Source organism: Rhinichthys klamathensis, unplaced genomic scaffold, assembly GCF_029890125.1.
Source record: "Rhinichthys klamathensis goyatoka isolate OS25496 unplaced genomic scaffold, OSU_Roscu_1.1 h1tg000325l_1, whole genome shotgun sequence".
Taxonomy (NCBI): domain Eukaryota; kingdom Metazoa; phylum Chordata; class Actinopteri; order Cypriniformes; family Leuciscidae; genus Rhinichthys; species Rhinichthys klamathensis.
In genome coordinates, this window is record NW_026606840.1 from 3,035,861 (window position 1) to 3,324,218 (window position 288,358).

Genomic DNA, 288,358 nt, shown 5'->3' on the forward strand with positions numbered 1-288,358 from the left:
AGCCCGGGTGAACGGGCGGGGTGGGAGCCGCAGGAGGGCGCCTTCGGCGGTGGGCAGACTGAGGGATCTGCTCGGACGGCGGGGCCGTCGGGGCAGAATAAGCCTCAGTCTGCTCGTGGGCGGTCGAGAACTGTTGGGCAAAGCCCTCAACCGCACCGCCGAAGAGGCCGACCTGGGATATGGGGGTGTCAAGCAGATGGGTCCGCCCAACATCCTGCACATTGGACAGGTTCAGCCACAGAATGGTGGACATCTCCTGACCCAGGGAGCGTACGGCCACTTTCGTCGCTCGGAGAGCAAGGTCAGTGGCGGCGCGCAGCTCATTGAAGAGCCCTGGGTCAGTCCCACCCTCGTGCATGTCCGTGAGCATCTGGGTCTGGTAGACCAGCAGAATGGCCATGGCATGCAGTGAGGCGGCTGCCTGTCCTGTAGCGCTATAGGAATTCGCCACAAGTGTAGACGAAAAACTACAGGCTTCGGACGGGTGCTTAGGATCGCGCCGAGAGGAAGCACTCTGAGGACACAGTAGCATCGCAACAGAGCGTTCAACCGGGGGGACCACAGTGTACTCATGGGCAGCGGCCCCGTCGAGGGAAGGAAGGGCGGAGGAGATCAACGAGGAATCGCTGGAAGACATGGGGGTCTTCGAGGATTTCGAGATCTCCTGATGCACATCCGGGAAGAAAGGCATTGGAGTGGACGCCGACAGGAGTCAGCAGCCACACCCAAAACCAATCGCCCAGCAGCGAGCGCTCAGGACAGGGTGAAAGGTTCCACTCTAGTCTGATGCCCGCAGCGGCCCGGGAAAGCATGGCCGTCATCTCAGGATCTGACTCGACAAATGCCATATGCACACCCGAAAGTGGCAGCACTGTCGAATCTTCACTTCCTGAAGATTCTAGCCCGCCCTGTGATGCTGCAATGGACAACAGATCCGATTCTGGAGCGTCAAGGGAAACCCGCGGGGCATCCGAAAATAGACCCGGGGAATCCACTGAACACTCGCGGGTTGCGTCACTGAAGAGGGGGGCGTGGTCCACGGACAAACAGTCTGCGGTTTGTTCCACACTCTCACCCTCAGGTCACCCTGGCCACCAGCCGAAGTAGCACCTCACGTGGAGAGTGTTAGATCGGGGTGTGGATGAGGGGACTCTCTCTCTAACGAGATCATTGAGTCTCGACCGTAATGACGCAATGATCACGTTCCCGCGGGGAGAACGTGAGTCATCCACAAATGCTGCTCTAGCGTGATCAAGCCCAAGCACGCAGAGCAGAAAATGTGCCCATCAAAATCGGAAATGAGTCGACCGCAACCAGAAATGCACGGGCGAGCCGTCTTTAAAAAGAAGTGCCGCGTGCGAGCTCTTTTGTGAGAGGAGAAAAAACTCTGCGATGTTGAAGCGAGCAGGGAGAAACACACTCATTGGAAGATCACTGCACAGATCAGCAGGCAATGTGAACTCGCTGTAGATCGCCGTCACACCAACACCGGAGAGAGTGGCTCATCTCGTAGAGTGAAGTCAGAAATGGCTGTGGAGTGAAGAGATGCTCTTGGCTCCGAAGCGAAAACATGTCTGCATTCTGCCGGGCTTCCTCCTTTTATACCCACGAGGTGGGTCGGAGTTGCGCCATGCAAATTCCGCAGACCCATGGCATTTCTTTGCCATTGGCTCGTTTTGTATTACTCGAAGTTGATAGGCTTCTAAGCGAAACCCCATTTGTCTTCATCCGACGGAACTCGGAGTGACGACGGAACTCGGAGTGACAACGAAAGGGAACATCCTGATCTCCTACCCAATTAAGTAAGGTTCCAGCTGGTGGTTCTCTCAAAATAACCCCCAACAGGATGATGAGGACCCCGACGTGAAGCGGATTACACGGCTACTTGCCACATAAGTAAATAATTACACACAAAATATTGATCTGAGTTGAAATATTTTATTAGGTCTTTAAACGCAAAGCTTCCGTGGAAAGAACCATTTCAGCGCGAAAAGTTCAAACTAAACGGACATTTAAGAGATACGGTATACAGTCATTCATATTACTTATTACACAGCATTTCGCCACATAAATAATTATGGGATAAGATATATTGATTTTTAAATTAAACTGTGTGAGAAATTAGTGAGATGACGACTAAAGCCATAGAACAAAATTGGATAACCAAAGAAGAATTCATCTATCTTAATAGACAACATCCAGTCACTCCAGTTTTCTATATGCTTCCTAAAATACACAAAAGCCTTATTAAACCCAAGGGCAGACCTATAGTTGCTAGTAATGAGTCACTATTAGAGCCATTATCAAATTTTGTAGATTATTTCATCAAACCTTTTGTGAAACATCTGCCAGCTTATGTACAAGATTCTACGGATGTTATTAATAAAATCTCTGAACTCCAGGATCTCCCTCCTGATACTATTTTAGCGACGTTTGATGTAGAAAGTCTATATACCAATATTTCTCACGAACAAGGTATTATAGCACTAGAATACTACCTACAGAATCGTCCTGAGGGTGTGAATCCACCCAGCACGTTTATCTGTGATCTAGCATTAACAATCCTCAGATTAAACTTCTTTGTTTTCCATCAGGGAGAATATTATCTCCAAGTTAAAAGCACAAGTATGGGGAGTACCTTTGCCCCCAGCTATGCTAATTTATATGTTGGATTCATTGAACAACAGTTTATTATTAATGAGGATAGAAATCCCTTCCTGAGTAATATCATTAGATATTTTAGATATTTGGATGATGTCTTGTGTGTTTTTAAAGGGTCACAGGATGAGTTGAATGAATTCACGACTCACCTCAATAGGATGAGTCCTGATTTGAAATTCAGTGTAGAATCCGACTCAAAACGCGTGCATTTCTTAGACATGTGGATCAAACTAGATAAGGGTAGATTAACCACAACCCTCTATCGTAAAGAGACTGATCGCAATTCGTTCCTTTTGGCAAGCAGCTCGCATCCCAGTGCCCTAAAAAACGGCCTGCCGAAGAGTCAATTTTACAGACTTAGACGTATTTGCCATTCAATTGAAGAGTTTAAAGAAAATGCTATAGATATGAAACAAAGATTTTTAACCAGGGGTTATCCCACTAAAAGTATTGAAGAGGCCTATAATACTGCCCTCTCTACACCACGATCACACCTTTTGAAAAAGAGTTGTAAAAAGGACAAAAAATTCTCTATCTCCTGCATAACTTCGTTTACTCCAAGATCCTTTATTATTAAAAACACCATAATGAAATATTGGCACCTTATATCTGATGATTCTTCTCTTCAGGATAAATTTAAGGATCCACCTTTGTTTGTTTCCAGACGGGGCCCTAACCTTCGCAATAGGTTAGTCAAAGCATGTATAAGATCAGCCCCAACCCAAACACTCTTAGCACCCCTTAGGAATGGGAACTATCCCTGTGGGAATTGTGCCCAATGTAATAACACACACAAGACCTATAACTTTAAACATCCTAGATCTGGTAAGAGCTACAATGTGAAGGGCATTATTACATGTAAAACTAAGAATGTTGTCTACATTTTAAGATGCCCTTGTGATATGGTGTATGTGGGAAAGACCACACGTAGTTTAAAACAGAGGATCAGTGAGCATAAAAGCTCGATTCGACGTGCTGACCCTAACTACCCTGTGGCCTGTCACTTTACAGAGGTTGCTCATTCAGTTTCTTCTCTTCGTTTTCAGGGAATTGAGCAGATTAAATTACCTAGAGGCAGAGCCGGACAGTAACGGAGTACATTTACTTGAGTACAGTACTTAAGTACAATTTTGAGGGATCTGTACTTTACTCGAGTATCATTTTTGGGGAGTACTCATGACTTTACTCAAGTACATTTGAGAGGCAAATATTGTACTCTTTACTCCAATACATTTCTATCCATAACCGTGAGTACCCGAGTAAAAAAAAAAAAAAAAAAGTAAAAAAAAGAAAAAGAAAAATCTCGGAAACCCTCAATTTGTTGTTGCCCTCTCAAACGTGATTGGATTGTGCAGGCGCCACTGATTGGGACAGCCTATCAGCAATCACTTTCAGCTTTCCGCCAAAGTCAACTCCATGGTCAGATTTTATATTACACATTTATGTAAGCCAAGCATTTGGTTTGAAGTTCTTGAGTATGTGGTGTGTTTAACACAGTCAGGTTCAAATGTGGCAGTGGCGTAGCCACGAGGGATTTCTGATTTCTTAAAAAAAAAACTTTAGGAGGCAAAATATATTTTTACTGATTATGTGAAATTACACTGCGCAAACCAAAGTAGGCTACTACCCAGCGAATGAAGAAGGGTTGGCGCTCAGTCTCCACAGTACATAAAATATTAATTTTGTTTTATTGTATTTTTCGGGTTTGCATTTATGAGGAAAAAACAATGTTATGGACGTGTTCTCCGTTACGGACGTGAGCGCTCTGAAAGCGGCATAAAAAATGCTTTAAAACTTTCACAGAGACATCAAACAGAAAACACAAAACCTTTCTTTAACCTGAATTTCGTTTTGCATTAATTGTATCTTAATTTTAATCAATGTTTCATCAACCAATTGCCTGGGTTTAATAAATAAGAAGTAAATAGCAGACAATAGATAAGAAATGGAGGCGCCGGCACGTGAACTGGATCTCATCTCATAAATGAACCGAAACTCAGTGTATAAGGTAGCCTACTTGCCTCTCACAGACATGTCTACTTTTAAACAGAAAAATTCAAAACGAAAGAAAAGAAAATAGACTACAGACTGCTTATGTAATCCGTATGAAATGTGCATTTCTCTCTGGCGCGTTCACTACTGAATATCGCGAGTCAGCATCGTCAACTTCATCTAGCCGACACTGACAAAGAAAACACTTGTTTATTAACAAGTGTTTATTAATAAACAATTAAAATATCTCCTTGCTATATTTTACATATTCATAATCATTCCTTTTGCCGATTCTTTGTGACAGCTTTTAGGTTTTTTATTGGCAGCGCCACCCTTACATGTGGTGTGTGTGTGTGTGTGTGTGTGTGTGTGTGTGTTGTCCCCGCATTTAAAGATGGGAACCCCCCAAAAAATTAATTAAATTAAATAAAGCAACATGGTAAAAAGATGAAAATGACTTGATTTTACTTTCAATTCCTTTTACATTCTCCAAGGTATTAACATTAACATTTTTCATAACTCCATGTAGGACGTTTCTGTGCCTAAATGTAAGCACTGTGGCAGTAGATTACTAATGCAATATTTAGAAAATTTACTCTTGTACTCTTGATACTCAAGTACTTTTAAAAACAAGTACTTTAGTACTTTTACTTAAGTAGACATCTGACTGTAGTACTTTTACTTGTACTTGAGTAAAATTTAGCAAGGGGTATCTGTACTTTTACTCAAGTAACAAAGCTCTGTACTCTGTCCGCCTCTGCCTAGAGGTGGCAATATTGATAAAGTGCTATGCCAAAGGGAACTTTACTGGATTCATACTCTGGACGCCTTGCATCCTAAAGGTTTAAATGTGGACTTTGACATGAGTGTCATGCTATAGTCACAGTTGTACGGTCTTTATAAGTTTTCTATAAGTCTTGAATACTGCAGTTTATGAAGTTGTTACTGATGTTTTTGCAGTCTCCATATACTTTAATAGTAAGCATGAATGAATGTGTGTGTATATATATATGCGCCTCTATATATATTTTTTGTATATGTATACTTATGTCGGTTTCTTATAGTGTGGTTTTTCATTTTTCTTTGTCTTTTTTCCATTTTGTTTTTTCACTATGTGGAGTTAGTGTTGATCACCTAAAAACTACAACTCCCACTATTGGACTACAACTGGTCATACCTGGCCTCTGCAGGTGTGGGTTATTATTGTTGATTGTCCTGATGTGTTTTGAACACAGTTAAATGGAATGTGACATTTTGTTTTTGTATGCCCTGAGGATGGTCTTGTGACCGAAAGCTTGGCGATTAAAATTGCTTTAAAGGATTCAAGTGTGCAGACAGTTTATTTATTTTCTGAGTTGTTTAGTTGTGTCTGTCTGGCACCTTGTTTATCGTGAGTGCGGTGAAACGCCTTTAAAATTAAACTGTTTTAAAAATCATTCCTGTTTGTATCTCATAATTCAACAGTGTACAAAACAATAGTCACAAAATGGCAGCAGCTGCGTTTGTATGAAACAAGAGAGAGCGAGTCCACGATACTGGATGGCATAATTAAATAACTGTACACAAAATATTGATATGACTGAGTTTTAATATTTTATTAGCTCACCAAACGCAAAACTTCCACGAAGAAAAAACTTTCCTAGCAGGCGTATAGCACTGCTGAATTCAGTGACCCGGATGAGCCTGCGTTATCTGTTTTGAGCGGTTGTTATCTGGGAATAACTTATTGCTGGGTGGCATGATTGACCAATCAGAATCAAGTATTCCACAGAGCCGTGTAATAAGTAAATATATCTTGTTTTTAAGGTTATTTTTACTTACAATAATTGTTTGAAGTATACGCAAGAGCTCGCTGAAATGCACGTTAAAATGTCAGGCAAATATACATTCAAAGTTTACATTCAAACGTATACATGCATGTCCTTCTCCTAATTTCCCTCGAGCAGGCAACCACACTTTAATGAAGTTGACTTAATCTAAACAACATAAACTAGGTGCGCATGCAGGGGTGTTGTGTCTTTCCCTCCAAGCATTTTGTCATTCACCCTCATTTAGGCCTCCGAACGATCGCATGCACGCAACTTTGACAACCGTTGGAAAAACTATGTAATATTATACAAACCAAAGACGTTCTATAATGAACGCCTGAACCTCAAGCCACGTGTTTTCCAGCTATTTCTTATACCCACTTATTCTTAAGCATCATGACTATTCATGACCACTGGGAATTTGTGGAAAGTAATGAACATCATAAAACTTTGATATCTGCGAGTTGACATGACTGGGAGCAGATTGTAAATACGTCTAAAGAAGCCAATAAACAGTGTGTCATTGTTGCTCATCGGCTCAGGGTCACTAAAGATTGTTTGCGTAATGTTACGCTCGCGGTGTACAAGCCTTCTCGCCGTAACCTTTTTTTTAACAGGCTTATATAACCTCCTCATCTGAAATCATGGATTGAACATTAATTGCAACAGATGCTTTACATTAGCTATTTCCGCCCAGCTGGCTGGCTTTCCTTTAAACATACTTAGAGCTGATTCAAACATTTTCTCTCTTTTCTCCGTTTCTTTCTTTCTTTCTTTTTCTCCCCCTCCTTTCTCTCGTTCTCTCTATGGACTTTGTGAGCAGAATTCAGTTTGAAATGTGGTGAGGCCTGGCAGCTGATTGCTGTGCTGAGGTGTGTGCCCATCCACTCTGTCAGCCTGCATGATAATCACACAATCACACACACACTCTGGCCTGAGTCCTCCATTAGCATTTCTGTCACTCCTCTAGTCGTCACCTAGCCTCACGTAACCTCCCACACTTGAAGGCTAACTGCTGAGGTAGTTTGTAACCTATCTTTGTGAAAATACATTTGATCTTGCATTTCCTCAGGGAATGTTTTGGTCATCTAAGGAAAGATCCCAGTTGTTGAGATGTGGCCACGGTTTAGCCTGATGCTCTTGGCATGATTCCCAGCCAGGACTACACTAGTGGCTTTTTATGGGACAGTTTATTCAGCTGCAGACAGAGTTGGAAGACAGTTAAAGAGAGAATAACAACTTTCTCACTCAGTAATTAAATCAATATTGGTGTGCAAAGGCTGAGCTGAAAGTGTCCAATTAAAAGGGAAGACAATTGCAAAGCACCCAGCTAATATCTCTAGCTTAAAATTAATTATAGATTATTTTACTTTATGGATAACATTAAATTCACATTTATTCATTTAGCAGATGCTTTTATCCAAAGTGACTTACAAATGAGAACAATAGAAGCTGTTAAACTAACAATAGGACAACAATATGCAAGTGGTATGACCCTTCCCAGTTTAATCTAACGCAGTATGTGTATGTATGTGAGTAAGCAATCGAAGGGACACTTAGAATGATCGAAGGGGACTTAGAATGATCGAAGGGACACTTAGAATGATCGAAGGGACACTTAGAACAATTCACCTCGCATAACTTTCACCGCTGTTGCATATCTCACTCAAAATTATGATATGCACATTCTCTTACAGTGAGGTCAATTCTTTACTACAAAAACTCAAACAAACTTTACCAATAACGAATACGACGTAGCAGTCCTCGCAGCGGCAGACGAGAAAATTGGCGGCCACACACTGAGCATGTTCTTCTCCACTTGTCTTGCACATGCGCAAATCAATGGCGCGCTCTGAAGCCAAATTAATTTGAGTTAATCAAATTAAAATAAATCTCATAGATGACACTATTTATACATTTTACGTTAGACTTATGCAGTGTTGTGCTAGTTACTAAGAAATAGTAACTAGTTACAGTTACTAGTTACTTCATTCAAAAAGTAACTCAATTACTTTGTTGATTACTTACACCAAAAAGTAATGCGTTACTGTTAAAGTTATTCAAAAAGTAACTCAATTACTTTGTTGATTACTTACACCAAAAAGTAATGCGTTACTGTTAAAAGTAACTTTTTAGTTACTTTAAAAAAACATTATTTAATGTTCCCATTAATGCCCTTTTATGCGTTATGGTCTATACAAACACAAAACTGACTTAAACAGAAAGTAATTTTTAAACACTATTTTATTTGAGTCAGACCAGCACAAACTGAATATATCACAAGGATTTCTGAGGTGACTCACTATGCTGACTCGCGATCTTCGCAGTAGACGCGCCAGAGAGAAATGCACATTTCATACGGATTACATAAGCAGAGAGCAGTCTGTAGTCTGTTTTCTTTCGTTTTGAATTGTTCTGTTTAAAAGTAGACATGTCTGTGAGGCAAGTAGGTTACCTTATACGCCGAATTTCGGTTTATTTATGAGACGAGCTCCAGTTCACGCGCCGGCGCCTCCATTTCGTGATTATCTATCGTCTGCTATATTTACTTCTTATTTATTAAATCCAGGCAAATGGTTGATGAAACATTGATTAAAATTAAGATACAATTAATACAAAACGAAATTCACTTTAAAGAAAGGTTTTGTGCTTTCTGTTTGATGTCTCTGCAAGTATTAAAGCATCTTTTAGTGCCGCTTTCAGAGCACGTCGCGTCCATAACGGAAAACTCTCACGTCCGTAACATTGTTTTTTCCTCATAAATGCGAACACTAAAAATAAAATAAAATGAATATTTTGTTCTGTGGAGACTGAGACCCAACCCTTCTTCATTCGGTGGGTAGTAGTTTGCGCAGTGTAATTCACATAATTACTAAACAATATTTATTTTAGGCCAATAAAATTCAGCCCGTATAAATGTGCATTTTCTAAGCTTAGAAAATGGACAAAATTCATTTGATTCTAATCATAATGTAACATTATTGTGAAATTGATTTATTTATAGGCTATTTGCCATTAGTATAGTAAAGCCTATGTTTTTATCCAACTAGGCTATGTGTGGGCCTTATGTCAAATACGGGACAAATCGCGTCCCTTATTGATTTGATACGGACGCGTCATTTTACTTGTAAATATGGGACAATTCCGTATTTTAAGGGACAGGGCAACCCTACCACCAACAATGCGTCGCTGCTGTAAACAGGTTAGGCGGAAGGCTACACTTCAGCCAAAATTAATTAATTTAAAAAAGTAACGGACAAACGCACCATATGGTAACGGTAACGGAGTTAATTTATTTAAAAAGTAATGCGTCACAGTATGAGTTACTGTCAAAAGTAACTGCGTTACAGTAACGCGTTCGCGTTACTGCCCAACACTGGACTTATGAAATATATATACGTATTATTCCTAATTAGATATATTTAAATAAAGTGAACACAATTTAAACGTGTCATACCTAAGAAGGGCTTGAATCATGTGAGGAAAAAAACTAATAACTAATTAATGCTGTGTGTGTGTGTGTGTGTGTGTGTGTGTGTGTGTGTGTGTGTGTGTGTGTGTGTGTGTGTGTGTGTGTGTGTGTGTGTGTGTGTGTGTGTGTGTGTGTGTGTGTGTGTGTGTGTGTGTGTGTGTGTGTGTGTGTGAAAGACATGCTGGGCAATTTAAATGATCAGCTCACATCAAAACCATTGTTATTATGTACACGTCACGTTCATGTTATTTTATTTTAAAAGTATACTTTTATACATCATGAGCATAAACTACAAAGCAATTACAGTCCATTAACAATCAGTATAATTAGATTTTTAAATTGTTCTTATCAAAGTGATGAGATGGACTCTTCATGAATTGATTAACTTTCATACTGTCCACATAAGATGAATCCCCATTTCTTGACCTTCATTTATATTTACTATATCGAATCTTCCTCAGACAGAGCAATTAGCACTTCCTTCCTTTAGCTTGTGGCGTCTAGTGGTAAATCTTCATAAAAAGGTGACATGAACCAGTCGATTCTTCTTAATTTTGCTTTGGGGCGACACACACAGCTTCAGCCTATGGTTTACATACACACAGAAAAGTGTCCTGTCACATGTAATAAATGGTGATGCTCACCACAGCAAGAGAGTAGTAGAGTCAAGGTTCTCTCTTATTCTCTCTCTTTCTTCTGGCTCTCTTCTGCATTACCTCCTCTCATTCCCCCGTTCTCTGATGTGGCATTTGTCCGGCCATGGCCTGTGGCAGCGACAGTACCTGCAGAGTGTCTGTGTTCCATCCTGTCAGAACACATTGGCTCTCACTAACTCTAGCATCGGCACACCTCGTACAACACTCAGGGCAAGTCTGAGGGAACAAAGGAAGACTGTAATCTCTTGTTATAAAACACCTATTATGCTTATGCAATCAATTTGAAAATTAATACCTGCTAATGGATTTCATCACAAGTCATACAAACGTGTAAAAAGAGGATTTGGAAAAAGTGCTTTATGCTCACTTAGGCTGCATTTATGTGAGAAAAAAAAGAAAGAAAATAAAAACAGTAATATTGTTATTTGATTTGGGGCCCAATAAACATTTCTTAATATTCTTAATATTATCAATGTCTGTCAATTATCAATGTCAATTTTAGAAGAACAGGACTGATTTCAAAAAATAATAATTGTAACAATGTAAAAAGTATTAACTGTCACTTTTGCTCGGTTTAACAGGCTACTTGCTGAATACATGTATTCATTTATTTACTGCTCATTAATTGTGATGCATCTTTTTTGTAAGACTGTAAAGTGACAAATCAATGTGCCTTAAAAGTTGAAAAGCAAGTTTAAAGTAATTAGCAATTATTTTGCATTTCTTTTTATATTATTATAATTTTGCAGATATTTGGTGTTTTGAAAAATCACAACTATGTGTATTACATGTTTATTTACTATTTATTCATTTATTAATATAGTTGCGTAGTTTGTTAAAACAATTAAAATAGTTTTCTGCTGGTCTGATAATTTGTGCAATGCGTGATTTTAAAATATCGTCGCTGTCGGGCGGAAACCTCGTATGTCCAAATTTGGTCAATTTAATATTTTTTCACAAATCGATGCTATTGGTCAGTCTCCACGTGGGTCTGTTATTTTTACAAATTATTAACCAATCGAAAGTGTTGAAAATAGCTTGTGAGCAAACCTCTTAACTCCATTGGACACTTCAACTGTCTGAGAAACCTCGTAACTCCACCCCTTCTTCACTTGGCGCCGCCGCGCTGGAGCTTCGCGGCATTTTTTCTCCTCAAGATTGGAAGTCGCAATCCTCGTTGAGCAACACGTCCTCTGAGGTAAATGTCCTTATTCATGATTTAGTTATATAAATTATATAATAATAACAGTTTATATATTATATATAACAGTTTTATCTCGATCGAAGTAATGGTAGTGCTAGTTTAGTGTAATGTATCATTTCTGAGGATGCTAGATTTTTCTTTCTGCTATGTCTTGCATTGGACGGTAAGTTAGCTAAGTTAACTTATCATGTTGATTGAAATCTTCCATGGTTTTGTTTCTGACGAGGACATTTTATTTAAACCGCAAAAATTGCCTGTCGTTGACTTAGTTAGCCGCTATGTAACGTTATTGGTTTTGTCATCATGTTAGGTGAGATAGGTAGCTAACGTGATTTTCGTGGGGCTTAAATAAAAACCTCTCGACCCCCGCTAACGCTAGTTCTGGCACTCATCTGAGGAACAACATAATAATTTAATGTACTATGTCAGTATTGTAGCTTACAATGTCAAGGCATTCCGTCATGTTCAACAAGTAGCTACCTTTTACGTCATGTTCATCACTTTAAGCAAGCTAGCTGGCTTCTTGCCTTGTTATCATACGTAAACATGTCGTATAACTTAGTGAAACGATCATTTGACCTTTATTTATTTTATTTTTTGCAGCAACCATGTCTGTGTCCTTAAAGGAACTCTGTCAGATGGTCAATGTGCCATATGATCAGGCAAGGGCCCTATTAGACAGTGAGAGCTCTGATGGAGAGAGTGTAACGTTAGAGAGAGAGGAAGCAACAGTGGTGGAGGATACAGTGGTGGAGGATACAGTGGTGCATGCTGGTAGAGTGAATTTCTGAGAGATAATCATGATTTCACATGCCAAAATGAATGAGTTTTAATGCAGATGTATTTCACAACAATAGAAATAATAAAAAAATCACACTATTTGTATGATGTGTTTGAAAAGATTTCTCTGGTGGTCTGGAGGAAGAGGAGGCCTCACTGCTGGCTCCAGAGCAGGTGCAGTTTGACACGGGTAAGTTTGATGCTTTTCTACATTTTCTCATTAAATTGGATAAGGTCCTTCAACTATAGCCCTCACTGTTGACAGTTTATAAAGATGTAACTCATTCATGCACGTTTGGTTTGTGTGTGTATTTTGAAGTTTTCCATGGTGGAGGCGATGAGGACTCGGATGCAGAGCATTCATGCTCAGATGCTGAGGAAGACGCACCTCCAAGGAAAAGACTGAGAGCTGAGAACACCTGGAAGAAAGTCATCAACAAGAAAAGAAGAATGGTTGGAAAGTCATACATTGGAAAACAGAAGCAGAAGGAAACAATGAGGGAGCCACGGGCTATGGGGCCTAGATGTTCATCAGCAGCATGTGCCAGGTCAGGTAAACATCACTGCAGTGCAATCGGCGAGCCTGAGAGGAATACGATTTTCAATGACTTTTGGCAACATGTGACCTGGGAGGAGAAGAGAGTGTATGTGCGTGGTCTAATTGATGTGGTCCCCGTGCAAAGGAGAAGGGGGGCTGAAAATTCCCGAAGATCAAATTCGCTGTTGTTTTTTTTACGGGTCAGCGGGCAGAGAAGACGCGTCTGCAAAAGTATGTTTTTGTCTACCCTAGGAATAGGCGAGTGGTCTGCTCTTAACTGGGCAAAGGAGGGACAGCAAGCATGCAAGCAGAGACAGAGGGACAAACACACAGCAATGCACGTCGTTCAGTGGCAGGCCATGAATTCATTTGCAGTTTTTTGCACGACCTCCCAAAGGTGCCCTCACACTATTGCAGATCCACAACATCCAAACAGTATCTGGAACCTGTGTTTCAATCGATGGCTGATCTGTATGCAGTGTATTGTCGTGCTGCTGCAGAGAAGAATGTAACACCTTTGTCAAGGCAAGTGTTCACAAATGAGTTCAAGCGTCTCAACCTAGGCCTTTACCACCCAAAAAAGGACCAGTGCAACATCTGTTGTGCTTTCAAGACCGGCAACTTACCTGATGACGAGTGGCAGCACCATCTCCTTCAAAAAGAAGAGGCCCGCGCCGAAAAGTTGTCCGACAAAAGCAAGGCCAGCAACAACACTATGGTCTTATGTATGGACTTACAAGCCCTCCTTTTGTGCCCAAAGCTAAAAGCCTCTGCCTTGTATTACAAAACAAAGCTTGCTGTTCACAATTTTACCATGTACAACATGCTGACACACAGTGCCACATGTTATGTCTGGCATGAAGGCGAGGGATCCCTGTCTGCCAGTGAGTTTGTTTCATGCATTGTCGACTACCTCTCTGCACACACTGAGCCTGACACATTTATTCTGTGGAGTGACGGCTGCGGGTATCAGAACCGGAATGCAGTTCTAAGCAATGCACTTCTTCTGTTCTCCATGAAGAATAACAAAGTCGTCATTCAGAAGTACCTTGAGAAAGGGCATACTCAGATGGAATGCGACTCCGTTCACAGCGTCATCGAGAGGCGTCTGAGGGACCAGGATGTTTATCTCCCAGCAGAGTATGTTAACCTGATGAAGAGGGCCCGTGTAAAGCCTCATCCATATGAAGTCAAGTACATCGACCACACCTTCTTCCAGGACTTCACCAAGCTGAGGCTCTGCAAGTCTCTGCGCCCTGGAGGAAGACCTGGTGACCCAACTGTCCATGATATCAGAGCCATCAGGTAATTACCAATGCAAATCTTATGTCTTACCAATATACTCATGACATTATGATGTTGCATATTGTTTTATGAAATCTTACAGTGATTATGTTGTTGTGTTATATTTTGTGCTATTAGGTACAACAACAATGGAACGATGGACTTCAAAATCAACCACTCTGATGACTGGCATTCACATCCAAGTCACCAACTCCGAAACTCCACCTCAGACAGCCACACAGTCACCCCACTCTATTCAGACCGCCTGAAGATCAAAGAGCTGAAATTCAAACACCTCCAAGACCTGAAGGAAGTCATCCCAAAGGACTTTCACAGCTTTTACGACAATTTACTTCACTAGCTTAATATAGGATGCAGTATTAAAGGAGAACTCCTGCACAAAATGAACCTGGGGTGTAATAACACATTGGTACCGAGTCGACCGTTCTCTGGGATTTGTTTTCATGATAATCGAATGTAAAGAGTTCTATCTCTAAAAACGGTTTAGATTATAATGCTAGTATATGTTGGCATATAATAAGTAAAAAGAAATTGCTAGTTAATACCACTAACAATGCTCAAAATAGCCCCACACTAACACGGTAGCATAATGAGGGTCCAAACCGAAGCACTGAGAACTTTGTAAGTGTACAGACAGTATAAAGTATACAGACTTTATAAAGACAGTACCATCGCGGAGCCATCTTTGGGAAACAGCCTCGACCAGTCGAACCACTAACGCCATGCTAAGTGAGCTGAACTTTGAGATTCCAAGTCACAGTTCAGCTTGTAGCACGGCGTTCGTGGTTCGACTGGTCGAGACTGTTTTCCAAAGATGACTCCGGGATGGTACTGTCTTTATAAAGTATATTATTATTAAACTGTCTGTACACTTAAAAAGTTCTCAGTGCTTCGGTTTGTATGTAGGGACCCTCATTAAGCTACCGTGTTAGTGTGGGGCTATTTTGAGCATTGTTAGTGGTATTAACTAGCGATTTCTTTTTACTTATTAAATTATTTTACTCTTTACACTCGATTATCATGAAAACAAATCCCAGAGAACAGTCGACTCGGTACCAATGTGTTATTGGTGTGTTAATGAACCCCAGGTTCATTTTGCGCCGGAGTTCTCCTTTAAAGGAGAACTCCGGCGCAAAATGAACCTTTGGTCTAATTACACATTGTTACCTAGTCAACCGTTATCTGAGATTTGTTTTCATGATTATCGAATGTAAATAGTTTTATCTCTAAAAACAGTTTAGCCTATAAAGCTAGTATAACGCCAGTATATTGGGCATAGATCAATGACAAATAAAAATCGCTTGTTAATACCACTAACAAGGCTGAAAATAGACCCACACTAACACGGTAGCATAATGAGGGTCCCTACCTTCAAACCGAAGCATTGAGAACTTTGTCAGTGTCCAGACAGTTTAATAAGAAGATATTTTAAACATACAGTCAACTTCGCGTATACAGGCAGAATCCATCTTTGAAATACAGCCTTTACCAGTCGATCTACGAACGCCGATCCAAGCCTGCTGTTCGCGCTCACCTTATCACAACTTATAGCTCGTTCACATCTCACCAGCGCACTTGGATCGGCGTTCGTAGATCGACTGGTAAAGGCTGTATTTCAAAGATGGATTCTGCCTGTATACGCGAAGTTGACTGTATGTTTAAAATATCTTCTTATTAAACTGTCTGGACACTGACAAAGTTCTCAATGCTTCGGTTTGAAGGTAGGGACCCTCATTATGCTACCGTGTTAGTGTGGGGCTATTTTCAGCCTTGTTAGTGGTATTAACAAGCGATTTTTATTTGTCATTACACTATGCCCAATATACTAGCGTTATACTAGCTTTATAGGCTAAACTGTTTTTAGAGATAAAACTATTTACATTCGATAATCATGAAAACAAATCTCAGATAACGGTTGACTAGGTAACAATGTGTAATTAGACCAAAGGTTCATTTTGCGCCGGAGTTCTCCTTTAATACTGGTATGGCAGTAAAATATGATGGCAATGTAACAACACACACAGAGCCTCACAGATACATGCACACAGACAAGGGCTAACCATACTCACAAACACAAATACACAAGCCTTAACTGTGATTTTATTATATTATAAATATTATTTTATATTAATATTATATTTTTTTTATTGTTAAACTATGATATTAGTTATTGATGTATTTTAAATGTCTACTTATTACTAGGCTTATTATAAATGTGCATTGAAGTTTTAAAATGTATATAATATAATACTTGAATTGAATGTTTTGGATACCACCATTAAATTATTGTTTTTATTATTATTTTACTGACTCAAAGTTCCCTCTCTTGGCACTGTGCATGTAAAATACCCCAATTAGTGTTTTTATGGGAGAAAAAAACGGCTGTCTACTGGCGTCGAGTAAGCCTATCTTTGGATAACTCTGTCTGTTTTTTAGGTAATAACGAGTGAAAATAGTTAGGTTAGATACATTTGAGTAGGCCTGTTTTGTTAAAGATCGAAAGCTGTAATCGAAAGCAGAAGGAAGCCCGTGAGCCACAAAGGTAAGTTTGCGTGCAGATTAGGCTAATTTCCGCCTATTAGACAGCCTAGTCAGCTCGTTTTTTTTGTTGTTGTATTGCATCACTTATAGCTCATAAACTTTTAAAATAGAGTTTAGGAAGATATATGTAACCACAACCATAAGCTTTGATTAGCTCTTAAAGCCTTGTCTCGTCAAAAGGCTCAACGCGACCGCGGACTTTAATGAACAATGCTGGCAGCAGCGAAGTCTGCGTCCGTTCCATTCTTATCAATGACAGCGTAAACTCGTATCTCCCTGCTCCCAAGTCATAAACCTCGTATCTCCGATTAAACATGATTTTGGGGAAATGTTGTGTTAATGTTGGTACACAACAGTATATAATTGCAATATAATGTATAATACCAACTTTAACGATACAATGTTTAATAACTAAAAAAATATGCAGTTTTTTTTATTTCCTGAAAAATAATGGTTTTGGAGATACGAGGATTCCGCCCGACAGCGACGATATGCAAAACCCCTGCCAAACAATAAGGTAACGAGCAATTATAATTTTGCACTTGACTATCATATACTGATGAAAGGGTATGAGACTGATAAAGTGCTTCAGGGATAATCGTTTTCAGCTATTAGAAGACATTGCAGTATACATACATTCTAAATTTATGAGAAGCACTTTGATTTCTCGTCTTTTATTAATATTAATAATATGAATAAATGTTTGAAGATTGAAGAATTGAAAATGCTTTTAGAATCCCTAAGAGATTTCATTTTTCTCAAATGGAGGAGGCTCATTTTTACATTCTGTGAAGTGTATTCAGCCTGCAGCTTTGAGATTATAGGATTTATCAAGCCAATCATATAATCTGAATGTCAGCTTTTTAAGTGACAAGCAAAAATAAATATGATGAAGTAATTCTTAATTGGAACTGTTGGGCTCTAATGCATAATCAGTATGATTGCATCCCCCATCTCAACTAGTTATTTCCCTCTTCTCGTTGTTTTCTTCAATGACTAACTCTCTGTCTCACTCCCTCTCTCTATTTATCTGTGGCCGTGGTCATTAGCATTAACGTTTCCACTTTCTCCTCAATTAACCATGCTGCAACTCAAGCAGAACATTGTATCAATGCATACAGGCCTGCCTAGCAACAGGAAGGGTATTAAAATGAACTATCTCCTTTCCATAAACCAGTGTTAATCCATGCAGGGTCAAAAAGAAGGGATGTGCTTTGAAATGTACAAAAATAAAAGTGGAGACAGGGAAAAGATGTGCAAAGCTTGGCGGTGGTTCAACATTAAGCCTCAATAAGACAGGAAACTGGCCTCAATTACAGGGAAGTCTTGGGCTCGGAAGTGGGCTGCAGTGTGCCATGAGAGGTCTCTCCCCTCAGAAAGGCAATTATTGTTTAAAATGAAAAAATGGATTAATATTCTATTATGTTTTATGCATGATAAACCTAAGGCAGAAATGTAAAATACAAAGCCACAATTTTTATATTGCTTGCCTCACAGCAATTGTGTTTATCATAGTTACATATTTATAAATGCACACACAATGTTTTATGAGAGATTTTAAATGTGGACATGAGATTATGAATAATGTATTTGAGAATGAATCAACAGACATTTTGTTTCCTGATTTATAAGTAGGGCCTTCATCAAGAACATAGCACAAGGACCTTTGATGATGGGGTCCTTTAAGTTCCTGCCTCTACCCACTGGGCCCAGATAAAGGGGGTGGCAGCCATAAAAATCTCATCCCAGGACCCCCATTTAGCAACAACCTTGTTTATAAGTATAGTACATGAGGGTTCTGTAACACATTCGTGAATGGAAATGGCTTCATTAAAGTTAAAGCTTGAGAGTCATGGCCTCCAGGTGCCCATTGTTCAAGCTTCACCCCAGGGTTGTGGTGCAAGGCAGACATTCTTATCCTTTGCTTTCCCTGATGGGACGAATGGCTCAGCTCCATCTGTGCCAGCCACATGGCAGGCAGCAAACTACTGATATCTCAGCTCTTCAGAGAACCCCAGAGGCACATGGCCACACTGCTGGACTACAACAAGAGAACTATCTTCCTACCGAGCATATCCTACAAAGCCATGGGTATCGATATTATATGTTGACTGCTGCTGCACAGACATCAGCACTCCTATACATGACATGTTGTCTAATTAAGAACCAAGGCCTCTCATACATGATTTATTTTATATCAGGTCCTTGAACTCCCATGTACATTTCATAAGGGAGCTTGGAAAACATGTTGGTCTGCTTTATAGACTCTAAACAAGCCTATGCAGAGGACTGCAACATTTCATAAGATATTCCATTATAACATTACTTGGATTGGTGAACTGGATCCCAGGTTAGTTCTACAAAACCAACAGAGACTCAATTGCAATTGGAAGTGTTCATTAATTCCAATACACATTATTATCTGTCCTGCTGTTCCTCACATGTGATCTATTGGAACACTGCACACATCTTCTCTTCTTGCTCAGTATGTGTCTTCTGGCTGTTTAATGAATACAGAAATGAAAGCACTAATGAAGAAAAATGCCCGGAAGAGCTGCAAGATTTATGTTGTAGCCTACATACACCTCACACCATTATACCTAGACAAATTACAATGGTCTGATTACTCTACCAGTTCCAACGCTTAATTATGTCTGATTATTCATTGAAATGTGAAGAAATTCTAAATTAAGTGATGATTAGTCAGTAACACTGGGGTATTTTAAAACCAATGAACTATACCGATTAACCATTTTTGCCTACACATTCAAAATGCCAATTTTTACATCCCTTATAAGCACACAAGTAAATTATGTCCTATTATCTTTATAATATTTATGTCCGATACATAAGGCATGTCCAAGACAATGTCTCCATTGATCAGACAAATACTCGTGGATTAAGTGCCAGCAGCAAAGTGTTTGCTTGTACACTTAAGAGATGTTAGAAACATGGTTGTAAGTCCCTCCACTAGGCAGCAGAGGGTGCTCTCAGTTGAATTCAAATGTCTCTTTGCCATCCCACAGAGGTATACTGCATTTGTTTGTAAGTTTTAGCTGCCCTAAATAAAGTACAATAAATGAAAAAGTTAGAATTGTTTACAGCAGATTTACAGTAGATGAAGACTCAGTAGTCAAATAAAAGCTGATTTATAATACATACTGGGCAGCCTCATGGGGGCCACCATGTTAAAGGTCACCTAGGCTATTATGCCCCTTTTCACAAGATATAAAATAAGACTCTGATGTCCGGCAGAGTGTGTATGTGAAGTTTTAGCTCAAAATACCCAACAGATCCTTTTTTACAGCATGTTTAAATTGTCACTTTTTGAGGCTGAGAAAAACACACCGTTTTAGTATAATATGTCAGTGTACATAGTCATGGAACAGAAGAATGTGAACACAGGTAACGTCTCAACAGTTTATTGAATAACACCCAGGTAGATAGCAAGCGGGTCTCTGGATAGCGGATCGTTAATAGTGATACTGGCAAGATAGTAATGAGTCTTATCTGTTGCAGGTTGAGGTGAGAGGTGACCAGAGGACTGAAGGCTGGCGATACAGTCCGAACCAAAGGTGGGTTTCCAAAGGTGGTGATACCAGACAACTGTGATGTGGAGTTGACTGCTTAAATGGAGTAGAGCTGATGAGGGTGAATGATGACAGGTGTGGATGATTGTGAAGTGTGTTCAGGGCTGCTGCGTTCAGCCTACGTTCAAGGCTACGTGTTTAATAATGCAAAATACACTCAATGTTAAAGTCACTGCCCTTGCCGTCCAGAATAAAAGAGAACATCCCAATCTAGTGAAGGGATTTGTGGAATTTGTGGAAAATTCGTAATTATTGTGATCCAACATTTGCCTCGCATTTCAGGATGAAAAGACAAATATTTCAGGTGAAGGATAATCCACTTCTTACCTCCGAGACTGTGTTATGATCTATGACCTTATTATTTTTATTGTGAGTATTAGGCTTATCATTATTGCTGATCACTGTTGATATGCTATGTTTTTACTATAAAACTCTTGCGAAAAACATGTCTTCTAATATCTTCAATTGTAGATTATATACCGAGCTTTGTTTCAAAGCAGCTTTACAGAGATAACAGGGAAATAATGCAACAAAGTTTGTTTCCAGAAGAAAATAGCATCACAGTCCAGCTTAAGTAAGTTCAGTGATGTTTCATTTTTGTTGTAAAAAAGTTATTAATTTAGTTCATTTATAAATATAGCCACTCTGGAGAAAACCGTGATGTCATCATCCAGCTCAGTTCTCATAGAATGATGTCAATGCAGGCAGATCAATAATATTGTTAAATATTAAAATTAAATGTCCCCAACTAAGCAAGCCAATGGCGACAAAGGCGAAAAAAGGCGACAGTGGCAAGGAACCAAAACTCCATCAGTGACAGAATGGAGAAAAAAACCTTTGGAGAAACCAGGCTCAATCGTATTGTATCAGACATATCATTGGATGGATGGATGGATCTTGTATGGGAATATACTTCAGAGATATTTCCCTCATAAAAAATTCTAGGGCTGTCAATAATTGTGGCCAACGTGTTTTGGAGAAAAATATTTATTTCATAATGTGATTTCCCCTGCACTTTCAATTCTTTTAATTCGATGAAAGGTTAGCAAATTTTTTTTTAATAAAAGAGCAAAAGGATTAACAATGCAGATTTATTTTTTTACAGCCATTTTTTATCATATTTACCAGGGGTGCCATTAATTTTGACCACAACTGTATATATATATATATATATATATATATATATATATATATATATATATATATATATATATATATCAACAGTATATTATTTGGAAATATATAGGTGAAATTCACCTATTCATCATATTTCATGCTTTTAAAAAAAATGCTTTCTTAAATGATCATGCACATGATTTTTATTATTGTAGGAAATAGTTCCCCCAAAACTAAAAATTCTGTCAGTATTTAGCCAACCCACCATTATGTTTTTCCAAACCCATATGATTTTCTTTCTTTTGTGATATAAAAAGAAGTAATATACTGTCACTGTGTCTGTGCTCTTTTACAATATAACGCAAGTGCAAAAGGGAGTTTTCAGAGGAAAGGGCATTGTGAACGTGAGAGACAGTGCTGAGATTAATTCAAGGACTGTTTAAAATGTGTTCTAATAAAAGTATAAAATGTCCCTGCATTATTCATCACACAGCAGTGAAAAAAAAAAAGGAAAGAGATGAGAGGATGAGTATCTGACACTGTTAACATCACAGAGCAGCTGTTTTTTTGGTTCTGACATATATATAAGCCATGTCCAAGAGAATCTCTCCATTGATCTGACAAATACTCATGGATTAAGTGCCAGCAGCAAAGTGTTTCTAAAGATGTTAGAAACATGGTTGTAAGTCCCTCCACTAGGCAGCAGAGGGTGCTCTCAGTTGAATTCAAATATTGCATTTGTTTTTAAGTTTTTGCCCTATATAAAGAACAATAAATGAAAAAGTTAAAAAAGTTTACAGCAGATTTACAGTAGATGAAGACTCAGTAGTCTAATAAAAGCTGCTTTATAATACATACTGGGCAGCCTAGGTCACCTATTATGCCCCTTTTCACAAGATGTAAAATAAGACTCTGATGTCCGCAGAGTGTGTATGTGAAGTTTTAGCTCAAAATACCCAACAGATCCTTGTTTTACAGCATGTTTAAATTGTCACTTTTTGGGGCTGAGAAAAACATGCCGTTTTAGGCCTTGTCCACACGGACACGGGTATTTTTACAACCGGAGTTTTTCCTACAGCGTTTTAAAAAAAAAATCCCGTCCACACATGCTCAGTCTCCGTCTACATGAAAACGCAAAAACACGCTATCAAGCGCGGTCAAGAGCATGCCACGCCAGCAGGCGGCGATATAAACCTTAACCGTAAAGCCACGTTGGCCAATCAGAAGCGCAAATCTGACGTCAAACACAGCGGATAACGGCTCACACTCTGACGTCGCAAGGCAAAAACCCCGGTTTCACTGTCTACACGACAACACTGTAACCGGCGTTTCTGAAAATCCTCACCCTGGCAGAGGTTTTCAAAAATGTTCGGTTTCAGTGCGTTTTCGTGTGGACGAACGGCCGAACCGCGTAAAAAAAGTCACGGTTATAAAAATACCCGTGTCCGTGTGGACAGGGCCTAAGTGTGTATCCTTTTAAATGCAAATGAGCTGCTGCTCCCGGCACAGAGGGTGTAAGAGCTGAATAAACACAGTAATAAGAAGCGCTTTAAAGTATTATCCATAAACTCTCTCTCTCTCCCTTTCATTTTCATCAACATACACAGTGAATGAAACAGAAACACTAGTTACAACTAACAGTAAACAAATATACAGCTTGTCAAGGGGTGCTACATAAACTGGTAATCTTTATATCCATAAAACAACTCAAGACGAACTGTAATAAAGTTTGCGCTCTCCCTTTCATTACAGTTCATTACTGGCGTGACCTCGTTAGGTCTATCGCTCCGGAGACTGTAAGCTGGATCACGAACAGTTGGTACAGATCCATCCTCGAGTAGCCTAACAATAACGAGAGTAAATGAAGACTGCTATGTTCATTCTTACATCTCAAAACACCTCAATCGCTTAGGAGACATTATTGTCGCTACAGCTGCTCCGGCGTCGAAACAATGGCGTACTATGTGTACAGCTCACTCAGTGGGGGTCTACACTAAAACTGCAGTGTCCATCAACAGTCTTGTGCAAAAGTACCTCACATTGCCCAGAATCTGAGAATGGCTTGTTCTGAGACCATGTTTATGATTTATGGGGATTTAAAAAAAAGCACTGGGTGGATTTTTATCATTATAGGGTGCGGGTGGTTGTGTAGGCTACACACACTGCCAACACACATTTATGTTCAAACACCATGTAAAAGTGAATTTTGCATAGGTGCCCTTTAAGATCACATGATCAGATGAATACTTAATAAATCTCATAATCCCCCTATCTGACACTTTCTGGTGACTGAATAAATTAATCATGGCTTACCAAGAATAGAACATGTACATTGGCTCTGGTAACCAAAATTGATTGCTTTCGTTTTATGCGGCATCCACACCTTAGGTGTCGGAATAAGTAGGCTACAAGTCTATTGCCATATTAACCACGCACACAAAAACCGCACATTCAAACAATTTTCTTTATCGGAAATTCTTATTAAAATGTAGTACTTAGTCAGCGATTTCATATGCAATTATTACGTTTATTGAGATTCGTTTAAGGAAAGGATGACCTGTACTGCAGTAAAAGTGATTTTTATGCTCTTGCTCTAACTTGTTGTCATAACTGCCATAAAATGACTGCTATAGAAGTGAAGGCTATTGTTACAAAGTGGGAATTCGTGTACCAAAGGCATTTCAAGAAAGTGCCACGATCACTCATGTTTATGGCCCTTTACACAATGCAACATAGGAATATGCTGTTGTTTTTCTCCATGTCAGATATTACATGCTGGATCCAAGTGAAATGACACTGCTCAAGAACATGTGTGGCCTCTGTTAGAGAACCACTGCTTTTAGTTTCAGTGCATGGGAAGTCAAGCAAAGGTGGTTTGACAAGCAAATGCACATTGTTGACTTCTTAAATTCCTTAAGTGCTCAGAGTGGGAGTATAACCTGTAAGTGCTGCTACTACTATTAATCCAGCATAGTTGTTACTGGGTCAATTTGGCCCAAAATGACAAATCACAGTTCAAGAGTCACAATTTTCTGTTCATGGAGTTATGGTGACAGTGAAAGCATTTTATCATGACAAATCACGTCTGCGGAGGGCGTCATGAAGTTTCAGCCTAAAAGGTTGATGTTAAGTTGCAGAAAATCTTTTAAAGTTTAAAGTGGGTCAAAACGACCCACAACAACACGGTTAACCACTCTGATAAAATAGGTGAGGCAATTATGACTTTATTAAGCTGACGAAACAGTATTTTCAACTGTACACCATCATGAATTATGAGTCTCTTTAGACATTTATGATGGCTAACATTCCTCAGTGGGCTCAGTGGTCCTGATATCCATGTTTGTATATGCTAATAAATCTGCCATGTGTCCAAGCTAATCACACAGAAATGTAGATAGAGTGAGAGCACATTTGTGAATCTGCTGCAGTAGGCAATGTTCCATACCTTTTTCCTTATTAGATTGGTGCAAAATTAGATTTCACGCCTGTTAAATTGGGCACAGTGGAGCTTGCCTATGCTATGTAAGACCCAGCTTAGACACAAAAGCCTTCATTACTTTTACTTTCTATTCCAGTTGAAAGTCAATTGGTATGCATTACAGATTGTAGCAATGGGAGGGGGCAGGGCAATTTCTGAGACATTCAATTTGTGTTTTCTGGCTTATGCGTAATGCTGTATGGCCAAGTAAAATTGTGTGTAGATGTCATTGACAGAATACACATTTAAAATGTTAAAAAGAACATCACCGACACATTATTGTAAATCTATAGCCTATATTTGATCTGAGACTTGAAAAGCAAGTATGCAAAACTTTGGTCATTCAATGCAAAAACCCTAACCTTGCTTGTTTGAGGCAATGTGGATGACAATTTTCTATTTCATTTATACTACTTTGGCTAATTTGTAATTTAAACAACACAATGTATGTCACATCTTAATTTATTTAACGTTATTTTTAGAGACTAAAGGAACAGATTTTGTAATTCGATTTTTGTATGTGGATTTTCTGTGTACATCTGTCATGAACAGAGAAATAAAATGTCATCTACTGCAGACCAGGTCACAAGAAATTGGTTTTGTTTTAGAACTTTACTGCCAGCTACTGGCAATCAATTGCACTGCAGTCTTTCTACAAAGAGACGTGAACAACAGTTCAGTGTTGATAGATTATAAAGTAAGAATGCCATATCTCTTTTCCCTCGTTATTAATTTGAAATATCAATAGTAAGAAGAACGTTCAGACAAATGTCCCATATAATAGCTGAAACATAATATCTGTTGCACAGATATTACATTTGCAGTAAAACCTATATTGAACCTGTAGAATTTTCTTCTGCATTCATGTGCACACATATAGATTTGGATGGCATGAAGTTTCAATTCCACCTTAACATGCAAGTCCTATCCTTGCACCCACGAGTTAATATTCATAATTGTAGTTAATGAATGATAATTTATAAAAATAGGTGTGATCCGGACATATATAGGCTAAATAAGTGTAAGAATTAATAATAGCATAATTAAACAAAACATGTTTTGAATATTTGGCATAAGGAATTTTCTTTAGATACATACCTGCCAGAGAAGGTGCTCCCTCAGCTGATTCTTGGTTCCTGTCATCCTACCTAATTTTTGTTGCGACATATTAGCCTTTTTCCTGTTGACTGGAGATGTTGAGGCACTATTTACTGCATGCTTTGAAACAATCACTGAATATTGCATTTAAAGAATTGCATATACTTTACAAATTAACCTTAAATTAATTACTAGCATCTTAGTCATAGGTCCGGTTTCACAGACAGGGCTTAGACTAAGCCAGGGTTAGCCCTTAGTTCATTTAGGGCATTTAAGTAGCTTTTATAAACGTGTCTTAGAAAAAAACAAAACAATACTGGTGTGCATCTTGAGACAGTATTTTAAGATCTGTACAAGCTGCTTTCAGTAAAAACAGCTCAAACATGTATTTTAATCTTGGACTAGGCTTAAAGTTATAGTTCACCCAAAAATTAAAATTAGCATGATTTACTCACCCTGAAGTCATGGTGTATATGAATTTCTTCTTTCAGACGAATACAATTGGAGTTATATTAAAAATCCTAAATATCCTGGCTCTTCCAAGCTTTATAATGGGAGTGAATGGGTGTATGTCTTTGGAAGTCCATCAAAACGCATTCCATTCATGATTAAAGTGCTCCACACGTCTCAGGGGGTTAATAAAGGCCTTCTGAAGTGATGTGATGCGTTCCTGTAAGACAAATATCCATATTTAAAACTTTATTGACTAAAATAACTAGCTTCCGGCAGACGGCCTATGCAACTCGACTTATGCCAAAAGAGTAACACTTGACGATGTATGATGTAGGAGTAGCGTGAGCTTTGACGCCTCTCGAGGTTCAAACAAACAGGGGTGCGTTTCCCAAAGCCAAACATGGTCACAAGTTCCGTTTTTACCAATAGAGTTCAATAGAAATTGCGATCTGGCCAATGATGCTTTTGAGAAACGCAACCCAGGGCTGGGCAACCGCGTTCGTCGTTGTGCGTCAAGTTCAAGGGTTACTCTTTTGGCGTAAATGCATGCGTATGGCCGTCTGCTAGAAGCTAGTTATTTTAGTCGATAAAGTTTTAAATATGGATATTTTTCTTACACGAATGCATCACTTCACTTCAGAAGGCCTTTATTAACCCCCGGAGATGCAGGGAGCACTTTAATCATGAATGGATGCGCTTTGATGGACTTCCAAAGACATATACCCATTCACTCCCATTATAAAGCTTGGAAGAGCCAGGACATTTTTTAATATAACTCTGATTAAATTCGTCTGAAAGAAGAATGTCTTATACACCTATAGGATGGCTATAATGGGCTAATTTTCATTTTTGGGTGAACTATCCCTTGTCTGTGAAACCGGGGGATAATGTACTAAATTGACTAACAATTTAGGTTGGGTTAAAATTAACTTGCCTGTTGTCAAGCTTGTTCTCAGACTTTGTTCCCTGGAAGCATGCTATAGGTCAGCATTTCCTTGTGTTGTTATAAAGGAAATGCATTTATAACTATGGGTTGTATTGAACTATAGATGCAAGATTAACGGTCTTTAAAATGTCACTCACATGACCTCCAAATAAAGCAAATCTCAAACACACACGATAAACATGAACAATTAAAACAAGTACACAAGTGTCTTTATTTACGCAAGCAAGTTTGTTTCTAGAGTTCGAAAAGAAAAAAGCCACTGTCAAGCTGTTGGCACATTTATGTACAAAACCAGTTAATTTTACTGCCTGCTACAAAGCATTCTCAGTGAAAGTACAAAAAACTAGTACAGTATGTGGATAAAGCTGAAAGCAATGTCAGGGTAATACTGGATACGCAACATCATAACAAGTATAGGTTTAAGACATGGTTTGGAAAATCATCACAAACTTGAAAGGACAAAACTCAAACACTATAACCTAATAAGATATTTAGCTTAATATTGTTAGCGTAGCAACTGTAATACTGCACATTTAGAAAAAATATAGTTGACCCCAGCAAGACAGTCAGTCATAAGTGTAAAAATCAAAATAAAGGATTTTTTTTTTCTTTTTGAGTTAGTTAAAACTATTACCATTAGATGCATAACCATGCCACAAATAACAACTAGATTTACGTTTTTTTTTTAACCTACTACAAGTTTCTTTTGTGGTTTTAAAAAAAAGCTGCATGACTAGTAAGAGTACAAGGACTCTGCGCTGATTCCAAATGCACTTACACCAAAAAACTCACAATGGTCCATAAGTGCACAAAAACTAGCTTTTTTTTGTTTTGTTTTTTTGAGACACTGACAAAAGTACTTTACTGCAAAAGTAGGGTAACTGAAGTTGGCAAGACCGAGCCAAAACACTGAGTTTGGCGTTATACATGCCTGTACACCCATATCTTTCTTGTTTATTCAAAACATTTTTGAATGTTACCTTGTTTATTCAGCCTTCCACAGTGTTTGGCAGAGTCGTTGCAATCAACTTCTCCATTTAGATTTATACTTCTCTGATATGAACGACAATCTCAAGAATATCACCTACTGTAACACTGACGGGCGAGATGTGTTTTAGAAATTGACATGAAATGTGTTTACACTTAAAGAGATATATACAGTTCAGAGGAATGACCAAAAAACTGTTTTTGTTTGATTACTTGCATTTAAAAGTTAAAGCTAAAACTAAGCAATAAAACACCTGAAAATGTTATTCGCATGTGAGAGTATGGCTTGCAATGAATGAGAGAAAACAAATATCCATAGAGTCTCCCAAGGCAAATCCTACATGACCGCTTTAGCTGATTTGAGACGTTCTTTCACGGTCCTTCTTTCCCAATCAGCAGCCATCTTTGTCAAAGCTTAACAAGCGTTTACTAAGCACCAGTGTCACACCTTCCATTAATACTGCGCACAGCTATCATATACAGGTAGGCCAAGCTACAATATAGCAGTAAAAGTCACTTTAAGGTACTTTTTGAAATCCCTGGCACTCCAAAACTGAATTTGTTGCAAAAAAAATCTGTACATTTTTTGTGCTGTTGCTGCTGTAAGTGTGGCAGCTTGAGCGATTTAACCTGTAAATCATATGTTACAAGTTTGGTCACATTTTGGTTTTTAAAAAGTCGGTGAATCTAAATCATGACTAGCCATTTATAGGGTAAGCTTGAGGACCGTAAATCACCGGTGTGTAATACAAAAATGTGAAAAGTGTGCTTGTAATCCCTTTGGCTAAACCCAAAACCCCTAACAAGACCCAATGAGACATAAAAGTATGTGGTACAAAAGAGAAGTCACTCAGCTTGGTGTGTTTATCAGGATGTGCTCTCAAACACGTCAACAGAAAAGGGAGGTAGAGGAGAAATGAAAGGACAAAGAAACTAAATCTAAATCCTGGGTAGTCAGAGACGTTGCCATTGAGACGATAAGCACGCCCATAGACCAACATTCTGGGTCACACCCGTACATAGCAAGTGTTACAGTTATTTGCCTCCCCAATCCCATCCCACTCCTCTCCCCTGGAAACCATGGAAATTAGACTTAGTTAAGTTTAGTTTATATATGTGTCTTCAGGGAAGGGAACGGCATGCTTGTGTATGTGTGTGTGTGTGTGTGTGTGTATACATATTTATATGTGTGCGCATGACCGCGTGCTTTATGTGTATGCATTCAGACGCTCTTTAGAGCGAGTAGAGTGGATATCATGAAGCTCCTGCTCCTCCTTGGACTTGATATCCTCGTATTTCTGCATCCGGCAGGCGTCCTTCACGTAAGCCCAGTTAGCCGACAGCACCATCAGGTAGTGCACCTACAGCAACACAGTGGTTAGAGGGGAGGGTTAGTGTTAGTGCTGATGACCATTCTGTACACCCCAAAAAAAAAGGTCAAAGAATTACTCTGGAGAAGACAGGGACAGCGTTTAGTGCCCCAGTTTAGACTGGAGATCAACCAGATCAGTTATTTCCCATGTCAGGCAAAGCGGCAACCAGTTCCAGCTGAATACAAGCGAAGTTAGTTTGTTTGCTTACACATGTTATCACTTCTAACTGTTGGGTTAACTTGGGGCTACGCAGCTGGTTATGGTGGGGAGGTGGGAGGAGGACATGAACTGAAACGATTTTGCAAAATGGAAGGGCCTGGGTGTCATTTTAGTCAAGCCAATTATGGGACGTCATTATGAAAGTCGCTGCTGTGGGCGATGGTGGTGGGGCCCTTGGTGGACAGAGAGTGTGTCGGGAGGTGGGAAGGGACACCCCAGACCAGAGCTGGCTTCAGAAACGCGTGCAGTACCTCCCCGTGTTCTTAGACGTCAGAATGACATTGTTACGGATGAGGACAGACACTGCCACCACCTGTGACAGTAGTCGGATCATTAAAAAAGAGAAAGGAAGAAGGTTACTCCTTTTCACCCTCATGTCATTCCAAACCTGTATGATATTATTTCTTCTGTGGAAAAGAGGAGATGTTTAATTTACACTGAAAGTGCAGAGGAAGTGAATGGTGAGCAAGAGCTGTCAAGTTCCAAAAGCATCATAAAAAAATCCATCTTCTGAAGCCATATGACATTAGCCCCTTTCACACAGAGATTCCGGAAAATGCACTGATAATGTGTCCCGGGATTGTTTGATTTTGGTTCATTCACACTGCCAGTGATTTTCTGGAATCTGTGCATCCATTGACACACATCCCATAAAGACATATGACACACCCCTTACGGCATTGGTCCTGCTTTTGGTTCACACAGGGCGCTTTCCGGAACTGATCCCAGTAATGTTACTACTAGGCATGTGTTCACACAGAAGGCACTCTAGCAATTCCATGGCAATTTTCTGGGATCAACGCTCTGTGTGAAAGGGGCTATTATTGAGTGATAATCTTGCCTGCGGCACTCAAATCTTATTCACATTCTTGTATATTCAAATATGCACATCAATGATGGCAAACATCATTGGTTCTTGTGCGTCTTTAACCAATTTTGAATATGTGCATTTGTAAAGTGAGTTAAATGAGTTAAACCTCATGAGATTTGAGCGCTACGTCAGAGGGAAAAGACTTTTGATGCCTTTTAGGGTGCATTTTTGTCAATTTGCAAGCCTTTAGTCACCATTTACCGAAAAGAGCTGCCAAACATCTCAGATGTAAAAAAAAAATGGGAACAGAGTGAATAAATGATGCCAGAATTTTAAACTGAACTATCCCTTTAAATGTGGATGGTTCCGAACATTGTGGTATAATTAATGCATTCCAGAACAAAAATGGCTCCTGTAGTTGCGTTGCAATGCCACAAAAGGAAAAATGAGACACTCCGATTATAATTTTGCCGAAGTTCCTCTATACACCAATGGGTGGCATCATTGCTGCACAAATCAGCAAGCTGTGAGTATGCAGCAATATTCTCTGAAAGGTATGATGTAATTATATAATCAAAAGAGCACAAATTATGATCCAATTCTGTAGACTCTTTGTTTCTAAGTACTTAATGTCCAAGCTGTTTTCTCATTTGCAAACCATGTGGAATGCAATTAACTCATATAAATGAGGCCAGACTGTTGCCTTTCCAGAAAACAAATGCATTGTGCTTTTCAGATAAGCTTAAGCAGAATACAAAAGCACAGTACTTGGCAAAAAACTAAGGTAGACAGTGTATTGACAGTCTGCCTCAAATTAATTTGATGCTGTTCTATTTACCTTCTACGTAAGCCCTTATATTATTAAATAATGAAAATGGCTTTCTAAGGTTCAAACCAATAGGCAGAAAATGGTGTCTCACAATCACTTATCGCTGTTCCAAACAAGCTTCTCTCCTTCCTTCCCTCTCCTCTTCTGTTTCCATGGCAACAGCACTTCCTGCATTTTCAATGATGAGCGTTTCTTTCCCTCTCTTTCTGTCTCGTTCTCTCTTTGCTCACTCACTATTTTACAAGAGGCCTTGAATGTCTATTGCATTTTAGACAAACCCACACATTCTTTCATGATTCTAAACAAGTGCCTGGTTTCTTAGATTTTATATTACCCGTCTCGCAGGTGTCACTGGAGTCAACGAATTAATGAAACCCATGAATCAATCTATATTGAATTTTATTGCCCCTGAAAGGAAATGTAGATTCAATGGGAATTTATACAATGCAGAAACGGAGTAACAAAGAAAGATATAAAGCTAGCGAGAAAGAAAGCAGTGGAAAAGCTTACCATGGCGATAACGGCTGCTCCAGCCCCCGCAAGTGCGCAGACGAACAAGTGGAACGTCAGATCCAGCTGAAGAAAGAGACAAAAAAAGACTCTGAAGAGGAGAAAACGTGGATGGTTTTCTGAACAATTACCATGAACACTGTAAAAATTATTTTTCAAAGTTGTAAATGAAACAAAGTTTATTGGAATGCATTAGAGAAACTAATGCACAGGAAAATACTATTTTAGTCTTTCTGTCAAAATGTAATGTTTAATTCAACGTGTTACTTGCCGTTTCTTTAACTTAACTGTAAAAAAAATGTCTACACCAGCAAAGTGCAGATAAATCTAGATCTCTAAAACAATTTAAAATGATAACCTCAATCTATTGTGACATCTTCACTCTGCACATTCGTTTTATTTTCAACTTCATTTTTCCAGAGCAGCACATGTCAACACTGACCTTTAAACAGATCGGATAAATGCCCGTAATCTCTAATAATATTGTGAAAACATGACATCCACTCCCATATAACTTGTGGCACAGTCCATAAAAGGAGCTGAGCAATCTTGCTAATAAAATTTTATTTTATTTAACAATTATATATTTATATGGAGGAATCCCTGCTGCACTGTGTGTCTTCAGACTTAAAAGCACGGAAAGGTTTACAATTTATTCATATTCTCTTTATCTCACTCCCCACCCTTCTTTTATGCCATAGGTCGCTGACTGTAATGGCGGATTGAATTTAGATGAAGATGAAGGCCATCAGTCAGGATAAAGAACTGCCGACTGACCTCATTAGATTCACACATCTTGATGAAGTTCTCAGAAGCAGTGCACAGTTTTTTCTCCTCACCAGTGGACACAATTCCTGCAATTCAAATTAAGTGAGTTGTGTTAACATCAGACTATAAGGGAGTTGATATGTGCTTATTAAAAAAGAAAAAAAAAAAGAAACATGCATAAATGACGATTAGATTTGGCTAAATTGTGCTAAGTCATGGTTAGTTCATTTTCAACTTTTCCATAATGGGTTTCATCATGTCATGAACGTGTAGGTGAATGTGATTTCACCAAATACAACATGTTACTGGATCAACATATTTGTTGATCCTGGAACAACATAATTGTTAATGTTTATTGGCTTATGTTAAGTTTAGGCTTACAAAGCAGGGTCAGGTGCTTCTACATTGGTGTAATTCAAGTATCATTTTCCTCTGATTTTAGGTATAAGTTATGGATAGGGTTAGGTTTAGGGGTAAGGATAGGGTCAGGACTAAATTTTCGGACTGGAATGTTGTTGCAGGAACATGTCTTGGCAAAATCATGATGACCGATGGGATACACCACAGCTATAGTGGTGATTTAACTAGAAAATAACTGTTGTTGATGTTGCAATCCTGTTAATGAATGGCTGTATTACAATACAATTAAATGTCATAATGGTGCTCCCAGCAATATTGGTACACAATGGATTTCTGTAATGTGTAAAAAGAGTGTTTAATGATATCATGATACTGTGTATATATGCATTCTGTTGTTTAGCTGTAGTTATTTTCCAATATGCTCTGCCCTTGGAAGTCAGTATAATGCATGTAGCCTGCCACATTCAGTAGCTTTCTGCACTAAAACATAAATAAACTGCAACACAAAAACATAAACCTGATTGAGAAAGGTTGTTTGAAGTCATCTCAGACAGTTACAGCCCTACAGCAGCTAGACTTGGCATTCACTGCTAAGTTTTTCACATAGTGATCCAGAAGCACTTGAATGTGACTAGAAAACATCAGCAATCCATAGATCCATATTTTATATTGCTGGCTAAGTATTTAGTTGTCACCACCATATTACAGGAAATTACAGGAAACATGTCTCTTCTGATAGTGTTGAAATGAGCTACGCACCAAACTGACGCAGGTCGAAGCAAAGATTAGTATTGTACACCAGAGTGTTGTTCTGACAGGTGTTCCAGATGTTGAAATACATGAAGACTGGCAGAGAGGTGAAGGCTGTAACTCCCAGCCAAGCCAACATGAAGATGTAAGTAAGCATGATGAACTGAAGAAGAAAGAAAGAGATATATGTGCTCCTTGATTACACCATCTTCACACCATATTTGTAACTCATAAAATTAGGGATGCATAATATAGCGGTGACCTTATGAGCCACCTGAAAGTTTTCTGTTATTCGAATCAGATTTATATCAGATTTCATTTTTTCTAATTCAGTACAAACCCTTATTTTCTACTATACAATAATATGCTTTGATGCCTCATTTAATTTGAATCATGTGAATTCTTTTAGTGTGAACATTTTTTTTTTTACATAAGCAAAACTTATAATTTAGAAAATCACAGTTTCGAGATCAATGTTTTTTTCCATCATATTATTTAACATGAACTCCTGCTCATCATACATTACAGTAGTTGTTTGGGTGGTTGATCTTACCCAAGCACTGACACAGCGCCCACAGGTGGTGATCTTAAAGTCCCCATAAAGGTCCCGGATGGCCCCAGTGGTGAAAAATCCCTCCACCATCAGTAGAATACCATAGACGAAAAAAGCTGCTGCCACTCCATAGATCACATACTTAAAGATGTCAATCCTGAGGAATCAAAACGATAAATAATTAGTGATATTTTAATGAAAAGAGTGTCCGTGCTTATCTTGCATACAACGGTAATTCAATGACAATAGAGGGCATAATGGTGGCAGAGTACGTCTGTATTTTGTGAAGTCCTAATCCACAGATTGGTTTGTGTGTACATTAAATTAAATTTGATTTGCTTATTCCAAAGCCTTACTCAGAAAAAATAAAATAAAATGGCTGAAGAAATGCCGCTCCACACCAGTATTCCTTCCTCCACCCACTCCTTTCTCTTGTTCTTTTCTTGCATCCTGCTCTCCTTCCCACCAGTGGAGTTCCGGTGAGCAGGTGTGCTCGGTTGATCTGGTGAGATTTCAGAACGCCTAATTCTCTGAGTGGGACTGATGCCAAAACCTAACATGGTAGCTCAGATAAATCAGGCTTGGCAAAAGTTTGTGCATGTGTCACTGTTCTTTAGAAATATGAATGTGGGAAAATAAGCTATTTTCTTTACTTGCTCTAGATTTAATTATTCTGTATTGTATGCAACAAGTCTCTTTTTTGAATGGTAGAGTTAACCAATAAACCACAAATCGACAATGAATGAAGTCAGTACAATCTGATTTCACCAAGTACAACATGTTCCTGGATCAACATCTTTGTTGATCCTGGAACAACATTCCAATCAACCAAACAGATTTGAGGGACAAGTTTAGAGTTTATGTCAAGTTTAGGCTTACAACCATGGTTAGGTGCTTCTACATCAGTGTTTTTCACATATAATTTGCCTCTGATTTTAGGGATAATTTATGGGTAGGGTTATGTTAAGGGGTAGGGATATGGTTAGGACTAAATTTTCAGACCAGAATGTTGTTCCAGGACCAACTAAATATGTTGTATATATGTTGTAGAATATGTACGCGTCAAACTCTGCAAAATCAGAACGTGCATGAAGTAATATGTCATATGAAGTAAAATGTTAATTCATATGAGCTTGGGTTATTTGCAATAGACAAGCAACGATGTCAGTTACCACTACATTATTGAGAAGCACTGGTGAAAGAAACTGAATTGAATTCATGTGCATTTGAAGTAGGGTGCAACTAAAAAATGTCACAGAAATTGGGCTCAACAGGCAGCAAATGTTCTTTTTTATTACAACTTTGGTACTGTGGCACTCACATGGTGAAGACGTCCAGGGCATCAACAGGCGACCGGACAACATCAAAGTAGGTCTGCAGGATGGTGACGGTCCCAGAGAGAGCCTCATGACCACAGCCACAGAAGAGCGCCACCCCAGCATACAGCAGGATGGTCGCGATCAGAGAGGCGTAGGGTATCCCACTCAGGCATTTGAGGCAGCATTCAGAACACCCTGGGAACAAGAGGGAATGTCAGCCCATAACTGCTATAAGAGCAGTGTATGACAACCAATAGCGATGCGTTAACGCCCATATAGGGCAATGGTGTTGATAAATATGTAGAAGTCAAAGAGAAATTAGAATCAAGTACAGGGAATGTGTCAAAAATGTATTCAAATAGGTGAGTGAAAGTATTTAAATGTACACTGTAAAAAATCATATGACCAATAAGCTATGACAACATATGTTTTTACATTGCTTTAACTCATCAAAATATGTTAATTCATTTTTTAAGTCAGTTTAATGTAATTTAAGTTGAAATGACTTAAAACTTAAAAATCTAGGTTGATTGTACTTAAATATTTAAGGCAGCAACTTTTTTACAGTTTTTTTAATTGAATAAATCAAGATACTGTTGTTTTTAAAGAAATTAATACATTAATACAAGGATGCTTTAAATTGATCAAAAGTGACAAAGACTTTTAAATTGTTACAAAAAAGAAAATAATTTAAAATAAATGCTGTTCTTTTGAACTTTCTATTCATAAACCCCCCCCCCCAAAAAAAATAGTATCACTGTGTTTCTACAAAAATATTACATTATTATATTTTAATTCAGCTTTTCCATCACAGATAAACAACACTTTTTAAATATCATAACATAATAGAAAACAATTTTTTTAAATTGTAATAACATTTCACAATATTATTGTTTTTGCTGTATTTTTAAATGCAAACTTGGTGAGCATAAGAGACTTATTTCAAAAATTGTTTTTAAAAATGTTAACGCCCCTAATCATTATATAACTAAAATAACTAAAAGTCATTCAGGTTTATAAACGGCAACTACTACATCAATTCAAAGCAGGACGGTTTATGTACAACAAATGAACACGATAAATTAGAGTCCCATTGGTCCATTACCCATCTCAGAGTGGTAACAGTTTCACCAGATGAAAGTGCAAAGCAAATTATATTTGCACGGTCAAAGAGAACATCCATTCCCACACATGTCACAGGGCAGGAAGTCTACTGTCACTCTCTAAACAATCAAAACTGCCACAGCTGAAAGATTCATGGACACAATTCAACAGCACACAACCACTATTGATTACAATATTGCAAGTCGAGAATGGCACCAGTGGCGGCTATTCCACGGCGCGACACAGCAATGAATTAAGGGGTCATCTTAAACAAAACCCACCAGTACAGGGAAACATAGTAGATCAGGTCTTCAGAGGACATTCACTATCATGTACAGTATACCTTAGAAGAAAAATAAGAGTCCTTATTGTTGAACTCAGTAAGTCAAGCAGGCTAAATGTTTCACAGCACAACCTCTTAAGCCCTGAAGCTGAATGCTCACGGTTTTTGAGCATACATCCCATCTTCTCACTGAGCGCCTTGTAGCCAAGTTGCTATTGATGCAATAGCATTGTGTCTGCATTCTCCTCACTCCTTGTAGCTTTGCCCCAGAACCTGCCGTTTACAGGAGTGTGGAGAATGTGTTTTGTTTTTTGGGGTTTTTTTTTTGCTGCAGTGACCCAGCTGTTACAGGGGAAACAGACTCACACCTCTATTACACCTTGAGAAGAGCCTACAGCTCTGAACACAGTATAAATGCTCTGGAGAGCAGGCAAGCGTTACTGCATTAAAACATTTTTTATGTAATCCTGTATACTGACCTGAGTTTTAGAGTAATGCACAGATTAAGAAAAGATAACAATGTTTATGTATTAATCACACCATGCATTAGTAGAGCATATGGAATTTCAATCAGTGCTCAAACTTTTCGTACGTGTTGATTCTTGTATAGTATGACTTTTGTTTTCTGTTTAAACATGAATTCAATCAGATCAACATAATTAAAATAAATAAGATTTTAACTTCTATGTAAAGCGCTTTTAATGCAGAGAAAAGTGCTATATAAAATGTAATGAATTATTATTATTATTATTAATGTTATTAATTATTAAATGTTTTAAGAACACTAAAGGCTGCAGTCTGTGAATAGATCAGTAAGATGGTTTTTTTATGAAATAGATTAATTATTTTATTCAGTAAGGATACTTTAAACTGATCAAATGAGACAGTAAAGATATTTACAAAAAAAATTACAAAAACTATTTTAAATAAATGCTGTTCTTTTGAAATTTCTATTCATCAAATAATCCTGAAAAAAAGTATCACAGTTTACACAAAAATATTTAACAGCACAACTGTTTTCAACATTGATAAAAATAATAAAAAAAAATCTGAAGTAATAAATTGTCACGGTAGATGTATTCGCTGGTTCCTTCTAGTCTTGTGTTTATGTTGTTGTATGAGTGCACGTGTGCAAGGGGCGTGTCTGTATGTCATTACCTGATCCACTCCAGCTGTTCATCATTACAATCACCAGCTGCAGTTCATCTCACCACGCTTCTTAAACTCACCGCTGTTCTCTCACCTTTGTCAGATCGTTGTTTGATGTTCCCCTGTCTTCTGGTTCGTGGTCCTGCCTGGTGTTTCCTGTTTGTCGTCTTCCGTGTGGATTTGGATCGTCTCACCGTTTGTCTGCACGTCACCGGTATTGACCATCGAAGTCCCTGCGTCACCTATCTCCACCTGGCTCACTGCACCCTGGACTTGTGTGTTTTGTGCCTCAAATAAATATTGTATTATACTCGCGATTGCTTCCTGTGTTTCTGCCTAACATGACAGAACGATCTGACCATGGTATGGAAGCAGCGAGCGCCTCGTCATCCTCACTCGAAGAGTTCATCCATCACAGCATCCGTAGAATGGACTCGCAAGAGAAGGAGATTGGAGATACGGGCCGTGCAGTTCAAGCCCTGGTGACGCAGGTGTCCGAGCTCACCCAGCAGATCCAGCGCCTACGACCTCCCACTGCGCCACCCACACCGGCCGTTCCTCCCGCACCATCAGGAAGCCCCTCCCAGTCAGAACCCCGGCTACCCACCCCAGAGGCATACTCAGGTGAACCGTCATTTTGTAGAGCTTTTTTGACTCGATGTTCTATGCACTTTTCCCTGCAACCTCACACTTTTCAGACCGAGCAAGCCAAAGTGGCGTTTGTGCTGACGCTATTGACTGGGAGAGCGGCACTCTGGGGAACGGCGGTGTGGGAAAACCAAAATCCATGCTGTGCCTCGTTCCAGACCCTCGCCGCCGAGATGAGACTGGTTTTTGACCGTGCGGTCACTGGAAGAGAGGCGGCCAGAACATTGGTCGAGCTACGGCAGGGAAGAAGATCAGTGTCCGAGTTTTCCATCGAGTTCCGGACCTTGGCGGCGGAGTGTGGATGGAACGAGGAGGCGCAGTGGGACATGTTCCTGCATGGGCTGGCTGACCACGTCCAGAAGGAGATCTACGCCCTGGATCTTCCCACTACCCTCAACGGACTCATTGATCTGGCCCTGCGGGTGGACGCTCGGCTGTCCAGAGTCGAGCGTCGAGCCACGCCCACCCGCACACTTGAGGCAGCCGACGGGCTACGATCCAGTGGCAGGGACGTGGTCAGCCCCGTCTACGATCACGAGCCCATGCAGGTGGGTCGAGCTCGGCTTTCCCGGGAGGAGAGGGAGAGGCGGAGGTCCCAGGGCCTTTGCCTGTACTGCGGAGGAGCCGGACACTACGCCTACAACTGTCCGGTAAAAGGCCCAGCCCGATAGTAAACAGGAGGCTACTATCGGGTGGGATCTCCGCCAGGAAGACCTCATCCACGACAAGATCTACCTCCACCCTCCTCTCGGTAAGACTAAGATGGTCAGTCCACCAGCACGATTGTCAAGCACTGTTGGATTCGGGGGCCGAAGGTAATTTCATGGACCATAATTTTGCACGCAGATTTCAGATTCCCATAAAACCCCTCCCACAGCAGATTGCAGTTCATGCACTCAACGGACAAGAACTTCCCACCATCTCATTATCCACTGACGAAATCACTCTCATCACCTCTGGCAATCACTCGGAAACTATTTCATTATTTTTATTCTGGATTCACCCCTGGCACCCGTTGTTCTAGGACACCCATGGCTCATTCAACACAACCCCCGAGTGGACTGGATACATAGATCTGTGCTGGAGTGGAGTCAGGAATGTCATAGGTCTTGTCTCGTGTCTGCTTGTTCGTCTGTACCTGTTTCTGTGTTTCAGGAGGAAGCAGGGGATTTGTCTAACGTGCCCGCGGAGTATCTGGACCTGAAGGAAGTGTTCAGTAAGTCTCGTGCTGCTTCTCTCCCTCCGCATCGTCCCTACGACTGTGCAATAGATTTACTCCCAGGTAAGTCTCCGCCTAAGGGCAAGTTATATTCGCTTTCGATTCCTGAAAGAGAGGCTATGGAGAAATATATTTCTGATTCTCTAGCAACCAAGTTCATTCGCCCTTCCTCTTCTCCAGCGGGGGCGGGGTTCTTTTTTGTGGGGAAAAAGGATGGTTCTCTGCGACCTTGCATTGATTACCGAGGGCTGAATAACATCACGGTAAAGAATACTTATCCTTTGCCGTTGATGTCTTCAGCCTTCGAGAGGTTGCAGGGAGCATCCATCTTCACCAAATTGGACTTACGTAACGCTTATCATTTGGTCCGCATCAGGGAGGGTGATGAGTGGAAAACTGCGTTTAACACCCCTAGGGGGCACTTTGAATATTTGGTCATGCCGTTTGGGCTGTCCAACTCCCCAGCAGTTTTCCAGGCACTGGTCAATGACGTGTTGCGAGATATGATCGATCAATTCATATATGTCTACCTGGATGACATATTGATTTTTTCTGCATCTCTCCAGGAGCATGTGCAGCACGTCCGACGAGTGCTTCAGAGGTTGCTAGAGAATGGGCTTTTTGTCAAGGCGGAGAAATGCGATTTTCATGCACAGTCTGTTCCTTTTTTAGGATACATCGTGTCGTCTGAGGGGATGCGGATGGACCCTGAGAAGATTAAGGCTGTGGTGGATTGGCCAAGTCCAGATTCCCGCAAGGCCCTGCAGAGGTTTCTGGGGTTCGCCAATTTCTACCGGCGATTCATTCGCAACTTCAGTCAGCTGGTCGCGCCTCTGACTGCCTTGACCTCCCCCAGAACTGCGTTCAGGTGGTCCGACACAGCCGAGACTGTGTTCAAGAAACTCAAAGGCCGCTTTGTTTCAGCCCCCATTCTAATTACCCCTGATTCATCACGTCAGTTCGTGGTGGAGGTCGACGCATCAGAGGTGGGAGTAGGGGCGGTGTTATCTCAGCGTTCACCTGTAGACGACAAGATGCATCCTTGCGCGTTTTTGTCCCATCGTTTATCTCCAGCCGAACGTAATTACGACATTGGTAATAGAGAGTTGTTGGCAGTCAAGTTGGCGTTGGAGGAGTGGCGTCACTGGTTAGAAGGGTCGGGGGTACCTTTTATCGTCTGGACTGATCATAAGAACCTCGAATATATCAGAACTGCTAAAAGATTGAACTCCAGGCAGGCTCGGTGGGCACTTTTTTTCGGTCGTTTTGATTTTTCTCTCCAATATCGTCCGGGTTCTAAGAACATCAAACCCGACTCACTTTCTCGTATATTTGATTTTTCCGGTCGCCCGTCCACTCCCGAGTGTATTTTACCCGAAACCGTATTTGTTTTAACACTCACATGGGAGGTCGAAGCGAAGGTCAAAGAGGCCTTGGAAGGGGTAACGCCTCCGCCCGGGTGTCCACCGAACCGATTATTTGTGCCGGAGGGCTTACGGTCTGACGTTATCCAGTGGGGTCACAGCTCCAACGTAGCTTGTCATCCAGGAATTAATCGCACTGGATTTCTAGTCAAGCAACGATTCTGGTGGCCACTTATGGCTCGTGACATTCGCGATTTTGTTTTGGCTTGCTCTGTTTGTGCCACGGGTAAGTCTTCCAATCGACCTCCAGATGGGCTACTTCAACCGCTGCCGGTGCCTTCGAGACCCTGGTCCCATATCGCTCTAGATTTTATTACCGCCCTCCCACCCTCCCAGGGTAACACAGTAGTTTTAACTGTGGTGGACCGATTCTCGAAGGCAGCACATTTCATTCCCTTACCCAAATTACCTTCAGCTAAGGAGACAGCGGCTACGGTCGTAGATCATGTCTTTCGGTTACATGGCCTCCCGATAGACGTGGTCTCCGATCGGGGACCCCAGTTTGTGTCCAAATTTTGGCAAGAATTTTGTAGATTACTGGGGGCGACGGTTAGTCTGTCATCTGGGTTTCATCCCCAGAGCAATGGTCAAACAGAGAGAGCCAACCAAGATTTGGAGAGAATGTTGCGATGTTTGGTTTCCAGAAATCCTTCGTCTTGGAGTCAACAACTGTCTATGGTGGAGTACGCACACAACACGTTGCCAGTGTCAGCGACGGGCCTATCTCCGTTTGAGTGTAGTGTAGGTTACCAGCCACCAATTTTTCCCAGTCTGGAATCCGAGGTTGCGGTTCCCTCCGTTCACGCCTTTGTCCAGAGGTGTCACCGCACCTGGACTAGAGCCCGGGAGACTCTACTCCAGGTGGGGGCGCGCACCAAGGCCAAGGCCGATCGCCACCGGTCAAAGCCTCCCGTATACGTCGTCGGTCAAAAAGTGTGGCTTTCAACTAAGAACATTCCTCTTCGCACCGTTTCTAATAAACTTGCTCCCAAATTTATTGGCCCGTTTCCTGTCACCAAGATTATTAGTCCGGTGGCAGTCCGCCTCAAACTACCTCCTGCGTACAGGAGGGTTCATTCCGTGTTCCATGTATCTAAAATCAAGCCCGTTTTTCATTCTCACATTAATCCGCCTGTCCCGGTTCCTCCCCCACCGCGGCTCGTAGATGGGGAGACCACATATTCGGTCAACCGTATTCTGGACTCTAGGCGGAGGGGACGCGGATTTCAGTACTTGGTGGACTGGGAAGGTTACGGTCCGGAGGAGAGAAGTTGGGTTCCTGCTAGGGACATCCTGGATCACTCCCTTATCGATGATTACAATCGGCAGGTAAGGGAGTCTGAGAACGCCAGGAGGCGTTCTTAGGAGGAGGGGTACTGTCACGGTAGATGTATTCGCTGGTTCCTTCTAGTCTTGTGTTTATGTTGTTGTATGAGTGCACGTGTGCAAGGGGCGTGTCTGTATGTCATTACCTGATCCACTCCAGCTGTTCATCATTACAATCACCAGCTGCAGTTCATCTCACCACGCTTCTTAAACTCACCGCTGTTCTCTCACCTTTGTCAGATCGTTGTTTGATGTTCCCCTGTCTTCTGGTTCGTGTTCCTGCCTGGTGTTTCCTGTTCGTCGTCTTCCGTGTGGATTTGGATCGTCTCACCGTTTGTCTGCACGTCACCGGTATTGACCATCGAAGTCCCTGCGTCACCTATCTCCACCTGGCTCACTGCACCCTGGACTTGTGTGTTTTGTGCTTCAAATAAATATTGTATTATACTCGCGATTGCTTCCTGTGTTTCTGCCTAACATTACATAAATCATATCCGAATGATTGCTGAAGGATCATGTAACACTAAAGACTCATAAAGACACTAAAGACTCCCGTCATCACAGGAATAACTTACATTTTAAAATATACTAAAATGGAAAAAAGTTATTTTAAACTGTAATAATATTTCATAACATTACTGTTTTCACTGTATATCCTTGGCAAGCATAAGAGACTTCTTTCAAAATTATTACCAACCCCAAAAGGTACTATGTACCTGTAGTTAAATACATTTTGAGCAGGAAAACATTTGATGTGTCCCTATATTGCAAGCTTGAATTATTTGGACACCTTTGTGGTCTAAACTATGAAACACCATATATTAGCGATTATATATTAATTAAAGTTATATAATATATATATTATATATATACTTTTCTGGATATCCAATCGTCTTGGGAAGTACAACTATACGAACTATAAGTACGAACTATATTTATAATATCCCAACAGTAATCTACACAAGCATCAGCATCCTTGATGAAGTGCCACATATTTTTTTCAGTGTAGAGTCAGCAGAGAAGTCTATGCCATTAAGAGTTAATGTCTTCACGTTTTCGCTACTACTTGGATCCCTAATTCCAGGTGTCTGTAAATTTGAATGCCCTTCATTAGGCAGATTGACTGTGATATCTGGGAGTGAAGTAGAGTGACACGTTACTTATTTATCATGCCAATAAACAGCACCAAACTGACACCCCTGTGGTGTCCTTAAGATGCAGTCAGTCTTGAGAGAGCTGAAACAGATTAATGAGGGAGCCAAAGTCTGTTCTTTGATCTCAGCGGGATGGGACATGAGATCAATACTAAACCTGTAGCCAATAGCCTAAACCTGCCTCATCAAGTGCACCCCTCTCATGCCATATATATGTATTATATAAGAATATTGCTTTTTAGAAATGATAGTTCAAAAAAGTCTAAATCCATCTCCCTTTCCTTGAATCTGCCTCTTTTATAAAAACCCTCACAGTGGATGTTTGATTCTTTTACTGTTCTTTCACATTCAAAAACAGTGGAGAGTGTTTCCATCGTAATAGATGCTCTCATGAGGGAAGTTTGTACAGCTATTGCCTGCAATTAAAAGTGCACTCAGTTATAAGAATGAAACAATATGATTGTGTCTCACCAACGTGAACCAAGGTTTGCTGTCATAATAGATTGTAAAATGGTTTGCAACCATAATAAACTGATAGGAACCGTAGGCCTGTAGTTATTTTAAGCTTAATTTATATTACTCTGTTGCTGTAATATAAATTACTTTTCTGACTAGTGAAAACATAAAAGTAATAAAACTATGATACTGATAAATTGGTTAAAAAAGACAATATGGGTTGATTTTAACTAAATTGTATTTGAGCGAGTCACTCTTTGTAACACTGCTGACAGAAAAAAACTCATTACAACTACATCACAAATAATAAATGAAGCTCTAAAACAGATGTGGTATAATTGGCAGGCACTTTCACAGAAACACTAATGGAAGAAGACAAGCACCCTATATTGACTACATTAAGGCTGAGAGAGGTGGTGAGCATCTCTCACACAGATGAATTGCTTCCTGCTAGGTAGTGTATCAGGAAATACAACCATCTGTTTCTTTGTCCACTGGTCCAGAAGATCAGAATCAGAGATCATTACAATGGTAATCTACTTTCTTTCCTCATACAGACTTTCTTATGTTCAGACCAACTGCACATGGATTTCAACCAGCTGACAGAGTTAAAAAAAATTTAGTGTATCATCATCATATTACATCACGTAGTTATTAAATATTTAATAAAATAAAATAGTTTGCATACATGAGATTTCAGTTGGTTTCAAATATTATCTCAAACTGATTTAATATTTAAAATGGAGTAATATATTTAGACTAAAAATGTAATGTAATATCCAAACATTTAATTTGATATACAAACAAATTAAATTCCTTTTAAATGGAATGAAACAGAGGAGCAGCCTGAACCTCAAAAGCACACTATAAGGCCATCAAAGCTGATAAGGAAAAATGATGTCAACTCGAAAGGAAGTGTGGTGTCTATTTTTTGGGTTACAAGTTGTTTCATCCTTCAGCACTTCGGGAGTAATGTAGGTTTACAACTGGAACACCTGTCTCATTTCCTCTCTGTCCAATGTCTTTAATCCACTGCAGAGCAATAAATGCGCCACATCTATCAGGATAACAGCAGGGTGGACGTGAAAGATTATTTAAAGTCGCTTCTTTCTACATCTTAGGCTACATGGTCACACTGGACTTAGAAAAGCATCCTATACCTTCAGCCAACCTTCCAATTGGAGAGGAGGCATTTTGGAACGCTTGCTCCTTATTTCCAATGTGGGAGTAGGAATTAAACACCACCAAACACGAAAAAGAATATCTGCCCTGTTGTTATTCATTGGAAAACAATACTATGCCCTACAAAAATAACTATGCTAAACCCTTTCCTTATCCTACAAATTACATTATTTTTTACATGCAAATGTAATGTAATGGAAGAGCATCTCAAACATCAAAAGCACATAAGAAAGGCCATCAAAGACGACGAGGAAAAATGTAACCATAAAACATTACATTTTCATTCCAGATGATTTGTTGGTTCATACTGAAGGGATCATCAGGGACAATAATTGTGGCATATTTTAGAACTACACTAGCATATAGAAAACTTTAAACTTATAGACTAATAGACAATGACTAAAAAGCCACAAAATTCAACTATTTCATGTGGTCTTAAGTAAAAACAAAGGGTTTTTTTGTCATTAAATACCTCAAAATCACCTGAATCATGCTGTTTAAACTAGTATTCCTTAGTATTACAAAATGTGTTTTTTGTATTTTGAGGCATTTTATGTATTTTGAAGAGTTTGCATACTATTTCTAAAATAATTATCTTGGAATACCACAATATAGTATAACAAATTGTCTTGAGCCGCTCCAACCTGCAATGAATGGGCAGATCGATTGAAAACCGTAACATTTCTCCTGCCACTGATGCACAGCACAGATCAGATCATAATCCACCTCTCCCCTTCTTTAACCCACAAAATATTAGGTTTAAATAAACAGTTGCTTCTAATGTTGTATATGTTGTGTATTACAACACCCTCTCCATCACTCAAATATTAAACAAAACAGCTCCGCAGATGCAGGACTCTGAAAGGCTCTGTTAGCCGCAGCCAGCTGCCAGCCTGACCAGAATGTGAAGTAGCTCCCCAGCATGCAGCTAATGGCATGTTGAACGACCACAGACCAACCAGAGAGAGAGAGAGATATAGAGGGAGGAGCTGATGCATCACATCTGTATAAATGGGAACTCCAGGATCATCATGCAGATCTATTTCGTTAATATGAGCCACTCAACAAAGAACATGGATTTTATCTCCCATAATCATGATTTATTTTTTACTTTAAGCTGTGTGTATGTGTTTGACAGACTGCATTGTGTTCAATATCATTTTTCAAAGAATTTGCTCTTTTGGAAAGGCATAACCAGACTTGATGAATAGACAACAATAACCTTTTAATTAGCCACACAGAACTGAAACACCAGCTTGGTAAGAGATTACAACTCCACATACAACAATAATGTAGTACTCTTCATGTTGGGTATATGGTTTTGGAAAAACTTCAATGCCATTTTAAAAAAAAAGTACTTTTTAAATAAGCAGTGAAGATTTTTATGTTAAAAAATCATAAAAGATGTCAAATCAAAGTATCTCAGAGGTGTGTATCTCAAATTTACAAAGGATTCTCAATAGCAAACTGTGTGTGTGTTACTTTAAGAGAACAACCATACATCCATATTGCATTTTATTTTCTTTCTTTCTTTCTTTTTTATTCAAATTAATTTTATAATTATTCATTAGCCATTTATGTAGTGTGAAGCAGAACTTTTCCATTGCTTTTGCTTTGGTATAATAACACTTCTTGAATTTGTTAGATTATTCCACAAACCAGCTGGGCACATTATAACTTTGTCTCTTCTTGGCATTTCTCAGTCAATCTCTTATAGGCTGATAGAAGACTTACAGTTTTGGATACCAGACAAGGCTTGCTGTTGACAGGTTTTAGGTACAACATTTATCAAAAACTGATGTATTTATTCTGACATGATCCGGAATTCAGGGTAGGATCAAATATTTCTGACATGGAGATCCATCCATCTAACTAAGGTTTTCTTAATTCAGAATTCAATTTAATTCAGCAAATAAAAACATGCTTATCATAAAAGAGGTCTGTTCAAGTCATTGTATGTATGAACTGTATAAATAAATGGGTAGAACAACAAAAATTAGACTGTCCCTTTATTGACCCATCAGCAATTAAAATGCATTTGCTTTTTCTGCAATCCTTGCTTGGTGTGAGGGGTGTTCCTATAAGACTCACATTTCACTCCACTGCTGTGTGTGCATGTCCGATAGATAGTGAGCTCTTTGCCAACCACAAATATCTGAAATCTGAAACCCCACTCAAAAGACATCAAGGACTACACAGTGTTTATCCCCTGTTAAGTCTCTCCATTGCTCCATTACTATTAAATCAAGCACACAGGGCGACCCAGGGGGAGGCATTTATGATGTCATGGACAAGGGGCATGACTTATTTGACTTAAAAGAGTATCTACTAGTAAACAAACACTATTAATTCTATGTGAATGGATAACAATGCAATCAGGTACCATATAATGTTGAATGCGTTTGATTAATATGCACAGTATGGGTGAAAAACTATTGGTGTGCAAAAAGCTTAAGATTTGGACTGTATCAGCTGACAGTTAAATCCATCGAGGCTTCAAGGGAATGCTTACAAGACTTTGGGATATTCCTTTAGCAGTTATACCCAGGCTGCGCTGCTCTCTACATAAAGGAACCAGATGCCACTTGCTTTCATTTTTCCATCTAGTCACTCTTATTTTAGCATTATTAACACTGCTGCCTTATCATGACAATGTAGCAAGCAAGCTTTAGTTTTACACGAAGAGTGCCACAGGTGACCAAATAAATTTATTCACTACAATAATTGTCCACAGTGATAGAAATATATGCTCTAATGAAAATATGCATCTCATGAAAAAAAAAAAAATTTGCAATTCAAAGGCTTTCAAACAGTAGAGCATTGGTGCTTGCAACAGCAAGGTCATGGGTTCGATTCCCAGGGAAAGCAAGAACTGATAAGAATGTAAAAGTGTACCTTGAAATGCAATGTAAGTTGCTTTGGATAAAAGCGTCTGCCAAATGCATAAATGTAAATGACTTAAAAAATGACTGAAAAATAACAGGGCATGTTACATTGAACATCTTTCCAATTACCCAGAGCTCTCGTGGGTCATGAATCAGAATACAGACTCTTCATGTTTATGTAATGTTTGTAAATTGGATTCATATGAATTCATTTCCCATTTACAAAAAAAAAAAAAAAAAAAAAAAAAAGGCTGCACATGTGTGATATGGTTTGTGCTTAAAGCCCACAGGCTTACTTTTAATAAATGATTTATGGAAAAACTCTGTCAATGAATATTAAGATATAAAATGCAAATGTAAATAATGTAGCTGTGTAACCAGGCCCATACTGAACTAGAGAATAAACAAACAGAAGAGAATTGTCTATATTTTGTTCTAATATATATTGGTGCTATACAATTCGATGTAGATGTAATGCTAAACCTATGAGAGTTTAATTCTAGATAGTGGTAATCTTTAGTAAACACACGGCATTATATATGGGTGTTTGGGCACAAATTCATAGCTACCATTGTTTTAAATGTTGTACCAATTGTACCAATATTTTCAATAGTCCTTACATTCATATTTTCAGAATTACAAATCGTACAGCTTGGTTGGGAATGACAAGAAAAATAATCTGTTCACAAGATATTCACCTTTTTGTTCTTTTCATCACATCATCATACATTTTATTTCAAGTATGACATCACAACTCAAAGCATTTTTTGAAAATAGTTAAAGAATATAAAAATAAATAATAAAAATATTTTTGTTCATTGCACTCTGTTTATATTAATTTACATTACATTGCATTAAATTAACATTTAAATGATAACTGCCTTGCATTATAATTGTAATAATTCATATTTCAGACTGTCTATTTACACTAAGTATACATAATTTTTTTTTTTTTTAATGTTCTAATGTGACCTTCATATAAAAAAGAAATCTGTTATTGATAAAATATGAAAGCTTCACTAGAGAGGATGAAGGCACTACTGTGACGCCCGTGGGCAGACCAAGAGCATGCTCCATAATTCTCCTGGGATTGACAGGCATTGCATCTGAAAGTGGCAGGCCTTCATTAAAACCTGCGAATTAGCAAGCAGTCTTTGTGTTGATTGCTTTGCACACTTCTTATTCTCACACCAAGGTCGTTAATTGGACGGCTCCATAAGGGAAGGTTGAATAGAGCCACCCTCTGAGATTAAACGAATTAGTGAAATATATTTAACAAGCTGCTGTTGCATCAGTGACTTAACTGCATTTGTATAAGAGCAGCTCTTGCAAAATTTATGAACGGTCTGTGCCTCGATGGACTTACTATAATTGCATTTATTACAGACATTATGACAGATACCGCATTTTATGACCTGTAAATGAGTTTCAAAGGAGTACTTGACAAACTGTAGAAAACATTATACAGAGACTGAGTGCTCAAATATATAAAGCCATAAACCAGGACCAAACCTCAAACTAAGACAAGACTCAACCAATTTCCAAATTGAGTGCTAAGTAAATTGGTGGCTACATGCTACATGCTTTGGGGGTCAATGAGCTCCATAATGTATGAATGTTTGCTTTATTACCCCCCTCTTTCCTCTCTGCCCTTCTTTCCTCTCATTCACTCCAGATAATCAGTCGTTGAGCAGCGCAATACTGCCAGCTGTCAGACGTCACAGGCATCAGTGCGACTCAGACAGCATCGGGTCATAAGGGGCTGCACTAAACTCGGCTTCAAGAGACACAGTTCTGCATGATTCAGTGTGTCATTGACAAAATTCTTTTCTTTTACTCCTCATACTTAAATCATCCCAAAAATATAAATTCCCAGCTGAAATACAAATAAAAATAATAAACTTAAAACCCATGCAGAGTTGATCACTGCAATTAGGGGTGGGCGATATATACCGGTAGACAAGATTAACCAGTATACATTTTTCAACCGGTAGAGATTTTGGACTATCGTCTCTATCGCATTTACGCTCACAGTTACGCAGTTGATATGCTAAGTGGTCACGAAAGCTTATCTTTTGCATGCGTTTTCCAGTATTGTGGTTTAAAAACAAGTTATTTTAAGCTGTTGAAATGCAGTAAGCAGCGAAAGACAACTCATTTAACTATATGCGCCTGCTGTCAGAGATACTTTTTCTCAGCGCTGTCTGAGAGATGCAAGCACATGAAAGCGCGTGAGAACTGAACTGAGAGCTTTTTGCCAACTAATTGGGCTTGAACGGTTAAATACACATACTTATGTGTCAAAATGACCATGTATTTGCAAGTAAACACAGTAATTTATGCTTTAAGTAAACGTAAACCGTAGAGAAAGAAAATATACAAGTATATTGGATCCGTGCAGTTGGTCTTAATGTGACAGCATCCAAATGTAGACGGGACGGCCTCCATTCAACCCGAAAAAAAGTAATATAACCATTCCAATAACTCCGAAGCTGTTCAGTTAAGCTAAAAAAACTGCATAGTTCCCCTTTAAGAAGAATACATGTTTATTTAATTTACACAGTAAAGACTATGCAGTGTTTTTTTATACATTTGATTACTTTATACAATGTAGTATTTCTTATATTCTTAAGTTTACAGGTTTATTTAATTTGTGTCTTTGTTTTATTATAGTTTGTTTTCCTATGTGCTTAATTCGTTTCTTTGTTCTTTTTTTATCACAGTTTACTTGTCTTCAGTAAGCTTGAGAGTTTTTTTGTTTTGTTTTTTTACTTAGGCTAGTATTATTTTTTGTGTGATATTGAAAATGGTGACAAGAATTATGATATTTCAATGGTATAAAATTTGTATCGTGATATATATCGTTATCGTTAAATAAAATTACTCATATCATGATAAAAGATTTTGGTCATATCGCCTACCCCAAACTGTAATTCATTAATAATTAACATAATTCCTCTTTTTTTGCACAGGATACATAGGTACAGTATGAAGTATTTTATATGGAAATAAATGCAGTCTTCATGGTGTTTATAAGATACTTCTTTCTCCAGTGCTCCAACACTAAACACTTATTACATAATTCGCCTGTCTCTATGTTAGATTATAGAACTACTGTATTACTGTCTGCAATGCCTTATTTTGGATGAAAATGTGTTCTTGTTATAATTTCCTTTTTTATTTGCCAATTTTTGGACAGATGAAGTATTCTATTAGCAGACTCATCTATTCTGCCCATTAATTGTGTGCTATAAACCAAACAATCTGCTCATGCTTGCAAATTCCCAAAGACTAAACTTAGAATATTGCCGAAAGGTGAGCCCGGTTGTTTAGAACTGTCAGCAGTCCCTTGGATACACTTTAATCACTGGCCTGTTCCTGTCATACAGTGACCATATGTGGATTGTTTAGTGTTCAGCATTTTATTTTCCCACCAATGGGCTGAGACAAGCATACGTTACAGTGGCAATACAAATGGGTGAGTGAGCCCGTGCACATGCAGAAGGCTTAATCCATTATTCAGAAGCAGTGCAGCGCGAAGCAGAGAGGGGCCTGCCATCACTATCAATAATTTAACTCTCCCACTACAAGCCCCCTCCATTTCTCTCTGTATTTCCCTTTTTTTCTCTTTTGTCTGTTTCTTGTCTTCTGTAAATGAAGAGTGTCTATTGATGCACACCATGCAAGAGCTGTCTATTAGGACTCCTGACATCCAAAAAAAGAAAAGGGTGCATCAGAAAGAAGGGTGACAGACAGACAGTGATGAATAGAGAATCAAGAAGATCATGTAAACATTGGAGCATCTTGGACAGTGTGTCCATTTCAGCTGGCATAGGACATTGATGCATTCTAAGGACACTGATTTACTCTTTCAGTGTTTAAAGTGGATTTCTACTGAATAAAAATAAACATTTCGTTTTTTGTGATGCATTTGTTAGAGTATTGGGAATGGAAACCAACTAATAGCAGTGATGCTATTGACCTTTTAAACTACATTTTCTAATAGCGTGACAGTATCTCAAAATAATCTATTAGCAAACCACTTTTCCCCAACAAGTATCATCTTATGTAGTGTTGAGAAGTCAGATTAATTTAGTGAATCTGTTCAGAGAGTTCATGTAATTCAGGCAGCTAAAACACATATATTTAATGCTCCCTTGTTGTAGTGAGATATAAGTTAAAGTTTTTTTGGGGGGGGGTTTAGACTAGGTGTTTAATCTTTTAAAGTTTAATTTTTTTATCTTAATCGAAAACCTTACTGTTTTTGTGCCAGATAAATACTGATGTGTTTACAGAAATTAATTATATATACTAAATATAAATTAAAATGTGATTAATATAATTTAAAATATACATACACTACCATTAAAAAGTTTGGCATCAGTATCTTTTTTAAAAAGAAATTAATATTTTTATTCAGCAAGTGTATTAAATTGATCAAATGCAATCAATGTATTTATCAATGTATTTATTTATTCATCACCTGCCACATTAAGGCACATTTTGACAGGATGTAAGGTGGCTCTTAGCCAAGGTCGGTTTACTAGGCGCCATGACCAAGTATTGCGATGTTTGGCTTTAGCATTGAAAGGCAAGCGTAGTATGACCAATAAGTTGCCGCCTGTTCTAGCAAAACATTACACGCAGAAGACAATATTCCTCCGGTTAGGCGAGCAACCACCAAGAAAAGGTGCTAACACCAATTCTCGCCCAGGACAACTGGAAGCTGCTAGGGACTGGAAGATGCTGGCTGATCTTGATCAACGGCTTATTTTTCCACCTGAGATTGTCACCACTAACCTACGACCAGATATTTTTTTTGTGGTCTGGATCAGCACGCATTGTTCAACTGATAGAGTTAACAGTGCCATGGGAGGATGCGGTAGATGAGGCATATGAGAGGAAGAAACTGCGGTATGCTCATCTGGCCGCTGAAGCAGAACAGCGAGGATGGAGAGTCCAGGTTTATCCAGTGGAAGTGGGTTATCCAGGTTTTGTGGCACACTCTACAACCCGGTTCCTCAGAGACGTCGGATTCAGTGGCCAAGAGTTGCGTCGCACAGTAAAGAACTTATCTGAAGCAGCAGAAAGGTGCAGCAACTGGCTGTGGTTGAGACGGAAAGATTCTAGCTGGCTGTGTACAGGCCGCCACGCTACGGTTTCGTAGAATTCTTGAAAACTTGAAGAGTCTGTTGGTTTATTTGTATAGGTTGTATAGTATTTACAGTCATTACGTTCCTGTGTATATTGCGTGAATGACGGGTGGTTGGGCAGATATTGTGTTTTGCGGTAGGTGGTATGCCATACGGAACCGTTGCCACTGAAACTGCATATTAACGCACCAGTGGGGCTCGACAGCCTTAGTCAAACGGGTTGGCGCGTATGGTTGGGTTGCGGAGAGATTGTGAGATTGTGGTTAGGTCTCAGCAGCAGGAGGGATGTAGAGGTCAGTAAGCTGGGCTGAGTTGAGTGGGGGACGGAGGGGGGTGACTCTGGGACGCCAGAGTCACTGTCGAGCCCTCTTGAGGTGTCGTGGGCTAGTCGGCGAAACACTGAGGACGGAAGGTGCCCACTTGAAGACCCTAGAGATGTCCCCTACTTGGCTCAATCCAGACGGTTGTCGTGCTGGTCCACTAGGGAGACCACACTGTAGTTGCAGCCGTCGTGTGTGCTGACGCGCCAAGTACACTGCAGTCGTTAACGCCGGACAGAAGGGGAGTCACACCACCATATGGAAAGAAGCATAAATGGGTGAAGCATAGTTTACTGTAAAGCTACGTCTTAGTGCTTATATTGGCGAAAGCCGAGTACAAATCAGCATGAAGTTTTAACATCTACTCTTGTGTAATGGAAATCATAATGTTGCAAAAGACTTCTATTTAAAATAAATGTTGTTATTTTGAACTTTCTATTCATCAAATAACCCTGAAAAAAATTTATCATTCCACAAAAAAATATTAAGCAGCTGTTTTGAAAATTGATAATACAAGAAATGTCACTTAAGCACAACATTATTTTTAAAGAATCATGTGACACTGAAGACTGGGATAAAGACTGCTAAAGATTCAACTTTGCCATTACCAAAATAAATTACTTTTTTTTTTTAAATATATTAAAATAGAAAAGTTAATTTTAAATTGTTATAATATTAGTAATGTAGGTAAACACAGACTAAAAAAAACCAACAGGGTAACACTATTTCAATAGTCCAGTTTAGACACTCTACTAAGTAACTTTGCAACAACATGTCAACTAACTCTCATTAGAGTATTAGTAGACTGTCTTTAGACTGTAGAAGTGATGGTCCCCCAACAGACATTAAACTGACTATAAGTAGTTGACATGTAGTTGCAAAGTTACTTGCAGTCAGTATAATGTCTGTTGGGGGACCATCACAATAAAGAGTTAGCAGATATTAAGCAGACGTCTACTTATACTCTAACAACAGTTAACATGTAGTTGTAAATTATTAAGAGTTAGTTGACATGTAGTTGAACAGTTACTTAGGCTGCATTTACACTGCAGGTCTTGATGCCCAAATCCGATTTTGACTATATCCGATTTTTTTGACGACCCGCTTACATCATCTTTTAAAAGTGACCCGTATCCGATTTTTGCATTTACACTATACACTGCTGAAACTACCAAATGTAGACGTTCTGACCCGGAAAAGGAAGTAAAACAGCACGAAATACATGGATGCAGATGCAAATAAACTTATCCAGTGTTTTGCTTTCCACAATATTTTTAAAAGTCATTAAGCTTTTTATCTTACGGTGGCACTGTAGCCACGAGCGCTTAAAACCGTGCTTCCCCATATCTCGTGAAATGTCTTCAAACGCGGATTTATTTCTGTAACAAACCTGGATTTTTGCCTGCACTGTCTCTTCGCCCCAAACACTCAAAAGACATGAAACCTCCGCATTGCTCCACTGTGTGTATCCTTCGTCCTCCATCGCGCCTATAATAAGTCATGTGATCTCAGTTGGTGGTGTCCACCTGAGTTGACGTCACTTTTTTAATGACGTACGACTCGCATTTACCGGGGAATATCCGATTTGTCTGCTTACATGGCACACGCAAATGCACGTATCCGATTCATATCCTATTTGTTACCACATATGAGTGAGGCCTGAATCCGATCTGAGAAAATCGGAATCCATGCGTTTTTTTCCTGCTTACACGTTCATGGGTCATATCCGATCTGTGCCACATGAGAGGAAAGAATCGGATTTGGGTCACTTGAACCATGCAGTGTAAATGGGGCCTTATAGTTAGTCGAATGTCTAAAGTGGACTATCGAAATAAAGTGTTACCCAAAACAGGCCTGGACTTAAGTGACTGACCAATTTCCAAAAAGGGCTTAATGAGAAATGTCCCACTTGCACTGTACAACAAGAAAGGGACTCCCTATCGACTCAACCCCCTGATCCATATCCCTCTCATTTAGTGATCGACCGATATATCGGCCAGCCGATATATCGGGCCGATATTTGCGGTTTTTACGTGTATCGGAATCGGCCGATAGGCGGCTGCTGCGTTCGCCGATAGTTTTTTCCCGGCATTATTTATAGACAGGCGTCCACAGGCAGCTCTGTGCTGCTGGAGACACTGCAGTTCATGTGCAGACCCTGCACTGTCCCTCCCCCACTAGCAGAGTGCAACCTGCGCTTCAAGATAACGGTAACTTTTAAACTTTCAAAGCATCTTTTAACTGTTTGACTGCTGAAATATTGTCAAACACTTTGAAAATGGAAACACGTTGCTCTATAACTGTTATGTGGTTGCAACTATATAGCTAAGCAAGTTTGTGGGTCCAAATGGAAAACGCGAATGACTCGTCTATAAAACTGCTTGCTTGCCATTGTATTTAGGGAGCTGCAAATAGCTGTAGGCTATCCGTTCAGTATGCATTAGGGCTGTCAATGAATATTCTAAATACGAATATATATTCGAATAGTTTTAAAAAAATGAATTTTGAAGGTGAAAATTAATATTCGAATGTGGAAAAACACGCCCGCGGTAGCAGACTAACGTTACCACAGCACAGCTCGCTCGGAGCGCTCAGTGTCGGTTCTATGTACTGTGAAACTTCAATTAATGTATTTGTTTCAATCACTGAATGAAGCCTGCTATATACCTTAAATTGCTTGCACAAAACTCTTGATCAGCACTCAACATTTGTTTGTTGTTGTTCATTTAAACCGGTTTGCGCGGAGAGCGTGAGGGTGAGTGCGAGAGAGAGAGAGACAGAGTGCGCCTGCGAGTCCGGGCGAGCCAGAGTGAGCTCTGCGGTCTTGGCCATTAGTTGATTTACTTTTTTTTTTTTTTTGTAGTAATACGTTTTCAAATATGTTTAAACTCAAATAAGCTACTTAATACTAGTAGGTATGTCTCTTTGTATTAATTTGTCCTGTTATTGACGTAATGCGCGTCATTGACCAAATGCACGACGATGTGTTCAAATATGTTTTTTAGAGGGAATATACAAACGCCATTTGAGCAATTTTGACAGCCCTAGTATGCGTACGGTAGCTGTTACGAACACTGGTCATAGGATTAAGTAATACCAACGTTGTTCCGTGCTTTTTGTGGGAGATTTATTCAGCGACCACCTGGCTGAGGTTTGGACGCGTGTGGTGTGTGTCTCCCTCGCCATCGCAGTGATATTAGAGACTAGACATGCTCATTTTATTTTATGTAGAAAAATTTAAACCATGGCAGTAAATAGTTCGTTACTTTTAAAATGAAGTACAGTGTGCACTGTGCACTTTATTATGCTGGTTGCTACTGTGTGCAATAGTGTAATTATTTTATTTATGCTTAAATATTTATTTTCAGCAGTGAACTTTTTTTTGTTCTACCTCATGTTTTTAATATTTGTTAAATATTGTTTATCTACTTGTTCTTGTTCTACCTCACATGTTTTTACTATTTGTTAAATATTGATTTTTTTACGTTAAATAAATGTTACTTTAATTAAATTGAGACCTGTAACATTTGTTAACATCATGTCATTTTTATGATGTAAATTGAGGGAACAAAATGTATCGGCTCCAAATATCGGCTCAAGAAAATCGGCAGCCCGTATCGGTCATCGGCTAAGGCTGATGGGAAAAAAATCGGTATCGGTATCGGCACTAAAAAATCCATATCGGTCGATCCCTACTCTCATTCATTTGCTCCATCTGCCAGACTCTTGTCAAACAGTAGTGAGAGGATTACGCCCTCCAGCCCACTGCCCAATGAGGTCAAAGGGTCAAAATTGTCTAATGGTTAGCTCTAGGAGGGACAGAAAAGAGCAGGAGTGAGCGTAAAGTGCTGAGCGGGTGGTTAATTAAAATACAAAGCAGCTTCTCCCATTAACCCCATTAGGACTCCAATCCAACTCATGTGAAAGCTTGAGGCACTTATGGAGGGAGTTAAATAACAAAGCATAGAAAACGTCTCAGTCTCCATAGGAATATAAATTAAATAAAACTACTATATTCTAGCATCATACAGAAATGGAATATATGGGCAGATTAGTGTGTGATTACAAGATATTATCTTGTTTACTGACTTGAGTTTTATTTTTACCTACCACATTTAATTACAATTTTAAATCAAATGGCCAAAAGTGCTTATTAAATATTCAATTTAAAAACCATGGGCTTTAATAGGCAGTTAGTTCATCCAATCCTACTACAGATTTCACTGCACTTGATGTTGGAACATGACTGCAGGGATTTACTCTCAATCCAACACAAGTCAATGGGTGATGGCCTGGCTTGCTGTCAGTAAGTCATTTCTTGATGGGACTTGCTTTGTTCACAGGTATGAGGAAAAAAGTAGTAAGTGCAACCGAAATAGCTCAACATGTTTATTAAAAGTGGGCATCCATATAATTTGGGCCATGTAGTGCATGTTAGCATTTAGCATCCCGCAGATTTCTGAACTGACTCGTGTGCGGGTTTAATCGACCAGTGACGTTACCATGCCAACCCAAGCAAATTCTGCTTCAGTGCAATGACCCACTTACTGTACGTCAACAAAATCACTGGGACAATGGAGAATCTGACACATCACACACAAAGAGAAAGAGAGAGAGAGCTCAAGGGTTACTAGTAGATAATACAAGGAAGGAAACTCAGGAATTGAAGCTCCGGCTCTGGGTTTTAGGGTTAGACTAATAGTAATGTAGTCCATAATGATCAAGTTCTACAAAAGCAGTGTCAGATCAGCACGCAAAAAATATAAAAAAATAACATGTGCCTGGACTTGTTAAACTCTTTTAAAAAAACCATTATCATACATAATGTGTTACTGGAGAATGGGATGAAAAGAAAAAGAAAGGTATCTGTAAATTGGTGAAAAAAAAGAAGAAAAATACTAGTGTTATGAATGGAGGGGCAAACGTATCCAAATGTTTTTTGCTGTTGTTTTTTGACCTGCTCAGAAGCTCTGTAATGCGGTTAATACGGTTTTAAGGGCGACTGGAGATTCACACAGTAATACACAGACACTTACACTGTAATACGGCCTGGCGGGAGCATTTAACCAGTAGACCCCCACCCTTTAAACAAGCTATATAATTCAATTTCTGCCACTGTGTGCACATATTCAGTTCAGCGTGACCTCTTAAATAAATATAATCTCAGGCTACTTCTACGGTATGTTAACAATAAGCCCATTGGCATCAATTACCATAGCTTGGTTTGTTTGGCATCAGCTGAATACAGTCTCAACCATTCACAGTGGATCTGAGGCCATGGTTTCTTTGATTTGGCAGAGCACCCTCATCCAGTCATGCATTTTCAGTGGTGAACAGTTATCCAAGACCTGGCAACCATTTTTTGAGAGTGTCTACATTTGTTTGAGTGGGCAGGGATCAAAATTATCTTTGGTCTTGCTGCAAAAGGGCTTCAGGATGTTGAACATCCACAAGTGAATTCTAACATCATCCAGCTTTCTGGCTGGCTGAAATGAATGTGTTACCTTCTAAGAACATCACAGATACTGACACCCTATGGGCATTTGGTGAAAGACAAGAATGAGATTCTATCTAAAAGCTAAACAGTTTTATTTTGCTCACTTTTTCTCAATGTGCTTATTCATAATCATCTTCATAAATTCCAGAACTTCAACATCAAGCAGAAAATTATGATTAAATTGTGTGTGTGTGCGGCCCCATCATCCCAGAGGGTCTGAGGCAATCGGATCAACCCTCAGCTGAGCCGCTCAGGCCAGACAGAAAGGAGGGGGTTTATGGTGGGTGTATGGTGGGGGAGGGGTGCCCAAGAGGAGAACGTGGCACACACTCCCTCTCGCATTACCATACAATAGGCCTGGGACACCCATCTCATCATAACACCGACCTTATACAACATGGCTTTGTGTTAGTGATGAGCGCAGCCTGATAAGATCACGTGTATGCATTGTGTTCACACTGGCTTATCACTAACTAATTAGAGAGAGTCAAAACAACATCTCAGATCAGATTCTGAGGTAAACAATCATCCCATCTCTTGGCTCTTTGATTAATTGTGTTTGCTCTAAACAAATAAGTTTAATTATAAGAAAGAGCAACCTACAAAATGGCTGCATTCTAACACTCTTGAAATCGGATTGTTTGTGTATGTGTGAGTGCACCTGGAAGACTATTAAATAGCTTGTCTGGTATGAACAATGAGGATTAATGAATTGTCTATCTGGGCCAAAAAAGAGATCAGCATGGCCCATCTACTGATTCTGGAGAAATCTGTCATGCAGCCATAGTTGGAAGTGGAGCTAAAAAAAAAAAGAAAAAGAAAAAAAGTGCTGAATGGACTGACACTTTTTGTAAACTGTCTATTATTTAATAGGGAATCATTCATTCTTATCCACAGTAATAGGTAAACTGCACTTGGGACCAACTCTTTTGATGTATTGCTAATGGGTTTTTTTTCACTCATGAATGCAGGTCAATGTAAAATCAGACATTCATTTTGGTAGGGGTGTAAATTAACTTGTGTTTTTGATGCACTTTTTAAAAATCTATAACTTTAAAAAAGTTTAAACATTTAAAACGTACTTTAAATTACATTAAATGTTAGTAAATCAATGGTATAGGTCAAATATTTTAAAATGCTTAAATTAATGCTGTTAAACTAGTGTTACATACAACAGATAAAACAGTATATTACAGGTGTCATTGTTTAGTTAATTCATTACATTTATATAGTGCTTTTCTCAGCACTCAAAGTGCTTAATATAGTTAAGCTAGTTGGGAATCTGGCATGCAGAATGCTCTTGGTTCAATAAGCAGTCTGAAGTATTTTGCCTTTCTTTTTCCTCCATATGCATTAGGAGACATATTTTAAAGGAAGGGTAGACAATTTCAGAGAGGCCAGCAATAGCAAGCTAGCCTGTAAAGCATAAGATCCCTTCAAGGCACATTCGGACCAAATGCAATGATTGGATGACATTTTTTTTGGTCCTGTGACTTCCACATAAGATATATATTTTAATGTTTTAAGAAGACCACTTCTATTTATTGATTGCTATCAGAATGTGAAGAGAGTTTCAACCAGGATAACAAAAAGTGTTTATAAAACAAATTGCCATACCCTCCCTTTAAGAATTATGATGCATTTCAAATCTAAATAGTCTACTCATTTTCATTGTCAATTCAGAACAGTACATTGTGAGGATTATCATGCAGTTAATTTAATAAATGTATATTTATATTAAATGTTACTTTTAAGTACATAAAATTATCTGTTCACCATGAAAGAGGATTCAAGCATGTACTGTGGATAGCTTCACTCTCCACTGTATTGCATGTAACATTGGCCGTCAATGAAATCATAGTAATCACTGTTCCCTCAAGCAATAAACAACACAGTCCCTGGTTCTACCACTTTCTATAAATGTCCTATTTTCTGCCCTTGACCCTGCAGATCCTTCAATTGCCCATCCTACACTATTTTTCCCTGATCTGTCTGAAGATAGTGAGACATTGAGACAGGAATTATCATTCCAATACACTGTATGATGGGTTACCCAAAACTACCAAATTCTGAAAATATATTTGCCATCCAGTCTGCTGTGTGTGTTCCCCCCCCCCACCCCACCCCACCCCACTTGTTTGTATTCATTTCTTTAATGCTGTTGAGGATCTTCTGAGGGCTGAGCCTGCTGTGTGACTGCTCAGTGATTCTAATTGGGTGTCAGCATTGGTGTAAGAGCCGGTGATTACAGCTGAGCTGACAGTATTTCTGCCAAGCCCTTTGAAGCTCTATACAGCAACCATGATCTGGGATGCACAGACCTATACAAATTCAGGCTGGATCTCTACAGGAAGAGATCTGTGGCTTTGCGATGCCATGATGATCAGAATACTGTCTAGACCAGGGATGGCAAACTGGGTCCTGGAGGGCCACAGCTCAGAGTTTTGCTCCAACCCTGATAAACTCTCCTGCCTGTTGCTTTCTAGTAATCCTGAATACATTGATTAGCTGGTTCAGGTGTGTTTGAAGCAACCATCAAAACAATGTTAATGTGTCAATGGTCACGACATTTAATCAACACACTTTTGCTCCCGCAATTAATGTTGATTTAATTATTTTTTTATTTCATCCATAAATCAATGGTAATGGCATTGAGTCAATGTTATAATATGATGTTGGTTCAACACCATGCTTGCACTCTCAAAAAATGAAACAACAATTACAACCGACTTAAAGCCATACAGCCTGAAATCAACTGCAAATAAAAGATGTCAATAAATCTCTCAAGATCTCAGCAGAAGGTTTTATATATATATATATATATATATATATATATATATATATATATATATATATATATATATATATATATATATGCAATTAACAGAGGGTTGGTAGTTGATGTTTTATTGAAAAGGTTTGGTCACCATTATGGTGATTTAGTTGGACAGTTTGACTCTTAGCTTTTATGTGAGTTTCTGGTCTTTGTAACAGTGTTTACAAAAATATATAATTTGTTGCAAAGAAAGCCAGAAACAAAGATAATTAGGTGAAATAGTTTTCAGCATAATTAAAAGTAGAATAGTTAACACATTTTACAACTGAACAAAAGTATTTATTTGCTATCTATAGATTATATTCACCGTCAAAACAAAACTTTCTTGCAACAGATCAGATGTTCTGAATTTAGATTTTTAAATACATCGCAGGATTTTTTTTTTTTAGACCGACATCAATAATCAGCATATGAATCTCAACAATGGTGACATGCTTCATGCCACAATGCATGCTAGTTTTACACTATGGTGGCTCCCAACATGCATTGCAGCATGAAGCATGTCACCCTTGTTGAGATTCATATGCTGATTCTTGATGTCAATGTGTATCTAAAAATATTTTTCTTTAATGTATTTTACAAATCTAAATTCAGAATGTCTGATCTGTGGTAAAAAAGTACTGTTTGTGAATATAATTTGTTAATAACAAATTGCCACTTTTGATCAATGGTACGATTAGTGAATTATGATGCTGAAAGCTATTTTAACTGATTATCTTTGTTTCTGGCCTTCTTTGCAACAAATTGTGTCTTAGTAAACACTGTTACCACGAACTCACCTAAAAGCAACCACCGATCACCATAATGGTGACCAAACATTTTCAATAAAACATTGACATTTAAACCTCTGTTAATTCTCAAAAATAACTTATGCTGAGATTTTGAGAGATGTATTGTCTTCTTTTATTTCCAGTTGATTTCAGGCTGTTATAGTTGTTGTGTTTTATTTTCTGAGAGTGGAAACATGATGTCGAAGCAACATCACATTGTAACATTGACTTTAAAAAAATATATACAACATTAATTGTGGGAGCAAAAGTGATGTTGAGTCAATGCAGTTAAAATTGACACATTAACATTGATTTAACATTGTTCCGATGGTTGCTATCTATCTGGGACCCTAATCAAACACACCTGAACCAGCTAATCAATGTCTTCAGGATTACTAGAAAGCAACAGGCAGGAGAGTTTATCAGGGTTGGAGCCAAACTCTGCAGAGCTATCGCCCTCCAGGACCGAGTTTGCCCATCCAGACTGTATCTACTTCAATAAGAGTGAAAGTTATAAACTGTTTATATGATAATGAGCGAGTCTGCCTGTCATGTTTCATTCCAGAAGGACCTGAAATAGTTTTTTGGCTAAATAGATGCAACATATGGGGGTTTTTATTCACTTTGGACGGTGTAAAGCACAAGATATCCAAATGTCTGCGTATATGCAATCATGTGCTGACTTGTATTTATATTGTTGTTTGGCAGTTACAGTCTCACAAAATTGACAGGTAGATTGCCAATACTCAGCATAGATCATTAAAAAATGTTTTATAGTATAAAGTTGACCAAATACAATAAAATGAGAGAGAGAGGACCTGCAAAATCACTTGTGATATATGATTAAATATAAAATGCATATAAACAAAAAGCAAAAAATGGAAATCAATGGAACTCTAGAGAGAGAAGGAGAGAAATTGAGCTGTGCAAGGACGAAGTAGTACACTGTTTTAGCATATGCCTGTTTTACACTGATGTTGAGGATAGTATTAAACAACTTTTCTCTTTCTTGTCAAAGGTGATATATTGTCAGTGAGTGGTACTACACAACGTGGCAATGTTAGATCATGTTTGCAGAAACTCTACAAGTGACAGTAGACATTAAGGATTAATCAGTAAACCTGAACTTTAATGGTCGAAGGCCATCAACAAAAATAACTCTATGCTGTATGAGGCCACAATTCTGATTTAGAACCTATATGACAGAGAGTGACAATAGCATAATACAATATATAAAAAAAAATTTAAATGTAAAAAAATAACAAACAAATTATGTACATGTATTTATTAATGGTCAAAACTCCCTGCATCAGGGAATGAATCAGTGAAACATTTAAGAAATATGTTTTTTAAGACAATATTATCTGCTAGAAACTAGATGCTTTTTTACTAACCTCTTCTTTTTTATGACCTCACATTGCTGTCTTTCTTACACACTGAGCTACAATAAAAGTATGTAGACACATAATAGCTGTAATTATATATATATATATGTATATATATATATATATATATATATATATATATATATATATATATATATATATATAAAATGATTGACAGCTTTATGAAGTACCTGAAATGACAATGCCATTAGCATGACTTCATGCAAAAAAGAGGTTTGACAGTATAAAAATAGAGTAGAGACAGATGGCAGAAAATTGCCCAGCAGGCTGAGACCACATTTTCTCTGAATCTTCTCTGAACAATCCAAGAACCCTTTTACATCACTTGCATTATTCATGAGCAAGGTTTTCCTTGTTAAAAAAAAAAGTGTGCTGGTGTTATTTGATGGCACTGACTTAAAAACCCACAGGTCAAGTACTTCTCCTCTAGAGCAGTCACAACATTAGCCTCTGATGGAGAAAGAGCGTTTATAGCCTATAAATCCAATAAAAGTGTCCTTGCTGACATTTAAACATTTAAAGTCCCCCAGTAGTCAATAAATGTATCCCTTAAAACGCATATTTGATCACCAAAAATACACATTTAAGCATTTAGGGGTGTGGTCCTGGTCAAGACAATCTTCTGAACCCCAAACTGAATGTCAGAATGGGAAAGAAAGGTGATTTAAGCAATTTTGAGCGTGGCATGGTTGTTGGTGCCAGACGGACCGGTCTGAGTATTTCACAATCTGCTCAGTTACTGGGATTTTCACGCACAACCATTTCTAGGGTTTACAAAGAATGGTGTGAAAAGGGAAAAACATCCAGTATGCGGCAGTCCTGTGGGCGAAAATGCCTTGTTGATGCTAGAGGTCAGAGGAGAATGGGCCGACTGATTCAAGCTGATAGAAGAGCAACTTTGACTGAAATAACCACTCGTTACAACCGAGGTATGCAGCAAAGCATTTGTGAAGCCACAACACGCACAACCTTGAGGCGAATGGGCTACAACACCAGAAGACCCCACCGGGTACCACTCATCTCCACTACAAATAGGAAAAAGAGGCTACAATTTGCAAGAGCTCACCAAACTTGGACAGTTGAAGACTGGAAAAATGTTGCCTGGTCTGATGAGTCTCGATTTCTGTTGAGACATTCAGATGGTAGAGTCAGAATTTGGCGTAAACAGAATGAGAACATGGATCCATCATGCCTTGTTACCACTGTGCAGGCTGGTGGTGGTGGTGTAATGTTGTGGGGGATGTTTTCTTGGCACACTTTAGGCCCCTTAGTGCCAATTGGGCATCGTTTAAATGCCACGGCCTACCTGAGCATTGTTTCTGACCATGTCCATCCCTTTATGGCCACCATGTACCCATCCTCTGATGGCTACTTCCAGCAGGATAATGCACCATGTCACAAAGCTCGAATCATTTCAAATTGGTTTCTTGAACATGACAATGAGTTCACTGTACTAAAATGGCCCCCACAGTCACCAGATCTCAACCCAATAGAGCATCTTTGGGATGTGGTGGAACGGGAGCTTCGTGCCCTGGATGTGCATCCCACAAATCTCCATCAACTGCAAGATGCTATCCTATCAATATGGGCCAACATTTCTAAAGAATGCTTTCAGCACCTTGTTGAATCAACGCCACGTAGAATTAAGGCAGTTCTGAAGGCAAAAGGGGGTCAAACACAGTATTAGTATGGTGTTCCTAATAATCCTTTAGGTGAGTGTATATATATATATATATATATATATATATATATATATATTCTTGCTTAACTTTTTTTCACTTATATTTTTTTAAAAGGAAAAAAAATAATTTATGTACATTATTTCTATATTATTCATTATTTCATTTTATGCAACTTTAAATGTGTAAATAAAAGAGAATTCATGGCTCTGGACATTGTTTATTTTTGTAATGGTCTCTGAGTGTTTGCAAGGTTGATACATTTAAACTATATACTTTTGTGTAGTTTAATGTAAAACAATGTGTAGTGTTGCTGTCCTGTGAGGGAAAAAGTAGGCTACTTCACATTTGTACGTGAATACTTAACGAATTATGTAGTTCCTTACATTCCACCACTGGTTATTTTGAAAATTAAAGTGACAAAATGTAGGTCTATTTTCACAATATTAACAAATTGTTGCTAACTACAGCTGTGTCCCATATCAAAGTGCGCATCTGAAGCGCTCGGACCGGTCTAGCCTACGGAGGATTGTTCTTGCCGCCTAGCAACTGTGACTGACAGCTGCCGATGACGGGCGGGAGTAACTTTTGCACTAGACTTTTTATATTCAACTGGGTTTTAAATTCAAATGGGGTTGAAAACCTGTGTAAATATTTTCACCATGGTCCATTTCTGTACATAATAAAAATAATACATGACAAGCCTACAAAATCGCATCAATAGCCTACGCAATACGATATAAGTAATGTTCATAAGTGATATAAGTGATTGAATATATACAGTATATATATATATTAGTGCTGTCAAACGATTACAATATTTAATCGCGATTAATCACATTAATGTCATAGTTAACTCGTGATTAATCGCACATTTTTATCTATTCTAAATGTCTCTTGATTTCTTTTTGTCCCATTTTTTTCTCATTTTAATGCTTTTATCAACATGGAAAAGTGGATCGGCTTGCTTTGTGCAAATGTTTTTTTTATTGAAAACAACATTGACAATACTGTGTTCAATTTCACACTAAAACATTATCACTTGGAGCAAATAATCTCTCACACAATGTAACACTGTCCATCAATAAAAGGGTGAAAGAAATACTGACGAGGTCCTGATATTGACGAGGGGCGGGGCGGAGAATTAGCATCAGCTGTGTGTGTGCTTGGCCATCATCAAGTGGTTTTCAGACTGGACGTGCTGCGATGATGATAGCTCAGTTCACAACGACAAAACACACAGATCACTTTGGTCTTGTCAATGGAACCATTTGGCAACTAGGGATGCCACAATACAGTTAGCCCACGGTTCAATACATACCTCGGTTTTTTAACCACTGTTTTCGGTTCGGTTCGGTTCTGATGGCTTGACACATGTTTTTTTTTTTAATTATTCTTAGCCGGAACAGTAAGAGGTTAAGGAGAAAAAAATAAAAACGATTTATTGCAATACTCCATTATTTTACTTAAAAGCTAAGAAAAGTCCACTAGTTCCTAGTGTATAGTACCGTAAAACTTCAAATAATAGCCGAGTCCCAAATAGACGCCTGTCTCTTTTACACGCCTGGTGTGGCTGCAGTTTTGGGTAAATAAAAGCCGGTCTCAAATAGAGGCCGGGTCTGTTTTTTAGTTTCGGGTTGTTAATCTTCTAAAACCGTCAGATCGTCCGCTTTTTGGCGGTAGCCAAAGCAATTTTTTGTCCCGCCAAATTTTGATTGGTGAGTGATGTAGAATACAATGACTGCTGCGCTTGACAGGGCGCATAATGAGCAGAGAGAGAGAGAGCGCCCCGGCCGCGCGCGCACACTCTCACGTCTTCAAACAACACGAGCGCTGTCTTGCTCTCTCTCCCTCGCGCATATTAGTAAAAGAATGGAAGACCGCAGTTTAACGTGGACCATTTGGAGATTTTTAGAGATTATAGACTCAATGAACAACATCTCAACACTAAATTATAAAGGCCAGTGCCACCGGTCTCATATAGACCCTTGTCTCAAATACGAGCCGGTGCAGTTCGACGATTTGGGAAGATAAAAGCCAGGGCTATTATTTGAAGTTTTACGGTATAATATAGAATTAACACTGCATTTCACAGCTGCTGGTAGTCCATGTACAAACTGGGGAACAAATAAATTCCTAAATTTTGAAAATAAACATACATGTGAAAATAAACATACAATTCTAATGTGGCTACATTATGTAATAGTTCATTTTCATTTGGGAGGATTGCTCCAATTGATGTTCAGAGTGCAATCGATGAATTAAAAGTGACTAGTGGTGAAGGATTAGATGGAATTGAAAATAGGTATCTTAAACTAACTTCACATATTATTATGTATCAACTAGCTGATTTATTTAATCTTTCATTGTCCACATGTGAATTGCCGATGATCTGGAAATGTGCACGCATTACTCCACTTTATAAGGGAGGTGATGTACTTGATATCAATAATTATAGACCAATATCTATTATATGTTCTATATCCAAAGTTTTTGAAAAATTAATTTATAAGCAACTTTCAAATTACTTATGTATTAATAATATTTTATCACCATCTCAATCTGGTTTTAGGACTAACCATTCCACAACCACTGCACTACTTAAGTTTACAAATGATGTGTTTTCAGCTTCAGATAACGGCAAGCTCACAGGTGCTATTTTTCTTGATTTGACTAAAGCTTTTGATTTGGTTGATCATTATTTGCTTTTAGATAAACTTCATGCTATTGGTTTTTCAAAAAATTCTATTTTGTGGTTTAATTCATATCTACATAACAGGAAACAATGTGTTGTCTTAAATGGAAACAAATCAGATTTTTTGATTCAACAACGTGGTGTGCCTCAAGGTTCAGTTTTAGGACCACTTCTCTTTTCTATTTATGTAAATAATCTACCATTACTTCTTAAAAATTGTCAGGTTCAACTTATGCGGACGATACTGTCATATATACTTCTAATTTTGACCCTATACAAATTCAATTATCTCTTCAATCGGATTTTAATAGTTTACAAGAGTGGCTATTGGCTAACAAATTAGTGCTTAATAAAACCAAGTCATATACTATGATCTTTGGTTCTAGACATAAACTTAATTCCAAAACCTGTTCTTGTGCTATATTATGTAAAGACGGTACTCTTCTGCATGGAGTTGATACTATTAAATACCTTGGTGTATGGCTCGACTCTAAACTTTCCTTTAAACTTCACATTAATCATGTCTTACGAAAAGTCAACGTTGGAATGAGTATCTTGCATCGATCTCGAAATTGCTTTACTTATAGTGTTCGTAAGAAACTAGTTGCTCAATTAATATTTCCATTGTTTGATTACTGTGATGTGGTTTATCAGACAGCATTAAAATCTGATCTTGTCTTACTTAATTCGGCATATAATAGAATTTGTAGATTTGTTTTAGGATGTTCTTTTTCCACTCACCACTGTACAATGTATGATGCACTTCAGTGGCCACCTTTGAATGTGAGAAGGCAGACGCACTGGCTCCAATTTATATTTAAATGTATTTATTTTGATTATCCTAGTTATCTACAACAATATTTTGTACTCTTTTCCTCAAACTATCATGTTAGGCATTCTGTCCAGACTTACTTTTTTGTTCCTCGTGTTAAAAAAATAATTGGTAAGAGAGCATTTATGTTTAAAGCCCTATTAGATTGGAATAATTTACCCATACATATTAGATCCATTACTTCATTTCGGTTGTTTAAACAATCTTTATTATTTTATTTGAAAGTAGATTGCACATGCTATCATTGAAACTGGTGTTGTAGTTTTGTGTATTGTTGTGTATGTATGTGTGTATGTGTATTTGTATATATATGTGTATGTGTATATGTATACATGTATGTGTATGTATGTATATATATATGTGTGTATTTTATATTGGTGGTGTCTTGTTGTTTGATGTATTAATTGTAATTTTGTTTTTTCTGTAATTGTGTTTCACTGTAAGGACCCCCTCGAAAACGAGATGATACATCTCAAGGGGTTAATCCTAATAAATTCTAATAATAATGTGAAGTTGGTAAACATAAATTGACCATTTCAAATAAACACTAGCACTTCAGTAAACATAAATAAACCATCTTAATTAAACTTAACAGTAATCCAGTACACTGTCCTTCATTAAGAATGTAAAGTGCAATTTCACTTAGGTCAGCTATCTATTCCTGTATTTTGAGGTTTCCGTTTGAGTAGGCTACACATGTAAAACAATGCTTGCACACAGTCATTTTTTTGTTTACCGTTTTTTTCTTCCTCGGTATTATACTCAACGGCAAAACCGAAATGTCCCCACGCCATGGATTTGAAAGACGCTGGCGCACTGTAGCCTCACTTCACCGGCACTTATAATGTTAAAGTGTGGAATGATGGTTAAGCCGCGCGCCCCCTAACTTACTCGCGGCCGTCGCGGGGAGGAGTTTCCTCATCTCAGCTCGTAGACTTACAGGCACATACAAACAGTAAATTCGGAGAGAAATAAAACGCACATAAATCATTTAAACGTAAAACTGAAAAACCGCAATTCACAAGCGCGTATTGAACCGTGGATTTCGTAACGAACGGTTCAATATTATATTGAGAATTGTGGCATCCCTAATATATATATATATATATATATATATATATGCCTATGTATGTTTTCTTTTCTTTTCATATTTCATTACATTATTTACGTAAGTTAACACCCAATACTTGAACAGGATGGCAGCTGTACTCTCGCACCGCTAATAGGGAACACCTGGTTGCGCAATTAGGAAATCCCATGAAGGCTACATGGTGCGTCCTTCGAAGGACGAAAAGGGTGCATCCTTCGCAGTCCGCGGCCTTCAAAGGATGCAGCCTTCACATTGGGATAGCTATTGAGTATTTCCTGATCTGGGGTATTAAAAGGTGGAGGGAAAAAGGCCTGCAACACAATTGGGGCTGCAACATTAGTAGGGACCTTAGGGATGTAACCCGGTCTAGGGTGTAGAAATGCTTTCACCATACCAGGTGCAAATTCCAGACATGAAGGAGCAACCGAAAGGGCTTGCAAATCTCCAAATCGCTTGATAGAAGAAATAGCAAGTAGAAACAAAGTTTTTAGTGTAAGCAACTTTTCTGAAACCACTTCAATAGGCTCGAAGGAAGCCAAGGCCAGACCCTCAAGTACAATGGCCAAATACCAAGCCGGGGCTCTAGAGTGCAGTGCAGGCCTCAGCCTCAATGTGCCGCGGAGAAAACGATAAATAAGAGGATCTCTCCCAAGAGAAGTAGCCCCCAGAGGGGTGCGATAAGCATATAAAGCCGCTACATACACCTTTAAGGTGGAAGGAGATAATCTTGAAGGAAATCAAGAACTGAACCAACCGGGCAGTTAACAGGATTCAAATTACATTCTCCACACCAGGTAGAGAAAAATTTCCATCTCAATGCATAAAGTTTTCTCGTGGAGGTAGCTCTGGATTGAAGGATGAGAGACCGGATTCTATGAGCTGGGCCCCCTCAGAGGCCAGGCCCACAGTTTCCACAACTCTGGGTGAGGGTGAAATATCGTGCCCCCTGCTTGGAACAGCAGGTACCTCCAGACAGGAATCTCTATCGGAGAGACGTCCTTAAAGGACACTAGGCTTGAGAACCACACTCGGGCCGGACAGTGTGGGGCTACTAATAATAGATGAGCCCCTTCCTGGCGAACCCTCTCCAGAACTCCCGGGAGCATTGATACTGGGGGAAAAGTGTACAGGTGTAGCGACTCCTGCACAATCGCATCCAGTCCGAGAGGAGCTGGATATGTGAGGGAGAACCAAAGCAGACAATGGGTTGTATCGGATGATGCGAAAAGATTGACTTGAGCTTGACCATAGTTCTCCCATAGGAGCTCCACCACCTCGGGGTGAAGTCTCCACTCCCCAGGCCTCAGCCCCTGCCTTGACAGGATATCTGCTCCCACATTCAGATGCCCTGGAATATATACTCCCCTGACAGTAACTTCCCCTGGGCCCATAGGAGGATCTGATGAGCCAGTTTGCATAATAATCGAGACCTCAGACCCCCCTGATGGTTGATGTAGGAGACCACCGATGTGTTGTCCGTGCGGACAAGCAAATGGTGGCCTCTCAGGTCTGGCAGGAAGTATTTGAGTGCATGATATACCACCATCATTTCTAGCCGATTTATGTGCCAAGAAAACTGATGGTCCTGCCAGAGACCTGTCGCTGAGCGGCCACCCATGCCCCCAATCCTGTGAGGGAAGCATCCGTTGATAGCGTTACGCATCGACAAGAAGCCCCCAACACTGTGCCCTGGGCGAGGAACCAAGGCATCGCCGCGTGACCTTGATCTTGCGGAACGGATTTCCCCTCAGAGAAAACCCCTTGGTCCTGAGCCACCACTGCAGGGGACTCATGTACAGAAGGCCAAAAGTAATTACGTTGGACGCAGCTGCCATGAGACCCAACAGTCTCTGAAACTGTTTCACAGTGAATGACTGGCCTAATTTTACCCCTTTTACGGCTGTGAGAATCACAGAAATACGTGCTGGAGACAATCGTGCTTGTAACGTTGTCGAATCCCACACCACCCCTAGAAAAGTGGTCCTCTGAGCTGGGAGGAGAACACTCTTCTTGGCGTTTAGCCGCAACCCCAACATCTTTATGCGAGACAGAACGACATCTCGATGCCGAACTGCCATCTGCTCAGATTGAGCTAGGATCAACCAGTCGTCGATATAATTTAATACGCAAATGCCTTGGAGTTTTAGAGGAGCCAGAACTGCATCCACACATTTTGTAAAGGTGTGGGGTGATAAACCTAGGCCGAACGGAAGAACCCGATATTGGTATGCTTCGCCCTCGAAAGCAAACCTGAGGAACTTCCTGTGATGAGGATGGATAGATACATGGAAGTAGGGATCGACCGATATGGATTTTTTAGTGCCGATACCGATTTTTCCCCATCAGCCTTAGCCGATGACCGATACGGGCTGCCGATTTTCTTGAGCCGATATTTGGAGCCGATACATTTTGCTCCCTCAATTTACATCATAAAAATGACATGATGTTAACAAATCTTACAGGTCTCAATTTAATAAAAGTAACATTCATTTAACGTAAAAAAATCTATATTTAACAAATAGTAAAAACATGTGAGGTAGAACAAGAACAAGTAGATAAACAATATTTAACAAATAGTAAAAACATGAGGTAGAACAAAAAAAAGTTCACTGCTGAAAATAAATATTTAAGCATAAATAAAATAATTACACTATTGCACACAGTAGCAACCAGCATAATAAAGTGCACAGAGCACACTGTACTTCATTTTAAAAGTAACGAACTATTTACTGCCATGGTTTAAATTTTTCTACATAAAATAAAATGAGCATGTCTAGTCTCTAATATCACTGCGATGGCGAGGGAGACACACACCACAAGCGTCCAAACCTCAGCCAGGTGGTCGCAAAAAGCACGGAACAACGTTGGTATTACTTAATCCTATGACCAGTGTTCGTAACAGCTACCGTACGCATACTAGGGCTGTCAAAATTGCTCAAATGGCGTTTGTATATTCCCTCTAAAAAACATATTTGAGCATATCGTCGTGCATTTGGTCAATGACGCGCATTACGTCAATAACAGGACAAATTAATACAAAGAGACATAACTACTAGTATTAAGTAGCTTATTTGAGTTTAAACATATTTGACAACGCATTACTACAAAAAAAAACGAGTAAATCAACTAATGGCCAAGACCGCAGAGCTCGCTCTGGCTCGCCCGGACTCTCTCTCTCTCTCGCACTCACCCTCACGCTCTCCGCGCATACCGGTTTAAATGAACAACAACAAACAAATGTTGAGTGCTGATCAAGAGTTTTGTCCAAGCAATTTAAGGTATATAGCAGGCTTCATTCAGTGATTGAAACAAATACATTAATTGAAGTTTCACAGTACATAGAACCGACACTGAGCGCTCCGAGCGAGCTGTGCTGTGGTAACGTTAGTCTGCTACCGCGGGCGTGTTTTTCCACATTCGAATATTAATTTTCACCTTCAAAATTCAGTTTTTTTTAAACTATTCGAATATATATTCGTATTTAGAATATTCATTGACAGCCCTAATGCATACTGAACGGATAGCCTACAGCTATTTGCAGCTCCCTTAATACAATGGCAAGCAAGCAGTTTTATAGACGAGTCATTCGCGTTTTCCATTTGGACCCACAAACTTGCTTAGCTATATAGTTGCAACCACATAACAGTTATAAAGCAACGTGTTTCCATTTTCAAAGTGTTTGACAATATTTCAGCAGTCAAACAGTTAAAAGATGCTTTGAAAGTTTAAAAGTTACCGTTATCTTGAAGCGCAGGTTGCACTCTGCTAGTGGGGGAGGGACAGTGCAGGGTCTGCACGTGAACTGCAGCGTCTCCAGCAGCACAGAGCTGCCTGTGGACGCCTGTCTATAAATAATGCCGGGAAAAAACTATCGGCGAACGCAGCAGCCGCGTATCGGCCGATTCCGATACACGTAAAAACCGCAAATATCGGCCCGATATATCGGCCGGCCGATATATCGGTCGATCACTACATGGAAGTAAGCGTCCTTCAAGTCTATTGACACAATCTGTTTGAGTGTAAGCATTTTGAACTTGAGCTTTTGAACTCTGCTGTTTAAAAGACGCAGATCTAGAATAGGACGCAACCCACCACCCTTTTTTGGAACGATGAAGTAACGGCTGTAAAACCCTGACTCTCTACTGGGAGGAGGAACCCTTTCTATAGCCCCTTTTCGCAGAAGCGTCAGTACTTCCTGCTCCATAACCAGAGCCTGCTCTGGCTCCACCACTGTGGGAAGGACCCCTTGAAATCTGGGTGGTCGAGAACTGAACTGAATTGTGTAACCCTTTTCTATTATATGCAGGACCCACTGAGAAATATTTGGCAGTAGTTTCCACGCTGCTAGAAATTCTACTAAGGGTACCAGTCTCTCGAGACTGGCCTCTGGATTTTGTTGAACAGTCACTTTGGTGCCCTGAAGCGGCGAACCGGCAGGGAACAACCGATGTGGCAACGCTACGACTCTCCTCAGAGAATCACTCCCCAGAGGGCGCCGAGGAGAAACGATATCTCGAAATTGTCCATCCCTGGAGGGGACCACCCTCAGAAGTCTGACACCATTGGCGTCAGGACTTCTTAGTCCAAGCCTTCTTGGAGATGACAGTCCTCAGATCTTGCCTACCCCTAGTTGACCTGGACAGCGACCACCACCCAGGTTCCCCCGTTTGTGGAGGAGCCCTGCACTCTGTGCTGTGAGGAGCTTGTAGCCGGACGAGACTGCTCAGATTTAATATTTATTATCAGCCCAGCAGTCTCGGGGACATCGAAATGTCGAGGAAGAAACCTCTGGAATGCTGCTGTTTGCTTTTTTGTTTCTTGAAACCTATCAACGACACAATTTATAATGTCGCCGAACAGACTTGAAGGTGAAAGCGGGGCGTCCAGAAGAACAGACCTATCTTTATCTTTTATATCAGAAAGATTTAACCAGAGATGACGCTCCGTGGCCACCAGGGCTGCCATAGACTGGCCCACTGATTTGGCCGTCTCCTTGGTGGCCCGGAGAAACAGGTCTGTTGCGCAATGCAATTCTCGAATTGCGTCTGCGCTGACTTCCTTACGTTCATCGATGTCCTTCAGCAGATCAGCCTGGTATGCCTGCAATATAGACACAGTGTGCAGGCATGATGCAGCCTGACCTGCTGCTGAATAAGCTTTACCCACCAGCGTGGAAGTAGATTTAAAGGCTTGGTGGGTAGCGTCAGGGCTTTTAATGATGACGCTGACTCAGGGGAGAGATAGCTCGCAAGCGTCTCTTCCACCCGAGGCACCGCCAGATAACCACAATCAGAAACACCCATAACATTACTATAGACCTTATTCGCAAACACCGGAAGTAGCTAACCGCGGCCATATTGTTGACATGAGATCTGTCCTGCTGCCCCTAACCGCGCGCAGATTTGAGTTGAGGGGAGCAGTAGCCTGGCTTCATCTCGTCGGTATCAAGAGAAGATAATGCTATTATTTGATGTGGGTCCACACCAATCAAGCTTAAGTAAAGATCCGTCCTTATTGCCACTTTGCCAGCCGTAACTTATCCGGATGTTTATAACGATCTCGTTCATACAGTATCCGTATACAAACTACAATGCACCTCAACAAGGCAACATAATGAACGACACTTGTCTCATTCGTGGAGGTGGAAAAACAAGTTCTTTGTGACATGCAAGATTTGTTGTATTAAAATGTAAATGCAAAAGAAAAGGCATGAGAGTCGGTTGTTTTTGTCAATTTTAAGTTTTCATTTAAAATGTTTGCGATTTTAATATAAGTACATGGTTACATATTTGACCACTTGCTTGAGCAACTTAATATATAGAAGTAATGCATGGAATAATTGGCTTACGTTGTTAAAATAGTGAGTATGTGTTAAAATAAAAATAGTGAGTACCGGGGTGTTTGTGGTACAGCCGCGGATCAGTTACGCACTGCAAATGCAGCATATAAAGCACTGTAGCGCGTCCTGCTTCTGTAGCAGCTAACGTTACCGTATACGCACCGCACACGCATTGCACACGGATTATGTGTGAAACCTGTGGTAAAAGGATGGGAACAGACTTTTCTGTGGTGAGTTGGCTGAAAGTTTAGCCTATTTATCCTAGCTAGCCTCTCCTGCGCTGGCTCAACTCTGTCTCCTTCCCTTCACGTTTTCTGACAGTCGGTAACTTATCGCAATCACAAAAACTAACTCTGGGGTTCTTATTGCTGTTGTTAGAACAGCCGTGTATTACACAACACACCATCACGCTGTTTAAAAAAAAAATACAGTGATAATACACCGACGCTGCCTCGCTTGTCAATTGACAGACTGACAGTTGCCGTGGTTTCTATGTCAACAATATGGCCGCCGCAAACATTGATGACGCAGATCGAATAACATCTATAGTTGAACACGTACCAAACCGTCCTCCTCGAAAAACGCCTGGCCGGAGCAGAGTGTCCTCACGGACATTCTCTCGCGATGCTCACAGTCAGCTCCCTCGAGAACTGACTCGGCATGCTCCACTCCCAAACAAGCAACACAAAGCTGATGTGTGTCCCCACCAGTGATGAAACGAGGGCAGGGAACAGCACAACGCTTAAATTCTTGCTTGCTCGCCATGATATAATATATATATATATATATATATATATATATATATTGTGAACTTGACAGACAACAATAAATAGACAAGGACTGAAACAGAGAGCGCTTGCTGAAGGCACAGAAGCTGACGCGATCTGTTTTCAGGGGCGCTTCCTGGTCTATGACATCACCCGCCCATGACGTCTCGCTCTTCCATTGGACTGATTATACACGTGCTTCACGACACAATCACACAGGGGTGTTCCCACAGCGTAACTACACAGCGGGAGTTCCCTTGATAGGGGACATCACATAGACATATAAACTACATTAAAAACTTGATTTTCACCACAGAGGGACTTTAAACGGAAAGCATCTCATAAATGACCACAAACCTGAAAAATAAAGGCAAGGACATTTTTTCAATTTATTTTCCAAGCATTTTATGATTAAAAAATATATAATTTAAAACATATTTTAAAATGATTGAACTGAGAATGTATTAATTTCCATGTCTTGTCCAGGGTTGGAAATCTATTTGGAATTCCCCATGACTGTAGGATCCCTGACAGATTAATTCATGAATTTCACCTTTCTAACTAAACCTGTAAAATCAATAAAGCCGAACAAAAGCTTTGATTCAGATACTTGGCCTCTATTATGTTGTAAGCAGTGGCTGCCATGCTCGTTGAAAACAGCTTTAGGACACTCTGATCAAGCTTATTGGCTTGATTACACTAGTGTTCATCAAAATCATTTAAATGTATTTCACACATACTGAAATGGATGTAGTGTCAGTTTAATAGCTTTAAGGCACTAATAGATGCACACTGCTAGGTTGTTTCAAGAAGAGAATAGTATGTCACAAGGCACTATTAACTCATTCTTGTTACAGTTTTTTGAGTGCCCTGAAAAATAAATGTAGTATGCAATAATAATCTAAAAGGCTAAAAAGCAAACAGGTTTGACTGAAGCATCCAACAGGCGCACAATATAATGAAACATGAAATGTTTCAACTGAAACAGCCCAGGACATCAATCAAAGAGTTTCTATCCCAGAGGACATCATTTATCAAGAGGCAGGAAGAAGTGACATATTTCGAATGAGCACACAGAGCTATCATATTTTTGAAGTGGCAAAGAAAAAGCAACAAAAGATCAATAACAGAGAATCTCATTCTGAATCCATACTTCAAGATACTTCATATCTTGAATGAAGTATCTAAACTTCAAAGTCCTTTTTTTTTCTGTCAATAATTATCTTTCTGAAAGTGAAAACAAATCTTCAGTTCTATGACATCATGTCTTTAAAAAAAAACAAGCAAACACATTTTTGAAAAGTCAGTATCTGCATAATGTTTTTCGTTTTTCGAGTACTTCCTCAGAATCTGTTGGAACATTAACATACACTCCGGTTTAAATACACCCTAGATTATTTAAAGCAATGAACCTTGGGCCATCTATGATCATCAACATCAGGACAACACAAAATTATTTTTCTTAGGAGAACATAAAAAGAAATTCAAGACTGAAATTCTCTCAAAACTGCACTCAAATGCCATATTTATATCATAACAGAGAGCTATTGGAGATCCTGTTCTGACTGACACTGTGACCTATTCACTAAGACCTTATGAAACATGATTTATCCAATCTGCTGCTTCACAACAATGCCTAAATAATGTTAGTAAGCATATGAATCCGCAAATCAAAGCGCAGAGAATTGATTTTCCCTTCTACATTAGAGTCTATGCAGTTAATGAGAGTGTTTGAATGATGGCTGCGGAGAAAGAATGAGTATTTAATTTTGCTATGCACTGTAGCATGTCCCAAGAGCAAGATCAGCACAGTTTCCATCTAAAAACTGCCTGCAGGTCAAGCAGAGGCTTAATCTATGCACTCATAGGAGTGTAATTACTTTTTTTGATTTATGACTTCAAGAAGTTTTGTATCCAATACCAATGATGCAATGGTTCTAATGATATGCTACAGTGGTACAATTCTACATTTCAATGAAAATCATATTATGGCCATGGTTTCAGTCTCAACAAACCATGCACACACATAGGCTACAGTACAGACACAAAAACTCATAATTATATCCATTGGAAGTGCATGGCTTGGTGTGGTGACGGTAGCTTATCTTGCTGATCCACTTATGGACACTAAAGATGAAAATTAATCCAGAGCACTCTCCCATCTGCTGAAGATGAATGATTTATCTATCTTAACCCCCAAAACCAGCCAGTTTTTGTCTAATGAAATCTTTATATCCACAGCCAGGTCTACTCCTCTTAATTCCTTTGCCAGTTCCTTCTCTCTTGCCACCCCATAACTACTTCAACACACTAATTATTAAATGATATCTTTATTCCCAGTGAGAACAAGACATTAAGAAGGAAGAGACCATCAGCAATGAGGACTGGAAATTCATTCACAGAGAGAGAGAGAGAGAGAGAGAGAGAGAGAGAGAGAGAGAGAGAGAGAGAGAGAGAGAGAGAGAGAGAGAGAGAGAGAGAGAGAGAGAGAGAGAGAGAGAGAGAGAGAGAGAGAGAGAGAGAGAGAGAGCTGGACTGGGTCTGAGAGAATCCCCCACTGTCCGTCCCCATGGGCAGTCTTTAAACACTGTTATTGCGAAGTGGTTCCTCACATGAGTGAAGTGGAAATAATTGATTTTCACAGGAAATGCTGAAGGACTGCACATCTGTTGAGCAGCTTCTGTAGGCTGTATGTGTAAAGCATTTCATTGTGGGTGTTCACATTGACAGCCAAGACCAGCATCGGCAGAAACCAACGCACATTCTATTTAAAGTCTATGTGAATTGAATTTAAACTCTCTCATATCAAGCCTTACCGAACCTAGATTGTTCAGACACATGGCATTTTGATCAACAGCTGGTCAGTTTGTTTTCTGAGGCGAGTTACAAGGCAGAGGTATGCAGTATGGGTTAAAAAGAGATAATTCTGCATGCTCAGTGACGCCCTGATTTCTTTTCTCTCTTGCCCCAGCCTCTTTCTCTCTCTCTCTCTCAATCAGAAGTGGGTCAGTTATGGCAGTGCCGTTACTTAAAGAGAACTGCGGTTGCTCATATAGAACCATTTAGATGACACATATCCACTCATGCCATAGCAACCGGCCTTATTCTTTTAACTCCCCACAGCCCCACCTTATATTTGCCACCCATTTTTTTTCCAGCACGTCCAACTACAGCAATAATATAAAAATGAAACAAGAGAGTGGGCGTGTGAGTGGGAGAGACATTGTGGGGGGCATATTTAAGACTAAACAAAGCATCTGCATCAGAAAAATCTGAAACCTCCTCTCACCTGTACATAAACTTAGTGCATTTTTAATAAATCCAAAACATTCCTGCATTTAGCATGTTCTCATAACTCATACTTAATACATGCAGCAAGGCGCCCTCTTCCACATGCCTCCCAAGCCAAACACATCACAAAAGCTGCAGCTTTAAATCATATGAAAGTGGCGTGTATGTTTACGCAAAGTCATGATGTCATGTTGGTTTAAGAGACAAAGGCGGCGAACAGCCACACTAATCTAATCTGACCCGAGTGTATAATGGCTGAATTGTGGTAATAACCAGAGCAGCCCAATGGTAGAAAGAAAGATAGAAAGAGCGGGAGAAAGAAAAGAGAGCGGTGACAAATCCTCATTATTCATTAAGACAAGCACAAAACGCATGAGACAAACGAGCGCACTGACAATGGTAATTTCCATAGACCGAGCAGTGCATTTGAAACCCCACCAGCCGCAATTAACAGAACCACTGATCTTTATCAAAATCACTGCAAATTGAGCTGCAGCCTTTAAAAATACAAGTAATGAAACGTCAAAAAATTAATCATTGGCAGTAACCATCAATAGTCTTAACACGTATGCTGCATTAACACTAAGACAAGCGCGCGTGATGTAAAATGGGGAGATGGAAGGGAAAGCAATATAACAATACCTTTCTGTGTCTGTCCCTCTTCCATGTTCTCTTCCATGGTGGTTCAAAGCGCGATTATAGAAGTGGATGAAATGTAGCAAATGCCTGTAGCGGTGAAGTGGATGAGCGACTGTGCGCGCGGTGGCGAGATTGAGCGCGTGTGTGTGTGTGCGTGCGTGCGTGCAGTGGCTTTGTAAGGGACTCCTCTTCTTCACCGCAGATATCACTCAACACGATCTTCAGCTGTCTCTCTCAAACGCTGTCCATTTCCAAAGAAAACATGCGGGTTATCAAATCGGGATATCATTTCCAAATTTTCCTTTCGCTGGCTTCAGACTAGAGACACGTGATTATCTTTAGGATTGTTGATTCTGATAATGAGAGATTTGAGACACTTTAAACATTGGTAATGCAGGTATTTTGAACAACTGAGCTATATTATATAGCGCTGATGAAAAATGCACCGCATTGAAAACAAATCCCCGCACTAACAGATGGATGGGTGTATCCTAGAAACCAGCAGGGCCCCCCTCCCTTCATCATGAACACTCCAACATACACGCACGCACGCGCGCGCACACACACACACACACACACACACACACACACACACACACACACACACACACACACACACACACACACACACACACACACACACACACACACACACACACACACACACACACACACACACACACACACACACACACACACACATACCGTGTTCTCTCTGTCTTCATGTGGACAGAAGTGTGTGTTTATTTGACTGCATGGCTTATAGATACATTTCATCTATCCTGAAATGAAATTAGTATATTTTTAACTTGATGGGTTCAAACTATAGGAAAGATTTCCGCTTTCCAACGGAGGCAATTGTTTTGTCTGTGTACCCCACAACATAAATAAAGCTCATGCCTTTATTGATACTAAATCAGAAATGTGTTATTTTTTTACTTAATATCATCACTGATAATGCCCATTGTTACAATTATGTTGTGTTACAGCATGACAACTTTATCTCACATTTATTTTTTTTAAATAGTAGCCTGCCATTAATAGCAGCAGCATTAATCAGATATTAGGTTCTTGACATTTTTTTAATCTCATTAAAAAATGCATTAACAAAAACAAAAACACTGCATTATCACTCACTCACTCACTTACTACCCCTAAAACCACCTTTCTTCAGACCATACCTCGTAAGTCAATGTGTGTGTGTGTGTGTGTGTGTGTGTGTGTGTGTGTGTGTGTGTGTGTGTGTGTGTGTGTGTGTGTGTGTGTGGATTTGTAGAGATAACATGAACCTAACTGGCAAAGATTATTGTACAATTTGATTGTCACAGTAGCAAATACATGTTATGTTAATCACAATGATGAAAATGTAATTAAAATATTACAAATGACACAATACAGTAGACAAGTCATGATGTATCATGGCACAGCAGTGGGTTTTTGATGTCACCTCCAGGCTCCAGCTGTTCTGATCCGTGTCAATGACACTCACACTAGCAGTTTGAAACCAACAACCGAACAACTGTTGTCACAATGCTGCCAACAGCTCTTAGAACGTCTCGGTTACGTATGTAACCTTAGTCCCCCGAAGAGGGAACGAGATGCTGCGTTGAAACGCTGTGGGGACTGCCTGTGTGATTGCGTTGTGATTAGAGCCGAGGTCAAGGTCATAGAATCTCACGAATGTGTGCGGTGAGGACCAGCCTGTCACATCACAAACATCTTGGAGAGAAACTCCTGACAATAATGCTTTGGAGCAGCCATACTGCTAGTAGAGTGGGCCCGTACAGTCAAAAGTGAAGGCAGACCGGCCGACACATAAGCAAGTGAGATGGCCTCGACCACCCACTTGCTTATCCTCTGCTTAGATGCTGGGCATCCCTTTCTGGGTGACCCAAAGCAAATGAACAACTGTTCAGATTTCCTCCACAGGACAGCTCTGTGGACATCTAAGGCCTAAGCATCTAAGGCCCTAACTGGGCAGAGCAGATTTAGGAAACTGGTTACAAGAGGGTGTCTCCTCAAAGACATAACACGTAAACGGACGTGGTAAGAAGCTAAGGCCGCCACATACACCTTTAGTGTGGAGGGGGATAACCTTACGGAGAAGCGCTCCTGCAGGAACTCCAGCACTGCACCCACTGGGCAGTTAACTGGGTCCAGCTGGTGCTCTCCGCACCAGGAAGTGCATAATCTCCACTTCAAAGGCGTAGAGTTTCCTCATGGAGGGAGCTCTGGAGTGGAGGATGGTCTCAACAATCTCGGTTGAAAGACCTGAACTCATGAGCTGTGCCCCCTCAGAGGCCAAGCCCACAGTTTCCACAATTCTGGGCGGGGGGTGAAGGATCAACCCGTGTTGTCAGTATGAACAAAAACATGATGGCCTCTCAGGTCTGGGAAGAAGTTTTTCAGAGCTTGAAACATATATACTACAGGTGAAAACTCCTGCCTAGCAACTTCTAAAGACAGACAAAAAACAGACACAGATTCAACCACACAGAGCGCTTGCTAAAGACACAGAAGCTGACATTGTTTGGTTCAGGTGTGCTTTCTAGTTTCCTGGTCGATGACTTCAACCGCCTATGATGTTTCGTCACGCCATTGGACTGATTCCATAAGTGCCTCACGATGCAATCACGCAGGGGCGTTCATACAGTGTTTCGACGCAGCGCAAGTTCCTACAGCAACAAGAAAGAGCTCTAAGGTGGAAATAAAGCAACTGGGCCAACCCATAACCCTCTATGGTATGCATTATGTTTTAACCAATCAATATTATTTTCAAATAGCTTACAAATGGGGCGGGGCGGGGCATGGGGTTACTTTGGGAAACGTTGCTATGTGCAAAATGGTGTAAAAAGTAGTTTTTCTTTTCTATTAAAATTAACTTTTTTCTTTGAAATTTATAGATGTAGGCCTATATACTTGGAACTCATGCAAACCAAAAATAAGTAGATCCGTATCATTTAATCTATCATTCCCAATCATTTGGCTAACTCATCACATGGAAGAGGTAACATATTATTGCTAAAAATATTGCTGTTTTAATTCAGTAAAAAAAAAAAAACATTTTATTTATACATAAATACATACAACTATACTACAATAGTTCAAATGAATAAATAACTGCAATCGTATTGTTGATGCTAGCATCTATAAAAAAAAAAAATCCTAATGGGGAAATACATTACTGCAATTCCACTGTTTATCCATAGTGGTACAGCGTTGCCATATGGAAACCTTAATATTTTCTCAATTTACAGTAAAACTATGTTAGACAAAGTTGATTTGTGAATAAAAATATAACATTTACTTATCAAAGATGCTGCAAAAAAATCCCCCTTGAGAAGAGATGTTTTGAAACGAGGTTAATATAGAGCAATTTCTGGAGCACTTCAACAGGTGTCATCCGTGTGAGGGTGGTACAGAGAGTTTTGGAGGGATCAATCATTTGACTTAAAACAGCACACCTACCTTAAGGCCTGCCCTTTTAATTTCCATTGAGCAATAGGACTATATACACTCACCGGCCACTTTATTAGGTACACCTGTCCAACTGCTCGTTAACACTTAATTTCTAAGCAGCCAATCACATGGCGGCAACTCAGTGCATTTAGGCATGTAGACATGGTCAAGACAATCTCCTGCAGTTCAAACCGAGCATCAGTATGGGGAAGAAAGGTGATTTGAGTGACTTTGAACGTGGCATGATTGTTGGTGCCAGAAGGGCTGGTCTGAGTATTTCAGAAACTGCTAATCTACTGGGATTTTCACGCACAACCATCTCTAGGGTTTACAGAGAATGGTCCGAAAAAGAAAAAACATCCAGTGAGCGGCAGTTCTGTGGGCGGAAATGCCTTGTTGATGCCAGAGGTCAGAGGAGAATGGCCAGACTGGTTCGAGCTGATAGAAGGGCAACAGTGACTGAAATAACCACTCGTTACAACCGAGGTATGCAGCAAAGCATTTGTGAAGCCACAACACGCACAACCTTGAGGCGGATGGGCTACAACAGCAGAAGACTCCACCGGGTACCACTCATCTCCACTACAAATAGGAAAAAGAGGCTACAATTTGCAAGAGCTCACCAAAATTGAACAGTTGAAGACTGGAAAAATGTTGCCTGGTCTGATGAGTCTCGATTTCTGTTGAGACATTCAGATGTTAGAGTCAGAATTTGGCGTAAACAGAATGAGAACATGGAACCATCATGCCTTGTTACCACTGTGCAGGCTGGTGGTGGTGGTGTAATGGTGTGGGGGATGTTTTCCTGGCACACTTTAGGCCCCTTAGTGCCAATTGGGCATCGTTTAAATGCCACGGCCTACCTGAGCATTGTTTCTGACCATGTCCATCCCTTTATGGCCACCATGTACCCATCCTCTGATGGCTACTTCCACCATGTCACAAAGCTCTAATCATTTCAAATTGGTTTCTTGAACATGACAATGAGTTCACTGTACTAAAATGGCCTCCACAGTCACCAGATCTCAACCCAATAGAGCATCTTTGGGATGTGGTGGAACGGGAGATTCGCATCATGGATGTGCAGCCGACAAATCTGCGGCAACTGTGTGATGCCATCATGTCAATATGGACCAAACTCCCTGAGGAATGCTTCCAGCACCTTGTTGAGTCTATGCCACGAAGAATTGAGGCAGTTCTGAAGGCAAAAGGGGGTCCAACCCGTTACTAGCATGGCCGGTGAGTGGCCGGTGAGTGTATATATATATAATATATATATATATATATATATATATATATATATATATATATATATATATATATATATCAAGGAAATGAATGTTTACAGCGTATCACTTTATGGTATGGCGTACAATGCCATTCAAAGTGATATGGAAATAATTGAGAATATTCTCAGGCAATGACACTCAGTTAAAGACTATAATGTTGCCTTCACCCTTTCCACTTTAATTCCCATTAACAATTTATTTAAGTGGCACGGAATTTCCAACACATTTGATATGACTAAGCACTTGTACACTTATACTCACACTAAGCACTTATACTTACACATAACATTACTTCCCTCATAGTTCACTTAATCAATGTTGTACAGTAATTCCACTTTACCACACAACCAGCCATTTGCTTACTGATTGGCTGAAATTTTCACAAGGTATGAGTCACACATTGCAATATCAAAGCGTGACATTATATTCCTGTGAAAATGTGCCTCGCTAATGCTTCAGATGTGGTAATTGTTTGTGAATTGAACTGTTTTGAATGCTATTTGCAATTAGTTTATAAGAACTTCAATTTACTGATGTATGCAAAGCATCTGAAAAAAACACGATTTATTTAAAATGTATTTTTAAATACATATATGCATTGTGATTGTAATATTTCTCTTTTAAAAACTAAAACAGTTCAAAGTAAACACATGATGTTACAGGAGAGTCAAAAAAGGGTGCTAGGCAAGTCATTAACATGGACTGTGGTACATGCTGCCAGCTGGCTTTAGTTCTAACTAGATTAGCTGAAATGCCTTGTTATCATAAAATTATTTCTCCAAACTGCAGTTAGTGCTGAGAATCAAATAAATGTGCTGTGTGTACTTTTCTGAAGTTAATTGGGCTTTCCTTCCTTGTCAAAGCTCAATAAAGTGATTCATTATCTTCAGTTAACTTACAACACTGGCCTGCAAATAAAACAATTGTTTAAATCTCTGTTAAATCAAAATTAGGCCTAAGTAATCTATAACAATTAAGCTTATTTGACAAAAGGGCATTCAACTGATGGCATGTATGTTCTTGTTGAGGTGTAGTAATCACTGATAATGCATCACCACATCTGCAATTGCTACATTGATTACATCTGACTGTAGAGAATGCCTTTCTTCAGGAAGATCGCTGCTTATGATATACTGCTGTCACCAGCCGTCGGTCTAAATGTCACAGCATGCAATGAGATTGATGTAGAGAGACCATCTTACAGTTATGCCATTCTCTGAGCTCCAATGCATTACATGTGCATTATCACAACTCCTGTAACATCAAAACCTTGTGTCTTCCAAATGCATCCAGACACATTTACATAATTTTCCATATTTTGGTAAACTAATTTAGTTGATTTTTATTTGCAAATAAATATGTCCCCTATGTGAAAGTGTGTTTTTATAATAGGCACATTTATTACAAATAAAATGCCTTAAACTTCGAAACTGACTCATTTAGTGATTTTCGGGATTAATTTTGCAAAAATTGCAGCGGCAAGTTCTTCTCCGGGTATATTTCAACTAGCTTTGAACATCTGAATTTGGTCTCCTGCTGCTGAACAGCATTTTCACAGTAATAGGTTCACTGTAGCTATTGTTTGATGTAGTTTAAAAGCTCTCCCATCCCTGCAAAGGACCTCAACATCTTTGACAGTAATTGGGTTCTTGGTCTCCTCGATGACCAAGACCTTGCTGTTTTGGATTAATTCAAAAGTAAGCTGTGGGAACAGTCTTGGGGTTTTCAAATCTTCCAATGTTTGGCATTTGAAGCCACTTTTTACTCTTGGAAATTTTCATTTCATGCCTTTTATATGGACAGGTGTATGCCTTTAAATTTTTTTTTTTCCAACCAGATAAATGTCATAGGTGGCAAACAGTCAAAGATATACATTGCAGCTCAAATGATGCAAAATTAACCAAATCAAACCAAAACAAAACATCTTATAAATGCAAATATTGCTATCTATTTATATTCAATACCATGTTATTGTTCATATATACACACTTGAACATAACATATTAGTTAATTATAGTATATGTTGAATAATTCAATCAAATAAACCGCAAAAAGTGTGAAAGACGAGTATCAAAAGGACAAGTGGCTTCTTGAGTGTTTTTAATGGTATGCATATTCAAATTACAAATACTGTTCACTGTGTACATCAACAGTGATTTTCACACCACTTCTACAACATAGCATCTGTATCTGCTACACCGTCACAACAGAGTTGGTTGAAATGTAATGCAAATAGATTTCCCACAACATCTTTATATGAAAAAGAAGCAGTCAAGCAATATGAGGTGACAATAACTGTAAGTGTTTTGTATCTTTTTCTCATTTGATTTAAAGTGCAGTTGTAGTTACTAGGAAACAGTGTGTGTTTACTGTGCTCATGAGCTGAAATCTCGTTGGTGAAGTCTTGTTTGTTCGCGTTTAGTCACCTCCTCTGCCCCCTGGTTATCTGATGTTCTCCGCGAACATCGTTCTAAACTCAGTGGTGCAGAGAGGAAGTCGCGCAAATCGAAAGATCCTACTGACCTTGGTCTTTATCAATCCCTCCTCTCTTCCTTCTCTGCTAATATCTCTACTGCTAAAATGACTTACTATCACAACAAAATTAACAATTCTTCAGACTCTCGCATGCTTTTCAAAACCTCCTCCTTCATCAACCCTAACAGCTGATGATTTTGCCACATTCTTCATAAATAAAACAATCACCATCAGCGGCCAATTAATCAAACCACAAACTGACACAGACATCTTACCAGCTAACAAACACATTCTACCCTCATTCTCTCTGCTTTCAGAGGCAGAAGTCTCCAAACTCCTCCTTTCCAATTCCCACTAATCTACTTCAAGACATTTCTTCCTCATAAAAAAGATTGGAAAAAACGTCGCGAAAAAACTTGAACAAATTGTTTTCAACCAGATCTCTTCCTTTCTTACATAGAATAACCTCCTGGACAACAACCAGTCTGATTTCAAGAGCGGACACTCAACTGAGACTGCCCTGCTCTCGGTAATTGAAGCTCTGAGACTGGAAAGAGCAGCATCCACATCCTCAGTTCTCATCCTGCTGGATCTGTCTGCTGCCTTTGACACAGTTAACCACCAGATGCTCCTGTCAATTTTAAAGACAAAGGGCATTTCGGGAACCTCACTACAATGGTTCAAGTCTTACCTCTCAGGTAGGTCCTTCAGGGTGTCGTGGAGGGGTGAGGTGTCCAAGACCCAACATCTAGCTACTGGGGTGCCTCAGGGCTCAGTGCTTGGACCACTTCTCTTCTCCATCTACATGATATCACTAGGATCTGTGATTCAGAAACATGGCTTTTCCCATCAATGCTACGGTGATGACACACAACTCTACCTCTCATTCCAGCCTGATGATTAACGGTAGCTGCTCCTGCTCGCATCTCAGCCTGCCTGACCGACATTCCTGGCTGGATGAAGGGTCACCACCTTCAAGTAAACCTTGCGAAGACAGAGTTGCTTGTGGTCCCGGCCAACCCAACACTACACCACAACTTCTCCATTCAGCTATGTTCGTCATCCATAACTCCATCAATGTCAGCCAGGAACCTTGGAGTTGTGATTGATGATCAACTGATGTTACGACCCGTGTGATAAGGATGGGCTTGACGTGAACTTTTGTTGTTGGTAAAAAGGAAACCAGCCCCAGCCGACAGATCACCAAAGACACAATTCTAAATTCCACAAAAGTATAATTTACTTAAGGTGAAAAAAGTAATTGAATTAAGGAGCAATGGCTTTAGGGTTTCATTTTCGTTTCGTTTATTTCACACGTCATCATTATATCATTTACACACAATTTCAGAAGAATCAATGGTCATATATAGGTCATGTGAAAGGGAACCCCAAAGAAGCTACTAAAAGCTTTTAGGAGGGGGCCCGATAACATAAACATACAACATATATTATACAAACCAAAAACTCAGTATACCATAGACACAAAATAAACAAAAAAACAAAGAAAATAAACACTACAACAAACAGACGATCCCAGCACAAGTATAAGAATTACGAAATGTTTAACAATCATATGTTATAAGCAATTTTTCCTTGAGATTTTTCTTGAAAATGGAGAAAGAATGCAACAATTTAAAATTTTCCTCAAGCTCGTTCCAAATCTGCGGTCCCCTACAAACCACACTCAGGCTCGTACATTTTAGTCGACGTTTTTTGCCAGTAATTAAATGTTTTTCCCTTGTGTCATTAAGCATGCTGGGGACAACTGATTGGAACAAGCTCACACAATCAGTAATTTAACCTATGAATGACCTGAAATATCGTAGAGGCATTATGAAAGACATTATATTCAATAAGCCTTAATAAACCAAGGCGACGAAACAGAGGACGAGTGGGGGTATTGTGCTCAGACCACGTATACCTGTATAACTTTTTTCTGTAGAGTCTGTATTTTTTTTCTTCAGGTAGCTTGAAAAAGTATTACACCGTGACATTACAATAGTTTAAGTGGGGCTCAAACAAGGTTTTATATAAGGTGAGAAATGCTGACAGTGGGAAAAGATGTCTTACTTTAAAAAATAGTCCAACGTATTTGGATAATGTTTTTATTAATTGATTAATATGGCATTTGAATTTTAAACTTTCATCGATAAAGACGCTGAGACATTTAGTGGTGTTTACTCTTTCAATAATTTGTTCATTTATTTTTAGACAAACATGCAAGCACTTGTTCTATCCAGACTGGACAATTGTAATGCTCTCCTAGCAGGTCTTCCAGCTTTGCAACTGATCCAAAATGCTGCAGCTAGAGTGGTCTTTAACGAGCCGAAGAGAGCACACGTCACTCCTCTCTTCACAAAATTCAACTGGTTGCCAGTTGCCGCTCGCATCAAATTCAAGTCACTGACTTTTCGTGAGCTTAGAATTATAAGGTTCTATCTCCACTTTTGGTCGAAATTGAGTTTTTGACATAATCTTATCCATTAGGTGTTTATTAATGCCTTTGTGGTGTTATTTTTGTAAAAAAAATATTTTGTTAGTAGTTATTAATAAAATAAAAAGGTTCCATCTCACAAAACAGCAGGGATGTAAAAACTTTGATGCTCAATATCTCAGAACTACCCTAAACGGAGATAGAACCTTATAATTCTAAGCTCACGTTTTGCCTACAGAACAACCACTGGCTCTGCTCCCTCCTACCTAAACTCATTACTTCAGACTTACGTGCCATCCAGAAACTTGCGCTCTGCAAGTGAACGCCGTCTTGTGGTGCCATCTCAAAGAAGCACAAAATCTCTTTCTCTGACCTTTTTCTGGTCTATTCCATGCTGGTAGAATGACTTGCCCAACAGAGCTACCGAGTCGGTGGCCATTTTTAAAAAACGGCTGAAGACGCATATTTTTCGGCAACACTTGATCCATTAATACTAACACTTTATCTTCTATTATATCTATCTAAAAAAACAAACAAAAAAAACACAGTACACATACTGGGTTAGATTAAACTGTGAAGGGTCATAGCACTTGCATATTGTTGCCTTATTGCTAGTTTATCAGGAGGCTTTTATATAGGCACTGGAAGGTGGCAGTACTAGTGGCATTTTCAATGGTGATCCCATTCAGTCACATCGACTACGTCGAACGTGAACGACTGAAAGGGAAAGTCTCGGTTACGTATATGTAACCCTCGTTCCCTTCGCCACTATTGCTGGACCACCGCTGACTCCGAGTTACGCTCGGCTCCTCAGCGAAAAAGAAGTAGTGCGTGCATCCACTTTCGTATTTATACCCGCGCCGCGGCATTGGCTTGTTCAATAGTACTCGAAGATGACTGGCTCGCTGGCGTGATCCCATTCAGTCGACGTCGACTACGTCTCCATTCCCTCCTTCAGGGAACGAGGGTTACGTAACCGAGACGTTCTCCACTCTTTATAAAAAATGTTCAGGCCCAATTCTGTCACTTCCACACTCGCTTGAGGTGTTCTGATTGGATGCTGGTGCTGCATAGGGTTTTGCACAGGATTATTGATTAAGAGCTGTGCCAAAGGAGAGAAAAAAGAGAGATTTTGTCTACATATTTTATAGGCCCAATGTTAACTTCAAATAATACTAATAGTTAGGGCTGTGACGGTGGCAGTTTTTTTTTACCACCGTGGTGGTAATGGACCAACTACCGGCGGTGGCGCTGTGGTTGTTTTGAAATAAAGAAAATGTAGTGTTTATTTGAGCAAGAAGTGTTTATTTGAGCAATTCCATCAAAGAAACAACACACTAAAGCCTGTAAAGCATTTAAATAAATGTCAGCAAATATTGGTAACTTAAATAATATAATAAAGTTAAATCTATTTAAAAAACAACTTTTGTTTAATATTTCCACACAAAGACGCGTAGCCTATTCTGCGCTTTGAGAGAGATGTGGGACACGAGCAGGAAAGAGTCCATCGATCTCTTTTCTGATATCTTCATCTTTTCTACTTGTTGTAAAAGGTATGAAGAGCGAATTTTATCTTCCTCAAGTCAAGGAATTTAGGCTGTTTGATTTTGCGCTGCCAGAGAAAGCGAAACTAAAATCACCCGTGCGTGTGAAACGCGCTTTACAAATAAACTTGACGCGCATTACCATGTCTAATAACAAGCACAACCTGTGTTAAAAATAATTTGACGTGCAGGTAAAAAGGTAGGCTATCTTTCCTATAGCGTTTTTCTACTTTACCACAGTAAATAATACGAAAATAATAGCCTAATTAAAAGCGAACCAAGGAAGAAACGTTTATAGGCAATCCCCTTCGAAAATGGGTGAGACGTGAGTGAAGATTTGGGTAAAGAAACAAGAGATTCCATGCAGGGATGAGTCATATTTTTTTAATATTCGATTAGTTGATTTAATTATAGAATATCGAATAGGTTGTGCGATTATTTTCTAAAATAAAATCTACATGTTATGGTGCTGATGCGGTGGTGACGCGTTCATGTAACCAGAGGGTGACGCTGCCAATAACGCACATAACAGCTGTCACAAAGAACCGGCAAAAGTAATGATAATGAATGTGTCAAATTTAGCAAGGAGACATTTTAATTGTTTATTAATAAACAAGGAAAAACTCAGGGCTTATATACAAACAGAGCAATCAATGTAAAGAGAAGAGCTGTGGGGAACTAATTAACAAGCTAGTGGTGGGAAAATGAGAACAAACAGGAACTAGAATTAAACCAAAACAGTTTGTTTCTCTATCTTGGCATGTGAGTGAAAAGCTGTGCTTTCTGCTTCCACCTTTGCTGGGCTGCAGCCTGGTAATGATCCAAATGAATCGAACCAAAGCTCAAAGAAAGACTTCTCTGCACTTTCTACAGGTATTCTTTCACTTTTATAATGCAATTGTATTACCTGCTCACTTATACAGTAGCAAATATAATCACTGCTTTCAACCAACTATGTGAAATTGGGTGCCTACTATTGAGTAAATGTCAAATTTGTAATATAACATTGATAATAAAATTATTATTTTTCTATTTGGGGGTGAATATTATATTTATATATGTTTTATTTACAATTAACTTTTGTCTTCCTTTCATTTTAGACCCCTAATTCATCTCTACTATTATAGAGATCATGAATGTATGACTCAAACCACAGAATCCAATTCATTAGTCTCACTACACACTGGACAAGATAGACTGCAATCACTCTCATTTGGCAACACAAATCAAATTTGACCATAACTCAATCAATTAGTATGCATAATAATCTTTAAAATCTGCTGTGATTGATTTTGGTTTGAGTGAAAGCGAGAGAGAGAGAGAGAGAGAGAGAGAGAGAGAGAGAGAGAGAGAGAGAGAGAGAGAGAGAGAGAGAGAGAGAGAGAGAGAGAGAGAGAGAGAGAGAGCACAAGAGGAGAGGAGGATCATGTAAGACACTAATCAGTTTTAATATGTCAAAGTTTCCCAAATGCATTCTTGTGTTGATTAGTTTCAGAAAGACCAAGAATGTAGGCTGCAATGAGGGAAAAATAATTGAAAACATTTAGATGAAATATATGGATGTGATCTTGCCTTCTTAGTTAAAAAGTATATACACATTTCATATTTCTAAACACAGTAGGCTAATTAAGTTCTCATTAATTTTCCTTTAAGATGGTGCCCAAAAATCATCATCATCTCTCTCTCTCTCCCTCTCTCGTTTTTCAACATTCCTTACACTTGTTTCTAAAGCTGAGGATTCCCTTGATCCTTAAAATAGCATGCAGAAAACAGGATTGAAAACCCATTTAAACCCCCTTCATCCTTCAATCTCTCTATTAAATACCTTCACCACATCTCCAATTTCAGAGGTACAGATGCCAACTGGCTTTACACAAATGGCAGTTCATTGAATTGTATGACGGGAGGAGCCATAAAAACTGCGTGCGTGTCACGATGTTGATCCTGTTCCCAACACAATCGCCTAGAGGAGAGGACTAAATGGATTTTTAATGCTGCAATAAATGTGTCGATCATTCATGCTGACTGACATTTATTGATTTCCCCTGGATGAGCTCATAGATAGACCGGTAATTATTTAATCTTATGCCGCTGCTCTTTAGCGCACATACAGCAAAACTGTTAATCCAGTATTAAACTAGTTATAATGCAAGTGATTCGCTGACTGAAACATAACTGATCATGTCACAGATTTGGTGTTTGAATATGTGCTAAAGGCTTTATGTGACTAAAGATGGTTAATTCTCTTTGAATGCCTTAGAATTGAGGACAATGGTATCACTGATGTGCCCTTGGTGACATAGTGTATATGGACTGAAAGAAGCCCATTCTATTGATGACCTATTTCAACAAACTACACACAAATCGCTTAAGCCGCACACTTGCTTTAGACGAGCTCTGCCGAGGACTGTATTTGCCACATGGCATTCCCACGATGTTGCATTCTAGCTATGGGTAGGTACTATTCCACCACAGGCACAAACACACACATAGTACATTATGGATTGATAGTATTGGTTCCAAGTTGACACCAAATTCTAATAACTGTACACTGATGATATTATTAAGTGGGTCAAAACATTATATTGTCTTACTTTTAATGAGTGCCTAAAGGGCTGTTTTCTTCCCCAAATAGATTTTTCAGAATTACTGAACTTCCAACCCGATCTCATGAGAAAACTTAAGTATTTTACAAGGTGGCAATGACGTATGAATTTGTAGGATGTGATTTGTATGATTAAAGGAGAACTGCGGTCAATTTTAACATTGAGCTATTTTTTTTTGTACATTTGGAGTGCTGTCAGTACAGACAAAAACGACAAAAATCGGTGTTGCCTACACCGTGTTATCCTCTTTTTAAAATTCGCACCCTGTTGACTTCAATGGGGCAAGTTCTAAACCTGCTTTTAGCCTCTTAACATCCTTGATTTGTCATTACAAGTGCACAGCCATGCGAGTGGTGTTATTAAGAGTGACCACGGTTAATCTGACTGCAGTAGATGTGAAAGATATTAATAAAAATTATGTTAATTCAGCCAGCTCACATACCTGTATTTACTTCCTGTTTTCGTTCGAAGTCCACAGTAGTCGATTGTCGAGTTCGCGCGCACGATCATTGGTAACTAATATAACTAATGATCGCGCGCGCGAACTCGACAATCGACTACTGTAGACTTCGAACAAAAACAGGAAGTAAATACAGGTATGTGAGCTGGCTGAATTAACATATTTTTTATTAATATCTTTCAAGTAAGCCTGAAGGTCCACCCCTAAACCTGTCAGTATGGTGTAAGTACTTACACAAAACCGTATGAATGAAATTGTACGAATACATACAAATAAGCCACCAATTCAGAATAATGTAAGTTACAAATTGCCATGAGGTTGTGTTGGAACTTCAGAGCTTTTAAATGTAATTTTATGTAATCAACCAAACCTATAAAGGGGCTCTTACTGTTATGTTGCTGATTATGCATCATCAGCTGTTATGATGTCCGTAGTAATAATTCCACTACTAACAGCTCAGACTACAGTAATCAAAATTATTCAACCCCCATTGCAAATCACCTGATTGGTTAATTTTACAGACTTTCAACTGTTTGCAATGAACAAATCAAACAAATGTAATTGAAATAGCTCAACACAACAAATGTTTCAAGTTTTTTTCCCCAAATTCAACTGAAAATGCAACTTTTAATGACTTCTGCAGTCTCAAAATTATTCAACCCCTTCATGGCAAGCATCTTTAGCACTTAGTAGAACACACTTTTGCTGTCATGACCTGCTGCAAACGAGATGTATAACCAGACACCAGCTCATGGCAGTGTTTCTACGTAATCTCAGCCCATTCCTCATAAGCAATGGCCTCCAGTTCAGTAATATTCTTGGGTTTGGATGCTGCATCCGCCTTCTTCAAATCCCACAAGAGACTTTATATGGGGTTCAAGTCAGGTGACTGTGATGGCCACTTTAGAATCTTCCAGGACTTCTTCTGCAACCAAGCCTTAGCCACTTTTCTTGTGCTTTTGGGTCAGGTGTACGTCTTGGGAGTTCTGGCATGGAAACCGCATGCATTTACTGTGCCTTACTGTGCAAGCTGAAACCTCAGTGCCTGTTGCTACCAAGTCCTGCTGCAGGTCATTTGCAGTCACTCGAGGATTTTTCTGAACCTGCCTTCTCAGAAATCTGGTTGCAGCAGTTGATAGCTTCCAGTTTCTGCCCCGTCCAGGTAGTGTAAACACTGTTCCTTTAACTTTGAACTTGCGAACTATGCTTCCAACAGTGTCTCTAGGAAAATGTATTGCCTTCTAGGGGTGTGACGAGACGCTTATCTCACGAGACGAGACTAGACACGAGATTGAGTTCACGAGAACGAGACGAGACGAGATTTTTAAACAATTTTTCAGAAATCCTCAATGACTAAATTCATGACTGGAAAAATAGTATGCAGGTGCATTTTGCAAATTTTTAACTAATAATCTTCTAATGCATGTCATTTCAGGTCTACTTTATGAGTATGAATTATCAAATGCATTGAAAGAAAACAATATACAAGCACTGTAAAAGGTTTTTATTGACTGGCTTTTCTCCGGTTTGATTTCACATGAGTCTCTTCAGACCTTACTGTACATTTAAGAGCTTTCAGAACTTCTGATTGAGGCTGTGTGGGACCTAACTGAACTAATTGAAGTCTGAAGTGCAAACAATAAGTGCAAGTGCAACCATAATCAAAGTTAGCACACAGACTCTTTATAATTGTTTTGAAATTGCTGTTTTATTTTGCACCAGCAGTTATAGGGTTAATATGGCGAGTTCGGAAAAGGTAGAGAGAAACGAGGCTGGTGTGTTTGTCTCTATGTTGTTCTTGTGTTCCGATTTAAGTTCAGAAACAGAGCCTCCCATGTCTGTTGTCCTTAAGACATTACAGTGCTCTCTAAATATTCGAAGTGCAAACAGAGACCATAGCCGCAAATAAACAGTCCAAAGATGGGTATTGGGAGACGGACGATGAAGCCTAATTTGTGCGCAATGCACATCAGGGAGCTTGTGTTTTACTTTCAAATTGGTGATCGCGCGTGTATGGGGAGCAGCGGTGCTGAGCGTGCATTTTACAAGATAAGACATTTATCAGACGTTTAGTCTATGTTGTGCAACGAATCCTCCGCCATCGTCACGCGAACAGTGAACTGTGATTCGTGCTGCACTGATTGCAACAGCAACTCGTGCTGGATGAGCAGAGCAGACTTTTACATTCGTTTATAATGGTTATTATTTATTATAAAAACAGCAAAACGATAGTTTAGGCGAATGTGAGTGTACAGTAGCGGTGGAATATTGTATTGTAATCTCACCCTCACGCTCAGTCATAGCGAGATCGCGAGACAGCTTTTCACTCAACGGGAAATCTCGTCATAATTTAGTCACACCCCTATTGCCTTCGCTATCTTTTTGTATCCTGTTCCTTGTTTGTGAAGGGCGATATCTTCTCTTAACTTTTTGGACCATTCTATTGACTTTTTCTAATGAATTTCTAACATGCAGTCAAACGTGACACTCAAAAAAACCTTTCCAGATCAGATATTTCATGTGTTCTACAGTAGTGTTCAAACACACCAGGTGCAATTAAAGCAGCAGTCCGTAGCTTTTTTGGGGTTAAAAATTATCCAAAATACATATTTGAGAAAAAAACATAACCAGCCAGTAGGGCTGCAACGATTAGTCGACATTGTCGACAACTAGGGGTGTAACAATACATCGATATGGATCGATACATCGATCAAAAGTCTAACGATACGATGCATCGATGCCACACATAAAATATCGATTATACGGTACCTTTATTTTGACACTCTCCACATCCTCACGTAATTTTTCTCAGCTGAAATAGACGCCTGACAAGATTGACTGAACCCTTTGTCACAAAAGCCGGTATTTTCCACTGTCAAGGCATCGCGAGTTCATCTTTTACAGCAGAAACGACAAGCACCCTTGTTTGTGAAACAGTGCGCAGTATTCAGGTCAGGTGACAAGCCTGCTAGTCACTTTGAAAAGACGCGCTAGCTGAGAGGAGTTTCGTCAAAGCTGATTAAAAGTGATCGAGGATGGATTTCAACGAACTTGATGAACCTGTGATATCTTCTTCGGGGCATAAAAGGATATAAGATCTGAAACTTTTTCACGGAATCTTGCTAAAACAGCAGGTTAGTGGTGAGGGAAAAGCTCTCTGTATCGCGTGTACGTTATTCACAACAACAAAGTTTGACAGGCGTCTAGATGTCAGCTGAGGAGATTAACATTACAAAGATTAAGTGTTTTATTAAGTATCGTAGCAATTACTAGGCTTTGTTTAACTCTGAAACATGAAATGTGGAGTTATCTGCTTTTGCCACACACAAAAAATATATAGCTATAGCCTATATATAAAAAAAAATACTTTCAATGCACTTTAATTTAATAATTTACCTGTATTTTTTTTTGTTATTATTACTTAATCAAAACAACCTCTTCTGTTAGTTCATTTGCAAAAACAGATAACTCTGTTTTTACTTGTAACTTGTAACAAACAACTTGTAAATGTCCCAATTGGGAGAGGGTGTGCAATTTTCAAAGAGTTTAATTAAACTTTCATATATTTTTAGATGCATTTGTGAGTTAATAAACGTAACTGGTTGTGTAAACTTGGCACATAATATCTAAATATCGATAAATCGATTGATAACCCTGAATCGAATCGAATCGTAATCGTATCGCGGAATTTTTTGAGGTATCGTCAATAATCGTATCGCTGGCTGAGAGAATCGATATCGTATCGTATCGTGATGAACTGTCCGATTTACACCCCTATCGACAACGTCGACAATAAAAATTTGTCGACAAATATCTTTGTTGTCGAGTAGTCGTCTGATCTCACGTGACCTAATGTAAGGGCCTGCAATATCGCGATTTGACCGCTACGGCGCTGTAGCGCTAGTGTAGTGCAGCCCTTGCAAATGCTATTGCGGTAGAAGAATAAACAGCGCGGATTATGACAGGGCAAACGAATCCGAACTAGCAAGGTTTGGGAAAGTTTCACAAAACTTAAAATCAAGAATGCTGTCGTGTGCAATACATGCAAGGCGGAACTTGCTTTTCACGGGAGCACAACATGCATGTGTGCAAGAGGAAACATCCCGGCACAAGAGGAGCCGGTGAGAGGAGAGTGTTCTCCAGCTGGAGCTTACTAACCAGCGGTAAATCTCTTTATTAGAGAATGCAATACTACTAATAATAGTAATAATATTATCAATAGTAATATAATTACAGTAATGTGATGACTTATTTATTCTATTGCACAGAATAAAGCTTGATCAAGCTTACGAGTCAGGGCTGTTTTTATTATTGTAACATTAGGTATTATTATAGTCTTATCACTTGCCTGTATTTTGTTCATTAATCATGAATACTTACAAAACGAGATGTTATATCCTTCCTATGATATAGGAAGAATATCATGGCAGTTACTTTTTTATACTGTAAATTAAAAGGTGAATGAGAACGTCTCTGTCAGCTCAATTGTCATGTAAAAAAAGATTGTAATTTTATACTTATAATAATTGTTTGGAGATTAATATTTTACTATTCTTTGTGTCCTGAAGTAAATGTCCCTTTTTCTGTTTCAGTTCTAAGAAAAGCAGTGGGCCTATTAAACAATGCTTAGAGGGCATTTGTGTGTGATTTGAGTTGGACCTAAATCTGAAAACTTAGAGAATGACCTGTTTAGTTGGCTCAAAGTTCATTAAAACAACTATTTCAAAAGCTGAAGTGATTTCCTTCTTTTATATTATAGTTAGAATATGTATAACTCAATGTTTTAACTAATTGGAAAAGCTAAATAATCGTTCCAAACTTACTGATTAGTCTGCGAAATAATCGACGATTAGTCGATTAATCATTCTAATAATCGTTAGATTAATCGATTATCAAAATAATCGTTTGTTGCAGCCCTACCAGCCAGTGTTCAAAACTATCTGCTTGCCTTAGCTCGATTCAAAGTGGTAAGCTTGTATTAATGTTTTTAATTTCCAGTGGTACTGGTGGATTTCCGCGGGAGATTCAATCAGGTTTTTGCGTCATTACGTCACATCTGTACATATAAAGGAGTCTCGGCTAGTAGGCTATATTGCGTGTGAGGATGCTGGAGGTGGAGATTTATAGCCTTTTCTCACAGCACTTGATATAATTAAACTTATCAATTTGATGGCGGATCCAGAAAGGTTCAAAAGACAATCACCAGTGACAACTAGAGATTCACCTGAGATTCACCCGCTAAATGCAAAAGACTTCGTTCGGACTTCGGAGTGGCTACAGAAAAAAAGAGATTGCAACCGGTCGGACCCATGTGAAAACAAGGATACATATCGGAAGGACATTACATGTAGTACGCAATGCTTGCTTACGTTGTTAACATTAACAATTTGAGAACAAAGTATAATTTGCACAGTTTTGCATGATATGATAACTTATAAGCGATTGTTAGATTTAATCAGCGCGATTTACTGCAATGTCAGAACCAGAACTAAAGTGGATGTTTCTTACTAGTTCAGATGACATTTTCCGGTGAAAATTCTTATGTTGGTCATACTTCAAAAAATAATAATCTGTGATTCTGAATGCCAGTATCCACATCGGCGCGGTGACTGACAGCCTGCACACTCTCCTCAAACATTGTGTTCATCCGCGCTGTGCTGTGTCGAGGGTGTTGAAGTAAAGTTGATAATTCCGCGAATGACTGCAGTTGCAGATTAGTTTGATTAGTTTCATCAGGTGTACTTGAGACAACACCTCTTTTGTAGATTTGCGCTGTTGTGAGGGATTCTATTCAGGGGGTTGAATAATATTAAGACTGCATAAGTCATTAAAAGTTGCATTTTCAGTTGAATTTGGGGAAACCACTTGAAACATTTGTTGTGTTGAGCTAATTCAATTACTTGTTTGATTTGTTCATTGCAAACAGCTGAAACCTGAGTTGCAATGGGGGATGAATAATTTCGATTACAACTGTATACGTCTGTCTTGATAACAAATCACCAAATGAGGTTTAAATTAATCACCAAATTAATGAGAGTCCAGTGTGAGACTTTCCCTACATGTGAAATATAATTTCTATGTGGGAAATACACAGCATATACACTGAACAAAATTATAAACGCAACACTTTTGTTTTTGCCCCCATTTTTCATGAGCCGAACTCAAAGATCTAAGACTTTTTTTATGTACACAAAAGGCCGATTTCTCTCAAATATTGTTCACAAATCTGTCTAAATCTGTTAGTGAACACTTATCCTTTGCTGAGATAATCCATCCATCTCACAGGTGTGGCATATCAAGATGCTGATTAGTCAGCATGATTATTGCACAGGTGTGCCTTAGGCTGGCCACAATAAAAGGCCACTCTAAAATGTGCAGTTTTACTGTATTTGTGGAACACAAACCAAAATGAAGGTTTTTAGTCAGGGCATGGAACATCCCAAAATCAACACTGCAAAGGCAAGTGAAAGGGCTGGTGAGTGGCTACCGCCATGCCTCAGGCAAGAGCCCTCTGCTCTCAGCTCAGGCTGAGAGTGAATTGGCTAGCCTTGTTAAAATGTTAGCTGAAAGGGGGTTCCCCCTGGAATGCAGCGGTATACGGCGTATTGCGTTCCAGTACACCAAAATTAATGGCATCCCTGTTTTTTCTGCGGAAAAGCCAAAAGCCGGTCACTACTGGTTTGAGGGGTTCATGAAAAGGAATCCAAACCTGAGCCTCCGCAAGCCAGAATCACTCTCAGCTGCAAGGGCCCCTGGGATGAATTTCACAGTAGTTGAACAATGGTTTCAGACCTACATGTCACTCCTCCACCGCCTACAGATCCAGGAGATGCCATCTCACCTGTGGAACTGCGATGAATCCGAACTGCAGGACCATTTCATCTCAAAAAAGGATGTTGGGGTGACTGGCAAGTCCTGCTTCCAGGAAACATCAGGGGAAAAAGGAGAAACGACAACAGTCCTGGGTGGGTTCAATGCGGTTGGGACTTACACCCCCACAATGATAATTTTTAAGGGAAAGAGGCTCAGGGCAGAGTGGCTGGAGGAACGACCAGAAAAAGCAATTATCCGCGTGTAGGCTTGGGTATCGAGTATCGAGTATCGATTGGAACCGGGACTAGCTTTTCGATTTTCCCGGAATCGTTCAAAAGTTTAAATTTCGATTCCTAGTTTTGATTCACAGTCCGCCGACCGGACACGCCCGCGGTAGCAGAAGCGCGGCTGTCTGTGGCAAAACGCATTTTCCAGCTGCACTGTGAGTGTCTGGCTCACTAATTGGCTGTGCTGCAGCAACTGCACATCCAATGGCGCGGGCGCCTCCAACGTGTGCGCCAATGAGCTAGCATTACATCATACACGTCAGAGCCCGCCAAGGGGGCGTGGCCCGACGCCCCCGAAAAAATAGCCATTATAGCAGCAGTTTACCACAGCTCGCTCGGAGCGTTCAATGTCGGTTCTATATACTGTAAAACTTCAATTAATGTTAATAATATTTGTTTCAATCACAGAATGAAGCCTGCTATATTTAGGACAAGAGTCGCGACCTTAAATTGCTTGCACAAAACTCTTGATCCAGCACTCAACATTTGTTTATTGTTGTTCATTTAAACCGTTACAGTATGCGCAGAGAGCGTGAGGGCGAGAGAGAGAGAGAGAGAGAGAGAGAGAGAGAGAGAGAGAGAGAGAGAGAGAGAGAGAGAGAGAGAGAGAGAGAGAGAGAGAGAGAGAGAGACTGCGGTTGAGCGAGAGTGAGGTCTGCGGTCTTGGCCATTAGTTGATTTACTTGTTTTTGTGTAAGTTAATACGTTGTCAAATATGTTTAAACTTAAACTACCTATACAAGTAGTTATGTCTCTTTGTATTAATTTGTCCTGTTATTGACGTGATGCGCATCATTGACAAAATGCGCAACCAGATGTTCGAATAGTTCAAATATATGTGGTTTCTTTAGAGGGAATATTCAAACGTTATTTTTGAGCAATTTTAACAGCCCTAGGTTAGCCCTTCAGTGGGAGCACGGTAACATGTTCAAGTATCTGCAGCATCATACACTCATGTGTAAATGTGTTTTCATGAGGTTTTCAAAAATAAAGCTCTCTTGAGGAAAGTGTACCCCTGTGAAAATATATTCATAATTTATAATATTTATATTCAAGTTCATAGATTTGATATTTATATTGTAGTTGAAAACAGCCCTGTGAGAAATTCATAGTAAAGTTCATTAAAAGTAAAAAGTTCATAGAATTAAAATTGATGGAGAAGGTCAGACTATTTCCTTCAGAAAGACCGTTGGTTAGCTAGCTCATTTAAAATATCCTTTACTTTTTTGACCCCACCTCTTAAAAGAATCGGAATCGAGAATCGTTAGGAACCGGAATCAAAACAAGGAATAGGCAATCGGAATCGGAATCGTTCAAATTTAAACGATACCCAACCCTATCCGCGTGTCAGATAATGGCTGGATAAACTCCCAGCCAAAATAATATCTATGTAGTGAGCTATCCTCCCCACACCACCCACGCCCTCCAGCCAGCAGACCGATCACTGTTTCGAAGCCTGAAACACCACTGGCAGGAACTGGGACGCAAGTGGACAAGGAAGACAGGCAGGAAGAAGCTTCCAAAACAGCTCTTTTTTTCAGTGTTCAGCCCCGCGTGGAAGAAGGCCGCCACTGTTGAGAATGCCCAAGCAGGTTTGACTCGTTTATTAATAATTAGTTGTCTTGAATTATTTGTATAAAAAGATTGAATTTCAAGCAGTAAGTGGATCATTGTTTTTACTGTCTTATTTACATTGCATCATTACATTATACATATTACTCTTCTACAGGCTTCCGAGCCTCAGTGATGTTTCCTGTCTCTGTGGAAGTCATTCCAACTGACCTTTTCTTGCCTTGCCAAGCCAAACCACTGAAAGGGTGATTGAGGAAACATCAGAAACCCTTCTGTTGTCAGAGGAGGACATTTATTTTGGTGTGGAAGAAGTGGTGGTAACCAGCCAGCCTGATGAGGACGTACATACCTCCACCCTCACAACTGGGCCAGCCGTGCATACCTCCACTCTCACAACTGGGCCAGCCCCCCATGCCTCCACCCTCACAACTGGGCCAGCCCCCCATGTCTCCACCCTCACAAGTAGGCCAGCCCCCCATGCCTCCACCCTCACAACTAGGCCTGCCCCCCATGCCTCCACCCTCACAACTAGGCCAGCGCCCCATGCCTCTACCCTCACAACTGGGCCAGCCCCCCATGTCTCCACCCTCACAACTGGGCCAGCCTCCCATGCCTCCACCCTCACAACTGGGCCAGCCCCCCATGTCTCCACCAATCTGAAAGGGTGATTGAGGAAACATCAGAAACCCTTCTGTTGTTAGAGGAGGACATTTATTTTGGTGTGGAAGAAGTGGTGGTAACCAGCCAGCCTGATGAGGACACGCATACCTCCACCCTCACAACTGGGCCAGCCCCCCATGTCTCCACCCTCACAGGTAGGCCAGCCCCCCATGCCTCCACCCTCACAACTGGGCCAGCCCCCCATGCCTCCACCCTCACAACTGGGCCAGCCCTCCATGCCTCCACCCTCACAACTGGGCCAGCCCCCATGCCTCCACTCTCACAACTAGGCCAGTCCCCCATGTCTCCACCCTCACAACTAGGCCAGCCCCCCATGCCTCCACCCTCACAACTAGGCCAGTCCCCCATGCCTCCACCCTCACAACTGGGCCAGCCCCCCCATGTCTCCTCCCTCACAACTAGGCCAGCCCCCTATGCCTCCACCCTCACAACTGGGCCAGCCCCCCATGTCTCCACCCTCACAACTGGGCCACCCTCTCTAACCAGCACTTCAACAGCTTTTTATCGATCATAAAATACTCTTGGATCGATTACAAAACTACACTGGTGTTCAGGGACAGGCATTAAGCTGGTTCAGATCGTACTTATCGGACCGTTACCATTTTGTTTGTTTAAATGGGGAAAAATCGAAGATAACGTCAGTAGATTATGGAGTGCCACAAGGATCGGTGTTAGGCCCTCTGCTATTCTCAATATATATGCTGCCACTTGGTAATATTATAAGAAAACATGGAATTAATTTCCACTGTTATGCTGATGACACTCAATTATATATTTCATCACGGCCAGATGAAAACACTAACTCAACAAAATTGACAGAGTGTCTTAAAGATATAAAATGCTGGATGACGGGTAATTTCCTGCTACTAAATCCAGATAAAACGGAGGTATTACTTGTTGGTCCAAAAAACTACCCACAAAACCACTTACAATACAACCTTAATATAGAAGGATGTCCTGTTACTTTATCCTCTACGGTAAAAGACCTGGGAGTTATACTAGACCGCAACCTGTCTTTCGAAAATCATATTTCATATGTTACAAGAACAGCCTTTTTCCACCTTAGAAACATTGCGAAATTACGTAACATGCTATCTGTTTCTGATGCAGAAAAGTTAGTCCATGCATTCATGACCTCGAGACTAGATTACTGTAATGCCTTATTAGCTGGCTGTCCTGCATCCTCAATAAACAAGCTACAGTTAGTGCAAAATGCAGCCGCTAGAGTTCTTACTAGGTCAAGAAAATATGATCATATAACACCAATTTTATCATTTCTACACTGGCTACCTATCAAGTTCCGTATCAATTATAAAGTACTATTACTGACCTATAAAGCCCTAAATGGTTTAGCTCCTGTGTATTTAATGGACCTTTTATCGCCCTGCAATCCATCGCGTTCTTTAAGATCACTAAATTCGAGGCTTCTGGTCATTCCTAGGATATCTAAGTCGACTAAAGGAGGGAGGGCGTTCTCACATTTAGCTCCTAAACTCTGGAATAGCCTTCCTGATATTGTTCGAGGCTCTGACTCGCTGTCCCAGTTTAAAACTAGATTAAAGACGCATCTCTTTAGCCAAGCATTTACATAATGCTTACCTTTTATACCACTGCTGAATCAGATCAAATGCATTTAATACTATAAAACTTGAAGAGACTGTAGGTTATTTGTATAGGTTGCATAGTATTTACAGTCATTACGTTCCTGTATATATTGCGTGAATGACGGGTGGTTGGGCAGATATTGTGTTGCGGTAGGTAGTATGCCATACGGAACCGTTGTCCACTGAAACTGCCTATTCACGCACCAGTGGGGCTCGACAGCCTTAGTCAACGGGTTGGCGCGTATGGTTGGGTTGCGGAGAGATTGTGAGATTGTGGTTAGGTCTCAGCAGCAGGAGGGACGTAGAGGTCAGTAAGCTGGGCTGAGTTGAGTGGGGGACGGAGGGGGGTGATTTTGGGACGCAAGAGTCACTGTCTTCATGTTTTATCATTTACGACTGTGTTATGGAAATCATCACTATGAACAGCAGCTACGCTAATTATTTTCCCTTTTTGCTTTTCTGCTGTTATCTCGGGACGCGAGTCCCGAGAAAATGGCGTTCGTCAGCCCCAGTTTGTATCCAGCCTCTCACGGAGACTTCAGATGCTCCAATCACAAAGCCTGTGAAGTGACGACTCAGCACGGGCGATATGGACTCTCTATGGTGGACGGCACTGATCCTCAACAACTCGTCTTAATACCGGCGTGATTACTTGGACTTCCAAAAGATGGAAATGGACAAATACTCTAAATGTTCCGATTCCAATCTGACTTGTAATGCTGCCCGAATCATGCACTGTTCCTTCGTTGGTCAGAGGAGAACTGGCCCCCCGACTGAGTCTGGTTTCTCCCAAGGTTTTTTTCTCCATTCTGTCACCTGATGGAGTTTTGGTTCCTTGCCACTGTTGCCTTGGCTTTTGGCTTGCTTAGTTGGGGACATTTAATATTCAATAATATTATTGATCTGCCTTACTTAGGTGGACGTTGACGCAATTTTCTTTTAGAAACAAACTTTGTTATATTGTTATATTGTTTTCATGTTATCACTGTGAAGCGCTTTGATACAATCTGTATTGTAAAAAGCGCTATATAAATAAAGGTGAATTGAATTGAATTGTAGGGCTGTCAACTTTAGTCGTTTAGTCGACTAATCGGTCGATGCCATCTTGGTCGACTGACATTCTTATTGGTCGACCAGTTGTTGTTTTTTTTTTTGTTTTTTTTACCAATAGAAAGATATTTGATATTTATTCCTTTATAAGCAGTTATATATTACTGTATTCTAAATATAATTAGCCTATGGTTTATCCCCAACTTTAAATGCTTTAATTTAGGCTATTTTGTAACAGCGCCACAGTTTAGCGCACACACATAGAACACTCGGTTCCCCCCTGTGGCTGGCTGCGCTGCTGCTTCGTGCTCAGTAAGGAATATAGGTAGTTTAGCTGTATTCATTCAGTTATAATGCTACTTGTTTCGGTTTTTATGTTTTTATACACTATATGTTTTTATCTCGATGCGGCGTGGACGCACTTGGAAAAAAAAGAGCGCGTTGCTTCCATCATGAGCGCGCACACCGCGCGCCTACATTTGAAATCGAACTTGAGCGCGCAAAAGACGTGAGCAGTCCCTTTAACGGCTTTATCATGCTGACTCAATAGATTGTGTTTTCTTGATATGTTTTTGTTTTTATTTGTACACTTGATGCATTTGAAAATAGCCTAAATAATGTAACAAAACGAAAATAAACCTATATGCGGTCCTACAATACAGCCTATTATTATTATAATAGGATTGTTTTTTAGGCTCTTTGGGTTTTTTTGTCTGTTTGTTTTAAAACTCCTAGATCGGCTGGACAAAAGTTAACCCATAGCTTTGAAAGACAAGTAAAGAAGAATATAGGCTACAGCCTGTAAACGAGAGCTTTTGTTAGGATTTTTCATTGTGGCAGATAGCAGTTATATTTTGTGTAGCGTGTGGTGTGGTCAGGTGCGCGATTGTGACTGTTAGCCTACTATAGACCTAGGACAGAGCTTCTAACTTTGCAGTTAAAAAAAAAATCACTTAATTTTAAAAGAATTGTATTATTATTATAGTTTTATGTATTTTTGATGTTTTTTCGTTGTTGTTTTATAAATGCTATGACAATTGTTCAAAAATGTTCAATCAAAACATCGTGTCTTTTTTTTTTTTTTTTTTTTTTTTTAGTCGACTAATCGTTGCGCAGGACAGGACTTTGGTCGACTAAGGATTTCTTTGGTTGACTACAGCCCTATTGAATTGAACAGCTGAGTGGGCTTCCACTGTAAGGTTCTCAGACCTTATTGAAGTACCTACAAGAGAGAGGGGAAAAAAGAGGATGATGGCGAGGCCACTCAGCTACCACCTAACAAGCCAGGAACACTTCAACTTTGTCTAGGCCAAAGCAGACAAAAAGAAACCAAAAACAACCAAAATGCGTAAGCCTGCTGGTGTCCGCCCCCAAAAAGCTGCCGTTCCTCCCCTGCAAACAGTTCAGGGAAGTGACCCCTGTACTGGTTGCAAGGGGGTCTATGGGGATGCAAGCGACCCAAAGGCCAATGAGGAATGGGTGGCTTGCTGCCACTGCCAACGGTGGTATCATGAGTCCTGCGGAGAGCTTAACAAACTTATGGATGATGATGACTTCATCTGTCTTGGATGTGTTCACTGAAGTTGTTAAAAGGTGGTAAAAGGATGTAGGCTTAATGAAAGTTCCATTCATTGAATGTAGAGTGAAGTTTACAATGTTACAATTTTTGCATTAGTTCCAGAAATGCCTTTTTAAAAAATCCTTCCAAGTATTAATTAATTGAAGGTCTCCGTTGCTGTATTTTGCGTTTCATAATGCGCCACACATTTTCAATGCATGTATTCTGGTTTTATTTACATTTTACACAACGTCCCAACTTCATTGGAATTGGGGTTGTATTTCTCATGTTCATTTTAACCATAAAATAGTGTCCCACTTTCCATAACAAAGTGTCCCACTCAACCTGATTGCTTCTAGTTTGGTGAAAGGTGTTTTAGATGGTGTTTAAAGATTAACAGTTTGTTAATAAATACATACAATTCTATGTGTTTTGCTTAAATAGATTGTAATGAATGTCACTATGGTGAAATTTTCCCAATTTAATACATTCTAACTGATCTAGGTTGTTTAAAATGCAATTTATCAAAAAGTGTCCCACTTTACCTGACTTCACCCTAAAGCAATAACATGAGATTGAAAAATTATTCAGCAACACTTTATTTAAAGTTTAATTGCATCTATGAGTTGTATTTAATATCAGGCGTTCCTGTAAAAGTTGATGAGTGTGTTTTGTTTACTATATTTAGCTATCAAAATAGTTTACCAAATAAATAATTAACCAAATAAAAGAAAAAGAAAAATCAAACAAGGTGAAGTACTTTTCATTTCTAAGATAGAATAGAGAATAACTACATATAAATAACTATATTGTGAAATATATTGTTACCGTGAAATAAAATTAGTTATACCGTGTAACAGAATTTTGGTCATACCGCCCACCCCTAAAGTATAGTGAACTATTATAGACTAAGTATAAAGATACATAAAATTAAAAATGATTAACATTGTACACTGAGGAAAATTGTATATTAAGTCGGCATTAAATGCAAGTTGCGATAGTCTTTTCTTCACTATTGTACTACACTTCACTAAAAAAATGTAGGGCGGGATTTAATTTTGTCCATGGGAATTGACTAAATTGTAGGAAGTTGGGCGTTGCTAACTAAATGGCTGTCAGTTGTGGAGGATATTTAGTCCCAACCTCCGCTGAGACATATGTCATAAAGAAAACAGATGTTGTTTGGAGGGTAAGGGGAGATTAACTATTTGATTAAAGATTACGAGGCCATATGAATAAAAAAAACATTATGATCAATTTTGATATCATGGTGACTTTAAAGGGTTAGTTCATCCCCCCAAAAAAAATCTGTTAGTAATTACTCACCCTCATGTTGTTCCAACCCCGTAAGACTTTCGTTCATCTTCGGAACACAAATTAAGATATTTTTGATTAAATCTGAAAGCTGGATCACTCCTCCATAGGCTTCTTAAGGGATCGAAACTGGCCGGCCCAGAAAAGTTAAAGGACAAGTTCGGTATTTTACACTCGTTTAGATCGTTTCTGATTAAATAGAATGGTTGAGATTGAAATTTGAACACATGCTGCTGGCCCGAGAATTTTCGGTTTCTGTGGTTGCACCCCCCCACCTCCACAATGGTTGCATAGGTGCACTGGAACAATCCTTCCTAAAACGCATTAAACTTTAGTTTACAAAGACGTGAAACTCACCGAGTGGCCTGGGGTGTTCTCTGATATGCTCACACAAAAATCGCTGCAAAAGAATTCCACCCCTTCACAGAGGCCTTGATGGGAACATATGTGTGCTGTCTATGGTCTGTCCATGTCACCAATCACATTAGTGAAGCCTAAGGGACATACTGTAAGTCAAAATCGGCATGGTCATGATAGCATGATCTTCATTACAAATTATAATAGCCTATACCTGTGTTGGCAAAAAAAAAAAAAACACCCCGCTTTACAATCTTGGGTCTTAAGTGGCTTGCAAATGCCACAAAAAAACCCCTAAAAACTACTTGAGCGCCAGGTAAACTTTGCGAATGACACGATCAGACATCAGACAGCACTTTTCATCAAGTTCTCCGCATCTCCAATAGTGTAAAGGAAAGAGCCGCTCGCAAAGAATTTTAGGGCAATGCAAACATTTTGTGCTGTTGTTAAAGACCGACTCCGACGAGTCGAACATTAATGTGAGTTTCCAACAATGTTGTAGAAAAGGCCACCCCTTGGAATTGGACTCTCCCGATCTCCCCCGCCTCTGTTCGTGAGTTGGACTGTGCGAGAAAGTTTCGGGAGAGTTAAGAAGTCAGATCGTCTGAATAGAGGATGTGTAGACGTGTTTATAGTGAATAACAGTTAAGTTCGATCGAAGTGCTGTCGTTCAAGGATTTAAAGATTATGTGTGTGCGTGCAGCTAATAGTAGCAAACTACAGCCAGCCCTCCACCTCTACGATGAAGACGCGGTTGAGAGAAGTAGATGTACCCAGGCGGAGTTAGGAGGTTCAGGTTGAAAAGGTCATTAGGAACCTGCCAGGTTTCAGTCAACAGTAGCATGCACGCACTATTGGATTCAGGGCTGATAAACATTTTGATGCTCCTTGATTTAAGCGCTGCTTTTGATACAGTTTGCCATGAAATATTGATCTCTAGGCTTTCTGATATTGGCATCACTGGCTCTGCTCTTTCCTGGCTCATTTCATACATCAGTGACAGAAAGTATTATATCACTATACAAGGGTTTAGATCTGCCACTGCCCCACTTACACAGGGTGTTCCTCAAGGTTCGGTTCTTGGCCCACTATAGTTCATTATATACATCTATCCACTCGGAGACATCATACGCAGGCATGGACTTAAATTCCACTGCTATGCTGATGATATTCAAATATATCTCACCACCAGCTCTGATAGGCCATCTCTGCCTGACTCACTCACTGCATGTATCAGGGACATCAAGCATTGGATGTCACTGAATTTTCTCAAACTAAATGATAAGAAAACCGAGATATTAGTGATTGGCTCTGTTGCCTCAGTCAAAAGGATGGACCAGTCCTTTGATATTGATGGAACTCACATTAAGCCATCGTCATCGATTCGTAACCTTGGTGTCTTATTTGATCAAACTCTATTCTTTGGCTCTCATATTTCTTCTCTTGTGAAAAACTCTTTTTTCCATCTTCGCAGTATTGCTCGCTTACGATCTTCTCTCACTTTAGCTGATGCTGAAACCTTAATTCATGCATTAATCACATCACGCCTCGACTATTGCAATGCCTTATTTCTTGGTCTTCCCAAAAAACGTATTGCAAGATTACAGTACGTTCAAAACTCTGCAGTGAGAGTCCTCACCTCTACTAGGCGTTCTGCACACATCACTCGCTACCTGTGGCATCACGTATCCACTTTAAGGTACTGCTTCTAACGTTCAAAGCATTAAATGGTCTTGCTCCACAATATTTGTCTGACCTACTCCACCCTTACCGTCCTACACGGTCTCTCAGGTCAGCTGAACTTGGTTTACTGTCCGTCCCTCATTTCCGGTTGTCTACTGTAGGAGGAAGGTCTTTCAGTACTAATGCTCCTCAATTATGGAATTCACTACCTCTTACACTACGCAATACCTCTTCTGTGGCTACTTTCAAGACCCAGTTAAAAACATATCTTTTTAACATGCATTTTGGATAATGTGATTATATGTATCCTATGTGACTGTAATATATGGGTGTCTAAATGTATTGTATGTACAATGTAAAGCGACCTTGAGCTTCTGGAAAGGCGCTATATAAATAAAACTTCTTCTTCTTCTTCTTCTTAATAGTAAGTACATTTGCATATTTATTGCATAATATGTTCGTGAGGGAGATTGAAGAGCACTGTCGCAGCATTTTATCTGAGTGTTCAAATTGTTGGTTATGTTTGCACTTTGTATTGTCACTTAAATAGCAAGTTATCCTCCTGTATTGTTATCAGTATAGTGTTGATATATTCATACTGTATGTTGTGTGGACTTCGATTGGGTCTCGGGGAACATGTACGGGCATGTCTATCGGGCGCGTTAGACGTCTTCGCTGTTAGCACTACGTGAATTAGACATATAGTGTGGAAATAATCATTGATACAGAATTATAAATATATGTATATTATCATATTGCTTTATTTCTTTAAGGCCCTTTAACCTTGTTGATTATATTTATACCAGTATTGTAATACTGTTGTAGATCTGTGATTTGTAATTAAGTTTATTCATATTCTGTATATTGTTTGTTGCAGAACCACATACATGGTCGCATACACGGTCACATGCCTGACCTTTGCACAATAAAGCATCTACAAGAACCCCCTGGTGTGAGACATACTGTTCTAACCGGACAACCTGTAGCCGTTCAATTAATCCGAACCAGAAAGTATAAAAGAGTGATTAGCCGTTTTTACATGGTCCTTCGAGCCGGATGAGTGGACTGCTACAGCTATGTCTCATCCAGGAAGAGAACCCCCTGTCGCACGACCAAGGAGACGAGTTTACCCTCCGGCTTACTTAGAGGATTATGAGCTCAGTGGACCTGGGTCTCGTCGACAGCAACCACTGTCGTCTAACTACCAAGCTGCACAGGAGGATGAACCGCTAAGTCTTACAGGTCATTCCAGATCCACTTCACCAGTCAGTCAAGCATCAGATTGTTCAGAATGGAGATTGACTGACCGCTGGGACAGCACTGCTGTAAAGCTGAGAGAAGAGAATGCTACATTGCAACGGCAAGTGCAACAGTTACCAGAGTTTACAGCCATGTTTGAAGAGATTAAGAGGGAGAACGCAGCTTTGCAACGACAGGCCAGCCAGCTTCCTGAGATCATCACAGCATTACAAGAGATGCGTCAACAGAATGCTGTACTCTGTCATGAGCTTCAAAGTCTGATATCTAAGCGTAGAGCTCCACCAGGATTCCTTTGCACATATCAGAGAGGTGAGAAAAGAGCCTAAGCAGTTTCGCAGACCAACTACAGTTCTCCTTGGGACTGAAAAGTCACTGTCCACACTGATGTCGTCAGCCACGTCTAAGCCAGATCCAGCCCGAGCAGAGAAGGGAAAGGCCTTTTGTCCATACTGTGACAATAACAAGCATTATTTGAATAGCTGTGATAACTTCAAGCTTCTCAACAAAGACAGGAAGATAGACTGGATAAAGACTAAAAACCGATGCTGGCGTTGTGGTCGTGGACATCAAGCAGCCAACTGCACACTAAAGACTCTCTGTCCAACTTGCAACAGGAAGCACCTTCTGGTACTGCATGAAGTCAATGATCAAGTCAAGCCATATCAGCAGAACGCAGTTCCGTCTAGTGCAGTTTTGTATGTTGACCGCTCAACGTCCGGTAGCAAAGTGCTTCTTAAGGTGGCAAAGGTACTAATTCAGAATGGTAATAGGGCGATTGAAGCTTATGCTGTGTTGGACGATGGATCAGAGCGGACCATCATTTTGAATGATGCAGTAGAGAAATTGGGACTTGTGGGAAAATCTGAGGACCTTATGCTTTGCACCGTGAGACAGGATACCTAGGTGTCACAGTTCTGTCACCCTTGTCTGGGTTTTCTCTTGGTTTAGTGACAGAGCTGTGACACTCCCTGTTTGTCATGTGTTTGTGTTAGTCTGGTCTGTTGTGAGCACATGGCTGTCACGTTATTTCCTTGTGCCATGTGCTCTCCTGTCAATTGTCAAACCCCGCCCATCTTGTTATCTTGTTATTGTTTAATGTCCCTCACCTGCCTGCCTCGTTACCTTCCTTTGTTTGTTCCCTATTTAGTCTCCCTGTGTTTGCAGTCCTGTGCTGGTTCGTTGTCCAAGTTTTCCATGTTCCTGGTTCTGCCTGTTATCGTTATTATTTTCCCCCACGAGGGAGTTTTGTTTGTAGTGTATGTTTGTTTGTTTACTTAATAAATATTACCCATTGTTTCTGCACTTGAGTCCTCGCACCTTTAATCTACCCATTCCGTGACACCCAGGTAATTCACGGAGCAGCAGTGACTTTTACGGTGTCTCCAACTGTTAACCCCAGCAAAGTCTACAAGATCGGTAACGCCTTCACAGCCAATGTACTTAGCCTGGCAGAACATACTCACCCAGTCAGTGTGCTGCAAAAAAAGTTCAAGCATCTTGCCGGGTTACCACTACAATATCTGAACAAGGTGCAACCCGTGCTTCTCATTGGCTCTTATTGCCCACACCTTAACACACCTATACAACCAGTCAGACTGGGGCCCCCTGGTGGTCCGGCAGCAGTGAGAACCCGTCTTTATGCAAACGTGGAGAGACTGTGGCAAATGGATGTTCTACCTTACCAGAGTGAAAAGGCGATCACCAGGTCACGCCAAGACAAGGAGTGCATTCAGCTTCTGCAAGAAACTACTGTGAGAGTGGATATTGCTGGTGTTCAACGATATGCTACTCCTCTGCTACGTGTCAAGAACATGCCTCGTCTCTGTGCACCTAAGGAAGCGGTTTTACCCCAGTTAAGAGCAATTGAGAAACGACTTGAAAGGGACCCTGATCTGGCTGCAGTATACCAAGAGGAACTAACCAAGCTAGTACACGCTGGGTATGTTGTAAAACTCAATCAGGAACAGGCGAACAGAACAAAGGAAGCCTGGTACATCCCGCACCACATGGTGCAACTTAATGAGAAGAATAGAGTGGTCTTCAACTGTTCATTCTCATACCAAGGGCACAACCTGAACGAACTCCTACTACCTGGTCCTACACTTGGTCCGTCACTTCTGGCAGTCCTTCTGCGTTTCCGGGAGCACTCTATTGCCATCAGTAGTGACATCCGTGGTATGTTCCATCAGGTACGACTTTTGCCAAAGGATTAACCACTGCTGAGATACATCTGGAGAGATATGCAAAGAGACCGAACCCCTGATGTCTATGAATGGCAGGTACTGCCTTTTGGGACTACTTGCAGCCCGTGTTGTGCATCTTTTTCTCTCCAGAAGCATGTAATAGATCACAGCCAGCCTGGAGAGGACACACGGATTTTGGTGGAGAAGTCATTTTATGTGGACAATTGTCTTCAGAGTTTTGCTTCCCGTGACATGGCCAAGAATTTGGTTGACAAACTTTGCAGCCTTCTAGCATCTGGTGGCTTTGAGCTACGACAGTGGGCTAGCAATGACCCTTCAGTCATCCGCCATCTGCCAGAGGATATTCAATCTCAGAGCAGCATCATCTGGCTCCGTGAAGGTCACCAAGAGGCTCAGAAATCAACACTTGGCCTGCATTGGAATTGTCAATCTTACACTCTTTCGTATAAACAACGCAAACCTGACTGTCAAGTGCCCACCATGCGAAGCATATATAAAATTCGTACTCGTCAGTATGATCCACTTGGCTACATTGTACCATTCACCACTCGAGCTAAGGTGTTAGTGCAGAGGTTGTGGGACAAAGGGAGGGAGTGGGATGACCCACGGCTACCAGAAGACCTAATAGACTCTTGGAAACACTGGGAGAGCGAGTTGGAAGGCCTGCAGCATATCGCTCTACCCAGATGTTATTGTAGTAGGGAAATGAAAGCGTAAGCGTAAGTTCTACCAGAAAGACTCCATTGCACGTCACTAATTTATAATTCCACGCTACCAATCACAGCTCGACATTGAATATAAAAGAATGATCCTACCGTTCCATGTTGTTGCCCGCAGGTGTCGTAGCAAAGTTTTTGATGCCAATTACGTTTCCATTCAGTTCGCAGAAACAGGCGCTGGCGTTCACTTACTCGCGTTTCGATACCAAACATAACAACACAAGTCACATCGTTGATTTTGATCTCAGCAACTTTCGCGATGCGCGAGTGCGACACACTTGTGTAAGAAACAAACGTGTGGCAGCTTTAAATCTCATGAGAGTCAATCTCCACTCAGTGTTTTTCAAAAAGTTCCCCTTTTACTACGATTAAACTTCATTCAGGTAAGTATATTAACTTGCTACTCTTCTGTTCCCTTCAAGACGTGAAGTTCAAATGTGGTGATGTGGTAGCTTTAAAATAACTGACGATACTGCAGTCTGCAACGCAACATACTGCAACGCTTTAAACAGTAAACAGTGGGCCGAATAGCTCATTGAAATGGTAAGTGTATGCAAAGATTCACGTAACGTTAACTACATCGTCACGCACTCACGGCCAGTTGCAAAATACTATCAACTGGGTTGCTGAATAGAATTTAATCAAGCTTAAGAGTAACTTTGTTATTAAATCGCATATGTATATGCCATATATTACAGCTCGCGCTCCTTTATCTGCTCACTCACCATTGTGAGAGACGAGACGAATTGCCTTCCATCTTAAAGGAGCAGTACCTATTAAGGCTATTCAACTTGTTTTACGCCCTTCTCTGAATTTGTTATTGTTCCGGTAATGCATTTATGGAGATGTTTTTTCAATCACTTCCCGAGCGCCGGAAAGATCTCGACTTATACCTTGATGATTGCAGACTTCAACTAATAAAAGGGGGCACACTATTTAATCTCAGCTCGTTTTCTGTATAAACTATCTCTTATTCGATCATAAATCAACAGCAATTAATAGTTCAAATATATATATATAAAAAAAATTTATATTACAAAAATAATAATACATATAGCCATGTTTTAACAGCGTGCATGGCTCATGCATACAAGAAAAAGCGTTTCTAACCGTGTTTTACAGGTTATGTGATCAGGGGAATTCGCATCTGTTTCAAAACATTTTAATTTGGCTCGTGGCTTGTCTATTTCCGATTTACGTCTTTCTCCCACCTTTTAAATGTATTTAAGTTTTCGAAAACAGATTCTTCTGGAGTCTCTGGCGTTGTTATATCTAAAGTCTATAATTCCTATTGCCCCTATACCTCTTTGGTCATATCTCAAAGCATGACCACACTTCAATACTCCCTTTTTTTCATATACCTATTTTGTAAGGCAGAGATGACACATTGGCATAACTGCTATCAGGAAAGCTACGATACGCGCAAAATATTTGCTTTAGCGAACAGTCATGAAAGCTCGGTCAATTGTAATGTCTCGGTAGGCTATCGAGGCATCGGCCTATCGTGGCATCGGCCTATCGAGGCATCGCTATCGAACAAGCTTTCAGGATTGGAACCCTAAAGACATAAATGCATATCGTAGCTTCTTGGTTGTAATCATCTTAATGTCATATCTATGCCTATCATGGCTCCTCGGTAAAGTCTCCCTGGCTTCAGCCTTTATCATTATAAATATAAAGTCAATCATGGACCTATTTTTCAATTACTGGTATTGCGTCATGGCTAAACGTAGCCTATTACAGTAATGTTATCGAAGCTTTCGACTTATCTCGATCTGATGCATGAAGTCAGCCTATCGAGGCATCAGCCTATCGAGGCATCACTATTGAACAATCTTTCATGATTGTACTCTAAGCCAACTTTTTTCATGGCCGATCGCAGCCTTCGTTCATAAACTCAAATCGTAGCTTTGCCGATTGTAATCATCTCAATGTCTTATCTCTGCCTCTCGTGCCTCCTCGGAAAGTCGACCTGGCAACTGCCCTTATCATTTATAAATATATGGTTAATCACGGACCTATTTTACAATCACTGTGATCGTTTCATGGCTATACGTAGCCTATTACATTTATGCTATCGAGCTTTCAACTAATCTCGGTTCCGATACATGAACTCAGCCTACCGAGACATTACAATTGACCGAGCTTTCATGACTGTACGCTAAAGCAAATATTTTGCGCGTATCGTAGCTTCCCTGATAGCAGTTATGCCAATGTGTCATCTCTGCCTTTCGTGGCTCCTCGGGTAGTCGCCTGGCGACAGCCTCATTATTTATAAATGTAAGGTCAATTACGGACCTATTTTTAAAGAAAGACGAGGGCTGGTGCATATGCTATTTAACTTTGCTTTTATTTATTTTCTCCCTATATTCATACCCAGGATGTATGCATCTTAAAATCTCAGCCTATCGAGGCTTCATTTAAAATCTCCATCTCAAGTTTTGGGGCGAGACGTGGCTTCTGTTCATATTCAGAAGATGAGAAGTTCAGCTCACATATAGTGTCATTCCCAATTTCGATCTTTTAAAGCTTCTAATCAATTATCTTTATCTCAGTATATCTCGTAGGTTTAATATTTCACATACGGTTCTGACGCATGAACTAAGCCTATCGAGGCATCAGCATGAACTAAGCCTATCGAGGCACCAGCCTATCAAGGCACCAGCCTATCGAGGCATTAGCCTATCTAGGCATCAGCCTATTGAGGTATCAGCCTATCGAGGCATCAGCCTGTCGAGGCATTAGCCAATCGTGGCTCATTTCATAAACGCATATTACATTTAATCTCGGTTCTGACGTATGGACTAAGCCTACCGAGGCATCAGCCTATCGAGGCATTAGCCTACCGTGGCCTTAGACAATCGTGTCTTATTTCATAAACGCATATTACATTTAAATCTCGGTTCTGTCGCATGAACTAAGCCTATCGAGGCATCAGCCTATCGAGGCTTAATGAACAGTTTTAATGATTACTTTAAAGCCTACTATCATGGGCAGTCGAGGCTTTCGTATGTATGTATCTTAATAACTCAGCCTATCAAGGCTTCGTTAAAATTCCCATTTCAAGTTTTGCGGCCAGACGCGGCTTCGTTCACGTTTAAAAATAAGCTCTGCCCATATAGAGTGACATTCCTACTCTCGATCTTGCTGAAGTCTCTTATAAGTTATCTTATCTCAGAACATATCGTAGTTTTAATCTTTTACGCTCAGTACCTGACTTTAAGATAAGCAATTAAAAGTCGTCTTATTGTCTTCCCTATTTATTAATCCTACTGTATGCCTTTCAGAATCCTCATAGGTATGTATGGAATTCATCACATTTTCCTTACTTTTTTGGGGTTGGCTCCGCCCCTGCCTCTAACATCAGGCAGGACCTACAAGCTAACCTTCAGACCCTGATGGAGGATGAGGCCTACGCCAAAGAACTCAGAGACGGAGCTTGTCGAGCATCTACCTTTATTTTTGTCTGTAAACTCCTTTCACAAAATAAATTCTATTTATTTGAGAATTCTTCTGAGTCTTTATGGTAGAACTAGACTGTTCCAATAATAATAGGCAGCTTCATGTCTTTTGTGATGCCTCAGAAAGCCTACGGATCTGTGGCTTACTTAAGAACAGAGAACCCTCAAGGTATAGTGGAGGTGGCCTTTGTAACAGCTAGGTCTCGTGTTGCCCCCAAGAAACAACAGAGCATTCCTCGTCTGGGGCTGTGTGCCGCCCTCACAGGGGCACAGCTCGCTAAAGGCCTGAAGACCGAGTTAACATTACCACTCAATAATGTCATTCTATGGTCCGACTCAACTACGGTACTGACTTGGCTTTTATCAGATTCCTGTCGCCAGGTTTTTGTGGGGACCAGAGTGGCAGAGATACAGGACTTAACTGATTCTGACACCTGGCGTTATGTACCATCAGGTGACAACCCTGCAGATGCCATAACGAGAGGGAAGTCTCCCTCTGATCTCAACAGAGACAGCATGTGGAACCAAGGTCCAGCATTCCTCAGACAACCAGCAGGAAACTGGCCAGAGATGCTGCCATTAGCTCACCTAAACCAAGACAGTGAGCTAAAAAAGTCAACCTTCTGTGGACTGTTAACCTCTGCTCTGCCACTGCCAGATCCTCAGCAATTTCACACATTCAAAGACTACTTAAAGGCTCTTATGCAATCATCCAACGAGAGCCTTCCCCCTGTTGCGACTGCAGAGGAATATAAAGAAGCTGAACTCAAGGCCCTCCGTCAGATCCAAGTAGATTCCTTTCCTTAAGAGGTGTCTCATCTGCAATCTGGTAAACCTCTACTAAGTAACAGTAGACTGCCGTGCCTAGCTCCTGATCTGGATCCTGATACCCATCTCGTACGTGTTGGCGGTCGTCTCCGACAGATCAGTGAATTAGAAGAAGAGACTGTTCATCCTATTGTTCTTGACCCACATCACCCATTAACCAAGCTGGTCATTAAAGATTACGATGATCGTTTGCATCACCCTGGACCAGAGAGGGTATTTGCGGAGCTCAGAAGGAAATACTGGGTATTAAAAGGACGAGCTGCAGTCAGACATCATCAGCGCCAATGCACTGAATGTCAAAAATGCAGGGCTAAACCGCAACCCCCAAGAATGGCTGATCTCCCACCAGTAAGGTTTAGAATTCACCAGCCAGTTTTTATTCAACTGGCATAGATTGCTTCGGCCCTTATCTCATAAAGGTGGGACTCAGAAATGAGAAACGTTGGGGGATCATTTTCAAGTGTATGACCGTCCGTGCAGTGCATATTGATCTTCTCGCAAGTCTGGACAGTGATTCATTCCTTATGGCCCTTCGTCGCTTCATTGCTCGGCAGGGCAAACCCTTCGAAATCCTTTCAGATCAAGGAACGAATTTCAAAGGTCGAGAAAAGGAAATTTGTGATGCCTTCACAGCTCTTCAGCCTGAGCTCCAGGCTCAACTGGCAAGCCAGCAAATTAGGTTCACATTCAATCCACCCAGTGCACCACACTTTGGCGGATGCTGGGAGCGGGAGATTCGATCTTTGAAAACAGCCCTGCAGGTGATCCTCGGAGCACAGACTGTAACTGAAGAAGTGTTGCGGACTGTTCTCATTGAGATAGAGGGTCTACTGAACGCTAAACCAATTGGCTATACATCTTCAGATATTGCTGACCCAGATCCTGTTACACCCAACATCTTGTTGATGGGGCGGCGGGACGCCTCACTTCCACAGGTGACATACCAAGATTCCGAACTCCTTAGCAGAAGGAGATGGAGACATAGTCAGCTGCTAGCTGATCACTTCTGGAGGCAATTCATTTGCAATTACCTACCTAGTCTTCAAACCAGACAGAAATGGATGTCAGAGAAGGACAATCTACGGGTAGGCGAAACCGTCATGATTGTGGATCAGCAGCTACCTCGCGCACTGTGGCCTGTGGGAAGGATAACACAGGTCTATTCAGGGAATGACAAACGAGACAGATCAGCTGAAATCAAAGTAAAGGACAAAGCTTACACAAGACCAGTGACCAAGATCATCAGTCTACCCCCTCTGCCTGAGTAACCTACCGATAACTCACCACTTAGTACGCCCTTTTAGTTGTTCATACTGACATACTGTTCTAACCGGACAACATGTACCCGTTCAATTAATCCGAACCAGAAAGTATAAAAGAGTGATTAGCAGTTTTTACAAATGTAATAATGTATAAACGACACACTCACGATCATTTCACGAGAAAAAATATATATCTCAGAAAGTATCCTACACTATTGCGCTGCGCTAAAATACTTCCCGTATCAGCTCCGCTTATAAAGCCGCAATCTAATCCTGTTAACATGAAATAAGCCTGCTCGCGAGCAGGTTCAAGCTTGCGCACCTGTTGCTATGACAGCAAGTCCAGGATGAGCGTCGAAGAACCAAACAATCCAAGATCATGTCAAATCGCCAACAATCAAATCCAGCTAAGTGAGTTAGCGACGTACGAAGAACGGGCCCCTGGTCACAGATGAGCCAGTGAGATGCACAACAACAATTTGTCCTCTTTTGAACTCTGATATTTCTCCCATTATGTTGTGTGGATTGCAATATTTTATGTCCAGTTGTGCTACTGCTCCACTATATTGGCCAGTGTTTCACTTTCATTGTTCAACCCCTGTAAATGTAAATGTTTTAAACACTATATAAATTAGCCTTAGGGTATCACTTGCTTATGACTTGCTCCAGTTTTAGCCTGTAACCATGGCAACAGACTGCTTCACCGGTCTGCACTTTTGAGAGAGAGAGAGAGAGAGAGAGAGAGAGAGAGAGAGAGAGAGAGAGAGAGAGAGAGAGAGAGAGAGAGTTCATGCAAACAATGCAAACAATGAAGCATCTGATTCCACCCCACATTTTTTAGCTGCCTGCAAGTGTACATAAAAATCAATGTAGAATACGATAAACAGCCCAGGTGATGACATGATCTAGCCCTAGTGTCTCACACACTCTCAAATTTATATTTATATTTTATTAAACTGCCAAGTACCACAACATCACAAATTAATTATATAAAGAATAGGTGGGCTTTGGGTGGTATCATGCACAGATTGTATGGCAAGACTGTGCCAACCAGTATTCTGCTATGCTGTTTATACCAAGACAGATATATGTGTGCTATTATCCAGGACAACTTTACACTATTAACACCTGAGAACACTGAAAAAACAGTAAGGCAAAATTCAGATCACATTTCCCAAACAAGTCAAGAAGAAATTGTTATTAATTAATTGTTTTAGGTTCAACATGAAGCAACATTGTGTTGTTTATGGTGCCATGCAACAATGCAAATAATAAAGAATCTGCATTAATATAAAACATTTGTTCTCATCCAGGGGCCCTAAAAACTTCCAAGGGGGCCACAAGATCACTTAAAATTATTTAAAATAAGGCAAAACAAATATACATGTTTCTCTAGTTATGCCAAGCTCTAAAATATTGATGTTGAAAATAAAAAGAGAAAATAAAATAAGATCAATACCTTTCATTTCATTCAATGAAAAATAAATAAATAAATAAGAATAAGTATTGACTTAAGCAGAAGTAAACATTAATTTTACCCTAAAAATAACTTTATCATGATGTATATACCATGACCTTGTTGTAAACTTACTCATACCATTATATAAGATTTTGTTCAAACCATACAGTCCTAGGTAAGCTGTAAAGAGGAAAAATAGGAATGGGTCAACAAAAAGATGCTAGCCCCCTCCAACTCTCTCTCTCTTATCACGTTTGACCAGAACAGACAGTTACCTAGAGATGATAGTAAATTATCCCATTTGTTTCTGATGTTTACCATGTTGTTATCTACAGCTGACACTGCATCGATCTGAACAACAGGAGATATGTTGCTAAAAGGCATGTCATGTATAAATCACGCATGCACTGTCATAATGACATCATAAAAATAATGCTTCACTGACAGTGCAATGAGTACATGAAAATACACTTGCACTCATATTTCACATCAATTGTTATGAATGGTTACAAGAAAACGCTGATATAGCTGAATGTTTAAAAATCACCTTCTTTCACAGGTCAAAATGATTCTTACAGAACAGAGCACAAATGTTCTTTACAGCATCTGATTACTAATGTATCATCTATTCTAAGCAACTGGGTCTCAACTTTTTTGACTCCAAGGCCCCTTTTCGTCAACAACTATTTTTGAAGGCCCCATGACTTTTTACATGATCTACAGATTAAGGATCGATGAGATTTTTTTTTTTTTTTTTATGTTTTATCACAATTTATACCCAATACTTTTTTTAGAGCTTGGCATAACTAGAAAAAAAGTCAATTCATTATACACACAATATTATATGACTTTATTATTTTCCAGATCTAGAAATCACACTTTTAAAATTAGGCCTCATCATACATCCAGGTACATCCATACTATTTAGGAGGTGAATTAAAATACAAAATATTTTAGTTGTTTTGCCCCTCTGGCTGATAACCACTGCTCTAAGTCAATGTTTCTCAAACTAAAAATCCCCAATCTCTACCACAATATTTGGTCCACCAACATACAGTAAGCAACATATTGAACTAGGAGATATTAGTGTGATATCATCCCATTAGTGCACAGAGTGAATGTGAACAATCACATATAATGCAAGCTGAAAAGTAGTAAAATGACATTTAAAATAAATAAAGACACATAATATTTTGTCTGGCAGAAAGAAAGGCCATAGACTGCAATTCATGGTAACTCGCTGACAAGGCTTGTCAAATAGACAAGGAGTTTGACAAAATGCTATAAACCTAGCTATTGTTCTGAATTCCACCTACACACCTCGAGACAGGCAAGTCAATTAGAGCTAAGAAAGCTCTAAAAAAAGTGTGTGTGTGTGTGTGTGTGTGTGTGTGTGTGTGTGTGTGTGTGTGTGTGTGTGTGTGTGTGTGTGTGTGTCCAAAATAAAACACAGTAAGTCTGACATTCTAATTCACTAAGTCAGCAAGAATCTTTACCAAAAATTTGAGAAAAACACACTAAAGGCACCATTAAAGTAGTTAATTTGATATATGACTGCATTTATTCTAAGTCTACTGAAGCGATATGATAGTTTTATGTGCTGAATAGAATGAAGTTTTTAAAAGTTATTATAAAAGTGATTAAAAGTTAATATACTAAAGTTATTATTCTCTGTAAATATTGTTGTTTGTCATAGATCCATCAAGCTTGATGTCAATGTAGTCATATAGATTGCATTTATCTTTTTTGTTATTTTTTATCTTTTGAAGACTTTTACATTCTCCTTTTGCATTCCATGGAAAAAATAAAGCACATAGGCTGACAAACAAGAGAGCCAGTAAATAATGATAGAATTCATTTTTTTTAGTGAACAACCCCTTTAAAGCATTCAATATAGAATATTATGATAGAGTACAACATGGCTAAAGGCACACAGAAAAAATGTCTCTGCAAAAGATGCAGAGATGCAAAAGCCTCTAAGTGCCATCTGAAATTTTATTCTAGAATGATCATTTTTATCTAGCTTGTATGTTTATGTTCACTTATTTCACTTTATTGGCAATGACAATTACCTATTAATTGTCATAAAAGTGAAATTACTGAACTTAAATATACAAGCTTGTTAAAAATGATCATTCTAAAAGAAAATTTCAGATGACACTTAGAGGCTTTTGCATCTGAAGTCTTCATATATAGTATATATATGTTTGTATTGAACATTGATGGAGCAATATTTTGTGAGATAATAAATCATAAAAGTGGTTTGTTTTGTTTAAATATCTTATAAATATATGAGGTGGCAAGGTGGGCCTTTTACCCCACAAAAGCACAAAAGACACAAAGTATTGATTCAAATACTTTAGCTAAAATATGTTTTAAATCATGTCTAAGGTAATACTTGTTCAAAACAATCACTTTAGCAAAGTTTGTACTATTTTCTGTTTATTTCGATAAATAAAAGAATTAATTTTGTTCAATAATGATCCTGTCATTAAACTTAATATAAACATATATTTGAAAAAAAAAATACAGAAACGAAATTATTTAAAAAACTAAAGATTCTGAAAACATTGAAGGAGATCCCGTAATAATTTAATGCATTAAAATGATTAATTGATATGACTAATATCACATTTTTACCACGTCATGTCAACAACTGAAAAATTCAGCCAGCTGTTTATTATCATGTTAACTATTGTGCCTTTCACCCCAACAGCAGGGGCGCCTTTTACCCCAAATACCATAATTTTACATATTCTTCCATTATTGAAAAAATTTTGCTTTAATTACCTAGAACAAAACTGAAAATCATTAACAAGACCTTTGTCTCAATGTATATTCAATAATTTGAGTGATTCTCATTTGCAACATAAATCTTCAACATTTTAAAAAACATCAAATATTTGATCAAATTAGCACAAAATCAACATTGCACTGCTGCCCAGGTGTGTCAAGGATCAGCCAAAATTTCACCTGCATCTTTAAAAGCGGATGTTTTGGAAAGTGATGTGGCTAAAATAAAATCAAATATGCCTTTTAACCCAGTGCGCCTTTAGCCCTGTTGTACCCTAGTAGGTGGAGATAAAAAATTAAATGTAGAATATATACTGTATGCAGATAGAATGAAATTAAAAAGCACATATGACCCAAAACATAACAAACTAACTGTTCATCTGTGGACCGGTTTAAACACTGATCCGATGTGAAGCTTTTATTTCGACATCTGCCATTGTGTTTGTTACTTAACTGACCCTGAGCGTTGCTACAGTAGCTATTGAAATGAAAGGTCAGGTCGGTTGCGTCACATTGCTTGGATTCCACAGAGGATTTAATAGAGCCCTGGTCACAATACAGTGGACTTGGCTACACCCAAAGCCTTTAAGATTAGAAATACCAAAACTAGAAGATACATGGAACAACAGGATACAATAAAAGAAAACAATACAACCGACTACACTGTGCATTTTGGCATGGAGTTTCCTTTAAAACAATCTTCATCTCATTGAAATTTGATTTATTTTGGCCATAAACTAAAACCAGTAAGTAGACTAACAGTAATACTGAGCAAAAGACTTACGCGATCCCAGATGTCTGTATTTCCCATTAGCATATGATACTGCTCCAGGGTCTAGTTTCCACTAAAGGCTTGCATCACTAGACTGACAGACTGTGGGAATTCACCGCAGGCCATGATATGTCTACTATTGTTTTACTGGTTTAGAGTTGCATAAGTGTCGAAAGTTCTTAAAATGACTTAAGTTCCCTACAGTTTCCCTCAGGGTTTAATCAATAAATGTATGTATTTTTGTCGTATGTTCTCCTCAGAGGTGATGCTTTTTAAGAGCATGGTTTTAGAAGATCTATGGCAATTAGGACACTATAAAAAGCCACATTCATGTGCAAGTCTGAGCTTATAGTCACTTGGCTATTTAATAACATTTTATCAAACACATTCCCCAATTTTGGTATAATCTGGTCTGGGATCATGGTTTAAATGCTGCTCAGGGACACCGAAATTCCAGTTTCCTCTTAAATTACCTGTGGGTGGATTTCAAGAGGAAGGTTCTTACTGCAATACAGAAATCACTCACAGCCTCAAGATCCACTGCTGTGATTGCATGAGCCAGCAGATTTGTTTTCAACCAGAATAAATCAAAACCTCAGTCTCAGAAGGGGGAATGAAAACAGGGAAATGTGAGGGTGGTTCAAACCTAACTGAACTCCCATCTCTTCTGAAGACTGTTTATTATTCCTTTGGAAAATGTTAAATGGCATGTCTTGGAAGAGGACAAAGAAAGGAAAATATGTAGAATACAAGCCAGTTTTCACAGATTTGGCCAGCTTTGAGGATATATTGTCTGTTTTTGAAATTTTCACTTTGTCATTCCATACAGGAAATAGTGGAAGAAAGGGCAATTATATCCACACAGTCACTTCTTCCATTAGGGAACAATGGATTTGCCATGTCTTAAGGCCCTTTCACAACAACAAAAAAGATAAAAAATGATTACTACTATATATTAGCGTAACTATATTAGAACGGTAGCCTGGTTAAAACCACACCATTCTCAGTTGTAACTGAGTTATGGTCTGGCAAACGTCAAAAAAAAAAAATTTGCTCGGTTTTTAACAAAAAAGAAACATTCAAATCGCTTAAAACAGACGCGATAGCTGATTCGAACGAGTGATGTTCGAACGAGTGATGTTCGACGACGGCGGCTGTAATGTAGGCTACAAAATCTGCTTCAAAATCCCAGCGCTGTCGTCATCGTGTAAAGCCCGCCCCAACGTTTCTGATTGGTGCCTCGATTTCGACGGATTGGAAACGGGCTTGAATGAGCTCTTTGCCAGACTAACTTTCAGAGCAAATCTAAATTTGCCGGAAGTTGTCTGGGTTTTCACAGGCTATTAGAACGGTGATGTTATGTTTAATGCACACTTTACATTCTCACAGCACATTTTTAAGGAAGATTAATTTTGCTCTCACTGTTTTAACATTTAACTGAAAAAGTGCTCTGTAAGTGATTCTATTGACACTATTCCTCTATGTCATTGTAGTTATAATTGATTTTTTTTTTACTTTTTTTGTTATCATTCTTGGTGTGAACGGACCTTTAAAGGGTTAGTTAACTCCAACATTTCAATTCTGTCATTAATTACTCACCCTCATGTCACTCCAAACTCGTAAGGCTTTTATTCATCTTCGGAACACAAAACACAAAATTCTGTCCCTCCACACAGTTTTACTATCATTAAGAGATAGTAAAACTTATATGAATTGAACGGTTTAGTCCAACATTTTCTGAAGAGACACAATCACCTTTATACAGTATGAACAGATAAGCTTTTATTCACCTATAAACATTCAACAACTCAACACAGCAATTGTGGTAAACGGAAGCTCAAGCATGTTTGCGTGACGTGCAAGAACCAATGACGTTCATTCTCGTGTGTAACGCAGCACGTTTGAACATCACAAGAACCAATGAGGTTCATTCTCGTATTAAGCATGCACGTATGAGCTTCCGCAAGAACCAATAAGATTTGTTCTCGTGTTAAGCAGCACGTTTGAGCTTCCGCAAGAACCAATGAGGTTCATTCTCGTGTTAAGCAGCACGTTTGAGCTTCCGCAAGAACCAATGAGGTTCATTATTGTGTTACGCAGCACGTTTGAGCTTCTGCAAGAACCAATGAGGTTCATTCTCGTGTTAAGCAGCACGTTTGAGCTTCCGCAAGAACCAATGAGGTTCATTCTCGTGTTAAGCAGCACGTTTCAGCTTCCGCAAGAACCAATGAGGTTCATTCTCATGTTAAGCAGCACGTTTCAGCTTCCGCAAGAACCAATGAGGTTCATTCTCATGTTAAGCAGCACGTTTGAGCTTCTGCAAGAACCAATGAGGTTCATTCTCGTGTTAAGCAGCACGTTTCAGCTTCTGCAAGAACCAATGAGGTTCATTCTCGTGTTAAGCAGCACGTTTCAGCTTCTGCAAGAACCAATGAGGTTCATTCTCGTGTTAAGCAGCACGTTTCAGCTTCCGCAAGAACCAATGAGGTTCATTCTCATGTTAAGCAGCACGTTTCAGCTTCCGCAAGAACCAATGAGGTTCATTCTCGTGTTACGCATCACGTTTGAGCTTCTGCAAGAACCAATGAGGTTCATTCTCGTGTTAAGCAGCACGTTTCAGCTTCTGCAAGAACCAATGAGGTTCATTCTCGTGTTAAGCAGCACGTTTCAGCTTCCGCAAGAACCAATGAGGTTCATTCTCATGTTAAGCAGCACGTTTCAGCTTCCGCAAGAACCAATGAGGTTCATTCTCGTGTTAAGCAGCACGTTTCAGCTTCTGCAAGAACCAATGAGGTTCATTCTCGTGTTAAGCAGCACGTTTCAGCTTCCGCAAGAACCAATGAGGTTCATTCTCGTGTTAAGCAGCACGTTTCAGCTTCCGCAAGAACCAATGAGGTTCATTCTCATGTTAAGCAGCACGTTTCAGCTTCCGCAAGAACCAATGAGGTTCATTCTCGTGTTAAGCAGCACGTTTCAGCTTCTGCAAGAACCAATGAGGTTCATTCTCGTGTTAAGCAGCACGTTTCAGCTTCCGCAAGAACCAATGAGGTTCATTCTCGTGTTAAGCTGCACGTTTCAGCTTCCGCAAGAACCAATGAGGTTCATTCTCATGCGTCAAGCAGGTTCGGTTGAGCTTCTGTTTATGTTCGCTGATCAAGGTTTATATGCGAGCAAAAGCCTAAATTAAATCTGTTCATCATATAAAGCGATCAAGTCTCTTTGAAAAATTTGGACTAAACTGCTCAATTCATAAAAAAAAAATTGTGATGAGTTTTATGATCTCTTTATGAACTTTTTGAAGCGTCAAAGTGTCAGTTGCGTATCTGTCTATGGAAGTACAGAAAACTCTCAGATTTCATCAAAAAGATCTTCATTTGTGTTCCGAAGATGAACGAAAGTCTTACGGGTTTGGGACGATGTGAGGGTTAGAAATTAATGACAGAATGTTCATTTTCTGGGTAAACTATCCCTTTAAGTTCACCAGCTGAGTGAATATATTATGCCGGCAAATTAAAATATGCACATAAATCAGCAATTTCTGTTAGTTTTCTGCAAAACTTTGCTCCTATTAATTGGGTCAATGCACATATATGAGTGTCTAAAATAAATACATAAATAAAAATCTAGTTTAAAACGTTCTTTCATATTTAAACATACTCATGTATTCATGTTGATTTGGTTTTGAAAAAACTTTAATACCATTTTCAAGAAAAAAATAAATGTAACAATGTGGTATTACCAAGTAAAAATAAATAATATATTTTCATTACACCTTAAATATATCTTAATAATTATTTCCACAAAAAGCACTTTTAAACATACAGGCAGTAAAGCGATTTTGGTATTTTTCTCGAAGAAATAACAAAAGAATATGACAAACTTAAGATTTTCGTTTCATTCATAAATAATGCGTATTTTCACAAGATGTCAGTAATAATCAAAAATGTAAAAAAAAAAATTTGTATGTGTTACTGTATATAAATTGTATGAATTATGTATTTTTTTAATAATATTTCCCCCCCTACCAGCACTGCACTGTTTCAGTGATTCACAACAGTAATTGAACAGCTGCGTCATGAAGACGATATACGTTCACAAACATATTGAGCTCCCGCTTCATCACCATATGGGCAAAAATACAGACTGTTGGTTTCTGCTACTGCCTCATTTTAAAAGATGTCGGTGTGGCAGTGGCACACGTTGCACTTGTAGCCTCACACAAAAACACATACACACGCCATGGGCACTGGCTGACCTTTCAACTGGACATCTGTAACAGGACATGGGTGCAGCCTAGGAGACAGCATTCCAGCTTTAAATCCCTGGACCCCATAAACCCAAACCCATGTTCTGCTCATTAGACTGACCGACAACCAGTAAAAGGAGAGTGAGAACAGGGTGGTGGGAGGGCAGTCTCACTAAAACAGAGGCGCTTGTCAGGATTATCAAAGGCCCCCCACACAAGAGGAGAATGTTTGGAGGCGGCTAACAGAGAGACATAATGTGGCTATTTATCCCTCATGTGACTGTGCATATATTAGAGAGAACACAGAGGGGACAGGCCATCAGCAAGCACCATGAGTGAGAGAGCTTCAACAAAGTCAGTCTTTTTTCAGCACAAACGAGTGTTGTCATTTTTCATATTCCAACTATAACTGGTATACAGAGCATATAACAGAGCATGAAGTGAAAGCCCCAAAACAGCAGTGCTTTTCAAATGCCAAGACCCAGATCTAAAACACACATAATAAGAACAAAATGTTTTGTGCCTAGAAAAAAAATCTAGCCTATTCAATTTGTGCAATGAAGCAGGTCTAAAAGTTTTAAAGGAGCTGTGTGATTGATTCTGTAGCAGTTGGTCAGTAGTACTGTACTGCTGCACATTACAAACAAGGTGCATTTGATTAGTGAGGAAACTTTCTGCACATCTATTTTCACTTGTTTTGTGATGCGAAGGTTTCCTGTATTTTTGATGAGCTTTCCTGACAATAACAAGTCTCTTCCTCTGTCATGTAGCTTTGAAGATAATAATAAAAAATAAGGAATGTATGAAACATCTTGTTTAGGTCAATTTGTGTCTGTTCACTGATAAAAAGTTGAGAACACTATAGTCGGTCGACCATTTGGAAGTAGTTTGTAAAATGTTGCTGCAAACTCAATGTCTGAACGACATTAAAAGGTACAGTTGCCTGCACCACCAGGTAGCCTACAGTAAAATCACCATTATCTGATTATGAGCTTATAGGCAACCTGCCAGCCTACTTAAAACGGTATCAATAGAGAAAGGCATGTTTGCTAATACCACATACAATGCTTATACCAGAGCTGCAGACTGAAAGGGAGACAATATTAATATGATTGTATAAATTAGTATGATTAATATAAAGTGCATCTACCTCATCTGTTTCCAATTCTTAAAAAGTAATACATAAAAAAATAAAAATAAAAAAAAAACATGAAAAAATCAATCATCATTTACTGACTACATACTCTTATATTGTTTCAACCATGTATGACTTTTCTAATGAGCACAAGAAGAAATGTTACAGAATGACAGTCACCATTCACTTTCAATGTATTAAGAAAATATGCATGAAAGTGTACAGTGACTCAGTCTGTCATTTCTCCTAACATCTCATTTTGTGATAGTCATACAGATTCGAAACAATATGCAAATAAGTAAATTATTACAAACAATGCAATGTTTCAGTAAGCTACTACTTTAGTATATTTAAGCTTGCTTTGTGAATGAAACACTCTCAGCTCTTTCTCTTAGATAGAAACTTGTTGAATCAAAACCGTTGTATCACATAGCGGCCAAAGCTATAATAGGATGGCAACATGTTCATGCAATATAAACAAACTTAGCTAAACCTTAACATTCTGTCATCCCCCCTACTGAGTTGTCGGCTACTTGCACTTCACACACCTCAGTTCTCCTCAGCGACTTTTTGAAGTCGCCTTCTCGATCTCCGTTAAAACGACAAAGCAATGACTTACCCATGTTTAAGACTAAGAGCTCGACGACACCGCTGAAAAAGTCCAGTTCAAGAGTTTGACACTGAGTGAGAGCTGGTAGCGCGATCGTCCGTATATTAATGAGGTGACGTCACGATCACAAACGGACGGGGAAATGTAGGCTATCAATCAATGGCATATTGTTTGATAAATTTTATGAACATAAAATCAATTTTAGCATGTAGGCCTAAAAGCAAAAAAATGTAATAATAATAATTCCTTAATAGATTTTAAATAGCCTATATTATTAGCCTATTTTACAACTGAGATTGTTCGAGTCTCTTATATAAACTAATAAAATATAATGTATAATAAGTTACAATAAATTTGATTGTATTGCTTTATTGTTGTATGGTATAACTGTAAAGTACTAAATAAATAAATAAACAAACTCACATTTTAGGAAAGTTTATTATTAATTTTGTAATTAGCCTATTTAACAATTTATACTTATTTATTTATGTAGGCCATGAAGTTCCATATTTATTTTTCCTTCCCGCAACATATAGCCTAGTCAATCATTCAGTCATCACAGGCATCACGACTAAACTGTATAGATACTCAAGTGCAACGGTTTGGCAGGGATTTTTTTTTTTTTTTTTTTTTTTGGCCATACCATTAATTGCTATCGCAACAGGCTTTTGTCGTGGTAACATTCTCTTATCGATTAAATATATTGGCCTAAAGCTGAGCATAAATTAAAAAAAAAAAAAAAAAAACTATTTTTATGACATTGCTGAATTCTTTATTTTTCCAGATTATATAGGAATATGCCTTAGCCTACATACGGTGTTGTCCATGTGTGTTTAATTCGACAATACCCGCTTCTTTTTTATTGCATCGTATTTACTCCGAACACACCCTTCTGTGATGTGTACTATGGCTCACAACATGATATGAACAAGGTTAGCAGTTCCCTCTGCTGGTAGAATGCAAGAGTTGCACTCTGAGTCACAATAGCCTAATAAAGCGGAGGCTATCAAATACCGTAATGGGTTATTATTGCCAATGTGTTGTGCAGCAAGCCACAACATGCATGGGGTGAAAGTCCGCAAATGAAACTGAATATCTGTGTGAAAAGGCTGGTAGATTAATAATGCATCATACTACCTTGCATTGCACAGCCCTCACAGACGAATAGGCCTATGTCAGCCGCAAGCAGTTTCAATGAACGTTTGCCATATTTCACAAAATTCCTTTGTTTTTTTCAACAATAGGTGACCAACCGTTTGGATTACAAATACAAGAAAGCACAGGCACCTGAGCACCTCCCCGAGTCAAGATTACATGGATTATCTATGATTTGCTTTGATTGATTAATCAAATGACCAATCAGCGTTCAAAAACAGGGACAGCGTGTGACGTCAGTTTGAAATGGCCCAATCGTCGCAATGACTCGGAAGCTGGGTTAACAAACTACATGAAGCGAGTGTTTCTCCGTCAGCGATACACCTAATCTCAGCACCAAGTCGCTGTCCAACGGACATCGAGAGAGGTAAGCGAGCTCACGTGTTTTACTCCTGTTTTCAACACAATGTTCGCTACATTTCCCTCAGAGCGAGGCATTTGGATACATGTGCTGCTTTAAAAAAATACTTTGTCAACCCTGCTTACGCACTGTACTGTTATCATCGTTGTCCGTACATTGTTTCGGTGCAAAACAAAAAATGGCACTGTAAATAACCTAGAATGGTGTTTCACGTCCTTTCTTTCCTATTGAAATACATGTACAGAGAGATATTTAATTCATAACAACTGCCGTTATAGCAGTAGGCTAGTATTCTGATTATTTTGTGCTGTTTACTGTAACTTTTTAATGTGATTTGGGAGAACTCCAGCTGGACTGTCATTGTGGGGATGCACAAGAGGCTGTTAGTGCTGACAGTGGTCTACTATGCCTCATCACAAATTCCATTATGATTTTGAGCAGACAGTGCCGAGCAGATTAGACCCAGTGAGAAACTAGATACATAATCAGCTTCTCTTGCCAAGATGCAGAGACAGGACTAATGACCAGTGCTTCTTGAGACAGGTGCGATTCGACATGCAGCCATGCTCATCATAGATATCCACTTGACACGTTGCCCCACTTATGGAACAAGTGATGAGACCTCATGCACTATTCATGTTAGTTAGTAGGTTATGTCAATGTGTGCGTTGAATTGGTTGTATGAATCAGTTTGTTTTAAGGTAGGAAAGTGCCATCTTTGTTATATCATTGGAGAACTGTTTGATGCAATCACAGTCAGATTCAGGAGAGTGCTTATACTGTCCTTAGGTAATCTTAGAGCCTATAGTCTCTATGGGCTGTTTAGAGGAAGATATTTGCAGATTAAGTAATTGAAGATGTGGCAGGGTGATGAGTAGCCTATTTGATTATAAATGGGAAATGAGAAAGATGGTGCAGGTTATAGTGTATTTGACAGGGGGAAAAAAATAACCTCTGTATGCATAATACTGTGTGAAGATCCTCATTGACAGGAAAAGATTAGATAGAATCCCCAATCTTTTTTATCCTCTTTAGGCCCCATGCAGAGAGACTGTATGGCAGTACTTACTGTAGTAAGTTTCTTATAGCAATGCATGACATTAGTTGAATTTTTGCTTTGTAAAACCTATAAAATAGAAAAAATGACTTACAATAATAATTATATGGCTGTCAGTGTGTAAAATAAAATTCACAAAAAAACTCAATTAATGTCATATTTCTATAGTTAACACGTTTAGTTTCAGGGAAATAATAATAATAGTTTTAAGTATCTGGTCTGTATTTGTGTGGTGCAATACACTTGCATAAAAAATAAATAATAATTGTAATATTGGCCAAGATACGCAAGACAAAAAGCTGGGAATGTCACGTTTGTGTTTGTTTGTTCACGTTTAGAGTTTGTTTTTGATCTGTTGTGCTCATGTCTGTGTTTCTAGGTTTGGTGTCTCTGACGTCGCAAGGCAAAAACCCCGGTTTCACTGTCTACACGACAACACTGTAACTGGCGTTTCTGAAAATCCTCACCCTGGCAGGGGTTTTCAAAAATGTTCGGTTTCAGAGCGTTTTCGTGTGGACGAACGGCCGAACCACGTAAAAAAAGTCACGGTTATAAAAATACCCGTGTCCGTGTGGACAGGGCCTCACTTTCCTACCCTGTTTTGTCACCATGGTCATTGGTCACTGATTGGTTTAGTTCTGTTCAGGTGTGTTTAGTTAATTAGCCTCTCTCGTTTGCTCTTTATATTGCTGTGTCTTTCAGTTGTCAGTTAGGCTAGTTCTATGTCATTTTATGTTGGTTGTTTTTCATTGCTCTAAAGTTCACTCAAGTCAGCTCCAGCTGCATGGGCTGTTTTATGAAAAGCTTTGGTGCTTTTGTTTTGGTGCTGCAGACAATGAGAGACATGGCTGCTATTGTCTTCTGTCTTTTTCTTGATAGGGTACAGCGGGTCTATAGGCCCTTTTGATGTTATTTTCTGCCAAAACACTCAATAGCAACAAGAAAGAAAAAAAAAAAACACAGTACTTTCCTAAACACCTGTTTGTTGCAATGTTTGATCTATGAGTACATTGCAGACAATATGTAAAGGCTAGTTTGGAGGCAATTTGAACTAGAACATATGGTTATTACTTATAAAACATTGTGAATTTATGCAGCTAATAAGAATCCCTGAAACTGTCATATATTTGGATACTTAAAATTCTGACTTTGTTATTCAGGAACAGCCAAATACATGCAAGTACAGTATTTGAGATAAAAGTCCCCATATTGGAACCCCAAGATGTAGCCTGTACAGTTCATTTTCATTGAGCTCTATTAAAATATTTTAGCATTGATGAGACTAGATAAAGTAGATGTTGTGCCAAACAAACATCACATCACCCACCCTCCTCAACCAACATTTGCTACCATTTGCTGTAGTGGTTAGTTTGATACTCTAAAGTTACCTAAAACATCATGTTATATCAATATATTTGCATTTTCCATATCACTATTGCCCCATATTTACATTATCTCAATAGTCCTCTGTGAACCTTTAGCCCCTTTGATAAAATTACAGAAAAAAGAGTAATATTGTGAAATATGACTATAATTTAAAATAATGGTTTTCTATTTTAATATACTTATAACCTTTGATACTTTTTCTGGATTCTGAGTTTAAAAATGTAAAATATTTAAAATAGAAATATTTTGTACCAATATACACTACCGTTCAAAAGTTCAGTAATTTCAGGGTCAATATTTGTCTTTTTTTTTTCTTTTCTGAAATAAATTAAATTGGTGTTAAATTGATAAAAAGTGATAGTAAAGACTTATAAATTAATTTATATTTTAATTAAATGCTGTTCTTTTTTACTTTTTATTCATCAATGAATCCTGAAAAAAGTATCACAGGCTCCAAAAAAACATTAAGCAGCACAACTTTTTCCAACATTGATAATAAATCAGCATATTAGAATGATTTTTGAAGGATCACGTGACACTGAAGAGAAATTATGCTGAAAATTCAGCTTGGCATCACAGAAATAAATTATATTTTAAAGTACATTAAAATAGAAAACCATTATTTTAAATTGTAAATTTTTTTTTTTTTTTTTGATCAAATAATGCAGGCTTGATGTGCATAAGAGACTTCTTTAAAAACATAAAAAAATAGTAATGTGTCCAAATATGTTAGGCCTACATGTACTGTACATACTATTAGCCTATATATTATTACTGTTGTAAAATTTGTTTTAAAATAAAGGTACAATATGTAAGAATTTTGTATCAAAATATCCAAAAAAAACCTTGCACTATATATTTCTTTCAATTATGTACTTAAATTATCCTAAATGTTTCCAAGAATTTGTAAATTCAGAGAAATTCACAATTTTAAAAAGTGCCCGTCCCAGGCCTGTCAATGACGTAATATCTGCGTTATCCCTGGTTTCCACTTGTAATGCCATAGAAACCATGGCGACAGATGTGGATAACTGCTTAATGTTTAGTTTCATAAACATTTTGTTTCGTTCAAACATTATGGATCATGGCAAGCAGACTTTGGGACAAAAGGAGAACTAAAACGAGGATCAATATCGGCGTGGTGTTTTCGTGATGCAGGGAGCTCCGCGTCCGCGACAAACTTGGACTTGACAGAGCTTTACGACTTGACAGAGACGCCACTCTTGCGTGTACTTTATTAGACAGGTGACCAAATGTGTTCATGGTTTGCGTGAATGTGAAAGCAACACGGACTCGGTGCGCACTTGTTCAGGAAGTAAAGTTAGGCCTATACCTGGCATGCGTATTAGCTGATTATGATGTATTTAGTTAAATAAAACACATGTAAGGGATAATAGTATTGATGATTTACCTTGGATACCAGCGAGAGTGAGTGCGTGGAATCTGGGCAACAAATTAATGGAAATCCACTGTCTCCTCAAAAGGGTCAGTTTGCAAGCAGCAGAAAGCCACCTTATGCAACACACACACACACACACAGTAAACCTGTGTTGTTCACTCAGCTGCGCAAAAGCACCAAATTAATAAAAAAACAACATATTGATCCGCGTTCTGTTTTCTATCATGCGCCGTGCACATTTGCGATGACGCTGCAGGGGGCGCCGGGAACAATCGAGCAAGGGCTCGGACCGCAACAAACGAGCCCAGTGTGTTTTCACACCTGAGCGTTTGTTTCGGAACCTGGTGCATTTTCTCCCTTGGTTCGGTTCGTTTAGGCATAGGGTATGTGAACACGGCAATCGCGCTTGGATCAGCACCAAAACAATCGATCTGTGACCGCCTGAACGAGGTGGTCTCAGCTCGATTGCAAACGAACTCTGGGGCGGTTCGCTTAAAGCCTAGTTCACACTACATGATTTTAAAACATCGGGCTGAACTGTGCGGTTCACACTACATGACTTGCTCTCTGTGAAATCAGGAGTGCTCAAGTTGTTGAGCTGTTCACACCACACGACACAACGTGATTGATCCGCAACAGGAGGTAACGCACTACACGAGTTGCGAAACAGCACGCGCGCCAATACCCAGCGAAGAAGATGAAGAAGAACACAACACGCGAATATGGACGTCAGACAGAAACTGCTGCAAACTGTTTGCGCGATGATTTGCTCTGAGAAAAAAACGCAAAAAAAGAAAAAATAAGATTTTCCTCGGTGACCTCAACCCATGCCTTGCTCTGATTGGCTGTAGCTCATAACATCACGTGAGGTTGAGTCGTGCGACAGCTCTGGATATTTAGCATGCTAGATATTTTTCTGGGCTCGGCGACGTGTCTGCGAGGCATCTGCGAGCGTCTTTGATGAGTTGTTGGCTCTTTCATACTAACAGATTGGCGAGCGTTCATCGCCCGCTAATCCCCCGCGATTTGCACGCGATAACACCCTGACCTGTCGGTGAGCTCAACGATTTGCAAATCGGGCTTAAAATCATGTAGTGTGAACTAGGCTTTAGGTGTGAAAGCGATCCGACCCAACGGACCAACAAATGATATTATAATTCATAACGGAAAATGTGCTATATAAATGGCAGTAGTGTCTGATTCTGTGAGTGAGCACATAGTTACCACAGTTGAAAACTAAAAGAGCACCTGTTCATCTTAAAATGTTGTGTAATTGCGCTTCTCCGTGCAAGAATGCTGTCCAGATGAAGCATTGATTCCTGCTCTAGCTGCATTATCATAATCATCATTATCATAATGCCTTTATGACATTCGTATAGTGTTCGCGTGTGTCTTGACCATAGGTCTTGACACTGAAAACCTCTAGACAGCGTTGGGAGATCCAGAGAGTGCGTGTTTGAATTTACATATAATGTAACAGTGGGAATGACGGCTACATTCGTATAGTGTTTGCGTGTGTCTCGACAGTTACAAATAAATCCACAATAAGCTCATAGAGTGAACTTGTCAATCATCTTGATGGATGACGCAGAGGAAACTGCCCAATAAGAGGACGGTACGCTTTGAAAGGTTGCCTTTGTGAAAGCCAACCGTACCAATAAGAAAATGCAACATACTGTTTCTGAACAAAAGAAACGATCTATAGGTTTGAAAACAAACTTCTACTTTTTATAGATACAAAGTTCTGTAATGAAACTCTAGATGGCACAGGCTAAAAGGTTCTTAACGCAAACGCTTGCAATCATATTGAGAATGAGAAGGTGACGTCACGCGTTTCACTCCGCGTTGCATTGTGGGAAGGCGTCGCCATCTTGGAAGGATACGCTATCCGTTGTCATGGTTACTTTGACAGTGAGACCGAGAGAAATAGCGACAGGGAGAGAGAGCAGCTTGATATTTGTTTGCATTTTTGCGATAAGGCACAGTTTCTTGGGAATAAATGAAGAAGGGGGAAGCAAAAGGAAAGGGGCTCTATTGGGAGAGACTAAATAACAACACCAAGCAGCGTTATTTAGAGAAACTACTTGACATCAACAACATGGACCCCTACAACCTGCTACAGAATGGACGAATGACCCAAAGCACTACCACCTTTCACATACCCTGACATAGTCAATTACCTGGTTTATGGTATCAGTGCCTAAAGTTACTGCCTACACATTACAATGCAAGAGTTCAGAAGCTTTAAGTCATTAGAAGCTTATGAACAATTCTGCTGCGGCTGGGTGCAAGACTTAGAAACCCCCAAACCTGTAACGTTAAACTGCGAGAGTTCAGTCATACCTGATGTTTTCCGGCCTCATTCATATGTGGAAATAAATCTGATATGAATCAGATACGTGCATTTGCACCTGCCGTGCAACGTTAAGCGGACAGATCGGACATTCTCCTGTCAATGCGAGTCGTACGTCATTAAAAAAAGTGTCTTTTTAAAACATTTCGCGGTACAGATATATCTATAACAAATTAAACAACTCTAGTTGAATAACAAAGTATTAATTTTGTTCGTTTGTGTTAAATAAAAGGCGAACTGTGCTGAAATGTGTTGCTTTTGAAATCATGCTTTGCTCGCTGTTGCTGCTGTCAGTTTATTGACAAGCAGTTTCTCTAAATAAAGCTGGCTAGCATTGTTATTTAGTCTCTCCCGATAGAACCCCTTTCGTTTCTCTTCCTTCTTCGCCATATCTTCCAAAGAAACTGCGGCGTATCGCTAAAATGTAAACAAACACTAAGCTGCGCTGTCTCTCTTTCGCTATTTCTGGAATGTTTAGTCGCGCCTCTGTGAAGTTCTGAAGGCGTTGCCCCTGGCAACCGATAGCGTCTCCTACCATCATGACCGACCGGCTCAGACCCCGCCCAAATCAACCCAAATCGGCACGTGACTCCTCACTCTCAATAATTCTCTAAAGGGCACAGCTGATTGGTTCCAGCCATATCAGTAGCCAATGAGGTTACGTGTTCAACCTTCAGATCCTTGGTTAGCATTTGCCTTAGCAGTGCAGTGCGCTTTCAGAAACCCTCCACCTTTATTGATCTGCTATGGGTAATTCATGTACGGTCTATTGTACAGCAGCAGCATGTCTTCATTGCTCACAGCAGCGTGTCATGTATGTATTTGTGGTAGCAAATCCCGTACTTGCTCTGCAGCAGCAGCAGTGTAACAGATCTATTCCACCAAGACCAAATATATCAACATGCATTCTCATATCCATTACCATGCCAAACACTCTGAGAGTTGTCATGACAGAATTATGTTGCTCCATCAATATTCAAAAGAAGTAAAAAAAAAAAAAGATATATATACTTTTAGTTCAGTTGAACCCAACAGCAACTGCCTGCACTAGACCAATTAAAGTGCTTTCATTCTAAAAAGCGGATCTGTTTCTGGGTTGATAGTGACAATCTCTAACCTACAGACAGGGTTTTTGGTCTAGGTGTTGTGGGCTTTGTTTTATTATCACACAATAATAGCCTGGACATTCTGGTCTATTTATAGATTTATATGGAGGGCATGATAATGGACAGTGTCTGTGTCAGGCTTGCATTGAAAATGACTTAACGGCAGTCTGTGGCATGCAGTGTGATTTCTATGGTCATTTGGCTGCAATGCTGTCTCAATACAAATTAAACCAAATTCTGCAGAGAATAGGCTCTAGTCATATATATTTGCTTAATTTATGCAACAGGCTATGTGTTCATTTTCATCTTACTGGAGTAAACAAAGATAAGCATGTTGGTATTATTATGTCCGTAATGAAAGGGAGGCACTTACCGAGCTATCTAAATTATGCAAATGTTATTACAGATCTCATTTCAGTGCTATTTGTATGCTATTTGTAAATAAATAGCCATGAGGCAATTTTATCAAGGACTTTATAAGATTATATTTGTATTTGTAACATTATTCTAATGTTCTAAATGTTTTTTCAGTGTAGATGAATGGGCCATGCGTGACTCACAGAAGTTACTCACGCGAATGTTGGTAGTGTGGGAGCAAACGTAGGTCGATGCGGTGCGTGTTACCCAGGTGTAGGATGTTTGATGCTGGCCGGCACTCTCGCCCTCTCCAGCAGAGCTCCTGCCACTTCATCTCAACCGCCTCTTGGAGTTAGTCTTCATCGCCTAGGAAACGGTTTCACGAGTGGCCCATCTCTCGCTCTCCCTCTGTGTGTGTGTTTTGCTCTGTCTACATTTCACTCACGCTCTCCCCCGCAGCCCAGCCGAAGGGGTAGGAGGTGTTGTGGGGGTGACATCACTAACAAAGCCAAACTTCTGCTGGTCACGATCTTGGTGGCATTTGGTGGCATTCTAAGGTCGCAATCTTAGATGAACACACAAACACATTTCTCAAAGATCACCCACTATTTGATCTCCTGTCTCTCTCCTGTCTCTATATTTTTCTGCATTTGCATTTACAATGCATTTTTACTGCAGAAGACCTAAATGATTTGAATGGAGCTTATTATATATGCGATGAATGGATATAATAGCGATATGGCTTAGCGGTATTATTAAATTGCAAATGCTGCGATTTAATCAATAAATATATGCGCTGTGTGTTTCAGTGTGAAGCGCGACACTATGTTCTTAATGATAATGAGCAGCCCATTGTCCTCCAATGTTTGCAGTCTCAGAGCGGCTCGGTTCGCAGTAAATGCTGTTCCAGACAAACTCCATCTCTGCATCTGCTCCGAGTTTGGGTCGCTTTAGTGTGGATTCGGGAATGTCCACCAACATTCTTCCCATACTTGTAATAAGAAGTGCTTATTCAGGTTTATTTATTTGTATAGCACTTTTCACAATACTGTTTTAAAGCAGCTTAACAAAAAATTATTGTTTCAATGTTCCAGTTTAAGAAGGATTTTGTTATCAGCCAGAGATCAGAGTATCAAAGTAATGTCCATACGGCAGTAATATAGCCTATGCTATAATAGAGTCAATGTTATGTGGTTAGTTAACTTCATGTATTCAGTTAAGCTAACACAATGAATGTGTTAAGGCTTGTTCACACAAAGAACGATAACTATAAAGATAACGATTAAGATATAGTTCTAAAAATCGTTCTCAACATTAAAGAATAGCAGAGATCACACCACAGCTATAACAATAACGGCTCAGAGAAACAATATTGTTGGAACCACTTTCAGAATGACAGAACGACTGATGAACGATAAAAATATTGACAGCCAATCAAAATCCATCCTGCTGTAACAAGATTGAGCAAACACTTTCATGCATAGAGGTCACTACAGTGGACAGCTATTAAAAAAGCATTTTCTTGAATTTGCACGGGTTTTGATCGCATAGTTGGACATCAACCTCTACAGTGGATCCTGGTGCATCATCCTATACATTGCAACCAAGTGGCAAGCCGTTGTGTGTCGATTCCCAGCATCAAGAAATATCTAATGAGTCTTATCACAGTTAAATTTTCCAAGTTTTGATTTTAGATTGGGAGAAAAGTCTGATTAATCATCTGTCCACTATAGTGGACCTCATGCATCAATGGCTATATTTCAGCTACAATTCATACTTATACTGTGAATATTGTTTTTGAAAATACTTAATCTGCAGTTACTTTTTTTGACTGTAAATAAATGTATTTGTATTATTAGAATGTCATTTTCCTTGACATCAAAAAAGTAATGTGATTACATAATGTATATGACTTGTAATGCATTACTTGTTAGATCAAAAAGTAATCTGATTTCGTAATGCACGTTACTTGTAATTAATTACTTTACTTGTTAGATCAAAAAGTAATCTGATTTCGTAATGCACGTTACTTGTAATTAATTACTTTACTTGTTAGATCAAAAAGTAATCTGATTCGTAATGCATGTTACCTGTAATGCGTTTCTTTACTCGTAACATCAAAAAGTAATTGATTACGTAATGCACATTACTTGTAATTAATTACTTTACTTGTTAGATCAAAAAGTAATCTGATTATGTAATGCATGTTACTTGTAATACATTACTTTACTCATAACATAAAACATCTGATTACGTAATGCACGTTACTTGTAACACATTACTTGTAACATCAAAAATGCATGTTACTTGTAATGCATTACCCCCAACACTGCTCATTTCAGATGAGATTGAAAAAAACGTATCGCTAGGTTTTCTCAGAGGAGGGCTATGCTAGAAATGTGTCCATCTCTAACATAATCAGGTTTATCAGCTAATAAGGGTAAATTGACATTTACATTTACATTTATTCATTTAGCAGATGCTTTTATCCAAAGCGACTTACAAATGAGAACAATAGAAGCAGTTCAACTAACAGTAGGACAACAATATGCAAGTGCTATGACCCGTCTCAGTTTAATCTAACGCAGTACAAGGACATTTTTTATATATTTTTTTTTTTAAAAATAAAAAAATAGAATAGAAGAGAAAGTGTTAGTATTACTGGATCAAGTGCTGCCGAAAAAGATGCGTCTATAGCCGTTTCTTGAGAATGGCTACTGGCTACGGACTCCGCAGCTCTGGTTGAGTTAGGCAGATCATTCCACCAGCAGGGAACAGTCATGGTAAAGGTCCGAGAAAGAGATTTTGTACCTCTTTGAGATGTTACCACAAGACGGCATTCGCTTGCAGAGCGCAAGTTTCTGGATGGCACGTAAGTCTGAACTGGGAGCATCTGAGTGGTTTCCACAGTTGTACCTTGACAGGCTGTAAATTTTTTTTGATGGAATCATGTCCTCATGTTCTAATATCAAAGATACGCGAAGTTCAACTTGTATGAAGGTCAATTGCCTTTGCAATATTTCACATTTATATTTTTTGTATATTTTTTGATTTGATATAATTTTATTAATTAGTTTGTTAAATATACACATATCTTTTTGATTATTGTATTATGTTTAATACAGTATCTCTTCAGTTTTAACCATAAACGCCACTCAAGTGGACATCTGAAAATCTCTTTGAAAAATGTGTACAAAAAAAAAAATCTTGTTTTTCATGCACTAAGAGGAATAAAAACACATAGGAAAATCCTGACTGAGGTTATCATAATTCGTGCATTAGGGTTAAAGTGACAGACAAGCACACGCTTAGAATAAATAGAACAATATTGTGCGCTGGTGTGGATGCTAATATAGTTATCGTTTATAGTTATCTTTATAGTTATCGTCCTTGGTTTGAATGGGCCTTTAGTCAGCAATTCCGACTTGTGCTCGTAATGATTATGGATAATGTTACAATATTATAAGGACAATATTACAATATTAGGTTTATTCAAGTTTTGGGTGTCGATCCAAAGTTGCTGTCATCTGAAATCTTTGTTTGCATCGCCTGAAAACTTGGAAGGCAAAAGAAGAACAATTTGTGTAGCTGCTGTTCATAGCAAAAAAAATGATCATGTGTATTTGGTATATTTCATCAGATATAATTGTAGTATTGTATGAGAAGTAATGTGTGAATGCTTGGCTAAAGAGATGTGTCTTTAATCTAGATTTAAAGAGAGAGAGAGAGGGTGGTTCCCAATATCCCTCCTCATCTCCTCAATCCTCCGTCCTCCATCCTATGACCGGAAACCGATCGAGCTCAGCCATCTTGAAGGACATCTCAATTCTCTAATTGCACCGTGAGGAGGCGAGGATCGAGGAGTGAGGAGGCTTCCAGAGGAGCTATGAGCGAGGATGCACAGTTGTATGCTTTGCGGAAGTGTTTTATCGACTAAACGTGATGCACATATAAATCTCCCCCCCCCCCTTCACGTCGTCACAATCATTTTAATTTATACTTTACCATTGCAGTTTATATAAACCACACATCTCACATATTTCAACAGGGTATCTTGCTTTATTATTATTTATTACTAATTTCTTAAATAACCAAACTTCAACAACATAAGGGCAGGTCCTTTGAGCGCTGCTGATGACGCAGTGAAGTGACGCTCGAGTGATCAAGTATTCCAAAGTATAAAAAAAACTTTCATTCGATTCCTCTATCCTCATTTTCTTTCCTTGCAACCTTCCCTCGCATCCTGCAGGGGGTGGAGCTGAGACGCGAGGAAAGGAAGCGAGGAAAGGAAACGAGGATGCACAAATAAGAATTGAGAAGCACCCAGTGTGTGTGTCTTAGCCTCAAAAAGGCTATTCCAGAGGTTAGAAGCTTATCAATAAATGGGATGCTTTAAGCCAAGGGCTCCCGCTCCCTGTGGTTTTCCGTCAAAAATAAAATGTTATGTTTTAACATCTGAAAATGAAGAAATTACGACAGCCTTAAATATTAGCATGGTAGTTCTATACAGTGAAATGATGCAATTGTAAAATTTTGTTTCTTTTTTATTTAGTCATTTTTATATTTTTATTTAGTAATAATAACAATAAAATAATATTTATTTATTTGTTTGTTTGTTTTATAGACATTTTGATATATAATCACAACATTTGTGTAATCCCAAATTGTGTGGCCCTATAAACAAGCACAGCAAACCTGTTTTTTAAATCACATTTTAAATGTACATTTTTATCAGTAAAATCACAATTCGATTTTTTCCCCTAATTACGGTGCACTGTCTTGCTGACTGTATGTGCAATGTAGGCTGTGTAAGTTTGTGCATGTGACGTGTTGTGTTGTGGTCGTGTATACATGCTGGACAGAGGAGCATGTTAATCATTAGGCAAAAGGGAGCACCATTAAACACCTTTGAGGAGGCTGTGCAGGGGTGAGATGAGGTGTGTGGTTGCACGTATGTCAGGGAGGGGGGTAAGTGAGGGAGTTTAAATGAAGGGATCTTGCTGTTGCCTGGCTACCGGCAGGAGCTGTTCCATCACTCTCGTCTCCAGCCACCTCTCCCACACGAGCAGCCTGCACCAGTCAATGAGCAGGTTCTCTTTCTCTACCCCCATTTTTACATATACATGCACTCACACATTGGGCAACAGTCATACACAGACTATTGAAACGGCTATTTTTCTTGTAGTCGCTATTGCAGAGCCCTGTTTGGCTTTGCGTCTGTCAAGGCGAGAGGATAGCAGACATGGAAAGCCTGTGCTGTTTCAGCAAATATCACAATGAACCAAAGGTAGGAGCTGCGTGACGATCTTTAAGTCATCTGATGTAGCCTTATCACTTCAAATGTAAAGAAGAGAGAGCTAGATCAAACAGAGGGTTGTTTTTCGCTAGTGTCACCCTAAGGGGCCGCTCACACTGGACACGTTCTTGTGTTCAAAAACAGATAGACGCAGTGCAAGCGGAATGGAACAGAATGCAGGTGTCTTGAGACATGCATTTGAAAGTGTTTTTTTTTTTTTTTTTTTTACTTCACATGAATGAGCTCAAAGGGTGCTTTTAAGTTGTGAGAGAGAGAGAGAACATTGAGGTCTACATAACAGAAGTACTGGTAAATCTTTTATTTCGTATTGTGATGCACATCAGAGTGAAATGGTTTATCCATTCCAAACAGGAAAAAAATGTTGGGTGGGGACATGGTTCTATCTATCTGTTGTTGATTGGATGGACATTGTAGTTGATTGTAAGAATGGGGCGGGTTTAAGTATTGCACAAGTTAGTGTTAAGGTTATGCGTATTTGGCATGTTGTCCGAGGTGAGGGCTGGAAAACTGGAGGGATGCTGGAAAACTGTCGTGGGACAGTATGTCTGCTGTATATACTGTATGCCTCCTGTCGTGCTAATTCAGTTGATTAACTGAATGTGCTCCTCCCGTGCTAATTTGTTTGATAATCTGAACATGCTCCTCTCGAACTTTGTCAGTAAAAAAAAAAACATTAAATGAATGTCGACATACATCAGCAGAAGATCAAGTTAAAAACATGCATGGATAAATCGCTCACAGTAACATCAATCAGATGCTTTTAGATAAAGTTACATTTATTTCCATGTCAAATTTAATGTCTGTTTTCACAACTGCAACAACTGTGCTTTTATTATAAATGCTGAGACCAATGGACCACATCACAGATCCTTATTGCCGTTACTGTCTCGTTGTCCAGGTAAAGATGTCTCAGGTGAAGCAGGTTGGCCTGCTGGCCGCTGGATGTCAGCCCTGGAATAAAGACGTGTGTGCTGCCAGTGGGGACAGGTTTGCGTATTGTGCCACGCTTGCTATATATGTGTACCAAGTAAGTGCAAACTGTTTGAATATGAATTATAGTAAACAATGAATGGACTGTTAATAAAGTAAATTGCTCTCTCCTTTTTTATTGACAAAATTAACTTAAAAGGATAGTTCACCCAAAAACTAAAATTTCGTCATTTACTTACCCTTATGGCGTTCCAAACTCATAAGACTTTTGTTTATTTTCGAAACACAAATGAATGAAGATATTTTTTATGCAACCTGAGAGTTTCAATAAGAGTAATAAATGATGATATATGCATATACATATAGAGCACAACAAATATGGTAAAGGGAATGTGTTTGTCTCGTGTTTTCTGTGAGCGTACAACTTTGGGATTTTTCTCTGGGCAGTGCGTTCTTAGACCTGTGTCTTGCAGTTGCGAGGCATGGTGTCTGGATCCTGACACTTTGATCTAGTCTTGGTTCAGTTTCAATGTCGGGGTCCTGACATCCATGCTCCATGCACTTCTGTCTGTCTTGTTTTCTGTGCGAGCACATGGCTTTTGTTGTGTTTGTTTTGACTTTTTATTTGTTTCTGTGTGCCATGTGCTCTTCTGTCTGTCTTTAGTCTTGGCCACGCCCTCTTGTTACCTGACTATTGGTTCATTTGCTCCATCTGCTCTCCCCGTGTTATCCTTCTTGTTTGCTGCCCTATTTATTCTCCTTGGCTGAATCCAAAAATGTGACTAATGTGACTTTTTATGTTATTTAACTGATTGAATTGTGTCTTTCCAGCTTGATCACAGATATAATGAGTTTAAGCTGCGAGCGATTATGTCTGAACACAAGAAGACAATCACGGCTATTTCGTGGTGTCCACACAACCCTGAAGTGTTTGCTAGTGCAAGTGCTGATAACCTGCTCATTATTTGGAACGTGGCCGAGCAGAAGGCCATTACACGGCTAGATAACACCAAAGGTACCACTGCCCACACACCTATTGTAGTGTCCTAAGAAATACACACCAGCTCAAGACACATATTCCACCTGACAGCATGTGTCTTTCAAGACACCACTCAAAATGCAAGTTTTTCTCAGACTAAAGATGAACAGTTTTTAATAATTTTAACTGAATCCTAAGATATTTTGTATAAGAAACTCTTTTTGTTTATGACTTTTGTTTATGTGAGGTCTTAAACTTGTCTAAATGGATATTTCCCAGGTATCCCAGCTTCTCTAAGCTGGTGCTGGAATGCAGGTGACAGCGTTGCGTTCGTATCCCACCGGGGTCCTCTGTACATTTGGTCCATCTCTGGGCCTGACTCAGGAGTCACTGTGCATAAGGAGGCTCACAGTTTCCTCTCGGATATCTGCCTGTTCCGCTGGCATCCATTGAAGAAGGGAAAAGTGGTGTTTGGACACACTGATGGCAGTCTGTCCGTCTTTCAACCAGGTACTGTAACTGCTTATGTTGGTTCATGTGTTAATGCTAAGAACATGTAATTCCAAACCTTTATGCATTTATTTCTTCTGCGGAACACAGAATATATTTTGACGAATGTTGGTAACTGCTACATCGGTGGCAAAGATGAGGTAAGGCGAGGATCTAAATGCAGCAAATGTTTATTAAAGAAAAACATTAAAAAAAAGAAAAGATAATCCAACCAGGGACCAGGAACATAATCCTGAACAGGAATGCAAACAGCAAAGTCAACGACTGACTTAAACACAGGGCTATAAATACACAGGGAACCTTACAAGATGACAAGGAAACAAGAACACCTGAGGGAACAATAAAGAACTAATCAGGGTTGCTGTTGTAACAAACAAGGAAGCTAATGCAAAGACAGGGGAACACAAGACAGGAATCATGACAGGAAATTAACAATTTTGGTGATCAATGAATTCCATTTTATGGACAAAAAAATAACAAAACACTGAGACATTTTTCAAATATGTTCTTTGATTGTAGCATAGAATAAAGAAAGTCATACATGATTTTAGACAACATTAGAATGAGTAAATGATGGCAGAATTTACATTTTGGGGTGAACTTTTCCTTTAATAAAAATAAAATAAAAATCTAACATCAACAGAGATTTAAAAACAACAATAATATAACTAATGATATGAACTATATCTAGATTATATAGAGTTCATATTATCGACTTTTTTTCCCTCCACCACTTTCTAAAGAAGTTGCCTGCCAGCTCCAGCATTTTTTTATCATATTCACTAAACTTTCATTTTAAACTTGATGAATGTGTAAACAGTATACAGTCAATATACCATAATAAAGTACAGAGCATCTGCTTTTAAACAAACCAACAAACAAAAAACATTTTATTCCAGATTATTATTATTATTATCATCACATTGGCTTATTGCGTGTAAGCAGTCTTCTATCCGCTCCTCCCTCGTTTGTTTCGGATCCGTAGTTGCTGCACTATTTCAGGAGATGCGTAACTGCGCCCCCTACTGTATAACAGTGAAAACATAGGTTAAAAGGCATCCATGGTGGGAAAGTGTTGTGTCATAAATGATGGAAAATAGTGTTAATGGCAGGGAAGGAGATAATAGTGCCCAGGTCTAACCTGAACAATAACATGCATTTATTTTAATTATATCACCTTAGGCTCAAAGAATCAAAAGCACGTACTGCGGCCCGAGTCGTTAGAAGGCACAGATGAGGAAGACCCCATCACAGCTCTGGAGTGGGACCCTCTCAGCACAGACTACCTACTGGTGGCCAACATGCACAATGGCATTAGACTGCTGGACTCTGAGTCTCTATGCTGCATCACTACCTTTAGTTTCCCCAGTGCTGCTGCCTCCGTGCAGTGTCTGGCCTGGGTGCCCAGTGCCCCTGGCATGTTTATCACAGGGGGTAAGATAAACACACACAGAAGGGCCAGTGGGAAATAGTAGTTTTAAGCTTTAGACCAGCTTTGATCTGATTTTAGAACTATCATTTAATTATTAATTACATTTACAGTTTGGGGTGTAGATTGAAATGGAATGCTCAGTCATATTTGCATATTCGCATCAGTTAAAGTTTTTTTTTTATCTTATTATATTGAATTCTCAAGATTCTCAAGTTGGTGTGCTAAGAGTTTGGAACGTATCAAGAGCGACACCTCTGGATAACTTTAAACTGAAGAAAACCGGCTTCCATGCACTTCATGTTTTAAATTCCCCGCCAGCAAAGAAATGTATGTGGTTTCATGTTCACCATTTAGCACTTATGTAAATGTGTTTGTGTACGGCATCATAATGACTCATATTGATTTTGGTGTTATCGCTCTCAGCCTTTAGCTCGAACTCCCCTTCCAAGAATCACTACACCTCCTCCACTAGCGAGGCTGTGCCTCCACCTACTCTTTCACAGAACCAGGCCTTCTCCCTCCCACCCGGGCACGCTGTCTGTTGTTTCATGGATGGGGGAGTTGGACTGTATGACATGGGTGCCAAAAAGTGGGACTTCCTGCGGGATCTGGTAAGAAAACTGACATGTTGTTACCTGTGGACTAACAAACAATGAAAAACCCTGAAATGATTATTACACTTTTTATTTTTAAAGGTGACCTATAATTCAAAATTGAATTTACCTTGGTATAGTCAAATAACAAGAGTTCAGTGCATGGACATGACATAGAGTGAATCTCAAACTGGACTGTTTTCGCGTTCTCATTTAATTCACGTTTATGAAAAACACCCCTGAAAAACGGTCGGTTCTCCACACAATACCGACTGTGACGCAATAGTCGGGATCATTAATATGTACGCCTCCAAATATTTGCATAATGCCAGCCCTCAATGCCAGGCGGAACTGCGCAGCCGAAGCATGGCAGTTGCTCAGTGTGGATGTACACATGAACACAAAAGTATTTTTTAGTTCCTTCATCTGAGCCTCTGAAGAAACAATGGGTTAATTTTATTTTCTCTGGAAATTTCCAAACATTTCACCGACTGTTTCCTCAACTCGGGCCAATACAGAGCTGGCCTCGGATCGAGCTACCAAGCAACACTTTCTGATGTGTAATTGTTCAAGTTCAGACAGGTAATCTTTCTCTCAAAATCGTTCAATACTGTTTATGCATCAGTAAGTCAAGACAGTGACTAAAATATCAGCTTCACATCGTTTCTTTTAGTAGGATGAAAATAATCGTATTTAAATTGTGAACAAATTATATACAGAAAGCGATCAAAGAAAAATCTTTCCACACAGCGCGAGTTTATCTGGACACTTGCCAAACTCGTTATGAAATCAATGACGCACGTTACTGCACAACGAAGCTCTTACTGTATTTACATCATCGTGTTTGCATTGGTGAAAGCAGAGAGAGTGCAGAAACTGCTTTGCAATGATAAGATCTTCATTCTCGCGATCAACACACTGTCATCTGCTCAATGCTCATCACGGCAACATTTTATGTGATGGGAATAGATCTAAATACTTTAAAAACATCTCACGATTCGTTAATCTCGATAGCTGTTATAGTAAAAACGTATGATAGCAGTAGTAAAAGTATTCGGGAGAGAGTTTCACATGTAATGCGTAGCTATTTCATATGCAAGCATGTCAGCCAATCACAGCAGTGGCCGCAGTTACACTGAATCCCACAGCAGACACGCCCCTTCAAACAGAGTGTTCAAATCAGAGGCTAAAAGCAGGCTAGGAAAAATGCCATTTATTTCTAAATTATGATTATTTTTTATCTAAAAAACATACTAACATTATAAGGGTAACCCAGGAAACATTATAAAATAATAAAAAAAAACATTCTAGGGCACCTTTAATATCTACACAAAAAAACATATTTTGTAAAAGTTAGCTGTAGGTTATCTTATTAATAAAATTAATGTATTCAAGTAAGCACCAATGGCTCAAAATGATGCATTTATATTAGTCATTCTGCTTTTGAAGTGGTGCCCTTTCGTCCTAGTGCTGATCAATTCAACAAGAGTTCATGTTGTTTTCTCAGGTAAACAGCTCTTGTAGTTGCCTTGATTGTTGTTAATGACGGAAAATGCAACATAACCTTTTCACTCCATGGTTAAGTAAGGAATAATTGACAACAGGCCACTGAATTATCATAAATTAATGCACAACTGAGGTGATAACGCACCCGCAACACAAAGCAAAATGTGCAGACCTCAGGTGTCTAATTTTCCGAAGTGGCCCTGCAATAATTTTCAATAATTCAACTGTCTGAACTCAATTATTTTGTTTATAACATTAATACATGTACTTAAGGTTATCTCAGGACTGTGCAGATCTACTTCCTTTCACTTCTGATTAAGCATCCTGTTTCTGCCCAACGTTTTAGCCACATACATCACCACATTTTTTTTTACTGTATTTCCTTTCAATTTTCACCCTGCTATTGCAGCACTTTCGATAGATATAAAAAAATGTTCAAAGAATAAAGGAAATTAGCTTTTCATTTTATATTTTCAATTTTAATTTTAGTAATTTGGTTATGTGGTTTTGTCACTTTTATTAGTTTGTGAGCGTTGTTTAAATATTTCTATTTAGCTTTCATTTATTTCAGTTTTAGTTTTAGCAGTATTACTATTAATTATAAAATACAATATTTATTTTATTTCAGTTCATTTTCAAAGCAACGTTTTTTAAAAAAAAAAACGCTTTTTTTTTTTTTTATCTAATATTTATATTTGTTAACACTTTGTTTTGATAGTCCATTCTAGACATTCTACTAATAATAAGTAAATTTGCAACTACATGTCAAATACCAGTCATTAGAGTATTAGTAGACTCTCTGCTTAATATCTGCAAAAGGTGGGGACACACCAAACCGACAGCCAACTTTGGTATATTGCCTACGTCAGGGCCTAGTTGCAAATTAATGAGAGTTAGTTGACATGTATAGTTGCAAATTGATGAAAGGTATTTGACATGTAGTTGTGAATTAATGAGAGGTAGTTAACATGTAGTTGCAAATTAATTAGGGGTAGTTGACATGTTGTTGCGGCTTAATTTAGATTAAAAAGTTTTTAAGACTTTAGTTTTAGTTAACAATAACAATGAAGTCATCATAACGGTTATTTAATTATAATACAATCATGTAAGGTTTTTATGACTTTGTGACATTGTTTTTGTCACAGGGTCATGTTGAAACTATCTTCGACTGCAAATTCAAGCCAGATGACCCAAACATTTTAGCTACAGCTTCATTTGATGGGACGATAAAAGTCTGGGATATAAACACCTTAACTGCTGTGTACACATCTCCGGGAAATGAGGGAGTGGTGTACTCTCTGTCCTGGGCCCCTGGTAAGAACGGTACACACTATTAGAACAGCCCATGTTACCGCTGCAGTTTCAGACAGGTTTTGTTTCTGTGTAACTCTTTCCTTCATTTCTATGTTTCACTGTAACCCAAAGGAGACTTGAACTGCATAGCAGGAGCTACGTCAAGAAATGGCGCCTTTATTTGGGATGTTAAAAAGGGAAAAATGATCACAAGATTTAATGAGGCAAGCATTATTATTTTTTTAAGGATACTAATTATTTAGAATTAATATCTCTAATTTATGAGATTTAAATAGTTATTGTTATTTTAATTTTGATTGCACAATCGTAATCATCATGAGTCTTTATTTTTTTACTGGAATTGTGTTGCAGCATGGGAAGAATGGTATTTTTTGTGTTGCTTGGAGTCATAAGGATTCCAAAAGAATAGCCACATGCAGTGGAGATGGATTTTGGTGAGTTCATTTTTAGTTTTGGCTAACATTCCCACAAGCCTTAGTCCATCCATGTAATGAAGCCATATTGTCCTCATATTCATAGACATGATATTGTTACTTTTTATTGTGTGTGATTTCAGCATAATTCGAACCATTGACGGCAAAGTGTTGCACAAATACAAACATCCAGCAGCAGTGTTTGGCTGTGACTGGAGTCAAAATAACAAGTATGTGATCAGTGTAATCAGATACACAAACAGATGACAGAACCTTTTTACCAGTATTATTTTCTCTTGCCATCACAATTATAATGAATGCATTCTCACTCTCTCTCTTTCACTATTGCAGAGATATGATTGCCACTGGCTGTGAAGACAAGAATGTTCGAGTCTATTACTTGGCCACCAGTTCAGACCAGCCACTAAAAGTCTTTACAGGTCACACAGCCAAAGTATTCCATGTGCGTTGGTCACCTCTCAGAGAGGGCATACTGTGCAGTGGCTCAGATGATGGGTAATCATTCAATTCAAATCTCCATTTACACTCTTAACTACCGCTTTGTATAGGGCCAGTAAGATTTTTTTTTTTTGAAAGAAATTAACACTTTTATTCAGCAACTGTAACCGGTGGCTTGCGATGCCAAGCGTGATGCGTAAGGACACATTCAATTTATCGAAAGTGATTGTAAATATTAAGCAGCACAACCATTTTCAACCATTATTACTTGAGCACCACCAGCATATTAGAATGATTTCTGAAGGATCATGTGACACTAAAGAGTGGAATAATGGCTGCTGAAAATTCAACTTTGGCATTACAGGAAGGCTTCTTTCATTTCAAACATTAAAAAAATCTTACTGACCCCAAACAGGAGTATACATGTTTTACTAGCATTACAAATGATCATTCTCAAATTTACCTTGGGACTTTTTTTTGTGGACTTAATTATAAAAACTTGAATAATGAATTGAAAAAAAACGAATAGAATAACTAAATACAATTATAATGAACATAGTATAACTAAAAGAATCATTGAATCAATAAAGAATCATCATAGCTTTTATTTACAGATTTTGTAAAGTAAAAAAAAAAGGTATTATGTTTTCTTTATGTGCCTTATTGTTGGTAAACTTTAGTGCTAATGAAAATATCTCACTGTTTACTTTAAAGGTGCAATAAATTGTATATAATTATTAGCCTATAAACTCACCCTAATGGGAGCCTCTGTGTTGAGATCACATGATCATCCAATTTATATCATCTTGTTCTTAGAAACTTTCACTTGCAGAATAAATAAATCATGGCTGACAGTGAATAGGGCATTTCTACTATGGCACTACTAACTGTGAATTTGTGCATGAATTTGTCTGAACGTGTCAGTGCCCAAAACAACATAAATATGACTGAGTGCACCTTTAACTTCATAAACGGATGTGTATATGTGTGTATGTTGACTAGGACTGTCCGTATCTGGGATTATACCCAAGATGCTTGCATTAACGTGCTGAGTGGCCACACTGCTCCAGTTCGGGGTCTCATGTGGAACACAGAGGTGCCGTACCTTTTGACCTCAGGGAGCTGGGACTACACCATCCGTGTCTGGGACACCAGAGATGGCACCTGTCTAGACACTGTATATGACCATGGAGCTGATGTCTATGGTAGTGTATTAAATGTATATGCTGCAGACAAAATGATGCTGTCATCCTTTCTGCACTTTTTTTCAAAGAAATGGCTTATTTAATTGATACATTTTATACATTGTTATTTCTAGATACAGTTAAATGATTTAAGTTCTGTAAATGAAGGCAGGAAAAGCAGAACACTGCACAGTTAAGAGACCTAAATATGTAATGGGAACACTTATTTTTGTCCAAGGACTGTCTTTTAGTAAAATGTATCATACAGTAGTAGGGACATCATTTTGTGTCATTCCATACATACATTATTTATGCAGCCTTGTCAATCATATGAAATCCCCCAGGTCTAACATGTCACCCCAGCCGTCCATTTACCATGGCTTCCTGCTCCAGAGATTCCACGGTCAGACTTTGGTCACTCACTCCTCTAATTGCTCCCTTAGTGGTCAACATCCTTACTGACCACAGCTGGGATGACATCATTGGCAGCACAGGTTAAAACACAAGCACATATTATATACTGTTTGCATGGATTGGTTTTGTAAAGAAATTAAACCACATGTATTTCTTGAGAGTAGATCGCGCTATGGTTCCTGGAGCCCATCCCCTCCTGTGTGGAAAAGTGTCCAGAGATATTAAACAGGAGCTGGATAAACTCTCTAGCGACGTGCGCATGAAGAAGCTCAGATGGTTCTCTGAGTGTTTCTCAGTAAGTAAATCTCAACACAGAACTCTCACAGGAGTTTATTTAGAAGTCTAAATAAGGGGTTATGTACTCTGTCTTTGTAGCCACCTGGAGGGAGTCATAACCTGTGGGATCTGGTTGCTGTAATCAACGGACAGGATGATAGTCTTCTTCCACAGAACTATGGGCAGGGCATCATGCATATGAAACACCTGGTTCGCTTCAAAACCGTGAGTGAATAAACTGTGATGTAACGTTCTAATAGTGGCTTTTGATGCATATTAAGTTTTCAATACTTGTACTGGAGTTTTTATCTACTTTTTAAAAATTATTTTACCATGTGTCCCTTCCCTGTAGTCTGAAGCACAAGAGCTGACCATAGTAAAGATGTCAAAGTTTGGGGGTGGTATTGGAGCCCCTAGTAAAGAGGAAAGGCTCAAGAATGCAGCAGAAATACATATCAGACTGGGACAAATCCAAAGATATTGTGAGCTTATGGTGGAACTGGGAGAGGTAAAATCTATAAGATTTTTTAAAAAAAATTGTAATGTCATTTTCTGAAATGTTTTATATATACACTCACCTAAAGGATTATTATGAACACCATACTAATACTGTGTTTGACCCCCTTTCGCCTTCAGAACTGCCTTAATTCTACGTGGCATTGATTCAACAAGGTGCTGAAAGCATTCTTTAGAAATGTTGGCCCATATTGATAGGATAGCATCTTGCAGTTGATGGAGATTTGTGGGGTGCACATCCAGGGCACGAAACTCCCGTTCCACCACATCCCTAAGATGCTCTATTGGGTTGAGATCTGGTGACTGTGGGGGCCATTTTAGTACAGTGAACTCATTGTCATGTTCAAGAAACCAATTTGAAATGATTCGAACTTTGTGACATGGTGCATTATCCTGCTGGAAGTAGCCATCAGAGGATGGGTACATGGTGGCCATAAAGGGATGGACATGGTCAGAAACAATGCTTAGGTAGGCCGTGGCATTTAAACAACTTGTTACCACTGTGCAGGCTGGTGGTGGTGGTGTAATGGTGTGGGGGATGTTTTCTTGGCACACTTTAGGCCCCTTAGTGCCAATTGGGCATTGTTTAAATGCCACGGCCTACCTGAGCATTGTTTCTGACCATGTCCATCCCTTTATGGCCACCATATACCCATCCTCTGATGGCTACTTCCAGCTGGATAATGCACCATGTCACAAAGCTCGAATCATTTCAATTTGGTTTATTGAACATGACAATGAGTTCACTGTACTAAAATGGCCCCCACAGTCACCAGATCTCAACCCAATAGAGCATCTTTGGGATGTGGTGGAACGGGAGCTTCGTGCCCTGGATGTGCATCCCACAAATCTCCATCAACTGCAAGATGGTATCCTATCAATATGGGCCAACATTTCTAAAGAATGCTTTCAGCACCTTGTTGAATCAATGCCACATAGAATTAAGGCAGTTCTGAAGGCGAAAGGGGGTCAAACACAGTATTAGTATGGTGTTCATAATAATCCTTTAGGTGAGTGTGTATATATATATATATATATATATATATATATATATTTAATTTCTTGGATTGTCAATATATATTTTAAAATGTTTTTTATAATAATTAGTCAATGACATATGCTGATTAAGTAATCTAATTAATCACATATCAATATTTGCTGATAGGAGTTTAAAGGAATAGTTCAACCAAAAATTAAAATTATCCCATAATTTACTCACCCTCAAGCCATCCTAGTTGTATATGACTTTCTCCTTTCAACCGAACACAATCGGAGTTATAATAAATAATATACTGGCTCTTCCCAGCTTTGTAATGGCATTGAATAGAGGTTTTTGAAGCTCCAAAAAGTGCATACATTCATCATAAAAGTAATCCATATGACTCCAGTGGGTTAATAAATGGCTTCTGAAGTGAAGTTTTTGTAAGAAAAATATCCATATAGAAACTATAATCACTGGTTTCTGGCAACGGCCATACACGCGTTCACAAGAGAGTCGAGTTCCAGCAGAGGGGTGACCTCTGACCCAATGTATGACGTAGCTCCTCTTCTTTTATATCGAAATCCTCTTACATTTTTCTTTTAAACTTCCAGTTTTAGACTTCTAATTCGTGACCAGCATTTTGTTTTGCTCTATCCTCTGCGCTTCCGCGTTCATCAATTCTCACCTATGGTCACTCTTCCGCCGGAACTCGACTCTTTTGTGAACACGTGTATGGCCGTTGCCGGAAGTCAGTGATTATAGTTTATACAATTTTAAATGGGAATATTTTTGCAAAATATCTTGCAAAAACCCACCGCTTCGCTTCAGAAGGCATTTATTAAGCCACTGGAGTCATAGGGATTACTTTTATGATGGATGGATTAGCTTTTTAGAGCTTTTTATTTAATTATAAAGCTTTTTGCTTTGAAATTATTAAGGCGGTCAATTTACCATGTTACTTTAGTGTGATTAATTAATTATAATGTTAAAAGGTTCAGTAAGCACTTTTAATGTTTTTGAAAGAAGTATCTCATGCTCACCAAGGCTGCATTTATTTGAACAAAAATACAGTAAAAACAATATTGTTGTAAAATATTATTCATATTTAAAATAAACAGAATTTTCTGTACCTATTTCTCCAGTATTCAGTCACATGATCCTTTAGAAATCATTATAATGCTGATTTGGTGCTCAAGATAAATGTCTCATTATTATCAATGTTGAAATAACATTTCGACAGTTGTGCTGTTTAAATAAATAGTGATACAATATATTCAGGATTCTTTGATGAATAAAAAAACCCTTCATTTATTTGAAATGTAAATCATCATAAATGTCATTACTGTTACTTTTGATCAATTTAATGCATCCTTGCTGAATAAAATTATTGATTTCTTTAAAAAAAAAAACATCATATACAGTATGAGAAAATAGAAGGTTCGTCTTTTTTCTTTCAGAAATGTAATTTTCTAATGATTGTGTATGTTTATGTTGTTTTGTTTTGTGTGTTTAGTGGGAGAAGGCTCTTTCTGTGGCCCCTGGTGTCTCCATGAAATACTGGAAAAAGCTCATGCAAAGGTATCTCATATACTGCTCTGCATTTGTAAATCCGATGTTGTGAGTTTTTCACCATTTATTAACTGCTCAATGTAGGAGAGCAGACCAGCTCATGCAAGAAGGCAATGATGATGTCATCCCATACTGCATCGCCACTGGTGAGGTGAAAAAGCTAGTGAATTTCTTCACCTCTAGAGGTCAGCTGAAGGAAGCTGTGCTGGTGGCTCAGGTACAGGGCACTGTTATCTTTTTACCCATTTAGAGAGTTGTTGTAAGACTGTGAACCTCTGTGTTGAGTTTCATAATAAATGAGACTATGGGCCAGATTTAATAAACAGGGCAAATTAGCGCCGATAAGAGCTTCCAAAAAGAATTGATGGGAGTGGAGAGTTCTGCGTGTGACCTACTGACGACGTGCAAATTAAAGAACACAGACAAAGCCGGATCATTTCCATAATGACCAACGCAATCTACCAGGAGCAGCGCAAATTATCATCTGGTTTAAGACATGTTTTTTTATGTGGTAAATAATTGGGCCAATACGAGTAAATAGACTAGCGCAAACCTTAGTAAATCACCCTGCATGATTCATTTAAAGTGAATAATTTAAGGTCAGCTGCAAAAATAACTCTGTCCACGCTATTTCAGCGCTAATTTTTCACTGTGTCCTAAGTAAATCCTGACAGTAGTTTAACGCCAAAAGAGGGTTTGCATTGGCGCAATCTGTTAGTAAATCTGGCCCTATAGCCTATATTATAAATGAGAATGCACTTTGTTTTATCAGGGTGCTTGTGAAGGCAATATCCATGGCCCTCAGATCACATCTATAAACCATGCCGCAAACTCAGACAATGACAACATAGAAAAATACTGCGGGTAAGTTATACTTAGTTTAAGCCGAAATCAAGTGTTTCACCTCTCTTTTTCTTACCCACTCTCCCCTCCTCTGTCTAGGATGTTGCACAGAGTATGTAAAGAGCTGGCTGAGTGGTATTTCCAAGATGGCCGTGCTGTGTTGGCAGCTTGCTGTCATCTAGCTGTAGACAACACAGAAGTAAGCTCACAATAATGAGCGATATGATTGAACACCAATAGCAACATTTAAAATCAGACTAACCACTAACAATATCATGTCAATGTTTAGACAATAAATAACACGATAAAGCCCAATTGTAGGACAATTTAATATAAATTATTATTTTTATTATTTTCAAGACAGTTGCTCTGCTTTTTAAAAGTTTTGGGTCAGTAATTTTGTGAAATATAATCTATTTTAATATATTTTAAAATGTAATTTATTTCTGTGATGGCAAAGCATCATTACTCCAGTCAGTCACATGATCCTTTACAAAGGATTCTAATATGCTGATTTGCTACTCAATAAACATTTCCTATTATTGTCAATGTTGGAAACGGTTGTGCTGCTCAATATTTTTGTGATACATTTTTTCTAGGATTCTTTGATGAATAGCAAGTTCAGAAGAAAAGCGTTTTTTTTTATATATATTTTCATTGTAACCATGTAAAAGTATTTGTCACTTTTGATCAGTTTGGTGTGTCCTGGCTACATAAAAGAAATAAAAAATAAAAAGTCATTACTGACCCCAAACTTTTGAATGTTAGTGCATATGTCAGACAGTATAAATTAAAGGTAGTACAAAAACGACTACCGTGAGGTATAAATACTTGTTTGCCTTTATAGTAATGAGACCTGAATGATGTTTAATTGTCATAAAAATGTCACAATGCAAAACATCTTAATGATTCTTAAAATATGCTTGATTTGTTTAGAGTATTTTATATAAGTCTTGTTAGGCTAGTGATGTATGATGTTCTATGAGTGTTTAGATAAGGAGTTTTTATCTTCTTGTGTCAGCTGGCTATGGCATCTCTGATCAGAGGCAATGAGCTGGAGCTGGCAGTGTGTGTGGGCACAGTCCTGGGAGAATCAGCCTGTAAAGCCACCCACTACGTTCTGGAGCTCTTGGCCAGGAAATACATGACCACTGCCACCTGGTAAGCATACAACTGATCAATGCATCTTTGCATCTTTTCTTAAACACAAAAGGGAAAAATGGAAAAAAAGGGAAATTACCAAATATGTAACTTTGAATCACATTTCCTTTAAAATAGTTCGCACACTTTCCTGCAAATGCAACCCATCTCTTATCATCAGTCATGCACAGAAGTGTTAACATGATCCTGATAGTCATCCTTACTGCACACCTGTTACATTTTTCATTTCCATTTCTCTCTAGCTTTCCATCTGTGGCATACAGGTATTTTCTCTGCCTCCCTTTTCTGCCTCCCTGGTTCATATCCTTAATGCTTATTCATAACGTCTCGGGTTACTTCACTGTAACCCTGTTCCCAGAAAAAGCAGAACGAGATGCTGCACTGATCAGCGCATTGGGAACGTCTTTAACGTGACCAGCTGTGAATATGTGTGCAACACATCAATTAAATTGACCCGGAACTTTTATTGCCTCAGGCGGTGACGTAACCGGAGCGCGCACGCGCCGTGAGACTATAATAATAATAATAATTAGTTACATTTATATAGCGCTTTTTCTGGGACCTCAAAGCGCTTCACATATGGAAGGGGGGAATCTCCTCAACCACCACCAATGTGCAGCATCCACTTGGATGATGCGACGGCAGCCATATTGCGCCAGAACGCCCACCACACACCAGCTTATTGTTGGAGAGGAGACAGTGATGAAGCCAATTAGTATGATAGTATGGTATAAGTAGATGAGTCACAGCTGCATCGACAGGATATTTTGTCTGAAGAGCAGTCCTGGGACATCTTCAGCACGGCAATACAGCGCAGCATCTCGTTCCGCTTTTTCAGGGAACAGGGTTACAGTCAAGTAAACCGAGACGTTCCCTTTCAAAAGCTACAATCGATGCTGCGCTGATCAGCGCATTGGGGACAAGAATACCCAAGCCGCCGTGCTTGGAGGTGTCTGGACCCCTTACGGTTGTGTAGTGTGTGTTCACAAGAACGCAAGAAGGTCTAAGGCATGAGCTTGTGATGTCGACCCAAGGACGTGTGAGCCCGGAGTGGCATGAACATCCAAATTATAGAATCTTATGAATGTGTGTGGAGAGGACTAGCCTGCCGCATCACAAACATGCTGTAGGGGGGCACCCCCCGCCAAGGCTTGGGAAGAAGTGACCCCCCTAGTAGAATGAGTCCTGATGCCTACTGGCGAAGCTTGACTGCGCGCCTCATAGGCAAGGGCAATAGCATCTCTCACCCAATGTGAAATTGTCTGTTTTGTGGCGGCCGCCTCTGTTACGGTCTCCATGACAAACAAATAGATGCTCTGACTTACACCACTAGCTAGTGTGGTGGACGTAGGTCTGAAGAGCATGGACTGGACACAGTCTGTGAAGTCTCTCCTGACCCGGCGTTGTGAATGGCGGAGGGCAGAAGGCCTCAAGAGTGACCTGATATACGGTCGAGAAGGGGACCATAGGGTAGTCAGGATGAGGATGCAAGATTATTTTAAAAGCAGTGATAGCCATAAGAAAAACCATCTTAAAAGTCAGAAGTTTATCAGACGATAACCCTAGAGGTTCAAAAGGGGGTCTCAACCAGACCCTCCAGGACTATAGCTAAGTCCCATGAAGGGATCTTGGTTTTAACAGGAGGCCTAAGCCTCCACAAACAAAGCGGGCAAACAGAGGATGTTTCTAAAGTGGCACCCCGTCAATCAAGGCGTGGGAAGTCGATAAAGCGGCCACATAAACCCTGAGAGTGGTGGAGCATGTGCCTGCTGATAATTTTTCTTTGCAGGAAGTCCAGAACTGAAGCTATCTGGCAGTTAACTAGATCTGCATTACGTGCAGTGCACCACCTTTCAAAGACACCCCATTTATTGGCATAACATCCTCTAGTGGAGGGAGCCCTAGCACTGAGAATGGTCTCTATGATTTCAGCTGAAAAACCAGTGTCCCTCAGTTGGTACCCTTCCGGGGGCCAAGCATGAAGGTTCTACATCTTGGGCTGGGGATATTGTCCCCTGCGTTTGAGACTGAAGGTCCCTCCTGTTCGGTATCGCCCAGTGCGAGCCGTCGAGGAGAGATATTATTCACAATAACCAAACTCTGTTCAGCCAACAAGATGCTATCAGTAAGAGGCAAGGACCCTTGATGACAAACCTTGGCCAGGACTCCCACTAGAACATGGTAGCCCTTTAACTGCTGGAGGAAGTACTTCAGGGCCAGAAATACAGCCATCAATTTGAGGCAATTGATATACCAATCGAGATGATGCCTCCCCAGATCCCTCTGGGCGGGAGAGAAAACGCTCTTCTTCGCGTTGCATCTCAGCCCCAGAGAGAGAAGATGAGCGGGGATCGATCTCGATGTCGAAGCGCAAGCTCTTGAGACTGGGCCAGTATCGGCCAATCGTCTATGTAACATGGTTAGGTCGAATGGGGGGACCCGATATTGTTAAGCTTCGCCCCCAAAAGCAAACCTCTGGAACTTCCTGTGTTGTGGCAATATTACTATGTGAAAATATGCATCTTTAAGATCGACCGTGAAGAACCAATCACGATGTTGAATTTGCAACACGATCTTCTTGATAGTTAGCATCTTGCACTTGAGCATTCTGACGGAACGGTTCAAGCCTCAAAGATCTAAAAACGGACGCAGTCCCCCATTTTTCCCTGTTACCGCAGATGCAGCTACTCCTGTTTCACGGTAGTGGGAACCACGCCGTTAAAACGAGGAGGGCAACTTATTCCTTTTTACTGTCTTTAGGACAGTACTACTAAGAGATACCCGGCAGTAGCTTTCACGCTGCCAAAGTCTCTTTAAAGGGGTACCAATTTTAATACTTCCTGTTGGGTAATGTTAAATGTTAAATGCGGGGATGTTACAGTGGTTTCGTGAGGGTGTCAGGTAGGAGCTGATTGATGTATTTTACATGCCCTGTCCCGAAGGGGCACACCCCCACAGACCTGGGACAAAAAAAAGCTTTTTTGTCTCAGGTCTATTATGAGGCTTGCTGAGCGTGACGAGCCGGTCACGTCTTTACGAGGGGGAGCGCAACTCGCCACACTCTGCTTTTGAGCCCCCCTTTTTTGTTTTTGTTTTTTAAGCAGATCAGCCTTGTATACCTGCAACACTGCCATAGTGTGCAGAGCAGCACCAGTCTGACCCCCACCAGCGTGGATGCTATTATACACGACTTGGTGGGGAGTGCTGACTCCTTAAATGACGATGAGCCCCAAAGAAGAGATAGCCCGCGAGCGTCTCTTCAGACTGACGCATCATCGTATAACCACAAGCCCCTGCACCCACGATAGTCTAATAAGTTGACGTCGAGGGCACAAAGACTGAGGTTTTCCCCATGAACGAGTTTACGTCATGGAGATCCTCAAGGAGGGCAGTCTAGCTTTAATCTGGCCACGGCACGAGTCACCACCTCGAGTAACCTCTCACATGCTTTATCATAACGAGAGAAGTGCTCAGAGGCGGCACTCTCAAAATCCATCATTCTTATTTTATTTTATTTTATATTTTTTTATATTTAATTCCTCAGAATTAAATGTGGCCAAAGAACAGCCAGACAATATATTACTACAAGCATTATTTATCATATCATCTCATGCTAACCCTAACCGTAACCCTAATTCCATCCATCCATCCATCTTCTGCTTATCCGGGGCCGGGTCGCAGGGGCAGCAGTCTAAGCAGAGATGCCCAGACTTCCCTCTCCCTAGACACTTCCTCCAGCTCTTCCGGGGGGACACCGAGGCGTTCCCAGGCCAGCCGGGAGACATAGTCCCTCCAGTGTGTCCTAGGTCTTCTCCGGGGTCTCCTCCCAGTGGGACGTGCCTGGAACACTTTCCCGGGAAGGCGTCCAGGAGGCATCCGGAACAGACGCCCAAGCATCCTCAGCTGACCCCTCTCGATGTGGAGGAGCAGCGGCTCTACACTGAGCTCCTCCCGAGTGACCGAGCTTCTCAACCTATCTCTAAGGGATAGCCCAGCCACCCTGCGGAGAAAGCTTATTTCGGCCGCCTGTATCCGGGATCTTGTCCTTTCGGTCATGACCCAAAGCTCATGACCATAGGTGAGAGTAGGGACGTAGATTGACCGGTAAATCGAGAGCTCCGCCTTGCGGCCCAGCTCCTTCTTCACCACGACAGGCCGGTACATCGACCGCATTACTGCAGAAGCTGCACCAATCCGTCTGTCAATCTCCCGTTCCATCCTTCCCTAACTCGTGAACAAAACCCCAAGATACTTAAACTCCTCCACTTGAGGCAGGAACTCTACACCAACCTGAAGTGGGCAAACCACCCTTTTCCGACTGAGGACCCCCACCAGCATGAATAAATACAGCCAAATATCAATCAGACAAGCAAACATGGTCTTGATGACCGGCTGTGTTTAAATGTTTCATAATATCAGCCTGGTATGGTATGCCTGTAACACAGCCATGGTGTGCAGCGCAGTACCAGCCTGACCCGCTGCTGAAAATGCATCTGATAATGCAATCCCAGGGGAGAGATAGCTTGCGAGCGTCTCTCCAATCTGAGGCAGCATCATATAATCGCGTGTCTTCGCACCCGCATTAGTCGAATGGGTCGACGTCGAGAGCACAAAGACATGCAATGTATGTTATATATTTATAAACTTTGAGTGTTTTATGGGACTCTTTTTGCTGTGATCAGTGTAATCTGGCCACTGCATGAGTGATCACCCCGAGCAGTTCTCCTTTTATCATCACGAGAGGAACGCTCGGAGGCGGCGAACCACGAGATTCAGTGTCCTCTGCCCGAGCCAAAGAAGCGCCGAGGCACGCTTCGGTAGTCAGGCAAAAGGACATCGCGATCTGGAGAGAGAGCGAGCGATAGGGACGCACCCGTCTCTTGCTCCTCAGCCAGATCGACACGCGAGCCCCACAATCGCATTGTGGGTGCTACCCCTTTGAAATAAGCGAACGCGAAGCAATTTAACTGTGAACATCCCACAGTGCTCGCAATCACCATGCTCAAACGCAAGGGCAGCATGCTCTTTCCCCAAACAAACAAAACAGCATTGGTGTGTGTCTGATTCATCCATAGGACGTGAACATGGAGGCACACACCATTTGTTTTGTAAATCACTGTTTTTTTTGTTGTTGTTTGTTTTTCTCTTTTTCTTTCACTTGTCAGACAGTGACTACGTTTTCATGCAGCCAATAACCCGTTCAAAACCGGGATATTTGCAATAACCCGGTCACGCACGGCTATGTAAACACCGGCAAAAACCCGAATATGCTCATATCCCGGATTTTAAAAACCGGGATATTATACCTGGGGTACCCCTTTTCTAACCCGAATTTTTGGTCATGTAAACGTGTATCGGCATATCCCCATCAAAAGGACATAACCCGAATATTGGCTGCATGTAAACGTAGTCAGTGTAGAGCAGTGGTTTTCAATCTTGGTCCTGGGGAGCCACTGCTCTGCACATTTTATATGTCTCCTTTATCTGACACACCCACTTCAGTTAATAAAGCTCTTTCCTAACGAGCTGATGATCTGAATCAGGTGTGTTAAATGAGGGAGACATACAAACTGTGCAGAGCTGTGGCTCCCCAGGACTAGGTTTGAGAACCACTAGTGTAGAGGAAAAAGAGAGAGATTTTTCTGCGCACTGCCTAGCAAAAACCAACTCTTATCAGAGGAAACAGAGAGCTTTTGAGATCTTGAGAAGCACACACATCACAGTATGGTCTGAAGACAAAAGACCTGTCGATGCAGCTGTGGCTCATCTATTTAGCCTTGCGTCACCGCCCGAGGCTATAAAAGTTCCGGGTCAATTTCATTGACGTGTTGCACACATTCACAGCTGGTCACGTTAAAGACGTTCCCAATGCGCTGATCAGCGCAGCATCAATTGTAGCTTTTGAAAGGGAACAGATTATCTCTTTAATACTATAAATCATGACTGCGAGCCCCCTTCAGGATTTCATCTGTTGACATTTTCAAATGCATTCAGTCAACTTTAACTACCCATGTTAATATAACTAAGGTGATCATTGACGTACAGTATTCTTAGGTGCCACATTCAAAAATTTAACTTGTCCTCATTTACTCACTCTCATTTTTGTCAAACCTTTTTTTCTTCTTTGGAACTGATTTTCCATTCAAAAATGTTAAAAAGTGAAAAAAGACTGCAAAGCATTAAAAGGGATACAAAATGTATTTTTGTGATGGCAAAAATGAATTTTCACCAGTCTTCAGTGTAAATGTGATCCCTCAGAAATCATTTTAATATGCTGATTTAGTGCTCAAATAACATTTCTTATTATCACAGTTGAAAAACCATTGTGCTGCCTAATATTTTTGGGGAAACCGTGATACTTTTTTTTTTTTTTTTTTTTACAATTATTTGATGCTGTTCAAAAGCATTTTTTAAATATATATTTTTTTGAAACAATGTAAAATTCTTTACTGTTAAGATGCCTTTTGATTGTTGCATTTAAAACATCCTTGCTGAATAAAAATATTAGTTTCTTTCAAATATATAAAATATAAATATATGATATATATATATATATGTATGTATGTATATCAAAAACTCACTTTTTGTTTTCAACAGAACAAATAAAATATTTATCCACTTTTCCCATTACTTAACTCATGCTGCATTGGGTCTTCTACTCTCCAGGGATCTTGCAGCCAGATTACTTCAGATGATCCCTGATAACGAGATCTTGTTAGCCAAACTGTGTGCCTTCTACCCTGGCAGCTCAGCCGAAATCAACGACCTGCACGACAAGGTGACTACCTCATTCATATGTCTCAATGCTGCATATTTATACCGGACTAATTAGTCTTAAATCGATTAAAATGTTATAAGTTCCCATTAATTTGAGAAGGAATTGTGGCCATTTGCTCAACAACATTCAACAATCTAATGAAAAATAATTATCATATTGAGTGTGAAGGTCCAAACAAGAACATAATAGTGTTTATTATTTGACGTGAATATGGTATTTTTCTGCACAGGGAGAAATGCATTTATTTATTTATTTGTTTATTTTTCTAAGTTCAATCATTATTACTATTTTATTTTTCCCAGTGTGGTCTACCGACTTTAGAAGAATGTAAAGAGCTTGCTGAGAATACACATGCTGAGGGAGAAATCTTCCAAGCAGTAAAGTATTACCTCCTGAGCACAGAACCAGAAAAGGCTCTTCCCATCGGGATCACATTTGTCAAAGGTGAGTGTCTGAGAGACTCGGTTCATGTCTCAAAGCAGTGCCATTTCCAGCATGCCCACATTCTGCAGACAATGCATATATAGGCCTACTTCCATTTTCTCAAGCAAACTTTTAAATGTTGATTGAACGATTAAATGTAGAAAAAGTTGACTCACTAATGATGCACTTGAATAATTTGTGTTTTTTTGTCAAAGTATGGGAACTTTATATTTTGTTGTAAAAGTGTTATTTCTAGTCACCATTAGAGTGATTAGCGTTTTCTTCTGTGAAGTTTTTTCCATTTCAGTGAGTGTATACAATTTGTTTTGATGTATAGAAGTGACTATATAAACAATATATATGTTACTATATATAGACTCTGTTTGCTAAACAAACTGAAACACAAGTTAGACAAACTAACAAAGTTCAACATAAATGTTATGTAATGTTTATGCTACTTTTAACTTAAAATGCAAGCTTATCGAACTTGAATCCACAAGCAACATTATTTGTTTTGACTTTATAGAATATAATTCAATTGTTTGCTGAAAACAAAGACCAATTTTAATTGTTAAGCTGATACAAGTATATTCAGAAAAAATCCACAAGACTTAATCATTCAAAGGCATAATTGTTGCCTTGAAGAATTAAAAGGGACCTATTGTTTGGGGTCTACTAGACTAGGTTTTCATGCTTGAATGTTCATAAAACACATTATTTTTCACATATTTTACAGTGTTGCAGCACCTCTCCTCCCAATCTGTCAGTAACGCTCTGGAGTGCGTTTCCCGTACAATGACGTAACTCGCTGCTTCACTACCATAGTACAATGCATCGTTGAAGAAATCAACTAGCTAATCACGACTGTTTCCCGAAACCGTATTGTCGCAAATTGGTCGGTCAACCACGTTGGTTAATGATGTCACACAGGTGGTCGAGTAATAACTACTTTTAATGAATTTGTTTGAGATCGAATTAATGCTAGATGTTTTGCTATAAATTACAGACATGTCATCTGAGGACTATCTCATATTTTTCTCAGTTATTTGCTTTATTTTGATTCAATCATAGGCTCATTCTTACGTTGTAGAGCACATTCCCACATGTGCACTCTTCAAAAACGGTGCTTTAAATCTATTGACAAACTAAAAGATGTAAAGGACATTTGTCTTCTAAATAAAAGATACTGATTGTACTGAATGTCAGATTGTACAGTACTTGCTTATTTGGCTTAAGATAAGGATTTATTAAGTCCACATGTTATAAAAACAAGAAACTATGCTTCTAACCACAGGTCGAGAGCTGTCGTTCCAACCACACAGCTTTGCGATGCTGTTTGCGAATGTTCATTGGAACGATGGTTTCGGGAAACACAGACTCGTTGAACTACGCTGATAACGACGGAACTTGCGAACATAGTTGGCTAACGATGCTTTTGGGAAACGAACCCCTCTTTAGTTACCATCTCTATGAAGCCCCTCCTTCTGAAAAGTGCAATGTGCTCTGATTGGTCAGCTGGTCAAGTGTGTTGTGATTGGTCAACCGCTTCCAGTTTCGGAAATGTCACGCCCCTTACCATAACTGCGAGTTTCAACACGCTACTAACGCAAATTAACCTGGCCTTGTCCCTTTATTACGTATATGCCTTGGGTGGGAATTATTTAAATGAGGGATATTGTGATGTGTACGTTCCCATAAGAAAACTCAAGGTGTTTCAGAGAGTTCAGAAACAGTGCATACTAATTTAGAGAAAAACTTTGTGCTTGCCTTTGGGCTTTCTAACTTTGCAGACCTTTTTTATGCTCAAACAACATTACACACTAAAGAAAGTTGAAAATGTGTGTGTGTGTGGGGGGGGGGGGGGGGGGGGGTCATAACAGGACGCCTTTAAATGTCTTAATTGGACCAACAATTACTTACTCTCTCTGCCCTCATAGAGCAGCTGAGCTCTCCTGACTGGGCGATGGACTCAGTGTTCCACATCCTAGACCTGCTGAGCTACATCAGAACAGACCATCTTATTCTTCCAAAGTGTAGTGAGTAAGTCAATTACCTTCCCTCAAAAACACCTGTCATTGATGTAATTTATTGTAGCTTGCATTCTATGTTCATCTCATTTTCTCTCTCTGTCTTTGGCTAGAGACCGCAATGAGTTGCTTATTCTCTGTGGGTATATTGGTGCACTATTAGCCATTGGGAGACAGTATTCAAGTATAGTGCCAGCACTGTATGAATATACAAGGTATGCTAACTGTGGGATTTATATCAAGTAACTCAGTTATTGGTGATCACAAGTAATGTCTCTCTTTCTCTCTCTCTCTCTCTCTCTCTCTCTCTCTCTCTCTCTCTCTCTCTCTCTCTCTCTCTCTCTCTCTCTCTCTCTCTCTCTCTCTCTCTCTCTCTCTCTCTCTCTCTCTCTCTATTATCCTCCATCAGTCAGCTGCTGAAGAGAAGAGAGGTGGCTGTACCACTGCAGATAGAGCAGTTGTCTGTAGAGTTGGAGGCCTGGAGAGCCTGCACACAATCCCTCAAGTCTGTACCACAATACGTTACTCTAATTCATAACAAACAACAGCTCTGTACCAAGACCTACTTAGACAGTATTTTAAAGCATCATAGGCTATTCCAAACAGTATGCAGCAAAATTATAAGATACCTTATTTTGAACAATTTCCAAGCCAGCATTGTATTTATACCTCATGAACAAGGCAATCCCAAAATGCACTGCAGTTAGGTTGCTACCTTAACCCTCTGGGGTCCAACGTGTTTTTGGGGTCCTTGAGATGTTTTGACATACTCTGACATTTGTGCTTTTTTCAGTTGCTTATAAACAAATTACTGGCAAATGTGTAATTACACTCTATTTAGCACAAACAGGGCTACCATAATATGTTATCAACATGTATGTACATGTTTGTATTTTTGAGAGAATATTGTTTATGCGTGGTTATTGAAAAAACTAAAAACTTAAAGTTTCTGAAATAAGGCCACAAAACACATACTAAATATGTGTCCACAAGACTTTTGACTAATGGATGTTGTCGCCTAGAGTTTTTTCTTCAAAATGATCTGAAAATCATCCTGCCTTATCATTCACATAAAACAATAGATTGGTTTAAATATAAAAATGACACTTTTTGTATGGAAAGGCAATATGCGCAGGGGTGTGACCTGCTGTGATTCACACCTGAGAAGACAATGGGCCCGCATAATGAGCGCATAATGGGGCTGCATACTAATGACCCTTTCATTCAGGTGTGTCACTGAGCCACAAGAATGCAATGACAATATATATATATATATATATATATAGGCCTATATAATACAAAATTGGTTCACAGTTCCAATTATTTATTTATTTTTCAAATTGTGCTTGCAAATTGTATAATATCAAATGTAAACATTTCTAGTAATTGTGCAGTTAATTCTCATACTGTTTTTACAGAAAGATTGGGAATATACCCCAAATGTGTCACTAATAAAACACAATACAAATAATTTAAAGAGGAGGCTTATATTGAGCTTTTAAGATTTACCTAAGATTTATTTATATGTAGCCTACATATATTTTTGCTATTTTAATAAAAAGGTTACAATTACAACAACAATTAAAATTAACTATATTTCAAATGTAATCTTTCTTTGTATACTAAAGTATACATTTTATCATACATATTTCACAGTTGCGGATTAATTAGTTTGAATATAGCCTGCAATCGAACAAACACTATAATAACATCTTAGCAAACAAGCTTATTTGATGTGGCAGTATTTTACAGTAAAACGACATCTTGTCTTTCATATGTAACATATCGTTTTTATGATTAGGAAATATAAATGTTAATTTGCAGTTTAATACGTTGCTTATACAAAAATATTTTATTTCAACATATTTCAGTCGATTTTTACTCATCTCAGTATTGGAATATAGTTAGGTAAAAGCTGTTCATTCATTCACACACAAAAATGCGATTCATATTCAAACAGTCTTTTTGTTTACAGACACTATTTCATATCGCGATTAGAACAAAGCACATGAAAATAAAGAATGTACCTATTCCTCAGCTGGATCCGTTGCTCCTCCAAATGAAACTACCTGCACTTCTGAGGTAATTTTTTCCAGGATTATTATTAAGATAGTAGTATTCCTCACAGCGTCGTAAATATGAGTCTCTTTCGGTGGGTTATCCAGCTGATGTGGGCGTGGATCGCCTCAGAGCATTTGTGTTTGAATAGAGCGCGCGCTCCGTGGGCGTGGTCAAATTAACTTTAATGACCTGAGACGAGAACGATTATCATCCCTCTCTTTTCGTACAGATTACATAAAATGAGAAAATTTGTTTTTTATATAAATTACTTCATTTAAAAGAAGACAATTCAGTCTTCATGCCTGTGTAGAGCGCGCGCTCCGTGGGCGTGGTCAAATTAACTTTAATGACCTGAGACGAGAACGATTATCATCCCTCTCTTTTCGTACAGATTACATAAAATGAGAAAATTTGTTTTTTATATAAATTACTTCATTTAAAAGAAGACAATTCAGTCTTCATGCCTGTGTGCCTGTATACCTGTTTGACTGAGTATTTGCAGAGTTACATTTTTCGGACGCGTTTCAGAATGGACTTCACTGACAGAGAGAACGCAGAACGCGCATCATGTTTATTTTTCTTTATTAGGCGAAAAGCACAACACTTTGTTTTTATTGTGAGGTTCCACAAAAAAAATACAATCTTAACAGGATCAAATGATGTACAACACTTATATGTAAGATCAAAATCAACAGAGTAATTTGAGTCTCTTTTGCACTGATAAGGAAAAAAGTGAGCTGGTATCACCGGCGAGACCGCCGACCCCAGAGTGTTAAGCCCAAAATAAACTTCAATTTTGAGGTAAACACTTAGCGTATGTGTACATCCGGACACATGGTCTATCAAAGTATACTTGATTTGAGAGCGTAAGCAGACACGGGTGGTTCACACATGCACACTAGACAGTTCCATCTCCAGTGTCTGTGCTATTTCTCGGAAGTTATGACCAGTAAAAATGTCTTTGTACCCTTAAATTCAGCATGAAATGACAATTCACTATCTATTTTCTAAATGCATGGTATTGGTCTTATTGTGAACGATTCCTCTGTGTATATGTTTCTTTCTTTCTTTCTTTCTTTCTTTCTTTCTTTCTTTCTTTCTTTCTTTCTTTCTTTTTCTTTCTTTCTTTCTTTCTTTTTTGACCCGTCATTTTTAATCAGTCATAACTAACTTCTAGTGATGAGGACAGACTGATGTACGCAGGACTTCTCCAATCATTGAGTCAGCTTAAACCCCGCCCCTGCAAGCTTGTATTCATGCTCCCATTTTTTAATGCAATGCCCACAAGTCCCTAAAAAAAGTCCCTGCCCTACATTTCTGACAATACTTTACAATCGGATGTACATTAAAATGGAATAAAAGATTTGTTGCCACTTCTGTATCAACACGACTTTAAACAAGAGTTGCGGGTATCTATTAAATGCCTCACACATTGACTTGTTAACAGGGTCCTTGTCTATTGTAGTTGTTCAGTCTCTACTTTTTTCTTTTTCCATAGTGAAACAACAGCCGGGACAGTAACTAATAAGTGCAAAAAAGATCAAAGCGCGTGTGTCTGTATTTGTTGGCCGCATACGTCATTAATGGTTACTTTACTGAAATGAGGCAGCCTCAAAGTCATAAAGAAATTACAACAATTTAATCTTAACAAGGAATAACAGTCAATTTTATAATGGTTACTTTTCTGAAATAGGACATTCTTGATGACATATGAGGCCGAGAAATGTAGCCTCCGGAGGACTCGGCCTTCAAAATGAGACACAGCTAAAGTTTGGGCTTTAGTAGGAAGCTGCCTATGTACTGTAGGCAGTAGACAACAAGACAGCCCACTAGGTTTTACAAAAGATCTAACATTTTTGCTGACAATTGAATATATTTGGAAAATAATCTATTGTTTGCACTCTCTCTATGCATACACAGAGCGGCAGATGACACCTCATACGCGCCACCATCTGAGGCCCAGAAAACGGAGTACAGTCAGCTGTTGAGTCGGATGAGAGAGGAGCCCATCAAGGGCCTAGAGGGTCCAGACTATGTCACTGGCTCCAACTTGCCCAGCCACTCTGACGTCCAGATTTCCTGCTTCACTGGCCTCAGGATACAGGTGGGTTTCTTGTGGGTAGACTTGCATTTTAGCACTATACCTTAAATGTCTTTGTGTACCTGCAGATAGAGCAGTTACATCTGCCTTTTTTTTGCCTGGCAGGGTCCAGCGTTCTTCCTGGAAGATGGCAAATCAGCCATTTCACTAAATGATGCCCTGATGTGGGCGAAAGTGAACCCTTTTTCTCCATTAGGGACGGGTATACGCCTCAACCCCTTCTGAGCACAAATACAACAAATGTTAGCAGTATTTTGCCTGGTCTGGCTATGTAATGTCAGCGTTTGGAAAGGCGACAACATTCCTGTTTTTTCTCAGAAAGTATATGTCATAAAACAGCAGAATGCCTAATTGTTCAAATCATTTTTTTTTTTTAAGTTTTGCCATTCCATGCTGTGCTTATTACATTCAGGATTGCAGTTCATATGCAAAGAATCACAGCAAAATGCTGCTGTCGTGATTATACAGTACACAAGGCCACAAGTAAGATGCACAGCACAAATGCAAGTCTGATATGTATACATGTCGACAAGAAATGCACAGACTGATGCACTACTATCATAGGCAAGCAAAGTAAGATGAAAATTAGAGCACCAGAACTACCTGTTAAATCTCTATAAAGGGAGATTTATGCTGGATACAGTAATGAATGTTACATATGAAGCAGGATATTTAATGCCTTTCTTCCTCATCCTAAATCACAAGCGGGGTCAGGTATTCGGGTTTAGGTGTTATGTCCAGGTCTTAGGGTTGTGGCCTATAGCTCAAAGATTGTAAATCTAGTTGGTTTAGTTGGCACTGTCAGTGGTATTATGGAGTATAAACAATTGCATTAAGCAGTCTGAATGTTTTGTAACTTTTATTTCAAGACTTGAGTACAGGGCATTCGTCTGTACGTTTCTGTTTGCGCATTTGATTTCATGAAAAGAGACGTTTTGCTGCTTTGACACTGAAACCGTTTTTCATGTCTGTTATATATGGACTGAATTTACTGACTACTGAATATACAGTACACCTTATTTTAGTAGAACCAAATAAGAGAATTAACAGTTTAAAACCTTACATTGTAACAATACTATTTACTGTAATGTTTCTTCATTTCCTTCAGTAACTATTATGAATGGTTTTACAGAGCAGTTCTGGGGCCAGAGGTGTAATATTTATGTTCATAAACTATGGCAACATTATTTACGAAGGGTTAATTGAAATTAAATCTTGCTGTTACATTCAAAATCTGTTTAGATGAACTTAGGCAATAAGTCTGAGAAAGTGCACATATGAAGTGAGGATGTAAGACATTTATGCTGATATACACAGCTATACATTTGGAGTGTATTTCTGAAGTTAGGAAATAAAAGACAAAAAGTGTCATTTGTATTGCTAAAATCATCAGTTGCAATGGTTGTCATGCATAGCTGAGTATACAAAATGGAATGTAAGTTTTATGTTGAAAAAAAAAACATACAGAGACCATTTTCATCAAATGTGAAATGCACTGTGAAATGTATTTATTTGTATATAGTTTTGTTGTAGAATTTACGTCTAAATCCAAGTTTAAATGGGTGTATATAACATATTCATATGATCACTGTTCATACGCAACTGAGGACAGTTAAACAGGTATATATCGATCCTGGAGTTGAGTCATGCATCTGATTAAGCCAGGAGCTTTTCAAATTCTGCATGTTCCAAGTGTCTCATCTATTTATTTTGACTGATGATATCATAAAAGCGCAAGGCGAGATATATAAGAACAGGCAATTACTTTCTTTTTTGTGACTATGATTTGATAATTGCTATTAAAAAGATCAAGTGTACAGGAAATCTTATTATTCTATTTTTGCTTATGAGTATTGCACTACATTGAACATGATTCAAATACAGTACTAGTCTGCAATGCAAAGAAAAGGGAGACCAATGAGACAAATTTTAAATATTTTTCTTTATTTATAAGTTACATATCTTATCATGCTTTGTTTTGGCAACAAAATGATTAGCAAAAGTACTGCATTACACTGAATCTTCCAGCGGTTTTATTTTTTTATTTTCTAAACAGTTCATGATGCAGCTTGGGAAGCTGTGAAAATATTGATAGCATCAGATTTTGTGAATTCTGAACAGTTATCCTCTTCTTTTTTACATTAGTGTGATAATTGTTTTTTAATTCATTATACTGACATGCACTTTAATGATTTCACCCTGACATGATATATTTGTATCATATTAGGCATGCAGCTTATATAGTGCAGGTTACAAATGATAAATTTACACTAATGTTGTGATTATATAAAAATAGTTAACTGGTGTTCATTAGTTGCACAAAAATATAAGTATTTAAAAATAAACAATTGAACTTAAATTAAGTGAAATGAATGGCTATTGTAATAGTGTTTTCTGTGCGTTGGTGGTCAAACAAAATGTGATGACCTTATTTGTATATTAATGCACTTAATATAAGAAAATAAAAGGGGGAGGGGCTTTGTGGAGTAACGTTGAGAGTCTATCTGTATTGGAGGAAACTCTTGAGCAGAGAAGGCAGTTTGAGGTGAGGAATCAGGTGCAGTCTGGATCGGCCCATATAGTTTCGGATACTCAGTCTACACAGCTGACACAGAGACTGTGGCGTGGCTATCCAGGAAAAGACAGGGAAAGTTAGCAAAATCCCCTTTTTATAAAAAAAATAAATAAAAAACTTCTGACAACTTAGTATTTCATAAAGTATATGGACAAGGTGACCCATGTTCAAATCCTAGCCTAAATTAAAAACATATTTTTATTATTGTTCTCACCCATTTAACTCAATGTTTTCAGTTTTAATTATTTTCATCAAATGTGGTCTTAAATATGCAATGAACATATTATTGCAGAAATTAATTTAATTTAGTGGATTAAAACATACAGATGTAATCAAAATGATTCAACCCCCATTGCAAATCAGGTCTTTTGGCAAAATGTACAGACTTTCAGCTGTTTGCAATGAACAAATCAAACAAAAGTAATTGAAATAGCTCAACACAACAAATGTTTTTAGTGGTTTCCCCAAATTTAACTTAAAATGCAACTTTTAATGACTTCTGCAGTCTCAACATTTTTCAACCCCTTCATGGCAAGCATTTTTTGTACTTAGTAGAACACCATTTTGCTGTCATGTCATGCTGCAAACGAGATGTATAACCAGACACCAGCTTCTGGCAGCGTTTCTGAGGAATCTCAGCCTTGGGTCTCAGCCTTCTTGGGTCCTCCCACTCCTCCCTTCCATTAACGTACTATGATGATGCACCAGTTACAGGTGACGCATGGGTCTGCTCACTACCTCATTCAGCATAGAATGGACATCGTTCTATTACTTCATCAGTCAGTTTAAATAACAGGACTGCCCTTTGAGCCCTTTTATCACTTTAATCAGACAGGAATAAGCACTACTATCTTTTTATCGGCACTGTTTGTTGTTCACTTTACTTGCCATGTGTCTTGCGCTGTTTTCTTTTCTTTTTCTTTTATTATTTATTAGATAGTTGTATTTTATATTTTTATATCTGATCTAGATTTTTAGTTGATGTTATTTGTAAGCACCATGGGTCTGAGAGTAACGCAATTTCAATTATATGTATGTATGTACTGTACATGGGGTAGAACTGACAATAAAGCATACTTACTTACTTACTTACTTCCTCATGAGCAATGGCCTCCAGTTCAGTAATATTCTTGGGTTTGCATGCTGCATCCGCCGCCTTCAAATCTCACCAGAGATTTTCTATGGAGTTATGAAGTCAGGTGACTGTGATGGCCACTGTAGAATCTTCCAGGACTTCTTCTGCAACCAAGCCTTAGTGGAATTTGAGGTATGCTTGGGATCATAGTCCTGTTGGAAGGTCCGATGACGCCCAAGCTTCAGCTTCCTCACTGATGGCATGATGTTTTCTCCTAGGATTTCCTGATACTTCAATGAATCCATCTTGTCTTCCACACGCTGCAGGTCACACGCGGTTTAGTAGGCACCTCACTGTGCAAGCTGAAACCTCAGTGCCTGTTACCACCAAGTCTTGCTGCAGGTCTTTTGCAGTCACTCGAGGGTTTTTCTGAAACTGCCTTCCCAGAAATCTGGTTGCAGCAGTTGATGGCTTCCTTTTTCTGCCCCATCCAGGTAGTGGTAGTGGAACCACTGTTCCTTTAACTTTGAACTTGGAAACTATGCTTCCAACGTTGTCTCTAGGAACATTAAGTGCCTTGGCTATCTTTTTTATCCTGTTCCTTGTTCATGAAGTGCATATCTTCTCTTAACTTGACCATTTTGATGCATGTTATAAATATGGCTCTCAACAAACCTTGCCAGTTCAGATATGTCATGTGTTCTAGCACAAGCACACCTGGTGCAATTAATGAATCCCTTGATTAGTTTAATCAGGTGTACTTGAGACAACACCTGTTTTGCAGATTTGTGCTGTTGTGAGGGATTCTATTCAGGGGGTTGAATAATTTTGAGACTGCAGAAATCATTAAAAGTTGCATTTTCAGTTGAATTTGGGAGAACCACTTGAAACATTTGTTGTCTTGACCTATTTAAATTAATTTTGTTTGATTTGTTCATTGCAAACACCTGAAACTCTGTACATGTTGCCAATAAACCAATTTGGCCAAGCTTGCAATGGGGGTTAAATAATTTCAATTACAACTGTATAAGGTACGGAAGATAAAACTCAACTGAGCAGCCTTACCTTCATACAGAAGGAGCGCAGACTCTGCCGTACTGCTGGGTGGCGCTGTCTCCACCGGCCTTTGCAGCTCCAGGTTGCGAGCGTTGATGTTAGCGCCAAACTCTAGTAGCAGTCTGATGATATCTGGACAGTCCTTCTGTGCTGCAGCGTGTAGTGGAGTGTCCAGGAAACGGCCCTTCTGCACATTGGCTCCTATGAAAAACAGATCCTTTTTGTGATCAAATAAACAAGACCAGAACTAATGGTGAGAAGACCTGACCTAAGCACGCCAAAATACACCAAACAATTAAATTTTTTTGTTTGGTTTGAACAGTAGTCTGATGAGCTCACCTCCATCCAGAAGTTTCTGTGTACACTGGAGCTGTTGGGAGACACAGGCAATGTAGAGAGGTGTTCCTAGATGGGGGATGTCGTAATCTACATCTGCTCCCCACGAGATGAGAGACTCTAAACATGCTGCCCTACCTGAAACAACAGCACTTCTATGTTTATATTTTTGTAAAGTCTGCTATAAATGCTGTACATTCAAATCAATGGATTTTTATGGTTAGACTAAAGCAGAACTACTTGATTACCTTTGCTCGATGCCTCGTGAATGGGCGAAGGTTGGCAAGCTTCTGCCTGTGGTTTTGCTCCATGTTCCAAAAGCACCTCTGTACAGGTGAAACTTCCTGTCGAGCAGGCGTTAAACAGCGGGGTCACACCGTCAATGGTCGTGGCTTTTACCTGCCATGCACAAGAACATGCTAACAGCACAATCCGCACAAACTGATCAATCTGAGCAGAGTCTTCTACTAACCCTTTCATGCATGAATTATGACAACCTCTGTCAGGATTTTCTTTTCTTTTTTTTCCTAAGTGTTTTTATTGCTCTTAGGACATGGAAATTTTCCAAAGAAATTTTCAGATGTCCACTTGAGTGGACAGTTTGTGTTTTTAACTAAAGAGATACTGTATTAATCATAATAAAGTAATAACACAGTAATAACACAGTAATACTGTGTATTTAACAAACCAATGAATAAAATTATATAAAATCATGTGAAAACTATAAAATATTCCAAAAATATAGTAAAGCTTCAATTATTGGAAACGCAATTGAGTTTGTTCCCGTTCGACCAGCAGACGGAGAAGAACTTCATACAACTTGAACTATCTTTGTGTTCATCTAAACACTATCTTTAAGTGTCTTTGATATCAGAACATGAGGACGTGATCAAAGATCTCTACAACCAGAGAAGGTACAACTCTGTGGAAACCCAACTCAGACTACTACAGTTGTGGTCAGAATTATTTTCACCCCTGGTAAATATGATCAAATATGGCTGTAAAAGTAAATCCGCATTGTTTATCTGATCTTTCATTCAAATAATTTGCACAAAAATCTAACCTTTCATTGAAGTAAAATAATTGAAAGTGGGAGTGGGGGGGGGGGGGATCACATTATAAAATACATGTTTGTTTTTTTCTCCAAAACACGTTGGACACAATTATTGGCACCCCTAGAATTTTTTATGAGTAAAATATATCTGAAGTATCTCACACCAGGGTGACTAGGAACATGAAATTGTCTAGGTATGACTTCTTGTTTCACAGGAGTATAAATATGAGGAAATACAAAGGACAAATTCCCTTAATCATCCATCACAATGAGTAAAACCAAAGAATATAGTTATGATGTGCATCCAAAGATTGTTGACCATTACAAAATAGAAAGTGGCTGTGAGAAAATAGCCATCAGGGCAATAATTAAGAAGTTCCAATCAACTAAAGATGTTACGAATCTGCCAGGAAGAGGATGTGTGTCTATATTGTCTTAATGCACGGTGAGGAGGAAAGTTTGAGTAGCCAAAGACTCTCCAAGGATCACAGATGGAGAATTGCAGAGATTACTTTGGTTATCTTTGGTTGGTCAGAAAGCTTAAAAAACCCTACATCACCACCATGTTGTTTGGGAGGGTTTCAAGAAAAATCCAAAAACAAACTCCAGCATATTCAGTAGTCAGGCATGACTGGAACTTCAAAAGGGACCTGGTTCTATGGTCAGACGAAACAAAACAAAAAAAGAGCTTTTTGGCAGCAAACCCACCAGATGGGTTTGGTGCAAACAGGGATACAGAGTGCCCCATGCCTACGGTTAAATATACAGCTAGATTAATGTTGTGGGCCTATTTTTTTTGCTTGTTCAGATACATGTTCATGGATCATGGATTCTAGTAAATACCAACATATAAAAAAATGAAAATCTGAACGCCTCTGCTAGAAATCTTATAATGGGCCGTGGTTGGATCTTCCATCAGGACAACGATCCAAAACAGACATCAAAATCAACATAAAACTGTCACTAAGCACAAAATGAAGCTTCTGCCATGACCATCCCAGTCCCCTGACCTGGAGTGAACTGAAGGAGACGAAGCACCAACATGAACTTGTGAATCTGAAGGATCTGGAGAGATGCTGTATGGAGGAATGGTCTCTGATCTCTTGTCAGTTGTTCTCCAAACTCATCAGGCATTATAGGAGAAAACTCAGAGCTGTTATCTTGGCAAAAGGAGGTTGCAAAAAGTATTTAATAAAAGGGTAATGGCAATATGGCCAACTTGTTTTGAAGAAAAACATTTATTTCATAATGTGATTATCCACTTTCGATTATTTTACTTCAATAAAAGTTTAGTATTGTCACATTTATTTTTTTAATGGGTATCAATGGAGGAGAGGCTTCACTACGGTGAATAAACAGCTTTTGTGAGGAAATAGCTTATAATTTAATGAATCGACAGCCTGTTCACTAATCTTCAACATATTTTACACTAAACAATACTTTCGTTGGAAACTATATTTAGATTTTACCTTGATAAAAATTGTATTTAAAAAAAAAGGCTGAGTAAGGAATGTAGCGACAGGTAGGTCTCATTTACGGCATTTTACCAGCAAATGTGTAGTAGTTGTGTAATACTGAGTGATATTGTATATTGCCTAAAGAAAATAAACAATATCTATGTTTGTTTGTTTTTTTGGCTTTCACGGTTTATCAGTAATAATAAGACTTTAATTTTTTTTTTTTTTTAACAAGATTTACAGCCAAAAAAGTTACTGCAGATGAAGTATTTTCAAGTATTTTTTAAGTATTTATTTATTTATTTTTTACCTGCAAGAGTCTCCTAGGATAGAAGGAATGGATGGATATTCCAGAGCAACTTCCAGAGAATTTCTGACTGTCTGTCGGTCATCTTGGTTTGGAGAAAAAAATTCCACATACAACGGCTTGCCACAGGGTGGCAGTGTATAGGATGATGCACTAGTGTCCACTCTAGTGGTTGATGTGCAACTATGCCATCAAAACCCTTTATACGCAAGGAAGGGCTTTTTGAATAGCTGTCCACTGTAGTGACCATGCATGAAAGGGCTAAACATCTAATAAACCAAAAGCAGGAAAACATCTAAAAAAAAAAACAATTAGGGCAGGCCGGGGTTAGTTGTCACACAGGAAGTTATCACAGGGACTGTATCTCAGTAGTTATAGCCTATATGGTTAGGGGATAAAATATTAATTCCATACTTTTTATTTTAATAAGTGGTTCAATTGGTTCCAGATTTCTGGTTTAAAGTTTGTGAATTTTATCTTTCAAATAAATGATATTATTATCATACTTTTGCTATAGCTGTTGGGTAAACAAGCAAACACAATAAAACCACATTGGCAGACATTCAAGCAAGTATCAATTATATAATGAAGATACAATTGAGTAAAAGATTGAACTGTGTACTCAGGACAAGTGTATATTTCATAAATGTATAATCAGGGCAGCTGTGATTTTTACTGGGGCAAGTTGTCATGTGTTTTAAATGTTATACTTACTTTGTATAAATAAATAAATTATATATTATAATTACTTTGTTTCATAATTGTTGTAATGTTGCTGACAAGTCTTTAATATGCTGTTTAATAACTGTAACTCACATTGGCACCGGCCTCTATGAGAGCCCTGGCACATGCTACATGATCTCCCAGACAAGCTTCATGTAGCGGAGTCACGTGATCAATGGTGATGATATTTGGATTGTGACCCTGGTATTATGGAGAAGAAAAACAGGAATATATATATATTTTTTTCTTTAAAAAGTTACAAAATGTATCTCTTTTTAAAACAATTTCTGTTCCATTATTGTATGTGTATATGTTTGTAAACCTGTGAGAGAAGAGTCTTAAGAGCCAGGAGTCGACCCTGACATGCAGCTTCATGGAGTGGAGAACGATCCGCCCATGAACCTGAGACGGGAATGAACATACAGTATGTCAAAATATTCTTATTAATAAGCCAATGAACTGACACCCAATTATTTCCCATGACTAATAAATGCCCTTTCTTCTCAGAAAAACAAACTACAAAACAAGCCCAAACAATTTGGAATTAACAATTATCCAATGTTACATTAACATAATTTACAGCAACCATAATTTGCTGTAGTTAAAAGCTAATCAACAATTACAAAAGCACTACCATGAAATTCAAGAGCTTTAAATACACCCACTCAGCCACAGTTGGACTTGATATAATTTCCAGTACATTCTAAAGTGAGAGTGATGTGATTTTGACACTGCCCATTGACAGCTGTTTAGAAGAGCCCGTGAGTGGAATCACTGCATTATCAGCTCTCTTTATACAATAAAGGTGATTCATTTCAACTGATGTGCTGAGCCATTTGAACGTGTTGCTGTAATACAAAATGAAAATGAAAGAATGTTACTTCATAAAACGAACATTTGGATTTTGGACTTACTTTATCAGAATATAGGAATAAAAGCAATAAAGGCAAGATCCATTTATTTTTAAACAACTTGAGAGAACTTTTTCTCTCATATGGAACTATACAAGGCAAAAGCCCATTCACAAAAACCAATTGGATGTGGAGGCCTCTGACTTCCAATCATTAAACATTGCAGGGCAGTAAATGCCAAGGCTTTTGGATGGCATGTATCTTTCATTACGTGTTCAAGCGGAAGCAGTGTCAGTGTCAAAGACCTCTCTGTCAGTGTTACTCTTCAAAAAAAGCTAAACTTTTAATCAAATGGGGGAGCAGTAATTTTGTGCTAAATTATTTTTCTTTTTCAGTATGGATGGGAAATGGATTACTTTGTATATGAGATCTTTATACAGAGGATCAGTTTGCATCCTATTTGCAACTTAAACATAAGTTTGAACTTCCTCAGTCCCATTTTTTTCCAAGTTAGATTTTTTTTTTTTTTCATATAGTGAATTTTCTATTCAGATTTATTTGAAGCACTTTTCAAAGCAAAGTTAAAAATGTTTGTTTACCAAATTTGATAGATATTGTATTTAAATGTTAACATAGATATCACTTAAAAAATGTATAAATATTTTTTTCTCAAATTTTCCACAGGCCCCCTAAACACATCCCCGCAAAGTCCCCGGACCCCATTTGGAAAATTCACCTACTGACCACAGTAGCAGCAACAACACAGCCTTTGAACATTTTCTATTTAGTAATCGTATAACAATAATCGTAGGCAAGAACAGAACAATTATTAATTCCGTAATACACAGTGCTAGCAGCTCCAACCGGAGATATCTACTCAGAGATCTATATTTAGCATAAGCTCAATCTAGCCACAACAGCATACGAAAGCTGCCCTCTGCAACTGTCATTCCTGGCACAGAATGAGCAAGAGGTTCCGTTACGTACCCATGTCTCCGTCGCCCCACGGCACATCTAGCCATTGATACGTATACGCCATAGCCTGTAAATGAAAGGACGCCTATCATCTCTTGGTGCAAAAAGTAGCCGTAGGCCTATTCTCTTTTTTAGCTTAGCTGAGCGATGGGTTACTGGCTGCCACTGAGATTCCAGAGTGACATGTGGAGCTTTAGGTCACAGCTGTGCTTTAGTCAGTTACAATGATACTAGACTACTAGATGCTGTTTTTTTTATGATGCAATTTTGTGTTTTCTTGTGCACTTAAAGAGTTAAAACTACTTCATTAGTGATATATAGCCCTGTTTATTTCTAATCAAGAAACATACTGTAGGTTGTTGCCTGATGGGCACTTCTCACTGTTCTCAGTATGAACGCTGGTTGACTAACTGCAAGCAGTCTTTATTGTGATATTCTGAGAGCTTTCATGAATATTTCAGATCCTGTTGTGTTCATGTGACTACAGCTGAGCTCCACGGAGACTAGGACTACTTGTAACTTCCCTGTTTATAGACTCCTATAGTCATGGAGACAGTCCTATTCAATTCTATGGTGTATTGTAATAATATAAAGGAATCCCTCCCTTAATAAACAAACATTAGGGTAAAAGCCTATGTTTAATACATGATACAAGTCCGCTAATAGTGTGATTTGTTTACTTGAACTCTGATGCCCTTGCAAAGAGGCTTTAAATATAACCAACTCCAACTAGGAATGACTAAACGCACAGTAGCTGTGTGCAGCAATAAAAACAATGAAATCTTTATTGTTTTACATTTAACTAACAACTACTAGGCCAAGTACACAATATGATAAACACAATACAATAGTGCATGCTACTTGTACGTTGCTATAGCTACTTAGGCTACTAATATTGTTGCATAGTCTGCAAATAGCTAGTCAGCTTTGTATTTTCGGTTGTGGGAAATTATGAGAAAGAATCAAGCTTTGGAAGAAAACACGATCCAACACTGGAAATAACATTACCAATGATGTCATATTCACTTCATTCTGCTCCATTGCTTCATGTGTGTGTGTATGAATGACACTTCGTGGCAATTATGCACTCGATACCTATCCCTAGTCTTATTTTGTTGTTTAATAATTTTAATATACAATTAATGTAGGCCTATAACAATATTCATGATGATTTGATATTAACATTATTAGAATAACATAACAGGCTATACAAATATGTCATATTATTATTATATTATTTATCATAACTAATTATTAATATTTATTAATAATATTATATATATTAATATTTATCATATTACATTATTTGCCATGTTAGGTAGCCCCTATACAAATGCATTACTGCAATGAGATAGCTAGGGCGCAAAAGGCACATTTATTTACACGTTTCTATAACTCACCTTGACTAATCAAAATACCCCAGCGCACTTTCTTTTTCGCAGAAAAACCCTCGACGTCCTCTCGCTTTCTTTTCTTGGGAGTATTATCTGAGTTCTCGGATTCTCCGCAGGGAACTTCAGGCATGTTTGCGTCAGGTCTGAGTCTTTCTTTTTACACAGCGAGTGTGACCATATAGCGCTTCTCTCTGAGATTGGCTGCTCGGCTTGTTGTTGTTTCAGACCTCAGCAGAGTCGTGTTGGCTACTGCAAAGATTTAGCATATGAATATTAATAAGTTCACGCTGACGCTTGGTAATCTTTCTGGAGCATCCAGTTACGTAACGTAATTAATATTCATAAGCCGAGCCTTTGCCATAGTAGAATGACGGGGGCAAAATTGCTCCTTCTGGACGTTCGTCACGGAACGTAATTTATATTCATGATGAGGTACTACATCTTCACTAGGCTACCATATCCGTACCCGTTAAGCTATTTATATCGCAAGTTAGTATTAGAAAGGTGCCACAGCTAACGTTATATTGTAAAATGTTTGACGTTCATCTCATTTAGTTTGTACATAGCCTATACAGCATTTGAAGTATTCAACTAATCTGCATGTTATTGAGATCATGATAGGCCTACAGAGCAGCAAAATAGTGGGAAAAAAAAGGTTAAGATGAGCATTTCCAGACATAACCACCACATTTTAACTGAATTCTTCAGGTTACACTTTATTTTAAGGTGACATTGTACTTACATAAGGAGTAATTAACTAGCTACTTATTGAGTTACAGTTAGGGTTTGGTTAAGGGTTAGTTATTGTACTTACTTACTGCATAATCTTACTATAGTATGCTAAGTAGCAACATGTAGTAATGTGTAACTATGTCACCTTAAAATAAGGTGTTACCTTCTGAGATATAGATTACTGAATAAATGTGAGGGATGGGTTTCTATTTCTGTAGTGAATCACACCAAATATTTTCATGTAAAATAAAAAAAACAAATTAGCCTACTTAGCCCACTATCGTAATAACAGTAAACTGCAAAATTGCATGCAACTGACACAAACCAAACCCTAATCCAACCCCTAACCCTATATTAAGTAGGCTATATGTTGTTGATTAATATTCATCAGTATGCCTACTTAAAGGTATAATTACATTTTATGCATTTACAAAGACACTTTAAAATGAATAATTTATCATTCAAATTTATAATTACAAGGACACTTTAAAATAAAGTGTAACCAAAATGATTTTTTAAGTGTAGCTAAGAGAAAGCGATTTTAATAACTCAGCATTAGATAAGAACACTGACCCAATTTTCTTAGTGTTACAAACTGGGCCATGCAACAGAAGCTTTCTCTTTACACAACAAGTCAACGTTTTTGCAGTGTTAACAAAGAGATATAAAGAGTGATAAAGCCAATCTCACCCTAGTGACTCGTCTCAGAACCTGCTCCAAAATATAGGCTACAGCCCCAATATGTCCCAATCTTGCCTACTTACTGTGCCCTTGACCAAAATCATAAAACTCAGCTGCGATCCGGGCCGCCTCCTTACGGTTTCCTTTAACCGCATAGAAGTGGGTCAGTATGTTTAAGCTGATCTTGACAAAAAGTTTGAAGCAAAAAAGGACAAAAATCGAGAGATAGACTTTGCTATACTGCGAGCCGAATGGCCGCTCCTCCAAAATCTCAGTCATTGCTGCTGCTCAGTGACTGTGAATGTTTTGGAATGGGATCCAGGGATGTGTCGATGGGGATCATATGCCAGACCGGCCCAGTTATTCCCCAAGACAGCTGGGCTCAGAGTATGGATGAGATAAGGCAGCTGGACCTTTAGCTAGTGGAAAATGGGCCACTTGACTGAGCCATAACAATAGGTGTTGACTGTCATTTGGATGTTTGTCTCATGATACATTGTGACAGTTCTGTTTTTTATTACATTTGTATTTTAACATATTGTTGCTAATACAGCAGACTTCAGATGATTTAAAGATTATTTTTTGTTTATGTATTGCCATTTTAGAAATACCCATTCACAATCGGCCATGATTAATTATGTTACTGGAGTTCCCAGGTTAAAGCCAGTTTTTGATTGATCATGTGATCCATGGGAGCTATATTTTGTTTGTTGAAACAAGTATTAATACAGATTGCATGTGATTTTTCTCCTGAAAGCGTTTTTAAACATTCAATTTTGCTTGTACGTTTTTAAGAGCTTGTAAGAGATCCTTCTGAATAAATGCAGCATGTTTATAGGAGACATCAATATTTTAGTAGGAATATTATTGTGAATCAGCCATAAAAGCTTCTTGTTGATAAATTTAATAAAAAAATTAAACTTGACTGAAGCTTGGAATACTATTCGTAAAAATCAATCAATCAATCAATAAATACTGTTTAAATAACAATGTAAAATAGGTTGCATTTAAAATTTGACATTGTATATATCTAGCTAAAAGAGTGTTAAAGAGATTTAATTTAGATATAGATTCTTCTTCTTCTTTTTTTTTTTTGGTGCAGGGTATGGGAAATTGTATTAGAAGGAAAACAATATGCCTAAGTAGGCCTATTATTCCAACGAAAATAAGAATAATTGTATTAGCCTATACAATTATTCAAGGTCTAACTGTCAAATTTCATTAATTTCCTCCAGTAGACCAAGGACTACAGCACATGTTTGGGGAACATAGTCAACAATAAAAAGCAAATAAGAACTGTAATGTTAATAAAATGCAGTTTTAATAATGTTGTAGGCCTATTTAATGTAGTAATGAATTGTTGCCATGTACACTGGTATTTTTGTGTATAATTTTGACTATTCATGCAATGCCACTTCCTGACCACTGGGTGGCAATGTGTACTTTCTAAATGAAACAGGAAGTAGGTCTTGCTTCCGAATCATCTTTTAACTGCCTCACTTCCTGCTCTGAACCTCCGCTCGAAGCGTTTCTTTATATCTTTGTTTTTGCAGTGCATTGTTAGTTGTTAACTAGACTGAATCATGAATACGGTATTGTCGAGGGCGAACTCACTCTTTGCATTCTCTCTCAGTGTGATGGCAGCGCTCACATTCGGGTGCTTCATTACCACAGCGTTCAAAGACAGAAGCGTACCGGTGGATATACACGTATCCAAAGTCATGATGTAAGTTAACTGCACTGTTTCTGAGCCTGCGAACAGAGGTTCAATACAAAATCAATGTTACGATCATTAAAATATAGAAGTTATTTGATATATATTAGGCATCGCCGACCATTTAGAATCATATTTGTTTGCAGCATATGGGACTTGTAGATGCTGAGCTGATGGCCAATAGCAGTGCAGCACGTCAGCTGTGCAAATTAATTAAATAGAAAGATCTTGTTTTTATGCTTTTGTTCAACAGTATTTTGAAACGTTTAAAAAAAAAAAAAAAGGTTTATTTTGTGGGTAATGTGCATTTTAAATGTGTGTGTACCGTCAGGTTGCAGGATATTTTCACAACGTTTCTAAAATGTTTTATTTTGGTTACATTATTTTTTTATATTTAGGTGTGGTTTATTAAACGTTTTTAAAACGTTGCACTGCAACATTACCTAATAGCAACCAAAAAACAACGTTGTGAAACGTTGTAAAAACGTTACGTGTTTGCTGGGAATGTAGTTTCGTCTTTCACATCTGTGTTTCACACATCTAAGCTGAGATCTTCTGTCTCATTCTTTCTCCAGTAAAAATGTAGACGACTTCACAGGACCACGAGAGAGGAGTGACTTGGGCTTTGTGACATTTGACCTTTCTGCTAATATCCTTTTGACAGAACACAGTCACATCCATGTTGATGAAAAAAAGTCACTTAAGCCATAGTTGTTCAAATTTGTATTTATTATTTCACGTTTCTGTATTAATTACATATTTAGCATTATTTCTACAAAAGTAATTCCTGTATAAATGCATTTATGCCACCTCGGTTCACCATTCTGCAGTCTTTGTAAATGCAGCTTTTGTTGAATTTGTGCCTCTTTGAGATGCAGCTTCCATATCAGCTTTGCAGTGCAGTTTACATCTAGAACTAGATTTGCATTATTTGCTTTAACCGCTTTATTACATCTGCGGCCAATATTTGACTGGAATGTGAAGGAGCTCTTTCTTTACCTGACTGCTGAATATTCAACCAAAAGCAATGTAAGTCTATACCACTTCAGTATATCCAGAGCTTTTAAAATCTATGTGAATGAGAGCTGGGTATTTGTTGTGTTGTATATACTAGACCTGTTTGTGTTTTTCACATCAATAAAGTGTACCATGTTATCCCATGTTAGGCACTGAACCAGGTGGTTCTATGGGACAGGATTGTCTTGAGAGGTGACAACACCAAACTAAACCTGAAGGAAGTTAAATCCAAGTATTTCTTCTTTGATGATGGGAATGGTTTAAGGTTAGTTGCTTTATTCAGAGTATTTCATCTGTGCGGTTTATATACACATTCTCACACACACAAACACGCACACAATCATTCAAAAGTTTTAGATCGGTAAGATTTTTAATGTTTAAAAGAAGTCTCTTCTGCTCACCAAGGCTGCATTTATTTTATATAACGGTTTTCTATTTGAATATATTGTAAAATCGAATTTATTTCTGTGATGCAATTAAGCTGAATTTGCAACATTACTCCAGTCTTCGGTGTCACATGATCCTTTAGAATCATTCTAATATGCTGATGCTGATTTGGTGCTCAAGAAACATTAATTATTATTATCAGTGTTGAAATCAGTTTTGTAAAAAAAAAAAAAATCAGAATTCTTTGATGAATAGAAAGTTCAAAAGAATAGAATCTGAAGTAAAAAAGCTTTTGTAACATTATAAATGTCTTTACTGTCACTTTTGATCAATGTAATACATCCGTCCTGAATAAAACTTCATTTCTTTCCATAAAAAAATTCTACTGACCGCAAACTATCTATTTTAATTTTTATTTATAATTTTTACATATAATTTTTTACAATAAAATTATTCCAAATTGTATTTCTATTGAATTGTTTCTAAATATTAGATCTTAAGCGTATTATGACTGAAATATGAGTCATGCATATTTCAGTCATAACACACTTAAGATCTTGTATTTGGAAATTAATTTAAAATGAAATTTAATTTGAAAAATCAATCAGATTTCTCATAAGTAAAACAATAAGAGAAACATCATAAAACACACATCTTCTAAGTTGAACTAAACTCAAATGAATATTGACAATGTAAACCACATTTGGAATAGATATTTGGGTAACACTTTACAATAAGGTCTCATTTGTTAACGTTAGTTTATTTTAGCTAATGCATTATCAATTAGCAATATATTTTCGGACATAATTGTTTAATGATTGTTAATGCTAGTTAATACAAATACAATTATTTATTCTTTGTTCATGTTATTTCACAGTGCATTCTCTAATGATACTTTTGAGTTTAAAGATGTGATAGTAAATGCTGAAATGAACACACCGATTAATAAATGCTGTAGAAGTATTGTTCATTGCTGGTTCAACTAAACTAATGTTAACAAATGAAGACTTATTGTATGGTTTTACAAGTATTTGACATGTAGAACTGAAAAGTATAGATATTTATTTGATATCTCTCTGTTTTTCCCAAACACAGGGCGAATAAGAACATCACTCTCACTCTCTCATGGAATGTGGTGCCAAATGCTGGAATCCTGCCATTGGTCATGGGATCTGGACACAAGAGTCTCGCCTTTCCTGAATCATATGAAATGGCAAAGAGCTACTGAACTGTTCCAGTCCATCTCAAACCATATTTGTAAATGTTGTGCTCTGTACGGGTTTTAATAAAAGTTGACACATTGTTTTAAGGAGTGACTGTTGTTTATGCGGGTTGATAATTTGTTTTGCAACATACTAATATTTCAAGAGATGGATAGGCATATTCAGTTCTGTGGCCATTAATACAGTTATAGTTCCGAAAAAAGGGATCCTGATAAGCTTTTTCATCTGGAAAATAATTATCTGGTGTTTCACAATTGTCTTGTGTGGATACGAATATTTTTGTTAATAATCTGTTTTGGTCCGTGGTACTAAAATGTCAGTTTTTCATTATTACAACTAAAGAGCTCACAAAGCAAAAGTACTTGTAACCAATTAAAGGAAGCACAATCATTCACTAAAAAAAAAAAAAAAAAAAAAAAAAAAGATCAGTGGGGTTCAACACTCCTGTGGTGCTTGACTCAGTTTTAAGGATGCCAAAAGGATCTGCAAAAAAAAAAAAACCATATATATATATATATATATATATATATTGATGAGAAATGTTTTAAATGATTGCGTAATATTTTCATGATAAATGGGTTATTTATTTTTTCTACTGATAAAGTATATTCACGAGCTGTTTGATTCATAACATTTAATTCAAATTAAATGTGAATTAAAAATAATTCCATACAATTATCCCATAATGGAACCCCTAAAAGGTTATATACATGAAGCACCTGACAGAACACTTTAAGGTTTTATATAGAATCGTCTTAGAGTGTTCAGATCAAGGTTACTCATAGCACACTGAATAGGCACCTACATGCAGAATTTGGTTCCAACTCTAATCAAACACACCTGATCCAAATAATAATGTTCTTTGGGCTTATTTGAAAATTACAAGGTGTGTGGAGTGCATTTGCTGCTAAACTGCGTCGCAAAGTGTCTCTTTAAAAAGTGTCTGACATTAAATTCCAAGTAAAAACTGTTATTACTTGAAGAATTGAAATTCTGTAAGTAATTCAGTTACGTTTTGACCCAAACTAACGAGTTTTTTGGAGAGACGAGAAATATTTGTTTTAACAGTTCCCGGATTCAGTCACCAGATGGCAGCACTTGAACACTTCACTTCTCTATGCCAGTTCCAGTATTTTAATTGGAGAGACGCTATGATTAAATCAATGGGCTACACCAAGGCATACATTGCTTGTGCTAATGTGCAGAAACATATACAGTATCTGCAAAACTGTTAACACATTATGCTGCAAAAACTCCAAGCATGATAACTTTCTCATTTTTGAACTCAGTTCTCCTTAATCTAAAATCACTTGGACAAAAACTCAGTGAGCTAATGTGGAAAAACATTTCTCATCATTAATCCAAACACAATGAAACAAAATGCAATATTCTGCTTTCTTGATTGTCTCAAATATACCAGTCACACAATAGCTTTCCGAAATACCAAGAAATAGAATGAGAATGTGCAAGAAATGAAATACTGTGCAATGTGATATATAATATGATTGAAAACTCCTGATAAGGTCACTAATTGCTTGGCTAAGAAACCAGAAGTCATCTTGTAGATAAAGTTACAAAGTGCTTCTTATGTTTTCAAGATTTTGAGATTAAAGTAGGCTATTTGACAACTGGCTTTCTGAATATAGTTTTGGGAAATTAGCATTTGCCTCTGTGTGTGTGTGTGTGTGTCAGTGATGCGTGGGTTGATCCAAAATGTGCCTGCGGTCACCCGCGGTTACGAGTCATCCAAAAATATTTTTAATGATATTCGGGTCGCGGTCGGTCGGGTTGTTTGAAATAAAGATGTCAATTAAACCTTTGTAATTTATATAGTAGCTACTAGACACAATTTTCTATGAAATACATAGGCCTACACTTTATTGGCTGAATAACTGGCACGAAGATGACGCACGAGCTCAGTCTAGACTCTACAGGTAGAGATGGAGGCGGAGAGAGGAAAGATGTAGCTGTAACGATATGCGATATGAAACCGAAATCACGACACTCAGATGCACGAACCTAAAGAATCGTGACACACCCCTTCCAACTCCAAGAGTTATCCTTCCCGTCCAGATCCAATGCTACCACATATTTAAATTATATTAGTAGGCCTATTATTTGAATTTTGAAGTTAACATTATAAAATACGTAGACCAACACAACAAAACTAGTTGAGGATAGATTATTTAAAATTGGGGAATTCCAGCGTTATGGACGTGACATTTGCAGTCAAAACTTGAAATAGGCCTATAAATTCTCAGAAAATGCATTTAATAGGCTACCAATATATTGAAATGTCTGTTTATCCATACCCCCTTAAAGGAGTCCAGACATTAGAAACATATCAGTCTACACATGCGTTTTATATTTATATGAGGGAAATAGGCTACACACGCATTCATGCATGACAAAACAAATATTTAACTTTTAGGAGGCAAAATATTTTTTTTGTAATTCTGTGAATTACACTGCGCAAATCAAAAGTAATACTACCCACCGGATGAAGAAGGGTTGGCTCTCCACAGAACATAAAATATTCATTTTATTTTATTTTTCGTGCTCGCATTTATGAGGAAAAAACAATGCAAGGACGTGACCGCTCTGAAGCGGCACTAAAAGACTGTTTTAAAACTTTCACAGAGACCTCAAACAGAAGACACAAGCAAATTGAATTTCAATTTGTACTAATTGTATCTTATTTTTAATCAATGTTTCATCAACCAATTGCCTGGATTTAATAAATAAGAAGTACATATAGCAGACAAGATAATCACGACACGGAGGCGCCGGCGCGTGAACTGGAGCGCGTCTCATAAATTAACCGAAACTCATAAGGTAACCTACTTCACAGACCTGAAAAATATATCTATATTGAAATGTCTACTTGTAAACAGAACAATTCAAAACGAAAGACAACGGACTGCTCTCTGCTTATCTGTATGAAATGTGCATTCACTACTGTGAAGATCGCGAGTCAGCAACGTCAACTTCATGTTTATTAATAAACAATTAGCCTACTTCTTGCGATGCTATTTACACATTTGTGTTACACGTCTAATGGCCCAATGACGCAACGATGAGCATTTACTACTTTTAAAAAATGCGGGTCAGGAAGCGGGTCGGGTACAATATTTTCTTTCTTTTTTTTTTTGCGGTCCGAGTTGCGGGCGGGTTAGTTGAAACGTCGGTCGGGTGCGGGTTGTTTATACATTGACCCGCGCATCACTGATAGCCACTGTTAAGTAATGTAGTCATTTTGTATTCATTTTTTTTATGATAACATATGTACTTTTAACAGCAGCCATATCACCCTGTAGCCCAAGACTGGTTGCCCACTGAAGCTAAGCAGGGTTGAGCCTGGGGGGTATTGCACAAAAGCAAGATAAGGGATTAAGCTGGGATTTTCCAGTTATCCTGGCTGAATTTAGCCCTTACTTGGTTGCATGAAGGGAGGCTAAATTAATCTACATTAAGTTACTATGGAGATTTACACTTTGCAGCTAGCCTGCTCCGGAGCAGGCTAACAACCAGGCTAAGATTAATCCTAGTGATTTATCGGCTAGTTCCTCCCTAAATCCTACTAGATATTAATGTGTTTTAGTCACTTCATGGTCCTGCATTAAAATACTAGATATACTGTCATTCATCTAAGTATGCGTACTGTTATTTTAGTTATTATTGAAAACTGCTGTTCATTTCACTGTCAGAGGTTTGATGAATATATATATATTATTCGAGATTTAAAGCGTTTATTGTCATACACCCAGTGAGGAAAGCAGATTTTCCTGAGCAATTATTACTTTGCTGTCCACAATGAATGCCAACACAGTGCAAAATAACTATACTATACAATATGAGAAATAGAATATAGACTATGTATATCTATAAATGCAAGTATAGAGTAGAAATGTACTGTTGAATGAGAAATTTTTTTTTTTGCAGTTGATGAGATAATAAGAAATGGCTCATGAAGTTGCAAATGTGGTTTCAATTAAGTCCGTAACGAGGTCAATATGTAGTATATAGAATAGAATAGAATAGAAAACTTTATTGTCATTGTCACAAGTACAACGAAAAGACTATATAGACTAAAGATTTGTGTGTTTCCTATTCACAATGGCTTGTCCTTTGTTGGATGATGTAGTTGATGAGGAAGTTTTAATACTCAGACGAGCATTCAGGCATGAAAGAGTCTTCCGAGATAGGGCAGACCCATTGGCCTTTTCAGACGAATATCTGACTGAGAGGTACAGATTCTCAGGTGATGGCATCAGATATTTGTGTAGGCTGCTGGGTCCAAACATACAGCACAAGACAGCACGGAGCCATGCTCTCATTGTCCCACAGATGGTCTGCGTAGCACTGCGATTCTTTGCAAGTGGCATGTTTCTGTATTCTGTCGGTGATGCAGAAAACCTCAATAAAGCCACTATTTGCCGCACAATAAGAAATGTAAGTCTGGCATTGAAATCTCTTGTGCACATATTTATCACCTTCCCTGGTCACAGAAGATTCATCCACATCAAGGAGGAGTTCTACAAGATTGCAGGTTACACGAATAATAACAGATTACTACAAAATGTTACATTAGCATAGTCACAGTATGACACTCATTATTTTGTGTTACAGCTTTTCCTAATGTAATTGGTACAGTGGATTGCACCCATATTCGTATCCAACGCCCCTCAGGGGCACATGAGGGCGATTATGTTAACAGGAAATCCTTCCACAGTGTCAATGTTCAGGTAAGAATGAGTTATGGTTACTGTCAGCTACATAATTATTCTGTGCATTAAATGACCTTAATAGGCTATATATTTTTACAGATGATCTGTGATGCTGACTGCCTTATCACAAATTTAGAGGCAAAGTGGCCTGGCTCAGTCCATGACTCCAGAATCTTTCGGGCAAGTAGAATTTACCAGAGACTCTCTCTAGGTAAGCCACCCCATTTTTTTTAAGCACCTTGAACATCAAGGGTACAGTACTTGTAAGAATTATGTTTTGTATTCGCAGGTGAGTTCTCTGGTGTGCTGCTGGGGGACAAAGGCTATGCCTGTGAGACATTTCTGATGACTCCCCTTACAGACCCCCAAACCCCAGCACAGCAAGCTTACAACCATGCCCATGCCAAAACCAGGGCTCGAATTGAAATGACCGTCGGCCTCCTGAAATCACGATTTCAGTGCCTGCACCACCTGAGGGTCTCCCCAGACAGAGCATGTGATGTGACTGTTGCCTGCACAGTGCTGCACAATATTGCCAGCCTAAGAAAAGAAAGGGCTCCCAGAGTTGCTTTGGATGTTAATTGGGACAATGCTGCCATATTCCCAGATAACAGAAATGGAAGACTTGTTAGAGAACAATACATTGCAAATTAGTTCAGTTAATTTAAATTTGATTTAGCCCATCCCTTAATAAAGGATAATGCAGGCTATATAACTTTTTCATGTGTACATGCATTTTATTTGGAATCAGCAGCACACACTGTGGTTATCTTCCCAAATTCTAGTTCCACTTCACTGGATCAATAAATATAAAGTGTATACTTGACATTCATAAAAAAAAGTTACAAGACCACAATGGTTTTGGAATATTTTTCTTTTATTATTTTGCTGTTATCACTTGTCAGCTTGGAGCTTTGGAGAGAAAAAAATATAATGATTAATACATTGTGTTACAGTCATGGTCACAGTATGAACTGAAGTCACTTGCTTCTCTTTCTAGTTTCTGGATTTCCAGTTCTAGTTTCCTCAGTGTCTTGTGTTTAATTTGCATCTCAAGGTCCATGTCCTGCAGCTTTCTTTTGTTCACATCAATCTTGACTTCTGTCAGCTCGATCTGTCTCTTTAGATGGGTTGTGTAGAGATATCTGACAGTTTGTGAATTCTGTGAAGACCTTTTAGTTAGCATAGCAGAATTTTGGCATAATGTAAATTTACTTTAGGCAATACGCACTATGTTACCAGGCTGCTTATCAGGTTGCCCAATGTCAGGATCCTGTAACAAATAATATTTTCTATTAGTACCACTTCCCTGACTTCTTATCTATTATGAACTTATAAAAAAATGTGTCTATTTTCACAAAATACCTCGAGCCTTCTGGAGTCCAGCGACACGGTCTCATCATCGGCAGAAGTGCACTCCACTGCTGTAGATGTGGCTTCCCTCTGCCATTTCAATACTTGTATTGATATTTTTTGACAGGACATGCAAAGCCTATGATTTAATAAAGAGTACTCACCGGCAAATCATAGTCTGTTGGCTCCAAAAGTGTAAGGGTGCTACCAGCCACTATAAGGCAAAGTCACACAGTTTACAAAACAAAATATATATGGATTTCAATATTTTCCATGTGCAGTTGTATGGCAATAATGTACTTTGTATGAAGAGGCCAGTATCCCTTGCTGGGCCAGAGTCAGTGGATGTCCCTCCCTGGATCCCTTCAATCACTGGCTTCCCTTTATTTAGGTCCAGGGCCAGCTCCTCTGCTGGGGTGAAGTCTTGGGTTGGAGGGCCACCCCCCGTACCAGATATATGACTTTTTTTTTTTATTGCTAAAATCAGCACAGACAATAAAATGTCAGCAAACATGTCACCTATGTTCTCCGCAAACAAGTCACTTACCAGCCTGCAAAATATTCTTGTATTTAATCTTGACTTGCTGCCAAGTCCTTTTTTGGCCAGACATGTTTGTTCTTTAAGAGGAATAGATACAAATGATAAAATAGATTAGATGGATAAAAATAGAGCAAAATATCTGATTATAGATTACATCAAATCAATTAAAAACAAAACCTACATACAAATAGATAAGAGTAAAAAGATTAAAGAGATAATAGACATAAAATAAACTAAATAGATACACATAGTGGGTAAGTGTTTGCAATTATTCTTCATGTTAAATGCATGTTCACTGGTCACATTTAAGGCAAAGTATACAATTATTTTTGAAAATGACAAGTAACTCCTTGAATTGTAATTATGAGGGTTTCAGTGGAGCACTGGTTATTTGGACTACTTACGCATTCAATCGGTCCGCTATTGTTTGCCATGCATTCTCTCTTTGTTTTATTACAGCAGCTGTATTGCCTTTTTTACATATTATATGTTTCACTTCTTCATACGTTTCCATAAGAAGCTGTTGCTCATTAGGCGAAAAGTATGCCGCACGCGTTTTGTCCATTTTCGGATCGGTGATTCTGTGATCGATTTCGTGATCTTTTAAAGAATGCCATGAACGTGCATTTATCCAAACTATATACACCTGGCTTGACATATCCGCGCGTTCTCATCCTGGCTCAGCAAACATGCAACGGATTAAGCCAGGATGCACTGATTAAACTAGGTCAAGCCGGGACTGGTCTTTTATCCTGGCTTTCTTAATTCTACTTTTGTGCAATACCCCTCTGGTTAGTACCTGGATGGGAGACCTCCTGGGAAAACTAGTCTGCTGCTGGAAGAGGTGTTAGTAAGGCCAGAAGGGGGCGCTCACCCTGTGGTCTGTGTGGGTCCTAACGCACCAGTATAGTGATGGGGATACTATACTGTCAAAGAGCACCGTCCTTCGGATGAGATGTTAAACCGAGGCCGAGGTTAAAAAAATCCCAGAATGTCTTTCGAAAGAGTAGGGGTGTGACCCCGGCATCCTGGTCAAATTTGCCCAGTGGCCTCTGTCCATCATGGCCTCCTAATCATCCCCATATATATATATTTCAATTGGCTTCAGCACTCTGTCTCCTCTCCACCAGTAAGCTGGTGTGTGGTGGGCGTTCTGGCGCAATATGGCTGCCGTCGCATCATCCAGGTGGATGCTGCACACTGGTGGTGGTTGAGGAGATCCCCCCTTCTATGTAAAGCGCTTTGAGTGCCGACAAAAGCGCTATATAAATGTAATGAATTATTATTATTATTATAATTATTATTATTTTATATTTATGTTTTATTTTATGTTATGATAACATTTTTTTTATATTTTTTTTTGAGTGTCCAGATGTCCAGAATCTGTCCAGATACTCTGCTTTAAGATGGGTGAAAGAAAGAAAGAAAGAAAGAAAGAAAGAAAGAAAGAAAGAAAGAAAGAAAGAAAGAAAGAAAGAAAGAAAGAAAGAAAGAAACCATTGTACATCTCATTCCTGTGAGGGCAACGTTGTATCACACAAAAGAAACATAAGATCAAGTTTTCTCTTTGAGTAAGAGCATGTGAAAGGAAATAGGTGAAATATTTGCACTCAAAATTAAATTTCTCTACATATGTAATAGTAATAATTGTAGCAGTTCAAGCTGTTCTGCTATAGTACACACAGAGAGAGTAATAAGAGGAAATTCAACCTCATTTGTGTGAGCCATTTGGACCAAAAGAGAATGTTCTGGACATTTTCACTAAAATAAAACACAAACCAAGGTTTAAAATGAGGTGATTATGGTGAATGAGAGGGATTTTATACTACAACAAAAGCAGATGATCACATAGTTGGAACTTCTCCCTGTCTCTTAAAGAATAAGCATGTCACCAATAGATCAATGATGGAAGCTAACATAGAGGATGCTCACAGGGCATGTAAAGGGAAAAAAACTGTGATTAATATACACAAGAAAACTATTAAATGGCTTCAGAAGGCATGAAATAAAACACACAAGAACTGCTTCTTTGATGCTTTTCGTTATTTTGAAGCATAACAACCCTAGTCACGTTCATTATCAGCCTTTTCTCCGTTTTTGTTCCACAAAAAAAAAAAAAAAAAAAGAAAGAAAGAAAATCGGGTTTGGCATAACACAAGGGTGAGCTGACAGATTAATGACAGAATTCTCAAATATTCATTTAACATGTGCGTTTATGTGGATTTACCTTGGGTTAAACTGATTGTTAAATACATTGACAATCTTCTCACAATCAAATTGTTTGCTTAAAAATGCTGTTCATGTGATCTCTAGAGGAATAAAAAAACAAAAGTATGAAACCTACAATCTTAATTTTAACCAATTGTACTTATTCATGCTTTTTACTGTATTAATGTTGAGCATTCGCTTTGAAATGTTAAGATTTATTAGGAGTTATTATTTGTTTTTCAAGAGATACAGGTATATCCTCTGCACTATAGGGCTTAAGAAAATAATTATGTTCTTGACAAATCACCCAGAATTGCTTCATTTCTTAGTGAGTTAAGAAGGCCAAAATAATGTAATTTAATAAAGATCCCACTAATTAAATGGCAGCAAAAACTTATTTATTTGACTTATTTGTTAGTCATAAGCCCCTTTCACACAGAGATTCCGGAAAATACACGGATAAAGCGACCCGGGATTTGACCCGGGTTCGTTTGATTTTGCTTCATTCACACTGCCAGTGATTTGCCGGAATCAGAGAGCGCGTTCACACACAACCCGTGTATGTTCCGGAAAGACACGTGACATCGATGTGACATGTAATGTCTCAGCAACGTGTATAGTTTGCTTATGAGCTGCGATTTCTCTCTGGAGAAACCACGCTTGTGCATTTTTTTCTCTGATTCGATCATAAACTAGCGCATTACGTACCGTTTAACTAGCCTGCTTTCACTTCACTTCAGCGTCATCATTACGACACGGCATTGGTTACGGCTTTTGTTCACACAGCGCGCGTTCCGGGTCTGAACACGGCAATGTTACTAGGTCCCCAACCCGGCATCGATCCCGGCATCAGTCCCGGGTCGTGTTTGTGTTCACACAGAAGGCACTCTGGCAATTTGCCGGCAATTTGCCGGGTTCAAAGCGCTGTGTGAAAGGGGCTATACTAAGTTTTTCATCCTTTTCTTGCTCTCCGACTCCTATGAATCCAGTTTCTTTCCACAGACTATTCACAATTCAAAAAAACACAGTTCATGTATTTATGGAAGTGGACTGCGTAAAGGGGAATTAATAACTGATTCTATGACAATTCCTTCCTGTTGTGAAGTCAGGTGGCGGGCAGCATTGTGTTGATGTCCTTCAAACAGAATCCCGCAGATGCTGTTTGTGTGAATTGTGCTTTGTCTCCATATGCTCTTCCTCTCATTCCCAGTGCAATTCATTGTAATATTTGCCATTATTGTGGGCAGATGTCCGTCTGTGGCATTTAAGGAATTCTGCTTTGTGCCATTTCCTAGACAGATATAATAGAGACTTATGCCACACTGATGTACTGTTGTGGTTTGTTTAATTGACGCATGTTTTTCTAGCCTCTGTGCTACACGTTCCACTTGTCTGATTCATTTAACATTGAATCAAAAGCATGCAGGTATAGACATTGCAAATTAAATAAATTCCTTGCTTAGAATAGATTATTGTGTGTTCTTCCTGCAGATTCCACTGTTGTATTTACTCTATACTGTGTCTATTGGCAATTTGTGTTTTGCCTTCTTCTCTGGAACGAAAATGGTCAGTCTCAACAACAATAACTTGATATTTCCTTCCCAGCTCCAGTTGTTCAGAGTATGTGCTTGTTTGTCTTGAGGGGAGAGTATGGAGTGCAAAGGATCTTCAGGAAAACGCATTTGAGGAGCAGGGGCTATCTGAATCACCGGAGTTCAAAGGTGTCTGTTTTCCTTGCAAAAAATCCAACAAGCTTCAGAGGACTTTACGTATTATGTGCACGTATTGTGCTTCAGCAGGCGTCTCAGGAGAACGATGCTCAAACCTTTAGTTTCCTACATGAAAACGCCAAAACTCATGTTGCTGCAGTGTCAGACTGAACCTGGCCTTTTAATGGAAAAAAATATATATGTAGCCTATATCAAAATATATATAACCCTAAATCTACAACGGTTACCTCCGGTCCTTGAATCTGATTGGTTGAGTAGCATCCCAAGAGCGCTTTCACTGTTGGTCTCTCATTGTCTGTTCCAGTCATTCTGTCCATTAGTAGTAGGGATTTCTGTGACTGCAGGTTACCAGTGGTAACAAATACCAGTAGGTGGCGACAAAAAGGTCATTCGCTCAACCGATTAGTTCAACAATCTCACATCTTTATGAGTGAGTCAGTGAATAATTCTTTAAACCAATTGTTTTCAAAAACAAGTGACTGGCTGCATCCAAAACCACAAAGTGGGTACTTTGTTTGAATAAGTATGAATAAGTACTTATTTTATATATATATATATATATATATATACACTCACCAAAAGGATTATTAGGAACACCTGTTCAATTTCTCATTAATGCAATTATCTAATCAACCAATCACATGGCAGTTGCTTCAATGCATTTAGGGGTGTGGTCCTGGTCAAGACAATCTCCCGAACTCCAAACTGAATGTCAGAATGGGAAAGAAAGGTGATTTAAGCAATTTTGAGCGTGGCATGGTTGTTGGTGCCAGACGGGCCGGTCTGAGTATTTCACAATCTGCTCAGTTACTGGGATTTTCACACACAACCATTTCTAGTGTTTACAAAGAATGGTGTGAAAAGGGAAAAACATCCAGTATGCGGCAGTCCTGTGGGCGAAAATGCCTTGTTGATGCTAGAGGTCAGAGGAGAATGGGCCGACTGATTCAAGCTGATAGAAGAGCAACTTTGACTGAAATACCCACTCGTTACAACCGAGGTATGCAGCAAAGCATTTGTGAAGCCACAACACGCACAACCTTGAGGCGGATAGGCTAAAACAGCAGAAGACCCCACCGGGTACCACTCATCTCCACTACAAATAGGAAAAAGAGGCTACAATTTGTAAGAGCTCACCAAAATTGGACAGTTGAAGACTGGAAAAATGTTGCCTGGTCTGATGAGTCTCGATTTCTGTTGAGACATTCAGATGGTAGAGTCAGAATTTGGCGTAAACAGAATGAGAACATGGATCCATCATGCCTTGTTACCACTGTGCAGGCTGGTGGTGGTGGTGTAATGGTGTGGGGGATGTTTTCTTGGCACACTTTAGGCCCCTTAGTGCCAAATGGGCATCGTTTAAATGCCACGGCCTACCTGAGCATTGTTTCTGACCATGTCCATCCCTTTATGGCCACCATGTACCCATCCTCTGATGGCTACTTCCAGCAGGATAATGCACCATGTCACAAAGCTTGAATCATTTCAAATTGGTTTCTTGAACATGACAATGAGTTCACTGTACTAAAATGGCCCCCACAGTCACCAGATCTCAACCCAATAGAGCATCTTTGGGATGTGGTGGAACGGGAGCTTCGTGCCCTGGATATGCATCCCACAAATCTCCATCAACTGCAAGATGCTATCCTATCAATATGGGCCAACATTTCTAAAGAATGCTTATTTTTTAGTGTTTCATGATTAAACATTTGTTGCAGATACCTTGGTTACAGATCATAACCATTTCATAATAATGGCATACACAGATTTGGTTTGTTTTCACGGTTTTATTTTCAATTTGTTTTATACCATAAATTATTAATTTGGGTGCACACTTTCTAATTATTATCGGTATATTGTTAACGACTATTTCTCTTGAGTTTAAATTGCTTACGTGGGAAGAGCGGCGGTTTGGCACTGTCTGGAACGTCGGCTCCGGTGTAGGTCCGTTCCAATTAAGGACCGGCTGGTGTCAGTTGCCGCCATTTTGTTCTGTTGGGCGAATCCATGCTGCTAATTAGCTGGGGGGTGCGGGATTAATTCTGTTTGTTTGTTTATTATAATTCTATGTATATTTTGTTGACTATAATTCTTTTGGGTATATTCTTTTGATTATGACCCATTTCTTCATATTTCTGAAATGAATTACTTAATTTATTTTAATTGTGTTAAGTGATGTTTGTATTATTCCCTGTGTATGTGTAATAGACTAGTCCTTATATAATTTCCCTATGTGTGTCATTTGGGAGGTCATGTTTTTTGTTTAGTTTGGTTTGATTACTGTTAAGTTTGGTTCTGTTCAGTTGACCCTTTTTATGGGCCCAGACCTGACTTTATTTCATTCAGTTTTCAAGTAATTTAATTTGTAACTTTGTTTGGCATTTAATAAATCATTTTCTTTGTTTGTAAATCCTGCATTCTTTGCCCTTGACTGCTTGGTCCCTCACACATACACAAAGACAAAATGATGTAGGCAATTTACACACTTTCTGCATTAAAAACTCTCCCTTCTTTCATTGTTGTACGCCCATTCCAGCACACAGTTGAAGCATCTAGTGAAACACAAGCTAACACATATAATGGGATTCTCAGTGGCTCCTGCCTCGCCCCTTAAAAAGGGCATAAGTCATCTACAATTTCTATAGCAGGAAGAGTGCATGATAGTAAATAATGGGCACTCTGATGTAATATATGGTGTGAACTGGTCACAGTGGCTTGAAGACTATCTGACAATCTGGAAAGCAAGGCAATTGACACCGTTTCCTTCCCTCCTCTGAGGATATTGGCCATCCTTGAAAGAGTTTCTTGGACCCAGTCAAGACACTTGTTGTCTTATGGTATCTAGGAGACAAGCTGACAACAAACTGTTTTTTTTCGCAAAGAAAGTATTTTGTTTAAGCATAATCCTGAAATTATGAAATTGAACTATAAGCAACAGTGTTTGGAAGAATGTCAAGGTAATAACAAAGTGTGCGATATAAAATGATTGCCTGGAAAAGGACGAAATACGAGAGGAATTTTTATTTCACCTTAGAGGCTGGATTTAATTTTAGTATGTACTTTCAGTGCTGTACTACTAGACTTTGATTGAACTATAATTGAAAACATAAATTGATGTTGACTCTTAAGATTATTATGGCCAGCGTGGCTCAGCCTGTAACATTCAAAGACCGTTTCAGTTTTGTCATTATGTCTTCACATAAGAAGGTGATTATCACTATAAACTGAACTTCTTGATGAATATGTGGTTTAAAAACCATTACCCCCTATTGAATTCGGTAAGAAAACATATCCCTGCATTTGGTTAGAGCTGAAATATTACATAGGCAACATTAATTATGTGCTTTGACAACACAACAAAGGTTTCCCAGCTTTGCAATAGCATTGATCTGTGTCCTCTGAGGTCATTGTCAAAAGATTTAATACCATTCGAGGAGTCTGACTGTAACAGCTCTGTGTGGCTGTAATAAAGCGCATGACACAAGGAGATTCGAAGAAGAAGTATTTAATAAACTTAAAGATCACTCAGGAAATCCACACTAAAACAACAACGTAAAAGAGACCAAACAAAGAACTCAATGAACTGAAGGTTTAAATATACTGAGTTGAGTAATCATCATGAAACAGAACAGGTGCATATATTAGAAACTATGGAAATGAATAAGCACAGGGAACTCAGGCAAACCAGAACAGGGAAAACAGAACCAAAACACAATGACACTAAACCTTAACAGAACATTCATGTTACACACTGACACATGTCTCACATAACTGAAAAATAAGAGTGAAAATGGTCAAGAAAAGGAAAGATCTTCTTAAAATCTTGTTTAAAACATGTGCCAAGTTGTTAGAAATGTACTCTTTGTATTTATTATGGTTTTGGAAAAACTATTATACCAAAAAAAATTTAAGTGGTAATGACATTTAATTAAAATGTAATGTGGTGTAACCATCAAGTAAATATAAATAGTAGGCTATATATTTATTTACACTTCAAAATGACTGTTTACATCCTAATCATTTTTTTAAATCGCTTTTTATTATGAATTATTAATTCATAAATATTAAGAACAATATTCTAATAAATAATAATATAATTTCTTTTTAAAAAATATTTATTTTGTTAAAGATTTTTCTCTTTTTTTTCTTCACAATAATAGCAAACCCGTTTTATCACCCTGACATATTTTTTTTTACTTTACACCCCCCAACATATTTTTAAATTAAAAACATCATAAAAGAGGTGCATTCAAGTCATTATATGCATTATAATTGTATATTTTTATTTTAATAAATTAATAGATCTGAACACAAAAAAGCCTCATGTCATTGTCCTTTTAAACCAAAATATGATTAAAACTGATGAGCTTTTAGCTATCTGGCTTTAGCACAAAAGGCGGTTTGGGTAAAAAAAAAAATGCTTTCAATAAACCTCTCCTCTCGGCTAGTTTTGTTTCATTAAGCCACACAGGGGCTTGTCTCCCACATGGAGCTCGGTTGTGAAAATGTGTTGCAAAATGGCTTTCTTCAAGAGTAGTAAAGTTGAAAGTGTGAAAAGCAAGTCTGTGTATTTGTGTGTGGGTGTTGTTGGGCACCACAGGCTGTTTCAGATAGATTCAGACATTTATGAACTACATCTGGAGTGTGACAATTACATTTACATGCTATAGTAGCCCCAAACAGCCTGAAGCCATACATTTATAGATCCTGCCTGTGACTTAGCTCATTCTCAGTTTTAACAACCATTATAGACTCCAATAGTTGTGAACCTCAGTGGAGAGCAATGGTAAATCTCCTCTTGTTTGTGCAAGCGACGTGAGAAAAAAACTTCAAAACGTTAGCATTCAACCACATAGACAGAATAAGCCTAATATAATCAAACAATTCCCAGATGACACAAAGCAATTCCAGAAGTAAGGGTGCAGCTTTCTCTTTTGTAGTTATGGCTTGAAGAATGGTAACTTGTAAAAGCAGTGCATGCAACTGGTCCTATTTGAAATGTGTTCCAAGTGGCACACATGGTCCTATATAGGCAAATACACTGGTGGCTGAGAACAGATGGAAATTATCGGATGGATTTAAAACAATGGATCATTTTCATAAAGGCTCCAGATAATTCTACTGGGATGATGTAGAATCTCTGATTCATCAAAGCTTTTATTAAGGACACACATGGTCCAAAACACAAACAGTAACAGGCAAATACAAATACAAAAAACAACAACCAAAAAAAAAAAAACATTCACATGTTTACATATAGGCTAAAACGTCAATGGTTCAACATACTGGAGGAGAACCTGACTGAACTTAGGGCCGGGTTCGTCAATGTTGAAATTATGCTGTTTGCAGAATCTAACAACCTACACATACATCTGTACATGATATTGCGCAGAACAGCAGAACAGGTGGGCACGCCAACACTTACAAACATTTTACTTGCACTACTCCATCGTGTCACCTTAAGCAACAGCCTCATTCCGTCATTATATGCTACATTGAGTTTCTGTATGCTGCTGTTTCTGTAGCGCCACCACAAATGGGCAGTATACATAGGGGTGCAATATGCTCTAAAAAGTGCAGTCTTCACAGATCCAGACCACATACCAAATTTGCGAATCAATGTATTAGCTTGTGCATAGATCGTACGACACTGTCTATAAATGTCCCTATCATCAGACAGGTCCTCAGTTATAAGTATTTAGCCTCATTGCATAACCTCAAGGTCAATACCAGACAGAGAAAATTCAGGAAATTCAAGTTTCCTGTCCTCCCTACTCCTAACAATCATAACATTACTCTTCTTTGCATTGTATTTAATGTCAAAGTCTGAGCCATATTGAGAGCAAACCCTCAATAACTGTTGAAGGCCAGCTCTATATGGAAAGAAGATTACCAAATCATCGGCATACATCAAGTGGTTGATGATAGTGTTACCAACCATTCAACCAGTTCCACAGCTGTTTAGCAGTTTCGATAAATCGTCCATATAAACAGTAAAAAGAAAAGGGGACAGAATGCTTCCCTGTCTAATTCCATTACATACATTGAACGGAGCAGACACAAAGTTTCCCCACTTTATATGCATTGACAGCCTGGTCTCATTGTTAATACGTAGGTATTAATTAGTTATTTTCAAAGATAGAAAACGTACTTTTTTATACGTTTGGATAGATGCTGAAACGTATAATATGGACGTATCTGCAACATTTAAAGGTAACATTATTACGATTTTACAGCTCCAAAACGTTAATTATTTACGTATATTCCATATCATAAAGATATCTGTATAATTTCCCTTTTACCATTTTATAGATAAATGTAAGATCCCTTAACCCTATTCCCAAACCTAAACATACCCATACAGAATATAAGAAGGATGAAACGTAACGTTAACGTTAATGGACAGAGATGTGTATGGAAATGGCAATATTAACAATATTGCAATATTAACAATATGGTTTTATTAACAATATAGCAATAAAATATATTTTGAGCCACTAATCCTACTCCTACCCCTAAACCTACCCATAACCATTCCTTAAAACTACGTAGACTATGAAGAAAAACATAACAGACAGACAAGTATAATCACAATAATTTATTAATGTCAAAACCGGTACCAAAAGTCGTTCACATGATGATGTGTTGCAGTCCTCTCTGGTAGTATTATAATAGTTTTGTATGAGGTACAGAGCAGATTTTAAGTTAATAATCCATGAAAATGTTAATCCGGCTTCGGTTCGCTCTGTGAAGGCGCTTGTGAAGGCGCTCGCTCTGTGAAGGCGCTTCTCCATTTCAAATGTACACCGACTGAAACACGGCATGTCGCAATCTGTGACGAAGCAGGGAAGAGCCAATGAGCGTTTGATATCACTGCCGTAAAACATGACGTAACGCTTCTTGAGGGCGCAATTTTTGAAGTCCTTTTAGGCAAGTCATGCCACTCGGCCGCCATCTTGGCAACGCCACCGGGCAGCTATTTCGGACTAACAAGACCAGGCTCCTATCTAAATGAATGGGCAGAGTGTCAGAACTGCACTTTCATTGGTCACCGGGACATAAAAACTGCTTGTATAGAAACAGTAGTAAAATATGATAAAAATCGCTGAAAAAGTTTGATGACTTTGCCCCAAAATAAGGTTTAAAAGGTCTTTTTCCCCACAGGTTATACGTTTACTACGCATGAGCAAAGGGTTCTCGTCTCTGCTGTCGCAAACCTCAACTGTGCGCATGCGTCAGTGGAACCAGACGATAGGCTTACATGTTTCCCGGCTTGACTGTTAAAAGCAGATGATTGGCTTTCCAGCGGGAGGGGCGGGGCATGTGCATACAACCGCCATCTTTGGCGTTACGGGTTTTCCCTATATAGTTGTATTGAGGATTGAGGAAGCGGCATGTCTCTATATAAATTGTCTCTGATTTGAATTCATCACCATCGCGGGATTTGACGTGAACGGTCGCTGCTGAGAAATGGAGTTGAAGATCACTGGATAAAAGGCTGAATTTGGATGTGTTTCTTGCAAACAACGTATGGATTCTAAAGATTTGAATTACATCAAACTAATAAAATTGATGTCTTTTGTGAATTTATGTTGTGTTATTGGAGAAAACGCTTTTTGTGTCTCACGGTAAATAAACTATATTACAAAATGGTTAAACGAGTAAAGAAGGTATTTGTAAGGTTTTAAAGTGTATTCTTGTTTAACACCATACAGGCGAAACGAGCTAAATGTAAATATATATGAGTATTATATTAATAAATGCGACTGAAAACTTAATTGATAAGACAGTTGAATGCAATAGAGTCAAAACATTAATGGCACGATTTTAATATGCATAAATAGTAATACGTACAAATTTGTACGTCGGTAGATTTGTTCATACGTAAATAAATTACGTTTTTGTGCTGTCAATACGTAAATGTTTTACGTTTTTGTGCTGTCAATACGTGAGTATTATACGTTCCCTTTCGTAGTCACTCCGAGTTACGTCAGATGACGGAGAATGGGGGTTTCGCCAGAAAGCCTATCATCTTCGAGTATTATAAAACGAGCCAATGGCAATGAAATGCCATGGGTCTGCGGAATTTGCATAGCGTATCTCCGCCCCACCGCGTGGGTATTTAAGGAGAGACACCGGCAAAAGCAGATCATGTTTTCGCTTCGGAGCCAAGAGCATCTCTTCACTCCACAAGCCAAATCCTGAGTTTTCTTCAGTGACTACATCTCTTCGAGACGAGCGAACTCTCCGGTGTTGGTGTGACGGCGGTATCCAGCGAGTTTCACATTGCCTGCGATCTGAGCAGTGGTCTGCCAGTCTGTGTGTTCTCCCTGGTCGCTTCAACATCCGCGGAGTTTTTCCTCTCACTAAAGAGCTGCACGCGGCACGTCTTTTTAAAGACGCGTCTTTCTAAAGACGATCTGCCCGTGTATTTCTGAGTGTGGTATTCTGATAGATTCAGCTGATGGGCGCGAGCGCTGTTTTTTAAGTGTTTGGGCTTTGATCGCGCTCAGACAGCGGTCGTGGGTGTGTCACGTTCTCTCAGTGGGAACGTGACCATCGCAATGTAACGGTCGAGACTCGATGAGCTCAATAGAGTGAGAGTCCCCTCATCCACACCCCGATCTATTTTTCTCCACGTGAGATAATACTTCGGCTGGTGGCCAGGGTGACCTAAGACGGCAGGTCTGGAACTAAACCGACGAAAATTCCTCGGTCCACACCCCGCGGGCCCGCGGTCTCATTCGGTCCCCCGGCTGATGAAATCATGTATATCACCGCATCACAAGGTGAGCTGGAGTCCTCTAGAGATGATGGCTCGTCTGTGCTGCCGTCCTCGGATGTGCTAGCATAATGAGTTTGATCCAGAGTGCACAGCTATGCTTTCCCGGGCTGCCGCGAGTATCGGGCTTGTGTGGAACCTTCTGCCATGTCCCGAGCACTTCAGGCTGATGATTGGTTTTTGGGGGTGGCGAACCCAAATCCTTTCTACCCGGACGTGCATGAAGAGATCATGAGATCGTGGAAGTCTCCTTTGACTTTTCGCGACTGCTCAGTGGCCTCTTCCGCCTTCTCTGCCCTTGTAGAGGCCGCGGCCTAGGGTACACTGGGGTTCCCCCTGTGGAGTGTTCTGTGGCAACACTTATGTGTCCCCACTCCTACTCCGGTGGCGGGGACCTATAGAGCTGCGGGGCAGGCTGCCACCTCACTGCATGTTATTGCCATCCTTCTGGGTGTTCAATGACATGCACGAGGGTAGGGCTGATTCAGGGCTCATCCTTGAGCTGCCTGCCGTCACCGACCTTGCTCTACGAGCGACGTAGGTGACCGCACGCTCCCTGAGTCAGGTGATGTCCACATAGGTGGTCAGACATCTCTGGCTAACCTGGTTGATGTGCGCGAGGCTGAGTGAATACGTTTCCTCAACTCCCCCATATCCCAGGTTGGCCACTTCGGCGGCACGGTCGAGGACTCTGCCCAACAGTTCTCGGCCGCCCAGAAGTGGACTGTGGCTATTTTGTCTGACCCTGCGGCTCTGCTGCCTCCAGCTGCCGGCTCAGACGCCTCAGTCCGCTTGCTGCCGAATGCGCCCTCCTGCGACTTCCGCCCCCTCCCGTCCGGCCCCCAGCAGCACCAGGCACTAAACCAAAGAGCTGCATCCCATCTCTGAGCCCTCAGAGGGCCGGACGACAGTGCGCGACGCTCCCGGGCCTCGCCGCTCTCGTCCCCCTCTGTCACAGAGTTCTCGGACCGCAGTGCGCGCCGCCTCCGGGCCTCGCCACTCCCGTCCCCCTCTGTCCCACAGGATTGGTTTGCAGCGATAGACCTGAAGGACGCCTACTTTCATGTCTCCATTTACCTCGACACAGACCGTTTCTTCGGTTTGCTTTCGAGGGGCAGGCATACCAGTACGCGGTTCTCCCATTTGGGCTAGCTCTGTCTCCTCGCGTCTTTACGAAGGTCGACGAGGCAGCCCTTGTTCCCCTACGCGAACACGGGGTTCGCATCCTGAATTATCTCGACGACTGGCTAATATTAGCTCACTCTCGGGATCAGGTTTGCGAACACAGAGACTTAGTGCTTCGGCACCTAGCCCGTTTGGGCCTTCGGGTCAACTGGGAGAAGAGCAAACTTTGCCCCATGCAGAGGATCTCTTTTCTCGGTATGGAGATCGACTCGGTCGCCATGTCCGCGCAGCTTACGAGCGAGCGCGCACACTCACTGCTGACTTGTCTTCGACAGTTCGAGGGCAAGAGTGCGGTCCCACTGAAATTATTTCAGTGGCTCCTGGGGCATATGGCATCTGCAGCCGCGGCAACGCTGCTCGGATTGCTTCATATGAGACCGCTACAGCTGTGGCTTCGCGATCGAGTCCCGAGGTGGGCATGGCATCATTGCACGCTCCGAGTCCCAGTGACTCCGACCTGCCGTCAGACCTTCACCCCGTGGAGGAACCTCAGTTTTCTACAGGCCAGAGTTCCCCTAGAACGAGTTTCCAGGCATGTTGTTGTCTCCACAGATGCCTCGTCCACGGGCTGGGGCGCCATGTGCAACGGACATGCTGCCGCGGGCTCCTGGACAGGACCCCAGCGCCTTCTGCATGTCAATTGCCTCGAGTTGCTGGCAGTACGCCTTGCCCTGCACCGTTTTCGAACGTTGCTCAAGGGTCAACACATACTAGTCCGTTCAGACAATACCGCGACAGTAGCGTGCATCAACCGTCAAGGTGGTCTACGCTCCCGCCGTATGTCGCAACTCGCACGCCACCTCCTCTTATGGAGTCAGAAGCACCTGAGGTCCCTTCGTGCTATTTACATTCCGGGAGATTGGAACTTTGCAGCCGACGAGCTGTCACGGTTTCGGCCCATCTCCGGCGAATGGCGACTCCATCCCCAGTTGGTCCAGCTGATTTGGGACCAGTTCGGGGACGCACAGGTAGACCTGTTTGCCTCCCACGACTCATCCCACTGTGCCCTGTATTACTCCCTGACCGAGGGCACGCTCGGCACGGATGCACTGGCGCACAGCTGGCCACGGGGCCTCCGCTTATATGCGTTTCCCCCAGTGAGCCTTCTCGCACGGACCCTGTGCAAGATCAAGGAGGACGAGGAGCAGGTCATTCTGGTTGCGCCGTACTGGCCCACCCGGACCTGGTTCTCCGAACTGATACTCTTCGCGACAGCACCTCCTTGGCCAATTCCTCTGAGAAAGGACCTCCTTTCTCAGGGACGGGGCACCCTATGCCACCCTCGTCCCGATCTTTGGAACCTCCACGTGTGGCTCCTGGACGGGACGAGGCAGGTTTGAGTTCCCTGCCACCAACGGTGGCGGCTACCACCACGAGACATGCCTATGCGTTGAAGTGGAACCTCTTCGTCAACTGGTGCTCTTCTCACCGAGAAGACCCCAGGAGATGCCCGATCAGTGTCGTGCTTTCCTTCCTGCAAGATGGGTTGGAGCGAAGGCTGTCTCCCTGCACCCTGAAGGTGTATGTGGCTGCCATCGCCGCATATCACGAAGCAGTTGAAGGTAAGTCTCTTGGAAAGCATGACCTGATCATCAGGTTCCTGAGAGGAGCAAGGAGACTGAATCCTCCTCGCCCTCCTCTCGTTCCCTCTTGGGACCTCTCAGTGGTCTTAAATGCCCTGCAGAGGGCTCCCTTTGAGCCTCTGCAATCAGTTGAGCTTAAATATCTGTCTCTTAAGACGGCGCTCCTGGTTGCACTGGCCTCTATCAAGAGGGTAGGGGACCTGCACGCATTCTCCGTTGACGAAGCGTGCCTGGAATTCGGGCCGGCCTACTCTCACGTGATCCTGAGACCCCGGCCTGGATATGTGCCCAAGGTTCCTACCACTCCCTTCCGGGACCAGGTGGTGAACCTGCAAGCGCTGCCCCTGGAGGAGCCAGACCCAGCCTTGGCAATGCTCTGTCCAGTACGCGCACTCCGTGCTTACGTAGACAGAACGCGGTGTTTCAGGACCTCAGACCAGCTCTTTGTCTGTTATGGTGGGAGACTGAAGGGAAAGGCTCTCTCAAAGCAGAGGTTGTCTCACTGGATAGTGGACGCCATTGCTTTGGCTTACCAGCAGCAAGGTCGACCGTGCCCCCTTGATGTGACAGCACACTCCACTCGGAGTGTGGCTTCCTCTTGGGCTCTAGCGCATGGCGCCTCGCTGGCAGACATCTGCAGAGCTGCAGGCTGGGCGACACCCAACACATTCGGGTGTCTTCGCTTGCTTGCCATTCCACTCCACGGACTGGATACGTGCGATATTTCCTCAGGTGAGACTTCCTCTCTGAAGCCCTGAGTTCCTCCAGCACTGTTGACGCTGGCGCCAGTGTCTATTGCCTGTGCGTCGGCTAGGTGCCTCCGTGTGCATGGTTCCTCCTCTGAGTGATCCCCACATGTGTATTTCCACTGTAAGCCTCTTTGAGCATGTGTCTTTCCCTCAGCAAGCCACCTTGCCACTCCTGGAGTTGAAAGTTGCCACCCCACGGGCTGGTCACTCCAGTGTTCCTCCATATGTATGTGCAACCATATGTGTATTCTTAAGTCCTCCCTACGGGTAGGCGTGCTGCGGCATATCTCCCCTGAGATATGCTTCCCAGTGTACCTTGGTATTCCTGTGTTAAGTAGGACTCCTTCGTCCGTGCCTATTTTCACGACAGGGAGGTCAGACTTCGCAGGGCACTGGAAGACAGCTGTGAAGGTGGCGTGATTTCACGGGGACCCCCATTCTCCGTCATCCGACGTAACTCGGAGTGACTACGAAAGGGAACGTCTCGGTTACGGATGTAACCCTCGTTCCCTGAGTAGGGAACGGAGACGTTACGTCTCCCTGCCACTTCCGCTGTACCGCTGGGTAGACGCCTGAGGTCAGTCTCGGCTCCTCAGCGAAGACATGATCTGCTTTTGCCGGTGTCTCTCCTTGAATACCCACGTGGTGGGGCGGAGATACGCTATGCAAATTCCGCAGACCCATGGCATTTCATTGCCATTGGCTCGTTTTATAATACTCGAAGATGATAGGCTTTCTGGCGAAACCCCCATTCTCCGTCATCCGACGTAACGTCTCCGTTCCCTACTCAGGGAACGAGGGTTACATCCGTAACCGAGACGTTTCTGCGTGTATAAAACGTAAATAAATGTACGTATGATAGAACTACACTTTACGTAAAAATACACACGTATTCTCATGAGATCACGTTGGCATTGACTGATGAGCATACCAAAAAGCCAGAATTCTCACTAGAAATTTGGGAACTCCTCTGTTGTGTAACTTATAAAATAATTTTTCATGATTTACACGATCAAAGGCTTTAGAGGTATCAATAAAACACATCAAAATTGTGGAATTACAGTATGTCTATTGTACAAATCTAGAATCTCATTTAAAGCAAAAATACACATAGCTTGTCACGGAACGGGTTGGGAAAAAGGTGTGAGGACTCAAGTGCAAACAATGGGTATTTATTAAGAAAATAATAACACATAAAACAAGAACAAAAACTCCCTCGTGGGGGAAAACTAGATAGAAAACAGGCAGGATACAAGATACACTAAAACACGATTAACATGAACCAGGGTAACATGGACAACGAACCAGCACAGTACTGAGAACACAAGGAGATTAAATAGAGAGGCAAACAAAGGAGGCTAACGAACAGACAGGTGGGGCAAATGAACCAATAATGAGATAACAAGATGGGCGGGGTATACAATGACAAGAGAACACATGGTACCAAACAACAAACACCCAAGTGCAACACAAGACAGGACAGGCATGTGACATTACCCCCTCCCTACGGAGCGGCTACCAGACGCTCCATCAGGCGGGACGGGAGGAGCAAACCAGGGCGGGACGGGAGGAGTAAACCAGGGCGGGACGGGAGGGACAGACCAGGGCGGGACGGGAGGGACAGACCAGGGCGGGACGGGAGGGACAGACCAGGGCGGGACGGGAGGGACAGACCAGGGCGGGACGGGAGGGACAGACCAGGGCGGGACGGGAGGGACAGACCAGGGCGGGACGGGAGGGACAGACCAGGGCGGGACGGGAGGAACAAATCTCTTAGTCCTGGGAGACCCGGGCGAAACACAAAGTCCATCGGGTGGCCAGGACGAAACACGAAGTCCATCAGGTGGCCAGGGTGGTGCAGACCCCTCGGGCGGCCAGGGCGGAGCAGACCTTTCGGGTGGCCAGGGCGGTGAAGACCTCTCGGGTGGCCGGGGCGGTGCAGACCTTTCGGGCGGCCAGGGCGGTGACGACCCCTCAGGTGGCCAGGGCGGTGAAGACCCCTCGGGCGGCCGGGGCGGTGCAGACCTTTCGGGTGGCCAGGGCGGTGACGACCCCTCAGGTGGCCAGGGCGGTGAAGACCCTTCGGGCGGCCAGGGTGGTGAAGCCCTCTCAGGACCAGACACCGGCTCAAGAACAGACACCGGCTCGGGAACAGACACCGGCTCGGGAACAGACACTAGAACAAGGACAGACACAAACACAGACACAAACACTGGGTCCGGAACCGACATGAGCTCCGGCTCAGGGACAGGCACCGGCTCTGCCTCCGGCTCAGGGACAAGCACCGGCTCAGGAACAGACACTAGAACAAGGACAGACACAAACACAAGGTCCGGAACAGGCATGGCCTCTGCCTCTGGAACAGGCATGGCCTCTGCCTCTGGAACAGGCATGGCCTCTGCCTCTGGAACAGGCATGGCCTCTGCCTCTGGAACAGGCATGGCCTCTGCCTCTGGAACAGGCATGGCCTCTGCCTCTGGAACAGGCATGGCCTCTGCCTCTGGAACAGGCATGGCCTCTGCCTCTGGAACAGGCATGGCCTCTGCCTCTGGAACAGGCATGGCCTCTGCCTCTGGAACAGGCATGGCCTCTGCCTCTGGAACAGGCATGGCCTCTGCCTCTGGAACAGGCATGGCCTCTGCCTCTGGAACAGGCATGGCCTCTGCCTCTGGAACAGGCATGGCCTCTGCCTCTGGAACAGGCATGGCCTCTGCCTCTGGAACAGGCATGGCCTCTGCCTCTGGAACAGGCATGGCCTCTGCCTCTGGAACAGGCATGGCCTCTGCCTCTGGAACAGGCATGGCCTCTGCCTCTGGAACAGGCATGGCCCCTGCCTCTGGAACAGGCATGGCCCCTGCCTCTGGAACAGGCATGGCCTCTGCCTCTGGAACAGGCATGGCCTCTGCCTCTGGAACAGGCATGGCCTCTGCCTCTGGAACAGGCATGGCCTCTGCCTCTGGAACAGGCATGGCCTCTGCCTCTGGAACAGGCATTTCCAATATCCGAGCCAGACGCTCCAGATAGTCCCAGCTCAGGAAGGCAGACGGAACGTTAACCGTATCTCGCTGGGCAGACGGGACGTGGACAGTCTCTCGCTGGGCAGACGGGACATGGACAGTCTCTCGCTGGGCAGACGGGACGTGGACAGTCTCTCGCTGGGCAGACGGGACGTGGACAGTCTCTCGCTGGGCAGACGGGACGTGGACAGTCTCTCGCTGGGCAGACGGGACGTGGACAGTCTCTCGCTGGGCAGACGGGACGTGGACAGTCTCTCGCTGGGCAGACGGGACGTGGACAGTCTCTCGCTGGGCAGACGGGACGTGGACAGTCTCTCGCTGGACAGATGTGCGTCCCCTCCTCCCTTTCCGTCCGTGACGGCGAGAAGTTGGTCCTGAACTGTCTCTCACTGGCCCAGGATCGAAGGGGGGCCAGGATGGAGGGTGGTGTTGAACCTCCTCTCTACCACCTCCTCCTCCACGACCTCCCCGAGTCCCACGAAAAATTACCAGGCGGGTCCCCTGAAAATTGGTCCTCTCCCGCTCAGTGGCTAGGGAAGAGAAGTTCGAAACCATACCGCTGGAAATAGGTTTTGGCGAAGTCCTTCCGTCACAACAGATCGTCGAGAATTGTGTCGATCCAAATGTAGCAATACTATAGTCCGGGCAATCCAAGTCATCGTCATCTATGCAAGCGTCATAATCCCAACAATCAGAATCCTCCTCACCCATCGTGCTGAATCCTCAGATGGCTGGTTCGTTCTGTCACGGAACGGGTTGGGAAAAAGGTGTGAGGACTCAAGTGCAAACAATGGGTATTTATTAAGAAAATAATAACACATAAAACAAGAACAAAAACTCCCTCGTGGGGGAAAACTAGATAGAAAACAGGCAGGATACAAGATACACTAAAACACGATTAACATGAACCAGGGTAACATGGACAACGAACCAGCACAGTACTGAGAACACAAGGAGATTAAATAGAGAGGCAAACAAAGGAGGCTAACGAACAGACAGGTGGGGCAAATGAACCAATAATGAGATAACAAGATGGGCGGGGTATACAATGACAAGAGAACACATGGTACCAAACAACAAACACCCAAGTGCAACACAAGACAGGACAGGCATGTGACATAGCTGTGCCATGTTTAGGTTTTAAACCAAACTGGTTGTCAGTGGTCAGGACAAACTGTTCCAACTTGTTTAGTAAGGTCCTCTCCAAGAGCTTGGATAGAATACTGTCCTATAGTGCTATAGGCCGGCAATTATCCATGCTATTTATTTTGCCAGCTTTGTCTTTAATAATAGGCATTAACATCACAGATAAAATAGACTCAGGTAAAATACCATGGACTAAAAACCCAGTAAAACAAATTGCAAGAAGAGGACAGAGTTTTCTACTCGCAAATTTTAGATGTTCAGCAGATATCTTATCCTGCCACATGCCTTAGTGACTTTAAGCATCATAACTGCATCACAGACTTCTTGTGGGGAGACAGTCACATCTTCATTACTATCAATGTTACCTACTACAAAGGAATTACTTTTAACACAGTTGAACAGCTCATATGTTTCTGCCATAACTGCGTAATTTCCTCTTGACCGCTTATACCATCAATATTTGTTTGCAAGATGTTTTACAATTATTATTCTTTTGATTTCTTTCCAGAAATCATTTGGATTATTTTTTTGCAGTTTCCTTGTAAGTGAGTCAGACCTCATCGCTTTTTCATTCCTCTTTATGAAACGTAGGGCATATTTAAAGTGTGCATTTGCCTGTTTCTTATATTCAAATAAGGGACCATGTTTATGTCTACCTGACTCAGCCCAAGCTTTAAAAGGCCTTCTAGCCTCCGCATGAGACTCTTCAACATATTCATTCCAACCTGGCTTGGCTTTGTATATCTTGGTCTTGTACAGAGGCTGGCTTGAGGCCAGAAGGGACTCCACAATATTATCATACAAGGAAAACAACTCAATACCATGTTGTGGGTTCTTACAGTTAATATCACAACATGCAGCCACGTATTTTGGTAAGTCAATATTACTTAACAACATGTCCGACTGACCACAATATACTTCAAGATCCTCCTCAGTCAAGTTAGACCAGTCTATTTTCCCAACACGCATATCGTTATTCACCGACAAAAGCTTTACCTTTGATTGTATAATAGATTTTGCATTGTGGATGATCACGTAAACACACTGCCTTTGGTTTTGACCTTTAAAATGGCATAAAACACTTTCATTGTACACACTGAGGTCTGTTTACTTTTTAGTTTATTCACACGTTTATTTGGGGCTGATCACTATCAGTGTGTGTCCATAATCAGTGAATCTGATGGCAATTTTATCACACAATGATGTGACGTCTGGTAATTTTCATGCTGAATAGGACACTTTTTTTTTTTTTTTTTGTATTAACATCATAGAAAATCATTTCCCATTTGAGGTTTCATTTTGACTATTGATTAAAGGATTGTTTTTAGTGAATATTAAAATGTGTTTTGAATGCACATGGTCAATATCATCTTTGATGTGACAGTGTTGGACTTTGAATTGACTATATGTTATTTCCACCAACTGTGAGCCTGCCTGAACCGGCACAACAAAAAAAAACACTACTGAAATAATGCACGCCATCATTTTTTTTACAAATACCCCTTTAAGGGTAAATCTCCAGAAAAGGGAATGAAATCAACTGGATAGCATATCTGTGAATGAGAACTACACTGCTTGAACTAATTATAAGATAATATGAAATAATAATAACCAATAACAAGTCAGCTGTTTTCAGAGAATAGTTTACAGTGGGTAAAAGAGTATTTATTTTCTCAAATGTTACTCAGTCTTTTTCCATGGGAGTGCAAATGTTGTAAAAATTAAAAACTGATCAAACTAAAACATCCTAATGCTGCCAAGGAAATAAACTGCATGACTGTAATAATAAGACAAACCCAAATTGAGGCTTCAGATATCAAAGTGTGAAATTAGATCAATTTGAAACTTACTTTACCTTTGATCGTCAAAATATCATATTGTAGATCGTGTTGCAGCTTGAACTGGTCACTGATATTTCTGTCTAAAACCATTGTTTTTATTTTGACAGCAATCTGATGATTGGATTGTTTTAGACCACCAGTGTGAAAAGTGCTTTTATTTCTTATTTTGTTCCATTCTTAGTCTCCTTGACATGAACAAAGACAAGCTAAAAAATATGAATGTGAAAAAATCCATATCTGCCAAAAGCTTAATATATCTGCTGGATCCTAATGCACAGCTGTTTATTCTGGGCCATATTTTCCAAAGTATCACAGACCTAATGGCTTTAAATGGCATCTGCTTTGAGAACTTATCTTGATAAATTAAGGCTCTACAAAAAGAAGGAATGTCATGTTTAAGTTTAAATGACAAAAACTATAGAGAAAGTATCGAGACAGATAGATGGATTCTGAGAAGTCTGTGTCTATAGCAGGGCGTCTGTTGACCCCTGGCTTTTTCTTCACAGACGTACATAGGGTGGCTTTAATTGTTGAAAGGAAAACTCCCTCCCAACTTGCCAATATCCACATCCTCTCTTTCTTGCCCTTTCGATTAATTTTTCATAATCACTTAATGGTTTCCTTTTCCCACACGCTAAAAAAAACAGGCCCATCAGGGCACACTGATCCTTATTCTGGCCTCTCTTGTCAGCAAGGCCTCAGAGGAATTCGTTTTCGCTGAGGAGATGAAGTTGGCTGATGTTTACTACAGATAGTTCATTTTTCAGCACCCCGAGGCTGCTATTATCTTCAAGAGATGAATATTTAGACCTCTTCTGACACAGGTCCCAGCCATCATCCTGAGACTTGTGTGGGATACCGTGTTTTGGAGTTGGCCTGTGACTGATTGATTTGCTGAAAGGCGGAGACGTGGGAAATAAGGCGACGTCCTCCTTTTTCCTTCGCGAGCTACTCCAGCAGTGGGTGTAATTTAGAGGAAGTCTTAATCTCTCAGCGGAGGAGTGGTTGGGTGGTGTTTACCTTCTTACACTTGTGTGTTTATTGTGGCGGTTTGGTGGATTCAGGCCTGGTGGAAAATGTAGGAAGGGGCGCTTTGGCTGGGCTATAACTGTGCAGGAAGAGGGTGAGGTGCTATGAAGGGTTTTGCATCCTGTAGGTCAGGTTGACCAGTCTTATTGTACTGTAACATGGACTGTTTCATATGACTAAACTTACTAACATGAAACTTTGAGTGACAGCAAGACAACCATGACTCCAAGTGCTGCCGGATCCATAAAAGCAGCAAAGAGGCCAAAAACTGTGACCTGTAAGGAACTTAGTCTGAAATATCCATGATTTATGGCCTCTGAGAGAAGAGAAAGAAATGGGGTCTGTTTTCCGGGCCAATCACTCAGTCATTCCATATTCTGCCTCTGTGTATTTGCTCTTGGGTCTGTCAGGGACACTGAGAGGGAGTCATTCCATGTCTCAATCATTTGAAGAACATACCAAGCAAATATAGAACGTTCCTCTAGTGTATGGTTCTCTTTTGATCACATTTTTGGAACACTTCTACATGTATTAATTTAGCAGATCTACAAATGAGGAATACAACAAGCGACTAACATTCCAGGAATGTTATAGGATTTTTGTTTTTATAGCCATGAATTAAATTTGCATATATGTTTTGAGTAAAGAACATATTATAATAAAACATGTATAAAAGTTCACTAAAGGTTATTTTTAGGTTTCAATTTTAATACCCAAAAAGTAATGTTTCAAAAAGTAAAACAGATTTTTTTGATACCTACACATTCATTCTATATAAGGATCTTAACCCTTAGATGCATGAAGTGGCATTAAATGGGTCTTTAACAACCCAAATCTATAATAATATAATATATAATATAAAACTCTCCTGATATTAGAGTAACCATTACAGAAGAATAACATAAAGCATACTTTGTTACCTTTTTGGAGCTTGGAAGGGTTCAGTTTGAGCAGATGTTTTATATCATCATCACTGTCCTCATCAGAGCTCATTTCCCAGTGCATTCAGCATCTGGCTCATATTCGCGTTCTCAAACACATTCTCAAAACTATTTTCAACATCTTCAAAATCAATATTTTGATCGCTGACCAGATCCACCATCAAGTGACAGTGACTCTAATATTTGATTGTGTACAGTACTTGCTCTGCAGTAAATCGCTGAACCATTTCAATATTTTGCTGATGATCCTTCCTATTCTTTTGTTTTCTACCTGCGGTAACTATGAGTGAAACGTCACTTCAACATTGTGTATGAGATATTGCTACTTTGTGGAATAAAGGTGAATTGCACTTCAGTCATCAAAGATTCAATTCTTGTTGTGCAGAAAAAAAAAATTCCTTACACTGTTACACACCTCAGGTCTTTAGTAACTACCTTAATAACCATTGATAAGCATAGGAGTTTATTGAGGCAAAAGTCATAGTTAATATTTAGTTAATGGTAAGAATTTGACCCTAATCTAAAGTGGGACCTATATTCTTGCAATAGTGCAAAGTAAAACAAAACTTTCTTGATCACTCATACATAATTCACATCATAAGAATATAAACACGTATTTTTATTTATTTATAAATAAACACATTTTTGTATTATTATTTTTGTTTTATTAAAGTATACTGAACATAAAGTTGACAACTGGAGCTGTGTGAGTGCTTGGAAGAATAAATGCACAGGCTGGAAGTTCAGACAAATGCCTGAGGACAGGACTCAGTTGATTGCCAGCACTTTAGTAATGCCACAAACAGATTCCACAATCAGCTATGAAAACAAACACTCATGCATTTCCTCTAAAGATACATGTGATGTGTGGATAATGTACATGAAGGCAAGGCAATAATAAACCCCAAACCAATTGCAACTTAATTGTGTACGTCTAAATCCATATTAAAAGCATACACAGTTGCTTAGCAATAAGCATCCAGTTTGTGATAGAACAGCACATAATGGAGAGAGTAATCTTAACTGCAATGAAAAGCCAAGCAATGCAGCAGATACCTAACCGATGCCAGGTGTATGATACTGGAGCCCATTCAGGTGAAACATACAGGCAGAAATTACAGTTTTTATGGAGTTGAGGATTTATTTGATGACCTCTAGCTGAGGTTCCCAGGACCACACACAGGGAGAGATATTTCTTTAGCAGCGTAACATATTTCTGCTTATTGACATGTTCTGGCTACCACATAGTTTTTCTATGCATAACCAAATTTACGTTACTACTCATTTTTCTGTAAATTATTTGTTGTGCTGCGTTTTACTCATCGCTTATTTTTGTTTACATTGTATAAACATGCTAGCTGGGATGTCTGAAACTCTAGTCCTTTAAATTATAAGAACAAACCACTCATTTATTTACATGTCTGTACTTATTTTCGTTTCTAGTTCATTGGAATATACAAGCACCAGATGAAAACCTAATGTCAGCTACATGTTGAAATTTAAACCTCATCTTCATTCACCACTACGAACTAGGTAAGCAAGCCAAGGCAGAGGGGAAAATCAGGCTAGACATGGCTTCACCCCCAATCTCAAATACTCAAATCCACTGACGGGACGACTGTTTCTAGTTATTTCACGGTGATTCACTGTGAGTCCACACATGTTATTTTTATCAGGTCTCTCCTGGGATTGTGCAGCGGATGCAGATGGCTATGGTACAATCTGTTGCAAACCAGGGTACAGGGAAACCCTCGTTTTAGCTGGAAACAGATAAATGGTGCACAATTTTACAGCATAAAATCCATGGTAGCATGTCAGAATGCAATGTTAGAGAAGGAAGGGGTAATATAGTCCAGATGCAAAAGTGATGCAACTAGATCTGAAGAAAAGAGGCAGGGATGTGTGTGAATTTAGACAACGTCTATGCATGTACTGGGGTTAAAACACATGGGAACGAGGGCACCTGCTGTATGAATATGCTAGAAGACAAAAGATGTGCTGGATTTAGCTCCAGAGTTTGTTTCTGATCATTCCCATCTGATGGCTGAAGATTATTGTTCCATTATGGATCTACAGGGGCTTTCTATGGAATGAGAAACGGTGAAAAAAAGAAGAAAAAAAAATCACACACACACACTTTTGGCAGACAAAGATGCAAGGAATGGATGGAAGCAGAGGTGATTTATTATATTTACAGTGTCAAGCTGAAACAGAGGGCCGATATCAAGTGGAGTTGGGCCAATCACATTGCTCCTATTTACAAATCCATTGAGGTTAAAGTCCTAAAAGACCACTGATCTCCAAACTTAGAGGTCGTTCCACACACCACTTGCTCACTTAATACTGTTTTTACTTAAGGAGGCAGGTTGGATGTGACGTAAGTGGAATCCATTCATCCAAGTGTACATTGTCACTCATGTAACTCTCATGGAACTGCATACATTTAGCACCAGCTTTCAGCTGCTAATGGTCTATATCCAGGGTTTTCTCCTGTTAATATCATGCTGTATTTCCTTGTTCGGAGTCTTCGATGTTGCAGGTTACTTGCATGATGGTTTTAGATTGTCAACAAGCAATGCTTCCAGCACAAAAACGTTTCTTTGCCGGCTTGCACTGTCAGTTTGATATACTTTATCTGGAATGATAGGTGCATATATTTGGTAGTCACATGTGCAGTATTATTTCAATAAGATAGTCTAGCTTATAAATAACTTAACAATATATAATACAACTTTATACTTTATTTTACGGGACTTAACATGATACAAAAATATTGATCACAGTGGTTTTTTGTCTTTGCAGAGATTCGAAATGAATGCTATGAACAAGGGAGATTCAAAACATTTCATGGCAATAAATTATATAATCATTATCTGACAAAACAAAAACAAAAAAACAATTCAATTAAAACAATGAAAAAACATGGCTCCAGCCTTAGAAAATTTCTCTCAGTCCTTAATAGCTCACCCCATGCTTGATATGTGGGGTTAAATGTGGACATTTCTTGTCTCCCACTTACTCCACACTAGTCCACATGACTAGCACATGTGAGTCAGATAAGCAGCAGCCGAACATTAGCACTGCTCCAAATGCCAGCGTGTCCGTAAGCATTCAGCGCTACCTGCACTGTTGGTTGTATTTAGTTCAGTCTCCCCAAGTATGTGGGTATACAGTAACACAGTTTCTCACTGAAATACTCATTATCTTTACATCTCCTTTTCCTGGGGTCCAGGTTACATGGCGGCCAGACACAACTAACAATAAGAAAGGGAAAAAAATGGTATTACTATCTGATATTATCACTGTAGCATGCAAGCGCATCAGTAATATTTTGTAAAGGTTTTTAAATAATAAAAATCAACAACAGTCACAGAATTTACTTGAATTTTTTGATAAGGGTAATAAAACTGAAAAATAATAAAAGTATGAAATTGAAGCAAATATACAGTAAATCTTTGACAAAATAAAGGTAAACATAAAAATATAAACTTGTAAGACATTATGGAAAAATAAACATTCCTAAAACATTTCAATAACATTAACACTTTACAAAAAGGTTTCATTTACGTTAACAACATTAGTTAACATGAACTAACGATGAACAATACTTCTAAATAATTTAATCATTTTAATTAGTGTTAATTTCAACATTTAATAATACATTTTTAAAAATGATAATGCACTGTGAACTAACATAAAAAACAAACCATGAATACATATATATATATATATATATAAATGTCAAACTGATTACTAAAACCAAAAAGAAATGTAATGGCTGCCCTGTCATCATAATTCATATAACAAAGTGTGGCAGTTTCATGCAGGGCTGACTATTGTAATGAAAGGGCCTTAATTACCCATAATTCTGCAAAGTGTTTACTGTACATACATTAAATCCATCAACATGTTTGGTATTTGTGTGAATAGCATATGACACTTTGCATAAAACGATAACAACCTTTAATATTTAGCTTTACACGTGCTAACGTAATTAAACTTTAGTTAATCATGGATTTCACATAATTATGGACAAACACAAATGCTTTAAGGCCCCGATATACTTCAAGCGTAATTGAAGAAAGGTTTTGAAGGTTTCGAAATTACATCACACATAACTGATGTAATGTCATTTCGATTAAAATCAGGCCAAAAATAAGAGTTTGTTTCTGGAATTCAAGAACTTTACAGAAAAGTTTGCTTCGGTTGATAAACTCCTGTGAAATAAAATTGCTCCTGAGCAATTATATAATAGGTGGGTGTGGCTCTGAGCAGGGGCGTCATGCAAGCCAAAATTCTGGGGGGGGCACAATCTGAGACGTTGCAATTGTTTTCTGACGGGTGATATGGATCATGTTAGGAGGGGTCAGGGGGTTTCTCCCCCTGAAATTTTTTTAATTCTGGCTGCTAAACATACCATTTCAATGCAGTTTGGGAGGGACAGAAATACCTTAACGGAGCTAGCAGCAACCCTCCTCTATCTGAGGACTAAGTTAAAGTATCTATTTTGTAAGTTTATGTAAAAGACAGGTTGATGAAAGAACTGTAAGCTCAAATTCAAAAGCTTTTGAAGTCTACTTCATTAAAGCATGTTTACAAACACACTTACTGTACACTTAGGCCTACTACACATGATTTTAAAAACAGTACCATTGCAGTTTTTATGTTCCCTTTCGAGGGAACTCGCGATGCGTCACTTGACGCTTTGGGAACGCCCCCAGCGTGCATGCGTCTGAGCATCAATGTCAACTAGTCCAATGGAAAGAATGAGCGTCACGGGCGGGTGACGTCATGACCAGGAAGGGATAAAGGCTCACCCGGTGAAACGCGGCATTAGCTTCTGTGTCTCAGCAAGCGATCTGTGTCATTTTGTCTCTGTCTATTTACTGTTGTCTGTTGCGGAAAAGGATGGAAACTAAACAAGTGTACAAACAGTGTGCTTCTCCCTGCCCGCGTTATTTAACGTTATTTTAGCTTTGTGTCGTTTGTTTGGGAGTGGAGCATGCGGTCTCAGCCTTCGAGGGGGCTGAGTGCCAGCATTGTGAGATATTACCGCTTCGCATGCTCCGCTCTCGCCTGTCACTCTTTGATAAAGAGAGTGGGCAGGCTCGCGATCCACAGGGATCAGGACCCGCGTCTGCTGAGGCAGCGCGGAGAATGCATTCCTGGGGATCGCAAAAGGATCTTTCGGAGGGGTTGGAGACGGGTCCGAGGGCTCTTTCTCCTTCCTTACCCGAGAGATCCAGTGCTCTCTCCCCGGTGTCGGAAGCACGCTCTGCGGTTTCTTCTGCCCGGGGAGAGAGCCCTCCATTACTTTATTGCTCTTCCTCCGAGGAGGTTGATGCGATGAGTGTGGAGAGTGTAAGCACACACATGGGGGAAAGAGATTCACAATTTATTTCCCCAGCATATGATGAGCTGGTGGATGTTATGTCGCGGGCTGTAGAGAAATTAAATATTGAATGGCCATCTGAGAAGAAGGGCGCTCGTCCTAAAAGCAAATTAGATGAGCGCTTTTTATCTTCCACCACATTATCTCCACCACGAGGGCTTCCATTTTTTCCCGATTTGCACAATGAAATTTCTAAATCGTGGAATAAACCATACTCATCACGTCTTTTCAGCCCTCATGTTAACACTTATTCGAGAATAAGAGGGCTGAAAGAGTATGGTTATGAGGCGATGCCCCAGGCGGAAGAGAATTTAGCCAGTTATCTTTCCCCTGGTCCCGCATCGTCTCTGAAAGCCTCGGCTTTGCCCACTAGACCGCTTAAAGCCACTTCGGTGTTAGTGGGCAAAGCTTATACGGCAGCAGGTCAAGCTGGAGCATGTCTGCATACTATGGCAGTGCTCCAGGCTTATCAAGCTGACCTGCTGGGGGATCTGGATAGTAGTGAGGGAGTCAGTCATGACGATATTCGTGAACTTCGTCGGGCTACCGATCTTTCTCTCAGGGCTACTAAGGAGACCGCCAGAGCAATTGGGCGGTCTATGGCAGCCTTGGTAGCTACTGAGAGACATTTATGGTTAAATCTGTCTGAAATTAAAGAAAAAGATCGAGCTTTTTTATTAGATGCTCCGCTTGAACCTTCTGGTCTCTTCGGCGACGCAGTCCACGCGGTCGTCGAGAGATTTCAGGAGTCAAAGAAACAAGCGGACGTTTTTAAAAAGTGTATCCCTCGCCGGGTCCAGCCCCCTGGGACTGCTGGGCGTGAGCAGCCCCAGCCGTCGAGCTCATCATATCGTGTGCATCAGAAAGAGAGTGTTGCGTCTCGTGCACCTCCACGTAGAGACTGGAGACGGACGCAACCCTCTCAACCGAAGTCTTCTAAGTCGAAGCCGGATCTGAGGACCGTTCTTCAGGCGAAGAAGACTTCGGTAAAAAAAAAAAAAAAAAAAAGGTCCTGATGTTCATGCATCAGGCCTGTGAGGACAGCCCCGACCGAAGTGGAGCGGTGTACACCTCATTATACGGTGCCCGTTCCATTTCGGGGTCCTCACGAGACCGTTCTGCCAACCCTGCCACCCTTGGTGCTTCAGGGCGCAGCGGTCTCCAGCGAGTCGCTGATGCTATGCTGCGGCACAGCATCGGTTTCGCGCCCTCTGAGGGGGGCCTTAGAGCGGCCAGTTCAGGTAGTTCCTGCCATTATGTTTCAGGCTCCGGAATTGGCTGTCTCGATAACACCAGAGACCAGCCTCGAGAGGCTGGTTCCCTTAGTAAATTTTCTGGCAGCGTGGAAGCTTCTGCCGAAGATTTCTCATTGGGTCCTGCAGATTGTAGAGAAAGGATACAGAATCCAGTTTGGTTCTCGTCCTCCTCGTTACAACGGGGTGCTGCCCACAGTGGTGCATCCCGAGCAGGCTCTGGTAATGGAGCAAGAGGTAAAGGCCCTGTTAGCAAAGGAAGCTATAGAACAGGTGTACTCACCCGACAGAGAGTCGGGTTTTTACAGCCGTTATTTCATTGTTCCAAAAAAGGATGGGGGGTTGCGTCCCATTTTAGATCTTCGTCTGTTGAATCGTTCAGTACAGAAACTCAAGTTCAAGATGCTGACACTCAAACAGATCGTGACTCAAATCAGATCCGAGGACTGGTTTGTCACGATAGATCTGAAGGACGCCTACTTCCATATCTCCATCCTCCCTCAGCACAGGAAGTTCCTAAGGTTTTCTTTCGGGGGCAAAGAATACCAATATCGGGTTCTTCCTTTCGGTCTAGCTTTATCACCCCGCACGTTCACGAAATGCGTGGATGCAGCTCTAGCCCCTCTCAGGCTTCAGGGCATACGTATTCTGAACTACATCGACGACTGGCTGATTCTGGCGGAATCAGAGCAGTTGGCGGTTCGGCACCGAGGTGTCGTTCTCGCCCATATGCAGATGTTGGGGTTGAACATCTGGATTCTTGGCTCAACGCCAAGAAGAGTGTTCTTTCTCCAGTACAGAGAACCACTTTCCTTGGTGTGGTATGGGATTCAGTGACGATGCGGGCCACTCTATCGCCCGTTCGTGTAGCTGCTATCCTGACAGCCACCAAAGAGCTAAAGCTAGGCCAGTCACGCACTGTGAAACAGTTCGAGAGACTGTTGGGTCTCTTGGCGGCAGCGTCCAACGTGATTCCTTTTGGCCTGCTGTACATGAGACCTTTACAGTGGTGGCTAAGGACCAGAGGGTTCTCCCCGAGGGGAAACCCACTTCGTATGATCAAGGTCACGCGGCGGTGCCTTCGTGCCTTAATTATATGGAGGAAACATTGGTTCTTAACCCAGGGTCCGGTATTGGGAGCTCTTTGCCATCGTGTTACGATCTCGACAGATGCTTCCCTCACCGGCTGGGGAGCGGTAATGGAAGGCCGCTCGGTTCAGGGTCTGTGGAAAAGTCATCATCTTTCGTGGCACATCAATTGCCTGGAGATGATGGCTGTCTTCAATGCGTTGAGACAGTTTCTCCCAGACCTGAGGGGCCATCATGTGCTTGTACGAACAGACAACACATCAGTGGTCTCTTATCTGAACCGTCAGGGGGGTCTGCGGTCGCGTCCGCTCTGCAAACTGGCGCACCAGATCCTCCTGTGGTCTCTGGGGAAGGTACTCTCCCTGAGGGCAGTGTATATTCCTGGGGACCAGAATGTGGGGGCAGACATCCTGTCGAGGCAGGAGCTGAGGCCAGGGGACTGGAGACTCCACCCCGAGGCGGTGGAGAAAATTTGGGAGTTTTACGGCCAAGCAGAGGTGGATCTGTTTGCGTCTCAGCACACGACGCACTGTCCACTTTGGTTCTCCCTTACTCACCCAGCCCCCCTGGGGCTGGATGCTATGGTGCAGACGTGGCCGAGGCTACGTCTGTACGCATTTCCCCCTGTTGCTCTGCTCCCAGGAGTTCTGGAACGAGTCCGCCAGTACGGAATAAGCCTACTGCTTGTAGCACCACGCTGGCCGAGTCGGATCTGGTTTGCGGACCTGATCCATCTCTTAGACGGTCCTCCCTTGGAGATCCCGATCAGGAGAGACCTTCTGTCTCAGGCCGGGGGCACAATATTTCACCCTCGACCAGAGATTTGGAACCTGTGGGTTTGGCCTCTGAGGGGGCCCAACTCATAGAGAGTGGTCTCTCAGCTGAGGCTGCTGAGACCATCCTAAGCTCCAGAGCTCCAGCTACTAGGAAACTATATGCGCTGAAATGGAAAGTTTTTTTTGTATGGTGTCACCGACATCAGTGGGATCCGGTTAACTGTTCTGTGAACACAGTACTCGAGTTCTTGCAGGAGCGCTTTACGTCAGCTTTATGTCCTTCCACACTTAAGGTTTACGTGGCGGCCATTGCGGCTTACCACGCCCTGGTTGGGGGTACATCGTTGGGTCGAGACCCCCTGATTACACGTTTCCTTCGTGGCACATTGAGGCTGAGGCCTGCAACTCGCACTAGGGTGCCAGCTTGGGATTTGGCAATAGTACTAGAAGGCCTGTCTAGGGCTCCATTCGAGCCCTTAGATTCGGTTTCAGAGAAATTTCTTACCCTTAAGACTATCTTTCTGCTAGCTATTTCGTCCCTTAAGAGAGTTGGAGACCTTCAGGCCCTTTCGGTTTCCCCCACTTGCCTTGAGTTTGCACTGGGGATGGTCAAGGCATTCTTATATCCAAAACAGGGATACGTCCCTAAGGTGCCGACCTTGATTCCGAGGCCTATCGTGCTGCAGGCTTTCTGTCCTCCTCCTTTTACATCTGCGGACCAGGAAAGGCTGAACCTCTTGTGTCCAGTGCGAGCACTGGATACTTATGTTCATCGGACATCTTCTATGAGGAAGTCCGACCAGTTATTTATTTGCTTTGGATCACCTAAGAAGGGTCTTCCTGCTTCTAAACAGACGGTTAGTAAGTGGATAGTCGAGGCTATTTCACTTGCATACGAGTACTCTGACCATCCGTGTCCCTTGGTGGTCAGAGCTCACTCAACGAGGGGTATGGCGGCCTCTAAAGCCTTGTTATTTGGGGTTTCCCTCCAAGACGTTTGTGATGCGGCAGGCTGGTCCTCACCGCTCACATTCGTCAGGTTTTACAGTTTGGACCTGGATGCTGCCCCAGGTTCTCAGGTGCTTAGTGCTTAGTTCCAACAGACTGACACTCAGGTACTTGGAATTCTGGCGTTTTGGGTATTCTCGTTCCCAAAGCGTCAAGTGACGCATCGCGAGTTCCCTCGAAAGGGAACGTCTCAGGTTACTACTGTAACCATAGTTCCCTGAGAAAGGGAACGAGACGATGCGTCACCCTGCCATACTTCCTGCTTCCCTGTGATCGGCTTGCTTCGACTTTTTGAAGCTAATGCCGCGTTTCACCGGGTGAGCCTTTATCCCTTCCTGGTCATGACGTCACCCGCCCGTGACGCTCATTCTTTCCATTGGACTAGTTGACATTGATGCTCAGACGCATGCACGCTGGGGGCGTTCCCAAAGCGTCAAGTGACGCATCGTCTCGTTCCCTTTCTCAGGGAACTATGGTTACAGTAGTAACCTGAGACGTTATGTTTAAACTGGTATGTGACCTAAGAACGATCTTACATTAAAGGTAGCCTACATAAAGGTGCTGAGGTCTGACTATTTTAATATTAATATGTGATGAAGGACTTTGAAAGAAGTTTGACAGATTTCAGTGCTGAATAAGGTTAACACTACCCCGTTTATTTGAAAATGGTTAATATTTGACAGAAATGTAAAAAAGTAATCAAATCAAATGCAATATGTATAGCGATCTGTATAACAGTATTAATAATGTAATAATCTGTAGGGATTTGGGGGGTAGTCCTACTATGATATTAGACTACATTAAAAGATAATGAATTTCAAACCTGAACCAAACATATTTTTTAATTCAAAGATCAAAGTCTGTCATTAGTCTTTAGTCTGCCAAAAAAAAAAACCCATTAAAATCATGAACTCAAATGTCATTGTGAAAAAAAAAATGTGTTACTGTTGTAACAGTGTGTAGGCTAAATCAGACCTTTCAGGCTATAGCCTAACGCTAATAAGCCTCATGACAAAATTATTATTACAACTAAATTGTCGGTCATTAAATAGGAAAACTAAATAATTTTGTAGATGATTTTCTTTGTGTAGGCCTAACCCGACATCAGACATTATAAGGCCCGGACGAAGTTTTTTTTTGCACACAGTGACGCGACCAATCAATCACTCCTTTAATGCTGCGTTCACACCAGACGCGAATAGCGCGTCAAATTCGCGCCTACCACGTCTAGTTATAGCCTACGCGTGAACACTTTGAATCCATTCGCGCGTCAAGAGCAAATGACGCGCGTAAAAAAACTAAAGTTTAGACTGGCTGCCTGCACATTCACTGTCCTCGCGGCTGCGGCTGCTGCAATTGGAAGGGGCTGGTTGCAGGACGACTCAACTTCCACGGACAGTTTTTAATATTTTAGTATAATTTTCGGGACAATTAAGGCCGGTTTCGGGATTCCGGACAACAGCTTAGATTTCGGGACTGTCCCGAATTTTTCGGGACTTCTGGTCACCCTAGGGAGGAAAAATCTGAGGGGGCACGTGCCCCCTCACTTTGAATGGGCATGACGCCACTGGCTCTGAGGCTCCCCCTTCTTTGAAGTGGAAATATTCTCTAGTTCAACTTCATTTCTTCTGTTCAGTCCGTCGAGGTCAGACGCAAGTAAAAACATCAACACACTGGACAGCTGCTTTTATAGTAAAAATTCTAATTGAAAGCAACAATTTTCAGATTTTTCATGTTTATTCCTGTAAAGCTGCCTACTTCAAAGTAATATATTCTATAAAGTGGCATATAAATAAATGTGACGTGACTGCAAAACATATGCACACATAGCTATAATCAGATGCTCTCTTATCTGCTGTCATTTTTGTTGTGGAAAGTGAGCAGCACATATTTACACATTTACATATTTACATATGCATCGGAATGTTCGGTAACAGTATATTGCAGTAAAGATTTTTCAAACTTCTTTTTACCCCTAAGCGAAGAACAGAAAAGAACTTTGCCGTGAGTTTATTTGGGCCTTTAGGGAGAACCAGCAACACAGCAACATGGGCTCAACCAATGGTACAAGTTTGGGGTCCAATGCCAGATTGATATGACATCTCTGTCAGTATCTGAAAAGTCATTTTACATTTGATAAATAACAGAAACCTTTTCTCACCTGCATGTGGCTGGGTGGAACCGACTCCCTTTTAAGAAGCACTTGTTAGGAGACTCTGTGCATTCACACACACATTTGGTGCGGTTGAGAGGATGACTCCTAGGACACACCTTGGCGCAGGTACACTGGCAGGTGTCCTTGTTGAAGCTCTGATGAGACCCGCAGGAGGCGGGCTGCGCTTTACACGCACACTGACAGGTGTTCTTGTCCAGGTAGTGCAGTGGTCCACAGTCTGCCGTTCTCAGCTCTTTTCGGCATACACACAGACAGGTCTCCTCATCCAGCTCTTTGTCCGGGCCACAAAAGTCCTGCTCAATGTCTGCAGATGGAGAGAAGAGAAAGAGAAGTTCTATCATGACAGCTCTATGAAGATATGACAGTGTTAATGTATTTGTTCTTGGCGAAATAGATCTGCTACACTGCTGCTACTGATATTACTGATGCTGTTGAGTATTGCTGTTTTTGTAGGTTATTGCTGCTGCTGCTGCTGCTGCTGCTGCTGCAGCGCAAGTACAGGAACTTGCTACTGCCAATACATACACTGATATGCAGCTGTTGAGCAAGTAAGACGTGACATACTGCTTCAGTACAAATAGGATATATAGCAGATCTATACAGGAAGTGGGGAAGGTGGAGGGTTGCAGAGGAACTCTGAAAGTGCACTGCAAACTGCTAAAGTGCATGCTAACTATTTAAATGTTGAGAAGCAAGTTCATTGGCTGCTGATGCAACATGGACCAATCAACTTGTGCCATGTAGATAACAATGTAAATATCATCAGTTATGTTAAAGACCCATGAGTCTGCGCCAGCTAGAGTTTCATGACAGAGTTTCTTATTTTACATTACAACTTATTTTTACATTTCTGAGGAAATCTTTGGTCAATGCTATGGAATGCCCGGCCAATTCCCAGAGTGTTACGCAAGTAAAGAACAATGTCCAGCATGCACATTTGTCAGACATGATAAACTGTTTAGAAATACAGTGTTTCTACCCAGCATTCCTCATGCTACCCCCAAAGGCATAAACAGATGGTTTTTCTTTACAACTCGATGAAAACAAATTCAGTGGCTAATTCAACTCTGCCGCACTATATTGCTTTCTTTGTTTCGAAGTACCCAAAATGGCCTAAAAACTCGACTGACGAGAGAGAGTGAATTCCTATCACTGGTGTTTGTGATTGCTAATGATTAAACACATAGTGGCCACATTACGAAGAATCAACCTTAAGTGGAAAGAGTTTATAAAGTGCCTAATAAACTTTTTGTTAGCATGTTGTTGCTCCTCATGTGCAGGGAATCTTGCAAATGGACCAAATGTTATGTAATTTAAACCAGAATGATTTAAACATTTAGGGGCCAGATTTACTAAACAGGGCAAATTAGCATGAGAGCACAATTACAAAAAAAGTGCCGATGGGAATGGAAAGTTCTGCGTGTGATCTACTGACGTCGTGCAAATTAAAGAACACAGACGCAGCCGGATCATTTCCATAATGACCAACACAATCTACCAACAGCAGTGCATATTAGTGTCTGGTTTAAGACATGCTTTTTTGGGCATTAAATAATGTTGCACATATCAGTAAATTGACGAGGGCAAACCTTAGTAAATCACCTTGCATGATTCAATTAAATACTCTCCCCCCATAAATATTGCGTCTGAAAGGGAAACTTCTACAAATGCATATGCAATAAGGTCAGTCGCAAAAATAACACTGCGTGTCTTAAGTAAATCCTGACAGTAGTTTTTTTTTTTAACACCAAGAGGTAATCATGGCATGTCAATGGTATTTTTAGTGTGGTTTGCAGTTGCCATTTTAAGACATATCTCTTGGGAAACTGTTAGTTACGGTAAATAAAAACGATTTGGTTTTCACTGGAAAGGTACCATGCTGGTCTGGTTTTGTTGCAGTGACCACATTTTAAAAAACTTTCACAACACAGGGGGATTTTTTTTTTTTATGTCACTCTGGATTAAACTCACATATGATTTCATAGAATGTATTCCCTTTGAGAGATATGGGGTTTACCTCATTTACCATACTTGAGATTCAAGTCTGCTTTTGTATTGGTTAAAATAGCACGGAGAGCACATTTTTGCAGGTGTTGGATTTAGACAGTTGTTCTGAAACACTTTCAGGGTATTATGAGGTTGGCTAAATGAGGTTGGATATATAATTTGGTTTATTGGACTTGAGCAGCACAGATGCAATCAGTGCAAGATAATGTTTGTGCAACTGCTTTGACGTGACACTCGTTTTGTCTGGACCTATTAATGCATTCAAAAATATATACAACAACACATCATAGTAATTACCTGAATACACCTCTCGTATGATGTATGTATGACTTGTTTTTTTGTTTTGTTTCAGAATTTAAAAAAAAAATTGGGGGGGGAGGGGGTGGGTCAAAAAGTAAAAAGAAATGTCAAGGTGATAAAACTAGTCCTGCTAACACAAAAAAAGGAAGAAGAAGAAGAAGAAAAAACAATGGAACATGGCAATGTTAGATATTGATATAAAATGTCATGCGGTACACTACACCCTCCATGATAATTCATAAGAAAGAAAGAAAGAAAGAAAGAAAGAAAGAAAGAAAGAAAGAAAGAAAGAAAGAAAGAAAGAAAGAAAGAAAGAAAGAAAGAAAGAAAGAAAGAAAGAAAGAAAGAAAGAAAATGTTTTACCCTCAACAAATGCATTTAAAATGTTTTTGAAAATAATGCTTAAGATTTGTAATCAAGTGTAAGGAAAACATATCATTACTTTTTTACTTAACAGTTTCAACAAATATTGTTTTATGGTGGTTTCAGATGATTTTGAAAAACTTATTACCAGAGAATATTTCTAAGAACTTACGTGTGTACTCGATTTATTTCATTTTCCTTATCTTGGATGCTTGTTTATTCATGAATGACACTTTAACACTCAAGAAAAGAAGAAAAAAATAATTAACCACACAAATAAATATGTAACTGTACATATGCAAAAGAAAAATATTGTATTCTCACAAGCAGCAAACACAATCCAGCCAAAGTTGCACGCTCTGACAGCAATCAGTGTTTTTGCAGTGTTGCTCAGTGCTGGTCAAGCCACACAACTGCTCTCAAAGAATTTCAGCTATGTTTATCTGCCTCAAACGACATACAGAACAGACTTGGGGAGGAGATGGAAGAGAGAGAGAGAGAGAGAGAGAGAGAGAGAGAGAGAGAGAGAGAGAGAGAGAGAGAGAGAGAGAGAGAGAGAGAGAGAGAGAGAGAGAGAGAGAGAGAGAGAGAGAGAGAGAGAGAGAGAGAGAGTACTGCAGACAAAATGACCCCTACACTGTACATCAGTAGCATCAGTCCCTCTTACGTAACCTGCCACTGCAGCTGAGGAAGATCTTGCTACCTTTGAAGTGAGCATTTATATGTTAGAACATATGAAATTACACTGCTGGAAAGAGGTAAATCTGTAGTAGTAGTTAAAGTAATCTGACCTGCAAGATAATGTGCTAGCAGGGTGTACTATAAAGCTTTTCTGTCAAGGACTGAGCCAAGTACTGTAAAAGGTGATGTGGGATATTTCCATGAAGCAAGCAAAAATAATAACAATCCCGACACATTCCTCTTAGAGTGTCTGCTTTAGCAAAGATTAATTTCATCTGTGTTTCCCCCCAACCGCTACAGAGGAGCTGAATGCAAATCTATTATTCCACTTCACTATGACAGTCAACAAAATTGGCCAGCATACTAGCATTATAACCATCTACACCAAATCAACCTGCCTTTTCAAATTTAATATAGTGCCCCAATATGTGTGCAGAAGTTTGCACTCACGCATGCAGTACATATGTGTCTTTTTCGGAAACTGCTATCTGCTCCTCTTGAGACTCAAGACTACATGTTAGCCTTAGGGCCTTCTGACTGCATAGCTTATAATGCTGTGTGCATAAACCAACAGACTGCTATATCCACCTCAGGTTTGACCATGGTAGTAACCAAGCATGTTACTACCATTGCACTGAACCTGAATTACGTCATGCACCACTTGAACCATAAGTCTGGTTTGAGATTGATTATAAGGGTGAGAATGAGATGTAATTCCTTTTTTAATGAGCACACTTTTCTATGGATGTTTTTGTTATAGGTTTAAATTATGGGCAGTTTTCCCTTCTACAGAAACTCAATGTTTTTGTAGCCCTTGTTTTGTTGACACATAGACAAGGGTGTTGATTGCTGAGTGTTGCTTTTTTGGCAACAATTTAGAGTTTATTCTGTGATTGTGATCTGCCATAATGACAAACTATTTCCTATATTACAGAATAGCACTGGTACCACCCATTCCAACTGTATATTCATTCATTTGTTCGTTCGTTCGTTCATTTTTTTGTTTGAATTAATAAATTAATACATTACATATAAAGACATACATACACATTATATATATATATATATATATATATATATATATATATATATTTATATAAATGAATGAATACTTTGAATAATTAATTCATTAATTCATTAAAGTTACTGCATAAAAGTCCAAAGAAATGTGATAAATGAGTCGGTTTGGTATACTTGGGACTTGCCCAATACAAATATGTTTTGCTCAGCAAGAAAAAAAACATTTGAGGGAACTCTGATTACATAAGTAAAATTTGTCACAACATACTTGCATGCTTCAAATAATTTCAGTGCAAGTCATGACATTTGAGAATACAGACATAAATCTACAGTATGATAATTCCTGAAACTTTTTATTTTGTTTGTAAATGGATATGCACTCACCAGCAACTATATTAGTTACACCTTTCTATACTGGGTTGCTATACCCATGTTTGCCTTCAGAACTGCTTTAATTCATCATAGCATTCAACAAGGAGCTGGAAACATTCCTCAGAGAATTTGGTCCACATTGACATGATAGTATCACGCAGTTGCTGCAGATTTGTCGGCTGCATATCCATGATCCAAATCTCCCGTTCCCGTTGAGTCTCGTCCCGTTGAGATCGGGTGACTGTAGAGGCCATTTGACTAGTGAACTCATATCACGTTCAATGAAACAGTTTGCGATGATTTGTGCTTTGTGGCATGGTGCATTATCCTGCTGGAAGTAACCATCAGATGTGCACTGTGGTCACTAAAGTGATAGACATGGTCAGTAACAATACTCAATTGCTACTAAGGGGCCGCTCAAAGTGTAAAAGAAAAGAAAGTAGCCCCCACACCATTACACCACCAGCATGAACCGTTGATGCAAGGCAGGATGTATCCATGCTTTGAAGTTGTTTACACCAAATTCTGACCCTACCATCTGAATGTCGCATCAGAAATCAAGACTCAGGCAACACTTTTCCAATCTTCCATTGTCCAATTTTGGTGAGCCTCTGCGAATAGTTCTTAGTTGACAGGAGTGGCACCTGGTGTGATGATCTGATGTAGCCCATCTGCTTCAAGGTTCGATGTGATGTGCATTCAGAGATGCTCTTCTGCAAACCTCAGTTGTAACAAGTGGTTATTTGAGTTACTGTTGCCTTTCTATCAGCTTAAACCAGTGTGGCCATTCTCCTCTGACCTGATCTGAAGGCATTTTCGCCCATGCACAGAACTGGTACTCGCTGAATATTTTCTCTTTTTCAGACCATTATATGTAAACTCTAGAGATAGTTGTGCATGAAAATCTCAGTAGATTAGCAGTTTCTGAAATATCGGTACTCATACCAGCCCATCTGGCACCAACAACTATGCAACGTTCAAAGTAACTTAAATCACCTTTCTTCCCCATTCTGATGCTCACTTTGAACTTCAGGAGATCGTCTTGACCATGAAATGCATTGATTTGCTGCCATGTGACTGGCTGTAGAGGCGATAGGGTGCTATGCGGCAAAAAGTCAATAATAATACTCTAAAGAAGAGAAGTTCTGTCATCAGTTCTGTCTCTTTTTGGGTCCCTCTTTCAGTGAGTTTGTTTCTTTTTCATACAGTCGCATGTAGACACACATGAAAAACACAGCATTGTAAGGCTGTGAACGTGCATTAGCACTTACCAGAATGCGGTTTTGAAAGAAGGGTGTCGGGCACCGGCTCACATCTGCATAAGCGATTACTCCAGCTGTGATTTTTTGGGCATGTTTTATTTGCCACATGACATCTGTGGAGGAAATAAGTGATTAGCAAGGAGACAGACGGTAGCGTGGGATTTATAATAAAAAAAAAATCCACAATAAAAGGCAAAATAATAGTTTTAATTCAAATTGCGCTGACTCGCATAAACACACACACAAAAAAATAGATGTTGACCTAACTATTATAACTCAGAAACTGATATTTCATCGAGACATCTCTTTTGATCACAGGGTGTGTGTGTAAACCTTGCTGCAAATTAGCCTGTTTGCTTTAGTTGATTCAATAGTAACTTTCAAAGAGGACATGAAAGATGACCTCACTGTCTACAAATATATTTCATTCAGATCACTCACTTCACTTCATTTCTCAACTAAACACACCTCAAATGAACTTTCCTTTTCTGAAGAAAAAAACAAAACAACAACAAAAAAATATATATATTTTATACTGAATTCTTGGTTTGGCATGACTCTGGCAGTCTATCAACAGGATGGAAGAGTCAGAGCTATTTAAGACAGAAGGAAGGAGGGAGTGATGCTATCAGAGTCTCTTGCTGTCCTGCTAACCAGAAGCACATGGAGTAGTTGGCATGGAGGTTGAATGAAGTAGAAGCATACTACAATCCTTTAAATCATGAACAGAACTGGTCAGATTCTTTCAAATAGCTTATTCAGATGCCACAATACTGCAATATGCAGAACCTGATTCCACGAAGTGCAACGTGTTCCTGGATCATCATCTTTGTTGATCCAACATTCCAATCCACCAATCAGATTTGAAGGACAAGTTTACATGTTATGTCAAGTTTAGACTTACAATCAGGGTTAGGTGCTTCTGCATCAGTGTTATTCACTAACTATTTCCCTCTGATTTTAGAAATAATTTATGGGTAGGGTTAGGTTTAGGGAACAGGAATGTTGTTCCAGGATCGACTAAATATGTTGACCAGGAAAGCGTCTAACTCTGCAAAATCAGGACGTGCCTGCAATAAAGAACTCTAAAAATAATTGTTTTCTTTCAAAATGTAGTATTCATTTCATAAGTAATAAATAAAAGTTATACCATGGTCTGTCTGAATATACGATTCTGGTTGGCTGGAAGGTGTGCAATAAAACCGTTTAATGCTCATGTAGTTCCAAGACAGTTTAATCATTGTTCTATATTAATACGCTTGCTTTATAGAAGCAAAGACACGCATACGTCACTCGCACTGTTTTCATCAAAGCACAAGTGTTCATATGGATTGTGCCATTTCGCCAGCTACATGAAATTGCTAACACGCACCGGAAACAAGCAAATTATTTCCATCAGGAAGTTTTCATGAAATCCAGTGCAATATCAAGAAGACAATGTTGAAGGACTCTCACATGATGTCTTTCACTGCAATGTTGAAGGACTCTCACATGATGTCTTTCATTGCATCTCACATGATGTGCACTGAAACATATTTTTGCCATGTCAAGTCATAGACGTGCCAGGATCTACTGCATGTAGGAGTGGGATTTACCGGCAATCTGCTGTTTCAAGACTTTCTGATGCTCAGGTCCCAATATAGCTTTTGTAATTCTTTCAAACTTGTGCAATACACTAAGTATTGCAAATCATTTCTGTAATTCAATGTGATTTCTTACATTTTTAACTACACAAAGAATATGGAGTATGTGACTTTTGTTTGACATTGCTTGCAAAATACATTTTACATCAAGCTTTTCCTTTTAAACACTCCCCCGCCCCCCTAAACTGAACAACCTTTAGAGGTAATGCATTTTGTAATAAATAAATTTAAAAAATACTGCCTATTAGGAGGATCCAAACTAAAGTCACAGACTCGCTCAAGCCCATCTTCTTATCTGCTCTATTATACATCTATCTTCTCAAGGCTGCAGCTAATGGGCAGTGAAATCACAGGCTTCCCCCAAGATAAACTTTACTCTGGCTTCTCTTTTTTTAAGTGATATGAATCCACAAATTTGGAAAGTGAGTGCTACGCTAAGCGTGGATCAACACTACTGTGGACTGCAAATCGTCTTCGATTTAAAATTTCCTGCTTTCCCTGACCCCTAGAAAGACTCCATTCACTACAAATGTCTTTTAGGGGCTCACTATGAAGAGAAGGTGGTCAAAATCCTTTAATACTCACAATATTGTCAGTGCACATTTTCAGTATAAGGGACAGCAAGGATAACTTTTGTTTTGGTTTGTGCACATATTAAGAAAATCTTTAGCCTAAAGCTTTGAATTTTTGCATCAGACACCTTTGACGTGTCAGTTGTCATTTCTTATGTCAATTAAATGTTTAAATTAATTGAGTTGGATAGAATTTAGGTAAAAGCACACAAAGGTTAAGGTTAAATTCAGTGGAATATGTGATAAATATAACAGTATAGGTGATAAAACAAATTAAGTGGGAAGAGATAACAGTTTACATTTAAAATCATCATCAATATGCAGCAAAATAGCTTAATATTTTTACTTAACTAAATATAAAATACACTAAGTACGCTCCTGACAAATATTATTGAAACTGTTCAAATTTTGAGAGGAGGTGAAGAATTGAATTTTGTGCACAACCAGATGTAGCTGTATTGTGGGTTAACTTTGAACTTAGCAAATCTCAAAGTCAAATTTAGACATACCCTCCTCTCTCCAAATCTATCCTGAGGAAATACCAATCATGAACCAGTCCTCAGAGAGCAAACTTTTTTTTTCTCCTGAAATAAAAAAGGATGTTGATGTGAACAATCAGGTTGGGGCCATTCTGTTCTGTATTTTCAAGCCCACTCTATTTATTACTTTGTCACCTCCCTCCCCTTCCCTTAACCACTCTCTCTCTCTCTGTTTTCGTGAGTTAAAGTGGCTCAGGCGTAATGTCAGGTCCCCAGGCAGATTTGGTCTCAGATTTATCCAGTGAAAAGCTAGGCTCAGATGTGGGTTTCCTTTCTAGATCAGAGAGACACGAGACTTCACGGTCTGCCCTCAACCTTTGCACTAAGTGTGTATGTGTGCAAGTGTGTGTGTGTATGTGTGTGTGTGTGTGTGTGTGTTCAGTCTTACACCCTGCTGAGAACTGACTCGGATGTAACAGCTCCAGTTACAGGTCCACTATCATTAACCTCCCTTGGCTAAAAGGTGACAGGTCAGGACCAGTTAGCATGACCCAAGGCTGGATCAGGTCTAAAGAAGGACCATTCTCATGCATAGATCATCCCTCCTGTCTGGCTGTCCATGCAATCACTGCTTTTCCATCTAGACAGCATGGGTGATATATTACCCATGTAGAACTGCATGTCAATAAGGGTTTATTCACACTGCACACAAATCTGATTTGGGTTTCATATCTGATCTTTAGGACTGAATGTCCACACTTTAATTTAGCAAATTATGAAATCTGTTCTGTTTGTTTGTAGTCAATATGCAGAGTATATCCCTCAGTTGTTATAGTAATGATGTAACTATCAACACAGAAAATAACCATTATAGGGGATGCATCGAAATGAAATTTCTGGCTGATACTGATAAGACGATTTTCATGTTATTGCTGATTTAAATTAGTATAAATTAAGTCAGCATAAATTAAGAATAAAACACACAAAATTATATTGATCATCTTAAATGCTAAAAGTAAATTTATGCATCACAACACTCAAAAGTGCTATACATTACATATAATATTGACTGATATATAGGCTTAGTGCATGCCAAGTTGTAAGTGGAAACTGAAAACTGAAAACTGTGATGCATGAGAAAAGATTGGAAATGTGCAAAAACTAACTCTGATTAAACCATTCGATGCATCAGAAAATGCTATCAAAAATGTGGTTTGGACCTGGTGTGTAAAAATCTAAGTTTGTTTGCTGTTCTGACTGAATTTGAGTCAAATACTCCAGAGTATCAGAATATTACTGCCTGTCTGAAGGCATACATTGAAAATTGGAGTAACCATTGAATAAGATGGTTTATGGCAACAAAAGTAACATTAGATAATGACACACGTGTTGATATTGCGTTCCACTGAGCACAGAATATGTGCTTATATCTAATGACAGAACAACAAGCTTTATGAAACAACACTATTACATATCAGTCCAGTATGCATTCTAAACTTGAAACATACCATGCATGCTTTTCAAACAGATGTCGGCATGATTAGCGTTCTAAGGTTGTTTACTTAGAAAAAGAAAAACAGGTTGTTGAATATCAGAACCGTGAAATAAAGCAAATTGCAAACTAGCCCTGAAACGGTTCAGTGGTAAACTACACATGTACAAGGTTCTCAATGTGTTTTCAATTACCATATGCTCAGTGGCATAAAACAACACATTCCTGAGAACAGAGAGGGGGGATAAAAAGGACTTATGATATGGTCCACGCGAGGTGATGCACTTGCACCTTGCGTAACGCAAAACAGACGAGTCCATTTAGTCTAGCAAGGTGTCAAGAAGATAATATATAAGCTAGCATAACTTAGAGAGCATGTTTCTAATACGGCAACACTGTCGTACACGTCCCTTGGCCGCATTGAGACAAATCTGCATTCCCACCTCTACAGTAATTCAACTGCCTGGTCAATAAAGCCCATATGTTGTTTGTTACACAGAGCTGATACGTTCTTTGCTGGGGGCTGTCTGAAGAGGTCTGCGGCTCAACTGATTTACATTTAAAAGGCTAAAGAGGTTATAAATATCCATTTTCCATATGTTAATGTAAACTACGCTACAAGGGATAGTCGGCCTGCACTTTGAATCATGTTAAAATGCCAAAATCAAGGTCGGCTGTTCAAACAAACACATATTTCACAACCTCTTCACTTTATTTCACTACGCTGAAAACACTACTTATCATACCTACAATAATGGACTGCTAAATGTTCCAGTAAACTATGCAAGAGATTGAAATCAGTTGTGTAACCAGGAGATATTTATAAAAGTATAAAGCAGTAAGTGGTGTATAGGTAATTTTATAAAGGTATAGGCATTAAGATATTGATTATGTTTACTGGAAAATCATCCTTTACACCTAAATCATCATATTTTCCACAACATAACCATGGTGTAATTAGTATTTTTGATACTCAATATTGTAAAAATTAACCTTTTTTGATGCGCTTGGACATAATGCACAAAATAAGATTATTCACAACAAATGTAGTCAGTTTTTGAATCATTATGCAACACTTGAGCTAAAACAAACTCAAAACATTAATACATTACATGATTAGATGAGGCACATTAAAAGCCTTAACACGGCCAAAATATGTTATTACATCAGTTGAATACATCCAAATTAAAGCGCTAAAATGCAGCATTGCTTGCTTGGCAACTGTAAACAGCCAGTTGAGTCGGGTTTCACCGTGTCAAAACTAAATAACTTCATTTGTCATCAATGAATTGGTCTACGTGGCAAAACTACAGGAATTGACGTTGTATACTATAAACATTAAATCAACAGAAGAATGGAATAATGGGATGGTGACTATACTATAAACAACAACTATGTATTCATTCATTCTATGTAAGTTATTTCTAGAGAAGTTTACTTTATATAACAACTAAGTAGTTTACAAGAAAGAGTGGGAAAACAATAGTAAAATCTTGAGGAACTAATGAAAAACAAAGACATATTGGCATGTAAAGAGCAACTGGGGGTCAAAAGTCATTAGGTAACAGTCTATGTCTGAATGTAGTGTACTGATGTCTGAATGTTTCTCCTCCTTGAGAGTCTCTACTTTCTTAACATAGTGAGTCATCAACTCCCAAACAATACAGAGTGAGAGAAAGCGGAACGCAACAACAAGCCAACTGCTGATAATCACTACCAGCCCTCTGCCATTTCATTGCACAAGCGTTGATAACACCAATAGCGTTTATATGCTACGTTACACTCTAGACCACACATCTGAGGTTAAACATGCACATTTTCTCCTTCACAACAAACAGCGGGAACGGCGAGACTTTGTTAACACCTTGAGGTCGAAAGCTGGATGCTTGAAGCAGACCACCCTGCGTTGACGCTCCTGCCCTTGCCTTTATCAGATGACACAAGTTTGAGCAGGATTTTTCCAAATATAAGATTAGATTCAAGCTAAAAGCATTCAAAGATGATCTGGAGTGATCTTGAATTAATCTGGCCTTAGAGTCAGATTCACTGAAATACTCCTCTTATTCAAGAACGGATTCAGAAAGAACACAGACCAAAACGCAAGACGTACAGCAGGTCCCCAACATGGGTGTTGACCTTTACAGCTGTAAACAATTAAAAACAGTGTAAGAGACAAACACACAGCAAATGACGTCAGCTGAAGTTAAAGCTGAACTCTCCGTCTCTAAAAAGCGGCATCCTCACATGCGCAGACGTTATACTGTCCCCACTTGCGTGAAAGCACGAAAGGAATGAGGAGATGAAGCCTGAGTGTGTCCAGGAAACCAAAACAACATATAACACACTTCCACAGCACAGGTCGCCCTAGGAACACATCTGCTTTTTCTTAAGCAATGCCTGGCTATGCAGGACATTGTGGGGGGATGTTGCCTCTTTCCTTTTCACTCCCCCTACCGCAAATCAATTTGACAGGGGATGGCTTAAGAAAAAACAGCGCTGAAACACATAACAATAAACAGTTCTTTTCTCCAGTTCTTCACTGAGGGACTCATGAGTTGCTTTTTAACATTTAACATGGTTCGATTTGACATGCAAAACATTTTAGATAAATAATTAAAGGCTTAGTTCACCCAAAAATGAAAACCCTGTCATCAATTAGTCACCCTCATGCCATCCCAAATCCTTGATATTTTCGTTCATCTCATACACGAGCACATCAGATATGGTAAACGGAAGATCAAATGTGCTTGGTTGATGTGCGAGAACCAATAGGGTTTGTTCTCGCACCAATAGGGTTTGTTCTCTCATGTCACACAAGCACATTTGAGCTTCCACAAGAACCAATAAGGTTCGTTTTTTCAAGTCAAGTGTGGTTGGCCTTTCATTTTCATGCTTATTGTGCTCGGTGTATGTGCGTTGATCAATGTTTATATGTAAATAAAAGCCTAAATTAAATCTGTTCATTATATAAAGTGACAGTGTCTCTTCAGAAGACTTCATATGGATTACTTTTAATATGTCTTTGTGAACTTTTTGAAGCACCAAAGGTTTGGTGAAATGGACTTTCAAAAGAGAACATGAGATTTATTCAGGTTTCATTAAACAAATCTTCATTTGTATTTCAAAGATGAAAAAAGAGAGGTTGAGTATGTGATGAGTTGGTGAACTATCCCTTTAACGCTGATTTATGGAAGCAGTTTGGTGTTAACCAAGATGCTTGAAATTCTGGAGACATCTGTAAACACCATGAAGTTAGTTAGTTATCATGAAGTTACTGTAGCTCAACTGTTATAACAGTGCTAGTGATGCAATTTTTCTTTCCTTGAATGCACTATACAGCACCAAATACACAATGCAAATGACTAACCAGCATAAAAAGACAAGTAAAAGTTGTTGACTAGTTTTCATTACTGATTTCATATTTTATTACTGACATAATGCCTTCCTTGCTCCATCTGACAGGAAATGTTTTACTAAACAAAGTCATCAAATGTTCAACGGCGGCACAGCACTGTATGTATGCTTCCCCTCCTGTTTGCAAACAGATCTCTGAGCAATGGCGTAACGTACTGGCTTCCAATGCCACACATGTGGAATCGATACGTTTCCTCCACACAGAAAGAGCAGTCGCTGTTTTTGCAAATAAAGCGTACATTATTACGTTTTTTCACTCTTTTTCTCTCCTTTCCTCTTAGTACGCGTGCCAATGAGTCACTGTTTAGCACACTGACTTCTGTCACGAACAGCGAATGGGCTAATCCTTCGTTCTGTGAGGGGATAAAATGATAAACATTTACACAAAGTATGCAAGGGAACAAGACAGAGTTGAAAACAGGGGCTGTGCTTCATTCTAAAAAAAATACTGAATGATAGAAAACAAACTCAGTGTTCCCATTCTATTCAAGACAGTATTTTGCAACTCATTTCCAGGATGTTTTATGCGATCAACACCTGTAATGTTTATGCAAACACAAATTGGAGGTTGAGCTTCATTGTGGTTCCTGACATGCAAAAACATGACACCACAGCACAGTCATGCCAAAAACCACAATATAGAACAATCGACAGTGTTATAGCTGGGTTTCAGTCACGTGATTATGATGAAGCGGGAAGGCGGGGCGATTTCAGATGGAGGGCAGGAAGTAAACATGAAGAATACGTCTATGGAGGAAACCGTTGCGGAGAGTCCGTATTGAGTCTAATTTACCTTGATCATTTAATGTCCCATTCCCACTGATTCTGAACGACAACCTAATGCTATATAAACACAGACACAAAAGAACACGTTGGCTAGCTAACATACCTTCGCTGCAGAGACACGGCATTAACAGACTCTGCTCCTCCCAAACCGCAGACGTAACGTTACGTTAAAAATCCACTTTTTACGGCGTTGTTCTGTGAGCTTTTTACATTTCTCACCTTTACGAATGACAATCTTTGGTACTCTATAAAAAACATTTCCCTTTTCTCGATTAGAACGATTGGAGCCGCCGTAAACTACACAAAACATTGATGGCAGATCCTCAGCTATTTCACTTCCTGCCCTCCATCTGAATTTTCGCGCTCTCGCGATGCAGCAGCGTGACGTCACGTGAAACCAACCTATTGCTTTTGTAAAACAGCATTAAGTCATTGGCAAAAAGATAAAAGGTGATAGTTTATTAGTGTGTAATTGGAACTCGCATTTCATGATACAAAACTTGGATTCCCAAAATCTAGGGAGCTCTCTTAGCTCATTTTAGGGTGTGTTCACACTTGGCATGTTTGGTTAAAACGAACCGTGGTGCGATAACTCTGTTAGTGCGGTTCATTTGAATAAGTCTGAACGTTGCCATCTGAATCCTGGTGTGCGCCAAACAAGCGGACCAAGATGGACCTTTTAGGTTCGGTGTTAAAAATGGCAATCTGACTAGGACTAAATGGGGTTTTTTTGGGGCCCGAACCAAACAAACCAAGCGACCCAAACTACAAGTGTGAACACCTTAGTCAAAAACAATGTATACCATTTAATGGAAATCAGATTAAAACAGCAGTTAGATACACATGTAATATGCTTAAATGATCAGTTCATATACATTCAGTTATGAGTTTATCAACTATGAGTTTCATGAAATTCTGAACTGAATGTACATTAAATAATGATTAAGTATTGCATAATATAAAAAAAATGCTAAATATGCTAAGCTGCATTACAGAAAACTTTTAAGCTGATGCGGCAAAAAAAAATTAAATAGTTTCACAGTTGATTCATTATCTTTCTACGTTTACAGTTCTCGCTGTGCGTCTCTGCTCAGCTCTATTCTCATTAGAATGATTCCTCTATCCTTCACTGTGACGGCAAGGGAAGATGCGAAGGCATCGGAGATAAAGAAACTGGGTTTAGGACTAGAGAAAAAAATATATTTCTGTCTCTCTCTTTATCTCTGGTGGCTAAAACTCAAGGTTGCTCTGTGTATCAAATTGCTTTTGATGATACAGTGTGATCCACAGGCAATATTGGTTTGAGTTTAAGCAAGCAATACATACTCTCTCACCCCTGCAGAACTATTGTAAGCCTTTTAAATGTGCATGCGGTTAGAGTCAGGGGGTTACAATCTATGTATTAACTCTAAAATGGTTCATTCTGAATATCTAGTTTTTTATCCATATTATAGAATGCATAAAATGCAAGTTCCATTAACCGTTTCGTAACTGTTTAGCTAATGTTTTGATCCAAAGCAGCTTACAATATATTAAAAGCAGAGATAAACTTTTGGTAAAAAAACTGCCAGTCATGGTATTTACTGAGTTAAAAATACCTGGAATCAAACCCATGAATTGCATACTACCAGCCTAAAATTAATTGAAACATTCTTTTTAATTTGGACATCTGATACAAATAACATAAATATAGGCTTTTTATCATTAGGCAACAAAATAATACATGTGCTTTGCAGCTCACTTGTCGGTGCTGATTAGTTAATCAAGTCTGTACATTGCACGGTAAGTTCATTAGGATTCTCTACTGGGATTTTCCTGATAAAATTCCTAAAACATATGAACAGGAAGTTCTCTGTCAGCCGTAACAATGGGTGGCCACACCACACTGCCGATATGAAAATCAATTTGATGAGCTACTGTACGTCATTGGGTGTGCAGTTACATCCAAAATACACACATTAGAGCAGCCACATATCCGCTGATGAGACGCTACTCAGGGCCAAAGCACATTTGGTATACAAAATAAAGGCAATATCTTGAATGTCTTGGATGATGATACTTCATCTCTTATAAGTTAACCTATTATAATATTATTTTAAAGAAACTTTTTAATTCAAATACTTTATCGATGTGACAAAATAGTTCAGTGGGATTAAAAATGTATTATTTTACTCTATTTGTATGTGCTACTGTTTTTTTTAGATTATTACCTCATATAATCTTAAAGGTCCCGTTCTTCGCGATTCCATTTTTCAAACTTTAATTAGTGTGTAATGTTGCTGTTAGAGCATAAATAATACCTGTAGAATTATAAAGCTCAAAGTTCAATGCCTAGCGAGATATTTTATTTAACAGAAGTCCCCTTTCAAAGCATACAGCGAACGGCCGGTTTGGACTACATCCCTCTACTTCCTTTTTTAATGACGTAACTAAAACAGTTTTTTGACTAATCTCCGCCCACAGGAATACACAAAAAAAGGGGGCGTGGTCTTGTTGCGCTCCCACGGAGAAGAAGCACTTCAGCTGCGCATGCATCTCCAATTTATGGTAAGAGGCGTGACCTTTCAGGGCAACGTGCGATAAGCTGCTGTCGAATCACAACACAGGAACCGCTGGCACAATCAGAACTCGTTACATATTTCTGAAGGAGGGACTTCATAGAACAAGGAAGTCATCAGGCCGTTTTTTGGACAGTGAAAACTGCGGTATACAGATAAGTAAATTGTGTGAAAAAAACTGTGTTTTTTTACACGCGAAACATGAACACATGTTATATTGCACACTGTAAACACAATCAAAGCTTCAAAAAAACATGAAGAACGGGACCTTTAAAGTGCAGTCACAAATTAGGACCAGTGTAAATAGTGTAGTGATGCATGATGCACGGCTCATACAGAAGTCACTTTAAAATCAAGCCACTTTCTGTTGGTACACTGGTAAACCACGTAAGCAGCTTGAACCCGTTGCAAAAACGACATTTTTCTCCATTACGCAAAATTTCCAATTGCATGGATTCCTACTAAAATGAAAATTTGACGAACAATGGTAAATATGACCGCACCTTTAGCATCGTTCTGCAAAAGAAAGTTTATTTTTAAGATATCCTTGTTTCAGTGTAATTATATATATTTAAAGAGATCGTTCACCAAAAATGAAAGTTCTTTCACATATAAACATTGATCATGCTTGAGCTTCCGTGTACCACAACTGATGTGTGAGTTGATTAATGTTTATGTGAATAAAAGCCTAAATTCAATCTGTTTATTATATAAAGAGATCTCTACAGTGTTATATTGATATTCAAAATGTCACTCTTATACCATTATACGTAATCAGTGATAATGACTACACATGGATGAGACAATAAACTGATTCCCTGTTCTAACTTAACTCCTTGCGCTACTTCTGAAAAAAGTACAAATGGATTTGGAAACAATGGTTTTCACATTCACAGACAGCCTCAAGCTGATGTGGCATGATGCAACGTGACAACAGTTGAGCACTGTGTAGACCAGTGTTAGTCTAACACTGACATTCTATTCTAACCTCTCGGACATTCAAAAGAACAAATAAATGAGAGAATATTGTAAACTTAAATATTTAACATGTTAAAACCCTTGACATAATTTGGGTTTACACACTTCAAAAATAGTGCTTTGGGAGATATAAAGGAGTGTGTACACTTACTCTGCTAGGGCCCTTCGTATGATTGAGTGCCGCTGTCGGTACACATCCAGTTTTGACAAACAACTGCAGGAGGTGTGGTTGGCGAAGCTTATGGTGACTGGCTTGGTCCCTTGCTTGATGGGAACTGTGATTTCAAACAACTGCAGAGTGAAAATAGAAGAAAGGTCACATTTTCAATAAAATACTACAGAATTACACAGACTAACTGCTGACGTAAGATGTGAGACCGCATGTAAGGTTACTTATACTTTAAGGAGTTTGCTAGATGTCAAAATGAATTGTGGGCAGTCAATTATATCTAAATCAAGATTAATGAATGGATTTATGTCTAAAGGAGTTGTGCAAGGAGTTGTCTTTCTGTGAAATCAGTGTACAGACACAACCACAACTACAGTCTGATCAAACAAACTGGTAAGGGGAAATGGGGAACTTGTGCAAGATAATTTGCAAGGCAGGCAAATAATGTTAGACCAATAAATCAAAACTTCCTCCAGCTATGGGGAAACATTCCAAGGAATTTATGTTGAATGTGCAATCGTGCTTGTAACGGGATTGTGCAGCTAAAATGGCCAAGTACATTTAGTTTTAATTTTATGTTTTATGTCATATATATCATAAATGACAAAGAGTCTCATTGTTGATTTTTTTTATGAGAATGATTGAGAACATTAGGAAAGTTGGTGTGCTTTCAAAAAAACTAATTTGCCTAAAAGCATCATTGGATCTGACTAATCTACATGATTCAATAAATTCCTTAATGGGACAGTTCACCCAGAAATGAAAATTCTGTACTCATTCACTCACCCTTATGTTGCTCCAAATGCATATGACTTTCTTACCTCTGTGGAACATAAAAGGAGAATTTCTGATAAATGGGATTTTTTTTGTTTTTGCTTTGAAGCACCATATGACTTGTGTGCTAGTACAATAGCATCAATGAACTTCGAAACCAATCGAAATTCATTGATAAACTTTCCCTTCAGTGAGCTGTGAGTGGTACCTCACCACCTTTAGGATAATTTTATGGTGATTGCTTTGTCTTTTTTTTAAGTTTGAAAGCTTCAGTAAAGATAAATGTAATTGCATGGAAAAGAACATGGAAAGAAAGTCATACAGGCCTGGAACGGCATGAGGCTGAGTCATAGATGCCATACATTTAATTTTGGTCTGTATTGTCTTGTCTACTCATCAAACTCTTATGTCTACTCTTCCACTCAGTTCAGTGTCTTTGACAAGAATAGTGGGTGCTATAGAAACCTTCAGCAACCAAGGCAGCAGATTCTTTCAGCAGGAAAAACAAACAAACAAGCTTCCAAACATTCTGGAATGTTAAACCTCCAATGTCAGCTCATGTTGGATTAACAAATCACTCTCAAGGCACACATAAATGAATTATTTCTGATGAGGAAGATAATTATGTGATATTCCAGCCCGATCTCATGGCAATTCGTACGAATTTTACGAGGTGGCTAATTCGTACTAATTCATACGACCTCACTCGTACAAATTCGTACGATTTTTGCTAATTCGTACATATTTTACGAGTTACCAAATTCGTATGAATTCGTACGAATGACCTACCCCTGACCCCGCCCCTAAACCTACCCATCACGTGGGTTTAGACAAGTCGTACAAATTCGTACGAGCGAGGTCATATGAATTAGTACGAATTAGCCACCTTTTAATCACTCGTACGAATTCGTACGAATTGGTCGTGAGATAGCGTTGGATATTCCAGTCTCCTCTGGTTGGCTCACTTCACTCAGCAGATATTCTTTTCTACCTCTCCTTGGACTCATCTTCTTCTATCCCTCTTAGGTACACAGAAGCATCATTTAGCCACTTTGTAAATGCATAGCTACAGTACATCTAAAGATCACTTCTTTAGCATTCAAAATCTGTGAAAATGTACTGTATCGGACTGGCATCAATCCAGAATGCACAGGCAATACAAAGGCACAATGTAAGTATAAGAAAACTATTTTTAACACCTAATGTTAAATCAAGAACAATGGAAACACTAACAAGCAGCTCTACTCTACAGATAGAAGATTGATCTGGTTAAATGGAATAGGGTCAAAAGCTTGTGAAATACTCTCTTTCTTTGATGTTTGCAGAACTCCATTATTTAGTTGTTAACTGCTTTTACCAGGACAAGCGATCCCAAAAGCTTCACTTGATCACTCTGTAAATCTGTCAGCCCACCAGTCTTGATGATAAAATGACTTTACTGCAGTATTAACAGTCTAATAGGCATGGGCATTACATATGTGCAGGTGAGACAAGGGTTAGATGAAACCAGGTCCATTTAATATGTTTTTTTAGATGACAAGCTAACAGATTCCCTTGTTACAGTTACAGTACATCACAGATATACACTTGATATTTTACTCTTGAAGTCTTGTTGTCATTACATTATATTGTGCTCAATGTCAGTATCGTATCAATACTAATACCATTAATTCAAAACACAACCATGTTCATCTGATGCATTTTTTACTTCTTGACCAGTCATTTTGTCATTGAAACCTGGAGCTTGTAATTTCATAATCCAAATCTTACTAAAATATATTGAAACATCTTCAGATTGCATCTGTTGTTCAGGCTTTGTGCCCAGAATGGGAGTGTTACATCTCTGCTGCAGTAGCGTGGACATGGAGGCCTTGACCTGCTCAGATGCTCAACTGGTGGGAGGGCGTCATGGTTTAAATCACAAGAGGAGAACCCATTGCCTGCTAAGGTCAGCCCACCCAAAATAAGTGGGCAATTAAAGGAGGCCTTCTTGTAAATAATTCACAGCCATGACCTCACAACCAAACCCCTGCCTTATCCACAACTTTCTAAATCAAAGCTGAACAGATCAGTTCTCTCTGCAAAGGGAAGTAGGCTTTAAAACAAAAGCAGACACTTTTATTCAAAGCAGTAATGAACATCTTTATTGAAGATTATCGAAGTTTACAATTAAATTAAATTTAAAAAGGTGTTGGTTAAAGGTATGAAACGAAACAGTTGCCTACATATATATCTGTATTTGATACAATGAAAAAAATATTCTAGATCTGTATTCAGAAAGAACCAGATATGGGCGGGGCTTAAACTGAAAGTGTCTCAAATTTAAAAGACAATCCCGTTTTTAGAAATAACTGCATTTCATTTATAGTATATTTATAGTTTACATTAAATAACTGTATATATCTCTTAATCCTTCTGTTTTTGGAAAGTCAGTCAAATAAATATTTATCATTCAATAGATTTTTTTTTCATGTTGAAGTCATTATTCCTGCATTCCCCAATGTAAATATTAAAGGGGTACTTCCGCGCTGGCAAAATGGACTTTCAGTGAAACTTGGCTGCCTATGCAGATGAAAAGCAAAAATAAACTGTTTGAAATCAGTGCTACCTGACTAGAGAAAACAGGAAAATGTACGCGTACAGGTAAGAAAGCTGCTGCCATAATATTACATTTTACCATAATGCTGTTTAAAGAGTAGACAAAGTACAATACATTTTTTTATTTATAAACCTACCCTAACAATAACTGTTCTGTTAATAACCCTCTGTCGATCCGACTGTCAGTGGACAGGGATACAAAATTGCGGAAGTGTAATCTGTAGTTTTCACAAAAGTCCTGAAGCTATCAAAAGTCTGCCTAATGACACAAAATTTTTACAAAAAAACTTGAATTTCTCGGCCCTGGTAAACGCCTGCATCAGCCAAATTCAGTTTGCTAATGTAATGGGGTAGAAGGCATAGGACTACAAATCAGTTGGACTACAAAGCCCATGAGTCAAGGCACTATAAAAGGAAATCAAACTTGTTGGGCTTTCTCTTTGTGGTACCAAGTGTTAAGGAGAAGCTGTGTGGTGTTTTTCAAGGCTGTGTATAATAGCAGATGAAAAGACCATATGATTAATGAGCAGCATATAAATGAAATGTGAAGGTAAGTGTTGTGATTTATTATGGCTAAAGTGAGTTGTTTAGTTTGAACATTTGTATTTGCTTTTTGTTGTAGTGTCCTTCTGGGAAACGGGTTGATTGGTTCCTCAGAGAATTAAGCAGATACATGTACGAATACAGGTACTGACCTCAATTGATTCGGGAAATTTGGTTTTAAGCTTTTTATATTGTAATCTGTTTTTTTTTTATGTTGAATGGTTTTAAGTGTTTTTTTATTTTTTTATTCCTGTAGATACTTTATAGGGCAGTCATGAATTGTATTTTCTTTGTTCTTTACAGATGATGCATGATTGCGGTTTACTTTTTATTGAAAACATTGGTGGCTTAAACGGGTGTCTGAAGAGATGACTAAGGGTGTATTCACACCTGCCTTGTTTGGTTCCATTGAATCGAACTCTAGTTCGTTTCCCCCCTTGGTGCGGACCTTTTGGGCAGGTGTGAATACAGCAATCGAACTCGGGTGCGGACCAAAGAAACGAACCGAGACCCAGCTGAAGAGGTGGTCTCGGTACGGTTCCAAACGAACTCTGGTACGGTTCGTTTATGGTGTGAACATGAACCGACCCAATTGCAAGAAAGCACTGCGCCTTTGAGTTAACAGGCTTCCGTAGTCGGAGATTTTGGCATTGGTTTGTGTTATTGTTGTTCAATATGCGCTGTCTGGCCACACGATACTGTTGCGCGTCTTTCTGCGCGTCGTGTGTGCATCATTGGAATGGAATGAATGAATGAATGAGTGTGTGCATCAGGACATTCACATACAGAGCGTTCTCTTTAGTCTAATCGCGCATAGATGCAAAAAAATAAAGCTTTTGCAGTTCATATAATGTAACGATAGTTACAATACAAGGATGATGCTGCGTTAAACTGGACAAACTTAATCGCAAGCGTTAACATTGACAGCACTTGTTAGCAGTATATACAATATGAATCTCATTATTTGAATGTGTGAACATAGCCCCTCTCTATGAATGAAAACTTATACCTTATCCGTCTTCTGCGCAGTTTCTTCATACTTTTGTTTATACAGAATAACACAAAATTAGTAAAATAATAAATATTGCAGTACGAAATATCTCCATGCTGAGCCTTTTTTGCACTTCCTGATTTCCCTACTTGAGAATCCTTGTCCAATGAATGGACGACCTTAGCACACGTGTGGTTTTGTTTACAAATTTTGGTTCACTTGCAAAAAGAGCAGTGTGAAAGCAAACCGTACCAAAAAAAATAAAAAAAAATTGGGTCCGGACCAAAGCAAGTGACTTATCGGCATAGGTGTCATTTACACTGGGGACGCTGGGGACATGTCCCCACCACTTTTTGAAATGGCTGATTTTGTCCCCACCACTTTTTGAAAGCATTTGGTTAAAATGTTCTGAAAAATCAAGCGAACCAAGAAATGTTAAAGGTTTATTTGCACAAAATAAAACATGCAATGCAGTTTAGATACAGAAAGAAACAATGCACATTGTCCAAAAAAGTAACTTAAACAAAATAAACTATTACTGATTCTAAAATGACCCAAAAACATGCATGCGCCGATCAGTAAAGCCTGGTTCACACGGCAGGATATTTAGGCCGATTTTAGCCCCGATTTACCCCTTCCGACAATCTTAAGGATGCTCCGATTATCGTAAAATAATCTGATCAGATATTCCTGCCGTGTGTGGTGTGTTAAGACTCCTCTCGTCTGCTCGGAAGGACGCCGGGACCGCTCAGATCTCTAATCGGGGATATCCAACACGTTTGATTTTTTTGGCCCCATTTCTCCTCGTGTGTGGTGTCCCCCGGGGACAAACGAGCACGCAGCCTGTGGAGCCTACTTGTCCGGTGGGGCAATTAAAATTCTCTTTTACTTGTCCATTCAAAAAATCCAGTTGTCCCGGACAAGCGGACAAGCGTTAATGTCGAGCCCTGTAGTATGGTGCAGGGACAGTTACATGTGCAGTCGACATTGTTGAGGGTTTTAAGGCCTGTTCACACCGGGACGAATTTCGCGCGCTGATGTTTAACGCCTCGTGACTAAACAAAGGGCGCCAATGTGAGTGTGCACACCGACACGAAAAACGCCATGCGTAAAAGCGTCATTTTTTAAAAAAGGTTTCGGGTTCGTTTTTTTTGTTTGACGCGCCACGTCAAAAACTATCCGACCAGTGAGATTGGTTCTTTTGCTCACGTTTCTGGAGCGTCTGAAGTTACAGTAAAACACAACTTGGGGGCGCTCACACACAAAACGGTCTTGCCGAGCACACATACGCAACGGCGAAGAAGATATACGCCAAGTAGCGTCTACACTGCCGGGAAGAAATAAGACGAGGAAGATGCAAGGCCAGATGAATGTGGAGCTGCTGGTGTCGGAACATAAAGAACTATATGACAAACGCCACAGCGACTACAAAAATCTTGATAAAAGAGAATGTTATGGAGTGGTATTGCAGAGCAAATGGGCGCCATCTAATGTCAGGGAATGAATTTGCATGTTCACTCGGCTCATCGTCAGCGAAAATCGCTTGAGTGTGAACACAAAAAAACACGTTGAAAAACGCTGACGAATAACGCGCGCCGATATTGTTTTTTTTATTTTTATATTGTTGTATGTTTTTTTCATCTGATCTTTTGTCCCCACCACTTTTCAACACAAACTGACGCCCCTGCTTATCGGACTTTCCTGGTGTGAATACACCCCAAGGTTAAATTGGGTCTTGCATGGTGAAGTGGCAAAGTGATTTAATGTGTGAGATTGTGTTTTGTTTTGTTTGTTTTATTTGTTTTGTTTATTTTGTGGTTCCCATTTCCTTATAGATGGTTTACTTTGTTAAGGTGGGGGGAATCATTTATGGTGGTTTGATTTGATTACTTTTGGTTTGGAGTGAAATTGTTTTTGTTTGATCATCTGTGATTTGAGTGTGCACTTATTGGCAAGTAATTCCCGTTGGATAGGATTGGGAACCATGTTGTCTGTACCTGTTAAACTATTGTTTTTTTATTTGTTTTGTTTCTTTTCAATTTCCTAATACCCAACGTGCTACTCTTTCTTAAAAGGATAGTCCACCCAAAAACTGTTCCAAAACTGTGTGACAATCTTTCTTCTGCGGAACATAAAATATATTTTGAAGAATGTTGTATAATAAACTGTTATATTTGCAAGAAACACACTGTGGATGTTGCCCTTTTCGGAGTTCTCCTCTCTTGTGGATGATGGGGTTACACAACAGATTATCATCCTATGGCCTCATATAGGTGACGCCATATGACATTTCGTCGAAATCTTAAGCACATGGCATCCTTTAGCGTCAATATAACACGCACTGTAATGGGTAGGTTTAGGTCTGGGGTAGGGTTACGGTTATGACGCCTTGCAGTGTTGTGCCTGAACGTGTTCAATGAACGATAGTTCATGAACTCGTTCATATTTAGGGCGAACGTGAACTGAACGTACTGAATTACTGCCTGATGAACGTTACTGTGAACACGTTCATTCTGGTGTCTGTGAACGCACGCTCTCTCAGTTTAACTTCGCTCAATAGGGTGCCAGATTTCTATGGAGCCTTCCAGGCGAAAACCCGGCTAAAACACACGTAAACAGGCCTTAATATGTAGCGAGAAAAAACACCCAATCTGGCAACACCAGCCACCAGCGTCGCTCCGCCGCATGATTCATCAAAACAAAAAGCAGCATGAGCTCGACAAAAGCAGCGAGTGAGGAGGCGTTGTATGATCATTTTAACGAGTTGACAAGGTTGGTGAGGATGGGAAAAATCTTACATTTCTGTGCAAACTTTGCCCGTCGATAAAATAATTGCTGTCTGTGGTTGTATATGGGCTGTGGCAATAATTTAAAAAAAGAAGCTCGCAGCAACATATGGAAAAAAAGAACTATGAACTAGTTCATTTTTTGAAGAATGAACTATGAACTAAACTAGTTCATTTTAAAATTTGTGAACTGAACTTTGAACTAGTTCATGTAGAAAAAGAACTTTCCCAACACTGACGCCTTGGGATCTGCGTCTCATATTGACGCTAAAGGATGCCATGTGTGTAAGATTTCGACGAAATGTCAAAAGCGTCACATGTATGACGCCTTGGGATGAGAACGGGCTGGATTACACTAACATCAGCAAAATTACACTTTAGGGTCAGTACTGCTCATCATTGGTTCAAAACAGATTTGTGGACACAAACACATGCTGAAAGAGTCACTCACCGTCTTGCTGATGTATGAAGTGCTGATGTTCACGCACTGATGCTCCTCACTGTTACAGCAGCCCCCACATCTGTAGACAGACACGCAGGGTGGTTTATAGAAGGTGTTTGTAGCTGCCCCAAACTCTTTCCCCACATCTAAACAAACTTGGCGTGGCATGCACAGGGTCTTTCTCCACTCTGTCTCAATACCTGGAGGAAGCGCAGCGAGACAGGAAGAAGAGGCACATTAAAAAAAAAGGCCAGCAGTGAAATACATGGATTTGTATGCACTGCAATTATTGCAGATCATGGTCTGACACATTCTTGGCATCCTAAAGAAACTTTTTGTCAGGACTGTCAAAAAGTATATAAAATTCTTGGCTTTAAGACAATAATGACAAAAAACACTGCCAGCACAATCTGTGCCAGTGTTAAATTAATAGTCACTCACTTTTAATAATTTCAAGATTGATGAAAGCAGCCGCAAAGGAGGCCTCCTCCGACCTTGTTTCTGTGGAGCTGTATTCTCTGTGAGGTAAGCGCGATCCAGCCTTGGAACGACACTTCAGCATGCTCCAGTAGCTGGGGTAAACTATCCTCATAAGTTCATCCACGCTACCCGCTGAACGTAACTGCTCCACCAGGTCTGGCTCTGAATGCTCCTGATAAGACACAGAGAAACAGAATAAAATTGGGGAAAAGCAGCCTGTCAGCTTCTTCTACAAAGAATTCTTCACAATTCTTCTGTCACAATTAACTTTTTCTTAGGCAAGGACACAATTTAAGAGACTTGTTGGAAATACCACATACCTGAAAAATTACTCTTTCTTAAAAGGATAGTCCACCCAAAAACTGTTCCAAAACTGTGTGACAATCTTTCTTCTGCGGAACATAAAAGAAGATATTTTGAAGAATTTTGGTGACCAAACAGTTTTGGTTCTGACTGACTTCCATTATATGGTCAAAAATTACAATGGAAGTCAATGGAAACAGAAAATGTTTGGTAACTAGACAGTTTTGGTTCCCATTGACTTCCAATGTAATTTTGGTTCAAAAACTGCCCAAAAACCACACATTTTTGTCCACGAAACTGTTTGGTTACCAACATTCTTCAAAATATATTTTACATTCTGCAGAAGAAATAAAGTTAAACAGGTTTAGAACAATATAAGGATGAGTAAATGATGGCAGAATTTTCATTTTTGAGTGGACTATCCCATTAAGAGGGATTCTATACCAGAGTAACACTTAACAGGATAGTTCACACACAATTTTTAATTCTGTCATTTATGTTATCAACCAAACAGTTTTGGTTACCCATTGACTCTCACTGTATTGAAAAAAAAAGATTTTTTCTTTCATGTTCCAAAAAAGACATTCATACAGTTTTGGAAAGACGAGAGTAAATGATGACAGAATTTTAATTTTTGGGCAACCTATTCATTGGACAGCAGCATGAAGTTACGCCTACAGTTACACCAGAGCTATATATCCTGAAGAGGGTATGATCAATGTGCTGGACAGAACTACTGCAACAATTAAGCATATATTGTATAAATCCCAAAGCAACTAAGAAAAAATCAATTGTTTTTATGTTATTTTTATTGCATGTTTCAATCTCTCATTGATTTAGAAAATATGGTTTGTGACTCTACTCACTGAATCAATATTTGTAGATCTAATCTGTGATAATAAACACATGTGATTAACTTTTCCATTGTTTTATCATATCACTAGACAGTTATAATGGCCAACTGTATGCCGGTAACATTTTGTTGTATTTAATCATGCTGACACTACAAATCACTATTTACTCATGAGATGGGTTTTTAAAATGAATGTACCACAATCAGACAGATATAGGTAAATCTTTCCCATGTCAAAATGTATGAATGTGAAGAGTGAAACTGAGACATGTAAATCCTGCTTTAATGAATGGAATGGTCAGAACTCAATGGTCTCGACTCAGCCAATTGAAAGTATTGCTTACTCAGTAAGCTGATGGGTGCGATCCAGGGTTGCCTGTGAAGACGGAGCCATGTCTGTCTGCAGCAAGAGACACCCTAGCACACGCAATCAAACCCCCAAAGTCTTGACCTCCCCACAATCCGCAGCAGAATGAAAGTTTGCAAGAAGTGTGAAAACACCAACGGCGTCTGAAACAGCCTGAAGTCCCTGATGGAAAATGATACTGCTGTCTGGGACATTCCAGGAAACATGCCCAGTTTACCCACATAGCTGATCATGGCTGTCGATAAAAAAACACCCTCCCCCTCTTGTAGAGGTGTTAAATTTTTTTAGAAAAAAAAAAACCACTAGAAATTGAGCCTCAACAGAATTCCCCTTTCCAGAAGGCCAGTCTTTGGTATTGGTCCCAGCCACTCTGTATCACATTTGACTGGTGAATAAACACTTTTTTTCTTTTTCTTTATCGAAATCTCATTAGGCAAATCACCAAGTTTACAGCAGACAATTCATTATATCAAATGGTAGGAAATTAGCTTTCTCTTACTCTTGCATTTTGCTGTAAAACTTATTATTTACATAAAATACTTTTTTTGGGGCCGGATAAGTACAAGCAATGCTTTTCTAGGCCTCCCTACCTAACTCTCTTTCAAAGGAGATCTTCAGAAAAAACAGGAGCTTTTGACAATTTTTTGAAAGTATAATCTTGAAGGCCATTTTTCTTCATGATACAGGACACTTCGCTGTGCCAGAATATATACAAATGTAACCATTTACATGAAATATGACTTTAAGATTGCATAGTTTCAAATGTTATCATAAAACCTTTGACATAGTAGCTGAACAAGATTCTAAACCCACATCGTTACCTGCAAACATTCAGTTTTACCGCATACCAAGGAAAATAGCTCTGATCGTGGAAAGAGGAAAAATATAATCCTTGTAGGAAATGACCGCTTCTGCATTGACTCCCTTCTGTTTATTCAGGAAACCCAAATACCACAAAAAGAGTATGAACAAGACTTTTGTATGTGGCCTCTTCCATGCCTTTGTTTACAGTGATTCCTGAGATAACACACTGGTCTGTTTCCTACCAGAAACAATGGAGACTGAGCAAATTATGTGTGGTGCACAGAACACAGACACATTCACACGTGAGTCAGGCCCAAACTTCAGGTTTGGTCATTGTAAAAATGCTAATACAATGCCCTATTTTTATGTTTTAGTGGTAACTAAAAAAAGACACTGATGGGAGAACGATACAAATGGGAACCATGAAGTCTGAGAGCACTTGACCCAGAAATGCATTCATTGTTTTACTCTTGTGATCTAATTCATAATATTAGGGATAGCTTTATTCTAATATTACAAAAGAAAATCTATTTTAATGCATAATAATAAAAATAATAAATGTACTAAATTATATTTCATTCACATTTACCAGTCAGACTCAATATCAAATATCATGCTAAATGCACATTTAATTTCATATAAAGATCAAATTCAAATTGCATACAACTAATTGCAGCTATTTTTATTACCTTTTACTGGTGAGTCGGAGTGAACAATGCCACTAATAGAGATCAGGCCAAGATCAGGATTTTCATTAAATAATACATTACATTTCCGTTTGTTTTTCACCAAACCCTATCATATACCCCCATTACACTTGGAATATATGGCATGATACCATTCTGTGATACTTTTGCATCTTTTCTTAAAAGCTTGATGCTGGTCGCTAATTCACTGCCATTATATGGACGAGTGCGAGTGGGACATTTTTAAAATTTCTCCTTCCGTGGTCCGAAAAATGAAGAACGGCATATTAGAACAACACCAGGTTGAGTAAATTATGACTTAATTTTCATTTTAGGGTGAACTATCCCTTTAAACATGGTTTAACATTTTTAATGAAAGAAAATACACAGTACATCTGATTAATCAAGTTGAAGGGAGAATGGCGTCAATACAAGATTTGCATTTGGCCCCGAAAAGCAGTGATTCATGGGATGTAATGAAATGATGACCTGATGATAGATGCATACAACATCAGTGGCCAGCCATGAGCCACATTGTGCCGTTAACCAATAAAAAATACTTCACCTTCACCAAGCTAGAAAGTATGTCTCATTGAATTAACCACAATAGAAAGCAGCTGGGTTTAACACTTGGGACAGGATGCCATCTCCACTTTAACAAAATCATTGGATGCCACATACGCTCATAATAATGACAATGACACCATCATGACTGCCATTATTTTAAAGTTCAAATGTGAGTCAACAGTTTGATGGCAATTATAAAATGTGCATCATAAGACGAATGCTCATTTCAGACACCCTGAAGCAACACGTATTCCCTTGATGGCGTAGTGTTTCCTGAAGCAAACCACAAAACTGACACAATGACACAAACAACTAGATCCTTTTTTGGCAATGAGGTTAGAGTTTATCCTCTAAGCCGATACCAGCATCCGGAGCTATTTTGGATGAGGTTTCTGGAAGGCACCCTCACCGAATGAATTCCTTTAGTCTGAGTCAAAAGGCTTAATATTTAGGCCAGGTTTATACAGTTCCATTTCCATTACAGTCACCCCATACTCCTACATTAAAGCTTAATCAAAACGTCAGCTATCACAACTTCATGATTTATGAGTTCACATTTTCATATACTCCTTAGATAAAGATAACTAGCTTGTTGAAGATTATTTAATCAAAAATTGATCGATGTATTTGCGAAAATACAGTTGTTTCAAATGTGTTTCAGCAGCAAAATTGACAATTTCATGATTTCTACTTTCTTACACAGATACATTTATTTCATAGCTAACCATTCAGAAAGAAATTTCTGCTACAATTTTATTGCTACAAAGGCCTCTCAAGTAGTCAATTGTGGTTTATTATCTATAATGGGCAGTTATGCAATTGTGAAGAGAGGAACAGACAGTACAAGAGATTATAATCATAACAGTGCTTAACCAGATTGCTTCTGCACACATAGGTTATATTTTCAAGTAAATAAAAGACACTTTAGTCAAATAAAGTCAAAGCCATTATTGTACTAAATTCTACTTTCAACACAATGAAAAAAAAAAAATGCTGTCACTGGGGAGTATTACAGACTTCAACACAGAGCATAACACATGCTCACTGAACTCAGGTGAAACATGGCCCCCATCATGGACATTATAGCAGTGGTGCATATGCACAAGAACACATGTTGCATCTGTTCCAGACATACCTTTCATCCTCAATATTGGACTCCAGAGAGCAGGCTTGCGAATGGTGCTGTGCTCACTGAACTTGAATGATGTCGTTGAAGTCTGCTGGGGGCATGTCTGGGTCTACGTTTGCCAACACTCAGGAGGAGAGTAAGAGGATCTGAAATATCATTAACCCCCTAATGATCTCCTAGAAACCCTAGAACTAACTGCAAGCTTTGAGCCTTTGACCTAGGGAGAACCAATTCCTTGGAGAATAAGTCTGGCCACAAGTCTGAAGAGTAACTGAGACCCTCTTCAACATCCAGGCTTCCCACATTTCAGACAAACAATCCTAATCTGTCACGTTTTCCTAAAGCAATTGAGATGCTCCCAAAGGTAGGAGGACTGCACTATGAAGCTAATTAATTCTATATTACGGCCTCTCGTATGAATCTAAACCAACCGCTGGATTCAGTACACACGCTAATGCACATTTGCATGCGCTCTTGAGACCAGACCATCCGCATGGAAATAATTTTTCCAGGCTTTAGCCTCGTATCTGTTGGATCCATTAATATGACTGAGCAGCATTGGATACAACATAGAGCACGTAACAACAGAGAGCACGGCCTATGTCTGAATCAGTCCATTCAAAAACCAATTTGCAGTATAAACAGTTAAAAAGCTCCACGTTGCCTCGGTTTGCATTACAGTGTTTACACTGTTTTGCGCCATTGCTAACTACGCCAACACTAGAATTCTTTATTTTTATTTTTTATATCAGTTTTTAGATTAATTTGGCTCTGAATCTCAGCCAAAATGGAAAGTCGTGAATCATGCATAATAAGAGCAGGAATGTGCCATTTTGATTTTATGTTGACTTTAAGAAATAATCTAGAGATTTGTCTGAGTCCCATAAGAACCTCTCTTCGTTTTTTAGAAAGACTTGCTTTCTGGGTCTGATCCGTTTCACGTGTAGAGGCAGGCGTGTGTCAGGATGCAATTACTGTGCACTTCTGACGCGTACTTGGTTAAGGTTTCTGTGGTGCAATAAAGCTATTAGCCTGGAGGGTTGCCCACTACTCAATAAGACCATAGGGATATTAGGTCTAATGTTCTGTAACCCAAATCTTGAGCTCTCCAAAACATAATAGAGCTCTGCATTAAAATCCCAATGAAACTCCCTGTAGACAAGTTTTTAAAAAGCTACAGATACAGTGGGGGCAGGAGGGGTTCTTGTTTTGGCATACTTAAAGCATTATATGAAGCAAATATCCTGGCAGGACAGAAACTGTCAAGAGTGACATTAGTAAGGTTTAAGCAGCATCCACTCAGCGAGTATTCATAGGTCTTGGCATGTGGATTACACAAGTCTTAAGAAAGCTTTAAAAGATTAGTTTGTCTAAAAATGAATACTCTATCACCATTTACTTACCATAATGTTGTTCCAAACCTGTATGACTTTCTTTTCTGTGTTAAACACATAAGCGGTTAATTATCTGAAATTCCAAGCTGCCGTTTTTCTTACTACTGTTTCTGCTCCTAAACTACTTTCACTGAATGGAAAAGAGCAGCTTCGGCATTTAGCTAAAATTTCTTCTTTTGTGTTCAACAAAATAAATAACACATTTTTGGAATACACGAGTCTGAGTAAATGATGACAGAATTTCATTTTCCCTATTCTTTTTGTAAATACAATGCATTCTATTCAAATATAAAGACCTTTAGGCACCAGAGAAGACAACCTACACACATTAACCTAACAATACTAAGTGTGACACACAAAACAATGCAAAATAATAAGGACTCCACACATTTGTAGATGTACACACACATTTAACAATAAGGACAGCCATTTGTAGTGGTGTCCGAAACCATAGTGGACGTTATCGCGTGCACTCATTCAATCCCACAATGCACCGCAATAACAAATGTACAATGATGTACGCTCAACGGCTAGAGAATTCCCATAATACTTCACGAGTTCACACTTACATATAATTTAGAGTGGATAAGATTTAATGTGTATTTGGCGTGCTGTCCGGGTGGAGGGCTCCGAGCTCGGAGTTTGGCCCGAACCCAGAGTACTCCCCCCTCTGTAAGTGTTTAGGACTGGAAGTGTGGAGAAGGGGCGGTGGAGGGATGCTGCTAAACTATCAATGGAGTGAGGTGAGATTGCTGAATCTATATATACACCTCTTATCATTGATTGCTGAGTGCACTCCACTCGTGTTAATTAACTGAACGTGCTCCTCTCGAACTTTGTTAATAAAACATCATACTGTGAGAGTTGCGCACTGAATTAATTCCTACATCTGACCAGATGTCACCCACATCTGAATCATCCATCCACTTTCCAAACCGCTGGTCCAATGTGGCTACAGCGTAATATCATACAGGTTCAAATTCCCTTTTAATTGGATATTAAATCGTTTAATTAAGATTTATACTGTCAAGTTCAGTTTAGTTTAGTTTTGTTCATGGACTTTCAGTGTGTTTTCATCTGTCACATGTTTCTCTGTTCAGTTTCCCGCTACTCATCCGTCTCCTTGGTTACCGTCATTATTAGTTCATGTGCGTCAGCTGTGTTTAGTAATTATCTTCGTTGTGTTCACTACTTAAGTTGTTCCATCTCCTGCACTCCTTGTCCAGTCACCGTAATACCTACACTGTCGTGTTAACGTGCGTTTTCCTGCTTGTTACCTGATTCTTGAGTGTTATTATTAAAGTGTTGTTTGGATTTCATCTTCTGAGTCTTCAGCCTGTTCCTGGGTACACCCCACCATTACATATATTAGTTTCCATGACAGAGTGCAAGATGAATCTTTTCATCTTACTACTGGAGCTGCCAGTTTGCTAAGTTTCAAATAATGATTAAACAGCAAGCAAAAACTATCCAAAAGCGGCAGTCCATTCCACCGCACTCAGTGTCCGAATTCACTCACAAGTTTTCATTCACTCCCTCAAGTGAAATATATTAGTAAACTAATGTAGGGAATAATAAATGAGGGTATAGGGGGGTGATTTTGGACACTGCCCAGGTCTCCAGAGCAACACACTTTTTTTTTTTTTATGATGATAATTCTGGCCTCAGCCTACATGTGCACTACCTGTACCTTTCGCAGTCTCACTCTGACTAAATGAACGGGTCACTACACAAACCAGTTTTATCCTTTAGAGCAGTGATTCGGGGTTTAGAAATATTTCCATTTCCTTTTGTAAGTCTCTGTAAGTCTTTGTTAATCTGTAAGTCTTTGCTACACTGCAAGTCATGACTTCTCATTAAGATCTTTACAAATGATTGCATATCCACTCGTTTGTTAAAATGTCCTGCTTCTATGGTATTCCAAAGAGGATTAATGACTTTATGTTTGTCAAATTTCACATCTAAATTTGATTTATAAATAAATATGTCATTTTGTCTAATAGGGAAAGTTTCTGCATGATTGCTCACTGAACAGTCAGACAAGCTCAGTCGTAAAGGGAAACGAATGGCAAGGTTTTTTTTAACCTACATTATCTACTGTTTTTAGCTCAAACTAATCACAGTAAAGGTGACCAATTTTACAACAATGTTAAATGATATTCTGTATAATGTGTAAAAAGAAACATTTCTGATGTATTGTCTATAAAGGAGTACTTAAGGCTTACTGATGGGGCTCTGTGGGTACATAAGACAAAAAAAGTAGGGAAATGCTGCCTTAGTCTACTACCAAGGGTCTAGTCTCCATACTTTTCTTACTCCATACTACTCAATACTAACAGTTTACACTCCCAGAGTGGTCCACACACTGGCTATAATAAGGTTCCTAGAAGAAGGCAGGTAAAAAAAGAAAAGATAATTTTTTTAGTGATGTGGATTTTTCTGCTGTAACACATTCCAGTGCTTCTCCTTGCAGAGGAAATTGCAAAAGCGGTCTTCGATCTGAAAAAAGTGCAAAAACCCCCAGAAAATCTCAGTCCCCCAGCTGCTTCAGGCACACTGCTGGGCCACAGTCAGGGCTAAATTCCTCTGCTGAAGGGGACTGAGATCCACAGCCAGTTTATAGACAGCGCAAAAAGAAGGAGACAGCTACAACTCAAATTGAAAATGCAATCACTACAGATAAGAGAGTGATTTTTACAGATGTCCAAACCAAAAAGTAGCTTAATTCTTTTTTTTTTTTTTCTGTGTTTGTCCATGTGACTGACTGACTGACTGACTGACTGACTGAAGAGAGACATTTTTGATTGGCTCTATACCAAGATTATCGTTATTGAAAACTATTACGTAAACCAGAAGAAACCCGAAAAAATGGTTGCCTAAAGACTGAAAACTAAACTAATACTTAAAATGTGCACTAAAAAATAAAAAAAGTACAATAAAATAGAAAAAGACGTTCATATTTTCAGTCAAGTGAGTCAACATCTCTCAAGTCTACTCAAACCAATTAGACAACAAGTAGCATAAAACAAGCAAAGTTTGCTAGTCATATTTTTTTTTTTTTGTGGAGCTGTTTAAGAGATGAAAAGTCTAAATAATATTGAAAAAAAAAAACTAAAATGATGCAATCAAAATAAAAAAATAACCCTTTTATATAGATGTGTAACTGTTGCCACTGCAGCCTTAAAGAGAACCAAGAACTAACCACTAACATCACTAAACTAAACTGAACTAAACATCACTTCATATCACCTACTCCATTTTCCTCCATGAACATTTGATACACTCCCCCAAAAAACACTTTAAAGCCTTTCAAACATGTCATTCCTTTACTACATCATTGCACAATTATGAAAATAGGTTCTTAGAAGTAACAGCTGAAACACCCCATTTGCAGAAGTTGCCTAATTCAAAGAATGGTTGAATTGCTGACCTCCCCAAAGACGTGAAGTCTTCTTGCTTATGTCATCACAACGTCTGACTCTCCCTCCGCCAACCCCCCCCCCCCCACACACACACTAAAAAAGGCTCCTCTAAAGTTGTTAAAGTGTTGAAAGGTGGTTGTGCTAAATCTGAAGTTAAAGGATGAGCCGATCTGGCAGGTGGATTGGCTATTAGAGTGGCGAAGACAAGAGGCAGAAGTGAATAATCGGTTCCACCTGTGCTAACTTTCCTACCTGGGAAGTACACATGTACCACACACTCACACTGGAGAAGACATCCCTGGGGAATCCCTTGGTTATCACCAAAGAGCAGAAATAAACAAGCATGGTTTAAAAGAGGGAGAAAAAAGCTCTTTTACTACTAGCTGAAGGTCCTTTATCATGGGTGGTTTATTCTCGGGCATTGATTACTAGCCATGAGACACACTCATAGTGGCTGAAATATAATGCTTACTTAAACCAGAGAGTCTCATGAGACTTGCAACAGAGCGGATCATAATACAAAATATTCCCAAAGCAGTCAACATCCCAGTTAAAATGATGGAGTTTTTGTAAAGCCATATGACACAACCATTCGTCAGTCCCAATGAATGAGGTCAAGACTGCAGCTGAGCCTTTAAGACTACAAATCAGGGGGTCCCAGCACCTCATGTGTACTCACCAAGCACCCACATTTCCCAGGTGACCCCTTCAGAAAGATAGTCCTACTAGACAATAACTCTCTTAACATGTACAATCCGCATGATTTACAATCACAATCACTCATGATTTACAGGACAGCTTTGCCAAACATATGAGAGATGGCCATGACAGAAAAGTCCAAGGGAGAGAAATAAGGTCCGTATATTAGCCGAGCGCTGACTGATGCCCAATGAATTATTGAGTCAACCATCCCATACATTCACATAGCGTACAGCCACATGTGCAATTATGGAACAATTATTCAATTTCGTGGCATAAGTGCAAGACAAATATCCCCCAAGTGGACTGAAAATAAACCATTAGAAATTCAGCAGCTTTTTATGTTGTTGCTGTTGTACTTACGTTTGGCTTTTGCTACTCTCAGTGAATTCCAGCTAAATGACTCTTAATAACCATCGAATTTCACAGCGACCCAAAGGAGTTTAAGAGAGAGAGAGGAGTGAAAACAAAGCAAGTCTAAATTTAGGCACTCATGATAAGTGTACCGTACGGCCCATGTCGCACATTACCAATGAGAAGCATTTCAAGACCTTGTCAAGATGTCCACATTGTTGCGCGTAGCATATGGTAGCTATCATTTATACACTGCACATAGTAAAATTCTTCTGCTGCTGTATACGAAATGATAGAATGTTGTGTCTTAATCATGTATAATAGTGTAATTTAAAACATATTGTGGCTGGGTGTGTGAGCCAAAGAATTAACAGACATCTCTTGTTTTCAGACAGGTCACATTGGAGCTCCTGAGGTAAGAAGATATAATGAAATTAATTGCACCCATTGAGTATATTTATCATCATATACATGATCAAAGAAACACTTTCTCTCTTCTTTCTTTCTCAGTGGGGAGACAGAAGAATGAGAGAGATAGCGAGACTACTTCTCAAGTTGCTGACCCAATGTCACCTGCTTCCACTTCTTATGGCAATATAACTGTGCTCTCAAATTATTTCTCTTATAAACCATAGATGTGTGAATGAAGTTCTCTTAAAGTGACGTCCATATGATAAACAGGCTACATGAAAATGGTAAATATTCCAGAGGTACTGGGTGCTTTTAATAATTTGTTGAATTTATATTGTAATAAATAAAAACAAAAACACAAATAAATAAACAGAGAACAGTAAGGTCAAATGTTGTTTAAATGTCACATTCCCCTAAATGGTATAAAATAAAATAAATGGCTTTTAATGATCTGTCCAAGCTTAAGATATATAGCAAATACATTTTTGGATTTTATATAAGTTCCATTCAAGTGTTTATGCAAGAAGACCCTAATAAATGAATCAGGATTATAAACTAAAGCTAATCTGGGCTAAACACAAGCATAGTCACCAGTGCCAGTCATGTTGGCTCTTGATATGTTGCATCTCAAAGCTCCAAGCAGTACAACTAAGTTTGAAAATAACTTCATGCTGAGTTTAGGGCAACAAATCATAACTAATAATAAATGATGCATCAAACTAATTTCTCCACTTTTAAAACATAAAACTTGAAAATGATCTTGCCAGTGCTTACCATGGCATCTCCTTGATCTTGGTCATAATCATAGTAGTCGTGACTTGACTCCAAAGCAAGGTTTGCATAAAACAATGCGAGACAGAAGACAGAAATTCCAAATAAGTGCATTTTAGATAAAAAATTCTCTGAAGTCTGAGCAGAGTCTGTTGAAAGTTCCTCTTTTGCAGCTTCCAGCAGAAGGTTTCTAGAAAATTCTGTCCTTAAACTAAAATAATACCCATGTATACATCCAACATTTTAAGAAGACACTTCGACACTGGTCCATGGAATGCACTTTGAGCTCGTCCCTTCACAAGCGCCTGTGAACATCCACTCCGTGCGGAGAGAGATCAGTGTGGAAGTGCGCTCAGCGCTCTATGGCATGTTTTATGCAATTTCACGCTGTTCCTTTGACTCCTTCTCCTCCCCCTCTTCGTTTTCCCCCAGCCTGCCTCTTCGGTCGCTGTTAGACACATTCCGAGACATCAAGAGAGGAATATCAGTCATGGCACGCGCGCTTTTATCAGGTGTCGACTACAGCACGTCAAAGTCATTGTGAGCAATTCACGCACGAGCGCGCTGAATGAACCATGCAGTTGCCGTTTTTTGTGTAAGGTGAAAGGGCAGTGGTTCGTTCCAACATGAAAACTGTTTTTACTTACCCATTCATCTCATATTTTTTTGAAGAATATGCAAGTAGGCTATAGCTTTTTATAGGCCTACTACAATGAGCATGGACAAGCTTCAAAAATTAACGAAAAAACACGATAAAAGTAGCCTATCATAAAAGTATATGTGACTGCTTGCTATTATATTAAGACATAACCTTAAATTAAAATGTTTTACAAATTTAGTCGGCTATTTACCATACTGACAATAAAAAGTGTTTTTTCAGCATGCTCAATTTAAACTAAGTTCAAAAATGTTATTAAAAACAACAAAGTAAGAGTATAATAATAATAAAACAACACATGTGTATGGTGAATTATGGTTAATTAGGCCACCTTGATTTGGGCTGGGTAAATGGGATGACTGTCAAAAAGTGGAACAATTTACCTGAATTCACCCTACTTAGTAATTCTCTTGGAGGGTTTTTCTCCATAGGGGGTCTTAGTCCTCAAGTTCACTGAGTGCTCTTCTAATGCTGTGGAATGCAAGTCCCACTTGAGTCATTGTGTTCCATTCACCGCTGTCAAATGGTTGCATTTAATTTTGTGATCTTCTCAAATACTACTTTAAGTAGCAGGCTAAACATGCACTGTCAAATGCATTCAGTGTTAAGACTAAAGGTCTAGTTTGAATAGGCTCAGGGGCTAAGGATTTGTGAATGATAACCTAATTAGCCATGACACTATTGAATACTTCAATGTGAAAATACCTGACAATTCACATTTAAATTGCTGGCCAAATGCTTTCCAGGGCAATTGAGATAAAAGTTCTGCTTTTGTTTTCTATTAAATAAACATTTTAACGATAAATGATTGTACCAAATGACTGGTGACAATACAAATATGGTTGTTGTTGTTGTTAAAGCCAAACAATTCCATAAGCAGAAGACGTAGTAGCCTATTTCCAAATCAATGCAAATTACTTGCAGAACTTGTTATCACAAATTTGAAGCAAACAAAAGGCTTGTCAGTCATACTTGGCAGTGGCCAGCAACTTTGCCAACTTATTTGACTTCTCTTTGCTTAGGAACTGTCTCATTCTGCTTCCCTGACTGCTTTGACTGGTCTAATTCTAAAAGGTCAAAGTTCAGACTAGTTTTATAAGGATTAACATGAGTTACTTTTGCTTTGACGTTACTAAACAGATTACTTCATGGGAGAAGTTATAATGTCGTCAGCCAGGCGTCTGGTGCTGCTTTAAATGTTTAGCCACAACTGATATAATCTTATTTAGAAGTCCGCAGTGGGACTTTTGACATAGATTTAGTCTCAAAAAGAGTTTCAGAAGCTGACTATAAGTTCCATGCTTTTGTTCTACATGACCATTTACATCCTTCTCCATTTTTCCCTCATCCGGCCCACACATACCAAGTAATCTGGAATCTGTGTCCTTATTTAAACTCTCTGCTCCATAACTCCATTTAAAGCAGTTTTGCGTTTATTTAATGCCTTCATTATAATAAATTACTGATTTTTATCAATTACAGCTGATCTGAGGGTTTTGTCTGACATTATTTGTTTCTTTTTTTCAGTCATTTTTGAATGCACATTAAACTGATTAATTTAAATAAAAAAGAAAGAAAGAAACATGAAATTAATTGACACTTGATGAACCAATATGCTTTAGTTACATCACAGCCATGAATCATGATGTGCTTAGTTTGCAGGTGGAATTGAGGGTGGGACATTTCCATTCTTGAGAGTATTTGATTGGACAAAAGTCTGTGTATGAGAAGTAAATTGTGTACCGTATTTTAAATGTGAAAAAGAGAGTTTTGTCAATGTTTAGAAGAATACTCGCATATGTTTGCTTCAAACTATGGATGAAATAAAAGCCACATAACTTTATCTTAATTTTCATTGTAATTTGTAGCTGTAGTGGTTGTCTTGAGAAGCACTTTTAGCACAGTTTTGTATTACACCTGGTCCAAATACGGGTCCACTGACTTCATTGCCATGCACCAACTATGAGCACTCAGTCTGTGGCCTGAAAAGGAAGGCTCCACCATAGGAATTTATGAGGGTCCTCATGGCACAGTGACCCACCACTGTATAACACTTTTGCTTGTCTGCTCATGTGTGCACAGCTTGTTCCCACACTGGGAATTTCTCTTGCCGGAACTGGGAAACAATGGGTGTGGGAGTCCTGTGACGGGAGCTGCTGCTTTGGGAAGCGCTGGACCCTGTTAATGCTGGAATTTGCGGTGTCCCTTACGTTTCAAAGAACGGCTGTGTTGAGTAGGGTAGATCGATGAGGATAAGATGGTCACGGGGGGTAGGCCTAATCTTGCACTCTCCAGCATTCATTGGCATCCTCATTGGTTTGTTTGTAATAAATTATATAGATAGGAAAATACAATATCACTGCATTTTGTGTTTAATGTATACAAAGAATAAAATGATTGAAAAATCTAAATCTTCACATACGTATATAAATAATGCAGAAGGACTATTTTTGAGCAGATATTTCAACGTCAAAAAAGACCCATATAATTAAAACCAAATGGAGGGCCCGTGTTTCAGTAATTAAGAAGGGAAACGTGCTATGACTGAGATAAGGATTGGTTTTAAAGCGTCTTTGTTTCACAGTTGACAGCTGAGACAATTAATTAACCAACAAATAAGGAAAAGGGTCATGCAAGAGCATGTGTGGTCTTGTGTGTGTGACAGTAGCCTTAAATAAGAAACAATTACCCACAGTAGAAACCATGTTAGTTCTCATATCATCAATAATATTAATATATTTGGTTATTATTTGATTAAAAGTAACCATAAAGAATTTTACATTGCTGTAAAAACTTTGTTTTCAATGTTGATAATAATATAACATGTTTCTTCAGCACAAAATCAGCATATTAGAATGATTTCTGAAGAATCATGTAACACTGAAGACTGGAGTAATGATGCTGAAAATTTGTGGCCTTGCCATTACAGAAAATAAATAACATTTTAACATAAAATTGATGTTTCAAGTTGTAATAATGTTTCACAATATTACTGTATATTGTATATATAGTTAGTTAGAACCAGCATGATATTTTGAATGTAAATAGGGAGGAAATACTGACAGAGTTCCAAAGTTTAGGTGGAATTTAAAACTGTAAAATGACATCAAACTACTTAAGATATGGTGATCAACACTTGCTTTGAGAGATGAAATACTAGTAAATCGGCCAAGACACCTGTTACCCTAACTTCCCTGTGGGGTATCTTGAGAGAGCAAGTCCTCTCATGCCTTCAACAACATATACTTAATGTAATTGTATGGTCAAAACATCCAGTTCTAGAATAAAAAGAAAATGTAGATGAAATCATCTCATAGTCATGTTAGGAAATGTTTGATGACTGGATAGCACTTCACAAAAAGGGTGCAAACCACTGGTTAGACTGTCACGGGCGCTAGAGGCATTTGACCCTCGGCTCATGATTGACATATTTGCCTAGCAAATTACCCTCACTGAGAAGGTTTTCAAAGTGAGGGACCAGTGAAGTGACCTCTTAAAGGCGATCTTTTACACATGTAAAAAAAATCCCACTCACACACATACTGACACACACACACACACACTGGCATTCGAGAGATGCTAAAGAGTGAGAGAATGGGGAGGGCTAAAATAGAGAGAAAGAGACCTTCCACCTCTAGCCTGCTTGCATTCGTATGGAAATAAGTCTTCTCGAGAAGTTTACGTTAAACTCTGAATGAGGATTAACATGGCTCCCGCTTCACTAAACAAAGCAATTACTGAGCACACATCTCCGTCAGCCTGACCGGCTGTATAAATACTGCCTATCCTGCTACAAACAAATTGCAAAGTCACAAACAAATTGTATTTCTTGGTACAGACTGAGTAAATGAATTTAGTACTAAATGTACAAAACAGATTTTATCACATCCTTCATGACCACATGAGATGTGTATGGAATTTTCAGATATAATTTGCTTTGAATATCGTATCAAGGCCACAAGTGAGACCACTGACTCCCACCTTTGTTTACTTCTTGTTATGAACGATAATGGGTGCAAGGAGATGTTTGACAAAGACTGATAGCCTATCTCCCAACTTCGAAAAACTTGAAAATGTAGTATCTCAGTTTTGCCTAAACGTTTATATACTAACATTCACATAGATCACACTGTGTGTGAAGGAATGACGCCTCAGGCTTTCACAAAAGATAATCTGTAATCTGTCTAACAGACAGATTTGTCCAAACTGGCCTTTTAAGCTTCACTGGTCATATACAGTGGGCCATTTCTCTCAGTGTTAACGTATATTGAGATTTAATCTGTTTTCTTAAGGATATAATCAAGCAAGCCTTACTAGTTCTGATGCGTGTATAAGACGGTTCCCATGGTTATTATTCATGACCTCATCTCAAACTAGCTCTTTTACAGCTTGTACCGTCATGCTTATTTCTTTTGTATATTTTTTTTTTTCAAAAGTAATTATTAAGAGCTCAGTATAATAATTTGATCTCAGCCAGCATGAGAAGTATTTAGAGGAATGTGGATGAAATGTCTATTTGCATTAAGGATGACAGTCTCTGACAATTTCTGGGAATGTTCTCTTCTTTTAAACATGACTCAGAGGAAACAAGTTTGACAGGGCGTCAGAGTGATAAGACTTTTGGGCAAAAAATTGTGGTGAGTGTGTTAATGAAATATTAATATTCTCAGTCATTGTCAAGGAGTCACATGATGACTTGCACAAGGTAAAATAGAGATAACAAATTTTAGTGAAGTCAAAAGAGTCTTATGGGCATTTGGAGTTTGACCTTTACAAAATTAGCATAGTTCTCTAATGTCTTTCCCGACAAATGACACTCAAAGTCAACAATTGTCTGCAAAGTTAGAAACAAAGTTAGAATAAGTCTAAGAAGATAACAGAAATCCCTAATAGAGAGATTTTCCCCCTTACACTTCATATAAAAGTTGTGTAACCGCAGTGTAGAAATTTGAGGGGAATATTTTATGAAATCAAACGCAGTGCTGCCAAAGAAAACTATTTGAAGGGGAAAAAAAAATAAAAAGTGTACAAGACAGAAATGCCAGTAAAACTGATGACAGATGATTTTGTCAACATTTTCCCTGAAGCGAAGCCTGATAGGACCTCACTTTTTACTACAGATATGCCTGGCATATTACAGTGGTGTCATGATGTACATCAAAATGTACACTAATAAACCACAGTTGGTCTGAAGGTCACCCAGTAATATAACCTCCAACCCATATGTGTTTTGAAGCATGAGCCAAATGTGTAAAATAAGAGGGTTTGTTCCCAGGGTATGGGTTTATATAATATTCATGGAAGAGTTTTAAGGACCTAGAGTCCATGTCGTGGGAGTGGTAGCAACTCATTTGAGGTATTGAGGCTTCATGGACTGAATATTATCATATGGGAACTGGGTATAGAGCACCTGCCAGCCAAAAAACAAAACCAACTGTTACTCTTCAAAAGGCTGAGGTCAGATCACTTGTAAATTAGGAAAACGACCCCTCCAGACTAGCTGACGAGAGAGACAGAGACAGTTACAGAGAGAGAGAGAGAGAGAGAGAGAGAGAGAGAGAGAGAGAGAGAGAGAGAGAGAGAGAGAGAGAGAGAGAGAGAGAGAGAGAGAGAGAGAGAGAGAGAGAGAGAGAGAGAGAGAGAGAGAGAGAGAGAGAGAGAGAGAGAGAGAGAGAGAGAGAGAGAGAGAGAGGGAGGAGGTATGTTTCCCATGAACATTTGCCAGGTTCTGTCGGACTAATCCGCAGGGAAAAAAACAAACCCAGTGTCTTTCAGGGCTTTGGTTAAGTAATGAGGAATTCTTGCCTCAGTCTTTAATAGGAGAAAATGGTCCTTAGGCCTTTTTTTTTCTTGTCCTCAGGCCGACACAGACTGATGTCTCAACCTGCTTAGTTATCCGAGAAGCAGGCTTTTCAGACATCGAAGAGCTTGTTTATTTCACATTAACACAGATAAGTCTTTGTCAAATAGTAATAGCAAGTAATAGCCAAATTCAGGCATGTAAATCTGCATGCGAGCAACGCAAAGACTAAACAGTGAGCAACTAGAGGCTTGAGGCCTAGTCAGCTTCAATTTGTCTTCTCTTTACTCATAAATCTGCTGTTAGTCTGCAATAAAGTATTTATCCTTCATCAAACCGTCACTGTTGTATTTTGTAAGAGAATAGCAGAATGATTATAGACAGTATTATCAACTGTTAAATCAATCATGTTCATATCTGTGTGCGTTTTATGAATGTTTATGACATTTTATGATGTTATTCTAAAACAGTGTGCCATTACGTTGTTACAAACCTTTGGCTTGTATTTAGGGCTCAACTAGGTCTGGGTAGATCCATCATTTGACCCCCTAATGAACTTAATGCAATCTAAAGAATTCTAATCTCTGAAATGCATACAAAGACATGAAAGTCAAACAAAATTACTACCTGACAAAACAGACGTGGTGCTCTTCATTGCTGTGATAGCTCTCAATGATAACATGACCTCATTGCCTTATTGGTTTGGTAAACAACAGGAATACAGCACCCTACTTGGGCAATTTTTGTCTTTTAGGAAGATAGAAGCATCAAAATACAATTTTAATTTGTACAAGTATGCTTTGATTGTGTTTCAGTCTATCATTTTGTTTTAAACTGTCATTATATGTGTGTGATGCGTGAAATAGGATTATAGGTTTTATGTTGGATCGGAATCTGTTGCGTAGGAGACAGTCATAGACGTTCAGTGCTGAGCCACTATTATTATTCCAAAACCAATGAAATCATCCTTGCTGGCTGGTTTTTATTTACTCTGCAGCATACCATATATGTAGAGGTCATATGCTGTTTCATGGTTGTCTATTTAGCTTTTGCAGGATTAATGTTATTCTACAAAAGGTCTGCATGAGTGGCACAGTGAGTGTACATGAAACAAATGGCTGTATCAGAATCGAGTCCTCCTGGGAAATTCCTACGTATGAGTTTGGAAATCACAATTACAACACGGTGTGCTTTAAATGACTTTGGTTGGAATAAAATGGACTCGCTGAAAAATAATACATATTTCTCTCTGTTTTTTTCTTCCAGACCAACACTTTTTTTTTGTGATAATGCAATGAAAAGAAGATCATAGGATGTACATTAGCTGTGTATGAGTATTTTTTATTTTATTTTACTTTAATGTGCAAACTAAATTGCAGCTACTGTCAAATTTAAAATTGATGTCTTTAAGTGGAAGAAATGTAGCTTTTTTTTTACATGCAGATATATGGCACTTTCTGTTCTGAAATTAATTTATGATCCCCATTACTGTCCTTATTGTAAATTATGCTATAACTTGGAATCGTCTCAGCTCCATGTAAAAGTTAATTTTAGATCTATTTCTCTCTACAAATCCTAACTTTCAGTCACAATGATCACATATACTGTATAGTGTGACACTAATCTCAGACATGTGTAAACTTCCAACAGAGGTCTTGCAGGAGTGGTGTATGTTTTTAACATAAACGTCCTCTGAAGAGAGACTGTTTGCTAACTCTGCCCCGGTGTTTTGGGAGAGATGAGTGATTTATCATCACTTCCTTTACAGCAAGGAGGTACACTTGTGTGAAGGTTTTCAGATTTTAATTCTCATAAATCGGTAGTGATGCGATGTCAGCAGGCTGCAACGAAAAGCTGTCAAGGCCTGGATTTTACGGGAAGCCACTGAATGGAAATGTCAGGCCCCAGGTAGACCCGGGTTAATCCACACAGAGGCTTCTTATTCTGTTGCTCAGGTCTTCATCTACAATCAGTCATCAGTGCAATACTTTCATCAAGTTTCAGCTGTAAAACTGGTAAATACAAATACATTTATGTTCAAAACAAAAGTCTTAAGTTTGACATTTGTAGACATGTAGTATTTTGATCAGCTGCAATAATTTCAGAAGGAGCTGTAACGAGATTATATATATATATATATAATTGAAAATGCTTCTATTTATAACATTTTTCTAAAAAAAAATTCCTATACAAATTATATATAAATTAGATCATGACTGAAATGTTTTATATTCATGCAAAGGTTTTATACTAAATAAAAAATAAAAAAATTAAAGTATATATTAATACCTAACCACACATACATAAAAATAACAAAAGTAATTGTTAAGGGTCAGGTTCTGCTTTACAGAATTCTTAAGTCTTAAAAGGAAATGACCATGGTCACTAAACAGGATTTGAGTTTGAATGTTTCTGTAGAAATTGCAACTTATGGTAACAACTGCAGTTCACAGGGTTACATTTTGCAGAGTTTATATGTTGTAAACATTATTTTTAATAGTAAAAATGGGTCTCTGCAGAACATAAAATGTGGATTAACGAGCATTGAGGTAATAGGTTTGATCCTTGTAGCAAGTTTTCTTTAACTCTTGGAAAACACTCAGCAGTAAAGTCAATCCTACATAACACAGAGCCTGCATCATTTTACATGAAGTTGGTATATTTATTGGCATAAGACTCAGTGGTGCTTTTGCTCCAACAAAGCTGAACATTCCTTTTGATTTGTGTAGTATACTGTATGGTACTGCTATATTTGAGTTTTATATTGCCTCATGTAGAGATACTATATTACTCCAGTAAAGTAGGGGGGATGAGGCAAAGGGGAGGGTTGAGATTTAATGTTCCTGTAGTCACACACCATTTAAAACACATTGAGACACAAAGTCAAAGTCAGCTTTTTCATGTCTATATGCCTGGCTGCTTAAGGCTCTTGGCCCTTCAGATGCCATGTTTGTCTGGAATCCTCTGGTGATTTTGCTCTGTGATTTTAATAACAAAAAAATGCAGATATGTTAGAATGTATTGTTTTAATAGAATTCTGTAATCCCCTCTTAAAAAGGTGTTAAAACAGGTAACTGTTTTAGGTATGTTTTGGTAAATATTAAAGAGGACCTTAATAGCATTTGTTCAGCTCAAATTCTGAGGCCGCTTTTGCATAATTCATTGTGAATTTATATTGTTTTCCCCTGTCTGTTTTAAGGCAGAATATGTATACAACAAAGATGAACGATGGTAATGATTTTTTCATTAAATACTTTTTTTATATACTGGTTGAAACTCTCTTCACATCCTGATAGCAATCAAAAACAGAAGTGGGCTAAATATTAAAACATGTAGGCCTACATATGTCTTCTGTGGAAGTCTCAGGACCAAAAAATGTTTATCCAGTCCGAATGCAGTGTATACGTTGGCTGTTTCTCAATTCCAAAAACGCAAAGAACGGACTTTCTCATGGAGACAAGTCTTGCCAGGCGACCTTGAAAGAACTTAATCTGAACGACACGAGGACACAGAACGCATCCTTGTGAGAATTGAGATACAGACAGTCACAGAGAGCTGCACACAAACAGCAGAAACCTTTTACAGCTCCTCCTGAACCAAAACAACGAGCTTATGCTGCATTCAGGCCATACCATAACTGCAATTGCGAGAATTGTGACATTCTACCCGGAGCTGTTCACATCCTCAGACTCAAATTTATGCACTTCTATGTCAACATATCAATGCCAAAATTAAACTGCAGCAGTCAGGTTGTAAAAGTAAGAGCTTTGTAATTGTTTACAGTCATTATTATTGCAATGATGTGTGCTTTGCTGTATCTCGTGATGCTTTGCAGACTCTGCTGTGTGCATTGCGTGAGTTCATGTGTTTGGCAGGAGGTGTGGCTTTGTAGAGCGCTCTGAAGAGAGGTTGGGATATCCTTTCAAAGCTAGCTTGCTATAGCTAGCCTCTCCGCAATTGTCTACCCTACCTTTAATTTGGAACCTCAAAATAGCATCGCTGCGGATGGCGTCTAGTTCAAAATGACCAACCCTCACTGCCATCTCACTGTAATTTATGTAAACAAACAGCGTGCTCGCGTGTGCGCCAACTCGTGGATGATTTTTGGGTCAATAACGATTAGCCTACATTTCAGTCTGTTTTTACACAAAAAAATGGAATAACTTCAGGATGCTGCGCTCGACTTGTATGGATTATTTTTTGAAGCTTGACTTTAACTTCAGTCCCACATCTCACTGAAGAAGCATTTCGGGTTGAAACGACAGGGTGAGTAGCTAAATAACATGATTTTTATTTTGTGTGAACTATTCTTTACATATTGCTCCTGCAAAGAAGTAGCACTTCTTTTTTTTTTAAATAACAGAGACAATCAGATTATGAGTTTTTCTACTTTCACCAAAATAATGCCAAAGTCTGCATTTATTTGTTTAAGCATAAGTGGACGAGTTCCTGTTCAGATGATTGCATTTTCCCATAAACGCTATAGTTGATGTTTTTGTTGTTAATATCTATATGTAAGTATTGTGACTGTTAACTGACAAAGGTTATGGGCTAAAACATGCTTGCAGGGTCATTCCTGGGATTCGGTAATATTTCAGTCTACCAGACTTTTTTAAAGTGGTGGTTCACCAAAATGAAATGTTAAAAGCTTTTCATTTGTGAAGCATTATTTATTTGTGGTTCTTTCTTGTGAAAAATATTTTTCTAAAAAAATGCACGATATTTTATAAAAAACGTCCCGGGTTACGTATGTAACCCTAGTTCCCCGAAGGGACGGACGCTGCGTGTAATCGCAGTGGGAACGCCCTCAGCGTGACGCGTCTGAAGCATGAATGAAATCAGTCAATGGAGAGAATGAGCGTACGGCGAGTGACGTCATAGACCAGGAAGCTATAAATATCCCCTGAGCACACAACACGCCAGCTTAAAAGTTACTGAAGCAGCGACCCAAGGGGATGCCGAGAGTATGGCAGGACACGCAGCGTCCGTCCCTTCGGGGAACTAGGGTTACATACGTAACCCGGGACGTTCCCCTTCAGGGACTACCGCTGCGTGTAATCGCAGTGGGAACGCAATACCCACATCCCCATACGACCAAATCCCCGTCGTGTGTCATCAGGAGACACAAACCGACGAGAGAACCTGAGCCCCTGGAGTGGAGCTAGGGTCAAGGGAATAAAATCTGACGAAAGTGTGCGGTGAGGACCAGCCTGCCGCATCACAAACGTCCTGAAGAGAAGCTCCTGAAAGAAGAGCTGTAGAGGCAGCCATACTCCTGGTGGAATGAGCCCTTACAGCCAAAGGTGAAGGCTGATGGGCCGAACCGTAAGCAAGCGAGATGGCCTCGACCACCCACTTGCTCATCCTTTGCTTAGATGCAGGACACCCTCTCTTAGGTGACCCAAAACAGACAAACAGTTGTTCCGATCTCCTCCACAGAGCAGCTCTGTGGACATACGCATCTAAAGCCCTAACAGGGCACAGCAAATTAAGTTTCCTCTGGTCTGACGTCAGAAAAGGCGGAGGACAGAAAGCCTGCAGAACTATAGGTCTAACCAAAGTGGTCGGCACCTTAGGAACATAACCTGGTCTCGGACAGAGAAAGGCCTTAACCATACCAGGAGCAAATTCCAGGCACGAGGGAGCCACCGAAAGTGCTTGAATATCACCAATCCTTTTTAGAGATGAGATAGCAAGAAGAAGGATAGTCTTAAGAGTAAGAAACTTTTCCGAAACTTCCTCGATGGGCTCGAAAGGAGCAAGGGAGAGACCTTCTAAGACGATGGCCAGATCCCAAGCTGGTACCCTTGTGCTAACTGCAGGCCTCAGCCTCAGGGTGCCACGAAGGAAGCGAGATATAAGTGGGTGTTTCCCGAGGGAACCTCCACTTGAAGGGGCGTGGTAAGCAGCTAAGGCCGCCACATACACCTTCAGTGTGGAGTGGGATAACCCTGTGGAGAGACGGTCCTGCAGGAAATCCAGCACTGTACCAACCGGGCAGTTAACTGCTGGCGCTCTCCACACCAAGAGGTGAAAAGTTTCCACCTCGCGGCATATAACTTCCTCGTGGAGGGAGCTCTGGATTGGAGGATGGTCTCAACGACCTCAGCCGAGAGACCAGAATCTATGAGCTGGGCCCCCTCAGAGGCCAAGCCCACAGCCTCCATAGCTCTGGACGGGGGTGAAGGATCGACCCACTCGCCTGAGAGAGCAGATCTCTCCTGATCGGTATCTCTAGGGGAGAGCCGTCGAGGAGAGACACTAGGTCCGAAAACCATACTCGGGCCGGCCAGAACGGGGCTATAAGCAGGAGACTGAGCCCGTCCCGGCGAACCCTCTCCAGAACTCCTGGGAGCAGAGCGATCGGGGGAAAAGCGTACAGGCGTGACCTCGGCCACGGATGTACCATAGCATCCAACCCCAGTGGGGCTGGCTGGCTGAGAGAGAACCACAGTGGACAGTGTGATGTCTCTCGGGATGCAAATAGGTCTACCTCGGCACGACCGAAATGTCCCCATAGGAGCTCCACCACCTCGGGGTGAAGACTCCACTCCCCGGGCCTCGGCCCCTGCCTCGACAGGATGTCTGCCCCCTGATTCAAATACCCCGGGAGATAAATAGCTCTGAGAGAGAGAATTTTCCCCTGGGACCACAGAAGGATCTGACGTGCCACCTTGTAAAGCGGGCGA

At 39.6% G+C, this 288,358-nt stretch overlaps 6 protein-coding genes across 13 annotated transcripts; 3 read left to right on the forward strand and 3 right to left on the reverse strand.

Moving 5' to 3' along the window:
* Positions 1-29,474: 29,474 nt before the first annotated feature.
* Positions 29,475-133,778, reverse strand: gpm6ab (glycoprotein M6Ab). Of its 3 annotated transcripts, none has more exons than XM_056271721.1 (7): positions 133,706-133,778; positions 36,120-36,312; positions 34,799-34,955; positions 34,255-34,408; positions 33,145-33,221; positions 32,368-32,433; positions 29,475-29,986 (listed from the first exon to the last, which is right to left on the reverse strand). In XM_056271721.1, exons 1-7 carry the CDS (start codon positions 133,707-133,709, stop codon positions 29,834-29,836), a joined length of 804 nt encoding a protein of 267 aa, XP_056127696.1. In that variant the 5' UTR covers positions 133,710-133,778; the 3' UTR covers positions 29,475-29,833. The 3 variants fall into 3 exon arrangements, with proteins under 3 accessions (XP_056127696.1, XP_056127695.1, XP_056127697.1); XM_056271720.1 differs by lacking the exon at positions 133,706-133,778 and adding an exon at positions 81,765-81,912; XM_056271722.1 differs by lacking the exons at positions 29,475-29,986; positions 133,706-133,778 and adding exons at positions 29,993-30,530; positions 81,765-81,912.
* A 1,340-nt stretch (positions 133,779-135,118) lies between these two features.
* On the forward strand, positions 135,119-177,547 carry wdr17 (WD repeat domain 17). Of its 4 annotated transcripts, none has more exons than XM_056271811.1 (30): positions 135,119-135,218; positions 149,086-149,214; positions 149,949-150,132; positions 150,376-150,606; positions 151,789-152,040; positions 152,243-152,365; positions 152,462-152,649; positions 155,283-155,451; positions 155,563-155,654; positions 155,803-155,885; positions 156,008-156,094; positions 156,216-156,380; positions 157,326-157,528; positions 157,852-158,001; positions 158,086-158,216; positions 158,297-158,422; positions 158,550-158,705; positions 161,209-161,273; positions 161,349-161,481; positions 162,037-162,128; positions 162,207-162,306; positions 163,129-163,268; positions 163,511-163,531; positions 169,935-170,046; positions 170,349-170,490; positions 172,407-172,509; positions 172,610-172,711; positions 172,906-173,001; positions 176,478-176,661; positions 176,764-177,547. In XM_056271811.1, exons 2-30 carry the CDS (start codon positions 149,092-149,094, stop codon positions 176,881-176,883), a joined length of 3,873 nt encoding a protein of 1,290 aa, XP_056127786.1. In that variant the 5' UTR covers positions 135,119-135,218; positions 149,086-149,091; the 3' UTR covers positions 176,884-177,547. The 4 variants fall into 4 exon arrangements, with proteins under 4 accessions (XP_056127786.1, XP_056127784.1, XP_056127783.1 ...); XM_056271809.1 differs by lacking the exon at positions 135,119-135,218 and adding an exon at positions 147,929-148,157 and having other exon boundaries at positions 155,566-155,654; XM_056271808.1 differs by lacking the exon at positions 135,119-135,218 and adding an exon at positions 147,931-148,157.
* A 561-nt stretch (positions 177,548-178,108) lies between these two features.
* Positions 178,109-190,183, reverse strand: asb5b (ankyrin repeat and SOCS box containing 5b). 3 transcript variants are annotated; one of them, XM_056271815.1, is made up of 8 exons: positions 188,468-188,559; positions 187,080-187,134; positions 185,564-185,643; positions 185,335-185,442; positions 181,949-182,099; positions 181,704-181,838; positions 181,374-181,565; positions 178,109-179,286 (listed from the first exon to the last, which is right to left on the reverse strand). In XM_056271815.1, exons 2-8 carry the CDS (start codon positions 187,129-187,131, stop codon positions 179,159-179,161), a joined length of 846 nt encoding a protein of 281 aa, XP_056127790.1. In that variant the 5' UTR covers positions 187,132-187,134; positions 188,468-188,559; the 3' UTR covers positions 178,109-179,158. The 3 variants fall into 3 exon arrangements, with proteins under 3 accessions (XP_056127790.1, XP_056127788.1, XP_056127789.1); XM_056271813.1 differs by lacking the exons at positions 187,080-187,134; positions 188,468-188,559 and adding an exon at positions 189,958-190,183; XM_056271814.1 differs by lacking the exon at positions 187,080-187,134 and having other exon boundaries at positions 188,468-188,639.
* A 1,160-nt stretch (positions 190,184-191,343) lies between these two features.
* On the forward strand, positions 191,344-194,301 carry spcs3 (signal peptidase complex subunit 3). Its single transcript, XM_056271753.1, has 5 exons — positions 191,344-191,600; positions 192,164-192,237; positions 192,541-192,617; positions 192,755-192,870; positions 194,088-194,301. The coding sequence occupies exons 1-5, from the start codon at positions 191,458-191,460 to the stop codon at positions 194,218-194,220; spliced, it is 543 nt and encodes a 180-aa protein (XP_056127728.1). The 5' UTR covers positions 191,344-191,457; the 3' UTR covers positions 194,221-194,301.
* A 4,608-nt stretch (positions 194,302-198,909) lies between these two features.
* On the forward strand, positions 198,910-199,596 carry LOC130105699 (putative nuclease HARBI1; the record flags this gene model as incomplete). Its single annotated transcript, XM_056271830.1, has 3 exons — positions 198,910-198,960; positions 199,042-199,153; positions 199,232-199,596. Coding segments are annotated over 3 exons (528 nt in total), but the record flags the coding sequence as incomplete, so codon positions are not given.
* Positions 199,597-227,720: 28,124 nt separating this feature from the next.
* vegfc (vascular endothelial growth factor c) lies at positions 227,721-275,727 on the reverse strand. Its single transcript, XM_056271816.1, has 7 exons — positions 275,215-275,727; positions 263,413-263,623; positions 262,981-263,171; positions 254,820-254,959; positions 242,756-242,859; positions 236,727-237,045; positions 227,721-228,301 (listed from the first exon to the last, which is right to left on the reverse strand). Exons 1-7 carry the CDS (start codon positions 275,323-275,325, stop codon positions 228,187-228,189), a joined length of 1,191 nt encoding a protein of 396 aa, XP_056127791.1. The 5' UTR covers positions 275,326-275,727; the 3' UTR covers positions 227,721-228,186.
* Between the last annotated feature and the right edge of the window lie 12,631 nt (positions 275,728-288,358).

Coding starts and splice junctions, on each gene's coding strand:
- gpm6ab (XM_056271720.1), bottom strand. CDS start 81,801: ATGGAAGAGAACATGGAAGAGGGACAGACACAGAAAG. Junction 34,956..36,119: donor GCCCTGGACGTCTTCACCAT/GTGAGTGCCACA, acceptor TTGATTCCTCAG/GATTGACATCTTTAAGTATG. Junction 34,409..34,798: donor GGCGCTGTGTCAGTGCTTGG/GTAAGATCAACC, acceptor TTTCTTCTTCAG/TTCATCATGCTTACTTACAT.
- wdr17 (XM_056271808.1), top strand. CDS start 148,113: ATGGAAAGCCTGTGCTGTTTCAGCAAATATCACAATGAACCAAAG. Junction 157,529..157,851: donor CCATGGAGCTGATGTCTATG/GTAGTGTATTAA, acceptor GAAATCCCCCAG/GTCTAACATGTCACCCCAGC. Junction 161,274..161,348: donor TGGAAAAAGCTCATGCAAAG/GTATCTCATATA, acceptor TGCTCAATGTAG/GAGAGCAGACCAGCTCATGC.
- asb5b (XM_056271813.1), bottom strand. CDS start 190,153: ATGACTGAGATTTTGGAGGAGCGGCCATTCGGCTCGCAGTATAGCAAA. Junction 181,839..181,948: donor TCACGAGGCATCGAGCAAAG/GTAATCAAGTAG, acceptor CTGTTGTTTCAG/GTAGGGCAGCATGTTTAGAG. Junction 181,566..181,703: donor ACAGAAACTTCTGGATGGAG/GTGAGCTCATCA, acceptor TGTTTTTCATAG/GAGCCAATGTGCAGAAGGGC.
- spcs3 (XM_056271753.1), top strand. CDS start 191,458: ATGAATACGGTATTGTCGAGGGCGAACTCACTCTTTGCATTCTCTCTC. Junction 192,238..192,540: donor GACATTTGACCTTTCTGCTA/ATATCCTTTTGA, acceptor CCGCTTTATTAC/ATCTGCGGCCAATATTTGAC. Junction 192,618..192,754: donor AATATTCAACCAAAAGCAAT/GTAAGTCTATAC, acceptor ATCCCATGTTAG/GCACTGAACCAGGTGGTTCT.
- vegfc (XM_056271816.1), bottom strand. CDS start 275,325: ATGCACTTATTTGGAATTTCTGTCTTCTGTCTCGCATTGTTTTATGCA. Junction 254,960..262,980: donor CTTCATACATCAGCAAGACG/GTGAGTGACTCT, acceptor TTCACTCTGCAG/TTGTTTGAAATCACAGTTCC. Junction 242,860..254,819: donor ATACGAAGGGCCCTAGCAGA/GTAAGTGTACAC, acceptor TTTCCTCCACAG/ATGTCATGTGGCAAATAAAA.